Source organism: Gorilla gorilla, chromosome 7 (genome assembly GCF_029281585.2).
Source record: "Gorilla gorilla gorilla isolate KB3781 chromosome 7, NHGRI_mGorGor1-v2.1_pri, whole genome shotgun sequence".
Lineage (NCBI taxonomy): Eukaryota > Metazoa > Chordata > Mammalia > Primates > Hominidae > Gorilla > Gorilla gorilla.
Window position 1 is genome coordinate 97095078 of NC_073231.2, and position 288358 is coordinate 97383435.

A 288358-nucleotide genomic window follows, 5' to 3' on the forward strand; every position below is an offset into this window, starting at 1 on the left:
TTTGTCTTATTATTTTTAGATATGTTCCATCAATACCTAGTTTATTGAGAATTTTTAACATGAAGGATATTGAATTTTATCAAAGGCCTTTTCTGCATATATTGAGATAATCATGTGTTTTTTGTCGTTGGTTCTGTTTATGTGATGGATTACATTTATTGATTTGTTATGTTGAACCAGCCTTGCATCCCAGGGATGAAGCTGACTTGATCGTGGTGGATAAATTTTTTGATGTCCTATTGGATTCAGTTTGCCAGTATTTTACTGAGGATTTTCGCATCGATGTTCATCAGTTTTCTTTTTTTGTTGTGTCTCTTCCCTGTTTTGGTATCAGGATGATGCTGGCTTCATAAAATGAGCGAGGAGTCCCTCCTTTTGAATTATTTGGAATAGTTTCAGAAGGAATGGTACCAGCTCCTTTGTATTTATGGTAGAATTCAGCTGTGAATCCATCTGGTCCTGGACTTTTTTTTTGCCAGTAGACTATTAATTACTGCTTCAATTTCAGAACTTGTTATTGGTCTATTCAGGGATTCGACTTCTTTCTGGTTTAGTCTTAGTAGGGTGTGTATGTTCAGGAATTTATTCATTTCTTCTAGATTTTCTAGTTTATTTGCATAGAGGTATTTATAGTATTCTCTGATGGTAGGTTGTATTCCTGTGGGGTCAGTGGTGATATCCCCTTTATCGTTTTAATTGTGTCTATTTGATTCTTCTCTCTCTTCTTCATTAGTCTAGCTAGCAGTCTATTTGTTTTTTTAATTTTTTCAAAAAACCAGCTCCTGGATTCATTTATTTTTTGGAGGGTTTTTCATGTCTCTAATTCCTTCAATTCTGCTCTGATCTTAGTTTTTTCTTGTCTTATGCTAGCTTTTGGATTAGTTTGCTCTTGCTTCTCTAGCTCTTCTACTTGTGATGTTAGGATGCTGATTTGAGATCTTTCCAGCTTTCTGGTGTGGGCATTTAGTGTTATAAATTTCCCTCTTAACACTGCTTTAGCTGTGTCCCAGAGATTCTGGTATGTTGTCTCCTCATTCTCATTGGTTTCAAAGAACTGATGGGCTTCCCTTTGTAAGGTGCCCTGACCTTTCTCTATGGCTGCCCTTAACAGTTTTTCTTTTGACCTTGGAGAATCTGATGATTATGTGTCTTTGGGTTAATCTTCTCATGGTGTATCCAATGTTTTTCTCTGTATTTGCTGAATTTGCAAGTTGGCCTGTCTTGCTAGGTTGGGGAAGTTCTCCCGGATAATATTCTGCAGTGTGTTTCCCAGCTTGTTTCTATTCTCCCTGTCTCCTTCTGGTACTCCAATCAATCGTAGGTTCGGTCTTTTAAAGAAATCTCATATTTCTTGGAGGCTTTGTTCATTCCTTTTTATTCTTTTTTTCTCTGTTCTTGCCTGCATGTCTTATTTCAGTAAGGTGGTCTTCAGACTCTGATATCCTTTCTTCTGCTTGGTTGATTTGGCTGTTGATACTTGTGTATGCTTTAAGAAGTTCTCGTGCTGTGTTTTTTTAGCTCCATCAGGTCCTTTATGTTCCTCTCTAAACTGGTTATTCTAGTTAGTAATTACTCTAACCTTTTATCAAGGTTCTTAGCTTCTTTGCATTGGGTTAGAACATGCTTGTTTAGCTCATTGTTGTTTTTTATTACCCATCTTCTGAAGTCTACTTCTGTCAGTTCGTCTATCTGATCCTCCGTCTAGTTCTGTGCCCTTGTTGCAATCATTTGAAGGAGAAGGCGCACTCTGGCCTTTTGGGTTTTCAGCATTTTTTCATCAATTCTCATCTTCATGAGTTTGTCTAGTTTCAGTCTTTGAGGCCGCTGATCCTTGGATGGGGTTTTTTTGTGGGGACTTACTGTTGTTGTTGATGCTGTTGTGGTCACTTTCTGCATGTTTGTTTTCTTTCAATAGTCAGGACCCTCTTCTGTAGGGCTGCTGCAGTTGGCTGGGGGTTCACTTCAGGCCTTATTCATCTGATTTCCTCCCATGCCTGGAGATGGCACTCAAGGAGGCTGGACAGCAGCAAAGATGGGTGTCTCCTCCTTCTTCTGGGACCTCTGACCTTGAGAGGCCCCAACCCCTGATGCCAGTAGGATTGCTCCTGTATAGGGTGTCTGACAAACCCTGTTGGAGGGTCTCACCCAGTTGGGTGGCACAGGGAGCAGGACTAATTTAACAAAGCACTTTGTCCCTTGGTGGAGAGGGTGTGTTTTGCTGGGGGGAAACCCACTTCTCTAGGTTGCGTGGGTTCCTCAGAACGACCAGGAGGAGAGGCTAAGTCTGCTGGTCCTTAGAGACTGCAGCCACCCCTCCCGAGGAGCTCAGGCCCAGGGAGATCTGAATTCTGTCCCTGAGCCTCTGGCTGGAGTTATTGGAGATCCTGCAGGGAAGCCCTACCCACTGAAGGATGGGTCAGGGTTAGACCTGAAGAGGCACTCTGGCCACAGACTGACACAGCCAATGCGTTGGGCTGTGGGGACAAGACTTGGGACCAAGCCATCCAGCCTCCCTGGCCCCAGCAGGGGAAAAAGCGCAGCCTGGAGCTATAGAAATGGGTGCCGCCTTTCCCTTGCCTAGGGAGCTTTGCATGTTAGGCAGTTGTGAGTCCCAGTGCTGGCTGCTGCCTCTTCCCCAAGGAGCTCAAATGGCTTAGACAGCAGGCAGTGGCAGCAGGTGCTGGTTGCTCCTCCTCCTGGGAGTTTGTTAGGCTTGAACAGATTCCAGCTGAGAGGCTATAAGAATCTGCGAGTTCCGGGGTTGGGATGCTAGGTCCCAGTGGCATGGGTTTGCAAGTGGGATCTTCTGATCTGTGGGTTGCACAGTTCCATGGAAAGAGCACAGTTTCCCCAGCTGAGTAGCATGCTCATTCACTGCCTCCCTTCTCTGGTGGGAGGGGATTGCCCTTCCCTGTGTGGCTATCAGGTGGGCTGCTGCAGCACACTGCTCTTCCTTCTCTCGTGGGTCATGCCAGCCTTCTAGTCAATTTTGATGAGGGAACCTGGATACCTTGGTTGCCGGTGAAGGATTCACATGCTTATTATGATTTTTTTTTTTTTTTTGATGGGAGCTTCTGAACAATGCTGCTTCTAGTAAGCCATCTTGGCCCTGCCCCCTAGAAAACTGTTGGTTTTTTTTTTTTTTTTACAATTTTAACCCCATGATCTCAGCTACAATGTATTTGCTGTCTTGGTTGTGGGGAGAAAATTTTATCCATCCATCTATCTCAGGTGACACAAAAGAAAATGTTGGCTCCCTAACTTCTCCTTTCTACTCCTGTCCTTGTCATATTCCAAGGTACTGCAACCTGGTTTCTGTTCCTCCATGTCACGGCAACTGGCGTTTCAGAGGTCATCAGTGACTTACTCCCAGTCCAGCTGCTCCTCCTCTGGCTGGTACTCCATGGAAGGTTGGGCTTAATTGGCTGTCTCCTGCCTCTTGGAACTACATCCCTGAGGTCCATTCCTTTTCCCCATCCCTTTAACAGAATCCTCTTCTGTATTTCTCTCAAAACCATGTGTTGCAGAGGATTCTCTACTCAGTCTCATTTTCTTCTCTTTGAGTGCTTTTTCTTTATCAAATGAATCTCTACTCTCACCAGTTTCATTTAGCTTCATTTACCACACCTCGGTGGGTAGTATCTAAATCTGTTTCTCCATTTTAACCTATGTTTCCAAGCTTCTCAATTTCAAGACATCTAAAATAGAACCTCAAATGACTTCCAGACATTTATTTTCTAACAGTGGTAGTCCTGAAAATAACCTAGACAAGAAGGAACATGCAAAGAGATATTTTCTGAAGAAAAACTAATGAGAGTTTCTAATGTTATTTTGGAGATTTTAGAAGCTTTATCAAATGAAAAAATGGAGTCCAGCTTCATTTAAAATTTTCTCAGTAATCTCCACTAATAAATACGTTAAGAATGAAAACAATGCTTTTTAACATGAAAGTCTTAAAAAAGCTAATATATAATAATGGCTTCTTATGATTATCTCTTCTTCACAAATTGTTCTTTTCCCATTTATTCACTTATTAGATAAATATTAATGAGGAGCTACTATCTACCAGGCACTGTTCTAATGATATAGCATGAACAAAACTGGCAGGGCCCTTGCTTTCATGAAACTTACTTTCTAATGTAGGGAGACAAACAATAAACAATGGGCTAACAATATAATGATAAGTACTTTGGTGAAGTAAAAGGGGATCCAGAAGATAGAGAATTATGGGAATACTTTTTATGGAGGGCCTGAATCAGACAAGGTAGTATTTGATCAGAGATCTGAAGCAAGTGAATGAGTGAGTCCTATGGATATAATGGATAGGAACCAGTTGAATATTTGAAAAGCTGAAAGCTCAGGCTAAATGTGTGCTAAAAAAATTCATGACTCTGATGTCAGGAAATTTACTGTTACTGGTTGCATGGTCATATATCAAGTGTTACCATAGTAACCAGACTCTGGAAGAATGCATCTGCTTCTGCCCTGTGGGGTCAACTAGTGTTCTGAATCACTGATTAATTAAATTAGAAACTTAATCAATCTCACTCCACATATACATGTATGTGTATGTGTTTGAGAATGTGGTTATCTTGTCAATCTGTAATCCATCTGAAACTCTCTTTTTGGGATCTGGAACTGCAAAATATTTTCTAACAATTACAACCAACTTTCTTTTATTCTGATGAAGTTAAAGCAACTGGAGAAATAACTTCTTGTGAATTATCTAGCTTCAATTTTTCTCCTGTTTTGTCTCTTCTGTGGCTGGCTTTTGGAATTTTTTTCACTCACATTTGCCTCAGAGAATAAAAAAGAGAAACTCAAGTTTCTTTCACTGTTTGTTATAAACTCTTAACATCTATGTTGTGGGGGAGTAGTTTCAAACAGAAGAATATATATTATTTTAGGATTATTAATGAATTCTATTTATGTCCTCAGTTATTAAGAGTAATTCAAATGTGGTCTCTGATTCTTTATATTTGTGTATCTTATTTGTAAATGCAATCCAAATTGATTTTCTCCATTTAATTACTCAATATTACTAACAACTTTTCACAATGGTATTAGTTGAATTCAGTGGATAAAGAGTTGCTACATCTAGCTAAAGTATTGATATTATTTTTCTATAATCAAAGCAATAAACCATTATGTATATTAGCTATTTTAGGACTTTTATGTTAAAAAGCATTGTTTTCTTTCTTAACATATTTATTAATGGAGATTACCAAGAAAGTTTTTAATGAAGCTGGACTCAATTTTTTTATTTTGAAGCTTCTCACATCTCCAGAATAACATTTGAAACTCTCGTTGGTATTTCTTCATAAAATATCTCTGCATGTTCCTTGTTGTCTAAGTTATTTTCTAGACTGCAGCTATTAGAAAATAAGTGGCTGGAAGTCACTTGCTCTTGCTAAAGAACTGTTTTCCCTCGTGGCCTTGAGAATGTCCCTAGGCAGCTTAAGATGCAAATTTACTGCTGGTACTTTGGGAGCCTTCTGTAGGCCACAAGGCTCCAAATTGCATGAAGCCTCCTGATCTGAAGTCCAAAAGGGATCTGGAGACTCATAGAGAGCCATGGCACACCAGAATTAAAGAAGGGACTTTTAAAAGGTCCTTGTCTCATTAGAGTCAGTGCCCTGAGGGGCCAGAGAAATCACCTGAGGTGATGGGAGACATGTGCCTTGTTTCTAGTTGCATGGTTGGAGTGAGTGAAGATGGTTAATACGACAGCACAGTAGTAAACATAGGTGTTGGCGAGTGAGGAAATGAGCTATGAAAACTAAAAGAGCAAGGCTGCTTTAGAAGGTGGGATGCGGAAGGCAAAGGATCTATAATCATAGATTCAGGCCATCCACGGGCAGCTGAGAGTTCTGACACATTCAAAGGTAAGTGTTTGGGCCTTAAGAAGTGAGATGGGGCTTATTAATATCACTGCAGACTAAAGGTGAGCAAGCTGGTCAGCATTAAGCCTGGATCATGAGTTTCAGGCAGACAGCCTGGGGCAGGGGCTGCATGGGCCAGGAGCTTCACAACGGCCGCTTTATGGGAAGTTACTGGCTTTTATTCTTGTAAGTAATTTGATACATATTTGGAGAGAGAGGAAGAAAGTGAGTGTATTGGAAAGTAGGGAAGCTGGATCATGGCCATCACTCCCCTAGTAAAATTAGAAAAAGCCTCTAGTCACTTTAATTATAACTAAAGCCTGTGATTTCTTTCTGGTGACTGAAGAAACCAGGGGTTTCTTGTGGTTTATTATTTTATCTTTCCAAATAGAGGACAAAAAAGTGCGTTTAAAATGTTTTAAAACTGACCAATTAAAATGCCTCATTCAAGTAAGTAACATTAGTTTGAAAAAGAAAGTACTACTTCAAAGAATAAAATATCCATATCTCACCAAAAGATTTTCATTTTATGTTTCTAAGTGCTCATCCAACAAATATTTATTGCTACTTCTCATAAGGAAGACATTATCCAAACTTAGGAGTGGACGGACAAAGCCTCGGAGAGCTTTTTTCTGTCCTTAGCACAATGACCAGAAAGGGATTCCTTTAAAATGTCAGACCAAGCTCTTCCCTGCTCGAATCCTGCCAGTCTCTCTCTCCATATGTTATTTCCTCTGTCTGGATCACTGTTCCCTCAGATGTTCTGGCTCATTTCCCCACAACCTTTAGGAAGTCCCTCCCTGGCCACCCTATTTAAAATTATGATGCCAACCCCAACATGCACAAAGGCCTTTCCCTTATCTTTCTCCCTCATCACCTTCTATTTCACTCTACTATTTACTTACTCATTTATTTATTGTCTGTCTTGCTCCACTATAGTGTAAATTCCATGAGGGCAGGGCATGAATTTTTCCCTCTAACATTTTATTATGAAAATTCTCAAACATAAAGAAAAGTTGGAAGAACTTTGCAATGAACACCCATATACTCATCACCTAGATTCTAAAATTAACATTTACTATATTTGCCTTATTAAATATCTATTTATTCCTCTATTCAGTCATCAGTCTATCTTATTTTTTATGCATTTTGATGTAAGTTGTAAACATCAATATATTTCCCTTCTAGCATTTCAGTGTGCATATCACTAACTAGAGTTAAATACTTATCTTTTTATCTTTTTTACATGAACATTCTTATACACAAATTTACAAGACTTTGGCAAATACATTCCCAAACCTTTATAAAGATATGGAGCATTGCCACCACCCCAAAAAATGTTCTCATGTCCCTTCCCTGTAAGGTTGCTGGATTTTACAAATAAAAATATAGAATGCCCTGGTAAATATGAATGTTAGCAAACAATGGATACCCTTTTATATAGTAATGTCATAAACATTGCACAGGGCACATTTGTACTAAAAAATTCGTTTATCTGAAATTCAAAATTAATCTGGCAACGCTGCTTTCTGGTAAATTCCATGCTGCCCCTTCACCCCCGGCAAACAACCATTTTTCTGATATTTTTTTCCACCATAGATTTTTGCCTGTTGTAGAACTTCCTATAAAAGGAATCATACAATATGTATCTTTTCTGCAAGCCTTTTTTTTCACTTAGCATAATGGTTTCAAGATTCATCCATATTGTTGCATATATCACGAGTGTGTTCCTTTTTGTTACTGAATAGTATTCCATAACGTAACTGTAATACACTTTGCTCATCCATTCTCCAATTTGGGCTTGTCCAATTTTTGTTTAATATGAGTAAGCTGCTATGAACCAAAGCATACATAGAAACATTGGTTAGCTGCCAGTTATGTTCTAGACAAAGTCCAAACTCCTTGACATCTCTCACAGGCACTTTGTGGTTTAGCTTTTCTTACCTCTTCTCTGGTCTCACCTCTTGCCACTCTTTCCTTAGGCTCACTTTCCTCCCAACTGTCTTCCTTTCAGTGCTCTGAAGCTCCCATGCTATTCCCACCTGGGGAATATGCAATTCCCTCTAATCGGAAAACAGTTTCTCCCAGATGGTTCCTGGCACATTTTGGTCCTATTCCTGTATTTACCACAGTGGGACCAGAAGCAAGTTTTCTCACTTCTCAGGACCTCTATCAGTGACCTCTCTACCTGTAACATAAAAAATAGTCCCTTTTCAGGGGGTTACTATAAAGATTAAATGAATCAATTTATGAAAAGCACATAGCCTAGCATCACAGTATGTGTTCAGTCAATGTTTGTAATAGATGTCATGGAGGACCTTGAATTTCTAGAAGCTTATGCTTTATGTATACTGAATACTACAGAACAGGGAATGGCTAAAAGTGATGGCAACAGCACGGAAGATGAATTAAGAGGGTATAATCAAGCAAGGAGGAAAAAGACCAAATTGAATTTATAAGACTAGTCTGCATGAGTACACTAAATGACAGTTGAGTTTATGGCAGGGGGAACTGACCATGAGATAGATTTAGAAGACCTTTATTTTAGAGAGAGAATCAATTTACTATGCATCAAAGAGCAAAGTGGGTGGAGACATGAATAGCTGGAAACTTTCCATCTTATCTGGGTTTTATCTGGGTATTTATAAGAATGTGGGTGCCAAGTAGCAAGGTAAGAGATTTGGAAAGGGGGCCTGGATATGGTAGAAAAGGATGAGTTTGATTTTATGATAGATGTGGGAAATTAAGGATGCTAACTGGACATTAGTGGAAATGCTCAGCAGGCCATTGGAAAGAAAAATATAAGCAAAGGCATGGATTCTGATGAGGAATGAATTATATCCTTATATCATCAGATGACTATGATTTCATTGCTGTTCTACAAATTTAAGTCCTCTTTTAGACTAGTCTTATATGGGGTTTTAACAAGTGAACAATTAACTTATTTCCTTAGATGTTGTAGTCGCAGATAGCAAAGATACAGGGACATGTACAGAAGGCTCTTGTAATGGCGAGAAGGCCAAAATCACACACGGGGAGCTTGTTGCAAAGTCAGAAGGCACACTCTTGGAAAGGGACCACTTAATAAGGTCTGGCTGTGTCAGCGATGAAATACTTTTCTTTTCCTTTCTTTCCTTTTCTTTTTTCTTTTTCTTTTCTTTTCTTTTCTTTTTCTGTCTCTTCTGAAGGATTAAGAGTCTGACACTTTGAATCACTGTGTTTCAACTTGCAGCTTCTGGCGGATTATTTTAAATCCTAAAACTGTAAGAAAAAAAATGGAGCCAGTAGGTTTGGTTTCTGATCTCCAGGCAGGAGGCAAATACTGTATGACATAGGGAACTCTGTGTGTATGTGTGTATGTGCGTGCATGTGTGTGTGTGTGTGCACATGTGAGCATTGTCTTTTTTCCCTGTTTTGTTTCTTTACCACGGCTAGGCAGGAACTGGAGGTCAGAGAATTATCTGACATTACTACAATGGCTTTCCTTTGATATAATAAGAACTTCATAGTCATAGTGATGGGTCTTTGTGTCATTTTTTAGAATAGTAGGTATATGAAATCTTCATCTATTATTTTGTATAATTTTGTTAGTGTGTAATATAACAAAAACTACCTAAGATTTTCAAGCTCACAAGTTCTTTTAGGACCAGAATGACTAATTAAGAAAAACAAAATGAATCTGAAATTAAGTTTTTCCTGAATGTATTTTTAAAGTACATATGCAATAAATAAAGGACTACTTTCCTGATAGAAATTTTCATGGAACTCAAGTCTTTCAATGTAAGCATTTTCAGATTTATTTCTAATCAAATACATTTATTTCTAACAAAAATATGCTATTTTTATTTCTCATAATATAGGGTCTGTATTATGAATGAGAATTCTAATACACTATGTTTTTAGAGCAATATTTAGAGAAACTCAGAGAATCTGTGATGAAAAGATATCAAGTATTTTACTGCTGATTCCACACTTCACTTTCCATGAAAGGGATACTTTATTGTTAAAAACAAAAAAAGTCCTTTTCCACTACAACATACTACGTTCTTTACAATATTAAGTATATTCCCTTTTATATTTTACCAGTAGATTTTCCAGGGCATGTGCCCCATAACCAGTGTTTTGGGTTAAACATGTCTTGCTGAATTTCAGAGGCATCTAAAAAAATCACATTGGTTTGATTTGGGGAAATCAGAGTGCCAGAATGCTTGAATAGGTGGCAAGGAGTGGGGAGACCTAGTGATGATGTTTTCAGACATCCTAAATTGGCCTATGTCATGGAGTTAGTGTTTGTTGACAGAACATCCACAAGGCTCAAAGCATTGTATAAAAGAATCAGGCACTGCCTATGCCTAACAGGCTTGTAATACACCTCTATGAAGCTTCAATCTAAACAAAATGTTGCTTTTACTGGGGGAAAAGCATTTAGAGAATACAGAAGATTGAATGAGTTGATCTCTTGGGGCTCCCGTGATTCCAAGAAAGGCTATGCATTTTTGAAAGCTGGTGATTACTGACAAATTAAGACTTGACAATTCTAGCTAAGAATGTGCTTAATGTTCATCAGGAGAATTGAATTATATTGGGAATACTTCCAAGTTGCTGCCACAGTCCTGCTTGATTGTATTTAAATTGTGCTTTTTGATATCCTGGTGAGACCCTAATGAAAAAGAAACCATCAAACAGAGGATAATTTATTTCAGCCTAGTTAAGATTCATTGGATTGAGGCTTGCAATAATGCAAAACAAGATAAGTGCAGAAGAGGAGAAGAGGAAACATCAGGAGAAAAAGGAGAGAAGTAGACAGCTTTTCCCTTAGAAAATGTGGGAGAGGGGCAGGGCGCAGTGGCTCATGCCTGTAATCCCAGCACTTTGGGAGGCCGAGGCAGGTGGATCACCTGAGGTCAGGAGTTCGAGACCAGCCTGACTAACATGGTGAAACGCAGTCTCTACTAAAAATTCAAAAATTAGCTGGGCATGGCGGCACACACCTGTAATCCTAGCTACTTGGGAGGCTGAGACAGGAGAATCACTTGAACCTGGGAGGCGGAGGTTGTAGTGAGTGGAGATTGTGCCACTGCACTCCAGCCTGGGCAACAGAGCGGGATTCTGTCTCAAAAAAGAAAAAAAAAAAAAAAAGAGAAAAAAGAAAAAGAAAAAGAAAACGTAGGAGAGGGGCGTGGAACCTGAAATCTCACCTTTCAGACAAATATGTTCTTGAAAGCTGAAAAGGTAAAGGCCCCAAGCAACTTGTCCCAAACTACACTAAAACTCTCAGCTACCTCTGTTTTAGTTCAATGTGTTTTATTTTCAGTTCACCTATGCTTTGGTCATAGAGTCCTCCAGAAAGCCAGAATTGCTACAACAATCTTTTGAATTTCCTTGTTGCTACAGACATGCTATTTTTAGACATGTGAATGAGTTACTGTCTTCCAGCCCCCAGAACAACCTTCCATTCTCTTTTACTGCCTTCACTCTGTCCTTGGGCTCCTCTCTTCTCCAAAAATCTTAAGGATGATATTCTAATCTGGGTTTCCAGAAACATCTGCTTATTCCAAATTGATCAGGGGCAGAGGTAGAAAACTGAAACAAGAATAGATTTAACACTGGTTTATGTGAATCTTGAAATAATTTTCCTAATCAACTTAGTTTAATTTCTTTTTCACTAGTATAATCCTCAATTCTCTGAAAGTTCTGGTATCTGTTTTTTTCATGCCCTTCAATGGATGACTACCATCTTTCTGGGTGTTAAATGTTGGTTAGGAATACATTTTGGAGCTCACGAGTTCTATAACTTAATTGGCTTTAAGCAAGTCTATTAGACATATCACAAACTTTTCTTTTTAATTCTTTTCAAAATGTTAAAGCTGTTATTTTTCAGGGTGTCCCACCAAACCCTTCATTAATTAGTGTGTGCATTAGGAAACTCTTCTAGGTCTCTTAAGAAGTAGAGTAGTTGCCTACCAGTTAGCCATTACTAAAGCAATGACACATAGTCATTGTTATTGCATTCATTAAAATTGGGTGGCCCTTCTTTTTTTTTTTTTTTTTTAATAGAAGTGGGGCACAGAGACTTGGTAGTGAAAGACACCTGTCTTTGCCTTCTTTTCAGCTTCATAAAATACTTGCTCCATTCTCAAGTCCCATAAGGGAATTCCGAAATTAAATGTTGAAGTATGTGATGCTGTTAAATAAAACAGACAAGCCCAAATGAAAATCCTATATTTTTTTCAAATGGGAAAATTGAAAATAATCTTCTCATTCAATGAATAGGCTTGTCATTGTTGCAAAATAGTCACTGTTTCTTTCTCTTTCTCTCTCTCCTTCCTTCCTTCCTTCCTTCCTTCCTTCCTTCCCTCCCTCCCTCCCTCCCTCCCTCCCTCCCTCCTTCCTTCCTTCCTTCCTTCCTTCCTTCCTTCCTTCCTTCCTTCCCTCCTTCCCTCCTTCCCTCCTTCCTTTCTCTCTCTCTCTCTCTCTGTTTCTTTCTTTCTTTCTTTTTCTTTTTTTGAGGCAGGGTTTTCCTCTGTCACCTAGGCTGGAGTGCAGTGGTGTGATCGTGGCTCACTGCAACCTCTACCTCCCAGGCTCAAGTTATCCTCCCACCTCAGCCTCCTGACTAGCTGAGATTACAGGCATGAGCGACCACACGAGGCTAATTTTTTAAAAATTTTTTTGTGGAAAGTGGGTTTTGACATGTTGCCCAGGTTGGCCTTGAACTCCTGGGCTCAAGCAATCCTTTCACCTCAGCCTCCCAAAGTGCTGGGATTACTGGCATGAGCCACCATGCCCAGCCCAAGTGCCTGAATTTCTGCAGGGTAGAATTATGTCTCAACTCTGGTCATTGAGGGCTTAGTCCCTAAAGTCCTAAAAATAAACAGCAAAAGAAAAAGGAGAACTAGAGGAGATGGAAAGAAATATTACTGGAGGTACATTCTCACTCATATTTAGGACTGACTTTAAAGAATCTGGTATGCAGTTTCTAATAAATTATCCATGTTCATATCTTTACTCATTTAGATCAGGACGAAAAGAGAAAAATCAGAATTCCCACCAGTCTAGGAACACTGTGAAACAGTGTAAGCTATGAAATATTTATGAGAGATTTTGGGTGAAGGGGAGTCTGGGGGAAGAGAAAACTGCAAAAGGTCTGGGAGCCAGAGAAATATTTGGTAATTGAAAATTATTGTCTGGGGATTTCAAAAGTATACCTAAAAAAGATTAGTTCTTTAAAAGGACTGATTTCAAACTGATGTTTAAAATATATGTATTTCTCACAAACTCAGGAAATACTTCCAACAATCATTGATTAATAACTCTTGAGCCGTATCTGAGTTGATATATTACCAGTTTTAATGCCAAGTTTACTTAATTTAACCATCTTTTGACCATTAGGCCATGGGACTCTAGTTTGTGACTTCTATAATATACTCATATAACAAATAGATTAAATGGGGTCAGAGTAAAATCTCTCCTAAAAGCTACTTGGGATTCTTAACTTAATTTCTCTTGACATTTCTGGAAGTGAACAAAAGCTGCCCTATTCATTACTTTCTGAAAATTTTACTTACATGCATAACTTTATGAACTATAAATCTCTCATCTCTTCGAAAAGCCCTCAAGACAGAAGCTAAGTAATGCATCCGGAACAGACACTGGTCCCCAATTAATACAGATACAAAATTTGTAACCAAATATTTATGTCTTAATTTGTGTTTTGGGAAAATTTCTTTTCCAAAAGAAAAGCATAGATATTCTTAACTGCATGAAAAAGAAAATAGAAAACTCTGACCTAAATAGAATGAAAAGCAATTTGAGGCTGGTAATTGAGAACGTCTCAAGCTTCGTATTTCCAGCTTTGCTCACTTATCCCTCCCCTTCTGCCAAAGTTTTCAGGGAATAATAGAGTTAGGAGAAGGTCTGGGAAGTCCAAAGTCCATCTGAGTAATTTCATAATTAAACCCTTCTGGTATGTTTCTTTAACAAAAGTAGGTAAGGACAGCAGATACCCAATGCCCTCATGTTGTCAAGTGTGCATCATTTTAATGAGACAAAATGAGATGAGCTGATGTAATAGGTTACAGAAAATATTACCATCAACATTCATCACTGATATAAATTCAATAACTTCTGTGCAGATAAAAAAAAAAAAAAAAAATCACAAATTTTATCCAGGTGTTCTTAATTGTTCATTATTGACTTCATGGCCACTAGATGACACTGTTGCTTTAAGAGTTAGTGCAAGAAGAGCCATTAATATTGTTAAAGTTATACAGGAAGCACTATTGTAATAAACATATCATTTATAGTTTAAATGTGAGTGTCTGATTTCCCAGTTCTGAAACTCAACTAATACTGATTGTCATTATTATTACAAGTAGTTCTGACATTATTATTTACTACATAAAATTTATATACATGCAGAATAAAACAAACAACTACAACCTCTACTCCCAGGGCCATTCATCACCACACTAATGTCTAATATTTATCAATTGCTTACTGTGTAACAACATTTGTGCTTTGTACTTTAGGTAAATTATTTCATTTAATCCTTCTGTCAACCGAACTTGCAGAAGATTACAAAGCTAAGAAGTGACAGAACTGGAATTCAAACCCCATTTGACTGTTACTACTACCCGCTATCATTGACAGATGTGCTCCCTGGTAACACAGCAAGCTGGTGGCCAGGGATAGAACATACCCTGAACTCTGTTATAGTATTTCCAATCCAATTCACTACACTAAAATCCACATGATGCCCATTTAAATTTGTGTGTCTGATAAATGACTTTTTTACTGTATGTCTCATGCAAAACAGTGAATTTCAGATAAACAACAACGTCATTTATTTTTTGTGTAAGTATATTCCAAATATCGTGTGGGACATAGCTACGCTATAATTTTTTCTTGTGTATCTGAAATTCAAATTCAACTAGATTTCCTATATTTTTATTTGCTAAATCTGGCAATGCTTAGCTATTACTCCAGTTAAGTTGGGGCAGTTTAACAAAAAACTCAATTTCTTTCCTCTCTATTTCAGATTCTCTCCTTTGTCGATACTTCTCCCTGAGAAATATATATTTGTCTTTTTAAAGGATGCTTCTGTAATCAGTGCCCTTTATCCCTTTACTTCTTACCTCTTTCCAGACTTGCTCCATCTGGCATCAGCATGCCTGCCTCATTTTCACTCTTTTTCTCTCTACCATGTCTTTTCCTCCTCTATAAACATGATTAGAGATTTCTACCTTTAAAAACCTCAAGCTTTAACTGCACTCTATTTGATTATACTTCTTAAACTCATATCCCCTATTTCCTTATCACTCATTCACTTTTCAACTGCAATCTGGTTTCTGCACCCAACATTGTAATAAAGCTCCTCTTCCAAAGGTCACTCAGCAACTTTCTAATTGCTAAATTCCAGACTTTTCTAAGCCCTCATCTTTCTTTGTTTTCTCTGTATTTGATATTGTTCCATCTCTAATCCCATACTTCACTCTATTAGTATTATTTCCTAGGGTTTAATCATCACCTTATTGTGGTGGATTCCAAGATTCCCATTCTCATCTCTCCTGTAATAGTGTTCATAGTATCACCATATATGTAGTCACATGCAAACATTTCTCTTTGACATTTTTGGACCCCCAAATTTTTGCTATATGATGTTGCTTTTACCACTGCTGTATTCTTGAATCTTTCCTTTTGATTTTCAATCTAATAACATTATAAACAAAAGTAAAAGGAGCCTGTAAAGGAATTAAAAATTCATAGGAGAAACATTATATTCCTTTTTTATTTTCTATTTCACTTTCCTTATCTGATTCCTGGGGCTGGCAGGAATAAAAGGCATATTCTTGGGTGGGATTCTTTATTCTTTATTTTTCTTCATTATGAATAAGTTGATGAGCTCTCTGCCTTCCACTGGTTGTCATTTGACAGTGCTCATGAGAATGGAGGTGGGATATGAAAATAACTTTTTATTCTATAGCTAAAGTGGCTCATCAGGTTCAGAAATTGCTTTATTGATGTATATGATATAGCCACTTCTGTTACATTCACTTTTTTGTGCATTATCTACACAAGACTTGATTAGAACATGAGATTTTATATATATATATGTATTTATATATACATATATATACACACACACATATATATATACATATAATTTGCCTTATTACTAATATCAAGAATACATTCAAAAAGGGCACTTTAGACCTTGAGCTCTTAAGTCTTTGGTCCTTGGTTTTAAAGACTCCTACAATCCCGGTTATGTTAAGTATCTTGAAGTATATCTCTCCCTCATTCTTGAGTCTTCCTTGGGTATGGAAGCTATGTCAAAAAATTCTGATCATCCTGCATAATTTTTAAAGCAACTTATTAAGACAGTGACTCCAAATAATAAGAACGTTTATAGGGTAGAAGACGTTGGATGTATATATTTAATTAGATGGATATTTTATTTTAAATACCAGTTAGTAGAGAGACCATAAAAACAATTCCTTCTCTATGGACATCTATAAGGATTGATAGGCGTAAGTACTATGTGCTACTAAGCATATTTATTACTTTATTTTGGCCCTAGTTTTAAGTGCAATAAAATCTTGTTTTTATAGATCATATATACCCAGAGTCAGTCTCTTAAAAATGATATATAGATGAGGCCGGGTGTGGTGGCTCACGCCTGTAATCCCAGCACTTTGGGAGGCCAAGACGGGCGGATCACGAGGTCTGGAGATCGAGACTATCCTGGCTAACACCATGAAACCCCGTCTCTACTAAAAATACAAAAATTTAGCCGGGCTTGGTGGCGGGTGCCTGTAGTCCCAGCTACTTTTGAGGCTGAGGCAGGAGAATGGCGTGAACCCGGGAGGCGGAGCTCACAGTGAGCCGAGATCGCGTTCGCCCCACTGCACTCCAGCCTGGGCGACAGAGCGAGACTCCGTCTCAAAAAAAAAAAAAAAAAAAAAAAAATATATATATATATATATATATGTATATGTGTATATATGTATATATGTATATATATGTGTATTGTGTATATATGTATATATATGTGTATATATGTATATATGTGTATATGTGTACATATATATACACATATATATGAGAAAATATTTCTGCTAGCTCTCATAAGAAATTGCCTTAGATTAAAAATTCCTAGATCAGTAATGACAGATTCACACTATGTTGTTGTTACATCCCCTAGTGCCTGCAGTAGGTATGGGTCTATGCAAACTTTCTTACTGAACATAATGCTTCAGAATTCCTCTCCACTCTGCATTTCAGTATTTCAATTCAAGAACTAATTCATCTTTGTTGACATAGGATTGACACAGATGGATTTGAGTTGTTTTTCAAGGGGCTAAGTAGACAGGTTTGAAAGGGACTACAAACTGGGTAAGATTGTCCATCCCAGGAGAAAAGGAAAACATTTCATTCAAATTGAATAATGGTGGGAAGTAAGACATACATGGTATTATTCCTTTACGTTTTTAATGTATTAAGACATATTAAAAACAACTCAAAACTACTGAAAGACTTCAACATTATCCAAATTATCTTAGCAACTAATGAAATTTATGGAAGCTAACAACTAACATCTATCAGCACCTCTCCTGTGTGCCAAACATTGTCCTTGGTACTCTACTTATCTAAATTCTTCCCTCAAAGACCTTGAAAAGTTGGCATTGAGTTTTGGCTTTGGTGGGATTGAATTTCAGCTTTGCTTGCCAATGTTCTGGTTGGTTGTCTGCTTCCATATTACAACACTTCAAATATTTATTTTTTGTTATGCTCCTTTTGACATGAATAAAAAGTAAAGTCCATAAGGATTGGTTTATCTATTCTAGTATATGTATTTTACTGCTAGTAATATAGTGAATATGGTACACAATATCATCCCAATCTGTGTGCAATGTAAACTTTGAAACATCTAAAGGAAATTTCAATAGTGTTACTAATTAATGGGGAGAATGAGAACTCTGGAACTATTCCCTATGTGCTATTTCTTGAAGTGAAATAAATGCTTTGTGGAAGGTCTAAAAAGTTTCTTAAAATTTTGCATTTTCAACAAACTAAAATGGCTTATAAACTTATTCTGCATCATCCAATAAATGAGAAACTTATAATTATTCACTGTCCCTTTTCCTATTATAGTACTTTGACCTCCACTGTCTGAGTTATACTTGGGCATTCAATTTGACTTCCTGAGACAAATAAGCTTGAGCACAGCAAATTTCTGAATATTATTATGTGTTGTTTGTGAACAAGTCATTAATGGTAGCCTATATTTAAATTAGGTTTTCAGTTGTGGAATGAAAACTAGCAAGTGAAAACAAGCACAAAAGAAAAATATATTCCCTGGCTTTAAGATCCTGGGAAAGCATGAAAGCTCTAAATTCTTGCTGGAAATTCAATTGATCCAGAAAACTAGACATCAGTAAGTGTTGTGGAAGTCAACACACAACAGTGTTGAGTGAGACCCTCAAAAGATGAGTTTATTATAGGTCCAGGGCCGTGTAAAATGGTGACCCAGAAGAGCCTCACTGGCACATAGAAAAAAATACTGTCCAATAAAAATGACATCATTAGCAATGATTCTTTGACACTTGGACCCTAATAATTCTGCTTCTAAGGAAACAATCAGAAATCTGGATAAAGATTGATTCTCAAAGATGTCTACCCTAGTGTTATCTGTAATAATAATAAAAATTGTAAGTAACCAGTTTCTACTTCTTGGGTAAGTGAACTATGGTACATTTTTGTGAAGAAATATTGTACAGTCATTAAAAATGATATTCTCTAAGAGTTTTTGATGATATGACAAAGGCTTATGATATGAATCTCAATGAAATAAAAAATTACATGTATAGTAATGCCTCAACTACGTAAAGAAAGATATTTCACATTAAAAAGCTAGAACAAACTATACCAAAATTTAAATCAACAGTGTGATTATGGAACATATTTTCTTTATCTTTTAAAACACTTTTCTATACTTTCTGAACTCATCTACTTTATAACAGTAATTTAATTATTTAATAATCAGAAAAATGAAGAAAAATATTGAGAAATATAAATAGCTTCTGAATTCTTATCAAAGTGTGTTGTGCATTTTGCTCTATTGATCCTTAACACAAAGAATACAAAGCCATGAAGCTTGACAGTAAAAGCAAATTTTTAAAGTCAACTTTAAAATTTGAGTTTTAATTTCTAAATAATATACATGAGAGTTGTTTGGTTATTGTTGAACTTTGCACACTTACTCATATTTCTATGGACACAATAATTGTCTTGAAAAACATTCTTTGTTGCAAGGAAGAGGGAACCCTAAAAATAATTATAAGCCCTCCATCTTAGAATAATCCCCTACTTCGCACATAAAAAGCTGCGTGACCGTATCTTAGAAATGCTATAAAAATGATTTTCACATTGCTTGTGTCCTTTCAATTAGGAATGATCTTTTGGTACTATTTCAACTTTAAGAGATTTAATGAGGCTAACATTGCAAGATAGAGGCTAGTTCTGAATTTTCCCTAGTTTTGAAATTTTCCCCTACATGTCAAACACTATTTGGCAGTGTTCAGTAAATATTTTTTAGACATATCCCTTTGGAACAATATAGGCTGTATGGAGTATTTTAGCCATTTTTCTTCTGAGTAACACAATAGTTTTGAATATTTCATTTTTTTTCTCTGCAATTATTATCCCTTCCAGGTGGGAACTCTCTATCCAGGGACAGAGTCTAATGAAGTTTTTAGACAAACTGCAATATCTTTTAATAGAAGTACTATATTGAAAAGTTACATGACTGCTGAAAACATAACATATTTGATTTCAGTAATTACTTTGATATGAGCTCTCCATATCTTTTTGGACAGCATGAAAAAATTCCATTTGATTGTTCTCAAATAATGCCTACTAAGGAATAAATTTTGATATGAAGTACAGGGACTTGTAACTATGTCTGGCTTTTATTTTTCATGAATGATTTTAATAAAGGCCTATATACAGCATTTTTAATCAATTTTTTAGTAATGCCATGGAGTAAATTGTATTCCTCCAAAATTCATATGTTAAATCCCTAGCCCCCAGTGTGATGGAATCTGGAGACAGGGCCTCTGGGAGGCAGTTAGGTTTGGATAAGGTCATGAGAGTAGGGTCATCATGGTGGCAATGATACCCTTATAAAGGAAGCACCAGAGAGCTTTCTTCCTGTTTCTCTCTGCCATGTGAGAATGCAGAGAAACAGTGGCCATCTGCAAGCCAGTAAGAGAGCCTTCACCAGGGAGCTGAATCAGGTGACGCTTTGATCTGGAACTTCTCAGCCTCCAAAACTATGAGTGATAAATTCTTGTTTAAGCCACCCAGTCTATAGTATTTTGTTATAACCACCTCCGCTCATTAATACAGATAACAAAGTTTGGAGGAATAGCTAACATTATAAGTGAAAAGCACAATTATCAGTATTGATAATAACACAATCATATTAAAAAGATTTTGATACAATGAACTAATTGACTAGATTCAAGATATCAAACAAGGTTTAATACCAAATATTGTGCTTAAATTTTTATAAAAACCTCCTACATAAAAAAATATAGAGAATATATCACTTAAACAGCGGTGGATTTGCAAAAAGTTAAAATTTAATTGTGTGGTAATGTTTATGCTTTTAAAGTCAGAACACAGCTAAAAATTGTGTTAAATTTTTGTATCACATTCTAAAGTGAAAATTGGCAAGCTGTAGCAGGTCATAGGGAGGGTGATCATAATGTTGGACAGTTTAAAAGCCATATTACATAATAGATAACTTCCATCTCTAGCCAGTTTTGAGTAATTGGGACTAGATTTACCCTCCTGCTTGAAACAAATAAAAATAACCTGATACAATATATAAAACGATGGTGTCAAGATTTTGGACATCAGTCATTAGAGGACTGATCTTGGAAAGATGGAAAGTAAACAAAACAAGCATTAAGATTGTCCCGTCCCATCTTCTTTTAGAAAAGTTTGCAACCATGGTGCCGAAGAGTGGGGGTGGAGGATAACTCAGGAGGAGGCTGGCAGTCTTCATAGGTTGAAGAGAAGGAGCTGAGTCTGGAGACTCCAAAGCAGCTAGATTTCACATGGCAGAGTACCAGAGAGAGGAGAGACACACTGACTCAGAAATCTGCACATGCAGAATATTCAACTAAGTAATGATCAGCACATGAATGGGAGGAACCTACCGACACTGGGGAATGATTAAAATGAGTAATCTTAGGAACTCACATAGTTTCCATGTTTTCATCACAGTTCATGTTTTCATTAGCCAGAGTAAAAAAAAATCTCACAATCCACAAACAAAGAAGTAGCAAGACGGTAGATTTAAACCCAACCACATAAATAATTACATTAAGTGTAAATGGTCTAAATAAAGCACAGGTCATCACATTGGACTAAAACAGCAAGAGCCAACTGTATACCACTTAAAAGAAACCTGCATTAAATATAAAGACATAAATAAAAGTAAAAAGATGAAAATATATCATATTATGAATAACTGAAGGAACTTAGTATGTGTAGTTGCAAAATGAGATACAAAAGAGAGACAGAATCATAATCTTCCAATATATACATATTTCCTTTAGCATAGAGGTTAATGTTTCTAGAAATAGGATTGCTAAAGCAAGTTACAGACACACAATTATGTAGTCCCTAGGGAGGTGAATTTCCTACATGTGTATTGGGTAAATCTCTTTTTAAGCATCTTCAATTCTTCTTAAGCCATGATACGGCCATAGTTTATTTTACTTATTTTTTATCAGTTGTTAGTAAGAAATGAGACAAGGCTTTTATTAATCCTCAGTTAATTATTTTTTACTGCTTTCTCCTTTGCCTTGCCTTTTCTTCTCTTCCTTTCTCCTCTTCCTTTTCTTCTTCTTTTCCTTTTTCTTCTTTCTTGTTTTCTTCTTCCTTTTTATCCTTCTCCCCTCTTTCCCTCTTTTCATTCTTTTTTTATGATTTCTTTGAAAATGTCTTATATTATTGTAAAATGTGTTTGAATATATAAGTGATTCTTTCCCTAGGCATTTTTTTTTCTTGCTGCTTTTTTGTGTTTGTTTTTGAGAGAGGATCTTGCTCTGTTGCACAGGCTGGAATGCAGTGGCATGATCACAGCTCACTGCAGCCCCGACCTCCTGAGTTCAAGTGATCCTCCTGCCTCAGCCTCTTGAGTAGCTGGGACCACAGGCATGAGCCACCATGCCCAGCTAAATTTTTCAATTATTATTATTATTATTATTATTATTATTTTGTAGAGATGAGGTCTCACTATGTTTCCTAGACTGGTCTCAAACTCCTGTGCTCAAGTTAACCTCCCACCCCTGCCTCCCAAAGTGCTAGGATTATAGGTATGAGCCACTTACCTGGCCCCTAGGCATTTTGTGACTTCACTTGATTTATATTCTTTTGGCCCCTATTATGTATCAAAATAGATCACAGAATATGAAATAATAGCAGAAAGAAAAAAACACACTAAAGAAACTATTGGAAAGTTTAATCCAAAGAAAGCAAAGTAAGACATGCTGGCAATCATTGTTGAGAACATAGAACTTTGCTCACTCTACTGTACTGGTTGGCCTATCATGAGAAAAATATTAACGGCACTGTTCAGGACTGTAATTAACTTATATATGTGCATCCATATTTGAATGTAAGATTATTTTTTAAATAAACAGCACCATAGAATATCAGAACTCTTTAGAGGTTTACACTAAATTAATTAGGCCTGAAGCTGAGGAACTAATTATGTGTTATGTGTCATTGGGATTGGGCTCTTAAGTAGCAGATTTTGCCTCAATAATTGGGGAAAAAAAAGTTCTAACAATCACAATGTTAGAAAATTGGAATCGGTTATTTTTCTAGGCCTTTTAATTTTAGAAATCGGAAGAATTAAAGCAGAGGTTGGATTCAGGGATGTGCCTGTATGAAACTTTGGGTAAATTAAGAAAAAAAGTACTTTGGTGGACTTGATACAAATTACGCAATTGTGTGGACGTATCCCCATGCCAGCTATGTGGCTTGGTGGGTAGAGTATGGCCTTCCTTAGTATCAGCCTTCATTTTCCCTCTCAGATGGGAGCCTTTTACAGTGTCTTAGAAATGCTGTAGATCAACTTCCTGAGGTAGGTATGAGTTTGGGGTTGATAACTTCCAATGTCTGATCTATACTTTTCATTGTAACCTCGATATAAATCAGTGTCTTAGGTGTCCCAATCTCCACAGAGACCACATTCAAAGAAGCCTCATGTCAAAACCAAAAATATTGTGAGAGAATTTCACTCTTTACTAATGTCTCTCAGAAACCATTAAATGTGATTCAGTTTATAACCTGCACAGCATTTCTCAAAAGTCTGTTTCTTCACTTGAGCCTGGCCAAATTCCCTCACACTTCATAATTGCCCCAGAGATCCTCACATGCCAACCCTCTACAAATTCTCTCTGAAGCCCCAACCCATGAGGGTGTCTATCTATCCTTTGTCTCCTTTGTTTCTTCCACATTTCCCATCTGGTTTTTCTTCTCTTCGTGCTCCAGATTTTATAATATTAGAAAAAATAACTGTGTTGAAAAAAGAACTTTCTGTAGATTGAGAGAGAACTGGGAGAAGCTGAGCAAACAAAGATAAAATCTCATCTTATTTTTCTCCTAGAACCTTTATTCTCATTTTCTCTCCACCTGGTTATCTGATTTTTTAAGAGCACAACCTGGAAACCAGGATGAGATAGACTAAATGATTTTTGGGTACTTTTGGATGAACATTTGTATGTTAATACTTACTGTGTGAATCCAATGTCTGCAGCTCCTTCTGCTAAATTCTACAAAAAGAAGCAAAGCAATTTATGTGAATAATCCCTACTCAAAAGGAATGTACAATCTCATGAGTCAGACTGGATAAAAATCACATGAAATAGATTTAAAGGAGGAAAACCAATAAACAGTGAAAATGACTACAGCTCTATACACACAAATACACTGAGAGTTACCTGAATGTTCATTACACAGCATAAATAAAATTGTGGAGAAACCAGGGAAAGTTTCGTGGAAGAGGTAAACATTGAGTAAATGTTTAGAAGATGTAAAATACCATGTAACTAGGGACATTAATATAGAAATAGACTAGTGCACCTGTAATCCCAGCTACTCCGGAGGCTGAAGCAGGAGAATCGCTTGAACCTGGAAGGTGGAGGTTGTAGTGGGTGGAGATTGTGCCATCGCACTCCAGCCTGGGAGTTAAGAGCGAGACTCTGTCTAAAAAAAAAAAAAAAAAAAACGGAAAAGTAATGGCCAGGAGATCATGACTATACTTACCTGCTGCAACAGAGAGTCTCAGCAGGCTGAAATACTTTTGTTTTTCCCCGCAAAGGGAATGCCACTCTCCATCCTCTGAGCTCCCGTATGACTTATTGGGGGATTTGACTGTTATTTATCACATTCTGCCTTGAGTTAGTTATACATGTTTTGATTTTCTTCATTAAATAGTAACTCCTAGAATACAGAGGTACTATCTACTCCTTTTCCTTCCCTTTTCTGTAGCACTTCACACAGAGTCTAGCAAATTATCATTGTTTAATAAAAACTTGCTGAATTAGAGTTAATGAGAAGCTAGTGAGTAGAAGGTGGGTAGGGGAGCAGAGAAGGACTGCATTGCTTCCACTAATGAGTTTAAGTTTGATATTGGAGATAACTGAAATTCAAACATATCAGTGATGTAATCAAAATGAGATTTTACAAAAAATCTTTCTGTTAATCCATGTATGAAGTAGAAGATAACAATTTCATCTTTTTATTTGTATAGGTATTATCCCAGATGTTTAGGAAGAGATATTCCATATAGATGGTACATACTGTTGAACTGTAAGCTACTTTTAGTCATTGAAACTTTTGAATGAATACACTTAGCATTCTTGAATTTTGCAGGCTATTCAAGTTACTCTGAGAATCTTATGTGTGTGAATAAATTTCCTCATAATGTTTTTTCTTTCTTTCTGGCATTGCTGATTATAAATAGGTGTGATCCATGCTCTGGTTTGACATGTTTTAAATAATATGTATGCACATGGAAATTGAAGAAAACATTTGGAATTGGAATTCCAGATTTAAGCTTCGAAAAAGATTTTTAGGAAAGATTCATTCTAATTTTAAGAAAGTTTTAAATTGAGAGACTTCAGAACTATTTTGTTAATTTCTACCCTCTCTTGGTCTTGAAATGTTTTAGAACAATTGCTGGTGCTATATGATTTAGGTACTTCTATTTACCTTCAATTCATAAAATCCTGTTCATGTGAATTTTTTGTTACTGGAATTTAACACAAATTTAAAAATGATTGAAATTACACAAATGATAGATGTTGATTGGTGATTTCAGTTAAGCTTTCAATTATTTTTCTCATATTGTTAACATACGTTAGAATTTATGACCTAGATAGGATTTGAAAAAAAATCTTGTGTTTATTTTTATTATAAAGGTAATACATAATCAGTGTATATATAGCTTCTGAATTTCTTTGCGTATATAATAAATGGAGTATATAAAACAAAAGTAAAGATTACTTTTTGTGAAGGAAAACCAATGTAATGTTTCAAGCATGAATTTACAATTATTTGGTGAGTTCATCTCTCATACCAAGAGGATAGGATTAAAATGCTACAACTTGGTCTCTAAATGGGGCTCTCTCTACAGGCCCCCAACCTGAACTATTGAATGGTTTAGAAATTTAATATAATGTAAAAACAGTTGGACAAACAAAGCAGTTTCTATTTTGTAAGTATAAATAAAGTCCCCCCGACCCCGCTGCGTCTCTTCGTTGTATTTAAAAAGAAAGGTATTTTTGCACAGACACAAAGCTAGAGATGTCATCTTTAGAAGATGGAGAGCAACTCTTCACTTTAATTTAAAAACAAAGGGAAAAAGTACAGCAGGAGGGATCCAAGTACTTTGTTATTATAAAGGCTTCCAGAAATCAGATTTCTATTCTCCAAACAAATGGGCATTAAAAAGGACTCAGCAAACTATATACATGGTATTCTTTTCCTTGGCTACACAATTTTAGTTAGTATGTTGTCTTTTTGGTTTAATTCCAATGGCACAGTTCATAGATTTAAGTTTTTCTTTTTCTTTTGGAGGCTAAGCAAAATGATCATAAAATAAAAATCTTTGACAGTCTGTTCTATTATAAAATGTAACACCCCTTATTAAAAAGAGAGCACCTACCCCCAAAAGTTATACAAAAAGCAGGCAGCACCATAAAAAAAGCTAAGGATACTTCAAACAATATTGAACCATATAACATTCCTCAGTAAATTTCAGTTACAGTAGAATGAATTATAGGACTTAGAGAAACCATCAGAGAAAACTGAATGAACAGTTTCAGAGACAGGGAAGGTCTCCTGTCACAAATATGTGCTCATTGTGATACTTATTTTCATAGCCAATGAGATGAAATTTCAGTTTGTTTATGAGAACTAGTTACTCCTTTCCCAGACTGAGCAGTAGCTATCTGAATGTTTCTGTATGAATGAAAACCTCATCTGCCAGGGAATAAAAATGGTAAGGACCTTTAGCAATGCCCTGTTATGTTTCTGAATTTTGTAGAACTGGCAGTCATCTGATAATGTTGAAAATATATAGCTCTCAAAGAAATAGGGCTGGATTCTCTGAATATATTTTGCACAATAGATCCCTCTGGCAGTTTTATGATTTTGCACAGCTTGTAGAGAGAGACTGGACTAGCTGGATATTTCCTGGTTTCATTAGCATAGCCCAGCCCACTTCCAACACACGCCCAGAACTATCTCATTAACCATTGGGATTGCAGCCAAAAACATAAGACTACAGTGAATATAAGGGGAATTACTGGCGAGAGAGCTGTAGACCAACTTAACACTGAACCCATTACTTTTCCAAGACCAGAAAAAAATATTACATGAACAGGAACTACTTCTCCTTCAGATAAGAATTCAAGGTTTTAATCTATAGTTTTTAAATCTAGAATAATTAGCTGTATCATAAAAAGACAGCTGCATATATTGAAGTGCTTCTGTTAATCTCTCTCTCTCTCTTTTATTTACTTATTTTCTGGGCAGCTTTGACATTGTAAACCACAGACGAATTGGAGCTTGGCATTGAAAGGAGGTGTTCTGCAATGATTTTTTTTCTTGTTTAGAGAAGTTTACTTCTACAAGAAGAAATCTGAAAAATGACAGGAGCAAAGAGGAAAAAGAAAAGCATGCTTTGGAGCAAGATGCATACCCCCCAGTGTGAAGACATTATACAGTGGTGTAGAAGGCGACTGCCCGTTTTGGATTGGGCACCACATTACAATCTGAAAGAAAACTTGCTTCCAGACACTGTGTCTGGGATAATGTTGGCAGTTCAACAGGTGACCCAAGGTAATGTATTGCATTTGAGTTTCCTGTATTATGCAGAGTAGATGTCACTTTGCTTCCTTGGAATAATAGTATGACCTAGAATAAACAATTTAGCTAAATAAAAGGATACTAGCTGTGGGGAAACAAGCATATTGGATATATTTGGAGAAGAGTTTTCATAACTGTCTTTTTTCCTCTGTATTTTGATAGCTATTAAGCATTGAATAAACTTTTGAATGACATTACATTTTTTCACTGTTAAAATTCACACTGTTTTAGAGTGAAAGATTAGTAATTATGGGAGAGTGAGTTTTTATAACATGATCTTATGGATATAGTTTCCTACTTTCACTGAATCAAGCTATAAAATACTCCTGGCTTGAACACAATCGTTTTGGAACCTAATTAGCAGCGCACAATTACCTGTTATAGCCTTGAGAGTTGCTATAAACAAGGAACAAAGCTTTCTGTACATAAAGGAGGCTCTTTGCCAAGATTGGTATTTGCAAAGAGAATCCTGTGTGTCGTGAGAGCTTATGTTTTACTGTCTATGCTGATTTACTTCTGTATCACATTACCTACTACATCTATTTCTCAGTAAGATATTTAAACTGGTGAGAAGTCTGATTTTAACTTTCCCCAAAACAGACTAAATGATATTCTGGATTTAGATAGGTGTTTCTATTGGCGAAAGCTACCGACCTAGTGTGCATGTGTGTGTATTTGTTTGCCTTAAAGATATATCCATTGCAGTTCTTGGCTAATTCAAATAATTTTCTACCTGTAGCAAGGAAAGGAACTAATTTCTGAACCTTGGGAATTTAGAGCAGTTTCCTTGGCATAGACACTGCAGGCTTATATTTCCTTGCAGTTTCACTACCTCCTTGGCTTTAACTATTATTTACACTGTTAAATTATAAGCACTCTTTTAATTAAATTATCCTGTAGCTGGAACAAACTGGTTTGTGTATTTGTGTTTTTGGTATGATTAGGAACATCTGCACTAGTGACTTTAAGATCCATAATACTGTCATACTTTATAGGATTCCATTTTACTGAATAGTCTTATATTTTTAATGACCATTTTGCCAATAGAAATGCATAGTAATCTTTCAGAAAAATGCAAAGTAAATAACAGCTTTGGGCATTTTTGGACTTGCTTTTATTCAGTTTTAAATTCCAAATGAAACAATACCAATGTACTTTTAAAACTTAGGTGATGAATTTTTTTTTAACCAGATAGTTTCAGCATGCTATAAATTTATTTTGCTTTAATTTAATGTAAAATGAAAGAGAATTATGTTTTTAAAAATAATTTCTTTTTTTACCTTTGGAAAATATCAAGTTAATAAGACAATTTGAGGATAAGATAAAGTTATCTATGGTGTATCATTAGTGATACTATTTATGTATAAGTTTCAGTAGTTAATTATATGGCTTTTATTTGGGTATAGATTTTGAGGGATTTTGTTTTACGAGTCATGTATTTCACTGGTTATGAAGGGACACATTGGCCAGCCCCAAGACTGATGAGAAGCACAACACGTACTCAGCCCTTGTGTCTTGGGAAGTTATGAATCTGGCTGCTGATTCTCTTGGAAGGCTACCAGTGAATGGATAAGGCTGCACTACAAAAACTTAAACGTTTTTGTTTGTGAAATTTAAGACTAATTATTTTTAAAATGTCTGTTCTTTTAAAAACAATTTTCTCAAACTTTTTCATGCTCATCTACTACGTATAGACAGTTAAAAAGTGAAATGCCATAAGCTACCATTTGTTGTAAGAGGCATTGCCCTAAACCCTTACATACATTATCTCCCCCTATCCTACCAGAATCCCAAGACACAGCAGTCTCCTCTCCATTTTCCACAGGAGAAAATGGAGGTTTAGAAGAGTTAGAAATTTTCCCTGGACGTCATACCTGATAAGTAGTGGAGTCAGGACTTGATTCCAAAGCCAACACTCTTAACATTTTCACTTTATAGTCTACACTGCCAAAATAACAAGACTTTTCATAACACCAATGTTATTAGTAATAGAAGACATTTCTTTGGAAAGGTGTGACTATCCTTCCCTTCAAATTACTTTTGCATTCAGGTTTCATCCCTGCAGTTTTTAGATTCAAAGGCAAAGTGACAAGAAAAATAACTAGAGTGGGATACACAGTAAGGAAGGCATTTAGATATCATTACCTCTTGTTTGTCTGAATACAATATTGGCAATTATTATCAGCTCAATTTTCTAAGGAAAATTAGAAGAAAGAGGGATAATTTTTGTTCTTGCATCATAACACAAACAATAAGCTCGAGCACCTTTTTTTAGCTTTACCCATTTTTGAAGCAGCTTTTCAGTTACTCAGCATAGTTGAATTATATAAAATTGTCCAATTTACTGTTTCTTGACCTACAAAGATAGAATGTTTATGTTTCAATCTAGTAGTTGTTTTTCGTTCTTCTTTCTCAAGGAGTGCATTTAAATTAAGGATAATGGAAATTCATTTGAGTGTTTTCTATATGTCAAATAGCAAGAAGCTGTTTTAAATTATTTTAATAAAGTAAATCTTTACTTTATTAAAGATTTCCTAATTGTTAAATATAGATGCTTTTCTGTTATCAGTAGCATTTTCTGTGTTGACTACAGTCTTTCTGAAATCCCTTATTCTCTTGGTTTTTAGACACCACTCTTGTTTTTCTCCTGCTACCTGTCTGTCCTTCTCTTCTTATGATTCTCTGCAGATTTTTTGCCTCCCACCAAACACTAGTGTCCTGGAGATTCAAACCCTGGCCTTCACTAAAAGCATAAAAGATGCTAATCACCCCCTGCATGCTAATGAAACTTTCTTCTCAACTTGAGATCTACATATTTATTTATTAATTTTTAAAAACCAGCCAGATTATCATTAAAATGTGATGTATACACTGCAAGACTACCTTTTCCAGCTTTCTTTGAGGTTAGGTGTTGCCCTGTGATTATATTTTGGCCGAGGGAAAATGAGCAGAAGTATACTTCTTCCAGTCCTAGCCTGTAAAAGTCATGTATGATCCTCATGTCCTCTATATGCTGGCAGGTATTAATGCCCAAGGCAAATTTGGAAGCTGTATATTGGAGGTAGCATTGACTCTATCAGCAGCCTTTGTTCCTGAGTGACCTTGGAGATCCACATATTTAAATATGCTAACCTAGAATGTTCTAAATGTACTTCAAATGCTGTGTCTTCTAAAACAAACTGAATGAAACCTCCATTCGAACCAGAACTATAATAATAACAACAGTAATTTTTAGGCACAGATGCAAGCAGTATTGTAAGAACACTTGACATATATACAAAACTGAAGTTGGGAGAGGACAAACAACTTGCCTAAAGTCACACAGCAAATGAGTGGAAGAGGTAGGATTTGAACTCAGGTAATCTGGCTCCTGAGACTATGCCCTCATCTTTATACTAGACTTCTTCTCTTAGAAAGTCCTGCACATCATTCTCAACTCTTTCCTCTCTTTTGCCACCCTGCCCACTAGCATACGACCAGCTGCCAGGTTCTTTTGTTTCTATCCCCTCTCATTTTAACTAAGTAGTCTTGTTTCATGGGCCCTGCAGTCGCTGTAATTCTGTCTGAACTATTGAAGTTATCATCTTGTGGGTCTTCATTCCTTACTCTGTCTCCTCCTGTAGGCCATATTCCATACTGCAGCCAGAATAATCACAAAAATCTGAATGCATTGATCCTGTTCAGAATTGTTTAATGAACCTATATTTTCTCTAGAGTAAAAGTCCATTTCTTCAGCATGTCCTGTTAGATCATTAATAATCTGAGCCTCTTGATACAAAGCTCTACTCAAAGAGATCTCTCCTCTAAGAATCCCTCCCAATCTCCTGGGAAGATGTTTTCTTCCCTCTTACTCCCTTTGTACTTTTTACATATCTCTTTGATAGGTCTTAACATATTGTATTATAATATCTTGCTACAACTCTTTCCACACTAGTCTGTAAGCTCTGGAAACAAGACAATGTCTTAATCTATATATTCTTACCAGCTTGTGAATTGCTTGGCACATAAATGTTTGTTGGAAGAATTAAAACATTCTAGAAGCCAACAATTGTTCCATTGCAGCATGCTATCACTCTAGAGAGGAAACTGAATTTAAACTAATTCTTATGTTTTATTATATAAATAAATGTAATAAAGATACTGATAGTAAAAAAATACATTAAAATACAAGTAATTGATTTTTTCCAACTTCTCTTACTTTCTTGAAGTTACAAATTTGCAGGCCTCCTGACAAATCTGGTAAAAGATATGTTTTCTTTGTCCCAATGTTAATTTTTTCTTCAGCCAACAGTAACAAATATGAATAGTTTATATAAAAGTCCAGATGCCCAGCTTCTCTTGAAAAATCTAGGGAGACATGGTCACGCAGGGCCCACATCTCCATGCGGCAAAATCTGCAGGCCCTTAAGAGAGCCTCCTCGCTTTTGCCACAGCACCCACCATTCACAGGTTCACTGCCACTCTTCCTGCTGGTATGACCATTACCTACCTAGCTCTATGAATGACCAAATTTGTTTCCCCTGCCAAGACACTTTCTAACATATTTTGTTGAAATGCCTCAAATTTGCCCTTGAATAAAACCTTTATAGGGAGATGACATAATATTAGCTTCTTCACCTAAGACCACAGAACCTTCAGGTCTGTGAACCTGGACTCATATGTTTCAATATACTTCACTTCTTTATAATCATATGCATTGTCTGTTACTGATTTTTACAATGTGTTCTGGGAAGGAGTCCAGCAGCTTTACTAGACTGCCAAAGGGGTGGTTACCCCTCTTCAGAGTAAATAGGTATAATATAGAGATGTATAAAATAACATGTAGATGTATTAATTTCAAAGAAAGAAAGATAAAAGAAACTTCAGGTCCTTCTTTTACTAAGTTCAAATATTTCTTAGAAACCACTTGTATTTTTTAAAAATATTTTTAACATTTGGCAGTTCTCATTAGTAACATCAGGTAAGAGCCTTTATATTTAGTATCTGCCATGATGTTCTTTAACTGATATCTTGAAGACCTTCACTGTCAAATATGTTTTATAGATAAGCAAACATTTGTAGAGAATGTCATTGACTTAAAACATGTCACCAACATGGATGGCAAGCTAAGCAGTATAAGACTCTGGTTTCTAAAGCATTTTGTGCACATTACAGCCTGAATGACCATCTGGGGGAAAGAGATTCTCTGTTTCCAACATGAAAACTCAAGCATTGAGACAGAGTGGAGACCTGAAATGCATGACTTGCCATATAAGAACCTAATCCACTGGGGTGGAATATGAAAATGTTTGGCCTTGCATTCCAAGGGCTCACCTAGACTTTTTTTTCCCAAACCATGCAACTTTTAGCTGCCATAGGGTTGCCTGATGTTCAAACCACAAGGTTTTGGGCTGCAAACAAAAGATGGATGTTCCTTATAATTATGCAGAATGTGTGGCATTACTGGCACCAAAACTTGTGTGTGGAAGCTGAGCTTCATTGCACTCCTGAGGGCAGCTTAGTGACATGCAGAACAATAAGTGGAAATTCCTGAGGCATACTGCATTGCACAGATTAAAGACTTGTCTGGGAATGTTTCCCTGCATGGTCTCAGCTTTGGCGATACAGAATCCTAGCATTAGCCACATATCTCTAACTTAGCTCCCTTAATCACTGTATCTTCCTGCTAGTAACTTTTCTCCAGGAGCAATGGCATCCAAATATTCCTAAATGAGTCTAAAGTATATTTTCCTTACCCCATGAAAATATAGAAGAGTTGTGACACATTCCTGTCTTTTCCTTCTCTATTTCCCCTCATCCCATGACCCAATCCCTCACTATAGCTCCAAGCTTCATTCGGTACTTTTGACTCCCTTTTTATTTTTCTTTAATGCAAAACAATGATGGTTTAGATATTAAAGGACCCTGTATTTATTTATGCACTTAGCATAATGCTCCCTATAACATTTAGAGCTGTCTATATGGAAGAACCATGACCTTTAATTTTAGAGTGTTGAAAACATGGCAAGGTTTGCAACAAAATACATTGGCAGTGAGTGTCAGGATGAGATACGTGGTCTATCTTCTGTTTTTACCTGCTATGAACCATCCCTGCTCTTTTCAGTAACTGTATCTCAGATTAGTTTGGGTGAATAACCCCTGTTCCATATATAGTACAAATGATTTAGGTGAGGTTCTATTGCTGGCACAGCGGATGGTGTCCAGGCTGATCAGGGGACCGAATGCCTCTAGACCAGGATTCTCAAAGTGGAGGCCTATTGGAACCACCTTGGGGATTAAAAGAATGCTAATACAAGGGTTCCATATCTAGCAATGAAACCAGATTTTCTGGAAATTGTGCCCCAGCATTGAGGCATTGTCTTTCTTCTATTCTTTTAAAAAAATGTTGTGGTTTCTAATGTGAAACAGGTGAGAGCAGGATCTAGCCATAGTTATTGGACCAGGTGAAGGTTTGTGGGCCAAGATGTGATAATTAGCACAGTTCCATACACCTGGCCAGTGACTGATTCAAGAATAAGGTCTGACCTCTAGGCATAAGGATATGAGTTTACTATACAAGGGGCCAGCTATTTATTATTAAAATGGTAATGGCAATCTAAATGACCTGAGTGGTCAGTCTGGGTCTCAGTACATGTATGAGACCTTTTAGGAAGCCAAAACTTCCTTCATGCTGAAACTGATGACAGTAGAGATAATGTGCCTCTACAGTTTCCCAGGACCTCCACAGCCTGACAATGAAGCCAATCCAGCAAAATGCATAGCAGAGAGAAACCGAGTCCTGATGACAACTACTATAGCCCTGACTCTCCATTTGCATGTGCAAACACTTTTTTGCTTTGTTTATGTAGATTTAAGTTGGGTTTCTTCTAGTCACCTTAATGACACATTTGAGTGCTATTATAGTGTAAATGTGTTACATAAATTATTTCAAATATTATGAAACCCAGAAAGATTGATATTATTCTACTGAAGAGCATCTCATGAAAATATGTGCTCTGAACATTAGGTGAATTGGCCCACTTCTAGGACTGCTAATATGGATTAAAACCTAGAACTGCCCTGCTCCATTCCTCATTCTTCACTGGTATCTGTTGCCCAGCTTGCTTCTAGCATGACAGACATAGCCTGGGTGGGACCGGGGCTGACTCTGAGCCTCCCTTCACATCTACCCCTCAGGCTGCCCCTTCCCATGATGACATGTCACCTGCCTTGATAAAATAAAACCCTGGATTTCCCACCAGAAGAGAGCTTTGCTGGTGAGAAGCAATACAATGAGCTATTGCTCTTTCCCCTGAGGTTCTCTCACTGCCCCCTGCTACAGAGTAGCTTAGGAGAGATGGAGGGGAGACATGCTTTAATACTGGCCTGAGCATCCATGAATAATAGATTTTACCATGTAGCAGAGGTGACACACAGATGAAATGTTTGAATGAAATTTTACTAAAGGCTAGAGAGCAACGAAAAGGGAAAATAACGAGGCTTACTGCTGTCCGCTTGGTTTGATCCCTCTTGTCTCAGCTCTGTTTCCTCTATCAGGACAGATGCCATCTCTAACACTTACCACCCCCAGCTCAGAGCACTACTGTGGACATTTAACTTCTCCCATTCTGAGTCCAAGAGGAAGGACTGCTTTGGGCTCTCCTAACCATTTTAACATTGGAGATATCTGCACAAAGGCAAGACTTGACTCCTATTCATAGCCATGAGCCTCAGACAGCATAGTTTCTTCTCATTTAACACCATTTCTCAAAATAAAAAAATAAAAAAAACCCGCATTTTTTCCCCTTCATTCTTTGTGCTTGACTGTCTTTTCCTTCTATACAGTTTGTTTTTCATGAGCTAATCCATTTTATTTTTTATTTTAGGTTTGGAGGTACATGTGAAGTTTTGTTCCATAGATAAACATGTGTCATGGGGGTTTGTTGTACATATTATATCACCCAGTGTATTAGTCCATTCTCACGCTGCTATGAAGAAATACCTGAGACCAGGTAATTTATTTAGAAAAGAGGTTTGATTGACTCAACAGTTCCACATGGCTGGGAGGCCTCAGGAAACTTACAATCATGGCGGAAGGTGCCTCTTCACAGGGTGGCAGGAGAGAGAATGAGTGCAAGCAGGGGAAATGCCAGACACTTATAAAACCATAAGATCTCATGAGACTCACTCATTATCATGAGAACAGCATGGGGGAAACTGCCCCCATGATTCAATTACCTCCACTTGGTCCCCACTCCACATGGGGATTATGGGGATTACAATTAAGGTGAGATTTTGGGGGGTCACAGAGCCACGCTATATCACCCAGGTATTAAGCTAATCCATTTTCATGGCTTTACTTGCCACTGCTCTATTGGTTAATTGTAGGAATATATTTCCATCTTAACTCTTCCTTCCTAGCTCTAGATATAAATCGCCAGCTGCCTATTGGGCACAATCTCAATGTCTCCCAGGGACAAATTTTATAACTGAACACATCATTTTTCCTACCAAAAGTAGTCCTTATCCTCCATTCTTTTTTATAATGCAAGTCACCCCCCCATCTACACAGTTTTTCATGCCAGAAACCTGGGAGTGATCCTTCTTCCCCTGTCCCCTCAACAACTATATTCAATTAACCAAGTTCTGTAAATTCTTCCCTCTTAATGTCTGTCTAATACACCTGATGCCCATTGTCCTCATGGCCACTTCCCTGACAGTAGTAGATACAACCAACAATTGCTAAATGTTTAAAGTGTGCCGTAAACTGTGCTAAGGATTCATTGTCTATTATATCAATTAATCTTCATAATGACCCTAAGAGTTTGATACTGTTATCTGTATTTAACAGATGAAGGAAAGTAGATTAATTTGCTAAGGTAATCCAGTTAGCATAAGGCAGAAGGAGTGTTTAAATGCAGATCTTTCTGACTCCTGAGCCTGTGCTTCTACCTTAAGAGCCACCAAAATTTACCCTGCTAGTTAGGATGTCTCTCACATACAGTTTTGTCCCTCTATTCTCTATCTTAAACTCCAACAAAACTAAATTTTGAGTTAGGTAGTGGAAACCTTGTTCTTAAAATTCCTTCAGCAACACTGCAAATACCTTTTTACCTGCTTGTTCACTCTGTTTTGTTCCCTTGCTTCACATGATCTCCTCGGCCTCTCTCACTTTCCTTACTGTCTTTTTTCTCATCCCTTTCTATTTCTGGCTCCTTCCTGAAACTCCAAATACTACCCCTGGGACTGAAACCACAGGCGTGCATTGATTGGCCTCTACAGCATTGGGAATCAATGTTTAAATACCAGAAGACTTAATTTTAAAATGGAAGGCTTTCCCTCCTTTCATTCAAATATAGTCATCTAACCACACAGGTTCCATATTCCCAAATGGCAACAATAGGCTGAAGTTGACTTTGGCCTGCACCCTTTATATGGACATGGACTTTCTAATTTGCTGTACCCTTCCACACTCCTGTTCTTTTGTACATCATCACTACTTAACACCTGCTGTTTTATTCTGCTCAGCTCTAGAACAGATGTTCTCAAACTCAGCTCAAGGACAACATGACTGGCCAAGGTCATCAAAGCATTTAGAATAACAAGGTATTTAATATAAAAGTAAACAACACCTAGAAGGCAGTTATGGCTATAAATTGCCAAGTTTCCTCTCATTGCACAGGATTAGACTTCTGAGAATGCTTTTCAAGGCCCTTCAATATCTGAATCTCACCTTTCCAGCCACACCTTTTTTATGTTCCCTTCAGCATCATATGCTCTGCCTATATTGGACTGCACTTAGTATTCTAAAGGATCATGCTTCTTTGCCTCAGGACATTTGCACATGGTATTTCCTCTAAAATGAATAATATTTCCCTGCCTTGTCCCTTTCACCTGATTATAACCTACCATATTTCAGGAATGGGTTTAGTTCAGTAATTCTCAACCATGGCTACATATTAGAGTCTCTTGTGACACTGAAGAGAATACTCATGTCCAATCTCCACCCTAGATTAATTAAATCAGAATCTCTGGATAATTTAGGGCAAATAATTTTATGTTCTGTGCCTTGGCTTACTCACCTAATGAAAAAATAAATAAAAATGAGCAGCCAGGGTTGAGAACTATAGGCTTTCAGAAAGCACTGTTGATACCTCTATTTTGTTTTTCCATGGTACTTATATCCTTAACTAACTTTATAGCATTTATTTTTGATTCATATTTGACTGAGCACTGTATTAGTCCATTTTAACACTGCTGTAAAGAAATACCTGAGACTGGGTAATTTATAAAGGAAAGAGGTTTAATTGACTCACAGTTCCATATGGCTGGGGAGGCCTCAGAAAACTTATAGTCATGGTAGAAGGTAAAACAAGCACCTTCTTCACAAGGCAGCAGGAGAGAGAAGAGAGCAAGGGAAACTGCTATTTATAAAACCATCAGATCTTGTGAGAACTCACGCACTATCACGAGAACATCATGGGACAAACCACCACCGTGATCTAATCACCTCCTACCATATCCCTCCCTTGACACATGGCGATTATGGAGATTACAATTTGAGATGAGATTTAGGTGGGGACACAGAGCTAAACCATATCAATTGCCTAAGCCATACGTTCCTTGAGGGCAGAGATTATTTACAGCCTAGGAAGACCAATCACCTTGGCTTTAGCACTGAAAGTCCTGAGTTCCAGGAAACACTTTCAGCTCCTATCCCCAGTATTTGGCACAGTGTAAGTACTAAAATATTTGTTGACAGTGAACAATCATAATTGAGATAGATGGATGGGGTTTTCCTAGGCCCATGCTCCTTCTGGTGGCTCCTCTCTTCATGGGAATTTTGTCTCTTTCTGTTTCTATTATTTAAGCTCTTAGGTCTGTTGGACTTGGGGTCTCTTGATCATAGTGATTCTTCGTGTTCGTGCTTGTGAGACCTCACCTGTGTAGCAAGTCACATGAGGAAGGTATGATGTGATTGGCCTCAACCTCTCTAATGATTAGAAATACTGACCTTGGAGTAATAATGGTTGTGTGTGGACCAAAAGAATGTGTGTTTATAGAAATTTGTTTTCACACAATTATGGTTGTTGAATATATGTAAATTTACCCCAGGAGACTCACTTGTAATAACGCTTAACCCTAATCCTGCTGATATTGTAAACTAGACAGCTGGTTACACTGTGGTTTGCTAATAACTATTCTAAGACCACCACAAACCAGTTACCACAGGGAAATAACTTTCATCATTGCCCACACAATTTGGGTTGGATTTTTTATGTGTAATTCTTGGAAGTGCTTACCACCACCTAATTATTTTGTTTTTAAGAGTACTAATCCATCTTGCTAGGATTCTTTATTCATTTCTATTCAAAAAATATTTGAAAGAATACAGCCTTTTGCTATGTTCTTGGAAAGCGATAGAGGAGTATAAGACAACAGTCCAGCCCACAAGGGGCTTATTATTTTTTCCGTCTTCAGAAATGCGTACAAAAGTATATGAGAATATGATCTTGTTATTTTAACCTTGAATATATCATTCTGGTGTGGGTATTTAAGGGTGGGAACATTTTCTTAATGAAAGTTTGTGGAGTATTGGTTTCAGCCACTTTTTGCCTTGAGTAGATTGTATAACCCAGGGAGTCGCCAAAGAATTCTGTGTTTTTATTTAGGAACATGAAGATTAGTACAATCCCATCTATATAACATAACATGAAATGACGATTTGATGGTAAAAATTGGATCAACAAACTGGCAGTCTTAAAAAGCTATCAAGGTTTGATTTGCTACTGATCTATATTATATGATGTAGAATTTTAAGAAATCAGGTTCTGCTAATCACTCTTTCCCTGGAAAGGATCTCAAGGGAACTGTACACACAGGTAACATCTAGGGAAGGGCAACCATTGTCCCACTTAATCAGCTGAGTTAGTGTGCAAAGCATAGCTCCAGCAAAACTGGAGTGGAACAAAGCAGTTTTGACCTGATATCCAAGAGGAGTTTCTTTCTTTCTTTTAAAGCTAAGGTTTGGATGGACTTGTGGGGAAAAGAAAGAGAAACTTAGAGCTTACCTTGAGGCAGGCCCTGGTCCTTTTATTAGCCAGTAGCATGGATTAGGAAATAGTAGAAGAGAGTAAAACATACCATTGGACGTGAACTCCTCCTACCAGGAAATGTATCCTCTTTAGAGTGTTCAACTTTGATTCTTCCACTTAGCATCATTCCTCTTGGAGGAGGTGGTAGACAGAAGAGGTCTGAGAATTTCTGCTCTACAGCTTGATCTGAGGTTGTGGCACTGCGCCTGGAGATGGCTGGATAGAATCAAGACATTGCCAAAGGTAGGATTTAGGTCCGGTTTGAGGAGTTTAGCTAAGACATATAAACTCAGCCTGGTGATGGTAAAGTTTAGCACTTGAATGTCAACCTGTAGGACTGGTTGACACAAAAAGTAAAACTGGGGAATCAAGTATCTGACGCTTAGGCAAAATGGAGAAACTAGTCAGGATTAGAACCTGGGGCCAAAGTTCTGGGTAGAAAGGAGTCTGAATTACAATCTAGGAAGCCAACAGCAATGATAGATCTGTGTTTTCTAATTTTCTACCCAGCGTCTGAGCAGTCTTCAGATTTTGGTGGGTAAACCTGAGCCCATGGAAGACAGTGAGAAGATGCACCTGGCTGACAAGAGAAGTAAGGGAAGAAGGCATCAGCCAGCGTCATGGAAGGTCATGTGTTGGTGTCCCCCGTCCTCGCATTAGAATATCAGGTTGGCCTCTTGGCCTCTTGTGGACTATTGTAGGCCCACAAGAATAGGAGTTATTTGACTTTTTTTTTCTCCTGAATATGGAGGGTCAAGTGATTACCACAATCTCAGCTTTTTATGCTCTTTAGTTTTGAAGAGGGAGTTTTATTGATATTGACTTTAAGAATTACCTCTATTAAAAATTTATGGACTATAAAATGTTTAATATTTTGATAATGCACTCATAAATCTTGAAGGTTGTTGAATAAAGTGCTTAATTTCATAAATATTTTAACAATTATTAATATAAAATCAATATTTCAGCATTTAATAAGTAAACCATTATTTAGGATAATTCTAAATAATTGTTAATAATGTAACCATGTACCACTATGCATAAATTTTACCTTGTGTGCTGTGAATCTCTTTAACTTACAAACATTATCTGTATTAAAACCAATTCTATCTCAAGTTTTTTAAATTGCAACAAAGTGATTGATAGTAATTTTAGGACTACAATTTTACAGAAAGGAAATTGGCTCTGAAAGGTAATTCTCTGGTCCTAATTAGATTCATAATATATGCATCTCAGCTAAAAGTTATTTCAGTTCTGCAAGTCTCTGAAGTAAAAACTGAACTATAAAGGGACAACCATCAGACAGATATGGATGATATTGGAAGGCAGATATTGGAAATCTGATATAATGGTTTTTTTGTACTCATCATTTTTGCTGCTATTTATGACCATGCTGCCTTGACTTTATAGCCTTGGTTCTTTATATTAATCATAGATATAAGCACTTGCAACATTGTATCATTTAATTTAAAAAACTGAATAGGGAATTTCAGTTTATCCTTCTTGACTGAAAGCAACTATAAGTGCAAATTTCTCCCTTTACTATGGCATTTAAATCTTGAAGATGCCATCTTAAGAGGATGATAATTATATCCATACCTATACAAATGCTGACATTTATTTAACTCTTTCTTTGTGCCTGCCCTGTGTTGGGCCATAAGCTCCCTTTCTTCTGGGCTTTGCCTGGAATATTCTCTTAATTCCCTTCTTTCCTTCCTATCACCTTTGCAAGGTTCCTCGTGTAAGACTTAAACAACACTACCCTAATCCTTCTGAAATGGGTTAAGTCTCTTATGTGATCCTGTAACTTCCAATACTTCTTTCTTTCTAAAAACTTCACATGTAAATATTTATTTACTCTGGGTTTTTCATGTCAAACTCTGAGATCTGTAGGTGCAGGGATAATATCGTGTCTACTTCATTTATCGCTTAATTTCTTGTAACTGGTTAAGTGATGAGCACAAAGGAGTTGTTCAATAAATATTAGTTGAATAAAAGAATCATATTGATAGGGATTATCACTCCATTTTTTTTTAACAGTAGAAGACTGAAGTTCAGAGAGGTTAAATAACTTGTGTAAGGTCTCAGCCAAAAAGAGATGAAATTGAGATCCAAATCCATGTTGCTCCGCTTTCCTAAATGTTACTACCTCTAAGGCTGGTCCAGAGGACAGCTAGTTAGTGCCAGATGCATTGGGCTTTGTGCTGCAAGACCAGGTAAAATAACATATGGGAATCCACCTATCACAAGAAAAGTTCCTGCCTGCTGAGACGCATACATCTACAGCTTTCCTTGGAATTGAAACACATGTCTCCAACAAGCTCAAGCAAACTAATTCTAACATTGTCCCCCAGAAACACTGGGAGAAAAATCAGAATCATTTAATTGAAGCACTCCTAAATGCTACATACAAGGAGGGAGGCTATGGTGTCAGCACAGATGTATCCCTGGATAGACAATGGCCCTGCCAGCCTGACACTTCAAAACAAAATAGGAACTTCATGGGAACCTGCAGAATAGAAGCTAGGGAAAAAGAATAAACCTGGAAAACCAAAATGCTACTCAATCCACTCCTTATACCAGAGCCTCCTGGAAGGTCACCACACTAGATTTGCCTCCAGTCTCTCCCCAGTCCTCCCCATGATGTTGTTTCTATTGTTGATAGTTCTGTATTACAGGTCACTTAATCTCCCAGACCAGCCCACTCTTGGATTCAGACACTTCCAAATTGCTTCTTGAAGAGTGTTTACTTTCATGGTTTCCCAAACCTCATTAAGTACTGTATATCTGTTCAGGAGGTTACTTGCCAAAAATTTTTTTTTGTTTATAATTGACACATAATTGTACATGTTTATGCAGTACAGTGTGATGTTTTAATATATATAAACATTGAGTAATGATCAAATCAAGGTAGTTATCATGTCTGTCACTTCAGATCTTCATCATTTGTTTGTGGTAATAACTTTCAGAATCTTCTTTTCTAGCTATCTTGAAATATACAATACATTTTATTAGCTGCATGCTGCTATGTAATTGAACACCAAAATTTATTCTCCTATCTAACTGTAACTTTGTGCCCATTGACTAATTTCTCCCCACTCCCTCTCCCCCATCCCCTTCACAGCCTCTACTAACCACTATTTCACTCTCTACTTCTGTGAGATAAACCTTTTTAGATTCTGCATGTAAGTGAGATTATGTGGTATTTGTCTTTCTGTGTATGGCTTATTTTACTTAACATAATGTCCTCCAGGTTCATCCATGTTTGTACAAATGACAGGATTTTATTCTATTTTTATAGCTGAATAGAATTCCATGGTTTATACTGCAGTTTCTTTATTTATTTGTCTGTTGATAAATACTTAGATTGATTTCATCTCTTGGCTATTGTGGATAGTGCTATAATAAACATGGGAATGCAGATCTCTCTTCAACATACTGCTTTCAATTCCTTTGGATATATACCCAGTAGTGGAATTGGTGGATCATATGGTAGTTCTATTTTTAATTTTCTGAGGAAGCTCCATACAATTTTCCATAATGGCTATGCTAATTTACTTTCCCACCAACAGTATATAAGAATTTCCCTCTTTCTGCATCCCCACTAGCATTTGTTATTGATTTATTTTTTGTCATTATGATGATAGACATCCTAATTCAGGTGAGGTGCATCATTGTGGTTTTGATTTACATTTCCCTGAAAATCACTGATGTTGAGCATTTTGTCATATACCTGCTGGCCATTTGTATGTCTTTGAAAAAATGCTTATTTAGGCTTTTTGCCTATTTATTGATTGGATTATTTGGATTTTCTTTGTGGGATGTGTGTGTGTGTGCGTGCCTTTCTAGTTTTTTTGGTTTTTGCTATTGAGTTGTTTGAGTTCCTTCTATATTCCGAATATTAACTTCTAGTTAGATGCATACTTTGCAAATTCTCCCATTCTGTAGGTTGTCTCTTCACTCTGTTGGTTATTTCCTTTGCTATGCAGAAGCTTTTTAGTTTGATAGAATCCCATTAATCTATTTTTGCTTTTGTTGCCTGTGCTTTTGAGATCCTATCCAAAAAGTCCTTGCTCAGACCAATGTCCCGAAGCATTTTATTTATGACTTTTTTTAGTGGTTACATAGTTTTGGGTATTACATTTAAGTCGTTAATTCATTTTGAGTTGATTTTTGTATATCATGTTGTTTTGGTTAGTATGGCTCTGTAGTATATTTTGAAGTTAGGTAGTGTGATGCCTCCAGCTTTGTTCTTTTTGCTCAAGATTGCTTTGGCTATTCAAGGTCTTTTATGATTCCATACACATTTTAGGCTTTTTTTTCTATTTATGTGAAGAATGTCATCGATATTTTGATAGGGATTGCATTTAATCTGTAGATTTCTTTGCATAGTATGGACATTTTAATGATATTAATTATTGCAATTTATGAACATGGGATGCCTTTTATTTGGGTCTTCTTCAATTTATTTAATCTATGTTCTATAGTTTTTGTTGTACAGATCTTTCCCATCCTTGGTTATATTTATTCCTAGGTATTTTATTTTATTTTTGTAGCCATTGTAAATGAGATTGCCTTCTTGAATTCTTTTTTGTGTAATTCATTTGTAGCATATAAAATGCTTTTGGTTTTTTTGATTGATGTATATTGATTTTGTATCCTGAAACTTCCCTGAATTCATTTATTAGTTCTAACAATTTTGTGGTGGAGACTTTAGGATTTTCTAGATATATGATCATGTCATGTGCAAATAGGGGCAATTTGACTCCCTCCTTTCCAATTTGAATGCCCTTTATTTGTTTCTCTTCTCATTGCTCTAGCTAGGACTATCAGTACTGTGTTGAATAAAAGTGAAAATGGGCATCCTTGTCTTGTTCCAGATTTTTGAGGAAAAGTTTTCAACTTTTGCCCATTCAGTATGATGTTAGTTGTGGGCCTGTGATATATGGCCTTTATTGTGTTGAGGTATATTCCTTCCATATCTAAATTGTTGAGAGTTTTTGTCATGAAGCGACATTGAATTTTATCAAATACTTTTTCTGCATCTATTGAAATGATCATATGGATATTTTTCTTGATTCTCTTAATGTGATGTATTATGTCTACTGGTTGGTGTATCCTCAACCTTCCTTGCGTCCCTGGGATGAATCCTAACTGATCATCGTGAATGATTTTTCTTTTTTGTGTGTGTTGTTGAATTCAGTTTACTAATATTTTGTTGAGGATTTTTCGTACTTAACTCCATTAGGCATATTGACATTCCCCCCACCTCTTTTTGTTGTTGTTGTTGTGTCTTTATCTTATTTTGGTATCAGGGTAATGCTAGCCTCATAGAATGAGTTTGGCAGTATTCTCTCCTCTTCAACTGTTTTGGAAGACTTTGAGAAGAATTGACATTAGTTTTTCTTTAAATGTTCAATAGAATTCAGCAGTGAAGCCATCAGATTCTTGGCTTTTCTTTGATGAGAAGAGTCTTTATTATTGCCTTAATTCCATTACTAATTATTGGTCTGTTCAGGTTTTCTATTTCTTCATGATTCAATCTTGGTAGGTCCTATGTGTTCAAACATTTATCCATTTCTTCCAGATTTCCCAATTCATTGGTCAATAGTTGTTCACAACAGTCTTTTATGACCTTTTGTATTTCTGTGGTATCAATTGTAATATCTCCTTTTTAATATCTGATTTTATTTCAGTTGTTTCTCCTTTCTGCTTGGTTAGTCTAGCTAAAGGTTTGTTAATTTTGTCTATCTTTAAGAAATACCCAACCCTTTTTTTCTTGATCTTTCATATTTTAAAAAATCTATTTTAAAAAAATATTTCTGTTCTGATCTTTGTTATTTCCTTTTACTAATTAGTGGGTTAGCTGTTTTTCTAGTTTGTTGAGGTATAACATTAGGTTGTTTACTAGAGATCTTTTTACTTCTTGAATGTAGGCATTTATTGCTATAAACTTCTCTCTTAGAACTGCTTTTGCTGTATCCTACAGGTTTTGGTATGTTGTGCTTCCATTTTCATTTGTGTCAAGGAATTTTTAATTACCTTTTAAATTTCTTCATTGATGCATTATTATTCAGGAGAATGTTGTTTAATTTCCATGTATTTCTGCAGTTTCCAATATTCCTTCTGACACTGACTTCTATTTTTATTTCATTTAGGTCAGAAAAGATACTTGATATGATTTCATTTTTAAAATTTTATGAAGACTTGTTTTCTGAACTAATGTATGGTCTTTCCTGGAGAATGTTCCATTTTCTGTTGAGAAGATCTGTCCATTGCTAAAAGTGAGGTGTTAAAGTCCCCTACTATTACTGTATTGCAACTGATCTCTCCCTTTAGATTTATTAATATTTGATTTATATATTTGGGTGCTCCAGTATTGGGTGTATATATATTTGAAAAGGTTATAGCCTCTTGGTATATTGACCCGTTTATCATTGTATAATGTCCTTATTTGTCTTTTTTAAACCATTCTTGACATAATGCCTATTTTATTTAAAATAAGTATAGCTACTCCTGCTTGGTTTTGGTTTCCATTTGCATAGAATCTTTTTCTATCTCTTCGCTTTCAGTCTATGTGTCCCTTTAGAGATGAAGTGGGTTTTTTGTAGGCAGGATATAGTTGGACCTTTTTTTATTTTAATTCATTCAGCCATATTCAAAGTGTCACTGATAGTGACACACTGTCTGTGTGTCTTTTCATTGAATAATTTAATCCATTTGCATTTAATGTTGTTATTGAGAGGTAAGGATTTACTACTGTCATTTTGTTTCTTGTTTCTGGTTGTTTTGTAGTTTCTTTTTTCCCTTTTTCCTCTCTTACTGTCTTCATTTGTGGTTAAGTGACTTTCTCTAGTAAAGAGAAAGTCTGTTCTGCTTCTGTGCTATTTATTTTTAGTGTATCCATTATAGATTTTTTTGTGGTTATTATGAGGCTTACAAAAATTTTTATAGTTATAACAGGCTATTTTAAACTGATAGCAACTTAATCTTGATCACAAAACAAAAAAAAAACTAACGAAAACAAACTTTGTACTTTTATACCAATTCCTCCCATTTTTACTTTTTGATGTTTCAACTTACGTATTTTATGCTGCCCATTTCTTAACCCATTGTTGTAGTCATTATTGTCTTTAATAGTTTTGTTTTTTAGTTTTCATACTAAAGATATAAGTGGTTTATACACCACAATTACAGTATTAGAGTATTCTAAAATTTTTTGTATGCTCACTTTTACCAGTGAGTTTTATACTTTTTGAAGTTTTTTTGTTACATGTCAGCATACTTTTCTTTTAGCTTAAAGAACTTTCTTTAGCATTTTATATAAGGCAGGTTTGGTACTGATGAATTTCCTCAGATCTTGTTTGTGTGGTAGTCTTGATCTCTCCTTCACATTTGAAGGTTAACTTCGCTTAGTACATATATTGGTGTGGTATTCTTGGACATAGTATTCTTGGATAACAGTTTTTTTTTGTTGTTGTTTTCCCTTAGCACTTTGAATATACCATTCTACTGTCTCCTGCCTTGTAGGGTTTCTGCTAATAAATTTTTTGAAAGCCATATTGAGACTCTGTTCAATGTGATATATTTCTTTTGCTACTTTGAGTATTCTTTATTTGTCTTTGGTTTTTGCTAATTTGACCATAATTCGCCTTGGGAATTTTCTCTTTGGATTGAATTTTATTGGTTACTTCCAAGGTTCCCGTTCCTGGATGCTGCCATCTTTCTCCTGAATTGAGAAATTTTCAGCCATTAATTTCTTAAATATGCCTTCCAGTCCTTTTTCTCTCTTTTTTAAGTGTTCCTAGTAAGTGGAGATTAGTTAACTTAATGGTGTCCCATTTTCCTTTTTCTCTTTTGATTGGGTAATTTCATATGTTCTATGTTTGAGCTCGCTTAGTCTTTCCTCTGTTTCATCAAATCTACTGTGGAAGCTTTGTACTGAGATTTTCAGCTTAGTTATTGTATTTTTTATTTCAAGGATTTCTCTTTTTTTTAATTGTTTGTATTTATTTGCCAAATTTCTCATTTTCTTCCTGGATTGTTTTATAAATTTAATTTTTTATACTTTTTTGTGATTTTTCTAAAATTTTAAAAAAGTATTGTTCTGAATTCTTTGTTAGCCATTTCATAGATTGTCAATTCTTCTTGGTCCATTGTTGGAGCTCTGTTGGTTTCTTTTTGTGGTCTCATATTTCCGTGAGTTTTCACAATCCTTGTATCTTTACATTGATTCCTGCACATTTGAGAAGATAACCACTTCTTCCAGCTTTTGGAGGTACTCTTTGGTGGTACTAGACCTTTACTACTTAATATTGGAACTTAATCGCAGGCCTGCTATTCCTTTCCATTCTGGGGAGAACTTGTAGTGAGCACCAGAACTTAAATGCTGCACCCAAACTAAATCACTGCTTGCCATTGTTTCCTGGTCTGGGGAAAATTTACTGTGATCATTGGAACTTAAACACTGCACTAGAACCAAAACACAGAGCTGCAGTGCTTTCCAGGCCTGGGAAAGACTTAAAGGAGCACCAGCACTTAATTGCCAAGGTTTTAGTTGTTTCCAGGACAGGGGACAGCTCCATTTGAGCACCAGAGATTTGTGATAAATCCAGCCAGGGTTTCAGGCCTCAGGTGGTTATTTTTTAAAGCTCTCAATGAACACATACTCTTGCCACCCACCAATCTCTGGCAGCCATTGACCAAGTGAAATAGGTAAGCTGAGTACTTCAGGTGTCTCTCTAAGGGATGTCTCTTACAGAGGAAGTTACTAGGAACATTCTGAGAAATTCAAATTTCTATGAATTGAGTTCTTTTCCTTGGTCAAATAAATTGTTCTTTTCGCTAGTTTTTAGGACTTTTACCCTCAAGATCCCCCTGAATTTGCCAGCATCATCTTAACTTGGTAGTAGGTTAAAATAGGACTGTATTACTGGTTATCCAAGAGGTTTCTAAAGTACCAAGGATCTTGGTAAGGTTTCTGCTAACCAGCATCACTGTCTGCAAGTACCATCAAGAAGAAAATCTGATAATGGCTCTTCTCTGTCAAGATCTGAACCACTGAATTCTGCTGTAGTCATAATGACTGTTTCCCTGGTCCACTATAACTACGGTATTATAATTTATCTTGCTTTATACTAGTAGCTTTACCTGTTCTTGCATGTGTACTTCTCATCTTTAAGACAATGCCCAAATATTATTTTTCTCACTGGAGCCTACCCCAACCATTCCATTTCACATTTCCTCCCTTCCATGCTCTCCAAACTTTCCTAATGTCTTTTATTCTGCTCTGATTTTTCTTTTTTATAGCACTAAATAATTTATATATTTTATGTCAATTGTTTATTGTTGTATGCTGCATATTCTCTTGTATACACCATGAAAGCAGGGATTGTAGCCTATTTTTTAAAAAAGATTTATCCTAAGTTGCTAGAGCAGTGCTGGAAAATAGTAGATAATTCTACTAATGCTTGTTAAATGAATAAATATTATTTTAGCTGCTTCTTACTAAGCTCAGACAACTTGGAGACCACCATTTTCTTATATACTTTCTTCAACTGAATGCAAAGTTAGAGATAAAGAACCAAAGTATGTGGGGAGGAAAATTCTTGTCCTCTGCTGCTTGCAGGCTCGGGGGTGGTCTAGAGAAATCTTTTTTTTTTTTTTTTTTTTTTTTTTTTTTTGAGATGGAGTCTCGCTCTGTCGCCCAGGCTGGAATGCAGTGGTGTGATCTCGGCTCACTGGAAGTTCTGCCTCCCGGGTTTACCCCATTCTCCTTCCTCAGCCTCCCGAGTAGCTGGGACTACAGGCGCCTGCCACCATGCCCGGCTAATTTTTTGTATTTTTAGTAGAGCCGGGGTTTCACCGTATTAGCCAGGATGGTCTCGATCTCCTGACCTTGTGATCTGCCTGCCTCGGCCTCTCAAAGTGTTGGGATTACAGGCGTGAGCCACAGCACCCAGCCGAGAAATCTTATAGAAAGTTAGTCCTTCACAAAAACACTGAAACATGCCAGGGGATAATTACTGTTTACCTTTACCTAGTTATGGGTGTTCATGGGGAAAGAGTGTCAGGATCTACAAGAAGATTTTGTGCTTAGTACTTCCTAAAAAACTAGCCTTTAACACTGTTGGGTTGTTACTGGCCTCTGTAATGAACTTCTTAGTTTGATTCTATGTCTCATTCACAGTCCTATTGATGATGACTGCTTGGCCTTGCTTACCCTTTCATCTACCTGATAGTCAGGACCTTCCTTTTGTCTTTGATCCTTTGCTTCTCTCCTCATATTATCTGTTACTCTAGGTGAATATATAATTTTCAGAATCCTTTCTGTGTTCACCTGGGCTTCATGGAAGAGACCCTGGTACTTTGCTTGATATACAATAGTTTACTGATAAATTGAAGTAATTCTTAGTATAATATTCCTTAATAATAGATGTTTGCAATCTAAATGGACCCCTGGACACAAAAGCAACCAATTAAAATCATTTTGGTAGATACTGCAAATGCAGAACATATAGCATGAACTAACATCATTAAAAGCACGATCAACTCTTCCTGGAATGGGGATGAAGTCATTAGTCAGCAAAAGTTTCAAGAGAAAATTATGTTTTTACCTGATCTTGAAGGCTACATAAAAGTTTACTAGATACCACTGACGAAGGGCACTATAGACAAAGGAAAAACGTATGCAGTGACAAGAAGAATGAAAGTTTGTTTAAATACTTTCTAATAATATAATTTGGTGAGAATTGAAACTGGAGAATTTAACATAGTCTAGGTCATAAAAGGCTTGTATGACACAGAAAAAGAGTTTGGGTTGATTTTAGAAGGCGATGGAGAGCCATTGGTGGATCTTAAGGAGGGCTATGGAGGGACATGTGTTTTACAATAATTTCTGTGGCAGCAGCTTACATTACATGCTTGGAAGAGGCAAGAGGCTAGTTAGGAGAGACTAGTTAGGAGAAATTATCTCTGGAAAATAAAGCATTGTTATCTGAACAGACAAAGGCAGAAATAGTGGCAGTAGGAATAGAAAAGAGGGACAAATTCCATCCATATTAAGTGGAATAGATAAGTTTAGATCAGTGTTTTATGTAATATAAGGGTGAAAAAAAGAGTCTATTTTGATGACTTCCAGGTTTCTTAATTGGGTGACTGGATGGGTGGTGATGCCATTTTCTGAGATAGAGCATAAATAAACAAAACAACCGGTGTTTGTTTTTGTTTTGTTTTTAATGCATATTGTTTTGTTATTATGGAGGGGTTGGTGGTGACACGGACCAAAATAAACAATTTCCATTTTGTATTTGTTATGTAAGTGCCTACAGGACCTCTTGTTATCCATTTGGGTCTAGACCTTAGGAAGGATATCATAAAGATGTATATATTGTGGTCATGGTATGGGATTGGATCAGATAATTAATGGATAGTTTGTAGAATAGAAAGAGAAATTAGGATGGAAGTAACCTTGGGAATGCTGACATTTAAGAGTGGTAAGAGCTAGAAGAGCGAGGTGAGAAGATATGGTCTGTGAATATCAGGGTGCTCTGGGAGGCAAGTGCTGAAATAGTTTAAACAAAGGTATTGACAGGGCCAAATGTAGCAAACTTAAAATGTATATATGAGACATACAGTTCTCAGGACAGAAAAAACTAATGATTAGAAACTCAAAGAGTGAAATTCAATAAGAATATAACACTGGAAAATATGCTTAGTGACAAAATCAGATACAACCAAATAACTTCGTGACTTTTCAGGAAGGTAGGCAACTTGGAAAGGCCATTCATTTGTGAAAGTTTGTTTATCCTTCAACCCCCACTTCAAGTCTTATCTTCCAATAACACTTTTTTGTGATTATGTTTCTCATAATTTTTCTACTTTCTCTGAATTTTGGTTACATTAATTTTCCTATAAATTGCACATATAATTGTTGAATGTTGGATGAAACTTTGTGTTAGTTGAGGACCTTGTAATTCGTATCTTATGTCCCTTTGTATCTCTCATGGAATTTAATATGGATTTGGAGACACCATAAGAGCTTTATAAATAATTAAGAACTGTCAGGAAGACCTCAGTTTTTAACTTTGGATGTATCACTTGAACAAGTTCTTCAGCTGCTCTAAGATTTAGTATTCCAGTATGTAAAATAGGGACAATAATACCTAGTACACAAAGTTGCTTTGAAAAACAAATGAGAGAATATAAGGTGCTCAGGGCAGAATCTAGTACAAAGGAAATGTTCAATAAATGCTATTATTGTAACCTTATTATTATCATCTATTCTCCACTAGAACATAAACTAGGATATGACATTTATAAACATCAACTCCACAAAGACAAAGATTTTTATTTGGATTTGTCTTAGTCTATTTTTTGCTGCTATAATAAAATACTGAGGCTGGATAAATTGTAATGGACAGAAATTTATTGGCTTATAGTTCTGGAGGCTGGGAAGTCCAAGTCTGAACAGCTGTCATCTGGCAAGGGCCTTCTTTCTGTCTTATAACATAGTGGTAGACAGAGAGAGAGAGAGAAACAGAGAGCAAGAGAATGAGAAAGAGAGAGAGGAAGAAAGAGAGATAGAGAGCACCAAGGAATGCAAGAGTGTGTGCAAGAGAGGGTGACCTCACTCCCTCAGTAATGGCATTAGTCCATTCACAAGAGTGGAGCCCTCATAACTTAATTTTTAAAGGTCTCTTCTCTTAATACTCTTATACTGACAACTAAATTTCAACGTGAATTTGGAAGAAGCAAACATTCAAACTATAGCAGAGTTGTTAATTGATATATCTCCAGTGCCTGGCACATAGATAGGTGAATTAAGCATACAAAGTGCTTAATTCTAGACACTTCTAGAATTTTTTATACTTCTAGATTTTAGCTTTGCTACCTGAAGGTAAGAAGATAAGGAGGTGGAGAACATTAGCTTTGCAAGAAAACTTTCAAAAACAATTAGGTTAGACAAATTCTAGACATCTTTTTTAAGGGCAGTCTCTTACCTCAAATTTGCCAAGGATGGGTACTTTGAAATTCACTTCCATATATCACTGATATCAGTTATTGGATATATACCATTCAACATCTGCTGGTACTCTATGCATAAATGCGCATGTATTCTGTCTCTCTTCCACTTCTCTTACCTCCCTCACCCTCATCTATCTGGTTAAAAAACAGAAACAGAAAAAGAAAACAAATCCAAAACGGCATAGGAAAAGATACCATATAGCTTAATTAACATTTTAGACTCACTCTCTATATGTAGAATGTATATAGAATATATAATTGTAATATATAACAACATAGAATATAGAATTTTGGGTCTCTGGGCATGTATCCAGCACTTTCACAATAACTGGGCAAAAGATTATTTATTTTATTTTTTTGAGACAGTATCTTGCTTTGTTGCCCAGGCTGGAGTGCAGAGGCATGTTCACAGTTCACGGCAGCCTTGACCTCCCAGTCTCAAATGATCCTCCCACTTCCATCTCCTGAGTAGCTGGGACTATAGGCATGCATCTTTCACTGATTTTTTTCTTTAAAATTTTTTGCGGAGACAGGGTCTCATTGTATTGCTCAGGCTGGTCTTGAAAACCTGGGCTCAAGTGATCCACCCTCCTTGGTCTCTCAAGAGCTGGGACTACGGTTGTGAGCCACCATGCCTGGCCTAAAAGAATATTTTAATGACATTTTGCATCGTTACATGATACATGTGGATCCATGATCATTCTCTTTTAGCTTATTGTGCATAAACTTTGGGGGAATTGCTGGGGAATGGCACTGTGCAAAGAGAAACATCATTACTGCTTTGGTATGATATCGGGTGTCCAAGCCACTTCCTTCTCTAAGGGTAAATTGTGTGAGAAGGGAGTGCTGGCCTGGACCATGACTGTATGCACTGGTCTGACCAGACAATCACCTCTCAGTCTTGCTTAGAGTCAGGGATTAGCGTTGTGTGCCTTTTCCCTTGCTTGGTATTTCCACATTTTCATGTGGGCCTTAATGTTTGCTATTGCACACTTATCCTCTTGAAGCCGGTGAGCTAACTAATCCTCTCTGAAAATAACTGTATTATCTTTAAGTAGTAAATTAACCCTTTCAGAGCATGATGGCTGTATATAATCAATTTTTGAATTAATTAAACAATCACAATCTGAAAAGTGATATCATCCCACATGCATGGTGTGATGTTTACTTACATAATTCTGTCACTTTATGGCCAACGGATTACTTCTTTTTTTTTGTAAAATTTTGAATATAGCTAAGTAACATCTCTTCTACTAAAATATCAAAAGATAGAAATCATAAAAAGAAAGACATGCCATTTTTTATTAGTGATCTTGAAAAAATAATTCATAGAATTTCAAAATCTAGTTTAAGAAAACAAATTCACTACTAACTTGCATTTGTATATTATTTTATTATTACTATTATCTTGCATTCACTTGACTTTTTTTACTTTTCAAAGAAGTCATTGATTTTTAGTGTGGCGCTACAAGCCTCATTTTTGTTTATAAATCCTGGATTCCATTAAATATAACTACAATGAAAATTCTAGCAGATACTAGGAGTAGGAGGTGGTGTTCATCAAAATTCTTCTCCATATCAAGCCCTCTTGTAGCCAAGATTATTTCTTCTTTCTGTGCTGAACTGGACCTGAACTGACCATTCTCATTTCCTTCCTGTAATAATTGGGTTTTATGGGGGTTAGAAGCTATGTTGGGACTCTCATCAGGATTCACACTTGACTGTCCCTCTTTCTACTTGGGTTAAAATTTGCTGAAGCAGAAAAAATTCCTTGGCCAGCAATCTCAGACAAAGCCATAAATTGCTGATTTTTTAAAATGCACTTCATCTTATCACCTGCTTCCTTCCATATATCACAGAAACTTTTGGTTTTATTCCATTTAACATTGAGACCCAGAAAACCAGAAACCACTGTTGCTGTCACTTTCTCTTCCTAACCTGGGGGTCTCAGAGTCTGAAGTAAAAATGGTAAGAAGAAACAAAGAAATGGTATATTTCATGTATATTTGCGTTTCAACACACATACATGCCTCTGGTTCCTGTCATCCTTAGAATTCTTGACATGGCCTCAAGTCCTTTCTCAATGAGCCCTCTTTTCCCTTGCTTTCCTTCGAATACTGACATGTGTGTCCTTCTCCCTGGCTTGAACTTCCAGTGATTTCTTCATTGCCAGCCTTTACTAATGCACCCTCAGGAACCCCTCTTTCTTTGGGAATAAACTGCACACTTTCAAAATGTTCACAAAATATTCTCTCTACCTGTTTGCCTTTCTTAAAACCTGGCTCTCTTATACAAAGGCATTATCTCCTGAACATCTCTCTCAAGTGGAGGCTAATCATTCTCCCACTGCCTTTGGTAATTCGTGCATAAAACTGCTATTTGTATGCTCATTATCTGCCCTGTTCAATACTGCATCCCCATTTGCATATGCTCCTTTCAAAGTCAATATTTTTTCATGCTCGTATATTTTTGTAAAATTTTAAAAGTAAGATATTTTAACATAAATTGAGAACAATGTGTCTTCCCAACGCAACCTCATTTGGGTCACACATCTTATGTCCAGTGGCATCAAAGTGGCTGCAATATGTTTACAATCTGGCTAAGAAAAAGTTGCCACAAAATACTGACATTGATGGACATAAAATAGAACTCATAATATGGCCCTATAACCAGAACATTATCAATAAACTTGTTAATGTCTGCAATTCAAATATTTATGTTTCTGTATAAGAAAACTTAAAATTCCCTAAAACTTTACAGCTGTCAAGAATTTTAATGGAGGCTTTTTCAATTTTGTAGTTTAAACTTCACATATTATTAACTTGGTACAAAGCTAAAATAAAATATTTTAATGTATCAATATTAAAAAACAAACTTAAATAAACAATGCTATCTTAGGCTTATTCCCCCCCCAAATTAGTGACTGAGTCAGGATTTATGTGCTACTACCATATATCATTAGGGAGTGTAAACCAAGAGGGCAGGAGCTAGAGACTAGGAGGGAGAGATGAGAGGATGCTTGTTACAGAGCTGACTACCTTCAAGAGTGGCTGACTGCCATATCATTGGGACCATGCCCCCTGCAAAACTATCAATGTCACTTCTAGACCATCTTTCAGCGGCAGGGGGAGAGGGGAAGTGGAAATATTTATTCTCTAGCTCACTCTCTTATTGGTCAAAGTTTTATTCCTTGGGTGCTCCTCTGAGTTGGCATGTATGAGTGGGCATTAACAGAATCCCAGAGCAGGTGCCAACAGGGAAGCCCCACGGCTCCAGAAAAGAAAAAGGACCTGTCAGATTGCATCACAGGAAGTCAGACAGAGCTCTTGCAGAGCTACAAGAGACAGGTGAGGCCAAGAACATCTGAATTGATGCATAAGAGATGTCTGACATACAAGAGAAAATCCAAAATTATCCTTCTATGCTCTCTATAGAAAATGTTACACAAATCATTGTCATATGTAGAAGTGTTCAAAGACTATACAGCCTAAAATCATAATATATAGAAGTGTATACTATATATGTATACAGAGGTATCATAGAGTAAAAGTATTATAGAAGTATATCATGAAATTAATGCAAAGACGTTATTTTTTTCTGGATCATGGAATTTGTCAGCTTCTTACAATTTATAATTTGGTGTGATTTCTCATTCTAAATAAATATTTGCCTTTTTCTAATTAACAAAAATTGTATATGCTTATGAAGTACAACATGATGTTTTGATACGTGTATGCAGTATGAAATGGCTAAATCAAGCTAATTAACATATGCATTACCTCACACTTTTTTTGTTGTAAGAACACTTAAAATCTATTCTCTTAGCAATTTTCAAGTATGCAATATATTGTTATTAACTATAGTCATCACAGTGTACAATAGGTCTTTTGAACTTATTTCTCCTAACTGGAATTTTTTGCCTTTTGACCAACATATCTCCAATTCTCCTCCAAATCCCGACCCTCCTTAGCTTCTGGTAACTATCATTTCACTCTTTCTATTAGTTAAGCTTCTTTAGATTCCCTGTGTAAGTAAGATTAGGTAGTAATTGTCTTTCTGTGCCTAGCTTATGTCATTTAATATGTCCTTCAAATTCATCTACAGTGTCACAAATGATAGGATCCCCTTATTTTAAGGCTGAACAGTATTTCATAGTGTGTGTGTATATGTATATATATATATGTATCACATTTTAAAAAATCCAGTTATCCTTTGATGGACACTTAAGTTGATTCCCTATCTTGGCTATTGTGAATAGTGCTGCAATGAATGTGGGAGTACAGGTATCTTTTCGATATACTGATTTCATTTTCTTTGGATATATGCCCAGTAGTGGAATTGCTGATTCATATGGAAGTTCTATGTTTAATTTTTTGGGGAACCTCCGTACTGTTTTCCATAATGACTATACTAATTTACATTACCACCAACAGCATACATGGCTTTCCTTTTCTTCATATCCTCATTAACACTTATCTTTTGTCTTTTTGGTAATAGTCATTCTGAGGTGAGGCTATATCACATTGTAGTTTTAATTTGTATTTCCCTAATGATTAGTGTTGTTGTGTATTTTATTTTATTTTATTTTTTTGAGACGGAGTCTCGCTGTTGCCCAGGCTGGACTGCAGTTTTGTGGTCTCGGCTCACTGCAAGCTCCGCCTCCCGGGTTCATGCCATTCTCCTGCCTCAGCCTTCCTAGTAGCTGGGACTACAGGCGTCCACCACCACGCCCGGCTAATTTTTTGTATTTTTAGTAGAGACGGGGTTTCACTGTGTTAGCCAGGATGGTCTCGATCTCCTGACCTCGTGTGCACCCGCCTTGGCTTCCCAAAGTGCTGGAATTACAGGCGTGAGCCACCGCGCCCAGCCATGTATTTTTTATTTTAATATACCTATTGGTCCTTTGTGTGTCTTCTTCTGAGAAACTTCTATTCATGTCCTTTGCCGATTTAAAAAAATCAGGTTACTTATTTTCTTGCTCTTGAGTTGTTTGAGTTCCTTACATATTTTGGATATTAACCTCTCATTCGATGTATGGTTGGCAAATATTTTATCCCCATTCTGTAGGGTGTCTCTTCACTCTTTTCCTTTGCTGTGCAAAAGCTTTTTAGTTTGATGTAATCCCATTAGTCTATTTTTTCTTTTGTTGCCTACGTTTTTTGGCATCATATAAAAAATAAATCAGTGCCCAGACCAATGTCATGGAGCTTTTCCAGAATATTTTCTTCCAGTTGTTTTATAGTTTCACCTTTTATGTGGAAGGTAACTAATTCTATGTGCAATTTTATCTTTCCTGTGGGAAGCCTCCCAACATATGTAAGATTTAGGACTTACAAAACCTGGATCTGTCTCTTGGCTCAAGTTTCTCGTATCTCAAAACTTGTAAGAAAACAAACTCAACTTTTCTTGATCTCATGTTCCCATTTAGCACCAAGCCTTTCTCTCATCTTCTGAACGGTACTTTCCGAAGATGAATTCATATCGTCTGCCTCTTCTGCTTCCACCAAGATCCATTTGCTCCTCCTTGTTCCCCTCATGCTCTATTCCCCAGGAAGCCCTCTTTCCAAGGCCACCAGTGGTCTCTCTCTTGTCAAAGTCAAAAGGACATTTCTATTATTTGCCAGGAGTGCCATTTCAGTGGAATTACCACAGATTCTTGGCCATGGCTTCCTTTGTGCTCTTTTCCCCTACTTTTTTTTTCTCTGCATCTGGCAATTCCCATTGGTTTATTTTTCCATCTTTTCATCTGATCAGTCTTTTCACATGACTAATTCAGTACTTTGGATCCAGTCAGCCATCTTTGGCCCTGTGGTGTATTCCAAAAGAAAGTGTTCTGTGCTCAAGCCTCAGGCAGTGAAACTGATTAGTTTTTAAAATATGTATGTGTAACACCTGTTTATATATGATGAGCTATATTTCTTTGGGAAATGCTGTCCCTTTCTTCACTGCCACAACCTGGATATCTGTGGTAGTTTCCTAACTGCTCTTTCTGTCAATTTTGTTTTTCTTCTGTATAACTTCTGTAGTTATCACCTAAAAGTAAACCTCATCACAATTTCTCCCATTAGAAAAAAAATTCCTAATGGCTTCCTTAAAATTCAGGATAATGTTCAGATTGCTTTAAAAAGTCTTCAAAAATGTTTAAATTGCATAGGTTTTATGAACTCATTGTACAAAGTGATAAAGATTCAAAGATATATAAAAAAATACCAGTAGCCCTCTTTTTGGATTTTTACATAAGAGTATCATACAAAACATAAGTCTGAGACTTGTTTTTCGTGTGTAACCACAAATAATGGTCATGTCTCCCAGTTAATGGGTGTAGTTCTTAGTCTCTTAAAGAGCTGTATAATATTCCATAGTACAATTGTGCAGAAGTGTGTCTAATGATCTTTATATTGATACAGGCATTGAAATTACAATCAGCCCTCCATATCTAGAAGCATCAAAACCCCGGAATATGGAGGGCTGGATATACTATGCCATTTTCTATAAATGACTTGAAAATCTGCAGATTTTGGTGTCCCGGGGTGTCCTGGAACCAATTGCCGGCAAATACAAAAGTCTGCCTGTATTTTCATGTTCAACCAGTACATAAACTGTTTTAAATTCACAATATTAGGTATGCATTCTTATAGGATGTGAAAGTTTCCCAAGCCACTGGATCAAGGTATATATGTATGTGGAGGTGTTTCTTACCCACATCTTTTCTTTCTTCTTCTGGTACCTTGGAGAATCATCTCCCTCCCACTCTCGGGCCATTGGTTCCTATAAGCCAACATTATCTGCCATGACGGATAGGAAGTGACTCTGGCCTAATTAGAGACTGCATCTCTCTGGCCACAATGATAGTAGTATTTTGCTTTTCAGAATATTAAGCATACCTTTTCAGCTGTTTATTGATGTTTTACATTGGAAAGTTGTACATCTTTTGTTGGTATTTGCTAGCTGATATCTCTTTGGGAGTTCTTATTTTTTAGTCACACTTATTGAGGTAAAATTTGCACATGATTACTTTTTTCAGCTTCTCAGCTATCTGAGGCCATCATTTTTCGTTCAGGTGTACTCACTGTTAGATTCAGTTTGATCTCCTCCCTTTGGTTATTTTGAGAACCAAAATAGAACTAACCACTTAAGTTAGTTCTAATCAGGGTATGTGTTCTCTCAGCACCTACATCAACCTGGCCATTAGGCTCTCTCAAGCAGGAATGAACAAGAAGCTGTTCAAGGGAAGGCAGATTCTGTCTTTGTGGGCAGAGGCCAGTCAGCTGAGGTTTGAGAAGACATTTCTAGGATTGAGTAGAAGGCTTCTCTGACTACGGAATTTCTACATGTTGCTGCAGTTCTCTAGAGCCACAGGATGGAACGACCCCTCCCAGACAACAGCAGGCCGATGAGACAGCAGTTCTCTGAGGAAACTTCTATGCTTCTGCTGGCCAAAATCCTCCTCCTTTCTCCCTAATCAATGGCAAAATCCTAGTTTTTGCTGAGCTTGAGGAGGTGCAAGCTCTTTCCTCTGTCATTAGGTCTGTTGGATTTCCTCTGGCACCAAAGAGAATGCAGCTAAGCACTTGTGATTGTGGCATCAACTTTGACTTCAGATGCTCCTTCCTAGCCCTGCCAACTCTAACCTGATTGTTGTCTTACAACACAGAGGAAGTTGAGGGAAACAGAAGGTCTCGTAGGTTCCAGGTCCTATCACCCTGAATGTCAGGTAAGTTCTTACCACTTAATACTGAAGACTCTTTACCGTCTAATTTCATCACCTGGCACTTTGTCACGTGTCCTTTTTGCTGAGCATACCAAATGGCTTTACATTCCAGGTTAGCTAAGCAAACATTTTCAGAATGCTGTGCCTTTGAACACATTTCTTCTACCTAAATTTGTCTCCTCCTCAGGCATCTACTCTTCATGCTTTTTTGTTCTTCTGTTACTCCTCATTCAGCACTCAGCGTAAGCATTTCTCCTTTTTGTAAGACTAACTGGGATCCAGTCATTAATTCCCCCTTTATTGTTTAGTTATTTTTAGTAGCAAAAAATTTAAAAAAATCATTCATGTTTCCATGAAACCATAAATGTGAGCTAAAAACATTCTAGAACTTTTGTGTAAGGAAAACTCGACTTTTAGAAGAAGGGTATCTGACTCAAGATTTTTATCTTTCCACTCTCCTAGTGTTAAGGGATTCAAGATATTTCCACCACCTTTTTCAGAGCCAGAGAATATATGAGATAAACTTAAAAATCTCATTTTTTTTTGTAAAGAGATTTTCTCTTACAAGAAAGAGAAGGGGAGAAGTCCAGGAGGGGAGAGAGGGAGGAAGCGAAAGATGGGGAAGGGAGAGAGGAATAGGGAGAGGGAGAACAGAATTTATATGACACCTTCATGTTTCCTGAGGTAGCTATTCCTATTTTCTAATTGTTACCTAGAAAAGTGCCTCAGGTTCACCTTCTTTTCCATTCCTCTTGTTCATAAAAGATGTCCTTTCATTTTCATTGAAAAGGCTACTCATCAGGACCTTAACTGGGTGATCAAAGAATGTAGCACAGGATTGAATCTTTCATTTCTTTTCTTTTGGTCTTCTTGTTGGTATTTTCTCCAAATTCATAACTCTTACTTTTTCTCTTATGGAAATTATTGGTATTTAGGCTTTATTCTTTGGGATGAGAACTTTAAAGTGCTTCTCTCCTTAGCCATTCTAGGCTTAAGTTTTTAAATGCAAGCAAAAATAACTCTGAAGCCCAATATTCACGACATCTCTCTGCCATCTCCACTCCCAACTCTCAGGTATTTAGAAGAAATACTTAAGCTTTTGTCATTGGCTGGCTTTTATTCATATGAAATATCTTTACTGAGGGGGTGTTAGTTGGATAATACTATGAATTATTGAGTGGTAAGACTTATTAGGACAAGAATTTCGGCTTTGCTTTTAAAATAAATTTCTCAAATCCTAGAGTTCCTTTTCTACCATCGCCAAATGCAGTAATCCATCTGTAAGCCCAATATTTAGAACTAACTGAAAAGCATTGCTTGGTTTTGGTTTGGCAACTTAAAAAAAAAGAATACAGTACTTTAACATGATTTTGAGAAATATATGTATATACATATATAGATAGATACATATAGATAGAAACTAGCCAAACTAAAAGTTTTCCGTTTTTGTGGAAGATAGTTTTCTATTTTTGTAGAAGATAGCAGAAATTTATAATTGTTTTTCTGAGTGGTAATTTCTCTGTCATTGGTCACAAATAAGGTGGGTTAGATCATCTGGGAAGAGGCACTGTGTTCTTATTCCCCAAAAATGTGGTGAATACCCTAACAGCAACTCTGGTTAGAAGCAGGCTGGGAGCATAGGCCAGGAGCCTTTAGGGTTTTACATGAGCTAGTCAGCCTAGTCAGTCATCTTGATATTTTGCAAATATTTTCTTTCTTGTGCACCAGAGATTGGAGAGACTAAGGAGACAATTAAATTGTGTTTCTTTTTGTGGAAACTTAATTCTACAAAGCTTTAAAAGACTAACTACAGTTCCACATATGATTGGCCTATCTTTATTCACATTTGTTTTTAGACATTGAACAGGCTTCATCTCCTAAAAGTTACAGATATTGAGTCCTGAGAATATTGCCTTGAGAATCCTGCTAACACAATTTCTAGTGTTGGTACCATGTATAGCAGAGATTGGATGAAACTTTAACTCTTACATCTGAGTATTAAGTAAGCAGTTCCTTAAAAGACTATCTTTACATTTAGCAACATAACCTCATAACCTTCTTTAGGAACTAAATTTCATTGGTGCTACTTTTATGATTCCTAATACAAAATTTAAATGATATTATAGAGATTTGGGGATTATGAATTAGAAGTACAAAGGTTGTAATATTATTTAATATTTATTAAGCACAAGTGATTTGATCCTGTGCAGAAAATGAGGTTGAACTCTCCAGCATCAAGTGACCTCTTACTTTCTGTCTCCCTCTAAAAATTGTCACCTGAATTAGTTGTGTAGGGTGACCATAATAAAGTACCAAACAGGGTGGCTTACACCACAGGAATTTATTCTTGAGGCTAGAAGCCCAAAATTAAGGTGCTGACAGGTTTGGTTTCTTCCGAAGGCCATGATGGGAGAATATGTTCCATGCCTCTTCTCTAGCTTCTGGTGGTTTGCTGGCAAGCTTTGACATTCTTTTGCATCTGGTAACAGCACTTCAATCTTCACATGATGTTCACACGCCTTCATTTTCACGTGGCATTCACACGACTTCCTTGTCATGCGGTGTTCACATGCCTTCATCGTCATGTGGCGTTCACACGCCTTCATCTTCATGTGGCGTTCACACGCCTTCATCTTCATGTGGCATTCACATGCCTTCATCATCACGTGTTTTCACATGCCTTCATCTTCACATGGCGTTCACACGCCTTCATTGTCACATGATGTTCTTCCTGTGTGCTTGCGTGTCTCTTCACATGGTCTTCTTTTATAAGGACACCAGTCATATTGCATTAGGGTCCTACCCTATTCCACGATGAGCGCATCTTAACTAATTATGTAAGATATGACCTTTTTCCAAATAAGATCACATTCTGAGGTACTCAGGGTTAGGAGTTCAACATATAAATTTTAGGGGAACACAATTCAACCCATAAAGCATAAAGAAGTGCTTTATGAAGATGATAGACATTTCTGGGGCAGTAAATTCTACTGTAATAGCTGCTCCTTTGAATTGTGTTAGCTCTAGTTTTCTGGCTCATATTTGAAGCTCCATAACCAATGGCTATAGTCTATAAAATATTGTTGGTCTTGTATTCATATCTGAGAGGAACAAAACTAGTGCTTCTAAGTCCTAGCTGTCTGATCTTACAATAAAAAGGTAAGGCTGCTAGGCCAACAAAACATAGAGTATCTAACAGAGGGGTTTTCTATGTGTAATTGTAGCACCAATTTCTAACTTCAGATACATTACTCAATTTCTAAACTCCATGTGTTTCTTTGGTTTTCTGAATACTTGCTATAATGTCATGTAAATCTAAATAAACTAGTCTGAAACTGAAATAAAAATCTGAATTTTAATATATAAATCTTCTCTGTGATAAATAGTTCACTTTCTCATCACTAGTGATTGAGTCACTTTCTAGTGATCTCAGCCAAAAGATTATAATAGGAGCAGAGCCAGAGATTGAGCTACTTACCTGCTTTCATGGCCCTTCTTGGTCTGGGGTTAGGCACTGTGCCTAGGGAAGCCAATCTCAGCACAGCGTGAGTTGGAGGGACAAGGCACACCGGTGGCAAATGTTCAGTTTCACACTAAGGGCTTCTCGAAAGGTTGGTAGTGTTCACAAACCCTGAGACTATTGGTGATTTTGATATGGGAATCTAGAATTTCTTCTCCTGTAACCATTATCATACCTACAAAGCATGTTTTCTTAAAAATTTCAACTTTCAAAGTCTTCTCGTGACCATTCTTTTGTGGCTGTATCAGCCTTACGTTACCATTAAATAATTGTCCCTCTAAAAATAATCAGCCATGTAAAGATTTCATCCATCCCCTCAGCCATCCTCTTTTGAGACCCATTAGCCTAACACTGTGTCTATTCCTTGATACTTTTGTTTTTGTTGCTTTTGCTCTTATCTAAATTAGATTAAGTTACATAAGCATCTGTCGGCATTTGCAATATTTTTCCCCAAAATAATAGCATTAGAGAGTTGTAATTTTGCTCTTATTTGAATTGAAAGCCATGTTTTATTACAGAGAAAGTAGAGATCAATTCTGCTAATTTGTTAGCAACTTATTAAGATATTCACTATTTTGGGGGGACTTAACATATTTTAGCTTGTGTGAATGTGTGTGTATGTGTGTGCACATGCGCATGTATGAGACTATGTAACCAGTTTATATTATGAACCAGAATAATAAATGAATCAGAAAAAGGAAACTTTATCCAGCTGTCTCTCCTTTTTTTGAGGTACGTGTGTGGGGGCTGGTCTTGGGTCTTGTAGTTCTTATTTGTGGAAAGGATACTTGATGTTTTACAGTACTGTATATCTGAATTAGTTCATTCCTCCTGTGTTTTGGCCATTGTTCATTGCCACATTAAGAGAGAAATGGGTTTCCATTCAGGGCGAATGATATTGTTGTTTAAAGTAAAATTTCAATATCAGTGTAATATGAGATAAAGGAAATGTGTACATGATTTCTGGTCTTGGAGATTGTTGTAGAAGAATCTCCTGACATGATATTTTGTATTTAATTTACAGGTCTAGAGACCATTGAAAAATTAAATATATTTTACTTGATTATTCCCACTTTAATTTGATAGGAACATGAGATCTGGGAAAATCCAGTTTTTAAACTAAGTTTGTTATAGATTTTATTTGGGATAAACACAGAGAGAGATGACTGTTATTGTAATAAGGCAGACAGATAAGCAGGAGGTAGCTATTCACGCTATTCACATGGTAAGATAAGAGGATCCAGCTGCTTCCAGCTTTACGTTACGTTTGCCTGTTGCAAGCAGAGCAGCCAAATGGGTCTACCTCTGAACAATTTTGATCCTGTCAGTATTGACCACATTTATCAGAATGTTGTCCATATGATTAATCCAGGAGCTTTTGCTAAATATGCCTTTCTTCTCCACCACTGATTTAGTCAATCTGTGATCTTATAAAGTGAGAGCTACATTTTTTTCTTGCTCAGGAACACTCTGCATTTCTGTCTCTTAATAGATAACTTTTATCAGGTAACTTATTCTGAAAAATGGATGAGAAAAAGTTGTTTTCTAGCTTTTCATATGGCTGATGTAAACAGTATATTTTACAAAGTTGCTTACACTAAAAATGCCAAAAGGTGCTTCTTGGTAGAGGTGGGGAAAGATTTAGCCTGCCAATACTAATGAAGCTTCAAGACCTGCCCCTTAACACCATCCTTTCTACCTCTCACCGTGCCTTTATGAAATTCTAGAACAGCCTCTGCCACTGACTCTTCTATAATCACTTTTATCGTATTTTCACCAGACTGTAGGGATACATTACCAGCAAACAAGCAACTCAGATGGTTTTTAAAAAGAAGAAAGGAGTGGTAATTGGTTAACTTTTCATGTATTTTAAATGCAGCAAAAGTGGCTTCTACTGCTTGAAAAATATCTGAAAGATAACTACGGAGCTTATTAAGAAGGGAATTTCATTTAATTTAAAAATGGTAAAAGCTCAACAGTAAAAATTATTGATATTAGAATCAGACAGCCAGGCTTTACAGTGTGAATAATTACCTGCCTCATATTCAGAGACTCCAGAATCTAATGCCTCCTCCATTCTCAAGTCTCTTTGTAACATGTAAAGTCCTTTATGCCCAATTTAATTGAAACATTTGAATGAATTTGTCGTTCCAAGGATCAGCCACAATCAAGATAATTTTATGAACCCTTACTTGTAGATATTTTGGTCACGTTGAAACCACCAGTGGTCATTTAGACATGTCTAAGAAAATTTTCTATGTGCATGTATCATACCAACTATGTAGGCAATAGTCTTTACAAGGAATAAAAATTAACAGTTATGAATTATTTCTTACTCCTTGAGTAAGAAAAGTTGATTTCTTTTTCCACTCTAAGACACTGTACCTGAAATATAAGCCAAGGTCCCATTAGTTGGGAAGCACATGGGTTTATTCATCGGCCCTACCACTGTGACACACAGTTTCAAGCTGGCTGTGCAGCTGGCCAACCAGCCAATGTTGAGTATGCGTCCTTTTTGTCCAGCCCTAGTTCCCCTTCCATTTCAGGCTTCTCATCTGTCAGGGGTAAATCTTCTAGTCTCGCCTATCTTACAGATGCTATTGTGCACATAAAATTATACATGTGAAATGCTTCTAAAATTTTAGTGTGCCTTGAGATATTTTACAATGTTACTGTCCAACCTACCATTCAACAGGAAGACTCTCTGAACCACTGTTTTTTTGTAGACATCTCTGCAATCAAAGGAAAAAGCATTAGTCCAAAGATAATGGTTTTTGGAATCATAAAAATGAACTAAAGCATGAATTTTCTTTTATTTAGGGCAATAATGCTAGACTCTTGTTGAGCAAGTAGAATAAAGTATGATTCATTTTGTCTATAAGTAAACCAATACCTATTCTATTGTGTAACAGACTGTGTCTTGGGGTTATAAGGTGGTTTTAATTACCCTCGTCTTCTTCACAGGATTGGCCTTTGCTGTTCTCTCATCTGTGCACCCAGTGTTTGGTTTATATGGGTCTCTGTTTCCTGCCATAATTTACGCCATATTTGGAATGGGACATCATGTTGCCACAGGTAATAATTCCTATGTTTATGCTTCTAATGTTACTCGCAAAAGAGACTTAGTGATTATTACTGATTACATCTCCTTAGCAGTGTTAATGTCACTGCTGAAAACCACAGCAAATATTAGAGGAAGATATTTACTCTCCATGCATCAGATAGTCAATATACACTGTGGTTTATTGCTATATTACTGTGTAGCCAAGGTAATTGCTAAGGATTCTTTGCATTTTTGAGTTGCAAAGATTCCACAAAAGAAGGGAGATGGGGTGTGGTAGTACACGCCTGTAGTCCCAGCTACTCGGGAGGCTGAGGCAGGAGAATCGCTTGAACCTGGGAGGTGGAGGTTGCAGTGAGCTGAAATTGCACCACTGCACTCCAGCCTGAGTGACAGAGCAAGACTCTGTCTCAAGAAAAAAAAAAAAGGAAGGGAAATGTTCTGAATTTACAATGAAATGAGAGAAAGTAAGTACTTGGGAGGTAAGACTACATAAAATATAGCTACTCAAAAAACAGTGAAAAATATTTTACATGTATTTGATATGTGGACTAAATGATGATCTTTAGGTTTATTCCAGGCTAGTTTATACAATGCTCTTTACTTGGTGTAACTCTTACCTTACCTACCTCTATATTACCAAAGAAAATATGAGGGGTGATTTGGTATTAGATAAACCTGGGTGCATATCTTATTTGTTGTTTGCTGTTTACATGGTCTTAGGTAAAATTTTAAGCTCCATTGCTGCTTTCTTGATAGCAAAATTACCTTCCAAATTCTAATGATTATAGTGAGAACCAGATAATTGATATACAGTGCCTAATTTAATACTTGCTACATAATAAGATTTAATAAAGTTAGCTATTATTATTATTACAAAAATGGTATCTTAGTCTTAACTATTAAGGAAATAATAAAATAATTTTAACTAAAAATATCTATAGAGACATTTCTATTTATTTGGGGATTACATGATCTCAGCCTCTAAGTAATAATATTTCTTGACCATTTCTTCAATGGTCATTTTGTGTTATTGATTGTATCAGTTTTCTGTTGCTGCTGTAACAAATTACCATAAGTTTGGTGCTTAAAACAAGATAAAAGTATTACTCTACAGTTCTGCAGCTCAGAAGTCTGAAATGATATTCACAGGACTAAAACTAAGGTGTCAGCAGGGCTGTGTTTCTTTCTTGGGGGCTCTAGGGGCAATCCATTTTCTTGACTTTTCTAGTTTCTAGAGGCTTCCTGCATTCTTTGGCTCATGGACCTTGCAACCATGCGATATGTAAACATGCAGTATCGCATCTTCAAATTCTCTTTGACTCTGATCTTTTGCCTCCATTTTCCATGTTTAAAGGACACTTCTGATTACATTGGGCACACCTGGATAATCCAGGCTGCTCTTCTTATTTTAAGATCAGCTGCTTGGCAACTTTAATTTCATCTGCAATGTTAATTCTCTCTTACCATATAGCATAACATACTCACAGGTTCTGGGGATTAGGATGGGAAAATATTTGAGAGGTCATAATTCTGCCTACTACATTGATACATATATTTTCTGTTAACATAACATTTTATTTATGTAGATTTGGCTTTTTAAATCAATTAATTTTGTTATGAGGGAAGGAACAACACTTATCAATCACTTACAACATTTCTGCCTAAAGTGTGGCTCATGAACCAGCAGGTTCAGCATTATGTAGGAGCTTGTTAAAAGTGCAAAGCCTTTATTTCCATCTCAGGCCTACTGAATTAGAGTCAGCACTTTCATAAGATCTCTGTTTTTATTTAATCTGTAGGTAATATAGTATATATATGTATTTATATGTTTATGCATATTTGTGTACGTATATTTAAGTTTGAGAACCACGGATGTTTTATTTATTAGGTACTTTATTAAGAGCTTTACATATGTTATTTTATTTTGTTCTAGCATAAGCCTTTTAAATAGATATTATTACCTTTACATTGCAGGTGAAAAGAAAACACTAAAATTCAGAAAGTTTCTGTGAGATCACAGATTAAAGGTCACAGGTGCATGGATTGCAACCCAGGTGTGACCAAATCTAAAGCACAAGCTTTTAACTTTACAACTCACTGTTCAAGAATAAGCTTTTCTTTTGTATTGATGCAAAAAAGAGAAAAGCACAATAATTAATTATAAATTATTAAAGCCTATTTTTTCAATTATCTTGCTTCCTAATTTCCTAACGATTTCTTTTCATTTTTCAAAACATTTAAACATATCCTTAGCAATAAAAAAGTTGTTTTAATACTAACCTCTAAAAACATTTTCTCTGTTAAACCCAAGATAAAAGAAAAAGGCAAAACAAGTTTGTCCAATACACCATAATTGCTTTAAGAAAACAAAAATACACAATTTGAACATACTTAAATACATACTTACACAAAATATTTGATGTCCTAAGGAATCACTGTAAACATTTTACAGATATTTAACTGAATTACTTTGAAATTACCATTTACATAAGACTCTATATTTAACAAATTTTTAACAGTTGTCAGAATCTTATAGTCTACTTGATAAATAATATCCATTTCAAAATACACATAATTTACAGCCTTAGCTGTAGTCATTCAACATTAAAGCCGGAGACTAATTCTGATTTCCCTTCTGTTAAGTCGAATGGGCTACCACACAATAAATGCTAGAGACATTTTATTTCTGCATTTGTACTTCACCAGAGACAGTCAGCTGGGCCTTCCTATTAGTTTTTTATCCCAGTATTTAGGATTCTTTGGGTCATTAAAAAATAAATGATAGGCTGGGTGCGGTGGCTCACACCTGTAGTCCCAGCCCTTTGGGAGGCCGAAGCAGGCAGATCACAAGGTCAGGAGATCAAGACCATCCTGGCTAACACGGTGAAACCCTGTCTCTGCTAAAAATACAAAAAATTAGCTGGACGTGGTGGCGGGCACCTGTAGTCCCAGCTACTCAGGAGGCTGAGGCAGGGAGAATGGTGTGAACCCGGGAGGCAGAGCTTGCAGTGAGCCGAGATGGCGCCACTGCACTCCAGCCTGGGCGAGAGTGCGAGACTCTGTCTCAAAAAAAAAAAAAAAAAGAAGATAATTTTCCCTTATTTTGCAACATATATATGTCAGGGAAAATAGACTAATTATGTTTTGACCTTCCTTTAATCTTGGACATAGGGACTGAGTGTCACCAACAAGTTCCTGCAAATTAATATACAGAACATACTTCTCTTTAAAATAATTTAATTTTGATGCATATGCATCCCACTTCCACAGTATTATTAAGATATTGATGTTACTTTCATGAAGAAAAATTACTTTATTTGGGATTTTGCCTTCAATTTAGATGGCTGGAATGCAATGCTGACTTACTAAATACAATAATAAATTATGTTAGCGGCATCTTTAAAAGTAAACAATTCATAAAATCAGAGTATAAAGACATGAAACATGCTGTTTTGCTCAACAATGTGAACTTTCTTATTTTAATTTAAAATAGGTTTTTTTTAAAAAAAGGAATAAATCAGTTGATTACTTTTTGTGACTTGCAAAGAACATATATTGGAAGAAATACATAACAGTAAAAAACCTGGGTATTAATCCAATGGCAACAGCATTGTTGTAGGAACCAATGTGAGACAATTGGATAATCTTAATTTTTCTCTAAATCAGGGAAATTTATTTAAAGAGCAAAGTTTAACAATTTAGAGAGGATATTGTGAAGACTATATAAGGCACTTTTCAGAAGCAAAAATAAACAATTATTTACTGATGGATTATAATATGATAGGACTTGAGATAGTGTTTTTTTAAAATATGAAATCTCATTTATTCTCTATCAAAATTTTATAATAGATATTTTATCATCATTTTACAAATAAGGAAGCTGAGAGAGGTTAGGTAACTTGACCAAGATCAGAGGTTCATATTAAGTAGAACTGGGATTCGAACTTGGGTCTATTTAACTCTAGGGCTCATATTCACTTCCTATGAGACCCTGTGACCCACAGTACTGTTGAGCTATCAGGTAGAAGTAGTGGTATATAAGGGTACCACTAATAGGCTGAAAGCCTAACCAGGGTAAAATGTTGAGCAAATGAGGCAAAGATAGAGAATTAGTAGAGAGGAGGCAAAGATAGAGAATTAGTAGAGAGGAGACAAAGACAAAGAAGAGACCTATAAATAGATAATATAGAATGTCATCCACAACAGCCACACATATTCACTGGCAGTCCCACTTCCCTTGATTGGCCTTCATTATCTCAGAAACAGCAAAGCATTATCCTTGCTAAAGAAGCAGTACTCCCATGTCCACATTGGCGTGGTGGATATGCCTGTACCCATTGCTGGCAAGTCCTCTCTCTGGAGGTGTTCTTGAAATATGACTCACACGCAGGTGAAGCTTCCTTTTGTTCCCCTAACAAAGCCTTTTAGATGGCTTTCTCTTTTACTGTTCGATTCCTTCCCATCTTCCTCCAAATCCCAGGAAAAACAGGCCTAAAATAAAAAATTAACTCATCTATATGTTTTTAAAAAATTCTGTAGTCAATTTGTTCAGTGGCTTTTGTACAAAACATTTTGCTCTGTGCTCTAGGAGATTTAGACACCAAAAGACAAACTCCTTTACTCTCAGAAGTATCTGATTTGATCTCCCGAGCATCGTGTTGTAATATACCCTCGGAAATATGTCCTATCAAGACCAGATTCTATGGTGAATATTCTCTACTTGGTATTTCCCATCCTGGGTGCTAGAATCTCATTTCTAATAATCAGTTATATTACATTAGTTTCTTGATGTACTCTTAATTTAGTACTTTATGATAAGGACAGTGGTCATGATTTATTGATGATTTATTGAGAATGCCTTATCTCACTAAAAGAATGTTATTCAATCTGCTGTCTGTATTTATGTACCACCAACTCTATGGAACAGAGAAAAACATACAATGATAGACCATAACAGAGCATTCTGACTTTAGTCTTATTAAAAATTATATGAATAGCTACCATTTATCAGGTGTTAACTACATGTCATCTTCTATGATATGTGCTATATTACATTATTTAAGCCTCATAACAATCCCATTGGGTGAGGAATGCTGTTTATAGACAAAAATATTGAGGTGACAGTTCTGGGATTTTAGGCCAGGTTTTTTGGAGGCTGCAATCATCATGTTTTTCTGAATCCATAGCATGTACTGCCTCTCTTATCTAGTAAGACCAAGGATTGGCTGTGTTGAATTTCCATTGAGACCTGTTTCTGTTTGACTCATGTCTCTCTTGCCTTATGCTGCTTTGTGCATGGTTTGTGTTGGGTTGTCTACATGTTGAAAAGGCCCTTTTCATGAAATCTCACTTATGACCAGAAGCAAAGTAAGATCTTCAAGTAATGAGAGCAAATGTTTGCACAATGCTGCAGTTTGTTTCTATAACCCAAATTTGCCAATGCCTCTTTGAGAGAATCAGCATTTCCATGTTCACCAGGCTGCATTCTCAGGCATGCTGTGCCAAGATGGGAGGCTTCAGAACTCTTGACAGGAAGAGGGGAACACACTGAAAATGGTCCCACAAATGTGCAAGGCCATGGCAATTCTTGGAAAATAACACCAAGCCTTATCTAACAACAGTAGACAGAAATGGTATGTTTAATTATTTTATGGGCCACAATATGTTGTTATACAATAATAAAAATATACTCTGCTATGAGACCACAGAGGGTGGAAAGATTAAGCCTAGTTGGGAGGATCTGGGATGGATCCTTATTAGATATGGGATTTGACCCAGACCTTGAAAAACAAATAGGATTTGCACAGGTAGAATGAAGAAGCAAGCATTTCAGGGAAAAAGCTGAATTTACTGAGGTCTTCATATCTATCATCTCATTTATACTCCCCTTAAATACTGAAATGTAGGCATTATTACTCCCATTTTATGGATAAGACCATTTATATCCAGTGTAATGTGCTTTAGGTCACATTATTGGTAAGTTGAGTGGTTGAATTTAAATCCAGGCCGTAATCTTATTTCCTGTACCAGGACATTCTTTATGCCAATCTGCAGAGAGGTGGGAAAATGTCTGAACCAGGAGGGAATAGCAAATAGATGAGTGGCTGTACGTTGAATGAATAAGCATATATGGAGGTAAGTTTCCATTTCATCCATGGAGCGAGGTGAAGAGTGGAGAAGCAAGGCCACAGAGGAGGGGACAGTGTTTCTAACAGATCTGTTTGGTTTCACAATGTAGCTTCGACAGAATCCCACAATTTTTATTGAGCCTTTAAATCGAATTACTAATAGAAGATTCCCCACACCACTTGGTTTCAGGCACCTTTGCCTTGACATCCTTAATATCAGCCAACGCCGTGGAACGGATTGTCCCTCAGAACATGCAGAATCTCACCACACAGAGTAACACAAGCGTGCTGGGCTTATCCGACTTTGAAATGCAAAGGATCCAAGTTGCTGCAGCAGTTTCCTTCTTGGGAGGTGTGATTCAGGTAAGTGATTCTTGAGCACAAAGAAAGGGACACAGCGGCATAGCGAAGGCAGCTGGTGTTTTATTTTTATTCTTGTTCATGAATTTGTCTTTATAGGTGGATAAAGGCCTGATGTGTTTTATCATTATGGAAATGCTGTTTAGAGTCATTACTCTATAAATACTGGTTGAATGAATGAACTAGAATCAATAAATTGAAGTTACACAGAAACAGTTTTTGGTCTTTTAAGAATGAACTTTCTAAAAAATGTTTCAGAAAATGGAATGAGCTTCCTTGTAAAGCAGTGAGGCAATCCCTGTGTCCACACAGTGACTAGGTCGTCACTGTAAGGGAATGTTATAGGAAAAATTCCTGCAATAGGAAGGAGTTGTGACCAGATCTCTAGTGTCCTTCCCAGTTTTCAGATTTTATGATGTTATTGCTTACATCAGTAACAAATGGTGCTTGGTTTATGCTATAGGTTTGCTGATCTGAGGTCACTGGACTCAGATCTGTACCACCAGCATCGTGTTGCTGCCAAGATTGCTACAGTCTATTTCTTCAAAATATCAGAATATGTAATTTGATGTTTCTAATCAGTCGTCAAAATTAGAAAGCTCAGAGGTGACTATAAAATAAATTTAGACAGGCACTGAATATTAGACATGGAATTGCCTGTTTGATAGCCATTTTTGCTTACTGTCTCATGGTCAACTGAATTATGTGTGCATAAACTTCTTGGGTGGCTGTGTTTTGGGTTGGGAGGCTCTATTTTACACCGTAACATTATTTACAAGGTCAAAGATCTTGTAAACACCAAGAAGGGCGAAAAATAGTTGATGATTGGCTGGAATGATGGTAAGAGAAAACATGTGACCTAAAAGAAAGGAAGCATTAAAATTCTTAGAGTTACATTGCCTTCTAGCTATGTGAAATGGCCGAAAGAATTAAGGATGTAAAATGAAATTAGAGTAAGAACTCATGTCTTCATAGTCCTTGAAAGAAATAGACCATTTGAGTGGCAGCTCATTTGCTTAGGAGACTGACCAGACTGGTGGACCAATCAGTATTTTCTATGGCTTGTATCTGAGCTATCATAAAATAAAAATTAGTTGCCTGGGTACCCTGTAACTTTCAGTTTATTTTTCCAACCATGGATGTCAGCCTATTCTGAGGCTTGCACAGATAGGCTTAGTGGCTTTTCCTCCTTGCCTGGCCTGTATGAGGCTCTCTGAGATCTGTCATCTATCCCCATCTCAGAAATAATCAGCCCTGTGAACTGGTAGATCAAACATGGATATATTGCCTTGGATTTGGCATAGGTTTTCCTTAATTTCTATTCATTTAAAATAAAAAATTTTTGTATTAACATTGCAAAGATAATATTGTGTCTGTTTTCTGTCCCATTATTTTTTCATTCATATTTCTTTTTGAATTCATGGTTTTTACTAGAGTTGGATATTCTCTCACTCTACAAAGCATGAAACAAGTAGTTTTAGGTTGTTTAATAGTGTAGTATTAGTTTTAGGTATGTATTAGTATAGTAAAAATCTAAGAGTGTACATAATTAGCGGTAAGACCTGGCAACCTTCTGCTTAGTCTCATTTTAACCATCTTCTGAAAGTTTGAAACAATCATCAGGTATTCTGTTATTATCTAGTATACTTGGATTATGACTTACAATGATAACATATAAAAGTCAAAGCCAGGATTCTAACAACATAAAAAATATATGTCTCATTTCCCCGAATGAAACTCCCTAGAATTATAAGAGCAAAGCAGAATATTATTAAAGATAATAAAAATAATTTTGTTTTCATGGCCTTTTATTACATGTACAATCTGATTCAGAGAGTTGCATATTTTCTCTTATAACTTCATCAAGCATCTGCTTTTCTTCCTCTTTAGCTCTGATCTTGGATATGTGACTTACGTTTTAGCCAATTTTTAAGCAGATGGCTGGACTTTATTTGACCTCCAAACTCTTCTTTCCATTGTCAACTAGAAACTTCAAGAGTTCTGCATCTTTAGGATTTAGCTGCTCAGTCATTTTTCCTTTTATTCCTTCAGATTTGAAATCCACTGAATCAAAGTATCCAGTTTCTACAAACATATGAAGTGTGTGTTTGTCTTGTTTTATTTATTTATTTGTGTATTGTTTTGCTCTTGCTTGCATATTATTTAGTTTCAGGTTGATTTTTTTCTCTCTGAAGATCCAGCTGACAGAATTATTTAGGTTAATAAGATTGTATTGTTAAAGTGTCTGAAACAATCATGTCTGATCTGATTCACAGTTAGAAATGCTCTCACCTGCAAGGAACAGAGAACCCTCCTATCGGAGGCTTACCCCATAAAGATATTTATTGCTTCTTGTATTACAGGAAGTTATAGAAGTAAGTTCTGGGGGGGCTTTGGTGTCTGGCAACACATTCAATTGATGAACTAATCAGCTTTCTGTTATTACATAATAAGGGCTCCATGACTTATTAGGTGTGTTTTCTTTTTGCCTTCTCTTCTTGTAACTGGTAAGTAAGTTTCTCCCACTAAAGTGTAGCTTGTATTTGTCTAAATGTTCCCTACACACAACTCTTTCTCCACTTCTTTACTTGACTTATATTTTTAACATTATTTTAATGATTCTAGTATGTCTATCTCTTTGATTTTAACTTATGCATTTTTTAGAAGAAAGTATAGCATAGAACAATAAATTTCTGATTTTAGTTTGCTTTTTGCCTTTTTTTGCTTTTCCTCCAATGTTTTGTATGTCTATAATATTTTAGTTTGTTTTCTATGTAAGACATTACTTAGAGAACAAAGTTCTTGAGGGTATTAATATGATCTTAAAGCATGTTAAAGTCATCATTGTACCTAGCATAGAACTCTACATGGTAGATTCTCATAAAACTTGTTGAATTAAAAAATGAATTATCTATTCAGGAACTTGAAAACCAAGAAACATAATGCTAGGTAATAATGATTTTAAAATATAAACTGAGTCTGATGTTTGTTAATTTTAATTATTATTATAGAAAGATGGGACTGTAAAAGAAATGCACACTCAGAACTGTCACTTCCCTTCCCTAATGCTGCTATGTATGTATATATCTGGATTTTCATTTTGTTAGGAACATCTCTTCAAGATGAATTCCTAGAATGAGATTACTGGGTCAAAAGGTAAATTCAAAACAAAAACAAATGTAGTTATGTTAGACATTGTTAAATTCCCTTCCAAACGGGTTGTGTCAGTTTACATTCCCATAGCAGTGTATGAGAGTGCCTCAGCCTTACCAACAGAATGTGTTCTCAGCCTTTTGAACTTTAGCCAAGCAGGTGAAAAGTAGTATTCAAGGTAATTTGAGTTTCTTTAATTACAAGTGAGGTTCAACATCTTTTCATATGTTTAAGATCATTTTGTGCTAATTTTGTGAATTGTCTATTTATATTTGTCTCATTTTTCCATCAGAGTTTTAGATTTTTTTCTCTTCAAATTTTAAGAGTTCTTTATATATTATGGATATTAGCCGTTTTTCTGTGATAGATGTTGAAAGTATTTCCTTCTAATTTGGCAGTTGTACTTTGACTTTATTTTACTATGCAAATTTAAAAAATTGTGTTGTCAAATTTATCAGTCGTTTCTTTTACTGCCCATTATTTTGAGTCATTGTTAGCTTTTTTCAACACTGAGTTTATGGAGGAAGTCACCCATATTTTTTTTCTAGACTTCCATGATTTAAGTGATTTTTTTTCTTTTTATATATACATTCCTGATAATTGTGGAGTTTATGCTTGTGAGTGGTGTGTGATATGGATGTAATTTTATTTTTTTCTAAGTTGCTGCCTACTTGTGCCAACATTTATTAAAAAGCCCATCTTTACCTGTATAACTTAAGATGCCACCATTATCATTTCCATATGTACATTTCCATATGTAAAATTTCCATCAATTTTGGGACTTTCTTTGCTATTCTACTGCCTTTAACTCTATTCTTGTGACTGTAGCACCCTGTTTTATGGAGACTTTATAGAATGGTTTAATGTAGGGTAGGACTAGTCAAGCTTTGTATTTTTAATTTTTGTGTGTCTTCTTGGCTATTCTTGCATGTTTGTTTTCCTTATGAATTTCAGCACCAACTTGCATTGGAGGAAAAGCAAAAAAAGGCAAAGAGCAAACTAAAATCGGAAATTTATTGTTCTATGCTATACTTTCTTCTAAAAAATGCATAAGTTAAAATCAAAGAGATAGACATACTAGAATCATTAAAATAATGTTAAAAAATATAAGTCAAGTAAAGAAGTGGAGAAAGAGTTGTGTGTGGGGAACATTAGACAAATACAAGCTACACTTCAGGGGGAGAAACTTCCTTGTATAAAAAGAAACTTGCTGATACTTTTATTGGGATTGTGTTAAACTGACATCTTTATGATGTTGATTTGTCCTGTCCAAGAACAGAGGATGCCTTTCATTTTGTTCAAATCTAATTTTGTGTTTTTCAGAGTGTTTTAAAATTTTCCTCCTACAGGTTTTGCACATTTTTGTCAAGTTTATTCCCAAGGATTTAATCTTCTTTGTTGCTATTATAAGTGGAGTTTTCTTTACCATTATGTCCTCTGGCTGGCTATTGTTTGTGTCTTTGAAAGCTATTGATTTTTGTATGTTAATTTTGTATCCTGATATCTTACTGAATTCTTTTAGTATTTGAATTAGTTTTATTGTTCATTAATTTGCTAGAATTTTTAAGAGATATTTTTACTTCTTTACAAAATCATATGACTGGTGATTTCTCTAATCCAATTGCTTTGGGTTTTGCAACCTCTATTATAACATTAGGTAATTGTGAAAACAGTGGGCGTTCTTGCCCTTTCATGAGCTTACTTATAATGCTATTAACATCTCCACAAATTATAATGCAGTCCTCATGAATAAAGTTTATATGTCTTGTCATGTTAAGAAATTATAAATTGTGTCTTATTTTTGTGTGTTTAATAGAAACTAGAAAAAATGTTGAATATTGCTGAAGCCTTTTCAGCATCTATAGAAATCATCTTACTTTTATTCTCTCAAAACTATCATTTATTATGTTAATAGATTCCCTAATATTGAACCAACTTTAAATTGCAAGAATAAATTCCAGTTGGTCACGGTCTATTTTATTCTTAATGTTGTACTGGATTCTGTTGATTAATTTTCTTCTTTAGTATTTTGCATCATTTTTCTTTAGTGGTACTGGACTGTAGTTTTCTTTCTTGTGCTGTCTTTATCAGGTTTAAGTCTCAATGTTTTACTTTCTTCTTAACATCCCTTCTCAATGCTTTTCAGCATGTATAGCACTTTTGGAGCATCTAGTACTGGAGGTTTTGTAGAATTCCTCTTTAAAATAATGTTGCCTGGTGCTCTTTTGTAAGATAATTTCTTGATGTTCCTCTGCAGTTTCTTCTACAAAAATTGGTCAGTTTAAGCAGCCTAGCTCTAAAACAACCAGAATTGGAAATCTTTATTTTCTTGGAAAATTATATTTTTATCTATCTTTTCAAATGTATTTTCATGTAGGTCTTTAAAGTAGTCTGTTGTAATTTTAAAAAAAATTATTGTTTCAATGTTTTACCCTTTGATATTTTCTATTTTTATATTTGTGCTTTTTCCTTTGTTCTTGATCCAGGCAGCTAGTGGTTTTTCTATTTTGTTACTTTTTTAAGAAAACCAGGATTTTCAAATAGTATGTCTACTTTTTTCCTATTTCTATCTCTGCTTTTATCTTTATTATTTCCTTCAATTTACCATTATTTTATTGTTTGGTTGTTGCTCTTCTATTTTTTCCATCTAGGAATTCAATTTACTTGTTTTTTTTTCATTTTTATTGATAAAAGCACTTAGTGCTATTAATTTTCCTATGCTAATTGTTTGAAATGTATTCTGTTGATTTTTATATATACTGTGTTTTGCTTCAATATTTTTTAGGAATAAAAATTCTGTGATTTCAGTTTGTATTTCCTCCTTTACCCAAAGATTAAGAGAAGAGTTTTTAATTTTAGGTGGGTGAGTCTTTTTGCTTTTCAGTTTTGTCAATAATTTCTAGTGTTATTTCATTGCAGTCAGGGAGTATTGTTTATAATAGCTTATGTTACCTAATTTACTAACATTTTCCTTCTAACCTAACGTATAATCATTTTTTTGTGAGTGTTTCATGAGCACTTGAGAAAAAATATATAGCCTTGATTATCAGAGTGTAAAGATCAGTATATAGCTATTAGGTTCTTCCTTGTTGATTATGATTATTCACTTTTTTGCCTTTTTGATTTTTCTTGCACTGACTGAGAAAGGTGTGTTCATTACTGTAGGCTGCCTTAACTAGAATAATGGAATTGTAGTGGTTTAATTATCTTTTAGGTAAGCTATATATGTTTGTGTCATAAACATAAGACCATCCAATGTCTCTCACTCATTGGCCTTCAGACAAAATAAATAATTTCTGTTTCTCTTCTCTGTTACCATTTGATTTATATTGCTAGTATAAACAAAGTGCACTTATACAACCATAATAATGTAATATGATAGTTTCTGTGTTGTACATTAGAATATGGGCTTTTTAACAACAGCATTATTGAGGTATAATTGCCATGCAATAAATCTTACATATTTAGAATGTACAATTTGATCTTTTGACAGATGTATATATTCATGAACCCATCATCAAGACAATAAAAATATCTGTAATTTCACAAAATTTTTTCTTGACCATTGTAATCCCACTCCGTTAGCTCCCCTCCTCACCCACTGATCTGCTTTTTGTCACTATGAGTTAGTTTGCATTTTCTAGAATTTTATAAAAATGAATGTAATGTCCCTTCCCCTTCTCTTTTTTTTTTTTTTGGTCTGGTTTCTTTCACTCAGCAAAACTTTATTGCTGTTTATATTGTAGATTTATTGCCATGGTTTTATAACAGTAGGAACTCTTGTGATTAGGACTCATGCAATTTCTGACAGTTGATAATGCAGTGACTGAATTGACTGGTATGATAATCTTATTGTTTCCAGTTCTACCATCTATTTCTAAGGCACGTTGTCTCATAAGAAAGTCTTTTAGTGGAATTAATGCAGTTTTGTACTATTAGTATTACTTTACACAAGGAAAAGACAATTTTTCTAGCTAAAAACAGTAAAAACAGTAGCAGCCAAGAAAGGAATTGCTTGCACACTCACAGTAATGAAATGCTAACTTTAAAATGCCAGTATCAATTAGCATTTCTACTGGGGACACAAACACATAATAAAAGCCAATGCACTTTAAAAACCATTGTTATCTTCTCCCTGTAGCTTTTATTATTCCCTGTGATGGACAATTTGCATATTTGTTTTTCCAAGAGCTGAGAGGGGTCTGGGATTGTCCCTTGCCCATTCACCTCTGGAAATTTTCCCAAGCTCTACTTTTCTGAAGAAGCCATAGGACAAGATTTCTGCCATGGGGAAATCTAGTTTGTCTTTTTGATTTTTCTTGCACTGAGAAAGGTGTATTCATTACTGTAGGCTGCCTTCACTAGAATAATGCCATTGTAGTGGTTTGAGTATCTTTCAGTTAAGTTATATATGTTTGTGCCATAAATATATATTCAACAATTATAAAAGTGTGGGTGTTTAGTGACAAAGCCTTGTATTATGATACTAGTGCATTCTGGAGACACATGGTCTTATGTCTTCAAGGATGATAAAAAGACAACTGTAAGCTAAATAGGAGATTCTTCAATTACTTTTGGTGTTGCACTAAACATTTTCTTGCATGTTTTAAATAAGAGGATCAGGAGTATAGAAGGGACACAAGATATAAAACTAGTTTATACTGCCTATTCAACACATCGTACTTACTCTTCTCAGAAACATCATCAACTTTCTTCTTTTGTAATGCAGGAGGAGGACAATCTGAAATCTCTTTTGATAATGTTTCACTGTTTTACAACCATTACAGCAGAAAGTCATTACTCTGTTTAATCTAAATCTTTCCATCTGTGTTTGTACCTGGCAAAGCTAAGAAGTAATAAACTTAACCAAGTTAGAATTACAACATTCTTAAAATTATAAAAAACTTTCCTTATGTACAAAAATAATTATATTTATTAGCCTAGTATTTGACAAGCTCTGTTCTAAGCTTACTACATGTATTCATATATTCAATCCTCATTGACATTTTAGGAAAAATTATTTAGGAATAATTCCCTGTTATACAGATAAAGATGCTGAAGATAAACTGACTGATATAGTTTGGCTCTGTGTTGCCACCCAAATCTCATGTTGGATTATTATAATCCCCAATGTTAGGAGAGGAACCTGGTGGGAAGTGATTGGATCATGGGGGTGGGTTATTCCCTTGCTGTTCCTGTGATAGTGAGTTCCCATGAGATTTGATTGTTTAAAAGTGTGTGGCACTTCCTCCTTCTTTCTGTCTCTCTCCTGCCACCATGTGAAGACATGCTTGCTTCCCCTTTGCCCTTTTGCCATGATTGTCAGTTTCCTGAGGCATCCTCAGCCATACTACCTGTACAGCCTGTGAAACTGTGAGTCAACTAAACTTCTTTTCTTTATAAATTACCCAGTCTCAGGTAGTTCTTTATAGCATGTGAGAACAGACTAATAGAGTGACTTATTTAGAATCTTGTAATTAGGAATTAACACAGGAGGAGTCAGACTCCAGTATACACTTTCTTAACTGCTGCTATGCAGCTTTCTAAACTAGTGTTGACAAAGGAAGCAAGGAAACTTAATCCATCTACTTCTAGGGCCAGGCATTGTTCTAGCTCTTTCCCATATTTTACCTCATTAATAATAGTGGCAGCATGTGTACCGGGCATGTGTCATGTGGCAGGACAATCTTCTTGGCTCCACAACAGTGTGCCTGTCATTCTCTAGGCATGCCAGGCCCCTTCTCATGCCGCTTGTATGACTCGTCTGTGTCTTTCAAGGTTCAGCTCAAACATAATCATCTCAGAGAAGCCTTCCCTGGATCTCTGGACATGCTTATATGTGATTCCTCTTACTGTTCCTGTAAGACATTGCTCATGTCCTACCTCATAGGGCTTCTCAATCTACCAGGAAATATTTTTTACACATTTCCCTCCTTTTCTAGACTGTGAGCCTCTATAGAACAGAGACTATTTGTCTATATAATTCCAACAGCTGGTACTTAATAAATGTGAGTTGATTAAATTGAAGAGGAAAAAGGTCAGTTAAATGTTAGTGGCATCACTATGTTAAATAACCAAAATTAAATTGAGTTTTTTTCATCCTTCACCAGAAGATAGGGAATGTGTCTGTATCTGTTTAAATTGTAAAACAGTTCTTGATAAACAAGTAGTAATAAACTTATACTTCTCTAATTTGCTCATGGTTATTTTGTTAGATCCATCTAGCTCAAGGGTGCAGACCTAGTCAATAAAATCTCCCACCTTTTCTTATGAATACTCCCACACCTGATGAAAAACAAAAACAAACTACTCTACAACTCCTTACACTTGTGTCTTTTAATAATATCATGCTTCCAATCATCCGACTTTATGACTATTGTTTTATCGAGCTCATATTTCTCAGACAAATATGAAACCAGAGGAGTCAAATTGTCTATCCCTAGCAGTTCTGACTTTCATAATATCTAGCATCAGAGGCTAGTTTTTTCTTGAAGTGTCTGAGAACTGAAAAGATTATGGTTCTGCCTTCAACCATGTAATTCCAAATAAAGATGATTCTAAATTCCAGTGAATTTCTGATATATTACTCAAAATTTAGATAGACATTTCCTGAACATATGATTAGTTTGTCTGTGGAGTAATGTGTACTTGGCTCATCTCTTTGCTCTCCATTCCTGCTCTGTCTAGTTTAGGTGACTTTTTCCTTTTTCCTTTACTATTCCTGTTATACCAACACTTTAAATGGCCATTCTATCATGAGATCAATCCTACCAAAGCACAGCTCTCATGTTTGAGCCAGTGTGCACCATAGTTCTTGGCAAGATCAGATGTTTAATGAATGTATGGAAAAGTGATGTCACTCACTCCTGTAAAACTCCCTTTTCACTACTTTTACAGTGGACTATATTCTGACTTCAAAATGTCTTGCTTTATTTTCTGTTACTCACTTTTGGCTAGTTTTGTTACTTCCAGACTTGCTCTGAACATATCCATGCTGTCCTGTTTGATCCTCACACTCTTCCCTCTTTTTTGAATGCTTTCTAATGGTTTTCCTCCTTAAGTGTCAAGTTAACAATTTTAACCCTATCCAGCAATACTCCCTTCTCCCTCTGAAATCCAGTGGCACATGTTCTATTTCTCTCTTTTATATGCGTAGTTTATATTTTTGTCTTGGTGTGGTTATTTGAACACATGCCATACTTCTAAAACCCAGCTGTTTGGTGCTTTTCTTAGAGTCCTTCTTTTTCCCTGTGCTGATGTATGCAGGATTCGGGAACTCTTCATGAATAGCACACACTTTGGTGAGAAATTTAGACTTACCTGAAGATTCTGTGGAACAGGTGGAGAGGATATTCTTTTCTTTTTTTCATTTTTAATAACTTTCACTTTAGGATGATTTTAGATTTGCAGAAAAGCACAAAAATAGTACCCAGAGTTGACATATAACCCACACAGTTTCACCTGTTACTAACATCTCACATTAGGAAGGTATGTTTGTCACAATTAATGAACCAGATTGATATTTTGTTATTAACTAAAGTCTATATGTTGTATCCAGATTTCCTTATTTTTTTTTTTTGAGACAGAGTCTCACTCTGTTGCTCAGGCTGGAGTACAGTGATGCAATCATAACTCACAGTAACCTGGAACTCCAGGGCTCAAGTTATCCTTTCACCTCAGCCTCACAAGCAGCTAAGATTATAGGGACCTGACACGCTAATTTTTAAAATGCTAGACCAATTTTTAAATTTTTTTTGTAGAAATGGGGTCTCACTATGTTGCGTAGGCTGTTCTCAAACTTCTGGCCTCAAGCCATCCTTTCATCTTGGCCTTCCAAAACATTGGGATTATAAGCAGGAGCCACCATGCCTGGCTGTTAATTATTACCTAATGTCCTTTTTTTGTGTTCCAGGATCCCATCCAGGATACCACATTACATTTAGTTGTCCTGTCTTTCTTCAGTTTCCTTATTACTGAACATTGCTGAGACTTTTTAAATTTTTAATTATCTTGACACTTTTGAGGAGTACTGGTCAGGTAGTCTACAGAATGACCCTCAATCGGGATATGTTTGATGTTTTTACCATGATTAGATTGGCATTATATGTTTTTAGGAGGAAGAGGTGTGTGTGTGTGTGTGTGTGTGTCTGTGTGTGTGTCTACATATAATTGTGATAAAATACACATAACATAAAATTTACCATCTTAACCATTTTTCAGTGTGTAGTTCAGTAGCATTGAATACATTCATAATGCTGAGCAGCCATTACCGTCATCCATCTATGCAACCCTTTTCATCTTGTAAAACTGAAACTCTTTACTCATTAAACAAGTGACAGTCTCACCACATCATAAACTATAACAACACTTATCATTGTTGATGTTAACTTGATCACCTGGCTGAGGTAGTACTTGTCAGTTACTCTATTTTCTCCCTTTCCATACTGTATTCTGTGGAAATAAGTCATTATGAATAGCCCACACTTAAGGAGTGGAGGTTCTGTCAAGTGGGGAGTTAATGAGTGGATATTGTCTACATAAATTACTGAAATTCTGAACATATTTGCCTATTCTCCCCTATTTATTTATTTAGTCAATCATTTATATTAGTATGGACTCTAGGATATTTGTTCTATTCTTTGGTTGTAATCCAATACTACTTTATTTATTTTGCTCTTCAAATTGTCCTGGCTTTGGACATTGGGAGTTCTTTCAGTTGGCTCTGTGTCTGTCTTTGACACCCTTATTTGTTTATTTACTTGTTTAACACTTCCTTCGTTTCTGGCACTACAAGATAATCCAGGTTCATATTTTATATGCCCTGCTCAATCCTAGAATCAGCCATTTCTCTAAGGATCTCTGGTTTGTTTTATTAGAGAAAGTTGTTAGACTTTAAGATTTAGATGGTAGGTATGCTTATTGCTACTGGGGTGTTATTGCTTGTAAGCCTTTTTATCTGACAGAGCAAGGGAATATTTTTATGTATGTTAAACATAATATAATTATGTTTAATTATACAGCAAATCTTATAAGGCAAATCTGTGCAGAATTCCAGTAATTTTGCCTCTTAATACACATGCTTGAGCCCACTGCCCAACTCTTGAGATCATAATAAAATATACGTTATGTATATTAATTATATTATGTATAATTTATATGTATGTAATCATATCTATATGTATTTATATATCCATCTATGCCTATATTAAGTTAAACATGAGCATATACTTAGGTCTTCAACCCTAATGCATTACCACAATGATCATTCTAGCTTTCTGGCCTTGTTTGTCTGAAACCTCCCCCTCCAGCAGTGAGAACCTGGCTCCTACCACTCACCATCCATTTGTTTAAGTTAGCAATTCCAGTATATATAATATATAATAATATATTGCAATATAATACATATTGCAATTCCAGTATATTTGCCAGCGGTTGATCTGTGTGGGTACAGCTCTGCAGCAACCTCAATTCTTGCCTTCTCAGAAGAAATAATTCAACTGAGGTGCATAAGGCAGAAGGAGAGACCAAGGCAAGTTTTAGAGCATGAACAAAAAGAAAATAAAGTACACTTGGGAGGGGGTCAAGCGGGCCAATTGAGAGACCAAGTGCACTATTTGACCTTTTGACTTGGGGTTTTATATGCTGGCATGCTTCTGGGGTCTTGCGTTCCCTGTCCTCTGATTTTTCCCTTGAGGTGGGCTGTCGGCATGTACGGTGGCTTGCTAGCACTTGGTTAGGAGGGGAGCATGTGCAGTGTGTTTACTGGAGTCATATGCATGCTCACTCGAGGTGTTTTTACCTACCCACTCGAATGTCCCTGGGAGGTCATAAGCCAGTTAAACTCTGCCATTTTGCCTCTGAATATGCATGGTTGGGCCCACTTGCCCAACTCTTAAGATATTAGCGAGAAGCTGCTGATCACCAGTGTCAGGTGCTTCTATCTGTTGGGAGACTTCCTTTCCCTGGTTCTGGCTGGGACCAATTATTATTTTAGAGAAACAGTTTAACAACTGCCTGACTATCACTTGATGGTTGCCTGACATTCTAGGTTGGGGCAGAGGAGGGCCCTCTAATGCCCTGCTCATGTCTGACTAGCTACCTACTATAACATTTCCCCCAACAGGCATCAAAGACTCCAATTTTTTTGGAGAAAATGGAGAAAAGTCCGGTGGTTCTGTGGGTCTTGGCCTTTAGCTAGCTGTCAAGGCAGGGTTGGCTCCATTGGTTGGTAAAAGTGGTATCCTGCCAAGTCCAAGGGGGACAGGGACAGGACTTTTCCTCTGTTGTGTCCCGCTGATGGGCAGTTTATGGGTCCCCTGTAGAAGGGTGATTTGGCAGGATGGTATCCCTCACTGAGGATCTGGAGCTTGATGGCCTGAAAGCAAGAGGAGACAAATTGGGTTACTAGATTTAGAAGAATGTTAAAACGAAATAAAAGTGTGAGGACAGCTTCCCAATAAGATCTCAACAGTTGAGCGAGTGGGCTCAAGAACGCGTATTAAGGGGCAAAATGGCAGAGTTTAACTGGTGTATGACCTTCCAGGAAAATTCAACTGGGAAGGGAGGAACGCCTCAAGTGAGCATGCATATGACTCCAGTAAACACACCGCACATGCTCCCCTCCCAAGTGCTAGCAGGCCAGTGTGCATGCAGACAGCCCACTCCAAGGGAAGAATCACAGGAGAGGGAACACAAGACCCGGAAGCATGCCGACATATAAAACCCCAAGTCAAAAGGTCAAACAGTGCACTTGGTCTCTCAAGTTGCCTGCTTGGCCCCTTCTAAGTGTACTTTACTTTTTTTTTTTTTCCATTCCTGCTCTAAAGCTTTCTAATAAACTTTCAATCCTGCTGTAAAACTTGTCTCAGTCTCTCCTTCTGCCTTATGTCCCTCAGTTGAATTCTTTCTTCTGAGGAGGCAAGTGTTGAGGTTGCTGCAGAGCTACACCCATATGGATTTGTTGCAACAGTGGCTTCAGAATTATTAACCCCTACCCCCATGGGAAACAACTTCAGCAGTTAGAGTCTAGTGTTTCTTTTTGCCTTTAGTCTTCCAGACTCTAGTCATTTTCAAAATTATTTATGTTAGCACATTCTTTCGCCACCCACTTCAGTGAGGTTGTTGCATCCATTTAGCCTGTCTGAAAAGACTACATATTATATGATTCCATTTAAATAACCTTCTGTAAAAGGCAGAACTTACAAAGTCTATAGAGACAGTAAAGAGCACAATCATTGTCAATTAGATTCTTTATCATATTCTACATTCCATTCTGAGAACTCCTGACCTCCTAAATGATTAGTTATATATATATTTATATATATATACACACACACACACACACACACATATATATAATGTGGAAAAATATACAAGCACACAATTTACCATCTTAGCCATTTTTAAATATGTAATTCAGCAGTATTAAATACATTTACAATGTTATGTAACCACCAACTGCCTCCACCATTTGTAAACCAAGTAGTATCTGAGACAGTTCTCAATCAATTTAGAAGTTTATTTTGCCAAGGTTAAGGACATGCCCAGCGGAAACGAACATGGCATCACAAAAAAATGGTCTATGGTCTGTGCTTTTCTCCAAAGGATTTTGTGGGCTTCAATATTTAAAGGGGAAAAGCAGGCTGGGGGAGGAAGAGGGAGGATGTGGTAATCCACATGTAGCAAGGGAATAGGAGCAGCTAGGGGAATTATTAACTATGTATTCCTCTTGCTCTCAGTATATCAGCACTTTACATAAGATAAGGTAAAAATAGAGTGGCTACCTGTGGAGATATTTCACCTTTATCTGTAGGTATCTGCTTAGGAACAAAAGGAAAGGCAGTTTCTTGCATGACTCAGTTTTCAGCTTATTTCTTTTCCTTTTGGCTTATTGTATTGAGGTCCCAAGTTTTTATTTTTCTTTCACACATATGTCTCCATAACTCTTTTCAACTTGTAAAACTGAAACTCTATACTCATTAGACAATAACTCCCGTTCCTCACTTCCTCTAGCCCTTGGAAACCATCATTCTACTTTATGTCTCTGTGATTTTGACTACTCTAAGTATTTCATGTCAGTGGAATCATACAATATTTGCCATTTTGAGACTGGCTTATTTCATTTAGCATAATGTCCTCAAGGCTCATCCATGTTGTTACATTTTTGGAATTTCCTTCCTTTATAAGGTTCAATAATATTTTATTGTATTTATATACTACATTTTGTTTATCCATTCATCCACTGATGGACACTTGGGGATCCGTTGTAGTTACTCTGAATAATGCTGCTATAAATATCAGTGTAAACATATGTCTTTGAGATCTTGCTTTCAATGTTTATTTGCATGTATACCCCAAAATGGAATTGTTGGACCATATGGTAATTCTATTTTTAATATTTTGAGGAAACATCACACTGCTTTTTGTAGTGGCTATACCATTTTACATTCCCAGCAACAGAGCACAAGTGTTGCAATTCCTACATATGCTTGCCAAAACTTATTTTCTGTGTGTGTATGTGTGTGTATGTAGGTGTGTCTGTGTGTGTGTGTGTGTGTGTTTGATAGTAGTCATCCTAACGGATGTGAGGTGCTCTCTCATTGTAGTTTTGATTTGCATTTTCTTAATGATAAGTGATGTTGAACATCTTTTCATGCGCTTATTGGACATTTGTATACCTTCTTTGGAGAGATGTCTATACACATCCTTTGCCCATTTTTGAATCAGATATTTGTTTTTGTTGAGTTTTAGGAGTTCTCTATATATTCTGGATATTAACACTTATCAGATATATGATTTGCAAATGTTTTCTCCCATTTTGTGGGTTTCTTTTTTATTCTGTTGATAGAGTCTTTAGATGCACAGATTTTTAAAGTTTTCATGAAGCCCAATTTGTTTAGTTTTTGGTGCCCATGCTTTTCATGTCATATTAAAAATAGCACTGCCTAATCCAATGTTATGATGCTTTTGCTCCATGTTTTCTTCTAAGAGTTTTATAGTTTCAGGTCTCATATTTAGATCTTTGAACCATTTTGATTAATTTTTGTATATGGTGTTAGGTAAGGGTCCAACTTCATTCATTTGCTTGTGGATATACAATTTTCCCTGCACCATTTGTTGAAAAGACTGCCCTTTCCTTCACTGAATGGTCTTGTACACTTGTCAAAAATCATGTGACCATGTATGCATGGGTTCATTTCTGGGCTATTTTATCTATTGGTCTATATATCTTTTTATGCCAGTACCACACTGCTTTGATTACTATAGCTTTTTAATAAGTTTTGAAATCGGGAAGTATGAATCCTTCAGCTTTGTTCTTCTCAAGACCTCTGGTCACATAGAGGTTTTTTTCTCCCATATCTCTGAACAGCACTAAATTGTTTTCCTAATGTTATTAGCAATTTAACTCTTTCCCCCAAACCTGAATACGTTACTCAGCATGCAACACAGGGCTCTTTAACATTTCAGGCCCCACCCAAACAGCTTTTCAGACTTTACCATCCAGTCACCTACATCATTCTTCTTCATGGTCCTGGTTAACAGTCCCCTTTCCCAACATCATCATGTCACATCTCTTTACACGATCATTTAGGGTGTGAACTGTATGTTTAGCTGTGTAATCTGCAACAGTGCTGTGGCTAACTCTTAGTAGATATTCAATAAATATTAATTGAATGGACCAATAAGTGATTTGGTATAATGTAAAAGCCAGATAGCAGACTAACCAACATAACCTAAAATACATTCTATATTCTATCCACTTGGCTAATATAATTGTTTCCTATGTACTCTTTGTTATTTTTAAATATTTGAAGGCTACTTGCAAAAAAAATGGACTGAAATCTGAGATACATTCAATTAATGTGGAACATATGGTGTTTATAGAAGCATTATCAAATAGTATCATGCTAGTGAATCTTGATCATGTATGTCAGAGGATTTCAGTATTAGCCCAGAACATCAGCATTACTGCAAACAGCTGAACTATATTATATGAAATTAATATCCTCATGAAATATGGCATGGCCAGGATTTTGGGAGTTGGCTAGCTAGATTAGAAATGTTATCATCCATATTATTGGTAAAAGGAGATGATGTAGCTGTTTATTAAGTAATTAGCTTTAAAAATCCTTGACATTGATATCAAATTTAAATACTGGGTCTCCAAGCACAATATTCCAGGAGAGCCCCATTTCACCTACTTCAGTTTGAAGATAAACATGGTTCAATCTGTGGGCCCCTCTTGCAAAGCCTGTGTTGCTTGTGTACTTGCTACCTTTGAGCTGTGTACACCAGCATCTGTATGCCAGATTCCTAATGTCAGTGTGAATTAGCTACTAAAATTTGAGTGGTGGGCAAAGAGGGAGCTCTTAAATCTCCCCTCCCCATCCTCCACTAGTTCCCCTTTCTTTCCTACTTCTCTTCTTCCTCTTCCCTCTTAACACGTCTGCCATTGTCTTGGGTCTTGAAGAAGTTTGTCATTCAGAAGACAGAAATTTCTCCTCAGTTAAACCTCATATGTTTTTAATCATCCTTCATATGCCCAGTGGTTTGTAACAGAAATTAGGTCTTTAAGGAACTTGAGCTTTCAGAGTCAAGAACTCTCCATGTTAAAGATTTATCTTTTGGTAGGAGGATTTTTTTAAAAAGTATAATAATGTATACAAGTAGAATGTTACAATAATATTTTGAGTCTTTAGACATTTTAAAAGAGGATAATTCATCTTTTCTCATTTGTGTTGCAAGGTAGGTTCCCATGTTTTTTAATACTTGAAATGGTTGAATTCTTTTTATATCTTGAACTTCTTCTGGACTCTTTTGTTTGTAACTTTTTAATTGTGGAAATGACAGAGAAGCTGCTACTAGAAGATGGTGGTTTAGCTTGAAGTGGTATGGTAGGTGACCACTTAAGGTTAGGTAACCTTTTTTTCCCAGGCAGGGCAAATCATTTAACCCTCTCAGTAGGCACTGGAATTTAGGAAACAAGTGGAAAACAGAAGGTAAAATCATGATGGTCTATACAAGGCCTCAAGATTACTTGGCATACTGATGCAAACTTTCCAACATTCCAAGTATGCATAAATTCCATGTATGCACACTGGTTTTGCCACTTCAAAGATTTGGATTACTTGTATTCTACATTTAGCTGAAATGAAAATTCAACTCTGGTTTTCATCGTACCTCGGTAATATGCTAATTTCATCCTCATGGCCTGTAAGAGTTAATGTCATAAGTTGGAACTAACTTACTAGTAGAGAAATACATGGGAATAATTGGTTCAATGTTTTTCATAGCTGATTGTGTTTTCAGGATGAAAACCAACTGACCACAAATCAAGAGCTGCCAAAAAAAAAAAAAAAAAAATCACCACGTTCCATTTATGCCCACAGAATTGATTGCTTGGGTATTTCCCTCAGAACATCTCTCTTTGACAAATACAGTCGCTAAAAAAATGTTAGTAGCAGAAGCTGCTGCTTTGGCATCCTGAGTTGACTGTAACAGATTGCCTGATTTCCACATTGGCCCCCCCATATTCTTTTCTTTATTATGTATTAAATAAAAGGTGGCTGCTAAACTGCAAACAATTTAAATACATTTCATTCTTCATTACATTCTTTTAAGTTTTACAGAGTTAGAAAATGTAGTGTGGCCCTTTCTACATGTTCGAAACTGGTGACTGGTTTTCCATACTAGGTAAATATGTGTGACACCCCCTGTTGTTCCTGCTACATCATAGGTTAAACATTTTACAGGTTTCGAAGACCTTGCATGTATTATTTCACACTCACCTTACACAACTCTACAAAATAAGGCAAATATCACTCTAATAATTTATAGATGATAATGAGGCTTGGAGAATTTCAGTAGGTTTTCTATCATCACAAACCTAGGATGTGGTAGAACCTGGGTCAGAATATAGGTTCAAATTTTCAGATTTGAGCCCATGAAAATCCACTGTAATTCAGGCTCAGAGCATTATTGCTTTTGGCCAAGGGGTTATTGTATTATGATCAGAATAAAGAAATAATATATTTTGCAATTTATGCTCTAGTGGTACCAGATATCACTTTATATTTCTCATTTTCATCACTGTGCCCTCTTGATAAAGGAGATCTCGTTGTTATCCTTCCCTCTGATTTCTTTAAGAGTTAATCTCATTTGCCAACGATAATTTTTTATTTTTATTATTTTTTTGAGACAGGGTCTCACTCTGTTGCCCAGGCTGGCATGCAGTAGCGTGACCACAGCTTACTGCAACCTCTACCTCCTGGGCTCAGGCCATCCTTCCACCTCAGCCTTCTGAGTACCTGGGACTACAGGAACTCGCTGCCACACTCAACACTAATTTTTTTTTTCTTTTTTTTTTAGGAGACATGGTTTCACATGTTGCCCAGGCTTCTCTCAAATTTCTGGGCTCAAGTGATCCTCCTGCCTCGACCTCCCAAAGTGCTGGGATTACAGAAATGAGCCACTGTGCTGGGCTTGCCAACAAGAATTTTAAGACGGCGTAAATATTATAATTAACACATTAAGAAGTTATATCAGCATGACCTCTTTTGTTTCCATTTTCTAGTGCTTATACTTGTGAATGTAATTTAACATTACTTTCAAAATAGTAAATTTTACTTTTTGCAGTTTCTGTGACTGAGTTTACACAGTTGCATTATGCCAAAGTGTGGGCCATCTTCTCAAAGCTCTCTGGTAAAGGAAGAACATTAGTCATTGAAGTATCAGGAGTTAGAAGAGGCCAGGTATGGTGGCTCACATCTGTAATCTCAGCACTTTGGGAGACCAGAGCAGGAGGATTGTTTGAGCCCAAGATTTTGAAACTAGCTTGGGCAACACAGTGAGACCCTGTCTCTAAAAAAAAAAAAAAAAAGCCAGGCATTTGTCTGTAGTCACAGCTATTCAGGAGGCTAAAATGGGAGGATCACTTGAGCCTGGGGGGTGGAGGTTGCAGTGAGACATGGTCATGCCACTGTACTCCAGCCTGGGAGACAGAGTGAGACCTTATCTAAAAAAAAAGAAAAAGGAAAAAAGAGAAGAGTTTTGCTGCTTCCTGTCATTCCTGTCACCTTTTGCCCAGCAGAGTTCAATGCACAGCTTCTACATAGAGGTGATGATTCTGCCTGGTCATGAAATGGTTTTGAGATGGAGGATGTTGCTATGAAAAGTAAGGAATGTTGAAGGACAATGATTTTTGTACTGATTTATGGGCTTCTCAACACATATGTCTCTACCCTATCTGTCTTTTGCGGTGCCACATATACAAATAAGTCCTAATGTATTCTTATTAAATATTAGCCCTTAATAATTATGCCTAGTGTTCCACTATTGGAATGCTAAGCTTGTGGGAATTATTTATATCCTACTGCTCAAGGTCATCGCCAAGGTCTGATTTTTCACAAAATAAATTTACAACCTCTGGCATAAATGGGTTACTACTTGACCGAGTATCTGGTCAAAGAGTATGTTCCCATTTCTCAGAACCTGGGAGAATCTTGAGGAATGGCTTTCTTTCTTCAATGGTTTTGAGGTTTTATGCCTACTGGGTATAAAGTAGTGAATCATGTCTTTTCCTTTTCAAAATTTTAAATTACAGATATAGCAAGGCAAATTCAATTTTTCTTCCACATAGACCCATACATTAAACTGATTTGAGTGTATTTGCCTTTTTTGAAACATGTAGGATTAGGAAAAGAGAAAAGCATAAATTTAGAAAAAATACTGTGTTAATTTTAACTGAGATACTCACATTGTACCTAATAACATTTTCTAGAACTTAAACTATTATAAAATATATATATGTAAAATAAAAATAAAAATAAACAAAATAAAAAAATAAAATTAAATTAAATTAAAAAAAAAAAAGAAACCTTTGAAACCTCTTAGAACCTAACAATGTTCTCAGGGAAACCCAAGATATTGTATATATACAATGTAACAAACTTGTTACATGTCAGTTCTCTATGATTCTATCAAATGAAAATGAGAATGTGTCAAATATTAAGCCCTCTGGGAACTTTGGGGAGTTTCATCTGAAGTTCATCTCACTTCTCCCTTCTCCTCTTAGGTGGCCATGTTTGTGCTGCAACTGGGCAGTGCCACATTTGTGGTCACAGAGCCTGTGATCAGCGCAATGACAACTGGGGCTGCCACCCATGTGGTGACTTCACAAGTCAAATATCTCTTGGGAATGAAAATGCCATATATATCCGGACCACTTGGATTCTTTTATGTGAGTTTTTCGTATGCTTTCATACATATCTTTTGAATGTGCAGGTTTCACAAAGTAGAATTTGATTAATTACAGTACTGAGATTTTTCTGTATTAAAGCAACTTGGGTTTAAATAAAATCTTATAGGATATTTTGAGTGTAACTTAAGGTATGCAACTAATTTAGTGAGTAATTTCTACTAATTTTGGAAATAATTCCTTGTAATGAACAGTGGAATATGAGCTAATTTGGGGGCATAATTAGAAAAAAAAAACCTGAATTTTTTGTGAGCCAGGTATTGTTGCCAGCTTCTAATGGAAGTCATCCACTGGGATTATGGCCCAGTTTAACAATAGTGCACTCCCCCACATTCTTTCAGTATTACAAATCCTGGTGTGGATTAAATCAGAGGCCTGGTTGAAATTGGTGGCTGAAGCCTCAGTAGCAGACAATCAGCTATTAAAAACCACCTGAACCCGAGAAAGAGAGTAGCACCTGGCCATTTGCAACATATTTTTCTAAAAACACTTTTTTGTTCTTGGGTTTGTTTTTGAAGTGGACCTAAAATCTATAACTGCTCAAGAACTCAGATCCTATTAGAGGTTTATTTTTTAAAAAGTCTTGTTAATGAATTTGCTGACAACCAAACTTTGTTTTGTTTAACTTTATGCATTGCTGTATACTAAATAACATTAATTTTTTGTTTCATAATGAGAGTATTGTCATTCTTAATTTTCTTAAATATTAATGGCTCGAAGTAGCTCAATGAATGGAGTATGGTAATTTATCTATCTGTTATTGAGGTGGTTTCTGGCATTTCTGTATTATACATGGCCCCGTGAGGATCCTCTTTATTTGCATATTATTCTCTGCACCAAACAAACATTGATTGTTTCAGTAGGATAAGTTCCTATGATAGAATTATTAGATCAAAGGGGTATAAATTTCAATCTGAAAAGATGTATCCATTAATATTTTACTCTGACCTTATCACTGTCAACTCTGGTTATGGCTATTTTTTAAGTGACCATTTGATATGTGAAAAAAATGGTATCACTTGTCTAAGTGTGTTTCTCTGATTAGTTGGTAAAGAAGTTAATAAAAAGCAATTGGCAACACAGAGCTGGAAGCTGGATCTGAATTCGTATTTCTTAGATAATTTCCTGCTCAATGATTCATTCATTGTAAGAATGATTAACACTGAAACAAGAACACTGGAACTGGGCCTGGGAGCAACATAATTCCAGGCTCCAGCTCAAACAAAAGCAGACCAAAGTAGCTGTAAGCTGTCAGGTGACTGGTTGAAAGTTTAAGACTTTCAGTGACAGCAGGTCTACACGACAGAACCAAAGCAGTGATAGTTTCTGTCTTGACCTCTCACCTGGAAATGGCCTGGCCTGCTTGTCGGCACATGTGCAGTTTAAGGAAATGACTGTCCATTACCACTTGGCCTCTTGAATCATATCTGCATACACAAACGATCATCTTTCTTTTTTCTAGTTGTGTTAAAGAAGCAGGGTAGCCTGCTGTGAGAATGACATTGGTCTTTCAGCTTGTTTCTCTGGTGGGAATGTGTATAAACTTCTATTAAACACTTCTGTTAAAGGGTTTTGTATGTGATTTTGTTTTTCATTTTGTATTTTTGAGGGAAACTGCAAGCTACTTTACCCTAGTCTTGTAGATCAACACTGTGGGACTTTTTGGAGGTGTTTCTTTTTTTTCATGAGACGAGTCTCACTTGTCACCAGGCTGGAGTGCAGTGGCACGATCTTGGCTCACTGCAACCTCCGCCTCCTGGGTTCAAGCGATTCTCCTGCCTCAGCCCCCTGAGTAGCTGGGACTACCGGTGCGTGCCACTGTGCCCAGCTAATTTTTGTATTTTTAGTAGAGACGGGGTTTCACCATATTGGCCACGTGGAGGTCTTTCTTAAAAACTTTACGGTGAAACGGAATCAGATTTGGGAATGTTTTTGGACTGCTGGCTTTAAATTCACATTACTCAGTTGATGGAAATTGCTATGCTTTGTGTTGATGGAAAACGAAAAAAAAAAAAGTTGCTCTTGCTTTTCAATTATCACAGAGTCCTGTACTGTGAGGCTGTTAGGTGGGAATGGTGCTTTGGTTCTTTGCCATGGTTTCAAATGGATGTTGATATTGCAATGCCAAAAATTCTGGTGATCTGAGTGTTAGATTAAGAAATAAATCTTACATCATGCACAGGTTGCAGTGGGATATTGGGAAGTGTGTTTTGGGGTACTTAGGCTGAGAGAATCTCATGATGGCTACACTTGCCACTGGATCATTTAAGTGTTACATAAAGAAGCAGAGCTGAACTCAGCAAGGATGTAGAGCAGAAGACATCATGCAGGCCTTGGCTAGCATGTCAGAGAACCTACAGCAGAATGAATTGACACATTTGTGAGACTTTTCACTCTTTGACATGTATCCTGCCTCTGAGTTTTCACAATTGTTATATCCTTTTAGAAAGTAATTCAGGCTGATGAGAGATAAAGCACATGTTACTGATATTCTTGGAACATAAATTGGATATCTAGAATATTTAAGACTCTTGCACAATGAGCCAGTCATGATTCCTAATAGTCTCAGGTGGGCTACTCATTTTTGTCAAAAGAATCCAGTTTTAGCCAATCAAAATGTCCATTGATTAATTAATTATTCTTAGGTTGAGTTCTGTAGACTGGGGTCTATTTATTCTGCCACTGTGTGGTTTCTACAGTGCCTTCCTCACAGGGGATGTCTGATTCTGTGCTATTCAGAGAATCTCATTCCCTAGTTGAGTTGGATGAGTATGAACAGCTAATATTTCCATCTCTTTGGTTGCTCTGGGGTGGCAGGTGTTCTTGCCACAATGAAACATTTTTAGGGAGCAATTTGAATCAGATACACGTAGGGGTTTGTGCTCAGTTCTGCCCTCTTAGATGATAGATAACAGACTTCTCATAGGCTTGAGGGATAGACATGGCATAATGCCTTCCCCTTTTCTACTTCTGGCATGAGGAAAACACGCCCCGACTCCAGCGAAGCTCAGGTGGTTGGGCCGCTCTTTCTCTTCTAGCTGAAAGTTGTTAAAGAGTTTCCTCAGGGGAGGAGTTCTTCCCGAGTGTGAAACATTACTAAGGCTTTCCCCTAGAACTTTGAATGCCCTTCGAGAATTTCTAGGGTCCACATATTCAAAGGGAGCCTCCAGAATAACTGTCATGACCCTACTATATCCCTAAGAAGAGTGGGTATAATTAGGCCTAACTTATCCTTTTATTTAGCCTTCCTAAATTCCTTCACAGATAATTCTTTACTTTTTAAATTTGTTCTTAAGAGTTTTATCTCTGGATTCATATACTTCTGATTAAACTATCTTTCTTTTAGTATTATGGCTAGTTCTTAGTAAACTTTAAAGATTACATCAATGTGTTCTTTTTCAGGTATATATTGGGAAAAAATTATTAATTTTTCTCTGAGGTAACTTTTAGCTCTTGTTAGTTACCATAACTTGAGCTAATGACCGAGTGTCTTTGATTTCCAGTTGTCTTGTCTGTTTTGTGCACTGATGATAATTATACTTCTTGGAATTCATTTCCAAAATGAAAAGCATGGAACATAGGTGTTCATTAAGTGGAAGCCATTGTCTTTCTTACTAGTAGTGAATAGTTCAATGTAAAAAATTATGCATTTTTTAAGTGTCACTTAAGTAATAGATACTAATGCTTTTCCTCTATAGAGGACTCTTAATCAGATTTTAAAAAAGACTAAATAACAAAACAAACTTATGTGTATTTCAATGACTTAAAAATGGCTTGAAAATTTATAAAACTTTAAGAAACAAATATATCTTCTGTTAATGGGGGTTGATCATTACAATTAAAAAAGCTATGTTTTTTAGTTTATTTTTATTTATAAAGGTTTTCAGCAGTTCAGCTCAAGTCTCCCTCGGCAGTTATAAACCCATTTAATAAATTATAAACAGTGTTGCAATATATTTTAAAATAAGCAGAAACAATAATGTTATAAGGGTCACTTGTGTCTTGGGATCCTGGCTCAGAAGTTAAGTTGTTCTATTCTTGGCTTCCTTTAAATTCAAATATTTGACCAGTAAGTTGGTTCCTCACACAGATAAGAAGAAAAAGTTTAATTCTTATTTACAAAAAAATTTTTAAATTGAGGAATGATGAAGTATCTTTTTATCAGAAAGGATGTTTTCCCCCAAAAGGCATAATAAAAATTACAAAAATTCCTAGTTCGTATTAGCACATGCGGGTTTCTTTGAGATGGTGCCAGTGTCTCAGCCTGCAGCAGCCTATGATAAATTTGGCAAGGATACTTTCATTGGCATGGCTTTATATGAGCACTGCTCTAAATAATTATGTACAGTTATGTATATTAAACCCAAGAGCAAAAGGCGAGCTTGGCAATATATTCAGCCATCCTTCTTGGAAGTTTTTATTTTCTGCCCTAAAAATGGGTACTTTCAGAACTGGAAAGCAGTTTAATTCCCACCCCCCACCCCTGAAGTACAAGCAAAGTACTTTTCTAGTTTGGACTGCAAAGACTGCAAAAGGGAACCAAGAATGTTAATAAAATAGGATAGAAATGTCAGAAGGAAGTCAGAGCCAATGAAACATTTTCTTTTATAGGGAATGAGATCACAATTAAATATGTATAAATGGGGTTTATACGTGGGGAACAAATCTATTTTGTAGACCTAGGCCCTGTGGGATTTCTGAATCAAGAACATGCTTTGATGGTTTGTGAAAGCTCACAGTTTCTCTGCAGATATTGTGACATCTCTATTGTGAATTGCAGGAATGTTCAGTATACCCTGAAAAATGGACAGAATAAATTAAAGGGGAGAGAAAAAGAATGTTCATCTGTAACTTGATTCAATCAGTGATGCAGGGGATAGAAGATGTGGCAGGTTTAATTTGGATATGAAACAAGTATATGGAAATTTGTAGCCAAGGTTACTTTAGGATTCTAAATCAGAGAGCAAATATTTTTGCAACTCAACCATCGTAGGCCAAACTCTCTCCATCCCTCACAATTCACTGAAAAATGCGTCAACACAAAATCCGGTGCTCAAGTAATTCAAATTAAACTAATTTACCAAACAAGAGATGGCTGGATGCCACCTGGACCTTGGAATGCTTGGTTGTATGTTTGGTCCAAGTGACTTTTGTATACTCATGATGTCTTTAGCTATTTAACATACCATACTTCCCTTAGACCACATTTGTTCTGAGACTTATTTTATCCCTTGAAGTAATAGCAAATGGATTTATCCCAAGTGTATCATATAGTTATTGATTAGAAATTGGGGTATAATGATGTAAAAAACTACCAGAATGTTGGTTTTCCCTCTTTCTTTTGGGATTTTGTTTGTACTGATAAAAATACAGCCTGTGGTTAATATCCAACTTAATCTTTCCCTTTCTCTTTTTTCTTATCTTTTTTTTTTTTTTTTTTGAGACATAGTCTCACTCTGCCACTGAGGCTGGAGTGCAGTGGTGCCATCTCGGCTCACTGCAACCTCCACCTCCCGGGTTCAAGGGTTCAAGCAATTCTCGTGCCTCAGCCTCTGGAGTAGTTGGGATTGCAGATGTGCATAACCACGCCTGGGTAATTTTTGTATTTTTAGTAGAGCTGGTGTCTTGCCTTATCAGCCAGGCTGGTCTTGAACTCCTGTCATCATGTGATCTGCCCACCTTGGCCTCCCAAAGTGCTGGGATTACAGGCATGAGCCACTGCACTCAGCTTATATTTTTCTTGTTTTTTGTATTTATGTTCACTACTGTAGAGGGAGGTGGGATTTGAGGGGCTTGATCTTATCAATACCTATTCTAAAATGTTTAATGATGTATAATGATATAGGCAAAGTTGACAAGAGACATCAAATTCTTATGAATAGAGAGAACTTGTGCTAAGGTTCTAAAGGATCAGAGTTGGCTTTAGGTGTCCCTGAGCAGGAATTTAGATCTGCTTGGAGATAGGATTCAAATGCAATGAGCTTGAAAGCAAGTTGGGGTGGGGAGAGGGCATGCCTGGGCAATCATGACTCATGTTTAAAGGTTCCAAGGATGTGAAAGCTGCCTTAATTGTCCAATAGAATAATCAGAATAATCTGGGGGGATTTTACAAGCTACACATGAGTAGGAAGAGATCAACATGCATCCTTGATTAAAGAACCACTAGAACAGATTTACTCAACAAGTTGACCACCTCACAGGCATTGAGGATACAGTTGAACAATAACATTTTTGTTCCCGTGGAATTTTATTGAAACACTGAGGAGGGACGCAAAGTATGGAGAGAGGAGACAAACAAATTGGCAAATGAAGTAATCTCAGATAGTGTTAATGAAGGAAACAAGGCAGTGTGATTGAAGGTGGGTAACGTGGTCAAGTGACACGGGTGGGTCTCCTTAGATAAGATGGCCTGGGAAACCTTTTCTGAGGACATGGCTTTTGAATGGAGGCTAGAAAGATGAGAGAGACCCAGCCATAGAATGATTTCAGTTAAGAGTACTCTATGAAGAAAGAGCAGCAAATGCTAATTCCCTAAGGTAGATATAAGCTTGGCATGTTGGAAAGACAGAATGGGTTTGCTTCTAAGATTCTTTCCAGTGGAATTTCAGAAATTTTGTGATTCTATTTCATGAACTCCTGAGGTTTGGCTACAAGACCAGACCCTACTCTTGTTTTATATGTGTAGCTGGCAGAATATAGGTTTAATAGTGAGACAAGACCAAGAACTACATGCCAGCTCCATTGTTCAATTTCTGTGTGGCCTTAAGCAATTTAGCTAACCTCTCCAAGTCTTATTTTCCTCATGTGTTAAATGGAAATAATAATGCTCACCTTGAATTAATTAAGACATTAAATGAATCACTGTGTATAAGATGGCCAGCATAGAGCCTGAAAGTGTTAATTCCCCTACTCTTCCAGGAAGTGACTAAGTTTAAACAGTTTCCCCATTCTTTCTTCCTGAGTACCCCCTGCACCGCCCCCATCTGCCTATGATAGGGAAAATATGAAAATTCCTCTCCCTTCAGGAACGGAGGGTGAAGGCACTGTATAGATACAGGTAGGCTTTCACCAAATGTGCTTATGTTAAGAAAAGGCCATAATCTGTGTATTAACAGCTTTCAGAATCAAGTTGAAAGGCGTATTGCTTCCCTTGTACTAATGTGACTCTGCTGCTGATGTTGAAGGCATAAGACTGGAGGGTGAGAAGAGCTCATATGCCTGAGAAGCAGCCAGGTGCCATTGAATACCACCACTAAAACCCCAAATCTAAGACTTCATGCTCCATAATAGTCTCCTCTTCAAAGAGGTAGCATCTTCCCTCCATAACCCAAGGGAAAAGGAACCAGCAGGGAGATTTGGAAAAATTCTTTGCTGGACTGAGAGAGTCATTGGTAAAATGTGCACGTGTTTGTCTAGGGTTGAGGGGACCTGTGTTAAAATCCTGATTTTCTCATTTACAAGCCAAGTCACCTGGGGCAGGACACTAGTCTCTAGAGCCTTGGTTTCTATTTCTACAGAATAAGTGTGTGGAACTGGTTGATTTCTGAGGTTTTTTTCTGGTGCTGACAAGTGTCTTCTGAACATTTCCTTTGATAGGCACTTTAGTTGTAATCCTCACTGCAGATATCAACTATGCCTGATTGATCTTTAGTAGATGGTCATTCAGTTGGCCATCTCTCTTAATGGTACTGATCACTTGGTAATTATTATTGAAAATGTTCTGTTTTGTTTCTTTTTGTGTTTTAGAATACTTCTATCTCAGCTAACATGAAAAGAGGGGAATTTGCTAGGGTCTATCTGTGATTCTAAGAAAAAAAGCTTGGCATCCCCTCTGCCCTCTCTATTAGCTTCCTAGGGCTGCCACAATAAACTATCACAGACGAGGTGGCTTAAACAACATAAGTTTAATTTCTCCCAGTTCTGGAGGCTGGAGATTCACAATCCATGTGCTGACAGGACTGGTTTCTTTTGAGGCCTCCCCGCTTGGCTTGCAAACGGCCTCCCTCTTGCTGCTTCCTCACATGGTGGAACCCCTGTGCATGCACAGCCCCTGTGTCTCTGTGTCCTGATTCTTAGGAGGACGCCAATCATATTGGATTAGGGCCCACCCTAATGGCTTCCTTTTAACTTAATTACTTCTTTAGAGACCCTGTCTCCAAATACAGTCACATTCTGAAGTACTGGGGGTTAGGATTTGAACATGTGAATATTGAGGGAACACAAGTCAGCCCATAATACTTTCTTTGAGTTGTCTCAGAAGTGAGCAGCATTAGATTTGGTGCTGGCGTCTTATGGTTACTGTAACTTGTTACCACAAATCTGGTGGTTTAGCAAAACAAATTTATTCCCTCATTTCTGGAAGACACTTCAAAATCAAGGTCTCTTCTGGTCCATGCTCCCTCTGCAGGTTTTAGGGGAGAAACCATCCTTGCCTTTTCAGCTTCTTCTGGCTCCTGGCATTCCTTGGCTTGTGGCTGCATCACGCCAACTTCTGCCTCTGTCTTCACATGACCTTCCCTGCTGTTTGTTCTTCTCTCCTGTCTCTTACAAGGATACTGATCATGGGATTTAGGGCCCACCCAGGTAATTTTAGGTGATCACATCTTGTGATCGATCCTTTACTTAATTACATCTGCAAAGACCTTATTTTTCCATATAAGGTGACAGTCACAGGCACTGGAGTTTAGAATGCAGACTTTTTTTTGGTGGGGAGGGGCGATAGGGGACTACAATTCACTCACTACAGTAACCCAACCATGTATGGTGAGGAGGTTTTATGTTTTTGCTTGTTTTTTGTTTGTTGGTTGGTTTTAAAATTAGAATGTGACTGAAATTATCCATGTGATGCAATCAGTAAATATAATTAATATAATTTCAAAGCTATTTCAGGGCCGTGACTACCACTGAGTGCTCTGTGTTGTGAGATGAGGCTTCTGATAGAAGTACCATCTAAATGAATAGATTATTAATAAATTTTATTCAACATAGGACTTTACAGTAGATACAATGAGTAAAATAGTTTATTCCGTGGTGCTACTGTTGTCTTATTTTAATATATACTCTTTGAGACATAGAAAACAGTCCATATTTTTAGACACCTATCTATATACTGATTATGCCAAATGCACTTTCAAACCAAAGTTTGCCCATGTGGTAGCTGGCATATATGGATGTTACCATTGTTTCTGGAGATAGTTATGGTTTTGTGGTTGATGACTGACTCAAAATAATTTATTGGGAATTAAGAATTGTAGATTGCAGATTAGTAGTTTATACCTACTATTAAAATAGTGTGCTGATAGATTTATTACAGTGTGCTAATTTTACTAATGCTCTGTTGTTTCTCTAGTCAAACACTAACTTATTTATCACAGATCTTTAGAGCCAAGATAGTGCAGGAATGGTAAAAAATGCTACTAAAGGGTTATGTGTTGTTTTTAGTGTAGAAATATTTATTCAAATAATCTTTGTGGTCCCTTTATTGATAATTCAAAAATGTATTCATCATTACTAGTGAAGAATTATTATCAATAATATCATTATGCTCTAAAAATGTTTAAATCATTTTTTCTCATGTATATTTTATTACAGCAAAACCTAAACCAACCAGAATGCAGAGGAAAGTAATGTTTTGATTAATAGAATTTTCTGGTTAATAAAGTATTGAGCAGAAAGTTTATTTAATTTTTAATACTTGTTAATATTTTCTAAACATGTAAGATCTTTCTATTTGTGTTATGAAATTTAACAGAGTGGATAAACTTTGGATTTTTCTTCCTGCATAGGTATTTCTTTACAGTGCCTTTTTTAGAAATTCATGGCAGTTGTGCAATGAGAATTCAATAGCTATGGTCCCAGAGAGATCTTTATTTATCTTTTCTTAACTAAATACTAAATGTAAGCTTTTTCAGCCTTGATGTTGCTTCGTTTTTATAAAATTAAAATTTGACTATATCAAAGATAGATTACTTAAAATTACTGCAATGGTAGCTTTAATATTTGGCTCAATGCCTTGCACATAATATAACCTCAATAAACAAGTTGAATAAATGAAACTTGATAACTGTAAATCCCCCTAATATGATATAGTCCAAGTATTGGTAGTGAGAAGAGTCTGGATCCTTTCTCTTCTTGTTATTCTACTTATTCAAGGTAAAATCTATGCCTACTTACAGACTTATTGTTACTATTACTATGCTAGACCCAAGAATTCATTCATTCAACAAAATTTATTGAGTATCTACTTTTTTCCCAGACACCATTCTAGAAGTTGAGAATCCATCAGTGAAAATAAAAGCTTATAAAGAAAGGCAAATTAGACAAAAACACATTATATAAATATATTGTATATGTGTGTGTATGTGTATGTGTAAATGTCTGTGAAGTACTTTAGAAAAAAGCCTCACATCTAAAGAAAATAATGAGAAGCAATACATGTGCTGTGGATAGGTGATTTACCTCAAGATAGATTGTTTATGCATATTGATATTTTTCATTTTATATCATTATAATAAATGGTAAATTTAAACAACTAATATTACAGTCTCAAAATGAGCTGAACTCTCAATATGTAATGAACTAATATTACAGTTTTATTAAACTGACTAGGCAGTTCTGGTTAGATAGCTTACTTATTTATCCATACAGATATAAATATTATCTTTGCTTCTCTGAGATCTGGGGAGAAAATGCTGATCCTCAATAGGAATTTTTATCTACTGGAGCTTAGTGCATGATAGTGTATTCAGATGACTGGATTTATACCAGAAATTAGAAATTTAATGTGTGCTTAGGATGCCTGGAACTCTATTAAATGAGCATATGTAAATATGTGTGTGTGCATGTGTGCATGTCTATCCTTAGCCCCATTCCTGTCTCTTTTTCCATATGCCACCCATGTATCATGAGCCTGTTTTAGCTTGTGATTCTCTCTGTGGGTCCACATGACAGTCATTAGAATGACATTCCTCACCAGCCTCCTTTCCTATTGTGTTCTTCATGCTGGTTGTAATGAGCTATCCACCCCCGTGTTCTTCTGGAGCATCTTGTGAGATGTGCTTTGCTTAATGAGCTGTAGTTTAATCCAGACAGACAATAAAAACCCTGGGGGGTTTTCTCATTCCATTCATTCTGGGGTGGTCATTTTTATTACTGCAAACACATGTTCTCAAAATGCACACTACAGCAAATTTGGTATGGCTTGGAAGTTTTGCATATTTCTACTCTTTCTTATACAGACATTGTCATGGCATACTTTTAATACCATATAAAACAGTGGAAAAGATATTCTCTAAATGCTTTAAAATACTTGAATATTTGTCTTCTTCCTGACAAATCATCTAAATAATATTCTCAATTTTATCCTGAGATCATGAAAAATCATCAGAAAGCATTTGGACAATTTGTTATTTTACATCATCTCTATCCCCTTTCCCTGTAGAATATTTCTCACTGAGTAGCATTTTGGATTTTTATCCTGGGATTGATTGAGTAGTGGGCAACTTTAAGCAATGAACCCTGTTCCTTCTAGAGAAATCCTGTGAACAGTTATCATCCACAACATAGAGACAGAGAGGAAAAATGTCATCTGCATCTAAGATAATGATGACATTGTAGTACCTACTTTTCAAGTAGCATGGAATAAAATAGAATTATGTGAAAAAGATAATAAGTAAAGCTACCTGACCCCTAATATGTTTATTAATGTATCTGATTACATAACTAGTGGGTTCTTTTGTTACTGTCATTTTAACTGTATGGATAAAAGGGGGTCTGGATAGCCTGCGTTATGCTAATTCTTTTCACCCAGTGAGGCTCCACTTAATTGAGTACATTTTCTTTATTCTAATTCTATTATCCTAATTATTTTCACCCAGTGAGGCTCCACTTAATTGAGTACATTTTCTTTGCTCAAAAGATTTAACATGTTAATGATAAAATTCAATATGCAGAATTCAGGCTCAACCTGATGCACTGCCTTTATACCAGGTGCATTTGATCCTTGGGCCAGATGGGCTGTGTCCTTTGATGAGGAAACCTACTAAGCAGAATTTTATGATATTCTAAGAAATATAGTCCATATAAATTCTTTTGATCCATTGTCTACATAATGTTTTGACTCAATATTTTGAGTTGTGGTCAAATTATATTTAAGATGCTAAATAGAAAGGACAAAGAACACAAAAAGTTAGGCTACTATAAGAATAGCCTGTGTGCCAGAATAAAACTAATCTTTATCACCTGAAACTAGACTTGAGCAATCCGCTGTGGACAAACAGAAATGAGGTTATAAAAACTGGATTCAGCATGTTCAAGAGAAGGAGCAGTTAAGAGACATTTTGGAAATAAACATATAAGGACAATTCAAAACCCTAAAGTTATCAAAGTGATATATTTTCATAAGAGAAAACATGGAAGATACAAATAAGCTCTTATGCAGAGCTGTTAACATTCCAGATACATTCATACATATATAGAAGCGTGAAATTTTATTTCATCAAAAGTAATATCTATATTAGCTTTCTAGGGCTTTCAAAACAAATATCACAGACTGGGTGGTTTAAACAACAGAACTTTATTTCTTACAGTCCTGGAGACTGTAATCAAGAAGTCTAGATCAAGGTGATGGCAGTTTTGGTCTCTTCTTAAAGCCTCTCTCTGTGGCTTGCAGATGGTGGCCTTCTCCTTGTGTCCTGACATGGTATTTCTTCTGTACAAGGTGCATGTCTGTGTTCTAACCTCTTCTCAGTCATTTTGGATTAGGGCCCACCCATATGATCTCATTTTACCTTAATCACCTCTTTAAAGGCCCTATCTCCAGTATAGTCACATTCTGAGGCACTGGGGGTTAAGACTTCAACATATGAACTCAGAGGGGGCCACACAACTGAGCCCATAACAATGTCAAACCATATGCATTTATCTGAAACTTTTCTTTTCCGACTTAGCATTATAACAGGAAGGTCTTTCCATGTCAATAAATATACATTTTGTCTAAAATAATGAATTTAATGGATGTAAACTACTATATGTACACGTGTAACCTAGAGAATTCAACCAGTTCTCTTTTATTTTACTCTTTAAATGGATTCCATTTTCAATGCTGTTTTAAGCAATGTTTCAGTGAATATCTTTGTAACAAGGTCTTTTCACACGAGCTTAATTATGTTCCTAGCTTAATGTTTTGAAGTAGAATTGCTAAGGCAAACAATAGAGCAGTTCAAAAGTGTTTATTTTTCAGCTTTATTGAGATATAATTGCCGCATAAAAATCATATATATTCAAAATGTACAATGTGATGTTTTGATATATATATACACATTGTGAAATGATTTCCAAACTCAAGCTAATTAACATATCTATTGCCTTCAAAGGTTTTCCATATATTTTATCAGATCACCAAAGTATTGCAACAATTTATACTCACAAGGGCATGTAAAAGAGTTCCCATTACTTCCCCCAGATTACACTATTTAAATTATTATTTAAGCATCACTAATAATTTGATAAAAGAAAGAATGCTTTCTTATAGTTTGAATTTACATCTCTTTGATTACTAGTGTAATTGAGCTCTTTGTTCATGTTTATTGACCATTTGTATTTCTTCTGTTATCTGTTTATGTCCTCTGCTAATTTTAAAATACTTATTTTCTATGACTTCACGTTTTATATTTAACCTCTTTTAATCTAGAATTTATTTTGTTCTGCTTAGTTTTTGTTCAAACATGATATATTGGATAATCTTTAATATTGGATAATGCAACTGTTATATTTCTGGGTTCTTACTGTTTTAAATTTTTCATATATATATATATACACACACATATATATAATATGTTTTTAAGTTAGAGACCCTATCTCTTTCTATATATATTCAATATATATTTAATTAATATTTAATTATATATTAAATTTATAATTATATATAATTATAAATTATAAATGTATAATTATATAGATAAATTATATATATTATATATTTATATATATAATATATATAATATATATAAAATTATATATATTATATAAATTTATAATTATATATAAAATTATACAATAAATTAAAAATATATTATATTTAATTACTCAATATATATTTAATCAATATATATTTAATTAATATATATTGAATATATATTAATTAAATATATATTGAATATATATATATTTAATACACGCACACACACATGCACACACATAGTTAAGCTAGAGACAGGATCTCCTTCTGTTGCCCAGGCTGGAGTGTAGTGGTGCAATCATAGCTCACTGTAACCTAGAACTCCTGGGCTTAAGGGATTCCCCCCCGCCAGCAGTCTCTTGGGTAGCTAGGACTGCAGGTGCATGCCACCATACCCAGCTAATTTTTTAAATTTTTCATAGGGAAAGAGTCTTGCTATATTGCCCAGGCTGGTTTCAAACTGCTGGCTTCAAGCGATCCTTCTGCCTCAGCTTCCCACAGTTCTGGGTGCTGAGCCACCACACCCAGTTTTTTCTTATATATTTTATTATTAGTATCATGTTTTGACTTATTATAAATATACTTTTATGTTTGTTAGTATAAACCCGTAAATATTTTCTTTCAACATTTTCTAATATATTCTGTGCATTTAATATTCTGTATGAATTTGAGAACCACTATGTTAAATTTCCAGACAACAAAATTCCAGGTGAGTTTCCTTATATCAAACGTTCATGTAGAGGATGGATTGCATTTGGCTGGTTATTATATTTCAGCACCTAATTTAGGGTTCTTTAAAATCTCACCCTATCTTTTTTGTGCTAGTCGATTTAGATGCTTACATAACTATCAACAACATTCTAAGTTGTTGAACAAAGTGTTATTGGCACTTAACTGAAACATAGCCTTTGATTTTAAAAAGGGCTTTAATGTTCTTTTGGTTGACTTTGCTCTTACATTGATCCTACCTTTTCTGCCACATCAGATTATCCCAAATTACCAAGATTGAGTGTTTGATATTAATGTATTATACTTTCTTCCTAGTTTCAGGCAAATTCTTTGAGGTAAGTATAACTTCAAGCAGGGCTGCACACTTTTAAAGACAAATAGTTGTATTGATTTCTTGACCATACTTTTCAGGAAGTCATGCACCCCTCCCCTCACATTTTATGCTGTAAGTTTTACAAATATGCCCTTTAGGCAGAATATTTTCCCAGGTTTCTTCGTTTGCCCCCTCTATCATCTATAACCTGGCCAATTCCCATTTATCTTCTTTGAGAAGGACCCACCCCACCACCACTCAAAACCCTAAGTCATATACTTCAGGTGCCCTTTCCATGTCCATAGCACTGTTTGCATTAATTTATTGTTTTACCTAGCAATTCCTACACTAGACTATGAGCTCTGTGAATACTGAAGCAACGTCTAAATTTTTTACTATGTAGACCTTGCAATGGGCACGGTGCTTGGTATAAAGTAAGTGACAATAAACAAGTAAGTTAATGCTGAATGACTGGGAACATGTTAATATTTTACATGAAGCCAAATATCTGATGTCAGTTAAATGCCAGCTCTTAACTCTTTTGTGTGTGATCTATCTGTGTTCTTGTTTGCTTCTGGGGTTTGAGGAGGGCCCCAAAGTTGGGGAACCCATGGTCCCCTGACTGCTGTTAATGATGAATCTGCATATAAATAATGAGTTAAGCATCTCTGCCCCTCAGAGTGTCAGGGACGAAGCCAGAAGAGTCATTCTCTTTAGCAGTGTTCTTATGTTTGATGAAAGAATCAAGGGTACAGAAATTTTGTAGATGTAAATAAACACATAGCATTAACACTGACTACCCTCCTACCTATATCTTTCCTCTCCCTAGCCATTAAGATAGTTTTATAAAACATCACTGAGTTTATTGGGGCCATATTTTCATGTTGATATATTATAGGTGACCCTGAATTTTGTTTGTATTTTTTCTCATTACTGTAGATTTATGCATATGTTTTTGAAAACATCAAGTCTGTGCGACTGGAAGCATTGCTTTTATCCTTGCTGAGCATTGTGGTCCTTGTTCTTGTTAAAGAGCTGAATGAACAGTTTAAAAGGAAAATTAAAGTTGTTCTTCCTGTAGATTTAGTTTTGGTAAGTATAAAATCAACATTTAGCTTTTTGCCATGCAAAGCTTTCCAGTTCTTGGGGAGATCTGCAGATGCTTACTATATTGTCTGTAGTAACCCTCAGCTACTCCTGTCTCTCATTAAAGCAGGGCTAATTTGCGTGGCTACACATTAATGTAAGAACAGGAAACATTTTGAGTTAATAATTTAAAAAAGAAGGCACACATGTTTTCAATTTATACAACATTTCTCATATGCTTATAATTGTTTATATAAATAAGAGAACATATAGCTTAAGATCTTAAATAAGGAGGTACTTATAAGGGTGAGACTCAAAATGTCTCTGGCACGATCTTCTGTAAATTAATACAATATGGTATCATTTCCTATTTATATGGCACCTATAAGATATGTATAGAAATATTATCAATTGATAAATGTTCATTCATGATTGAAAGGTTTTGTTACTTACCTAATTTTGCTTCATTGAAAGGATGCTCATGATTTTCATTGGCCAAAGTTGGTTCTCTAAAATATTTTTTTGTTGTACCTGGAAAAGCAATACATTACATTTTGCTCCTAAGGCTTGTGGCATTAGAAAATATGTTTTGAAATTTCAAGAACCTCTAATGGGAACTCTTAACTATACAAAGCATTAAGTTGAAAATAAAATCTTAACCTATAACCACAGTCTACTAATTTACTAAAAATTGGCTTTAGTCTTTCAGTGATCTTTGAGTTATACATGTGTATGATAAATGTTGTCTAAATAACTTCATCTAATAAAATATTCCTTCTAATTGTTGAAATTATGTAGGTTTATGTACAACTATAAGGCTAGCACATTGCAATTGACTGTGAAGGCTACGACTCATTTCTATACAACTAATAAGAAAGGCTTCTCTCCATAACTAGGCCATGTATGATCCTATACTCTTGATAATTTGAGATCTATATAACATATGTGATTTATATAATATGTATGTGTGTATATTTCAAATAAGCCATAAAAATACAGAGTACTATGATTATTAGTTTTCACAGCAACAACTGTGAAACATACCATCTTATCTTGAAGTCCTGTAGATATTAAGAAATGCTTATTATATCTTGGGAAGCTATGTCGCATGTTTCATAAAACTAAAAATTGAAAATAGCCTTAGGGATGAAGGCTGTTGAGCTGGTAGTAAACCAGTTGCTTATTCTCTGCAAAACCAGTTACGATTATTCTTACAATAAGATTAAAGGTATTCTTTATACGTGTTATCCCTAACATTTCTAAGACCCAAGGAAAAAGTACCAATGCAAGCCCAAATACTTACAAGTTATAGATCAAAATGTTAAATATAACAGATTCTGTTTTCTTATGTTGACAAACATCCCTTAGTGATGACTTTAAAAGCCGGGTTAGAACAGAGAATTTTCCTAGTCGTTTATGTTCTGCCAGTATGTGGCAGCGTGGGGAGACCCAGCCTCTTGCTCTGCTCCCTCTCTTCACTTTCCAGCTCTATCCCACCTGCCAGGGGATTCATATGTGTATGTGTGGACACCTCCGTCCTCACTTCCAGGCTCCAAACACATCGCCACTCCATCACCACTACGACTGTCTCTTTGCCAACTTTCTTGAGCCACCCTGGGAGGATGGACTTCCAGAAGGTGCCCTGCAAGCAGGCAGAAGGACATTTGGGCAGGAAATGTTAGATTCTTAAGTATCCAGAGTGTGGTTCAGAAAGAAGGGTACAGGTTTGAGTTGGGCACAAACCCCCTACTCCCACAGAGCTCCCTTCTTGTGGGGAAGTCTACAGTTGGAAGAAGCCAGATTAGAATCCTCTGAAGCAGGGGTCCTCAATCTCTGGGCCGTGGACTGGTACCAGTTCATGGTCTGTTAGGAACCTGGCCACACAGCAGAAGGTGAGCATTATTGCCTGAGCTCTGCCTGCTGTCAGATCAGTGGCAGCATTAGATTCTCATAGGAACACGAACCCTGTCGTGAACTGCACACGTGAGAAATCTAGGTTGCGTGCTTCTTATGATAATCTAGTCCCTGATAGACTCAGGTGGAACAGCTTCATCATCCCCAAACCATCTTCCCCCTCCTCCCCCAACCCTGTTCGTGAAAAAATTGTCTTCCACAAAACTGATCCCCGGTGCCAAAAAGGTTGGGGACTGCTGCTCTAAAGCACTAGTCACACCTGGGGTGCAATGCCCAGGTCTAAGGGCAGTACTGGCCTTATACACGCATATTGAATTAATATTGAAGAAGGGCCAATTACTCAACTGATAAGGAAAGTTTAATTTTGGTAAAGAAATACAGGGAGGAGGTAAAACACTGAAAGGCTAATTCAGTGAGTTAGAGCACTTAATTTTAATATTAACTGTGTATCAAATACCCTGCATACTTCCATTTTCAATAAGAATCCAGTATCTAGTAGCTATGGCATATTTTCTTTATAGCTCTCAATATTTTCTGACCTAGTATAGATGTTTCATGATGATTATGAACAATTTATTAATTGGCATAGGAATTTTTAAGTATGTTAATATGTCTGATTCTAACTTAATAGCCTGAATCTTTAGCTATTACTAGCTTCTTTAGAAAATGCTACTATCGTGTTATGATATTTATAAATTTTAACAATATCACCTTTATGGTTTTGTTCCTTTTATCTTTTTCTTTAAGTCTTCAGGTGTTTTGCTTTTTAAGCCTATTTGATGTTTTATGAAACCTCTGCAAATTCAGCTAAATATCATCACAGAGAAGAGAACAACAGGAATACGGGATAAAAACCTATACAATTATATTATTGGGCATTGATTATTAGATATTCCTTATTTGGCTAGTTTGAATTTGTTATCCTTTTTTTTCTGGCCGTGTATATTGTAAATTTGTACTTTAAGTGGATAATTGATGTGCCTCTTTTACAAGATGAATTACTCCAAACTGATACCATAATCATGTGAAATTTTTAAAATTATCAGAAAAGTGAAAATCGATGGAAAACAGTAGAATGCAGTGGCTGGTGAACTGGGCTCTGATATGTATGTTAAAGATGATTATAGGTATAGGCAGGGAACATGTAACCTTGCTTAGCATATGTCAGCAACAGAAGGATAGGGTATCTGAAACTCCATAGGGGTCATTTTAAAAGCATTGAGCCCAGCAGGCTGTGAAGCAGCATGTTTCACTACAAGAAATAGTAAAAGCTAAAAATCTGAAAATATTCAAGGAGACTGTAAATCATCATTGATTACTAACATGGATTAGGAATGTCGATGCAATATCTCAAACTCTTGAAAGGCTGCTCTCATGGAGAGAAAATGTGCTGTCTTACGAAGCATCCCTTCGTATCATGGGAGGCAAGTATTTAGGTTGGATCGTGCTGTCTTCATGCACACACACACACTCCTGTATCCCGTAGTTTTTCCCCTTCAAAATTGGACATAATTGGGTTGACCACGGTAGGATATTAGAAAAGCCATATGATTGGGATGTCATCTAATTTGGAGACTGTCAGTGCTCTCAAAACTGAGGGACTTTTTGACTTTTAATATTTTATTTATTTTTGAAAGTCTGTGCAACCACTAGATTATTCTTGATGTTTATGGGACATGAGAACAATGTTTACTTTTAAAAATTGTTTTAAGGTGTTTGAGAGGTCAGTAATGTATATATTTTTTCTTTTTTCAAATGGAACCACACAGATTATTGCTGCATCATTTGCTTGTTATTGCACCAATATGGAAAACACATATGGATTAGAAGTAGTTGGTCATATTCCACAAGGGTAATGTAGTCCTTTTTAAAAACATATTATTTGTTTGTTTGTTTATTTTTGATGGAGAAAGGGACAGGGAGTGAGTGGGTATGGATATTTCATTTCTTAATTCTGATCAATTTCTATTACAAAATGATAGAAATACACACTTCATGTGTAGAGAAAGAGTAACTTCCTAGACTTCACCTCTTACTAAGGATGTTGATAATTGCTTTATGCAGCATTGCTTCAGGTAAAAGCTTTGGGAAATATTTGCAAATATATTATTAACAAAATAGAGGGCATTGACTTTGCAAATGAGAGTTATGATCTGGGATTTAGTCAGCCCTATCTCTTCCCCACCACACATATTCTATGACTATTTTCATTTCACTTAAATCATAGTAAAAGTAGACAAGCATAATCTGAAATAGCAAACCCTAGGCCTGGGTAGTATATAATAATGAGAGAGTGGAAGTGGAGAAGAAGGCATTGTTCCCTAGCTGGCCTATAGCCTTCCTCTGGCCACTAAGAAGGAGTTTAACAAAAGAGATGTTCACCCTAAAATGAGCAAAAGGTCGTACCATATATGGGCTGAAAGAAAATAAAAATATATGAGGGAAGGAGGACAGTGTCTTATGGGTTATTCACTTTGAATGGGCTGCATTACATGTACACTGATAATTATAAATTTGGGGCAAAGTTACAATTGTTGAATCCTATAAATTTTTATCTTCCAATCCCAAATTTTTGTTTCTAATTACATGAAAATGGAGAAACAGTAGAAAAATTCTCAGGAATTAAAAAGGGAATGTTAAAAATCCTATCTTTAGCACATATAGATATAGGCTGATGCTGATTATATGAATCAAATTGAATTTTCTCAAAGATTCCTGCTTTTCTACCTTTGAAAGTCAGCTTATTATTCCTTTTATGCCAATTTGTTGTTATTAGTAATTAGGCTCACTCAGTCTTCATGAAACAAAGCTCTTTTACTTTGAAATGGTTTTGTATAGCATAATAACCTGTAATGATACAAATCAATTTGTCTTAATGGTAAACTTAAGGAGGTGGGTTAAAAAAAAAAAGTCACGCCACTCCTCTATCACCTCTAATTCTCCTTTATTTTGAGTGACCTTTCCAGACCCATCCGCTAAAGGAATTATAACAAGAACATGGCTTTGAACAGAAGTGGAGCTGAGATTGCATTCCAGCTCTGCCATTCACCTTGTGATGTTAGATAAATTACCTAACCTTTCTCAAAATGTTTTCTCCTCTATACAGTGGGTATAATGATGCTTGGTTTGGAGGTTGTTGGGAGAATTAAATAAAATAGCTATTATGAAAGGGCCAAGCATTCTACTTACATACTGGGTTTTAAAAATCAACATGAATTCTCTTCCTGTTTTCTTCTACTGCCTGAGGGATTTATTTATTTATTTATTTTTTGGGTAAGTCTCCCAAAGAATCATCAGGGATGAATAAATAATGACACTTTGGCTCAAGTGGTTTTCAAAAGACAATTAGACAAGGGCTGGGTATTATTTGAGAGAAATATTTTGAACAGTTCTTTGAAATGGAAAAACAACTATCGTCCTATATTTTGAAGCAGAGGGTTAGTTAGATGGAGCCTTTATACATATTTTTCTTAATGGATGTAAGGCACAGTTAAGTGTACTGTGAAAGGATTGAGTTAAAAACATAATTAAGATAACGAACTCAATGGCAAATTTAGGGATTAACTCAAGAATTGTAGCTCACAGTAAACCAGTGTTTGCATACAGCACTGTAGTATTCAAAGGAGGAAATATAGTCTTCAACACCAGCCAAATAAATATTTGGAAAGGTTCGAATGAAAGAATGCTCCAGATTTGCTTTTGTTCTGATACAGGAAATTTCTGTCGAGTCAGAGTTTCTGTGGTGTAATCTGAATTCTCTGGGCGTAAATGCCAGTTAAATGCATGGAGCTGTCCTTGTGGTGTTCCTTGTAATTTTGCTTTTCTGCTAAATAATGTTGAAAACGAAGGGCTTCTAAGGGCAAGGCTGCTTGGTTTTCTCATGGGTATTTCACTTAGTCTATGTAAACTTCAGAGTCATTGCCACAGTTAAATTCATTGCAAGTTGTTACAGAAATTACATGAAGTTTGATGACTTCAATATGGTCCTTCTTTCCACAGAATTCCCTCACCTAGAGCTCCCCCGATGAACATCCTCTCTGCGGTGATCACTGAAGCTTTCGGAGTGGCACTTGTAGGCTATGTGGCCTCACTGGCTCTTGCTCAAGGATCTGCCAAAAAATTCAAATATTCAATTGATGACAACCAGGTGGAGTGTGCTCCCAGTCCCTCTCCACTCCAGTTGTATCATTGCACCGTGCACTCTCAGATCCTAAAAATGTTGAACTTATGAAAAATAAAACTTTCCTAACTGTATAGCAAGAGTGGGTTGAACAAAACAAAATAAAAATATCGAAATCATTCATAGGAAGCTAAAAACCTGACATTGATGGTTCACAGTGCTTTTTATTTTGGTTAAAATAAAAGGCATCATGATGTTCTTTTTGATTTGTTTTTAGGAGAGAATCCAAACAGATTTATTATTGCATGCTAATGTTTAATAATTATGGATTTCTAGGTACAAATAACATTAGTATTACTCTTAGTAAAAAAACTAAAGAATGTGAGGGTCTATTCCTGGAATACCAAGGGATGTAGATTATACTGATCATATTTCTGAAAATACTTTTGCATATGTCCTGTTTCAAGTCCTGTCATGGTCCGACAGAGCTGTGCTGGTCTGCAGAGAAGTTGCAGTGCCATGGTTTATGAATATCGAACTACCTGTGTGTAAATCTCATTCTCACACTATGTGACCTTAATCTACTCTGTGCACCAATTTTCTCATCTTCACAAAAGTAGATTTATTCATTCCACGGATATATGTTGAACCCTAATACGTAGCAGGCACTGGTCTAGGTACAAGTGATACAATTGTGAGCAATGCAGACCATGTCTTTCTTTTACTTGAAACTTCCCAGTTGCTTCTGGTCACACTCAGAGTAAGAGCCTCTCTCATGGCTTAAAAAGCTCTACATAACCTGCTAATACCCTTTTCCTCTTTGGTCTCATACCCTTTTATATTCTGTGCTAACACCACCACCTTGCTTCTTCTTGAACCCATTAGTCATGCTTCTGGCTATGGATATTTGTACTTGCTGTTCCCTTTTCTGGAAATTCTGTTCTCTCCAATACCTGCTTAGCTCCTCCATTTATTTATTTATTTATTTTAATTTTTGTTTTCTAGAGACAAACCTCACTCTGTTGGCCAGGCTGGAGTGAGTGGCATGATCATGGCTCACTGTGGCCTCAACCTCCTGGGCTCAAACCATCCTCCCGCCTTAGCCTCGCCAGTAGCTGAGACTTCAGGCATGCACCACCATGCCTGGCTACTTTTTTTTTTCATTTTTTAAACATGGGGGTCTTGCTGTGTTGCTCAGGCTGGTCTCAAACTCCCGGCTTCAAGAGATCCCCCACCTCTGCCTCCCAAAGTGCTAGGATTGCAGGCATGAGCCACTGTGCTCAGCCAGCTTCTTTATCAAATGCTCCTTTCTCAGGGAGGCCTTCTTTGGTAATCTAAAATCTTAAACTCAGGATTTGCCCATGCTTTCCTCTGTTTTGCTTTCTGTATTTATCTTGTTTATTGCCAGCATTTGCTTTCCACCACCACAGCTCTATGGGGCAGGGATATTTGTTGTGCTTACTAGCAACAGCAGACGCAAAAATACTGTTAAGGGGAATTTGCAATAATCCAAGTGAGATTTGATGACTTGGACCATGATGTAGTGATGGATGAGATGGAAGTATATGGATTCTGGATTGGATATGGGTGCCATTTGGGAAAAGAAGGAGCAGAAAAATCAAGAATAACCCTAAAGCTTTCAATCTAAGCAATTGGAACTTCAAATAGGGAAGAACATGGGAGAACCAGGTTGGGTGGTAGAAAGCTGTAGCCCAATTTAGGAAGTTGGAGATATCTGTTAGCCATCCAAAGTGAGATACTGAGTAGCAGATTGGGTATACAGTCTGACATTCAGAAGAATGGTCCAAGTTGCAGATAAAAATTTTAGAGTTGTCAATGTGTATTTGAGTAGCTTATATGTAGATAGAGAAGAGAAGCAGTCCTCCAATATTTGCAATTGGTTAGATGGGAAAGAACCACAAAAGGCATTAAAATGTGATGGCCAGGGAGGTAGGAGGAAATCAGGGACATCCTAGAAGCCAAGTGAAGGAGACTTTAGGGAGGAAGAAATGAGCAACTATGCCAAATGCCTCTTTTAGGCAAGGGAAGCCAAGAATGAATCATTGGTTTAGCGTTGTGAAGGTCATTTGTGCAGTGATGAGAAGAAAAACCTGACTGAGGTGACCTAAAGATGGAGGAAAAATTGATGACAGAGAGCATTAAAAAAAAATAGTATTTCCCTATAAGGTTGTTCTGAGGATTAAATGAGTAAAGTGCTTGAGAACAACTTCTTGCTCATTGTAAGCACCCAATAAATGTTAGCTATTTGTATTGTAATTGTTAAATCCCAACTGGTGGGGAGAACAAAATCTGAATACAAAAAAGCCTCATTATGTGACAAATTGTACCTGTGGTCTCTAAAAGTCTATTGTGATTAAGATATTATATATTCTGTCATGAATCTTGCAGGAATTATTGGCCCATGGCCTCAGCAATATAGTTTCTTCATTTTTCTTCTGCATACCAAGTGCTGCTGCCATGGGAAGGACGGCTGGCCTGTACAGCACAGGAGCAAAGACACAGGTAACGGAATTGTTCCGCAGGGACAAAGCACTGCTGGGCCTTCACTCCCATTCTAGGAGAGTGGGAAGAGCTAGCTTCTCTTTAAAGCCCTGAAACTATTTTCACTTATTTAATTTTTTTTCTAAGTTGTTTTAAGAAACTCCTTCTCTCTCTCATCTCTTTCCCATAAATGACACTTATGAAAGCTAAGGATTCAACAAGGAAACTAAAAAATTCTGTACAAATTGAAGCTTTATGGTTAGCAACCTTTGAGGCCAAAGCTCTCTCTAGTGGTGCCTCTCTCTTTCTTTCTAATCTAAATGGTCAACATTTAGATTTTCCCATTTTTGTTAACTTCCTTTAAATAAACAAACTTTTGTTTGTTTATTTAAATAAACAAAATAAACTTTTGTTAACTTCCTTTAAATAAATAAAATCGATTATATGAAAAAGAAATCAATCTTTGATACTGAAAGTTCTATCCATAGATATGTACAAGTATATAAATGAATAATAAGATATCTGCACATATTTTAAGTTAAACAATTATATTTTTTAGGAACTCAAATCAATTTGACATGTATTGAGGGCCTGTGATATACCAGGCATTCTTCTGGGTACTGGTAAGATGATGATGATGATGACGATGTTGATGATGACAATCATAGTGATGAAGATGTTGCTATTGATGATGATGGTGGTAGTGGTGGAAAAGATATTGAGTTGTGTGCCAGGCATTGGCTGTCATACTTTTGTTATAAATGAACTTGTTTAATCCTATGAAAAACTAAACCTTTGATGATCTAGGCAACCTTAAGAAGGAGGTGTAATTATTATCCTCAGTTTCTACATGAGAAAGTTGAGGGAAAGAAGGTTAAAGTAACTTACCCAGGTCATAGAGGTAGTAAATGGCAGAGCTGGGATTGGAACCCAGATAGATTTACTTCAAAACTTGGATACACAAGAAAAATCATGTGCATCTTAGTATAAAAAATTAACATTAACAGCTAACCATTATTAAAACAATTTATGTTTAAGATAGGAATCAAATGAGAACTTTTAAAACACTATTTGGGCTAACTCAAACATTCATTGGGAGTCTTCCTTATTAAATACTATTTTAGGTTGTAGAATAATTAAGTTTGAAAAGTATGTGGTTGTTGACCTTGTGGGAAAGTGATCAACAGATATTAAAATTTAACATAAAACTAACTAATCAAGTTCATATCAATGTATCATAGAGTACATGAAAGGAAGCAGTAACCAATTCTGAATGTATTGTAATTTGACAAATAATTGCCACAGCTCATCAGCTAAGAAGTAAAATCCTCCTCCGACCTTGGTTTATATGACACAAGTAATCTGACAGATTTTTACACAGCTTGGATTTTCAAGTGTAGGGTCATCTTCTGTAGTGGCGTAAACATTTTTGCAAACTATACTCTCAAATCTTTGTGATCTAAATTTGAAGGTTTAATATGCAGTGAACTTAAATATTATTCCCTACTCTGATGACTCTTATATCTGTAAAATCCTAGGATCCTATAGCAGTTTTTTTTTCTTTTTTTTTTTTTTTTTGGCAGAGTCTTGCTCTGTTGCCCAGGCTGGAGTGCAGTGGCACCACTGTGGCTCACTGTAGCCTCAAACTTGTGGTCTGAAGTATCCTTTCACCTCAGTATCCAGAGTAGCTGGAATAACAGGCGTGCACCACCGCACCTTGCTATTTTTTTTTTTTTTTTTCAAATTTTAGTACAGATAAGGGTCTTGCTTTGTTGACCAGGCTTATTTTGAACTCCTGGCTTTGAGAAATCCTCCAACCTCTGACTCCCAGTGTTGGGATTACAGGTGTGAGATATTGTGCCAGCTGGATTCTATAATACTTTCTTCCTGGTTTCTTACCAGAGTGAATGTATTAGGTTTCTCTCTTCATTGTCAGGCTCAATAAACATAGTGAGTGGTTCGGCGTTGGGCTCCAGAGCCTGGGCTTGTACCCTGGCTTCACCACTAGTGAAGTGACTTTGCACAAGTAACTTGACCTCTCTGGCATAAGTAGACTTGCCTATTAAAGTAGAATTATTACAACAACTAAAGGAGTTAATAATGCTTATTTAGCACAATGCTTGAGCACTAAATGTCCTTAAAATGTTAACAATGATCATTGATTTTATTATTACTATTGTTATTTAGAAAATAATTAAATATGTTTAGAACCTTTTTTTAACATTTAATATTAAAACATCCTGGTATGGTCAAGATGCAATGAGACAGTTTTCTAGTCCAAGTTGCCCACTGTGCGGCAGGATCTTGAGCAAGTTAACATACTCACTTATCACATGGGCAGAAAAGGTTGAAATAGAATCTTCGAAGTGTTTCCAGTTTCAATGTGTTCCATAACTGGGGTTTCCTTAGGCATTTCCCTGCTTTTCTAATTGCTATTTTAGTAATAATCAGTCTATCTGATTCATCTTTGTAACCTTTAATATCGAGTGTCTGAAAGATAATAATTTGAGAAAGATTATACTTATTTTAAATTTGGGATTTTTTTTCACTTGAGTTGGGTGTACAGATGTTTGATTAATATGGTTGGGATAAAGCAGCGCCCCTTCTCTTCTCTGTTCTGGAGGCCACACATTTGAATGGCTAGAACAACAGAATGTTTCTAAGGACTTTTTATTTAGTAGGAATTTTTTTTCTGCATGGTATTCTATTCATCAGCCTCCGAAAGAAATGAAAGAAATCTGTCAAAATGCTATTCCAGGAAAACAAAGCTCAGGGGCAGAATATTTTCATGCTCCTTTGCTTGTTGAGATGGTCACTAATCTTTTCAACAACTCCCATTAAATTGCACAGGGAAAGAATCTAATTTACTGTGCATACTCAAATTGAGGATGCTTTCCCATGGTAGTCATTTCAGACCTTTAACATTGCAAGTGTTAAGTTTATGTGGGTAAAACTGATAACTGACATGGTTCCGAGGAAGCACTATGTAAGTCAAGCCTTAAAAGTTTTGTTCTAAATAGGTTATTTGTGAAAGCAACTTTTTATGTGACATGACTTCACAAAACAACCCCTTAAATGGCTCTGATTCTCTTAGGGACTAAATTTATATCCCATAAATTGACGTAGATGATAAACAATCTTCATTTTTTAGGCTAATGACAACCAATCAAAGGATCAGTGATAATCATCTTACACTTGTTAATGAATTTACCAACTGACTTTTATTCAGAAACATTTCTGGTATTTCTGCAGAAATGGTATTTCTGTGGAAAGTTATCTTTACAAAATGCAAATGTGGTCATGTTATTTTTGCTTAAAGTCCTTAAAAGGCTTTGCATGGGTCTTAGAATTCAGACATTTCTGCTGTCTACCAGGCGCTGAGTGCGTCCTGGCACAGCCTCCACTTGGCCTGTTCTCCACCTCATTCTCAGACCTAGTCCTTCTCCAGCCCTTGTGGGTTCCAGTGTCTGTTCCCTTTGTCTTTGAGGCTGCCTTTCCCTTCCTCTCTATGTGAATTCCTCCCATCCTTTGTGTCTCACTGCCACTTCTGGGTCTGTCATGTTCCTCTTTGTCAGTGTCCTTAGTGCTATTTGACATTAAATGTTCATTATTTTGATTATATGATTGATGTTGCCCTTCTGTCCTTGACTTAAAGCTACTGGAGAACACAAAACCTTGTCTGGTTTGGTTCAGTGTATCCTCAGTGGCTAGCCCAGGACCTGGCATGTGGTAGGTGTTAGGTAACTACTACAGAAAAGAATGAATGAGAAATGAGAGCTTCCAATAACTATAAAAGAAAGCTACCAGTTTTGCTGACGTTAGAAGAGACTGGTCAGGCTGGACAGTTTTTTTTAATTACTGCTTAATGTTGCACATTTACAGAAAATCCCATTTAAAACCAGGCTTAGGATCATGCACTTCAGAGAAGCACTATTGAACAGAAACATAATATGAGCTACACAGATAATTTAAATTTTCCAATAGCCACATTTTTAGAAGTAGAAGAAATTGATAATTTTAATTTTATATTTTAATTTCCCTAATGGAGTCAAAATATTATCATTTTAATGTTAATATTTCAAAGTTAATAATTTAAAAGTTATTAATGATATTTTAACATTATTTTCTTCTTGGTACAAGGCTTCAAAATCTGGTATTTTAGATTTCAGCATACCTTAATATGAACTAGCCAAATTTCAAGTCCTCAAGAGCCATATGAGGCTGTTTCGACAGTGAATTTGGGACAATTTTATATAGAAGTGAGTTGATGGTAAAGACTTTCAGTACTTTAGAAAATGAAACCAAATGTTTGGATTGGAACAACAAGAGTTACTGATCATTTAACACCAAGTGCCATGGTCATCAGACTCATTTCTATCTTCCATATGAAGAAACCCTTTTTACAGTGACCCCCTTTAGATGTGACACCCAAAGCATGCATATCTAAGAAAGGCCTTTAGGGGAATAAGAAATTTGTGGCACAGCTTAGACAAATAGCACAAAAAAATTACATTTCTTCCTTTTCTCCTTCCCTGTAAAGAACAGTAAGTATGGGAGGGAGCTCAGTGTCCCCTGGCTTTCTTCCCTGCATGCTTCTCTTCACTTCCAACAGAGGAGAGCCGCTGGTGCTCTGCAGGGAGCTCGGGAGGTATAACCAGGAGGGATGAGAGACAGCGTCTGCTGCACAGGCAGCTCAGCCACAACTGAAAACAACAGCTGGCATGTTTTTCTGCAACACTGAGATTGTCTCCGCATTCTAATTTGCCAAACTGTATTCCTTTATTCTTTCAAAATTTGGCTAATTGCTTTCATCTCCTTTAAAACCTTCTTAATCAAGCTTTAGTTATCTAATGTCATCTCTCTCTTTTTTTCTTTCTGCCCTTTCCCATCTCTTTTGCCATTTCACTACTTTCCACAAGACTGCACACATGCAGTGAGTTCGAGAACTACTTATGCCTTCTTTGACAACTACTTAGGAAGTAAATGACTGGTTTCTCCCTCTACTCCCAACGAAATATCTAGGTATGGATAATAAAAATGCATGCATGGTCATCTTTGTAACTAACATAGAGCATATAAAATAATTGTTTGAGAACATAACAAGAATAAAATATAGATTATTTCATTATCTTTTATGCAGAATTAACTCTTAAATATCAGTAGTTATGATTTTGAAGCAAAAATATATTTGGTCATTTAGTTAGTATGATGTGGAAAGAAGGAGTTAAAGAGTAAAATCCTAGCCAGTGTTTGCCCAGTGGGTAATTGTGTGAATGCTTTACTAATTGCAATAGAAGCCAACCTGAAACTTATTAAGAAGGAGCTAGTTTTGTTTTTTTTTCTGAGATTAAAAAAGGAACAAGCTCATCTCTTTTGTTCTGGTTTTAACTTGTTTTTCAAATTTTTCTCAAGGTAGGTCAGAGAAAGGCAAGAAAATATTACCTCATATGCAAAGTAAAATATACGAAGAAAGTAGATGATATTTGAAATATAGCTTAAGTGGGTTATTATAGAATCCTGAAATTAGAGAATTCTATTTTATACACTGCAAATATTTGATCTTAATTTGAGCTCTTTTGAATTTACTGAGTTGGCCAATTATGGAATGATGGCTTTCATTGCATAATCTCAAAGATTTTTTACGAATCCAAATTTCAGTGTCCTGACTTCTTCTTTATGAAGAGAATGAATACCAGTATTTTGAGAGCTTTGAGGGCAGACACTATAATATTATTAATTTCCATGACTGGGGAGTATATACACTGGACAGAGCTTAAGAGTTTCTTGTCTGATTAGATGAACTTATCTTTTGACCAAGGGCATCAACAATGATAAGGCAAGTGCATTAAGGGAGCTAACATAACCCATTTGCTTATGGTCTATTTCATTACATGACTTACCATTTAAGGTAAACAAATAGTCTTTTTCACCCATAGATTGTCACCCTTTACCAAATAAGATCCGTTTAACTCTTGACTTATTTTGACTACAAGACTGAAATTGTAGTTCAATTGTTGTTGATGAACATACAAAGCACCATGTAAATAAAAGATAAATTAAATATTATTTAGAGAAAAGCCCAAATGTAGTTGTGATCTACTGTTTTTAAATAGAATTATTTAGTTAGGTTGTAATTTCTATAACAGCTTTAGTGTACTATAATAAATTTGGGAACCTTAAAATATATTTGGCGTTTTTGGATCCCAATTCAGGACATATTTTATATTACCTTCATGCTTTCTAACTCCCTAGCTCTATGACCTTGGCATAGTCACTTTGCCTCTCTGTGTCTCAGATCCTTCCAAGTAATTGCAACTGCATGTGTACAAAGTTCATTCCAGCTCCTAAGATTTAGGGTTTTGGTGTCAGGTACATTGTAAAGATATGAATGAAGAGTCCCACAAAAAGGGTACATGCCATTGTCTTTTGTCTTAAAATAAACCTTAGCTGTTGGTAATTTTTTCTTTTCATGTAAACATGGAATTACTGAATCACTGACTGAGCTCCCTGACTGGATCCTGTGAGCTGCACTCTGACACCTACCTCGTTGCAGTATAGTAGAATGTCAGGCATCATATTTTATTGTTTAAAAATTCTTATGTAAAATCACCAATTACTCCTACATGATCAGGGTAGTGACAATTTGGTGTATTATAACTTTTTTTATGGGCAATCATTAGTTCCCCTACTGATTTAATTCCCAAGTAAGAATTGTTTTTCCCCTTTGTATGCTGACGAGTGTTTGTGATGAGTTACACAAACTGTGGAAGGGAGAACAGACTCCCTCAGCCTCTGCCAACAGGGAAAGGCCTTGAATGACTGCTTGCTTAGCAGAATAATTATAGCTACTGCCACTCCACTCTCCTTCTTCCCATATACGCACACCTTTTAATAGTACCAGGTTAGGACAAGTGTTGTGGGTGTGGACATATGCATGTAAGCAATTGTTAGAGATCTCTTCCCAGGTTTCTTTTTTTTTTTTTAATTAAAAGTAAGGTTTATGGAGGTATAATTTAGATATAGTAAAATTTATTCTTTTAAGGTATACGGTTCACTTTTTTTGAAAAAAAAATTATTGTATAACAAGTAAAATCAAGATATAGAATATTTCTATCACCCTAAAAAGTTTTCTCATACTCTTTTGTAGTCAATTCTTTGCCTCCACCTCCAGCCTCTAACATCCTATAATTTATCTTTTTTTCAGAAAGTCATATATATGAAATCTTATAGTATGTAGCCTTTTGTGTTTAGGTTCTTTCATTAGTTTAATGATTTTGAATTTCATCCATTTTTTTAAATTGCTGAGTTGTATTTTAATGTATGGATGTACCACACTTTATTCACCAATTGGTTGATATTTTAGTTATTTATGATTTTGGCATTTATGAATAAAGGTTCTATAAATATATATTTAGGTTTCACGTGGACATATGTTTCATTTCTCTTAGCCAGTCCTGAGTCATAAGGTAAGTGTATGTGTAACTTTATAAGACACTGCCAAACTGTTTCAGAGTAGCTGTACCATATTGTATTCCCACCAGCAATGCCTGAGAATTCCAGTTGTGCTGAGTTTTTGACAGCCTTTGATATTGATTGTTTATATATTTATTTTTAATTTAAGCCATTCTACTAGGTCAAAATTCCCTTTGATATCTCCATAATGATGTTCTAGGCATCTTCATGGCCTGTGAAAGCCTTCTTTTCTCTTGTTAGGAAGGCAGTTTGGCCAAATGTTTTATTAGGTCCTGAACATTTGCTTCTGTGAAATCAAGTTGTCCATCAAGTGGAACATGGCTATAGGAGTCAGGTGAATTGAACTGCCTTTTGTCAGCAGGCTGGTTGGTTAGAACATGATACTAATGGCTTTTCAGGTTTAGTAAAATTAAGTCTGTTCCACAGCCGGAGATCACTCCCATATCCCATATAACTACTTCACAACTTGAGCCTTTACTAACAAAGAAATGCAAAGAACAAGGTAAATGCTTCAGTGGAAATTATCAGCACAGAAAAATCCTAAGCCACATATTCAGTTATTGCCCAAACAACCTCCTACAAAATAAGGAGGGGAGTCAGGCTAAACAACAACAGGCTAAAGAACTTTTAATTGAAATGTCACTTTCACTATTAAACAAAAAAGCCATCACTGTGATGTGTGATAAAAGTTGATGGTGTCCTGTTTCTTTGTGTGAAATTGCTTTTCTCTCATCACTGACTTAATTTGATTGCACCAGTTTGTCAGCTGTCACATTTGGCTTCCCTCAGTTGCAAAATATAGATAATGACAGTCTAAGCAATTTAACAGTTATGTGTCAACATTTCGTTTCTTCTAATCAAGATAAACTAAGAATTATCCCCCCACCCCATAATTTTGACATAATAAAAAAGTTCAAGGCTTTCTTTTTCCTTTTTGTCTGTCTTGTATTTTACAGGTGGCTTGTCTAATATCTTGCATTTTCGTCCTTATAGTCATCTATGCAATAGGACCTTTGCTTTACTGGCTGCCCATGGTACGGTAGTGCTTTTTCACTATCTACTTTTTAATTTAACTTTTCATGAGAATCATTGCATATAAAATTTCTTGGAAGTATAACCTCAACAATCCTAAATCTAGAAACCATGTTACAGAAGTAAAGTTTGAATGGGGGAGGTGTGGAAAGCTACCACATTTGAGGCAGGCGTGGGAGGGGGTACCGTGGCTGTTTTTTTTTACGTTTTTGGCTCTCACATAAGAATGGTATTGTGGAACTAGATTCATTCTGTGCTCATCTGGAGAGTGGAACTAGGCATATTCTGTTATAAGAAGTATAAATTTTACTAAAACTTTGACTGTTAGAAAAACATATGTGCTGGGGCAAGGAAATAGGAAACAAAATACAGCTTCCTGCTGTTGATATGTCTGTTACACAAAGTGATTCAGAACATTAGTGCCAGTGCTTCACCTTCTTCTTCATAAGCCTGAGGCACCAAAGGAATGCAAAACACTGGGCTTATGAGAGCCAGTCTCCATCCTTTGTTATTCTAATTTTTCATGTGTGTAGTGAGAATAAACCATTTCCATGGTAGGATCTTCCAATAATCAAGTTCGCTTTTCAAGAGAATTATAAATATCTTCAGGTGAAATCAGATAATTGACATTTAAGGCAATTATAAGAAAAATATATGATATACATATTTAATTTCATGCAACAAATACATTTCAAACAAATGACCGTGAATACGTTTAGTTAAGAGGGCATTTAGCTTCATGATGTTCACCCTTACCATTTACTTATTTTCTTTTTGCTCTTGTTGTTTAGAATTGTACAAATATTACCTTATGAATTTCTAGAATATATATTATATTCCTAAAGTGCAATAATAGGTTAGTTTTAAACAAAATAAATATTGCTTTTGTCTTCTAATTGGTGATTGCTTTTCTCTATTAAGTACTTTAAAAACAAAAAAATAAAAATACCTTAGCCCTTTTAAATTTAAGTTAAAATTTTTATGTTGCTTCTTCTTCAACTTACGTTTTATTTCTAGTGTGTCCTTGCAAGCATTATTGTTGTGGGACTGAAGGGAATGCTAATACAGTTCCGAGATTTAAAAAAATATTGGAATGTGGATAAAATCTATTGGGTAAGTAGAAATTTGACCTAAAACAATCCCTTTTTAGCTTAAGCTTATGTTACCAAATATGTACTAATACTTTTATTTGCAGAAAATAGATATAGTCATTTGAGACTTGTACACTTTACAAACTACCATTTTTTTTCCAAAATCTTAATAAAAGCATTAAAATATAAATTGTCTTCATATGAAACAGAAATAGAGTTTGGTCAAATTTTGATGAATGTATAGTTTGAGAACTTTTAAAGAAATGCTAATAATTTCAGTGGATTTGGGGTGCCCAATTTACAATATGAATTAATTTTGGAAGTAAGACTTACCAGGGAAATAGACACTAGAAATATGGCAATTTATAACCTTTATGAAAAACTATCATTAATCACTAAGAATGCATGCTGCGTGCATATAGGGTGAACCTCTTAATGGTGACCACTGTCATTCTAAATACAAAAGGTCTCATGAATTGCCTTTTAAATGGGTTACATTAAGAGGACCATGCTTGAAACAGATTAAAAGATATTGAACCATGATAAAGTGTGATTTCTACTAACATAAATAGCACACTGATTCTAGAGAAACCTATCTATGCAAGAGCAATCCAGAATTCTCTCCCTCTCCAATATGGGAGAAGTACTTCATGAGTACCCTCTGTTTAGTTCTATTATGACAGTCACCATATTGGAATATAATTATTAATATGAAATACACATTTTCTCTTCTTCAGATCATTTTCTCTGAGAGGTTTTGGGATATTATTTATGCTGGTGCCTACTTTTGTAATATTCCTCCTGGGGCTCAATATTACTGAGCTCTCACCAAAGTATAATGCTGGGCACCATGAGGAATGTGCAGATGAAAAAAGAACTATCCAGTCTCTCTAGACAGTTATTTGTGGAGGCAGTGGACATAGAAACACTAAATTATTATGCAAGACAGGATACAACATGACCTGGAAGGAAAAGTAAGAGCTTAGTTTTGGGGAAAATAGAGGCAGAAGCATTTAATTTGGACTGATTAACATGAAAGACTCTCACAGAAGAGCTGAAATATGAACTGAGACTTGAAGGAACAGTACTTTGTAGGCAGAAAAAAAGGCCAAAATTAACCATGACCTTTTAAAGGTGATACATGTTAGGTGGCTCATGAAAACAAAGAAATGAGAAGATGCAAACTTACTCAACAAGCTACTTGATAACCCTATGGTTAAGTTATTTCTAAGGAACTCATTGATCATATAGGAGGCACCATGTTACCATATTGGAAAGGGTAGAGAAGATGTCAAGTAAGATTTCTATTAGGAAGTGATTTTTAAGTTGAGAATTGAAGAATGAATAGGCATTACCTGGAGAAGAAACAAAGAGAACCTCATATGCAAAGATACACAGATGAGTGTGAACATGTCTGTCTCTGAAAAAATCAAGGTATTTGGCATGGGTGGAACATATAATGTGAGGATGGGAGTAGTGACAGATGATGTTGGAAAAATTTAGAATGGGTTGGATTGGGCAAGGCAACTCAAGTTTTACAAAGATGATTTGATTTCATTATGAAGGCAGTGAAACATCACTGAAAGGTGAAATAAGAATAAAATGTATGTATTAGAAAGGTCACTTGAGTAGTTTGAGGAAGATGGATCAAACTGGTGAAGTATACAGCAACTGGAGCACTGCTTTAGCCCTTCAGTCATATAAATGAGGAAGACCTAGACCAAGGCTGAGACCATGAAGTACAAGAAAGAATCAGATGAAAAATATTAAAGAGATTGTATTTGTTAGTCCTCATCACCAGTTCATTATATAATGTGGATCAGTTGGAATGACTTCTGAGTTTCTATTTAGGAGCATCATTGGAGGAAGATTATATCATTAATTGAGTTATAAGATATAGAAAATTCTATTGTTTAGATGCATTTAGTGGTTACCTTTAATCTTTTTGAAAAAAAAAAAGGATTCTCATACTTGTTATTTATTTCATCTCTTTGTTTTCTGTACATCACCAAGTAGTTTTCCAAGAAGTCATGTGTTTTATATTCCTTGAGCTGTTTCATGGTGGCAATATCTGCTTGTTTTCATACTAGAAGGAAGTTTTTGACTGAGTGTAAAATGCTTTCTCTCAGGTCTTTTTAAATCTAACATTATCTTTAGGCATTGAGGGGTAAAGTAGAGAAATCACAGGTCAACGTAATTTTTTTGTTGTTATTTTAAGTAAGCTTGTTTTTCTAAATGGATGCTTAATGAAGTTCTTTCTTCTTACTACTGAAGTCTGGTACTATTATCAGAATATCATTGTGGTTGAGCACTCAGTCTCAAATTTCTGAGCATGACATAATCTTTTGATCGCATAATCAGGAATTATTTACAAATTTTTTCTTCTAATATATCTTTGAATATTTTTTCAAATCTGTGTTCTGCTCTCTTCTCTGTGAATTTTGTTTGTTTTTACTTTGTTTTTCTTCATATCTATATATTTTCCCATGATTATTTTGTTTTTCTGTGTAAGTGATTTCTTTGGACTAGACACATATCTCTGATTATGTATTTCTAGTTGTGATTTTCTTACTTTTTAATTTTAAACATGGCTTTTATTTTCATTCATTTTCTTTCCTGAATTATTCTAGGCTGCTTGCTTTTTATCTCCTTCTGTTTTTCTGTTTTTCATTGATCACTCCTTCTTTGAATTTTTATATTTAAGGTTTTTTTTCCTGAGATTATATTGCCCATTACATATCCAAATCTATCTTTTGCCTCTTTTTAAAAATTTTATTATTATTATGCTTTAAGTTTTAGGGTACATGTGCACAATATGCAGGTTTATTACATATGTATACATGTGCCATGTTGGTGTGCTGCGCCCATTAACTCATCATTTAGCATTAGGTATATCTCCAAATGCTATCCCTCCCCTCTCCCCCAACCCCAGAACAGTCCCCGGAGTGTGATGTTCCCCTTCCTGTGTCCATGTGTTCTCATTGTTCAATTCCCACCTATGAATGAGAACATACAGTGTTTGATTTTTTTGTCCTTGCGATAGTTTGCTGAGAATGATGGTTTCCAGTTTCCTCCATGTCCCTACAAAGGACATGAACTCATCCTTTTTTATGGCTGCATAGTATTCCATGGTGTACATGTGCCACATTTTCTTAATCCAGTCTATCATTGTTGGACATTTGGGTTGGTTCCAAGTCTTTGCTATTGTGAATAATGCCGCAATAAACATACGTGTGCATGTGTCTTTATAGCAGCATAATTTATAATCCTTTTGGTATATACCCAGTAATGGGATGGCTGGGTCAAATGGTAGTTCTAGTTCTAGATCCCTGAGGAATCGCCACACTGACTTCCACAATGGTTGAACTAGTTTACAGTCCCACCAACAGCGTAAAAGTGCTACTGTTTCTCCACATCCTCTCCAGCACCTGTTGTTTCCTGACTTTTTAATGATCACCATTCTAACTGGTGTGAGATGGTATCTCATTGTGGTTTTGATTTGCATTTCTCTGATGGCCAGTGATGATGAGCATTTTTTCATGTGTTTTTTGGCTGCATAAATGTCTTCTTTTGAGAAATGTCTGTTCAGATCCTTTGCGCACTTTTTGATGGGGTTGTTTGTTTTTTTCTTGTAAATTTGTTTGAGTTCATTGTAGATTCTGGATATTAGCCCTTTGTCAGATGAGTAGGTTGCGAAAATTTTCTCCCATTTTGTAGGTTGGCTGTTCACTCTGATGGTAGTTTCTTTTGCTGTGCAGAAGCTCTTTAGTTTAATTAGATCCCATTTGTCAATTTTGGCTTTTGTTGCCATTGCTTTTGGTGTTTTTTATTCATTATTTTATTTCTTTATTTTCCTCATTTCCGTGAATAGGGCCCTTGATGATTTATTTAGAATTGTAATGCATTTTTAGAGGACCTATTTGCTGGAAAACAACATAGGGAGAGCAGGAGGTTGGAAATGAGGTAGAGCAGCCCGCAGTTCTTATTTAGATCATGGAAGCAAAGCCTCAGAAATCACAGGTTCACTGGAGATCTCACGCTGTTGTCATCTCTCCATTCTTCATCTTGTTTCACTTCCTGCAGTTACCTCTACTTAGGAAGTCAGATTGTAAGTGATACAAATGGCCTTTCACTCTACAGTCATCTGGTATCAAATAAATCTCTATGAGTACATTTCCTTTTTCTCTGGTAGCCCATGTTTGACCTTAGAACTTAGAAGCTGTTGCCCCTAAAAGCTCTTACCAGATTATTGCATAGAATTTTCAGGATTCTGGCATTTCTGCAAAAATCTATACTTGATTGAGCTCTGAGGATAAGTTTGTTGGCTTCTAGTGTCCTCCTTGATTATCATCCAAATTTCACAGTATTTGGCAAGTCTATATCATATTTTGTAGTGAGAAGTTTTGACCATGTTCTGGCTTCATTGATGCTGATTTTTTCCCTTCTATGTTCACATTTTATATTGTTTTGGGTGGATTTTAATAGAGGAGGGTTGAGTAAAAATGCCTTTAATATACTCTCTAAATCTGATATCCAAATCTATACTTAGAACATTAATTCTACTATTTAACAAATGGTGCTGGGAAAACTGGCTAGCCATAGGTAGATAGCTGAAACTGATCCCTTCCTTACACCATATACAAAAATTAATTCAAGATGGATTAAAGACTTAAATGTTAGACCTAAAACCATAAAAGCCCTAGAAGAAAACCTAGGCAATGCCATTCAGGACATAGGCATGGGCAAGGACTCCATGTCTAAAACACCAAAAGCAATGGCAACAAAAGCCAAAATTGACAAATGGGATCTAACTAAACTAAAGAGCTTCTGCACAGCAAAAGAAACTACCATCAGGGTGAACAGGCAACCTACAGAATGGGAGAAAATTTTTGCAATCTACTCATCTGACAAAGGGCTAATATCCAGAATCTACAATGAACTCAAACAAATTTACAAGAAAAAGAAAACAACAACATCAAAAAGTGGGCAAAGGACATGAACAGACACTTCTCAAAAGAATACATTTATGCAGCCAACAGACACATGAAAAAATGCTCTTCATCACTGGCCATCACAGAAATGCAAATCAAAACCACAATGAGATATCATCTCCCACCAGTTAGAATGGCAATCATTAAAAAGTCAGGAAACATCAGGTGCTGGAGAGGATGTGGAGAAACAGAAACACTTTTACACTGTTGGTGGGACTGTAAACTAGTTCAACCATTGTGGAAGACCGTGTGGCAATTCCTCAGGGATCTAGAACTAGAAATACCATTTGACCCAGCCATCCCATTACTGGGTATATACCCAAAGGAGTATAAATTATGCTGCTATAAAGACACAGACACACATATGTTTTTCTCTTTTTCTTTTTTTTTTTTTTTTGAGGCGTAGTCTCACTCCGTCCCCCAGGCTGGAGTGCAGTGGCACAATCTTGGCTCACTGCAAGCTCCGCCTCCTGGGTTCATGCCATTCTCCTGCCTCAGCCTCCCGAGTAGCTGGGACTACAGGTGCCCGCCACCAGGCCTGGCTAATTTTTTTGTATTTTTAGTAGAGACGGGGTTTCTCCATGTTAGCCAGGATGGTCTCGATCTGCTGACATCATGATCCACCCATCTTGGCCTCCCAAAGTGCTGGAATTACAGGTGTGAGTCACCGCACCTGGCCGCACACGTATGTTTATTGCGGCACTACTCACAATAGCAAAGACTTGGAACCAAAGCAAATGTCCAACAACGATAGACTGGATTAAGAAAATGTGGCACATACACACCATGGAATACTATGCAGCCATAAAAAATGATGAGTTCATGTCCTTTGTAGGGACATGGATGAAGCTGGAAACCATCATTTGCAGCAAACTATCACAAGGACAAAAAACCAAACACCACATGTTCTCACTCATAGGTGGGAATTGAACAACGAGAACACTCGGACACAGGAAGCGGAACATCAACACCAGGGCCTGTTGTGGGGTGGGGGGAGGGGGAGGGGTAGAATTAGGAGATATACCTAATGTAAATGACGAGTTAATGGGTGCAGCACACCAACATGGCACATGTTTACATATGTAACAAACCTGCACGTTGTGCACATGTACCCTAGAACTTAAAGTATAATAAAAATATAAAAAAGAACATTAATTCTAGCAGCAGTATGGCAAATGGTTTACAATGCAGATAACAAAAGCAGACAGTTGAGTAGGACACTGTCAAAAGAGTTGAGGAAAGGAACAGTGTGAACTGAGATATCATTAATAATTTGAGAAAAGGATATGGCTTGAGATTTTTTTCTTAACAATTTATAGAACTTGTGAAATGATTGGACAAGTAGATTAAAGAGGAGAGAAAGTAAAATATGATTCCATAGTTTCTGATTATAGTGTACTGAAGGATATTAGTGTTATAACTGAAGGAGAACATTGGAGGAAGGACAGATTCTTGGGTGAAGTTAATGAGTTTGCATTTGGACATGTTAAGTTTCAAGGTGTTTGATAGCTGAAAAATTGCTTAAGAGCTTAGAATTTGTAGTCTCCTACTTAGACGTGATAGTTGAATACTTGGAATAAGTAAGCAATGTGTTGTGTGCAAAGATATGGTGTGAGAAAGGTGACATGGATATAGCAGGCGCATGATGATTCAGTGGGACATTGGGTTTAGCTTGAAAATAGCCTTCTGTGGTTGGAGTGGATAGATATCTCTTAGCTGCTAAGGGATTCAACAGAGAAAAGCCATGGATTATTGGGTTATTGGGCACAGCATTCAAAGGATTATTGGACTATTGGGCACAGCATTCAAAGTATGAATATTGCACAGACTTTTGTGGATATAGGCTATATACCCAATACGTATAATGTCTAGATTACTAAATAGATGGACTGTGCCTAGAGTATCATGGAAGTAAAATTATCCAAGATATGTATGTGTGTGTGTGTGTGTGTGTGTGTGTGTGTGTGTGTAAGCTAATTTGAAGGTTTAAAGTTTAAAATGTCATGTACATAGTCATCACATGGAAAATTAGAAACTGTTGCACCTCTTTACATCTATTAACAGTTTAATATTGATTCTATTTTGAGTTGTTGGTCAAAACCCTCTTTGAAGTAATGAGAAAATAGGGGTCCAAATGGAGGCTAACTCATTGGCTCAGAACTGAGTTTGAACAGCTGAACATTGGATACAGAATTCAGATCTATAAAAATTTAGTAATAGGGATCTGCCACAAAAACAGATAGTACAACAGATAGGCTAGGGGGAAATGAGGTAATTTAGTAGCTGTTAAACTGTGCTTTATGCTGATGTATTTTCTACAAGGACAAAGGATTGTGTCCCCTACTTAAGGTTAACACTGGGGTTAGTTTATGTTTTGGGACTGTGAGTGCCAAATAGGAAGAGAGCAAGTAGGAACACATAACAAAAAATAAAAAATAGGGGCCCAAGAGCCAACTAATTCTTTTTTTCTCTTTTTTTTTTTTTATTATACTTTAAGTTTTAGGGTACATGTGCACATTGTGCAGGTTAGTTACATAAGTATACATGTGCCATGCTGGTGCGCTGCACCCACTAACTCGTCATCTAGCATTAGGTATATCTCCCAATGCTATCCCTCCCCCCTCCTCCCACCCCACCACAGTCCCCAGAGTGTGATATTCCCCTTCCTGTGTCCATGTGATCTCATTGTTCAATTCCCACCTATGAGTGAGAATATGCGGTGTTTGGTTTTTTGTTCTTGCGATAGTTTACTGAGAATGATGATTTCCAATTTCAACCATGTCCCTACAAAGGACATGAACTCATCATTTTTTATGGCTGCATAGTATTCCATGGTGTATATGTGCCACATTTTCTTAATCCAGTCTATCATTGTTGGACATTTGGGTTGGTTCCAAGTCTTTGCTATTGTGAATAATGCCGCAATAAACATACGTGTGCATGTGTCTTTATAGCAGCATGATTTATAGTCATTTGGGTATATACCCAGTAATGGGATGGCTGGGTCAAATGGTATTTTTAGTTCTAGATCCCTGAGGAATCGCCACACTGACTTCCACAATGGTTGAACTAGTTTACAGTCCCACCAACAGTGTAAAAGTGTTCCTATTTCTCCACATCCTCTCCAGCACCTGTTGTTTCCTGACTTTTTAATGATTGCCATTCTAACTGGTGTGAGATGGTATCTCATAGTGGTTTTGATTTGCATTTCTCTGATGGCTAGTGATGATGAGCATTTTTTCATGTGTTTTTTGGCTGCGTAAATGTCTTCTTTTGAGAAGTGTCTGTTCATGTCCTTCGCCCACTTTTTGATGGGGTTGTTTGTTTTTTTCTTGTAAATTTGTTTGTGTTCATTGTAGATTCTGGATATTGGCCCTTTGTCAGATGAATAGGTTGCGAAAATTTTCTCCCATTTTGTAGGTTGCCTGTTCACTCTGATGGTAGTTTCTTTTGCTGTGCAGAACCTCTTTAGTTTAATTAGATCCAATTTGTCAATTTTGTCTTTTGTTGCCGTTGCTTTTGGTGTTTTGGACATGAAGTCCTTGCCCGTGCCTATGTCCTGAATGGTAATGCCTAGGTTTTCTTTTAGGGATTTTATGGTTTTAGGTCTAACATTTAAATCTTTAATCCATCTTGAATTGATTTTTGTATAAGGTGTAAGGAAGGGATCCAGTTTCAGCTTTCTACATATGGCTAGCCAGTTTTCCCAGCACCATTTATTAAATAGGGAATCCTTTCCCCATTGTTTGTTTTTCTCAGGTTTGTCAAAGATCAGATAGTTGTAGGTATGCGGCATTACTTCTGAGGGCTCTGTTCTGTTCCATTGATCTATATCTCTGTTTTGGTACCAGTACCATGCTGTTTTGGTTACTGTAGCCTTGTAGTATAGTTTGAAGTCAGGTAGTGTGATGCCTCCAGCTTTGTTCTTTTGGCTTAGGATTGACTTGGCGATGTGGGCTCTTTTTTGGTTCCATATGAACTTTAAAGTAGTTTTTTCCAATTCTGTGAAGAAAGATATTGGTAGCTTGATGGGGATGGCATTGAATCTGTAAATTACCTTGGGCAGTATGGCCATTTTCACGATATTGATTCTTCCTACCCATGAGCATGGAATGTTCTTCCATTTGTTTGTATCCTCTTTTATTTCCTTGAGCAGTGGTTTGCAGTTCTCCTTGAAGAGGTCCTTCACATCCCTTGTAAGTTGGATTCCTAGGCATTTTATTCTCTTTGAAGCAATTGTGAATGGGAGTTCACTCATGATTTGGCTCTCTGTTTGTCTGTTGTTGGTGTATAAGAATGCTTGTGATTTTTGTACATTGATTTTGTATCCTGAGACTTTGCTGAAGTTGCTTATCAGCTTAAGGAGATTTTGGGCTGAGACAATGGGGTTTTCTAGATATACAATCATGTCGTCTGCAAACAGGGACAATTTGACTTCCTCTTTTCCTAATTGAATTCCCTTTATTTCCTTCTCCTGCCTAATTGCCCTGGCCAGAACTTCCAACACTATGTTGAATAGGAGTGGTGAGAGAGGGCATCCCTGTCTTGTGCCAGTTTTCAAAGGGAATGCTTCCAGGTTTTGCCTGTTCAGTATGATATTGGCTGTGGGTTTGTCATAGATAGCTCTTATTATTTTGAAATATGTCCCATCAATACCTAATTTATTGAGAGTTTTTAGCATGAAGGGTTGTTGAATTTTGTCAAAGGCTTTTTCTGCATCTATTGAGATAATCATGTGGTTTTTGTCTTTGGCTCTGTTTATATGCTGGATTACATTTATTGATTTGCATATATCGAACCAGCCTTGCATCCCAGGGATGAAGCCCACTTGATCATGGTGGATCAGCTTTTTGATGTGCTGCTGGATTCGGTTTGCCAGTATTTTATTGAGGATTTTTGCATCAATGTTCATCAAGGATATTGGTCTAAAATTCTCTTTTTTGGTTGTGTCTCTGCCCGGCTTTGGTATCAGAATGATGCTGGCCTCATAAAATGAGTTAGGGAGGATTCCCTCTTTTTCTATTGATTGGAATAGTTTCAGAAGGAATGGTACCAGTTCCTCCTTGTACCTCCGGTAGAATTCGGCTGTGAATCCATCTGGTCCTGGACTCTTTTTGGTTGGTAAACTATTGATTATTGCCACAATTTCAGCTCCTGTTATTGGTCTATTCAGAGATTCAATTTCTTCCTGGTTTAGTCTTGGGAGAGTGTATGTGTCAAGGAATGTCTCCATTTCTTCTAGATTTTCTAGTTTATTTGCGTAGAGGTGTTTGTAGTATTCTCTGATGGTAGTTTGTATTTCTGTGGGATCGGTGGTGATATCCCCTTTATCATTTTTTATTGTGTCTATTTGATTCTTCTCTCTTTTTTTCTTTATTAGTCTTGCTAGCGGTCTATCAATTTTGTTGATCCTTTCAAAAAACCAGCTTCTGGATTCATTGATTTTTTTGAAGGGTTTTTTGTGTCTCTATTTCCTTCAGTTCTGTTCTGATTTTAGTTATTTCTTGCCTTCTGCTAGCTTTTGAATGTGTTTGCTCTTGCTTTTCTAGTTCTTTTAATTGTGATGTGAGGGTGTCAATTTTGGATCTTTCCTGCTTTCTCTTGTGGGCATTTAGTGCTATAAATTTCCCTCTACACACTGCTTTGAATGCGTCCCAGAGATTCTGGTATGTTGTGTCTTTGTTCTCGTTGGTTTCAAAGAACATCTTTATTTCTGCCTTCATTTCGTTATGTACCCAGTAGTCATTCAGGAGCAGGTTGTTCAGTTTCCATGTAGTTGAGCGGCTTTGAGTGAGATTCTTAATCCTGACTTCTAGTTTGATTGCACTGTGGTCTGAGAGATAGTTTGTTATAACTTCTGTTCTTTTACATTTGCTGAGGAGCGCTTTACTTCCAATTATGTGGTCAATTTTGGAATAGGTGTGGTGTGGTGCTGAAAAAGATGTATATTCTGTTGATTTGGGGTGGAGAGTTCTGTAGATGTCTATCAGGTCCGCTTGGTGCAGAGCTGAGTTCAATTCCTGAGTATCATTGTTGACTTTCTGTCTCGTTGATCTGTCTAATGTTGACAGTGGGGTGTTAAAGTCTCCCATTATTAATGTGTGGGAGTCTAAGTCTCTTTGTAGGTCACTCAGGACTTGCTTTATGAATCTGGGTGCTCCTGTATTGGGTGCATATATATTTAGGATAGTTAGCTCTTCTGGTTGAATTGATCCCTTTACCATTATGCAATGGCCTTCTTTGTCTCTTTTGATCTTTGTTGGTTTAAAGTCTGTTTTATCAGAGACTAGGATTGCAACCCCTGCCTTTTTTTGTTTTCCATTTGCTTGGTAGATCTTCCTCCATCCTTTTATTTTGAGCCTATGTGTGTCTCTGCACGTGAGATGGGTTTCCTGAATACAGCACACTGATGGGTCTTGACTCTTTATCCAGTTTGCCAGTCTGTGTCTTTTAATTGGAGAATTTAGTCCATTTACATTTAAAGTTAATATTGTTATGTGTGAATTTGATCCTGTCATTATGATGTTAGCTGGTGATTTTGCTCGTTAGTTGATGCAGTTTCTTCCTAGTCTCGATGGTCTTTACATTTTGGCATGATTTTGCAGCGGCTGGTACCAGTTGTTCCTTTCCATGTTTAGCGCTTCCTTCAGGAGCTCTTTTAGGGCAGGCCTGGTGGTGACAAAATCTCTCAGCATTTGCTTGTCTGTAAAGTATTTTATTTCTCCTTCACTTATGAAGCTTAGCTTGGCTGGATATGAAATTCTGGGTTGAAAATTCTTTTCTTTAAGAATGTTGAATATTGGCCCCCACTCTCTTCTGGCTTGTTGGGTTTCTGCTGAGAGATCCGCTGTTAGTCTGATGGGCTTCCCTTTGAGGGTAACCCGACCTTTCTCTCTGGCTGCCCTTAATATTTTTTCCTTCATTTCAACTTTGGTGAATCTGACAATTATGTGTCTTGGAGTTGGTCTTCTCGAGGAGTATCTTTGTGGCGTTCTCTGTATTTCCTGAATCTGAACGTTGGCCTGCCTTGCTAGATTGGGGAAGTTCTCCTGGATAATATCCTGCAGAGTGTTTTCCAACTTGGTTCCATTCTCCCCATCACTTTCAGGTACACCAATCAGACGTAGATTTGGTCTTTTCACATAGTCCCATATTTCTTGGAGGCTTTGCTCATTTCTTTTTATTCTTTTTTCTCTAAACTTCCCTTCTCACTTCATTTCATTCATTTCATCTTCCATTGCTGATACCCTTTCTTCCAGTTGATCGCATCGGCTCCTGAGGCTTCTGCATTCTTCACATAGTTCTCGAGCCTTGGTTTTCAGCTCCATCAGCTCCTTTAAGCACTTCTCTGTATTGGTTATTCTAGTTATACATTCTTCTAAATTTTTTTCAAAGTTTTCAACTTCTTTGCCTTTGGTTTGAATGTCCTCCCGTAGCTCAGAGTAATTTGATCGTCTGAAGCCTTCTTCTCTCAACTCGTCAAAGTCATTCTCCATCCAGCTTTGTTCCGTTGCTGGTGAGGAACTGCGTTCCTTTGGAGGAGGAGAGGCGCTCTGCTTTTTAGAGTTTCCAGTTTTTCTGTTCTGTTTTTTCCCCATCTTTGTGGTTTTATCTACTTTTGGTCTTTGATGACGGTGATGTACAGATGGGTTTTCAGTGTGGATGTCCTTTCTGTTTGTTAGTTTTCCTTCTAACGGACAGGACCCTCAGCTGCAGGTCTGTTGGAATTGGAATACCCTGCCGTGTGAGGTGTCAGTGTGCCCCTGCTGGGGGGTGCCTCCCAGTTAGGCTGCTTGGGGTCAGGGGTCAGGGACCCACTTGAGGAGGCAGTCTGCCCGTTCTCAGATTTCCAGCTGCGTGCTGGGAGAACCACTGCTCTCTTCAAAGCTGTCAGGCAGGGACATTTAAGTCTGCAGAGGTTACTGCTGTCTTTTTGTTTGTCTGTGCCCTGCCCCCAGAGGTGGAGCCTACAGAGGCAGGCAGGCCTCCTTGAGCTGTGGTGGGCTCCACCCAGTTCGAGCTTCCTGGCTGCTTTGTTTACCTAATCAAGCCTGGGCAATGGCGGGCGCCCCTCCCCCAGCCTCGCTGCCGCCTTGCAGTTTGATCTTAGACTGCTGTGCTAGCAATCAGCGAGACTCCGTGGGCGTAGGACCCTCTGAGCCAGGTGTGGGATATAGTCTCGTGGTGTGCCGTTTTTTAAGCAGGTCTGAAAAGCGCAATATTCGGGTGTGAGTGACCCGATTTTCCAGGTGCGTCCGTCACCCCTTTCTTTGACTCGGAAAGGGAACTCCCTGACCCCTTGCGCTTCCCAGGTGAGGCAATTCCTCGCCCTGCTTCGGCTCGCACACGGTGCGCGCACCCACTGGCCTGCGCCCACTGTCTGGCACTCCCTAGTGAGATGAACCCAGTACCTCAGATGGAAATGCAGAAATCACCCGTCTTCTGTGTCGCTCACGCTGGGAGCTGTAGACCGGAGCTGTTCCTATTCGGCCATCTTGGCTCCTCCCCTAATTCTTGATAACTGTGACAACTAGCATTTGGGTCTTTAACAGGAATTATTACAGAATGCTGTTGGGATTTATTCTAACCAATGTAATTATTTATTGGTCTATGTTATTAATTTCCATTTGATATTTTTTCAAAGCTATAAATGTAGCCCCAGGAAATAAGTAAGCATTTGGAAAGCCCAACTTATAATAGATGACGTTGTGGGAGAGTAAATATGCTTTAAAAATAGAACCAGATGGTACCAAAATTTCTGGTTGCTCTGATGAATTCTGGCCTCCAGGCTCTATGGTTTTTTTTTTTTTTTTTTTTTTTTTTTTTTTTTTTTTTTTTATTGATCATTCTTGGGTGTTTCTCGCAGAGGGGGATTTGGCAGGGTTACAGGACAATAGTGGAGGGAAGGTCAGCAGATAAGCAAGTGAACAAAGTTCTCTGGTTTTCCTAGGCAGAGGACCCTGCGGCCTTCCGCAGTGTTTGTGTCCCTGGGTACTTGAGATTAGGGAGTGGTGATGGCTCTTAACGAGCATGCTGCCTTCAAGCATCTGTTTAACAAAGCACATCTTGCACCGCCCTTAATCCATTCAACCCTGAGTGGATACAGCACATGTTTCAGAGAGCACAGGGTTGGGGGTAGGGTCACAGATCAACAGGATCCCAAGGCAGAAGAATTTTTTCTTAGTACAGAACAAAATGAAAAGTCTCCCATGTCTACCTCTTTCCACACAGACATGGCAACCATCCGATTTCTCAATCTTTTCCCCACCTTTCCCCCCTTTCCATTCCACAAAACCGCCATTGTCATCATGACCCGTTCTCAATGAGCTGTTGGGTACACCTCCAAGATGGGGTGGTGGCCGGGCAGAGGGGCTCCTCACTTCCCAGTAGGGGCGGCCGGGCAGAGGTGCCCCTCACCTCCCGGACGGGGCGGCTGGCCGGGCAGGGGGCTGACCCCCCCCACCTCCCTCCCGGACGGGGCGGCTGGCCGGGCTGAGGGGCTCCTCACTTCCCAGTAGGGGCGGCCGGGCAGAGGCGCCCCTCACCTCCCGGACGGGGCGGCTGGCCGGGCGGGGGGCTGACCCCCCCACCTCCCTCCCGGACAGGGCGGCTGGCTGGGCGGGGGGCTGACCCCCCCACCTCCCTCCCGGACGGAGCGGCTGGCCGGGCAGAGGGGCTCCTCACTTCCCAGTAGGGGCGGCCGGGCAGAGGCGCCCCTCACCTCCCGGATGGGGCGGCTGGCCAGGCGGGGGGCTAACCCCCCACCTCCCTCCCGGACAGGGCGGCTGGCCGGGCGGGGGGCTGACCCCCCCACCTCCCTCCCGGACGGGGCAGCTGGCCGGGCAGGGGGGCTCCTCACTTCCCAGTAGGGGCGGCCGGGCAGAGGTGCCCCTCACCTCCCGGACGGGGCGGCTGGCCAGGTGGGGGGCTAACCCCCCCACCTCCCTCCCGGACGGGGCGGCTGGCCGGGCGGGGAGTTGACCCCCCCACCTCCCTCCCGGACGGAGCGGCTGGCCGATCAGAGGGGCTCCTCACTTCCCAGTAGGGGTGGCCAGGCAGAGGCGCCCCTCACCTCTCGGACCGGGTGGCCGGCCAGGCGGGGGGCCGAACCCCCACCTCCCTCCTGGACAGGGCGGCAGGCTGGGCGGTGGGCTAACCCCCCCACCTCCCTCCTGGACGGGGCGGCTGGCCGGACGGGGCGGCTGGCCGGGTGGGGGGCTGACCCCCCCACCTCCCTCCCGGACGGGGCGGCTGGCCAGGCGGGGGGCTGACCCCCCCACCTCCCTCCCGGACAGGGCGGCTGGCCGGGCGGGGGGCTGACCCCCCCACCTCCCTCCCGGACGGAGCGGCTGGCCGGGCAGAGGGGCTCCTCACTTCCCAGTAGGGGCGGCCGGGCAGAGGCGCCCCTCACCTCCTGGACGGGGCGGCTGGCCAGGTGGGGGGCTAACCCCCCCACCTCCCTCCCAGACGGGGCGGCTGGCCGGGCGGGGGGTTGACCCCCCCACCTCCCTTCCGGACGGGGTGGCTGGCCGGGCGGGGGGCTGACCTCCCCACCTCCCTCCCGGACGGAGCGGCTGGCCGATCAGAGGGGCTCCTCACTTCCCAGTAGGGGCGGCCGGGCAGAGGCGCCCCTCACCTCTCGGACCGGGTGGCCGGCCAGGCGGGGGGCCGAACCCCCACCTCCCTCCTGGACAGGGCGGCAGGCTGGGCGGTGGGCTAACCCCCCCACCTCCCTCCCGGACGGGGCGGCTGGCCGGGCGGGGCGGCTGGCCGGGTGGGGGGCTGACCCCCCCCACCTCCCTTCCGGACGGGGCGGCTTGCCGGGCGGGGGGCTGGCCCCCCCACCTCCCTCCCGGATGGGGCGGCTGGCCGGGCGGGGGGCTGACCCCCCCACCTCCCTCCTGGACGAGGTGGCTGCAGGGCGGAGATGCTCCTCACTTCCCAGACGGGGTGGCTGCTGGGCGGAGGGGCTCCTCACTTCTCGGGCAGGGCGGCTGCCGGGCGGAGGGGCTCCTCACTTCTCAGACGGGGCGGTTGCCAGGCAGAGGGTCTCCTCACTTCTCAGACGGGGCGGCCGGGCAGAGATGCTCCTCACATCCTGGACGGGGCGGCAGGGCAGAGGTGCTCCCCACATCTCAGACGATGGGCGGCCGGGCAGAGACGCTCCTCACTTCCCAGATGTGATGGCGGCCGGGAAGAGGCGCTCCTTGTTTCCTCTGTGTCCAGGAATTGATATAAGTAAATATTTTGAGAGTATGTTCCTTTCTGAGCTGCAGTCCATCACCACCTTCTACATCTGATATTTCATTTAACACCTCCACCAGGCTCTATGGTTTTTTAAGTGGCAGGGACCAGGATCCTTAGTTCCCTATGCCATATTGAATCACGGAGGATGGCCCAGAGAAATTAGACTTATAAAGCTTTTGGTGAGGTATTATTCTGCCACACTCGGGCAGATTCAGTTAGGATTTGAAAATGAGTGAGACTCAGAGTCATCATGGGAAGCTAAAATAATAGTCAAAAACTTGCAGCCTTGTTTTGTATATGATTAAGTATAGCATAATACACCAGGAAGAAAAAAACACACACTATATAAACAGAAGACTCAAATGACTGACTGTGTGTTCACCTGAATAAAGAAAAACCATCTCAGCTGGGAATGATCTCATAATAAGTAATAACCTAGCATTACATTTGTAGATGATGGATCTTAACATGAGATTCATTTAAATTGTATTCTCTCTTTTACTCCAGAATGTGTGTTTGTCCTACATCAAAAGGAATTTTAAGGATAAAATTCCTTCCATTTGCTTCCAAGGGCTCAGCTTTTCAAAACAGTCTGTTAAGAATCACTCAAACTCAGTGTAGATAAATAATCCAGACAAAGGAGAAGTATTTCAAAAACAACAACAACAACAAAAAGAGCCCTTTAGAAATATTTATTTCAGACTTGTCTGAAAAACAGTTGTACTCCTTCCCTCCCCAAGATTGTATGCTATTTTTAGAATACACAAACATTTCTAACTTTCTCATTTGTGTATGGAATTGAAATATGTTTTCAAAGATGTTTTAAAGTGATAATATAGCTATTAGGACAGAAATAAATAAATGTAGAATTGCAGTCAGAGGCAAAGTGCTGCAAGTTTTGGGAGGACAAGAGAGAGGTTAAAAACGTTGTTAGTTTACTGTTTGATAAATGCAGGATTTAGTGTTAAGAAAATATAACCTGGATTTCACAAATTATTTTGTTTTTGAAGATATTTTTTCAGCACTAAGCTTAGAAACGCCAACTATAATACAATATCTTGTTGCAAATTATAATTTTAAGTGGTGAACAAAACTGCAATAACTTTGGTATTCCAACTAAAAGAGAATTAGAGTTTCATGTAATCTTTTGAAATGTTCCCCAAAACTAAGTTGGCTCTGATATTTTAGCTTTCATAATGAATGGCCCCTTACAAATAAAATTATAATGATCTTCATAGTGATTGATCTAAAAGTGGCACTGGCAGTGTTCTTTGACTCAGTCATTTTAAAATTAGGCTTCCTGAGCCTTATGTATTAATAAATAACCTTAGTTATTTTTATAGCAGTCCTAGAAAACAGAATATTGTTGGGAATGACCAAAAATCTGTACACAATTGCTTGTAATAATATTACATTAAATGAGAAAGCAGTGGGAAATCATGGCATGCTTTTGAACCATACACATCAACCAACTATTTACAGATCTTAAATACAGTGTTTGTTGGGGATTGAACTAAGGGTTGGCAGTGTCTAGAAATAAAAGAAGAAACTTTTTCCCGCCTTTGCTGCTGAGAGTCTGATGGAGCAGGATTTGTTTCTGTATTTCTGAGCTTCTGTTTACCACTTGTTAAATAATATTTTCTTGCTGAAAGATTTGGTCACAAGAGTGTTAAGAATATGATTGTGAGGAACTTAGCAATAATGAGAAGAAGTGAATTCCAAAGGATTCACAACTTCTGTTTCTTGTTTCTCTTTCAGGGAATATGGGTCAGTACATATGTATTTACAATATGCTTTGCTGCCAATGTGGGACTGCTGTTTGGTGTTGTTTGTACCATAGCTATAGTGATAGGACGCTTCCCAAGGTAGGATCCTATGTAAATGCTCTGTTTATTTTTGCACAGCAGCAAAATACATGGTTACTTGCCATATGGTACTTGCTAGTTACTTTTATTTCTCTGTAACATATAGTACTACAATCTCATGTTTTTCTTGCTGTCAGAAAACTAGGGACAAACAGATAAGAAAATGTTTTATCTGCATATGATATTTAACAATGCTGATCTTAATGAAGATAAATAGCTTATCAACATTATAAAATAGAATATATAAACTCTTAAAATAAATAAACCCCTTGGCCTTATACTGCATCATAGAGAGATTTCTTTAAATTAAGTGAAAAGAGTTAGTAGCTAATGATCACAAACCATTTCACAATATAATTATTTAGAAAATTAAATAACTTCAGAAAATTTTATTTTTCAGAAGTCAGATTAATCTATTTTCTAGATAATTTATTGAGAAACACACTGTCTCTTTTTGTCATTTTACTATAAATTTATAAATCATTTCCCTAGTCTGACCAATTCTTTTTCTGCTTTACAAAGTATTCTTGTGGGAATAATGTTTCTATTTACTTCACATCCATCTTTCCCTTAAAGCTGTTTGTGAAATGATGTATTCTAAAAAATGTTGTTTTATCTCTATAGAGTCTTTCTTTATAGAATGTATATATTCGGATTCAATACTATCCAGTCCTATCTTGCCATTGATTCTTTCTTTTCTTGCTTTTCATTAAAACAATATTTTATCAATACTGCATAATCTCTTGCCTTTTCTCTTTTAAAATTCTTCTTTACTAATCCACATCTAGTAGCTTGGAGAGATGGGGCTCTATTTATATGCCTCTGTTGTTAACCTCTATCCCCGAATATCCCAGAGATATATAGATTTACCAATGTCCTCTTATGAACAAATGAGTTATAGGATATAAATCATCTCAGACACATTCTAGTTATTAAATGACTACTTTTGGTTTCTTCATTGTTTATATAATGATTAGGAAATGACTTGCTTTATTTTCTATCTGCTTTAATTTTAGAGCAATGACTGTAAGTATAAAAAATATGAAAGAAATGGAATTTAAAGTGAAGACAGAAATGGACAGTGTAAGTTTAGTTTTATTTTTCCTTTATGCAATTGTTAATCATTTTGTGGGTGAGATAATTTTAAGACATCACAAAAATTAGATAAATTATGATAGTTAAAAATATAACTTTTTAATTAGTGTAAACTTCCAGTGGTACATATGTGATCACAATATATGTGGCAAACAACATGCAACAAATCAGTAGAACAAAAGAAAATCTCTTTGGATTCAGCATTCAGACAAAAGCATAGCATGGTACCTAGAACTACAGTTCACTGTAGAATCATGGCATTTGGACACCTCTTTTCCATTACTGAGTTGCATAAAGTAATCAAACTAAACTGGTAGTCTATTCTGAATTAAATCATGGAGGAAGATAGGAAATGGGAAAGGGAATGAAGCAAATTTGGTTCATGGTATTGTTTTTTTTTTTTTTCTTAACTCAGTCAATGAGACTGTATGTTAGCAGAGGGTAATTCAGTCCAATGGCTACAGAATGCCAATAGAATTGGTTTCTTACACAGTGGGTACCTTTTTAAGGACACAACTTGTATAAACAGTTTTGCTGTGCTCATGCTTAGGAAAGCCAATTGATTATGTCTGAATTGTAGTTTGTTGTTCTAAGGGATGACTATAACAGTTTAAAGTGAGGGGAAAAATGTTGACTTGAAATATTTTTGCCGATTAAAGAAAATTGCCCTCAATTTGAACCTGCTTTGTAAATGTTTGGCTAACCTTTTTCCGTTTATTTTTCACATACACTTGTTTCAGTATCTCATAATTCCCCTAAGGACAGAGTAAACTGGCCTCCCACCAGAAGGACCAGAGTCAGGGTATTTCCAAATAGACTGGAAGTAGGAAGTAGCATCAGGAACCCTCTGCGGCACCCAAGGGAATGGCTTATGTTTTTAATACTATGGACAGATTTGTTTCACAGAATGCTATTTGGGTTCAGAGCCTTCCAGGGTGTTCTAGGCTCAAGTTTTCCACCAACTTTGCCTTTCTTTTCTTTCCTTAGTTTTTCCATGGGAATTTAGTGCTTGTGCAAAGCCCCAGACTGACTTTTGGGCCCCTGAAGTCCCCTGTGTATCCACACCACAAGTACACATGTATTAGCCCTGACCTCCTTAGCTTTGAGACTGAATTTGGCTTTGGATTTGGCTATTTTCAGCTTAAAAATCACTGTTTAATAAATTGTATCTAATCCTTAACTTCTTCTTGGGCTAAACATGTAGAGAAGTGAATGAGGGGATTTGTAGGAAGTTGAAAATGCTAGAAATTTCTCCACATGTTTGAGTCTTGATTGGTTTCTGTCTATTCACTGACCTGAATAATAACTGTTTCACATGGAGATTTTAATTTTACTATAATATTACATCTCTCTAATTATTCAATGTTTTGTATAAAAAATAAGAGGGAGAAAACTAAGATAAAGCAAGATTTGAATATAAGTTCTTAGGTGGAATTTTCAGCTAAATTAAAATCATCTGTCATTTATCTTTTCCATTTATGCACTCTTCCACCTCTTCTTCATGTGAAATGACCCTTCCTGATTTGAGAGATCTCTTCCCACTCAGTGAATTCAACCCCACTGATAATTTCTTTTCTAGAACAATTTGAATCTCTATTCTTTAACAAATACATTTTTTTTCATATTAACTTAAAACAACACATTGGCACAATTATGTAGTGCAGGGTTGTCCAATCTTTTGGCTTCCCTGGGCCACACTGGAAGAAGAATTCTCTTGGGCCACACATAAAATACACTAACGCTAATGATAGTTGATAAACTAAACAAAAATTGCAAAAAAGTCTCATAATGTTTTAAGAAAGTTTATGAATTTGTGTTGGGCTGCATTCAAAGCCATCCTAGGTGGCATGTGGCTCACGGGCCATGGGTTGGACAAGTTTAACATAGTGTGATTAGAGGGTCAGGCTAAGCTTTGGTGCTTTGGGATGACTAATATGACAGGCCTAAGAGTTCATTATTATTTTTTGTTTCTAAGAGGTTTACTCTTGTCCGAACATTAGTTTGGCAACTTAAGGTTTGTTTGTTTTCTTGAGTTATTTGTTGCAAATCTCCTCACTTTGCAAAGTTCAATCAGTTTTGTAACTATAGGAACTTTTTGAGATTTTCTAGTTTAAACATTTATCTCATTTTTGGAAATGAGGGAACTGAGAGAAGTTAAATGAATTGTCCAAATTAGCATACTTAATATTTTCTTTCTTTCATACTTCTATCCTCTGTATGCATCGCTATTCTTTGCATCTCCTCTTCTATGGAAGTAAAGCCTGAAAGAATATAGCTTTACTTAGTTGGTAAGGAGTTGTCATTTTGTAGAGTTTACCCTCCTCTCTATTTCTAGGCCAGCCACTTGCCCCAAAGGTCATAGAGAAGACTGTTTTAGTTGCACATCACCAAATGATGGGAAAATGGCCAAAGCAGACACGTTTTGTGTCAAAACTTTTCCTTCTTCCTTTCTACATCGCTCACCACATCCTGGCAATCCAGTTCCTAGGCCTGCCCAAAGTGAAATTATATTCCTAATACTACCTCTAGGTCTCTGTCTTCAAATTAGGACTGTTAATCACTTGTAAAGTTATATTTCATCTGAAGGAAAACTATGTCATTATGAAGCAAATGACTCATGGTTGACCCTTTAGAACACATTTTCATTAAAAAAATACTGATGGTTAAGTAAATTATTTTTAATTGATAGATTGAATGAAAGAGATACTTTTGAAAGGATAGGACTTCCTGGAACTCTTTGGATAGTCTAGGCTACTGCCTCCTGAAAAACCAGCTAGGAGGAATAAGGGCCACTTTCTGAAAAGCTGCCAACCTTTCTTGCCATTATTAATGTTTCTTAGTAAGCAGGAAGTATATATTTCCCCTAAGGAAGTGTGATAGTACATTAAGGCCTCTAAATACATTTTAGTAATAAAAATGTTAATTGAGAGATTGCTTATAAAATTGAGTGACATTTAGATCTGATTGTTTATTGGCTATAATTTTCTATTTAGAGTTCTGAATCTGTTTCTTTTTCTCCTCCAAAAGGAAACCCTGCAGCAGGTGAAAATTATCTCAATAAACAACCCGCTTGTTTTCCTGAATGCAAAAAAATTTTATACTGATTTAATGAACATAATCCAAAAGGAAAATGCCTGTAATCAGCCACTTGATGATATCAGCAAGGTAGGATCAATGGTTTGATTAGAATGTCATACTACATGTAGCCTTATATCATGACAATAAAACATGTATCAAGTAAATAATAATACATCACACAAGTATTTCGAGACCTATCCCTTCAGCAAAACCTGTGATTATTTGATTCTTTTAGTTAATTTTTAGGTAATCACTCTCTTGTTCATTCTTCATTTATTCAGCATATATTTAATGGACATGTGTTGCAGGTACTACAGCACTAAAAAGAATAAATAAGACAAATGATCTAATTTAATGGATCTCTTAACCAACCTCCAAAGGATTTTTTTTTTTTTTTTTTTTTTTTGAGATGGAGTCTCGCTGTGTCACCCAGGCTGGAGTGCAGTGGTGCCATCTCGGCTCACTGCAAGCTCCGCCTCCCGGGTTCACGCCATTCTTCTGCCTCAGCCTCCTGAGTAGCTGGGACCACAGGTACCCGCCACCACGCTCTGCTAATTTTTTTGTATTTTTAGTGGAGACGGGGTTTCATGGTGTTAGCCAGGATGGTCTCGATCTCCTGACCTCGTGATCCACCCGCCTCGGCCTTCCAAAGTGCTGGGATTACAGGCGTGAGCCACTGCGCCCTGCCGAAAGGATCTTTTTTTTTTTAAACCAAAAAAAGGCATTAGATCTAACTCTAAACGTGATAGAATATGATAAATGACGTCAGAGATGCATAAACTGCTACAATCATTTTAATAATTTTATTATAACGTTCCAGAACTTTTTATCTCCATTTATACTGTCAATTAACAGTGATATTGAATCAAATGTGCATCAATATGATTTAATATAAATAAGCTATCTATTATCATTTGAATCCTTAAGCCCTCTGTAATGTTAGGAGTGTGGACTTTGAGGCCAAGCTGCCTGGGTATGCCACTTACTAGCTGTGGAACTTCAGAGTTGTTGAATCTTTGTTCTTCAGTTTTCTCACATGTAATCGAGATGATTAAATGAGTTAATAAAGGCAAAGCACTTAGAATAGTGTTTGGCCTACTCAACACTATAACATCTTAGTTAGCATTATTAGTTTGGTTGACTACTGTCTCCATGAAGCTTTCCTTGACTCCTCTAGATCACAAGGATCTCTTCTTTTTCTTGTGTCCTCGAGCTACTTATCCCCCAGTCATTTAGGTACACAGAAGATCTTGACCCTCCCATTTCTGATGTCTTAGGAGCTGTCCTGAGCCACATTCCTGTCCCTTACAGCTTCACACTTCTGCCTTTGGGCCTTACCCTAATTTGTACCATAGAAACCTTATATACAGGGTCAGATACGTAATTTACAGGGGCTCAGTGCAAAATGAAAATGTGAGGTCTCCTGTTCAATAATTATTAAGGATTTCAAGATGGTGACAGAAGATCATTAAGCCAGATGGGAGATCCTTCTAAGAGTGGGCCCCTTTTATGAGGAAAACTATACAGGTAAAGTGCCCTTCTCATCACACTGTATCAAGGGTACCTACAATCAACATGATTTATCAACATGTTTACTCTACCTTGATCACCTGGATAAGGGAGTGTTTGCCAGGTTTCTACACTGTAAAGTGATTCCATTGTCTCTATTCTGTGCTCTCCGGAAGAAAGTCACTGTGTGCAGCCTACACTTACGAAGCGTGGAATTGTGATCCACCACCTTAAAGGTCGAATATCTACATAAATTATTTTGAAATTCTTTTACAAGGGAGATTTCAGATGAGGTTGTTTTTTTTTGTTCTTTTGGTTTTTTTTGAGAAGGAGTCTCATACTGTCGCCTAGGCTGGAGTGCAGTGGCCCGATCTTGGCTCACTGCAAGCTCCACCTCCAGGGTTCACGCCATTCTCCTGCCTCAGCCTCCAGAGTAGCTGGGACTACAGGCGCCCGCCATCACGCCTGGCTAATTTTTTTTTTTGTATTTTTAGTAGAGACGGGGTTTCACCGTGTTAGCCAGGATGGTCTGGATCTCCTGACCTCGTGATCTGCCCGCCTCGGCCTCCCAAAGTGCTGGGATTACAGGCGTGAGCCACCACGCCTGGCCCAGATGAGGTATTTTTAAGAGGAGGGAAAGGAAACTCAGGTTCACTGAATATCTCTCAGGGGCCAGTCCCTTTAATCAGGCTAACTTAATCATCACCAGCCCTGAGATGTAAGTGGCATTACCTGAATGTTACATAAAAAGGGAGGTAGAAATAGAGAGAGATAAAATAACCAGATGGAAATTGTATAGCTGATAACTGTAAGTCAGGCTTAAAATACATAAGCTGTAGCACTGGCTATAAAGAAGAGAAAACACAGGTTCTCTAGTCAGCCTTTAAGATAAAAACTGATCTCGTGAGAGAAGCAGTGTAATGTAGTGGCTGGGAACAAGAGGCTTGGAATTGGAAGGGCATGAACTTTGGTTTTAACCCATGCTCTTACTAGTTTTGTGACTTTGCTGAAGTTATTTAACCTTTCTAATCTTTGACTCTTTCATATAAAAAATAAAATTTATAACTTCATATGCTTGTTCTGAGGATTAAATGGTTAGTGTGAAGTCCTTGGCATATAGTGAGGAGTGAAGAAATATCAACTGCTATTAATATGATTAACAAAAATAGCAATAATACATTATTTGAGAAATAGCGGATGATCTCCTTAGAGGCATCAATTATTGTCAGACAAGATTAACTGTAGGATACAGAGCTGTTTTTTTTTTTTAATCCAGAATTTTCATGTAGTGGTAGTATATATGATCAGTGGTTCTCCCTCTTAAAATGCAATGTTAATAAAGATGATTTCTGATTGAATATGCTACTTAAAAAATGTGCAAATGTTTAATTTCTAATCCAAAATCAAAACAAACTTAGTTTTGCAGAAAATATTTTAAAGAAGACAGTCTGACTGATAACATAAATTATTTAATGAATTGCTGTATACTTAGAATTAATTATTTTATTATTTCATAGTTTGTTTTATACATTATTCTGAAAAGAATGCTAGTGAAAAACAATTTTGGAGATGAGTTTTTTTGTTATTCTTTATAAGTAAAAGAATTATGTGATTTTTTTCAGACAGAAGTAAAATTTTATAACATTTTTCTTCTTTACGTTTGTTTTTATTTTAGTGTGAACAAAACACATTGCTCAATTCCCTATCCAATGGCAACTGCAATGGTGAGTTAGCTTTAAGGAAAAAGAAAATCGAAGTGTTTACCTTGAAGATAGACCAGAGAATAAAATCTTCTTCCCCTTCTCCTCCTCATCTGCCTCCCTCTTCTGTTCTTCTTCCTTTTTTCTCCTAATTGTCCTCTTCCCTCTACTCTCCTCCTCCCTTCTGCTGGCTTTAGCTTGAGCTTATGTTACCAAATAAGCAGTAATACTTTCATCTGCAGAAAATAGATGTAGCCATTTGGCTCCTTCTCCCTTCTCTTTCTTTCTCCCACTTCCTCTCCTGTCTTCTCCCTCTCTCCTTCACTTCTAGTCTTCTTTCTCTTCCTCCTCTCTCTTCTTCTTTCCTCCTTTTTTTTCTATTTTCTCCTTCTCCTTTCTCTCTTCATTCTTTTCTTCCTTTTTCTCTTTACTTCATCCTCTTCCCTGTTCTCTCTTCAATCTCCTCCTCCCATTTTCTTTCTTTTCTTCTTCCCTCCTCTCTCCTTTTCCCTCTCCTTCTTCCTCCTCCTCTCCCACCTCTTTTCCTTTTCTCTCTTCTTTCCTCTCCTTCTTCTTTTCATTTACTTAAACATTTGAACCACAAATTGAAATTCATGGCATTAGTGTAGTTTTAATATGGATGAGGATTTATCATGAAATATATCTTTGAATACATTTTGGATCTCCACCCAAAACAAACTAGCAATTTAAAGCTATTACATGTTCAGATTTACCTGAAAAATCAGGTGACAAGAACAAATATTTTGATGGTGGCTGCTTGTTAAATTGCCAGGTCAATGTTCTCTAGAAGTTTAATTATCTTTCTTTGCAAACTCATCAATTGATGTGACCATTGTCTCAGTATAGAGAAAATTAAAAGATATACAAGAAAATATGAATGAGAAGCGTTGTGATATTATAACTAAATGATAAAAGAGTTGAATTGAAACAGATTTGTATATTTATCTTTTAATTTGATATTTACTAAGATTAAAGCATCAGTGTAGTTAAATTATTCATAATTGTGACTTTTATTTAATATAAAAGGTTATACAAAAATCTCTTATTTTTTGTGTCATGCAATATTTGCTTAGCCAATTTCTTCTAAGTAGGTGGAGATAAAAGTGATTTTTATTGGAAATCTTCGACAGATATCTAGTTGTATTACTTTTTATTTTGAATTTTTAGAAATAATTTTAGTTACAAATGTGTTAGATTTTTTAAAATGTTACTAATGGAATGACATCTATTACTTTAAACATATGCTCCAAAATAACTATGTTCTTTTTAGCAGGGAGCTAAAGAAATAACATGATTTTTAAAAGAATGAAATAGCATTATACATTTTTCTGTTATTAGATCACAAGTTTGAAGAAATAGGTTGATGCTGAAAATTCAGGGTGAAAACTGGATTTTTTAACTTCCCTTTTTCTTATTAATAAGAGGAAGTCAATTATGGATCTATTTTTTAAATTTACTTTAAATAATTTTTATTTTATTATAGATTCAGGGGAGACGTGCAGGATGATTACACTGGTATATTGAAAATAGTACCCAATAGGTAGTTTTTCAACTTTCTCCTCATTTCCTACCCTCCCTACTTTTGGAGTTCCCAGTGTCTATTATTTCTATTTATATGTCCATGTGTACTTATTGCTTAGCTCCCACTTATAAGTGAGAACATGTGGTATTTGGTTTTCTATTTCTGAATTAATTCACTTAAAATAATGACCTCCAGCTCCATCCATGTTGCTGCAAAAGACATAATTTCATTCTTTTCTATGGCTGTGTAATATTCCATCGTGTATATATAGTACATTTTCTTTATCCAGTCCACCTAGGTTGATTCTATGACTTTTCTATTGTGAATAGTACTGTGATAAACATAAGACTGCAGGAGTTTCTTTGATAAAATGATTTCTTTTCCTTTGGGTAGATACCCAGTAGTGGGATTGCTAGGTTGAATGGTAGTTCTATTTTTAGTTCTTTGAGAAATCTCCATACCGTTTCCCATGGTGGAGGGCAGGGTTTGAACTAATTTACATTCCCACCCACAATGTGTAAGCATTTCCTTTTCTCCATATACTTACCAACATCTGTTAGTTTTTGACTTTCTAATAATAGCCTTTCTGACTGGTGTGAGATGGTATCTCATTTGATTTTGATTTGCATTTCTCTGATGATTAATGATGTTGAGCATTTTTCATGTTTGTTGGTCACATGTATGTCTTCTTTTGAGAAGTGTCTGTTCATGTCCTTTGCTCACTTTTTAGTGGGATTATTTTCTTTTTCTCATTGAAGTTCAAATTCCTTATAGATTCTAAATATTAGTCCTTTGTTGGATGCATGGTTTGTACATATCTTTTCCCATTCTCTAGGTTGTCTGTTTAATCTGTTGGTTGTTTCTTTTGCTGTGCAGAAGGCCTCTAGTTTAACTAAGCCCCATTTGCCTACTTTTATTTTTGTTGCATTTGCTTTGAGATCATAGTCATAAATCTTTTACTTACACCAATGTCCAGAAGAGTTTTTCCTAGGTTTTCTTCTAGAATTTTTATAGTTTCAGGTCTTATATTTAAGTCGTTAATCCATCTTGAGTTAATTTTTGTATATGATGGAAGTAAGGGTGTAGTTTCATTTGCCTGCATGTGGCTAGCCAGTTTTCCCAGCACCATTTTTGAATAAGCAATCCTTTCTTCATTTTTAATATTTGTTAATATCATTGAGGATCAATTGGTTATAGGTATGTGGATTTATTTCTGGATTCTCTATTCTGTTCCATTGATCTATGTATCTGTTTTTGTACCAGTACCATGCTTTTTTGGTTACTATAGCCTTGTAGTATAGTTTGAAGTTGGATAATGTGAAGCTTCCAGCTTTATTCTTTTTCCTTTAGGATTGCTTGCTTATTTTAGCTCTATTTTGGTTCTATATGAAGTTTTGAATTATTTTTTCTATTTTTGTGAAAAATGATATAATGTGTTAGGAATTGTATTGGATCTGTAGATTGTTTTGAGTGGTAGTAATTTTAATGACATAGATTCTTCATTTCCATGACCATGGGATGTTTTTCCATTTGTTTGTGTCATCTGCAATTTCTTTCATCAGTGTTTTGTAGTTCTACTTGTAGAGGCCTTTCACTTCCTTGTGTAAATGTGTTCCTAGGTATTTTACTTTTTTGTGGCAGTTGTAAATAGGATTGAGTTCTTGATTTGGTCTTTCAGCTTCAGCTTTGTTGGTGTACATAAATGCAACAGATTCTGTGCATTAATTTTGTATCCTGAAACTTTACTGAGTCATTCATTAGTTCCAGAAACCTTTTGGTAGAGTCTTCAGAGTTTTCTAGGTATAGAATTGTATCATTTGTGAAGACAGATAGTTTCACTTCTTCTCTTCCTATTTGGATATTTTTTATTTCTTTCTCCTGCCTTATTTCTCTGGCTAGCACTTCCAGTACTATGTTGAATAGGAGTGGTGAGAGTGGGCATCCTTGTCTTGTTCCAGTTCTTAAGGGGAATACTGTCAGTCTTTGCCATTCAATATGATTTTGGAGATGGGTTTGTTGTAGATTGCTTTTATTATTTTGATGTATGTTCCTTTGATACCTAATTTGTTGAGGGTTTGTGTCGTGAAGGGATGTTGGATTTTATTGAATACTTTTTCTGAATTTATTAAGATAATCACATGGCTTTTGTTTTTAATTCTGTCTATGTGGTGACCCACATTTATTGATTTATAAATGTTGAACCATCCTTGTGTCCCTGGAATAAAACCCACTTGATCATAATGAATTTTTGTTTTTGATGTGCTGCTGCATTCACTTTGCTAGTATTTTGTTGAAAATTTTTGTGTCTTTGTTCATCAGGGATATTGGCCTTTAGTACTACTTTTTTATTGTGTCCTTACCAGATTTTGGCATCAGGATGACACTGGTTTCAAAGAATGAGTTAGAGAGGACTCTCTCTTCCTCAACTTTTTGGAATAGTTTCAATGAGCTTGGCACTAGCTCTTCATTGTATGTCTGGTAGAATTCGCCTGTGAAACCATCTGGTCCTGGACTTCTTTTTGGTTGGTAGATTTTTTTTATTATGAATAAATCTCATAATTCTTTATTGGTCTGATTAGGATTTCAGTGTCTTCCTGGTTCAATCTTGGGAGGTTGTATGTTTCCAGGAATTTATCCATTTCCTCTTTGTTTTCTAGTTTGTGTGCATAGAGATGGTCACAGGTAGTCTCTGAAGATCTCCTGGATTTCTGTGCTATCAGTTGTGATGTCACCTTTACCATTTCTCATTGTGCTTATTTGAATCTTCTCTCTTTTTTTTCTTTTGGTTTATCTAGCTAATAGTCTATTAATTTTGTTTAGCCTTTCAAAGAACCATTGTTTCATTTCTCCTTGGTATTTTTTTTGTCTCAATTTCATTTAGTTGTACTCTCATTTTTGTTATTTCTTTTCATCTGCTAGCTTTGGGTTTGATTTGTTCTTATTTGTCTAGTTCCTTTGGGTATGATGTTAGGTTGTTAACTTGAGAGCTTCCTATCTTTCTGATGTAGATACTTAATGCTATAAACTTACCTCTTAACACTGTTTTTTTTTTTTTGCCGTATCTTTGGGGTTTGTTATGTTGTATCTCTATACTGATTTGTTTCAAAAATACTTTTGATTTCTACCTCAATTTCATTGTTTACTCAAAAGCCATTCAGGGGCAAGTTGCTTAATTTCCATGTACTTGTGTGATTTTGAGAGTTTCTCTTAGTATTGATTTATACTTTTATCCCACTGTATTCCAAAAAGATGCCTGATAAGATTTGATTTTTTTTGGAATTTATTTAGATTTGCTTTATGATCAAGCATGTGGTCAATTTTACAGAATGTTCCATTTGCAGATGAGAAAAATGTATATTCTGTGCTTGTTATGTGAAATGTTCTGTAGCTGTCTATTAGGTCTATCCAGTCAAGAATCCAATTTAAATCCAGAGTTCCTTTGTTAGTTTTCTGCCTCAGTGATCCTTCTAGTGCTGCCAGTGTGATACTGAAGTCCCCCACTATTATCATCTGGCCACTGTCCCTTTTCTTAGGTCTAGTAGTATTCATTTTATAAATCTGGGTGCTTCACTGTTTGAGGCATATATATTTAGGGGTAGTTAAATCTTGTTGAATTGAAACCTTTATCATTATATAAGGCCCTTCTTTGTCTTTCTTTTTTTTTGCCATTGTTGGTTTAAAGTCTGTTTTATTTGATACAAGAATAGAAACTCCTGTTCTTTTATGTTTTTCATTTGTGAGATAGATCTTTCTCCACCCCCTTACTTTGAGCCTGTGAGTGTTGTTACACAAAAAATGAGGCTATGGAGGCAGCAGATGGTTGGGTCTTTAAAAAAAAAAATCCATTTTGCCAAGCCATATCTTTTAAGTGGAACATTTATGCCTTTTATATTCAAGGTTAATATTGATATGTGAGGTTTTGTTCCTGTCATAGTGTTGTTACCTAGTTGCTTTGTAGTCTCAAATGTGTAATTGCTTTATAAAATCTGTGAACTTTGTACACAATATGCTTTCATGGTAGCAAGTATTGTCCTTTCATTTTCATGTTTAGAACTCTTTTGGACATTTCTTGTAGGGTTGGTCTGGTTGTCCTTAGCATTTCCTTGTCTGAGAAAGACTATTTCTCCTTCTTTTATGAAGCTTAGTTTGATAGAATATAAAATTCTTGGCTGGCATTTTTTTTTTCTTCAAGAAGGCTAAAAACAGACCCCCAAACTCTTCTGGCTTGTAATATTTTTGCTGAGAAGTCTACTGTTAGTGTAATGGGATTTCCTTTATAAGTAATTTAGCCCTTTTCTCTAGCTGCCTTTAAGTTGTTTTTTTTTTTTTTCTTCATGTTGGCCTTGGGTAGTCTGATGACTCTGCTTCAGTGATGTCTTCTTCTACAGTATCTCACATGTGTTTTCTTAATTTCTTGTATCTGGATAATTACCTCACATGCAAGATAAAAGACATTTCTCTGAATTATTTGCTAAAATATGTTTTTCAAATTGCTTACTTTTTCTTCTTCTTCTCTCAGGTATGCCTATAAGTTATAGGTTTAGTTGTATTACATAATTTCAAATTTCTTAAAGGATTTGTTTGATTTTTAAAATATCTTTTTCTTTATTTTTCTGTCTGGGTTAATTTGAAAGACTAGTCTTCAAGGCCTAAAATTATTCTTTTTTTCTAGTATATTATTAAAGCTTTCAAATGTGTTTTGAAATTCCTTTAGCGAGTTGTTTAATTCTAGGTGTTATATTTGGCTTTTATAAAAATATAGCTATCTTTCAAATCCTGAATTGTTTTCTGGTTTCTTTGTGCAGGTTTTCAACTTTCTTCTGGATCTCACTGAGTTTCTTTGGAATCCACATTTTGAATTCCTTATCTGCCATTTCTTACTTTTCCTTTTGGTTAGAATCAATTGCTAGAAAGTTAGTTTGATCCTTTGGAGGTGTCAAGACACTCTGTCTTTTTGTACTGCAGTAGTTCTTTCACTGATTCCTTCTCATCTGAAGGAGCTCTTGCTTATTTTTGAATTTTATATAATTTGGATGGGACTTTTACATTTTTCACTATTTTTTCCCTTGAGGGTATACTGCAGTGTATGTGTTTTACAATCTTTTGGCTTCATTTCTGGGTGCTTTCAGGGCAAGTTTCTGCATGAGTTCCTTGGTTGTGGACAGCTTCTGTGCACTGGCTTTCTCAGATGCTGCCTGTTGTAGTGATATATCGAATGTAAAAGCCAAAACAGTATCTTCTGCAGGGCTGAGGGTGCAGAGATCTCAGGTAGCTTTTCTTCTGCACTATCACTATGTCCTTCTGGCAGCAAGTTTTTATTTTGTGGGGCAGTTCAGGCTCCAGTCCAGTAGGTGGTATTTAAGACTAAGAGCTGGCTCACTTCCCAGGAGGCTGATGAGTGGAAGCACTCAGTCTCACGGGAGGATGGCAAGGGGAGATCATGTTGGGCTGTGAGTAGGTCTCCAGGGAAGGGGCAGTGGGGCGATTACCAGATTCTCAAGCTGAGCTGGCAGGAATGCAGTTTACCTCCCTATCGCACCCCTGCCTCAGGACTCATGACCTTCAGTTTATATAGACTTTGTCCTTTGGCTCATGGCTGCAAAGTGGCTGCAGACTGTGGATGAAGCCCTCTGTCCACTCCCACTAAAACCAACTCAGGGCAGAGCCACCTTCCCCAGTCCAGAGCAGACAACTCTGTAGCTTATGTCCTCCATTGCAGGGCTGCTGCTGTTCTGTATAGGAAGGAGAAGGTGGTCCCTGCTCATTGTGCAATCCCAAGCAGGGAGGGTTCACTTTCAATGGTGGTGGAGCTGCCATGAAAAGCACTTTCTCCAAGTGCTTTCCTTCACACATACCAGCCCCCATCAGGGAGAAACTCTTCTGAGTCTGCAATAGTGGATGAGGGGAGTGGGACATGATCACCTCTCCATGTCTATTCCTGGCTGCTGGTGCTGCCCCCTTTCAGTGATTGGTACCACATCTACGTTTCCTTTGTCCCAAGGGGGGCTTTGGTGAGCTGAGTGCCCACCCATAGAAGTGGCTGAAAGTTAGATCTCCAGAGGTCTGAAAGCTCCCCTGGGACCCACTGGTCCTCTGCACCTGCCAAAGTCAGAGCGGGTTGTAGGAGATGTTTGCGGGCAGTCTGGTGGTGCAGCGACTCAAGGACAGAGAATCTTCTGGCAGGGCAGAAGTCCACCATAGGTGCAGAATTAGTATGGTGCCATCTTAGCTTAGATCTGAGGATAGTGAGGGCACACATGTGTGAGCTGGTCACCTGGTTCTCTGACCCTGAGAAGTTCTCAAGTTGCCACCAACAGCATTGCACAGTCACAAGAGCAGAGGGACTCCCTAAGAGTTTGGTGGTCTGCAGATTGTCACAGGGGTGAGGGGAACAGAGAAGCACCCCCACCTATGTTTTCCGTGAACTCTGAGCTCCTCGGCTGCCAGTCTCTCAGACTTTGCTGCTTTTTAAGTGTGTGCAACCCTGCTTCTTCCATTAGGATTTCTGACAGGTACTGGCTCTCTTCCCTCAATATTCCATTTAGGACATGCCCATTCACCAAAAACTTTGACCTAGTTTTTGAAGAGAACTGGTATCTGATGTCCCTAGTTAGCCATCTTGAAAAAAACGAATTACAAATATTTTTAGAAAGCAAGAATGGCATGGTTACTGCCTTATTTCTCAAGTCTTCACTATTATTCTTTTCCCATTGACTGTCTCTTTCATTTAACATTATTTCCCAAAGAATTTGGTATTTGTTACTATTATGGCTTTATCACTAGGCACAAAAACTTAATAGATGGTCAATTAATGAATAAATGGAAAAAAGGGAGCAAACAAGGGAGGGAGAGCAGGAAAAATGAAGGCAGAATCACTGAGGTCCAAATCATTACCTAAACACTTGTTAGGATTATATAAGGTCATATGGTATATAATATTAACATCACTCCTTGGTAAGAGAGAAAAAGAAACAAGAAATAAATGAAATATATAATTACATTATAATATATAATTATATATTTATATAAATAATATATAATATATAATATAAAGTATATATATATAATAATTTTATATGTATTTATATATTAAATTGATATATTTATTAGGTATATATATGTTGTAATAAATGTGAGAATGATTCAGAAGCATCTTGCTAAAGGTCTGGGAAAAGGGGAAACTAGTCTGAAGAACTTAATTAGGGCTATCGTCTTTGGCTGAAGATCTGGTTGGACATTAAACTTGGGCTGTTGTGTTCTCTCTCAGATACCAGCTAGGAGAGCCCCGAGTCTTACTGTCTCTCTCATGACCATACACTGGGTCATTATACAAGTTTCAACACATTTCAAATAATGAAAATTATACAGGCAGCTTTCTGTCCAAAATTCAGTTAAGTTGGAAATATTTAACAGAAGGAAATTTACAACAAAAATATAACCCCAAAACTACCATATATTTGGAAATATGTAACAATTGAAAAGAGGAAAACTCGTATCATTCACACATGAAATAATTGTATATTTAAAATATAAAAATAATACACTATATTTGAATTAATAAGAAGTTAAAAGTTTCCTGTAATTCATAATCAATATAAAATCAATTGGTTTCAATATACTAGCATCAAAGAGAAAACACATAAAAGCTACCATTTACAGTATCTTTAAAAAAAATCAAATCTTAGAAGTGAATTTAAATAAAAATGTATAGACCTACAGGATGAAGGTGTACAACTTTATTATGAGACATTAAAAATACCTGTAGCTAGTAAATATTTATAAATAAATGGAGGGAAACACAATGCCCATTGATTAGAATACTTGATATCAAAAAGCATAATTTCTAAAACTGATTTATAGATTTATATTTAATATCAAGTAAAGTTACAATAGAATATTTTAATGGCTTTTTACAAGCTTATTTAAATTTTTAAATAAAAATGCAAATGGCCAAGAATAGTCAAGACACTTGAAAAATATGAACAAATGAAGGGTATGTCCTCTTAGCATCAAGATGTATTATAAAGCTCTAATAATCACTGCAGTGTAGTATTGGATCAGAAATAAATAGGTCAATATGATAGAGTAGAGAGTTCAGAGGGGGAAAACCCTCACATGTATTGCAGTTTTATTTATGACAAAAATGGCACTATAGAGCAATGGGAAAGGACAGTCTTGATGATAAATAATGCAGAGACAATTATGTATCTATATGAATGAAATTAGGCCCCTAATCCACACCATACCACACATATGTATGAGGTAGATCAATCTCAATATAGTAGACAAAATGCAAACTTAGAAGAGCATATAGGAAAATATCTTAAAAGACCTTGGAATAAGTAAATTTCCTTAAAACAAGAAATATAAAGCATTAAGCATAAAGAAAATGATTATTAAACTTCACTATATTATTTTTAAGAACTTTTGTTTACCAGAAGGTACTATATAAAAAATAAGTCAGAGTGGAAGAAGATAGATGTAACTTATAAAATGCAGAAAGGACTGCTTTCTACTACAAATCAACGAGTAAAAAAAGGCAGACAACTCAATAGAAAAATAAGCAAAAAACATGAACAGGCATTTCACATAAAGGGACATTTTCTAAGTTACCAAAATATATACATATAGGAATGTGCTTGACTTCACCATTATTATTCACAGCTATTATTGGGGAAATGCAAATTAAATAACTCTATATGTATGATATTGGTCAAAATGGAAAAATCTGACAATACCAAGGATTGGTGAGGATATAGGGCAACAAGAAGTCTCCTACAATGTTGGTGGTAGTATAAACTCTTACAAGTTGAGTATCACTCATCTGAAATGTTTATGACCGGAAGTGTTTTATATTTTGAATTTCTTTGGATTTTGGAATATTTATTTATGCATTACAAGGTATCTTAGTAATGGGACCCAACTCTAAACACGAAATTAATTTATGTTTTATATACACCCTATACACATAGTCTGAAGGTAATTTTATACAATATTTTAAATAATCTTGGGCATAAAACAAAGTTTGTGTGCATTTAACCATCAGAAAGCAAATGATGTGGACAATCATCTCCAGTTGTTTGGCATTACCATCACTCCTGACTGAATTGATATGCTACTAATAAGCAATCATTTTCTTACATTTATTCACATGTAAGTACTGAACAGTAACAATTATGACATACCATTAAGATAGTAAAATGATGTGTTCAAGGTAACTTATGATGTCATGTTGACATTCAGAAAGTTTTGGATTTTGGAGCATTTCGGATTTTGCATTTTCCGATTACCATCTGTGCATCCATCTTGGAAAACGGTTTGGCAATGTCTTATAAAGTTGAAGATACACATATCCTGTGATCAGCAATTCTGCTCTTAGTTGTACATCCTGAAGAAATGATAATTTATGTGCAGCCAAGTACACACACAAGAATATTCACAATAATATTGTTTGTAACTGTCCAAACCTGGAAATAACTCAGGTGTCCAACTAAAGCAGCAGGTACATATAAATTGTGACATATTTATACAATTGAGTTTTTACTTAATATATTTGTCATATGTTATACTGACATAATAATGAAAATTATATACATCTTATAAACAATGTTGGGGAAAAAAGCAAGACAAATGAAAACATATAGTAAGGTTCTAATTTCATTCATATAAACTTAGATGAATAGAAAAGCTGAATTATATTAATTTCTGCACTTCTAAGACAATTAAAAAAAGAATCTCTTAATATTTGTGTCTGGAGGAGTTACAAGATTTTTCATAAAATTGTTTATTAATTCCCCAAAACTGGAAATAAGCAAAACACCCATTAGCAGTACAATGGACAAATAATATGTAGAATGTTTTTGTAAGAGGATAAAATACATAGTATAATATCAATTGAATTACAACATATAATATGTTGTAAATCAATATACAACATAATAAAATAGAATATAAATATATGAATGAACTGCATGGACCCACATTAACATGGATGCATCTCAGATGTCAGCTTTTCTGGTCTTTTCTAGTTTATTGTGGCAAATTTACTTTTACCTGCCTTGTGCTCTCAGAGAACACTTATGTAATACTAGAATAATACTTACTTAACTTCTTGAGTGCCTTGCTGTCTTTCTGAACTGAAAAATTTTTAAGGGAGTTTCTTACTTCTGCATCCTGACCAGGCCCACTTTGCACAGAACAGTAGCTGATGGGCATGATCACCTTTGCTGGGTCCTCGTGAAACTCTTTGGTACCCAGTGGCCCGTCGATACTTGCCAGACATAGTTTATCAGAACACTTCTGACATCCTCCTTCTCTCCCCTCCAAAGTTTCCTCGGTCCTCTTATCTCTCTCTCTTGTTCAAGTAATGCCCTGCTGTACTCTCCTATGCTTTAAATGCTGAGGTTATGTGCACTGTGCTTATTTTTTATTTCACATCTTAATTTAATCCCTAAAACCTGTAACTTTGTTTCATTACCTTTACATTTTTACTTCTGTGACTCTGATTCTGTCCTTAATTATGTTTGAAATTAGTATTATCGTCATATTGTTTTTTATCTTATGCTATGAGATAGCCTTTGTTGTATTCTATAGATAGAAAATACCCAGTATGTATGTGCATACCAGACACAATAATAGATCAGGGCATTTTTTTCCTATGAGCCAAAGTAGCCTCAGAATCCTCTCAACATGTTGTTGTAAGAAGCTACTACAAATGGAGTTTACATGCAGCTGAGATCTAATTGCCATTCCAGCTTTATTTCATTCTGTGACATAATGACAGATTAATGTTAAATCACTTCTACTTTAAAAAATCTGTCCTGTTCTTAATAAATTATAATGGTTTCCTTCTGAGGATCAAGTACTACTCCCTAGCGTGGCACCTAAAAGGCTTCCTTATCCTTTCAAATTGCTTTCCTTCTTACCACACATTATACAAGCTCTCCATCCCAGCCAGACAAATCCATTTATGGCTCCAACATCTAACTTAATCATCTCTGGGTCTAAGCCTCTATTTGGATTCTCATAACTAGAACCATCTCCCTTTTCTTCCAATCCAAATTTTATACTTTTTCTGAGGTTTAATAGAGAAGTAAAATATATTGAAGGTACACACTTTTTTTCAATCTTGTTAGGGAGAAAAAAGTCAACTAGATCTGTATGGAAGAATTCTCAGTCAAGTGCAGACTGGGATTCAGTATCTTCACCTATAAAGTGGAATTCATAGTAATAGTGAAACAGAGAAATTACCACATGCTTTAATCAATCACATATTGCCTATATGGTTATAGAGTCATTTTATTTATGCATATTTTCCTCCTAACTAGATTTTAAGGTAAATAATGCATGTTTAATTTCCATTGTATTATCCTTCATTGTCCAATGAACAAAATATTTGTATAGCAATTCACAGGGCATTATTCTCAATAACTAAAATAGGTAATAGGCAAACGCTCTACTCTTCATTTTAAAATAATTAAAATAATTACAAGAACACTCTTCATTTTACTGATGAAGTTGAGGCCCGTATGGGAGACTTAACTTGCTCTGGATCATGCAGCTAGTTAGGGGTAGTAGAGGCAGGACTTAAGTCCCTGTTGAAAGTAGGCTATATACATGAAAGGGGATACTTAAAATTGAGATTCAAGAGGATTGGTCTAAATGCAGCCTGCATGGAAGGAAGCAAGAATGATAGGGCAATAATAATCTAGAGAAGAGGAGTGAAGTTTCTATCTTCCTCTTCCTTGGTCACCAGGTTATGAAAATGGAGATGAAGGACTCAAAAGAGATTTCAGCAGTGTAATGAACACCAGCTGGAACTGTTTGGAAGTTGGAGTAAGGGAGAGAACAATACAAATGATGATTCTGGAACTTTGAAACTCTCAAACTGGGAATAATAGGGAAGCCAGGAAAACAGCTAAAAGGAAAAGTGAGTTTAGGTAGGACAATGGTAAACTTAAGCTAAATAAAGTCATCCAGGAGACATCAAGTGGGTTTTGGGGACTACAGAATAGATCTAGAAGTGATTAAAGGAAGAAAAGACATAAACTGAGTAAGGGAATGGGCAAGAAGGAAGAGATTTAAAAATAGCCCTCTCGCCTAAAAATCGTTTCAGAAGGAAAAGATTTGTAGTTGAGCACATGATAGAAAAATCAAAATATATGAAGCAGGGTTACATCAATTATGAAGTGGAAATCATGCTATTTCTCTTAGTAAAAATAAAAATTTCTCAATTTTTAGAGACATCTTCCATTACCACTTTTAGTAGTTTGAGTCTCCAAAACACTTCAGTCAGTTTATGTCAATATGAAGAGGCACTCTGTTGAGGTCTTTCTGAGCATTATGACTTGCTGGGTCTACCTCCACTGCCTAGTCATCTACTTAACTTCCAATCATTATCAAGTCTCAGCTCACACATCACATTCTTCCATTCACTCCTGCATTAATTCATGCTCTTGTTCACTCAGTTAATCTTTCTTGTACATATTGAACATCTAATAAATCCTGGGCACAACAATGAATGCTGGATATTCAAGGATGAAGAAAGTAGACATGAATTCTGTCATCATAGACCTTGAAATCTAAACAAGTTCCCACCCTTATTACTCATTTCCCAAATAAACAATGCAGGTATATTAGTTTCCTATTGCTGCTGTAATAAATTGCCATGAGTTTAGTGGCTTAAAACAGCACGGATTTGTTATTTTACAGTTCTAGATGACAGAAGTCACTGAAATGAGTCTGAAGATAAAATCAAGTTTTGGCAGGGCTGCATTCCTTCTGGAGGGTCTAGAGGAGAACTCATATCCTTGCCCTTTCCAACTTTCAGAGGCCATCTGTATTCCTTGGGTCATGGCCCTGTCCTCCATTTGCAAGCTGCCAGTGTGACATTGTCAAATCTCTCCTCTCTCATCTTCAAATCTCAGAAGAGATGTGGTCTCTTCTGTCACCACATCTTCTCTGACCTCGAACCTCCTGTCTCCTTGTATGACACTGGGCCTACCTGAAAAATCTAGGATAACCTGCCCATCTCAACATCCTTAAATTAATCAAATCTACAAAGTCCCTTTTGCCATGTAAGCAACATATTCGCAGTTTCTGGAGATTAAAATGCGTGCATCTTTAAGGGGCATTATTCTGTCCATCACACAAGGTCTCCTTCATCTCCATAGCATTTTCTGCCCATCTCCAGCCCTCATCACACTTTAATTTACTAGTTCAACTGACTAGTTTCCCTACGTGATTGTGAGTCTGTTGAGGGCAGTGATTACTGTCTTCCTTGTTCATCATTGTACTTACATTTTCTAGGACAGTGCTTAGAGTAGGCACTCAATACATCTATATTAGCTGACTGCTGGGAGGAAGGAAGGAAGGAAGGAAGAAGGAAAGAAATGTTCAATAATATGTGCACGTGTTTTCCAAAGGCAATGCTGTGGTTTGTCTTCAATATTTATCTTCTTATTTTCTTGAGAAATTCGAGATATAAATCTGCTTTTCAATAGTTAATTGATATCAACAGAAAATACTTTCTTTTAAAAAATTATGAGTTACTCACAGACTGTCAAGAATCTTTGAAGTATATAAAAAGCACTCTTAAGTTATGCAACTATGAATATTTTTTAATTAAAGAAGTTAATGAATATTCCACAGGAGAGAGCTGGCTTCCACAGTCTGGAGTTAATTACCCACCCACACCTGATGGTTAATTTCTTTCTGAAATGTTGTTTTTGTGTAGATAAAGCCCATCATTTACCACATCCCACATGGGTATAGATTAGTTGTCTCCTTTGCACATGCTCCAAGCTTACCTCATTTTGCTTACGGCAGGATATTAGCTGTGCATTCACTTTACTCTTTTCTAGGATTATGTGATTTTTATTGCTCTGGTTGATTTACTTAGGAGTATAGAACACAAGGTTATAGCCATAAAATTAGTGCAATGGCAGAACTGAAAGGGTACTGTGTAAAAGAAAACTTCACTTATTTTTGGAAAAATGTTAGAAATGTCCATTGTATTTAAATTGTCATTTGGGTGAATGGGTAACTTTACCATTAAGACTGTGTTTTTTCATTTAGAAGAAAATCATGAATTGCCTCTCTTAAAATAGCTTACTTAAATTATTATCCACAACTACAAGGCATGAGCCTGTTGTTTTGCTTTACTTTATTTTTATTTTGGATGGCCTGAAAATATACAAATACTTCAATTAAAGGGATAGCACAGAGGAAGTTGGATAAAAAAATAAAGACGAAGCAAACATGGCATGAACACACTCTCAGACAATGGAAGGGACATTTTAAAATCACTATTGATAAAGCCCCAAACACTTTCAGAGTTAATAATCTATCATCATGTACATTATGAGATAATTACAAGAAAATAAAGGAAATTGCAAGTACAATTTAGAAGTGAAATATGGTAGGATAGAAAAGGAACAAAAACTTGTTTAAGAATTTTCAATACCTTTTAATCACCATTTTCTAGTCAATTAAATGCAGTTATCAATCTCTCTAAGTAACATATACACAGATTGTTTTTCACTGTAATATTTTTTTAATTTCAGAATGACAAATAAGTTTTTGATCAGCTAGTAGTGGCTTCCTGAAGCACTGAATTGATGGAAATTGTAAGGTCTTGTTTGACCTCAGTGGAAAAAAATATCAAAATTCATTAGCCATGTTTGCCATGGCTGTGGATAGGGTTGATTGAACTCATGTCAGACAGTTATAGATAATAATTTATGGAGCATCTTCCAGGAAAAGCAATGCATTGAAATATTTTCCAAATAAAACAACTGCTAATATTCTTTCAGATTACAGTTTCTTTCTAGCAAGCCTGTCTTATAGACATTACTATTATGTTTGGTAGTAAATAAATAATAAGGCTTAAATATCTTAGAAAAATTCATAATCTATTAATTCTTAATATTTAAGTTAAATATGAATGCTAATTTTTTCTATGGAAATTTTTGAACAAATAATTTTAGATTGCAGATTATTTTGAAATATGTACTATTTTATAAAAGAAGTATCATTTGGTAAAAACAAGGCTGTATAAGTGGATAAAAAAGGACAAAATTTGATATCAATTTGTGTCATCATTGTTATTTTAAGATGTATTGTCAAATATGTCAGTGGTTTAAGTCTTTCATTTAATCAAAGCCATTGGATTTTTAAAACTTACTGATGATTTTCTTTACATTTAATAAGAGTACCCACGCTTAAGCAGTGATATGCTGGTGAATAACAAATGATTCTTGGAGTGGGGATATAAGGTCGGATGGTGGAGAAGTTCTGATCTGTAGCATTTGCCAATTTCCATGGTGTAAATATTTCTACTATCACTGATTTTAAGCTACCAACATGCTGTCATTAAGCATGGAAGGATATATAAACAACTGACTTTCAAGAACTGGCATCATCTGGCCCCAACTCATTACTGACTTTAAAGAAACCATATAAATTTTATTTTCTAAAAAAAGTTTGAAAAAGTCAGTGTAAGAAATCTTCAAATATTAAGCTCCAATATACATTGTAAACATGATTAGTCTTACTAATTTTTAAATCTTACTTTGTAAGAAAACATCTAACTCCATTATATATATTTTACCTATGTATATTATATAAATTTTTTATGTTTTCTCAGAAAGTTTACCTAATATTTAATTGTTAGAGATTTTTATACTGTGAAAATTTAATAGAACATTTCCAAAAATGCATTTATGACCAGTCAACATTCCACTGTTGATTAGAACAAGTACTCTCTGTGTAGAGTATTTTTCTATTTCCTGTAATCTTAATACTTTCCTATCTCTGATAATAAGCCAGGGCATATTATACCTGAAAATATAAATAAAAGCCTCTGCATTAGTAGAGGTAAATCTTATGTTTAATCAGGCAAATAATGAATGATAATGATTACAGTTGAGTGGTCAGTAGATGAGCTATGTTGTGGCTATTTTCAATTTTGCTTGAGGTTCTAGTTTACCATTTCAGGCCGAAGGAAACATAGCCTGAATGTCCACTAACCACTTAGCCCCCCTTGCCCTGGGAGAAACAGCAGAACAGAAGGCACTACTGGAGTACCTGGCATATAGTTGGTCCTCATTAAATGGTTGAATGGGAGCAGAGGGAGTTTGAGATCTTAATCTGTCATTAGTGTTTGATTAAGGCTGTCCACATGGTTAGAATGCATACACCTCTACATTACTTCTCCTTTTTGGAATCTGATATATCCTGCAAGGCTGCTTTTTGCATTAAGTCTTCCCTGATTACTCCAAAGAGACTACTCTGTTTTGTAAATTCACATTTTTATTCATTTTATCATTTTAATCATGTCATTTATATACCATTGCTATCCTTGACACTCAAAAGTATTATAAGCTCCTAAAGAAAGGAATAAGACCTCACTCATATTTGTTATCACCCACTCCTTAAAAAAATTACTCCTTAAAAGTTACTGATTATTTAGTGTTATTATCCACTCCTTCTTGAACATAGTACAAACATAACATAGTTATTATTCAGTTAATAGCATGTTATTGGATTAATATAAATACAGATCTAAAGATGAAACTGAAAACCAAGTCTTATACCTGACTACCACTTTTCAAATACATAGAAATTACTTTGTAGCATTTCTCCTTTTCCTAACAGTTACTGTCATATATACATTTTCAGTGTTCATTTTTTATTTTACTGCTTTTTTTAAATCTGTAAGCAGGATTTTTTTTTTTTTTTAGAGACGGAGTCTCGCTCTGTTGCCCAGGCTGGAGTGCAGTGGCGGGATCTCGGCTCACTGCAAGCTCCGCCTCCCGGGTTCACGCCATTTTCCTGCCTCAGCCTCCCGAGCGGGATTTTTTTTTAGTTGCACTATTTGCCTCATATTTTCTCCCAACTTGAGAAAGAACCACAGTCCCACTTTTCTGTAGCCACTATACAGAAAAACCTTGAACATTTTAAATGGCAACGCTATTTAAATTAAGAATTAATTTTTTCAGAGAATTTCATAATAATTAATGAATTTGAATTTAAGTGATAGACTTTGCCTACAGTGGTGGGGGAATCAGCATAGGTGATTTGCTCTGAAAGCCACATCACTCCTCGGAGGGACCCCAAATGTGGCCTGTCACTGTTAAGAAATAGGTCATATCATGTAAGGAAATCGTGGCCCTAAGAATATCAATCAAAAAGAGGTCATGAACTCCTAAGTAAAATCTTGTTGTTTTCATCAGGTAGATTCAGAGGCCGATTTACTATGAACCGAATGAAGCTTAATTTTCAGGGCCTGTCATACAGATCCCTTCCAAGGCTGTGGGACAAGCCCTAGCAATGGAGTTTTTTTTTTTAGTGTGATTCCAAAATCGTATACGCTTCAGGCACCACAAAACGGGGCTCTACTCCGGGCATACCTACTAAGGAAACATTGTGATATTGTGGAAAAGGTACTATTCAGAATGTCTAGAGACTTTGCTTCTGTCTGTGTTTAGCACTAACTTGCCAGATATTCTTTAAAAATTATTTAAACTTTTAAACTGAACCTCAGTTTGTCCATGTACGAAATGATACTGGTAATTAACCTATTTTGTCTTCTTCTTTGAGTCATGTCATAATCACCTGAAATTGCATTCCACTAATACAAAATCAGAGAGTTCAGGAATAATTAATAATTTACTGAAAAATGTAAAAATTAAAAGTGTTTAGAATTACTGTTGTTAAACATGAGGCCACTGTTACCCTCCCACCAGTCAACAAAGCCAGCAGCAGAAATGTCTTAAAATTCTCCCTAACTCAAGTCTCTGTTTCTCCTACAGAAGAAGCTTCACAGTCCTGCCCTAATGAGAAGTGTTCTTTAATCCTGGATTGCAGTGGATTTACCTTTTTTGACTATTCTGGAGTCTCCATGCTTGTTGAGGTATTTATGGAACTTGTGTTTAGAACTGTTTCTTCCCTTTTGTTCAGTAACAGGGGTTTTCACCACCTTCTCTCCATAGTGTTGAGCCTGCTTGTTGGAATACTCATCTCACCCCATTATTTACAAAGGACGTAGAACTTTGCCTACCATCACTGTAGATTTGTTTTCAGGAGATCCTATTCAGCTTCTAGTTGTATGTATGTGTGAGGGTCAGGGTTAAGAATATTTGCATGGGGTAGTCAGAGAGAACAGTACATAGACTTGAGATACAGTGGGCATAGGATCTCCTAGGCAGTCAATTTACAAGGATTCTAGGAAGGAGAAAAGCCCATTCTAGAGCACAGGCTGCATAAGTAAGTGCCTTGATGATGGCAGGAGGTTTTCTCTTACATCACGGTTGGGTACAGTTTGGCCTAATACCATTTCTGGTCTCACAAGTAGTGCCCAATGCAGGGGCTTTTCTCTGTTCTCTCAGGCAATGGTGCTTCTTTCTCTACCCTATGATCTCCATGTGGTTTCCATGATCCAGGTATGCAAAAAATAACACTCCACTTATGGCTTTAAAACTGACATAGCTTCCAAACCTCATTTCCACAGATGGAAGAACACCTAATTTTGCCAATTCACAGAAAACTCAGGCACTTCTAAGATTTTTTTCCTCCCCCCCCCCCCTTTTTTTTTGAGACGGAGTCTCGCTCTATCGCCCAGGCTGGAGTGCAGTGGCGCGATCTCGGCTCACTGCAAACTCTGCCTCCCGGGATCACGCCATTCTCCTGCCTCAGCCTCCCGAGTAGCTGGGACTGCAGGCGCCTGCCACCACGCCCGGCTATTTTTTTTGTATTTTTAGTAGAGACGGGGTTTCACCATGCTATCCAGGATGGTCTCCGTCTCCTGACCTCGTGATCCGCCCGCCTTGGCCTCCCAAAGTGCTGGGATTACAGGCGTGAACCTCCTTCTTTTTTTTAGTAAATACTAAGTCAACAGGGAATTCACCTTCTTTCTTATTTCTTTTTGTTCTTTCCCTCAATACCCTGAATTGGTGGTGGTGGGACGTCTTGAGGGTGGGGCAGCATCTGTTCTTTGGTTTCCCCAGTCTTCTGCCAGCTTCTGAGCCTGTGAATCGGCTCACCTCATCTTCAGGTGTTTACTTCCCAGAGGTTTTCTTACTCAGACCACCTAGAGCCTCCTTGCGTGGCTTGACATTGAGCCAAATACTTAAAACCTTATGGAAATTTCTAGAGTTCTTTCCTCACCATTGATCTCTCCCTGAGCTCTGGTTGTGTCTGTGCAGCTCAGGGAAGCTGCCACATTTTTATTGGGTCCCCCTCATCATGCCAGGACCCAGAAACTGCCATGCGGCAGAAAGCTGCCATGATCGAAGGGCTCACCCCATTTGTCCACCTTTCTCAGGAAACTCAGCCACCCTGTGCTGCCCTGCCTGGTGCCGATTGTCTAAACACGGTTGTTGTATATTTTTGTCCAGTTGTGTACTTCTTTGTGGAGGAGGGGATAGTCTTGTATTAGTTACACAGCATGGTCAGAAAGTGGAAACCAGACATTGACTTGTAAAGGATTCAGATCAGAATCCTTGAAAAGGTCTCATGTTGTGGACTGGGATTGTTTTCTTGTGGTGTAGCATACCTTGTGTCTCTATTCATTTATATCTTAAATTTACTTTGAAATGTCCAGCCTTTCAAACTCAGGATAGTACAAAGGTCAACATTAGTGTTGCTTTCCTGTGAAGATACGGGTGGGAGTGTGTGGAGGGGAATTGCTTAGTATGTGGAAGTCACAGCATAGTCCCAGCTGCATCACACTAGCTAAGGTGTGGGGGACATCATCTCACTTCTCTGGATCTCAGTTTATTCATTTTGTAAAAATGAGGCAGCGATTTTGTTTCAGAATTGGCAGATATTTCGAAAATAAATGAATAGTTTAAAACAATTGAAGTTTAAGTATCAGAGGCCTGAAATCTAGTGGCTATTTTTAGCAAGTCGCCCTTTCTCCCCACCTAATATATTTTTATTTTCTTGTGGTTCACTATAAAACCTTTTCACGGTTGGACTTAGGATTCAACCTGAATACTTCATGTTTTCTTCTAGCTGAACCTAAATTGTAAACACATGGTTCCTCTTCACAGGAGGGCCTCTTGTATTCGGCATTTTTATTTACTCTATGTTCCTAAAGTCTACAAGAGTCTCTTATAATTGTGTGTTTAAGGCTCTTCTGGGGTGCTCATTGAAAATGCAGTCTTCTGGGTTCTAGTTCTGATCTAGGAGCTTCATTTTAAACACCCATAGGTGATTCTGATGCAGGGGGCTCAAGGATCCTATTTTGAGAAACACTAGGATTTTTTTTTTTTTTTAACTGGGAAAGACCAGTATGGTTTTTGTTGTTGTTGTTGTTCAATTCCATTTTAAATTGGTTTCTGAAATTATTAGCTTCCTTCTCTAGATATTACAAACAGGACTTAGGGTTAATAAAGAAAGAAGGAGAAATGGTTACCTACTCCCACTGAGTTTAGGATCCACGGCTGACAATTCAGAGAAATTCAAACAATCTTGGCACTGGACATGTTGAAAAAAGACTTATTTTTCGTCATTCATCTTAGTGGTTTTAAAGATCTGTACACTGGAATGACAGGATCAATCAACTGATGCAATTTATTTTTAAATTGGCATAAAATGACATTCCCTTAGCCAGGTGTGTTTTATCTATATATATACAAAACCAGCAGTTTTGTATCAGTTTGCCCTTTTAAATTTCCTTATTATTCCTATTTTCTTTATTTCATTATGGTTACAGTAACAGCGTGATCTATGTTAAGAACATAGACTTTAAAGATAGACTAAGCCTGGTTCCAAATATCATCTATGTACTAGTTCTGTGATCTGGACTTAAGTGTTTACTTGCTTTTCGGTAAACTGGAAGTGGAAATACCCACTTCATCAAGTTGTTGTGAGGCTTAAAAATGATGTATTGCATATAAAACACCTAAGAAAGTGTCTAGCAGTTAGGAAGAACTCACTAATGCTAGTTTCTGTTATTTTTTCTCATTTTAAAAATGTCATTTCTTAAAGTGTAAATAATATCATTGCATATTATTTCTTAGTTCCAGCCACCATGGAAGAAGGTTCAGAGTAAACAGCCACAAGGACTCTTCAGCCCTGCATGGCTTCATGCTTTCTAACAACACTCCTTGCATTGTTTTCTTAGTTGCTTTAGCATAAGAAACGTTCTCTTGGGAGTTGTAGGTTGAAGGAAGTAGGCTGACTTCTCTTTGTTCTTTTACTTGGGACATTGAGGAGGTCAGTGAACTGGAGATTATATTTATCAGCATCAACAAACCACCCATAGCAATGTGTTTATGTTTCACTGAGTTTAAGAAAGAGTCAAACACTGGGAGGTCACCTTGAATTAATCATTTTAACTTGCAAAAATGGGAGCCATTTATTCAATGGCAAAGATGCAGTCCATGCTTTTTGCTGTTTTCTCATTTATGCTTAGTAATATATCTCCCATTATTTCACAATTCTTCTCACATAGAACTTCTTACTGCTGGAAGAATATGAATGAAATTTTGAATGTACAATGCACACTATTAGAATATATTGTAAATGCACCTTTCTATATTTTATGTGTAAGATACATCACTATTATATAACGAAATCCATCCTCTGGTAACTAAAACGCCTAAATTTACTTTTACAGAAGTTCATAGACTGACTTTGACTTGGGTGAATTTAAGATCAGAGCCTTTAATAAGTTGTTTCTGCTTGAGATTTTCTAGGACTTAAAAGAGGCAAAACTCTTAAAAGAGGCCAAACAAATGAATTAGGATCTCTCATCTTGCATTCCTTTTAAAAATGGAAGTTGGGTAATCAAACTTGGCTTGGATTATAGTGAGGTTCTCAATTTAACATTCATGCACCGGGTTTGTAGAGCCCTTGAATATATCCAAATTATTGTAAAATATTAAAGCAAGCAGTAGGTCCGCAGCTTTCTTCACTTTCACAAATGGGTCCTTGTCTTCTATTAAAAGAGGTTGAAAACAATTTTATATCATTCCTATAGGGCAGCAGAGGCACTGTTTTTACTTTTATTAAATGATGTGGAAAAGGTAAGCAGTCAAATTTAGTTGCAATAAAGGTAGATGCCCTGCTGTATTAATCTTAGTCTTTTAGACGCTTGCCAGATTATGCCTGACTGTGTAACAATGCCTCCCTCTGGTGGTTTGACTTCGTAAACAGCGGCTTTAAAGAAAGTTTGATTTCTTCTGAAGCCCATCTTATTTCCTCCTGCTGGCTATTCTGAATTAATTGTGGGTGTCCTATTTTAATTCTTCCAGGTTTACATGGACTGTAAAGGCAGGAGTGTGGATGTATTGTTAGCCCATTGTACAGGTAAGAGAATGTCCCTGACTAACGTTGAATGTGATTTTTCTGCACTTCCACATGTATTCTTATATCACTTGTGCTTTCTTGAAGCTTCCTTGATAAAAGCGATGACGTATTATGGAAACCTAGACTCAGAGAAACCAATTTTTTTTGAATCGGTATCTGCTGCAATAGGTCATATCCATTCAAATAAGGTGAGTTGATTAAGTTGGCCTGAAGGAGTTATAAGAATATTCAGAATATAGAATCGAAGCTTTGCATCTTTTATATTAGCTTATTACTCCATTGGCATCTAAAATCTGTTAGCCCCCCCACCCCACCCCACCTCAGACTTTCTATTACAGGTAAAAGAATGTTTCCATTCTTTTTTTAGGCCAGTTATAAACTGTTGTTTGATAACTTGGCTCTTCCAACAATGCCACCGCTCTGAGGATTGGGTGGTTGCCTATCATTTGCAAACTGCTTACTTGTACAACAAATGCTTCTTCCAGGATCTACTGTCCTGGGGACTTGAATCCACCTTTCTCAAATATAAAAACTCTAAATATGGCCTTTTAAGTTTTTTCTGCTTTGATATCTTGCCTCTAAGCTTATATTGCCATCTTTGGAAATACTATTTGTAGAGTCTAGTGCTCACATGATCTGAAGTGTCAAAGTTATTTTACAAATGCTGGGCTTATGGTTTAGTTTTACAATTGTTCTTAGAGCTTTAATTTCCTGCAATTTTTCCTTGAGTTTTGAATTGTTTTGCCTTTCCTCACCGCTAGAATAACATTTGGTGCCTCGCAGAGTCATCCCTATTGTATACAATCAGAACAGTATGTATTTACAAAATAATAATAACACTATTATTATTAAATCTAACATATATTGAGTGCTCTCATTATATTCCAGGAATATTCTAAAAGCTTTACTATGTTGTTTAACTGAATTTGCCATGACCTTATGAGGTAGATATGATAATTTAACCCATTTTTAGAAACAAGGAAACTGACCAGGGAAATTACACCATCTGTAAGTGGTAGAGCTGGTTGCAGAGTCAGCAGTTTGAGTTTGGACCTGGAGCTTTGAACTGCTCTACTCCGATGCCTCATAAAAGGTTCATTTTCTTTGGCTTAGCTGGACAGCTTGCTTCAGTTACTACTGTTCTTTTACCTTGGTACCAATTTAAGAGTTGAGTAAATAGCACATACTTATTTCTTCCTCTGGTATTTCAGAATTTGAGCAAACTCAGTGACCACAGTGAAGTCTGAGACCCTTTTGTCACAGTACAGCTCTTGTCTTTACCAACTGCCTGAGGAGGCCATATGCTGGCATTTTGCACAACTTTTTGGTTGTTTAGATCCTACAGATGACCTCTGCTACAATAAGTACGATGTGACTTAGTAACTGCATAGCAGTTGGAAAGAACTGCCAACTTTTTTTTCTCATTTTTGTTAGTAAGAAGATTCACTTAGTTATTTTATGTAAAAATCAGTGTGTGTTTAGTTTTAGTGCACTGAAGGGTAAACATGGTTTTATTTTATTTTACCATATTATTTTGTGTTGTTTTATTTCTATTGTGCTGTAAGTTGATGTTTAAAATTGAGAAATACTTTTGTCATAGGTAATTTGGAACATTTACAAGCCATTTGTAAAATTTTAAGATAATCTGTAGCTAATACATAAAAACAACTTAGCAAATGTGCCATTTTCACACAACTTCTCTCTGTGTAGGCCTCTGAAATATCAATAAGGCTAAATATTACTTTACACAGTAAGATGTGAAATTCACAAAAAGTAAACCAAACAAAACAAATGAAAAACTGGAAATAATTCGTTTCCATATCTTTCCATACATCCATTTCTGAAGTATTCAGGAATGTTTTCATAATCGAAAGAAATGGGTATCCCAATAAAACCAAGTTCTTGACAGTGGTCTGTTTTGCTGTGAATATTGGAAATGCTTAGGATCTTCAGACCCAATAGCTCTAATTTTAACATTTCTACCCAATAAGAGGCTCTGTTTTCCACTGAAGCTTTGTTGGAGAAAGAGAATATGAAAATTACACATTTTATAATTTTTAGATGAGAAAATACCACTAGCAGAATAGCTTTGTGCTATTCCAGTATAAGATGAACTGTAATAATTTTTGACTTCCCTATTTCAGAGATAGTCAATATAATATGTTTATCTATATCCATATGGATGGATAGGTAGGTAGATCTTCATAGCTTTTTTTTTCTTTTGTTAGAGGAGAGCTTGATGTGATTATCTGCAAACCCACCAAACCAACAGGATAATTGACAAATAAACGCCATAGGCTAGGCTGAACTGTATGTTACTGTTTTCATGCTTATACATATATTTTCAATCACATACAAGTACATAGAATTTCACATTTTAATTTAGCAAATTGATTTACCTAGGAAAAAATTATCACCTTCAAAGATAGGCATAGACACATAATTATGCTTAAGCTTTTAACAGCATTTTAACCGCTCTAAAAATTACCAGAGTAAGAAAAAGCTAGGTACTTTAAAGTGAGTTTGAGAAACAAGTTGAAACTAAAATTAAAATACCAGCCATTTAGGTGCTTTCTCTGGCATCTATAAAAGTAAATTCTAGTGCCTGCCAAGTGATGGATTATAATGGTCTGTAGCAAATGTGTGGTAAACATTCATATGGCCATTAATTTTAACATTAAATCGTAGGTAGGGCAATGTAGTAAAACGAAAGAGAATTAAGAAAGGTTTCGAATTCTTATAACATATCCAGCCATTTCAATTTTGATTGAAATGAACTACAAAGAATAGTGTTTGTCCCTATGGTAGCCTCGGTCTCTTTATCACTAACTTGGATTGAAATGAGTGAGGCCAACTCACATTCCCATCAAACACTCTTCCAAGGAAAAGCAGAAGTAATAATTGGAGGTAAAGTTTCCTTAGAGAAAATAATTTTATTCTGCTTTGTCCAATTAAATTATTCCAATGGTGGATGGTAATATTCACCATCTCTAATTCATTGGTCACTGGTAGGTAAGCATGAATTAAGGAAAGTCAAAAATGAAAATATATTTTGCTGTGTATAAATTGATATTTTGCTATGCAACTCCTGTAATTGAATTTGTATAATGCAGGCACTTTCTAATTTATTAGAGATTATGGTTCAGTTCTGACATTAAAGTCATAGTTAATTGATGGATGGTTTTTATAGTTTGTTGATAAAGTGGACACAGTATTGTCTGAGCAGTTACATTTTAATGCATTTCAGTGTTTATAGTAGAAGTTTAGTGGATAAAACTTTAAGTCCAATAACTTGGGGGTCAAATGCTAATGTTTTATTCGATGTAAAGGAAGACCAAACCATGTACCTTATGAAGACCTTTGTTTTAAGACTTCCACACACCAAGGCTACAATGACTGTTAACCTGGAGGAAGTCTCTGGTATGGAGTTCTGAGAGTTTAAGAGCTAAACATGAGTTTAGACACACAAGATTCTAAAATGCAAATGTTTATTTTGAAGCAGGCATTGACAACACAAAAACTGTGTAGTGGATTGTTTCTAAAGTCACAATGAATTATTTTTATGAGATTACCTTATTTTTATATATGACAAACTACTTCTATAATACTTATTATGGTAAAATAAAATTGGAAAAAATTAAAACTGACCTATAAGAGTGTTAAGGACCTAATAGAGTGACATATATAAGTTAAGCATAAAATATGTAACCAGGAAAAGACTGTTAACATTACATTTATGCAAATTAAATGCCCTTAAATTTCGCCATTTGTCTTTCATTTTAAAGGTTATTTGCTCCCGATTATATGATTCAAGTGTTATAAGATTTAGCTTGAACTACTTTGCAGTAATTTATTTGACAGATCTCTATTCTATAAATGTGTAATGTGATGAAGAAAGAGATCTTTCTTTTTTAATGAAAACATTAATGTGTTAATACCCTGTATGGATAATGCTTGACATTTAGTGGTTGCCAAAATATATTAGTATATTGTTGAACATACATTATGCCTTAGAAATGCACATTCTGTATTTTGTGGGATGATAATCTAATTCAGTATAGAATATGCTGTTTGGCAATGAGTTTGTGGCCAGATTTCAAATAGGGAGTTAAGTGGTACTTTCACAATCCAAAGATTTTTAGTTAAAAATCATGTAGTCTAATATGCTGCAGTTATTTTTTTATATTTTTCAATGCATTTAATTATCTTTTTTATAATTCTTTGTACTAACTCAGCATGTAACCACCAATTTACATGGAAATAAATCAAAATATGATAACTATTATGCTTAAATGGATTTGCGTCTATTATTTCATAGTATTTACTCTCCTGCAAAGCAAATAATACATACTGTTTCTTGGAATGACCGCAGAGTATTATGTGTTGAATATTCCTGGAAGTATCCATTATTCTTGGTAATTTGTTCTTACAAAATCTCAACCTAGGACTGTAAGATACTGTGCCTTAATTTATGGACTGCTGATAAGAATACTTTTTGCTACAAAACTACATTTAGACATACTCTTTTACCAGATTTACATCCTTTGCATTCCAATTTTAATTAATATATACATTTTAATTTTTTATTTGCTTTGGCTCTTCATTATATACTGTGTTTGTCTTTCCTGACTTCCTAGGCTGAATTCAACATTCTTCAGTCTATTAAAGGCTACTTTCCCAAAGACAAGAAGCAAAGGAAGTCTTCTAGGTGTTAGAGATATGGCAGATAATAAAACAGAAAAAGAATAAAAGCCCTCACGAACTTTGTTCTAACAAGGGAAGACAAAATAGAATACATTTAAAATGTATTTATTGTAAGTTAGATGATAATATGTGCCAAAATGAAAATACATTAAGGAAAGATGACAGGAAGTATGGCAGAGGATAAAGTGTTGCCTTCCTACATAGGGTGGCAGTAAGGTGATAAATGGTAGTGTCTTAGTTCTGGCTGCTATAACAGAATACCAGACTACAGCGCTTAAACAATCAAAAGTTAATTCTTAGTTCTGGAGTCTGAGGAGTCCAAGTTGAAGGTGCTAGTCAATTTGGTTTCTGGTGGGGGCTCTCTTCTTGGGTTGTAGATGGCCACCTTCAAACTATGTCCTCATATAGGGGAGAGAGAAAGAGTGAGAGAGAGAGAGAGCACTCTTCTTATAAGGACACTAATCTTATTGGATCAGGACCCATTCTTATGATGTTTAACCTTAATTACCTTCTTATAGGTCCTGTGTTCAAATGCAGTCACTTTGAGGGTGAGGGATTAAATTTTGGGGAAACACAATTCAGTCCACAACATTCTAGCCTTCACCAAATTCATGTCCTTATCATATGCAAAATACTTTCATTACATCCTAAGAGCCCCAAAGGTCCTGACTCATTCCAGCATCCACCCACAAGTCTAAAGTTCAAAGTTTCATAAAATATCATCTAAATCATACATAGATGAGAATAGAAACAAGATTAACTCTTATGCAAAATTCCTCTCCAATTGTGAACCTATGAAGCCAGAAAAGCTATAGGCTTCCAAAATACAATGGTGGCATTGTCATAGAAATGATATCCCCATGCCAAACAGGAGAAATAAGAAAGAAGGAAGTAGTGACAGGTCCCAAGCAAGTCCAAAACCTACCAAGGAAAATTCCATCAGACCCAGAAACAAAAATAATTCCTTTTGCTTTGATCCCCCACCTCTTTGACCCTCTGGGGTAGCAGTCCTGCCTCCAGAGTTCCACAGGGTGGTTCCACCAGGTGGTTCCACCCGATCGCTTTGCAGGGTTTTCCCACTCCTAGAACTTCAATTTGAGGCTGTCTGCCCTATTAAAATTGAGGCAATGATCCCACCCTTTGAAACCAAGGAGGCAGCATGGATGATCTCTGAGTTGCTTGTGGTGTCATTCTTTCTTTTTTTGAAGAACAGCACATGTTACAGCTGAGTAGCTCTATGGTGGTGTGCTGTAGAACCTAAAAAATCTGATCGCTGTCCTTCATTTTGTTCCATCTCTGTCCCCTTCAGTTCAAACTGGCAGTGGTTTGCTGACATAATTTTATCTCTATTTCTGGCTCCTGCTGAGGTGGCTAATAAGCAGATTCATGGTTCATAACCACATTAATCTACTTATTAAATGGTTGTTTAGCCACACCCTTAGTGTTCTCTTCAGAACAAGATGTCTCATTTTATGCAATATGAACATACTTATAATTTACCACATGTTCAACTTCTTGTTACTTTCCACTTAACAACTCCTTGTTCAATTCCCCTTTCCCCTCATATTTTACTAAAAGCAGTCAGGAGCAACCAAGTCACTCGTTCAATGTTTTGCCTAGAAATATCCTCAGCTAAACATCCAGTTTTATCACTTGTGTTCCTACTTTCCAAAAAAACACTAGAACATGGTTCAGCCAAGTTCTTGACCACTTTACAACAGGAGTCGCCTTTCCTCCAGTTTCCAATAACATGTTCCTCATTTCTATCTGAGATCTCAGCAGAATGGCCTGTTATGACCATATTTCTACTAACCCTCCATTTAGGATTACTTATTTTTTCTCCAAGAAGATGGAGGCTTTCTCTTTCCTTTTCTTTTTGAGCCCTCACCACAATCACCTTTAAGTTCATGACGGTCCTTTCACAGCAACCCAGGCTTTTTCTAGCATGCACCTCAAAACGCTTCTTCCACATTTTTAGTTATTTGTTACAGTAGTACCTCACTTCTCAGTACCAAAATCTGTATTAGTCTATTTGGGCTGTTACAACAAAATACCATAGACTGGAGGCTTAAACAACAGGAGTGTACTTCTCTCAGTTTCAGAGGCTACAAGTCCAAGACCAAGGTGCTGGCCAATTTGGTTTCTAATGAAGGCTCTCTTCCTGGCTAGTAGAAGGATGCCTTCTCTCTGGGTCCTCAAGGAGGAGAGAGAAAGAAAGAGTAAGCTCTTTGCTGTCTCTTTTATACAAACACTAATTTTATGAGATCGGAGCCTGACACTTACGGCCTCATTTACCTTTAATTACCTCCTTATAAGTCCTATCTCCAAATATAGTCACATTGGAGATTAGGGCTTCAATATATGAATTGTGCAGGGACACAATTCAGGCAAAAGCAGGGAGTTATGAATTTCCTAGAATTTTAACAATTTTTTCTTTTTATTCAATCTGAAAACCAGCCTTACTAGAATTGTATTTTCATTTACTGTATGTCATGCTTTTGTATTAAAAACATAATTATTGATCATGGTCTGGTTAAAACATTCTGCTGCTAGAGACAGTAGGTTAGCATAGACATAACTAGCAATACCTGGCTACTCAGATAAGGCTGTGGCCATAAAACAGTGATGTGTTCAGGAATGGGTTTGCAACATGCCAATGGTGATTCAGAAGCTGAGGCATATGACATTCTGGTGATGGTTCCTAATGATTAGCTATCGCATTAAGGAAGATAGAATTGAATTAGCTAGTCTAGTTTTCTCTAAGTTATCATACTGTTTTAACAAAAATAACAGCATAGACTTGCTTAATTTCACCATTTGTCTCAGAGATAGGCACAGAGCACAGTCCTGCTGATAACTTTCCACTTTGAGTTTTTGCTTTCTTTTGTTTTGCTTTTTTTTTTTTAAAGAAGAATGCTCAGTTACTCCAAGTTGATTAAGTTGTTGGAAACAATCTCTTTTAAAGTACTTCCTATTCAAAAATCCTTACTTTTTTTTTTAATTGATTCAGCAACAGGATTTTTTTTTTTTTTTTTTTTTTTTTTAGACAGGGTTTCTTTCTGTTACCCAGGCTGGAGTGCATGTGGTAGTGAGATCTCAGCTCACTACAACCTCCGCCTCCTGAGTTCAAGCAATTCTCCCACCTCAGCCTCCCATGTAGCTGGGACTACAGACGTGCACCACCACACTTGGCTAATTTTTGTATTTTTTAGTAGAGATGAGGTTTCCCCACGTTGGCCAGGCTGGTCTTGAGCTCCTGACCTCAGATGATAAGCCTGCCTTGACCTCTCAGAGTCCTGGGATTACAGACGTGAGCTACTGCACCTGGCCAGAAATTCATTTTGATCAAACTTATCTCCTTTCTCTTCTGTATAATAAAGACTATTCCCTATAGTAAGTGTAGGAAGTTTTTCAGAATTTTTTTTATTTGGAGCCTCTTGTTTTAAAGAGTCATTTAGAAATTGGCTCATTAATAAGTCCTATAAGTATCCATAAATTACAAGAACAGTAGTTACATTAAAAAATAAAATACTTTGATAATCAAGTAAATAAAAATAAAACTAGAAATCTATCTTTATTTCCTTTACTGCTAGAGCTACTTTTTAAAATCTTCTTGGTTTTGAAGCAATTTATGGACTCATAAGGCTAGAAAAGTGAGGAAATACAGAACCTCTTTTGGACTAGCATGTGTCTTCCAGATCAAATTTCATATTTAAACGCCTCTCCTTCTATACTTCCATTCACCTTGATTTATATCTTACAGGCTTCTCAAGCTCCATGCTCCCTATTTTCTTAAATTTGTAGTTAGGGACTTATTGTTTAAATAGGGGTGCCTTTATTTATGCTAACAAAGCCTGAGAGAGAGGAGGAAAGGGAGAGAAGTGAACGCAATTTCTGGGCATTGAATGGATTTTGTGGGGAGAAATAAAGACTGAAGATAAGGCCAGGTTTACAGAAGATATTTCAGGAGAAAGTTAGTAGGTATGATTGACCCTGTGGTGGTATGATTTCAGGAGTATCTAAATGTCTCCTAAGTCCAAATATCTACTTCACAGTCTTCCAAGAGGCTTGAAGTTCTCATCATTAGTCATTCACTTGGGCTGGAGTAAATAGTATATGAAAGGGAAAACACATGGAAGCCATTGCAACACATTGTGTTAGCCTTATGAAGAACTAGTTCATCTAAAGAGCTTATAAGACATTGTCCCCAAAGACCTGAAATAACAAAGCATACAATAAATTTTGATGAAGAAGGATGGTTAAGAATATTTTGGGTGCTGCAGAGGACAGGGTTTGGGGTGGTAGCATGGTGCTGGGAGGCAAGATGGGTGGTGAGGGGGAATGGGTGGGGGAGGGGAGGCAGGCTGAGTGACAGGCCTCAGGCATTTTTGGATGACCGGTTCTTCCCTTGCCCCCAACCCCCGGTGACACAGACATGGCAGAACTGGGTTTCATAAAGCCAAACACAATTCTTCCCACACTGCAACTCTTTCTGGGGCTCGGATCTATGCCTTTTGCTTTGGCTCGGGAATTCAAATTTGAGAATAACAGTGTGATTGCCCTAAATGGGACTGACATCTAATTTCTGTCTCATGGAAACCTTTTGTTTTTCCAATTGTCCCTCTTCACCTAGCCAATGAAAACGTTGAAGTAGTAAGGGTCTAGCTTAAGAGAGTAGAGGTTTAATCAATTAAAATCAATCAAATGATGTTGCTAGAGTCCTCCTGAATCTTGTTTGAAATGCGAACCTTACAACATCTACACCAGAATTGTCATGAGTGTTTGTTTGCTAAATGCAAACAGATTCCAATGGCCTACACAAGACTTAGTGAATCAGGATTTATCTGGGGTGGGCTTGGGAATATGTATCTTAAAATGATAATCCCTTTAGTTTTAGACCCTAAAGTTTAGGATCACAGTCACAAAGACTTTCTTTAGTCTGGTATTTAAAAGAAGCCCTGTACTATAATTCTTAGGTACTTATGTTTTCATCACTTCATCTGTTTCAGCTTGTGCATCAGTCATAATGTATTGTTGCTGTATAGTATCCCTATAGTGTTATTCTTAGGTAACAAAAACTGGGTACATAGTTATGTCACATTGCAAAGGAGAATGTCAAATTAACCAAAGCCTTTGCTCAATATGATTATGTCAGGCCAGAAAGTATCTGAAACATATTATCCCTATTCATATATTCTTGGATGACTTACAATAGTTTTCCTAAGACTGGAAGTTGGGATGTAATATCCCTTATCATGGAAAATTTAAATCTTCTCCTTGTTTCACAAATTTATACTTTTCCAACACATATTGATGTAGTCATATAAGAAAATGATCCCATCCTCCGAGTTGCCTCTCATACACATCCACTAAAAATACATCATAAAAGAAAAGGAGATATTTCCCTTCCAGCCTGAGGCTATATGGGTAATTATTTTCTTTCAACACCTTCATTGAAATTCCCTGTGTGATGCTACCAGAGTGAATTATAGTTAAACCTTTTATTCTGCACATATGGAGCTGGAATAAAGAGATGGTGCCAGCAATATTACTCAGCTACTTTCATTTTGGGGATTGAGGCTGATGTAAACTATCATAACTAGAGAGAAAATGATATTCAATTATGAATCACTGCCAGATGTGTGAATGTATGTCTTCAAGTTTCATTTTCTGGAATATGCTTACTGTAGTTTATTTCTTATCCACTTTTGAAGTGATTCTCATTCCATGGATAATAGATTTAGTGGCATTAAATGTTCAGAACATCCAAAAATTAATAAAACATATATTTGGACTCCGTCTCACAATCCAAAACAGAAATCGGAAACTGATCTAAAGTGTATGTTAGGTAACAATGTTCTGTAGCCCGAGTTGCAGAGGCGCTGTGTGGGGCACTTCACTGTGCATCTCATACCACACTTGCCCAGAGCACCGGCAATGTGAAGGAAAGAGAGAGAATAAAGGAAAATAGGACACAACAATTGTTAGAAAAATTACTAGCAGCCTGAGTAAAAATGGGGGAGAATTTGATATTTCTGTTCTTGAGACTCAGGATTCCAACTTTTGTGGTATATAGAGACTCAATTGTTTGGTATCCAGATGAGGTGGCTGGAAGGTAATCCCATTTCTGCAGTTTGGTGTTCCTGAAAATTCCTTCTCTCTATCCTAGAGTGAACCTTTAGTGCTGTCAATGCTTTCACTTCTCTGTGCTTAGTAACTTTACCATTTCCACTTTCCAGTATTCCAAGATGCAACTACATCTTTAATCTCCCTTCTAAATCCTGTTCCTAAGGGCCTTCCACAGATTATCTTGCCTCTATCTTCAGGAAGCCATTATGCATTTTCTTCCTCAACTTTCTATTCATTGCCTGGTAACCTAAAGATATATACATCAAAATCCATATGTACTTGTATTTTTTGAAGCAATTGGTGGAACCGTCCTTTTTTCCTAATCAAGGTCAAATGTGCTACTCTGAGCTTCTCTTAACCTTGCTTGTTAATTTAGTTTCACTTGTGTTAAAAAAAAAAAACCAAAAACTTCCACTGTGTTTTCCCAGGCACATCTCTTTCAGTTAATTTTCCAAGTGTCTTTGATCTCTTTTACTAGACTGGATGTAACTATAGTATATTAAAAATAAGTTATTTATCCTCTCTCTTAAAACAAAAATCTTCATTTGGCCATGCTTCCTTTTCTGCCCTTTATCTCTGATTTTCTTCAGTCCCCCCTGAATAATTTCAATTTCAATGTGCTGAAAGAGTAGACATTTGCTGTCTCTACTTGCTCATCTCTGGCTTTTGCAGTCTAAACTTTGCCTCTACTACACTTTTAAAGGGTTCTGCACAGATAGCCATTCACTTCAAATTTCCAAAGATAGTGGCTCCTCTTTTCAGTCCTCTTCTTATAAATTTTGTTTGCTTTTATACTCTTGACCACTCTTTTTCATAACATCATACTCCTTTGGCTTCTAGAAATCACTTATGTATCAAAAAAATTGAATATCTATTATGAGCCAGGCACCATGCTGGTTGATACAGGCACAAGGTTGAATAATTATTTGCCCTTAAGGATTTTAGATACCTGTGGGCAAAACAGGAAAAAAAAAAAAAGAAGAACTATAATCCCACATATTATGTGCTCACAGTTTAAGATGCCATTCAAGCTACTGTCTATGATCACCTATTTGGTGGTCACTTTTTAGAGATGAGACAGGTACCTCCACCCAAAGCTTGGTTTGAGACTGATGATGCCACAAAGGCACAAAAAGGGTATGGAAATGTTCATTAACTTACATAATTTGGCCTTCTGATAAGAGCAGGGCAGACTGCTTAAGATAGTCTAAAAGTTACTTGAAAAATAAGCAAAAGAGACTAGCTTAAACTTCTTATGGTGGTTAAGGGGTGAAGCTTGAAGGAGAGTCCCTAAAGTGTTTTGAACTTTCTTGCACCAAAGGAAAAAGCTTTCTTATCAGCTTGCTCAAATGTGGGGCAGAAAGGAAAGAGGGAGGTGTGAAGCTTAAATGTCAGGAGTAGTCAAACTTCAAAAAATGGAGTCATATTCTTTATTAAAATTGACTCAGTTAATGTTAGATGCACACATATGTTTTGCTAACATGTTATTCTTTCTTCTAATATTATATATTCACCGTATTTTTTCATAATTATTCACTTTATACTTCCAAACATACTGGCAATCTAGTAATCATTGGTGTGTTCCTGGCTCTTTAAATGTTACATTTATTATGTATTTGTTGAAGGGATGAATGAAATGATCAATCAATCAAAATAAAAAATATTTAACGATATTAAAAACCTAGAAATCAACTAAAGAAAAGAGGTTAGCATTTTCAAGAGACCCAGAAGGTGAGTGTGATTGGAACAGCAGGGAACAGTCAAAGGCTTGAGGCAAATCTGAAAAGGTAAATAGAACTTGACTATGAAAAAGCTGCTGCCCCCATTGATCACTTTAAACCACCAGTTTTAAATCACAATTACACTGCAGTTACCTAACTTGACTCCTAGAGAACTAATCACTACTTTCAGATAAAGTAAGCAGGCATTTCTAAGATGCCATCTGAAGGGTAATGAGAAGCTTCGATTCTCCAAATCTGTTGTCAATTTGTGACAGCTCTCAAAATTTCTACTGATAAAAACTCTCTTTCATAGTTAAAGCATTAATTCAATATGTCATCAATAAGGACAGTATAATATGATAAAGGAAAATAAAGCTATTGACTCATGATCGCAATTTACCATACATTATTGCTTATCAAGAACCCAGACTTGGGTAAATGGGACTTATGGAAAAGTAGACTTGGATTAATAGAAGAGTGGCCTTTATTACAGTCAATTAATATACTGTGTTAATTATCCATTTCTTCTTAACAAACTACTCTAAAACTTATTCATCATTTCTCATTATTTTGAGGTTTACTGGATTCTGCTGGTCTTCCTGGGCTCGTGTTGCTGCACTCAGCTACTGAGTTAGCTGGGATCTGGGCTCATCTGGGACAGCAGAGATGATTGAGTCCCCTTTGTCTATGTGGTCTTTTTTGGGGGTACTTCTTCAAAAGCCTGGAAGCCACAGAATTGTGAGAGAATGAAGGTGAAGTTGCAAGGCCTCTTGAGGCCTAAGCTCAAAAACTTAAGGATGTCACTTTGACCACATTTCTTCCACCACAGGCCAGCCCAGTTTCAAGGGGGTAGAGAATTAGATTCCACCTTTGTGTGGGAGAAGCAGCAAAGCCACTTTGCAAAGGCACAGACATAAGCTTCCATTAAACAACCTTCTAGGGTTCTCTACCTTTGGTTACACAAATTATTAACATTCGTTCGATATGTAAAGTATGCTTATCCCATCCAGGACCTTCAAAGTTTCATCCCAATTACAGCACCAGGCTTGAAGTCTAGGACCTCATGGTCAGCATCTGGTTGGGTATGGACGAGGCTCCTCAGATGTAGCTTCTCTTGATGATGAGATATGTGAACTAGAAACATGTATTAGTTAATTCTCCCATTGTTGTAAAGAACTACCTGAACTACCTGTTGAACTACCTTCAACATACCTTGGTGAGACAAGAACAGAATCGCCACAGTAGACACTCCCTTTAAAATATTAAGAATGGAGCAATGAGCACACCCAGCTCCTGGATTTTGGTTTCTAACACTATTACCCAAGAGAAGGAAGCAGGACTCCTTGGAGAAAAAGATGATTCTAGGGCTGGAGCAGTCTAACCATAAAAAAAAAAAAAAATCAAGAAAACCCAGGTTGAGAGACAAATACCTTTAATGTGTCCCAAATGCTTGGCAGATACACCTCAAAACCGTCAAGGTTATCAAATGCAAAAAAATTTTAAAAAGACTAAAATATTGTCACAGACTGGAGGAGGCTAAGAGACATGATGACTGAAGGTATTGTGGTATTCTACAGGGTATCCTGAAACAGAAAAAAAAAATTAGAGAAAATGTAGTGAAATTGAAATAAACTGTAGGGTTTGGTTTATTGTAAGGTATCAATGTTAGTTCCTTAGTTGTGACAAATGCTTCATGATTATGTAAAATGTTAATAGAGAAACTAGATGAAGAGTCTACGTACGGGAACTCTCTGTATTATCTTTGCAGCTTTTCTGTAAATATAAAACTACCCTAAAATAATAATAAATTAAAAAAAAATAAAAAGAGAAGCAGTCTCAATTTTGTAGCAATTCTGAAAAACAGTAGGGCACATGTCACCCATTACCCCTTTTCTGTGGGCAAAAGAAGTTATTTGGTTAAAGCCCAGTTCTACAACCTGGGAGTGATTCGTGATTCCATTGTTACTGGATCTTGTAACAAATAACAGATCTTGGATCTGACTACACTGTCTGGTCTTTTGGTTCTGTTCTCTAAAGACGTCTTCACTTTTTGATCAGAAATAGCTGGTCTTTGCAGCTGTGCCTCAGTCCGCTTCTTTTTCATAGAAAGTTCAGACGCAGAGGCCTTTTTTTTCCCTGTTTCTCTTTTTTTGACCCAAAGAGGCAGTGCCTGTCGGAACCATCCTCTGAAAATTGTTGCAAATTTTACTGAAGTTGATGCCATGCCCTAAAGTGGCATCCACAATTCTTTTTAGGACTGTTCTGTGTCTACTTTGGGCATATAAAACTGCTGTTAGCCAACACACTTTTGATTCTTAGAAGCTTTTTTTGACTCTAAGAGTGGTGAGATCAAAAGCCTACTAGCCAGACACCACTTTTAAGTCTTTCTCAGATTTTAAAGGGGTTTATAACAACATAATTAAATAGGTACTTATGATAAATGATCTTTCCTAAGATCATTTATCACACTGGGAATATTCTACAGGACAGACGTGAATGAATTTTATCTTTCAGCACAGCAATTTCTAGCTCTTCTATATTTCTTCTAAATTCTGCTTTCAAACTGAACAGTTCTCTCTTCAGCTCATCTCTCTCCTCTCAACTTAGCAGATGCAGCTTCAAAAGCACCTTCAACACTGCCTGGCACTCTCCTTACAGATCCACACATTCATTTTCTGTATTTCAAATTGCCGCAGGCTATATTTTCTTTGTTGTTCTGCCACCACATAACTGAGTTGCTTTTCTTTTCTTTTCTTTTCTTTTCTTTCTTGAGATGGAGTCTTGCTCTGTCTCCCAGGCTGGAGTGTCGCGATCTCGGCTCACTGCAAGCTCCGCCCCTCGGGTTCACACCTTTCTCCTGCCTCAGCCTCTTAAGTAGCTGGGAATACAGGCGCCCACCACCACGCCCGGCTGATTTTTTGTATTTTTTTAGTAGAGACGGGGTTTCATCGTGTTAGCCAGGATGGTCTTGATCTCCTGACCTGGTGATCCGCCTGCCTCGGCCTCCCGAAGTGCTGGGATTACAGGCGTGAGCCACTGCGCCCGGCTATAACTGAGTTGCTTTTCTGGTTGTCTGCAATAGCACTTCTTCACTGCTCTTCCAGCCTCTGCTTGCTGCCCAATAGCAAAACTAACGCCACATTTTTTCTAGTTTTTATGTCAGCTCCCCACACCAATACCAGTTTCTGTATCACTTATCTATGGCTATGTAATAAACCACCCCAAAACTTAGTAGCTTTAAAATTGGCAATGTATTATCTTTCAGAATTCTGTAGTTTGGCTGACTTGATCTTCCGTAATCTAACTCGTGCACATTCTTGTAGCTACATGCAGCTGAAGCATTGACTAGAGATGGGCTCAGCTGTGATGGTGAAGGTTGCTGGAACTTTCTCTCCACGTGACATTTTATCTTAGGTTTTTCACCATAAGAGAGAAATGGAGAAGCTGGAAAGCATTTTGAGACCCACTGTCTGGCACTCATGAATGTCATTTCTGCCACATTCTATTGATCAAACCAAGTTACACACCAACCCAATTATTTAAGGGGACACAGGGATGGACTTCCCTGGATGGGAAGAATTGCAAAGTTGCAGTTAAAGGAACATGCTTATTAGAATGGGAGGAGTTTGTGGCCGTTAACCTACTGCATATCCATGGTTAGGAGGAAAAATTCTTTCAGTTAGGAGCAGGTTTAGCTCTAAGTAAAAGTCCCTCTCTCTACTGCCCCACAAAAAAAATGACTTAAACAAGATGGGTCTTTATTTCTCCTTCATGAAAGTATCTGGTCCAGAGCAGCAGCTCTTCCCTGAGAAAGTCACATGGCTTGCTCCCAAACTTCAGTTAGATTTCTTCTGTCACTCTGCTAGAGAACGCTTAATAGACAATCTTATATCCAGAATCATATCCAGACTCTCTTTATCCATTTTCCTGATGCTTTCATAATGGTTATTCAATGTGATATTATTAATGACATAATCATTCTATATGTCTCTATCTAATCTATCTACCTACCACTCCATTCATTATCTATCTAACAGCTCTGTATCTTTATCATTGATCTTTCCTATCAAAATGCAAGTTCTATGAAGGCATATCCGCTATGTGCAATGCTTTATTGTCAGTTCCTAAGATAGCCGTTCCTGGAACATAGCAGTTTGTCCTTCATGCCTGTTAAATGGATGAAAGCTATAAATATAGATAAAGTCTTCATATACAGATATTTCTCAGCAACCCAAACATCAACTTCTTATTTCAGCCATTTGCAGCCCCTGACTTCAATTCAGAGTTGGGTGAAGCAGGTGCTGACACAAAACTGGAGGGAGGGAAGTGTAAGTGAAGGAGCTTGCTCACTGCCCGGAAGTGTCTTTTTCTGCCTTCTTTCTCTACCTGATAACTTCCACTTCCCAATCTATGACCTAAACAATTAGTTGTCTCTGCCCTATCTCACGGATTTCTTAGCAAAATTATTTGTCCAGGATATCTATACTGCATCCCACTCCTTTTATGATACTTAATTAAAAGATATATTAAAGAAAAACAATTTTAAAAAGGGAAACAGCTTATTCAAGGCATTGTTAACTTAGCAATTTAATTTGACTAGAGACAATTCTCTCCTTCACCTTAACCAACTCCAAGAGAAGGCAAAATAAATATTGAAAGTCATAAGTAATTGAAAATATAACAAAATGAACATACTTCTAGGTTATTAGGTAATGTGATTGATACATTTTATAGCAAAATATGTAAAATATTTAAAAGTAAAATATAATAACTTATCATTCTTGGTTATTTACTGTGTGTCAGCACTATTTTAAGTGCTTTACAAGTTGTATAATTTTATGCTTAAAGCCACTAAATAGGTAGAAAGTATAACTCTTAGTTTGCCTTAAACATTGCTTAAGATGTCCAAGCATCTAGGCACACTGTTTTTAACATTGCAGGAAAATCCACATTTTCTTTTCTGTATGTATCTATATATATACCTACCTATTCTATAGGCAGAATAGTTGAATGTATAAACAATTTTACTAAAGCAAAATAGTGTGTGCTTTTTCCCATCCATATAACTGGTTTATATCTGAGGCCAATTACTAAAAGTCATGATTCATAAGGCTAGAAATAATTGGTTTTCAAAGCACAATGGCAAATATAGAGAGAAAAATCTTGGATCATTAGAGGAGACAACAATCTGTTTAAGAATTTCTTCTTCACACTTTTCCCATAGCAATGAAATTAGAACAGGGTGAGATTTTTATTCCCTAAGCTTGTGTACAGTGAGAGCTCTATATCTAGGGGGAGGGCTTTGCTTTTTATTTTCTTAATCTACTTGGCTGTAAATTGCAGAGCTGCTAAACTGAAGGTAGCTGATAGATGCTTGAGAAAAGTAGTACTGTAGCTGCACAAAAGGATGTGCATTGGCCAAGATCATGATGGATTCCTAAAAAACTAGTCCCAAGAAGTCTATATCAAACGGATATTAAGAATCTATTAAGGGCCAGGCACGGTGGCTCATGCATGTAATCCCAGCACTTTGGGAGGGCGAGGCTGGCAGATCCCTTGAGGTCTGGAGTTTGGGACCAGCCTGGCCAACATGGTGAAACCTCGTCTCTACTAAAAATACAAAAATTAGCCAGGAGTGATGGCACAGGCCTGTAGTCCCAGCTACTCAGGAGACTTAGGCAGAAGAATCACTTTAACCCAGGAGGCAGAGATTGCAGTGAGCCGGTATTGAGCCATTGCACTCCAGCCTGGGCAACAGAGTGAGACTGTCTCAAAAAAAATTAAATAAATAAATAAATAAATAAATAAATAAATATCGGATCTGTAAAGTGGGAGTATAATGGTTATAATCACAGCTCTGAAGTCCTACTAAATTGGTTTTGGATCTTACCTTAGGCATTTCCTACCTGTACGGCTAAGAGCCCATTGACCTCAGAAAACTCATGGGAGGATTATTTGTTAAATAAGAGAATTGATGCAAGGCACTTAGCGCATTCTTTTGTTTAATAAATATTTATTGAGTACCTACTACTTTTCTATATGCTTAGTATAGATAACTGAATGAAAAGGAACTGGAAACTGGCATTTGATGTTTTAATATAAAAATGGAGAGACAAAACAAGGTAAATAGACATGCAAATAAATGCTTACCAATTGAGAAAGTGCCCTGAAGAAATAAGCAAGGTACCACCATGGTAGAGAATAACATAGCCAATAGGAGAGTAGAGGAGAGATTGGGTGAGACAGTTGGGAACTAACTCTGGGTAAGCTGCTCAGGAAGGCTTCTTGGAGCAGGAAGTTTAAAAGTGAGACACTATGGATAAGAGGAAGACACCCAAACAAAAAAGCCATGTTAGGGTAGAGGAAGCAGGCATGAGAGGACCCCAAGGGAGGAAATTTCATGCACAAAATTTCAGAAGCAGGAAAGAACTCAGGTGTTCAAATGCTGAAAGGACCACAGCATGGCTTGGAGACAGTGAGTACTACAGGGGGACAGAAGGGTGAGAACAGGGATTGGTACAGAGGAAACATTTACAAAAGGCAGTGGCTTTTATTCTGATTATTTATATGAGGAAGAGATGAGATGAAGTAATATGTAAAAAATTTAATATAGTGCTTGAAACATAGTAGATGCCAACCAATAGTATCTCCTATTATTTTTATTGTTATTTTAGCAGTACTAGTGGCACTGCTATTTTTTGAAAAGCAGATCACACTTCAGGTGCCTCCTGTTAGTGCTCTGTTCCATCTTTGTTTCTGTCACAGTCTTCAGGACTCTCCCTGTTGCTTTTATTCTTACTTTCAGAGCACAAATATTCAGCTGTTGTATTCTCTAGATATTCCACCCATGACTAGTGGTTCATCTGGAATACTTGTATCTTGAATATATTTACTTCATTTGCTTCAAAGCTTTTTGATCCTTTTATTTACTAAAACATTTTTTAAAAGAGAAATGTTTAAACAAAATAATTTAAAAATTGGGTCAGTTCACTAAAATACTGCACATTTGGTATCAAGAGCAATAAATTTTACTACGATTATCTAGAAGAACATCGGAGTCTTGCCCTAGTGAGTGGGGTCTGGGAACCATCCCCACAAATGTGTCTGCCACTCTCCAGCCACTGGGAGGCGTTACTCTCCCCAAATGATCATGAATGATTGATTTGAGATTCTGGACTCTTCAGAGCTTCTTCAGAAGTGAACAAAAGACAGTCATGCTCTGTGCCTTGGTGGCATTTAGTCAGCTCTTTAATGTGATTCTAATGGTTTGTGTGTGAGAGAGAATTAACAGTAAATTCATTATGAAAACCCATTTACCACAGGGTTGACACCAGCAAAACCCTGAGGCAGCTCAGGGAATTCTGGGACACAACATCTGTTTCAGTGAACATAACTCAGACATTCCAAATCGGTGCTCGCTCATCGGTGCTTAATAGCTTCTTGCACAGTTCCTTTTCTCCTCGGGACATACACATTCAGACACAGAAAACCATAAAGGCCAAATGTCTTCTTTAATCCTCCCAGGCTTAGCTAGCTAAAAGGAAACTGTCAAAAGCCATAGCAACTGCCTATGTGAAAAGAAAGCAGAAATAATAATAATAATAAGAGCAGGAACGAATAGAAGTAAAGCTAATTTGCTGATTTAATTCATTCAAGAGTCTCTTTTTCTCTCTTTTACTGCTTTTGTGTGAGATTTTCATGTATATTTCAAATAGTATGTATAATTCTAATATACCTACTTTGTTATGATTTACTGTTAATAACTTAGCTGAAGTGCAAATGGCCTCACATGCTAATTGGGTGTGCTTCCTGTGACATATGCAAACTGACTTAGAAAGTAACATATGCTGTTATTACTCATAATAGATCAGCTTTGTCTGAAATATTTGTGCCCGAAATTACCATTTGGCATCTCTTCAAATTCAAATCCACCTTCTGCCCTGAGATGGAATTCAAGGATTTGTTTTCTGTTTTATATATTTTGGAGAGGCTGCTTTCACTGCTACAATAAGGAGTGTTCAGTGTTTACACTATAATGACTATTTATGGGGGTTTAATATGTTGCTTGTTGCAAATCACATCCGACGGAAACTTGGCAAAGTGGCACAGAGATGTGGGACCACATTCAAGTACATTTAACATCGTATCAAGCAGTTAATCTTTTGAAAATCTATGGTGTTAAATGGTATTTAGCATAATCCTACAAACTCTTTAATTTTTTGCTTTGTAGAAGTTTAAAATTATGTTATCTTGTACCTTTGCAGAAACAAACAAACAAACAAAACTATATTTTCTGGATGTCAACAATTTACAAGTCTCAGGCGATGGGAGAACCTAAAATCAACCTACTTATTTTAGAACTGCTAATACTTTGTATGTTACTAGATTTTTGTATTTTTGTGTTATCTCTCAGCATGTCCTCCTGTGGCTGAGTAGAAGATGGAGGCGGGAATATCTGTAAAAAATATATGTAGATGCTAAAGAGTAACATGACACCCCAAATGAAATGCTTGGTTTGTATCACATAATTTTATTCCAGTTTGAAATATTGCACTAAATTGTAAAAGCTTATGAGCTAGATAATTCTGGATAGGTGGGAAGGGAAGAAGTAGTTTCTTCACCATTTTGGAAACTTCAATTTGTAAAGTGGAATGTTGTAGATTTTGGAGAGAATTCAGGTCATTGAATCAGAATCAGAATCAGAGTATGTGAATAACAGCATCTTCAGTTACTGTTTAACTTCAAAGGAAGATTATTTTTCTTCATTGACATTAACCTCGTTAGGGGAAGCAGCTGGACATGGGCCCTGAGCATCCCTGCATGTTCTTGCCATGTGTGTAAACTGCAAGCTGTATTCATCTCCTGATAGTGCGTAATCTTCATAGTCACAAAGACCCCTAAGCAAGTCAGGGTTACCACAGCGTCACTGCAGTGTAACTGCTCACTGCCTAGTGAAGAGGGACTGGTTTGTTTGCTGTTAATTCAGTAACTACTGGACCCCTGGCTCTGGGTTTCTCAGCTACAGTACAACCCACTGTATGTGTGGCATCCATCTGGGCCCATGGGGTTTGGAGACAGGAATCTGGACCACTGTGCTGATGTCCCTGCTGTTGGCTGTGCTATGAGTAATAAACTGTCTTGTCTACTTTGGGCATTTATGCAACGGTTGTAACTTATTTCTTTTCTTCCTCTATGAGGTTGACGTTGTTCCCTGACAAATATATTTGGAAAGATCCTCTAAAAAGTTAACTTTTATCCTAATTATTTAAAAACTGTATATTGGCAAACAAAATATAATACACAATAGAAGGTATTTTACATAGATAACAGTATAGACACTACCTTTATTTGTAAAAAATCATTGTCTAAATCTTATTTGAGCAAGTTAAAAATATCTTCCAGTTACTGGCAAGTATTAAATACATTTTTTTCCGTTTATTGTCTCAATAGCCTTATGAGGTCAGTATTATTATGCCATTTTTACACATGAAGAAAGTTACACTGAGCTGGTTCAATAATCTGCCCATGTCAGATGACTTCTGAACCGAGGTCTGTCTGATTCCCAGTCCAGTGCTTCCAATGTCTAAATTCAGCCACCTTAAGACCAATGACTGCTTTAAATATCTTATGATTGGCTTTATTTCCTGATATAAATTTTGTGTACTAAAACATTTATTCTTGGAAGTATAGTCTTCTCTCCTGAGGTATGACTCCTCTACCCTTTTCATTCCACCACATTATCTGTCTGAAGTCATCAGTCATACATTTGGGATAAAAATCAGGATTTTAAGTCATAACTTGAACATAGCTTGAATGTTGTGAGACTTGTGCTCTATTTAATAAATAAGATGCTTCAAGTAAACTTGATTGTTCCTACCAGTGAATAACCAGATAACTCCAGAAAAGGTTGAAATTATTTCAAATAAACTGATTCATGGTGTCTTTGATTTGCTTCACTTTTTTATACAATAGAATGTAGTTTGTCACAATCCTTGACGCTGTAGATAAATGAGTAGAATCTAGGCTAAATGAAGAACCAGATGGCCTGAGATGGATGAAATGCAGTAGTCCTGTTGAGCCTATTTGATATGTTATGTTTAGAGTTTTTGAGTTCTAATGCTGCTGGCTGGCTCGACAACAATAAAATCACTACAGTAAATAAAGAAAACCAGGTGGTTCTACAAAATCATTCTGATTAAATTCATGAAACTTTACTTACCATCAAATCTTCTAAATATATGCAAATGATTAATATGTGATTGAACGTCTATTGGGGCTCTGTTATATTTAGGCTACAAATTTACAGAAAAAAAAAAAACCAGATACTAAAATGTACTGTGGGGAAAAGCAGTGGTGGATTCCTCTGAACCAATAAGGATATTTTCAGATTGGTTTTGGAGAATCTCTAATTTCTGTGCTGAAAACAGGAAAGTTCTGAGCATTTCAATTACAAGTTACTGCCTAAAATAGGAAGTAGGAGTTTTAATGATATGAGACAAATTCTGACTGTGCACACAATGGTACCCCGGGCCAGCCTGGTTGATTGAATTTACTGAGCTCAGTAAGTGAATACTTTCCCTTACAATTTGAGTAAGGGAAAAGCAGGTCTAGGCTCTTTGAGATCTGGAGCTTAGACTATTGAGAATACCCTATTTAAGTCAGAAAGAGATTATGAAATTATGTAGCAAAATAAATATTTAGAATGAAGAAAAATGTTAAATAAATTATATTTCAAAAAGCTGACAAGTATCACAAATGCCCCCAAATTCAGAAAAATAATTATTTTTAATTAATTAACTTCTGGATTCACTTCCATACTATTTTTAGAAACATGTTTTTTTCCCCTGCATACTCTTTGTTCACTTCTTCATATAACAATTACGTAACATTTGTTAAAAGGAAAATAAAAAGAAACTATTTCCTTTAGCATGGCTGTATAAATTTGTATTTTTTATTCGTAATTTTGAAAATCTTTTAGATTCCTAATTTGGCATTTGTAATATCATATGAACACTTAAGATGCTTGTCAAAATTGTGAAAACCTCCATTAAAATTTCTTCCATGTATTAGCTTGGCTATTTCAGAGCATTTCAAGTTTTCTTGTGCAATGACTGCTCTTCAATGGTCTTTGAATTGACAAATGGTATTAACCAGTTTGTCAATGTCTTTGGTGTAGTAATTGAGTATTTTATCATCATTGCCTCTATTCATGTTTGTCAAATTAACAGGTAATTTAAATCCTTTTTTCCAGTGTTTTAATGTGACTTGCTCTTTTTCATAAATGGGATTCTCAAACAAACCAAATACCTACTCATGATTTCCATTTTGAAATAATCTTTTTGTATAAGGAATTACTGCTTTTGATAGTATGTAAGTTTTTGTTTTGCTACAATTTATTTCTCATTGCAGAATAATTTCTTCTTGATTTCCTTGCCTATATTTTTGACTCCATTAACTTTTATCTGTTTTAAAAATTTGATTAATATATAAATCTTGAAAGAGAGGAAATATAAAGCCAAATAAGCTATCTATAATTTCTATTTGTTTTATTGAAACTTTCCAAAACACCCTTCCAAATTTTACATAATATGGCACATTTTCAACTTAGCCTCCTTCGCCAGATCCCAAAAGATAGCCAGACCTTTGCTAAAGCCAAGCACTGAAGATGAAGCATGATGGAAGAGTAGTAGGTCTAGAAGGAGACACCAGTCTTAATCGACTGAGGTTAAAATGTCTTACTTTTATAAATCTTAAAAAAAGAAATGTTCTGTCATGTGAACACATTGTTGAAATCTTTCTCTGGGACTTTGAAAAGACTCAGGTAGGTGAGGGACTCTGAGGCTTAAGCTTTCATTGTTTTCTGGAAAAAGCTCTGCTGCCAACCAGATGACACGTCGATCCCTGAACACTACCAGGAGTAGGTGAGCTCTGAAGTTGTAGATGGCATCCATGGTAAAGCATTCCAGAAACCTTTCCTTGCAGGGTGCAAAACAAGGGGCTAGGAAAGGTAAGGTGGGACATTTCATCAAGAACTGATTCAGATGTGAAGGCTGACAAGAGTGACAACTAGTGCTCCTCTGAATATTGCATTCTCTTCTGTTCATTACTGAAGAAACAAATCAACAGTGCAAAGAAATAAAAAAGGAAGTAAATGGACGTTGCTTCCCAATACTTCTCTATTTTCTTACTGAGGCAGCCTAAAGTTCATTTCTGAAAGTAGTCTCAAAATTGTATAACTCTTGAGATTGGAGGGCTAGAAGCCTCTAATCTTTCCTAGGTTACACCAGGGAGGGCCATTGCTACACTGGGACTGCTCCACTTCTGGCCATGTTGTACCACAAAGAGAGAAGGGGCCAGAGATAAGGCTTCTGACATGGAAAAGAGTGGCCAACACTCCTGGTTTTTGTGAGAATAAGAGGTTTCCCAGGATGCATGTCTCAGTTAAAAACTGTCAGAGACCCAGGAGAACTGGGTTGATAGTTTACCCTAAATCAGAGAGGCCAATTCCCTAAATGGAGACCTATATCACAATATTTCCTATAGGTGAGAATATAGACTTTGGGTAAGCTAAACTGAGTTTCTAGTCATAGACCATGAGCAAATGGCTTAATCTTTCTGAGTCTCATTTTCCTCATTTGTAAACTAGAGATGACAATGCTCATATCATATAATTTCTGTAAGGAATAAATTACCTGCTAAATTTAAAGATCCAAGTATATAGTCTGATATGTAACAGGAGTTCAAAACTGATGGATCTCATCAATATTATTCACATCATCATCATTCAAGGAGTTAGAGCAGTTGGGTGGAGTCAGCAGTGGTTTCCAGGTGATAGTGATATTTTCAGCCAGCTAAACTACAGCAACAGAGCTCATAGAGTCTGTCCTAATGAAAGTAGGGTCTTTGAGAATGTCTTGGAATATTGCGGAACAGTATTCAGTCTTGAACTAGGGAACTGGTAAGAACCAGGAAGATTAGACAAGAACCAGGCAGATTAGACAAGTCCCAGCCAAATGAGTTGGTTTCAGGGTAGCCGATCCGACCCATTAGGGAATTAGAGCCACAATCAGAAAGCTGAAGCAGGTTGGAATCTTAGATTCATTTCCTTGGGCAACAAAAGCTTTTCTATACCTGTCCTGTAGAGAAATTTGTTTACGGAAATTAGTACTAATGTTGAATTCTTAGCACTGAGCCTGGCTCTTGGTAGACACTGAATAAGTAAGTACTTCAGACTTGCCTTTGGTAGAAGGGTGATACAGATGACGTACCCTCAGCCTAGTGTGCCACTCCTAAAACCCCCGACAAGTGAATCAATAACCCAAGTGTCTTAATATGAGACCTGCAGGGATCACCGTCAGCCAGTTGCACATGAGTTCATGTATTCTCTATTGCCAATCTGACTGCTAAAATTTCTGAGTTCAGATACGTCCCTAAAGTAGAAAGCTGGGATAAAGAGTCTAAATTCCAGTAATCTGTTGAACTATAAGACCCTAGTGGGAGTGGCAGCTAGAGCATTCATAAGCTCTAGACCTCAGTATGTGAGAGGGCATAAAGCAAGAACAATGGTAGGTGACACTGCAGGGACAGCTCAGCTATAAGCCGCTCTAGGAGAGAAGTGATGGTTTCTGTTTCTATATCCCATCAGTGACAATTCCATCACAAGGGGCCAATAGCTGTTTGCTGCTGCTGCTGCTGCTGCTGCTGTAAGCTGAAAGGTTAGCAATAATCTTTAAGAAGCTGGGGAAAGAACAGGACCTAACTTCTTTTGGATTATTGGCTTCATGTAATAGTTGGGGATAGTAAATACTCAGGGATCCACAAGATTTATTTAGAGAAGGGGTAAAGTCTTTGTTTCAATTGTGGAAACTATTCTGGGATCTGGAAGAGCATCATGTGCCATAGTAGTTTGCTGCACTTATCAACCCATCACCTAGGTATTAAGTCCCACATGGATTAGCTATTTATCCTGATGCTCTACCTTCCCCTGCCCCCCGACAGGCCCCAGTGTGTGTTGTTCCCCTCCCTGTGTCTATGTCTTCTCATTGTTAACCTGTTAATTTATAAGCTTCAAGAGGATAGGAACAATTTCTGGCTTGTTTTCTGTATCCATAGCCCTACCTCAAATATCTAGCACGGTGACTAGCTTGAAGAAGGGGTCAATAAATTTTGGTTCAATGGTTGAACAAATAAATTAATGAACAAGTGAGAACCCTGGGCTTCACATGCCCTAGAAGACCTTAGGTATTGTATCTCCATCCCGGAATCTGCTAAATAACTGGAATATCAGAAAATTGAGTACAAACACCAAATTTTAGAAATTAGAAGGATATCAATCACATCCTAGTTCAAGAGGCAGACAGTATTTCTTATTTGCCACACTTAATTATTTGATCCAATGAAACATATCGTCTAAAGCTACTGCACAGATTTGGAGCTAAGAAGTGCCTTCACTTGAAATCCTTTTGTCTGATCCTATGAAGCCCTGTGTTCCTTGCAAGAAAAAAGAAATAACTGGTGTTTTGTTGTATGTAAGACAGCAGGATGGGTCCTATATTGTGCTTTCAGTGGTTTAAGTTTAAAATATAACAAACTCACCCACTGTCTTGCAACTTTTTTCCAAAATGGTTACATTCTTAATTTTTCTTTTTTTGAGACAGTGTCTCGCTCTGTCACCCAGGCTGGAGTGCAGTGGCGCAATCTCGGCTCACTGCAAGCTCCGCCTCCCGGGTTCACGCCATTCTCCTGCCTCAGCCTCCCGAGTAGCTGGAACTACAGGCGCCCGCCACTACGCCCGGCTAATTTTTTTTTGGGGTATTTTTAGTAGAGACGGGGTTTCACCGTGGTCTCGATCTCCTGACCTCGTGATCCGCCTGCCTCGGCCTCCCAAAGGGCTGGGATTAGAGGCGTGAGCCACAGCGCCCGGCCTAAAAGTTAAGAGTGAATAAGAGCTCTATACAACTTACTCTGCTGTCTTTTATGAAGGCTCCTAAAGGAATATAACAGTTCTCCCGTAGAGAAACACACAAACGTCGTATATTAATTTAAGCTTTGTGCTTTATTGTGGACCACCTTTGGCACATTATGTAGCAAATCTCTTGCCAAAAATTCTCATGGAGAGAACACAATCCACAAAATTCTTTTGGAGGAAACAAACAAGCAAACAAACAAACAAAAAAACCCAAAACAAAAACAACCAGTAAAGAAACATCCTAAGGCATAACATGCAAAAGCACTTTTCACTAATCAAAGAATCATAGCAGAGTCGGCTGACAATGCTGTAATGAATGACCTTCATTGCTGCTCAGAAACAATATGCTTTGTGAATACAGCACATTCTACATTATCTAAAACTCAGAATTGAGGATTGAGGCTGTTTTTAGTTCAGCAAGGGAATGAAGGATGACTTTTCACTTAATTCCCATGCCCTGGAACATGCCCCTAGCGAAATTGTTGACCTTTCTCTGTTTACATTCATAAAACAGAAACTCTAGCCTGTTTAATAAGGATGCAAAAAGAATTAGCTTGAATCTGTGATTAATTCAGCTGCACCAACTGAGTTTGCATACACTAACTAAAACAGAGAAATTTAGATAGTCTAATATATATACTTCATTCAATCCAAGTTGACCGAGGTTTCTAAAACGTGTGTGCATTTGAAATTTTTTCTAAAGAGTTGGAAAATGCATTCATAATCCTAGTTAACACTAGTTTTGTATTAAAAATGTAAAAACTGAGTATATTAAATAGATTTTATCACCATAAAGCCACTGTTTTCTATTGTTACTTTTAAAAGTTAAATTAAAAATTCTCTTGCCTATGGTCATGATACCTAAGGAAGCTTACTCAATAAGTGGGTTATTATTTTAGCTACTCAAAAATGTAACTTGATATTACTCTGAAATATAATGAAAATTCAAGGTAGTATTTGGGAGGACATATTTTGAACAAACAATTAGTAATCAATATTATTTGTGATGGAGGAAAATGATAAGAGTGAGCTATTTTATTGTCTGGAAATCAATCAATCCCCACAATATTCAATCTTAGGTAAACATCTTTTCCTCATATGCCTAACCCATCAATTCATCACGCTCTCCAACAACCTATGGGGGATTAGAGTCAATAGCACTTCAAGAGGGTGTCATCGTAGCCTACAATAATAGCTATAACCATCTTCTGCTTCAGTGCCTTCCCTCTCAGATCAATGTAGCAAGGCAACAGTATCTATATTAGTCTATTCTCACGCTGCTATGAAGAAATACCGGAGACTGGGTAACACATAAAGGAAAGAGGTTTCATTGACTCACAGTAGTGCACGGCTAGCGAGGTCTCAGGAAACTAACAATTTTGGTGGAAGACACCTCTTTACAGGGCGGCAGGACAAAGAACGAAAATCGAGCTAAGGGGGAAGCCCTTTATAAAACCATCAGATCTCATGAGAACTTACTCACTATCACGAAAACAGCATGGGGTGAACTGCCCCCGTGATTCAATTACCTCCCACCGGGTTCCTCCCATGGAGATTATGGGAACCATAATTCAAGATGAGATTGGGTGGGGACAGAGCCAAATCATACCAATATAAAAGCCTAAGTTATTGTGAGAATTGTCTTCATAGAGTAAGCAAGATGCTAGGAAAATGTTTCAAGACAATAAAAAGATTAATATTATTTATACCTCATTTCATTATACTCTCTGTGTTCAAATAATTCCTCCTTCAAAGAAGCTGCAGAACTTCCAAATATAATTCATGTTGTCTAATCGGACTATAGGATGATCATTTAAAGGTGATGACTGACCACTCATTCACTCATTCATTCATTTAATAAACATTGACTGAGAAGTAACTAAATTAGCTGAAGGAAAGACAGACACTCTCAAGGAGCTCACAGGTCACTCCAAAGAGAGAGTTTCCCAAAGCAGTAAATTGATAAGGAAACTATTGTCTAGATTTTGGGTTTGTAAATCTAGGAGTTCCATTTGTCAGTGTATCCCAAGATAATGTGATGCAGGAAGACAAACTCATGAGATAATACATTAACCAGAATGCTAATACAGGCTGGGCACAGTTGCTCATGCCTGTAATCTCAGCAGTTTGGGAGGCCGAGGCTGGTGGATCATCTGAGGTTGGGAGTTTGAAACTAGCCTGGCCCACATGGTGAAACCCTGTCTCTACTAAAAATACAAAATTAGCAAGGCATGGTGGCAGGCACCTGTAGTCCCAGCTATTTGGGAGGCTGAGGAAGGAGAATCGCTTGAACCTGGGAGGTGGAGGTTGCAGTGAGCTGAGATCGTGGCACTGCACTCCAGCCTGGGTGACAGAGTGAGACTCTGTCTCAAAAAAAAAAAAAATGCTAACATACTGTATTAGTTAATTTATCATGAGAAAGCTAACAAACAGGGAGATTAGGAGTTTCACCTTTTGGTTAGTGCATTTTCTTTTATAATAGCATAACCTATATGTAATGTCAAATTATATTCAGAATGGTGCACGGGGAGCAAAGAATCTGAAAAAGTGGAAGCCAATATTTTTGATGACTGTTTTGACCTTTTTGTCTTACACTATAAAATTCTATACATAGACCTATAATTTTTAGTCTCATAAAAGCAGGTCTCATTCTCCTGCACAATGTTAGGAGACTACAAAGTTCTTGTTCTGTCACTATCATTTCTATAGGTTATGTTATTGTACTGCAATGATACAGTCAAAACAGTGTGGTACTGGCATAAAGTCAGATATATAGACCAATGAAATAAAATAAATAGTCCAGAAATAAACACTTGTATATATGGTCAAATGATTGTTGAAAAAAGATTGTAAGGCTACACAATGGGGAAAAAAATGATCTCATCCATAAATGGCGTTGGGCAAACTAGATAGCCTCATGCAAAAGAATGGATTCAAATCCCTGTCTACCCCATATACAAAAATTAACTAAAAATGAATTAAATACCTAAATACAGGACTTGAAACTATACAACTCCTAGAAAAACACATAAAGGAAATACTTTTATGATATTGCTCTAGGCAATAATTTCTTAGAGATGACACCAAAAGCATAGAGGATAAAGTAAAAAATAGATAAACTGAACTATATCAAATTTTAAAACTTCTGCACAGCAAAGGAAATAATCAACACAGTAAAATGGCAACCTACGAAATGAGAGAAAATATTCACAAACCATATGTCTGATAAGGGGTTAACAACCGGAATATATAAAGAACTCCCACAACTCAACAATAAACAGACAGTCTGATTGAAAAATGGACAAATGGATGGGGGTGGTGGCTCATGTCTGTAATCCCAGCACTTTGGGAGGCCAAGGTGGGTGGATCACCTGAGGTCAGGAGTTCAAGACCAGCCTGGCCAACATGGTGAAACCCTGTCTCTGCTTAAAATACAAAAAATTATCTGGGCGTGTGGTACACACCTGTAATCCCAGCTACTAGGGAGGCTGAGGCAGGAGAATCACTTGAACCCAGGAGGCGGAGGTTGCAGTGAGCCGAAATCACACCATTGCACTCCAGCCTCGGGTCAAGAGTGAGACTTCATCTCAAAAAAAAAAAAAGGAAAGAAAAATGGACAAATGACAAATGGACTTGAATAGACATTTCTTAAAAGAAGGTACATAAAAGGCCAAAAAGCATATGAAAATATGACCAGCATCTCTAATCATTAGGGAAATGCAAATCAAGTCCACAATAAGATATCAACTAATAGTTGTTATGATAGACGCTATTTAAAAAAAAAACAAAAATGAAAAATAATAAGTGTTAGTGAAGATGTAGAGAAAATTGAATCCTTGTGTACTATTGGTGGAAATGTATAATCAAATGGTGAAGTTGCTGTGGAAAACAGTGTGGTGATTCCTGAAAAATTAAAAACAGAATTACTATATGATCCAGAAATTCCACTTTTGAGAATATATCCAAAAGAATCAAAAACGGGATCTCATACAGATATTTGCACACCCGTGTTCATGGCAGCATTATTCACAGTAGCCAAGAAGCAACCTAGATGGTAGCAACCTAAATGTTCATCAACAGGTGAAGGATAAAAAAATGTGATATATATATATATATATCATGTTATATATATCACATATATATCTCACATATATAACATACATCACATACATATATCACATACACCCCATGTAATACTATTCAGCTTTAAAAAAGAAGGAAATCCTGGCCAGGCCCGGTTGCTCACACCTGTAATCCCAGCACTTTGGGAGGCCGAGGTGGGCGGATCACAAGGTCAGGAGATCGAGATCATCCTGGGTAACACGGTGAAACCCCGTCTGTACTAAAAACACAAAAATTAACCAGGCGTGATGGCGGGCGCCTGTAGTCCCAGCTACTCCGAAGGCTGAGACAGGAGAATGGCGTGAACCAGGAGGCGGAGCTTGCAGTGAACCGAGATCACACCACTGTACTCTAGCCTGAGCGACAGAGCAAGACTCCGTCTCAAAAAAAAAAAAAAAAAAAAAAAAAGAAGGAAATCCTTTATATGCTACAACATGGATAAACCTTGAAGACATTATGCTAAGTGCAATAAGCCAGTAACAAAAAGACTAATACTACCTAATTCCACTTATATGAGGGACTGCAACCCGAGTCCATTCTTATCATTCTTATTTCCTCTGACCTTGATGATAAAGGTATTATGCAGAAGCTGGAGTCCTCATTATGGAGCAAAATATCCATGCCTGGTCGAAAAGTCAGGATTTAACACTATTTTACCATACTTGAAAATGATAAATATATGTGTATAAGTCTAGCCAACTAGATCGGGATCAAATAATTGTAAATGGTACATTTTAATTCCAATAACAATATTCTTGTATTTTTAGCACATCTGAAGATATTTTTTGGCATGATAATACAATACAGTGCTAAATTTGATGGAAGTATAATAGAAGATCTTCTTCATTGACTGCAGGAAAACTCGGACTCCAACAGCACTTGATCTCATCAGTAGTCAACCACCACATCGCTTCTCTAATCTTTTGAGGTTTTCAACCAAGAAAAAGGGCTAAGTCCATCTGATTTTAATCCTATAGGCAAAGTTGTTTATCTGAGTCAATGAGCTCTGATTCTTTCCTATATGAAAGCTGAAAATCTTTGGGGGAAATCCTTTACAAAACATAATGTTGAATGGAGATGTTTTGATTTTCCTTATCTCCAACTGCAATTTTTCAAAGAAGAGCTATAACAGAGCTGACTCTTTTAAACTAGACACCACAGCTCAGAGGAGGTTGCCTTTTTCTTTCCCTCTTATTGCCTTTCCCTCTTCCTCCTCCCTCTTCTGATGTATGTAAAATGCTAACAAGCTAAAAAGAGTTAACTGAGCACAACTTCTTCCTAACTTGATATTCTTGCCTTTGGCCAACCATTTCTATTTTTCACTTTCAGTAAGCTCAGAAGGGGTAGATGAGGAATAGTGAGGTGAATTTAAGAACATTCCTGGAGAAACTTAGAACAGATTTCTTTTTGTCTTTAATATTTTTCAGCAGTGATAGAACCAAATAAGAAAGAAAGAGATAGCAGTAGTAATTTGGTTTTGGTGCTGGTTATGGGGCACTGGAGGGAACAAAAAAACCCTCTCAAAATATTATGCTTGCAAGTTATGCAAATTGGATTTAAGTTTTATGAGAGAAAAAAAAGTTCCAAAGAATCTGTAAACAAAAAAAGAAGTCTTATTTTGGTATTAACCCTTCTAAAACTATTATTTGATACACTAAATTTTCCTCAGAGGTGCTTACTGAGATTTGCACATTGTAGGCATTCAATAATTATGGGTTAAATTATTTTTGATTCAGGACAGGAATTGCATCAATTTTATATGAACAAATCATTTTTACTTGAATATTAATCACAAAACAATAAATGATGCAGCAATAATTATCTTATGATTATTATCTATTGAGCACCTTTAATTTGCCTGCCATTGAAATATACGTATATTACTAGGTATTTCTCTGAGGTAAGAGAACTTTCCAGACAGCTCAATTAATTTCTTAGAAACCAAATAAATCAGCTATTTGATCAGCAGACATCTGTTATCAATACTCTAAAATTTGATAAAAAAGATGTTTTACTTGTGGTAGTATTTATCTTTGTAAAATATACACATATAAAATAAGATAAACACACAAAATATTCTAAAATTTTCACTAAAATCTTCACCTTTTAGACAGAAATATTTTGTTTGCTGCAGTAGTGAGAAGGAAATTAGACAATGTAGTATTTTCTATATTGTGTTTCTTCCTATAAGTAAATTCAGAAACTTTGCTTTCTTAATTTAAATTATTAACCTCAACTGGCAAATCCTCTTTTTTAGGATATCATAATGATGGATAAGATATATATGAGTTTAGGGTTTTAAAATATTTAAAATGAACTGAGCCAGGTGCGGTGACTCACACCTGTAATCCCAGTACTTTGAGAGGCTGAGGGTGGATGGATCACCTGAGTTCAGGAGTTCAAGACCAACCTGGCCAAGAAGGTGAAACCCCGTCTCTACTAAAAATACAAAAATTAGCCAGGCATGGTGGCACACACCTGTAGTCTCGGGAGGGTGAGGCCAATCACTTGAACCCAGGAGGTGAAGGTTGCAGTGAACCAAGATCATGCCATTACACTCCAGGCTGGGTAACAAAGTGAGACTCTGTCTCAAAAAATAAAGAAATAAAAAGTAAAATAAAATAAAACGAACTGAAAAAACTGGACAGATCCTAAGTGACAAGAGCAAGTCAGTTTCTATTAATCTCAGATCTAGGTGGTTCAGATGAGCCACAGTATGACCAGGAAGCTAGCAACCTACCGCTTTTTGAAAGTTGGACAATTTAATACTGGCAAAGACTCAAAAAATGCTTGAAGTATGTAGTCTATGGGTTTGAAGAAGCTTTTGTTTTGTCTATCTAATCAAATCTTCTTAAACTTTAATTAAGAGAGAATATGAGAGGGATAGAATGTGGATCACACATAATGTTATTACATTGTAAGTTGGAATCATAGGAGCAGCCAAGACATTTATTGAAATTTAGTTTCAAAGCAGTCTACATTGATGTTCTATTATAACAATTTCATTTCTAATGTATCAAATGATGGATGAAGATGCAGTTATCTGGTCTGATGGATGTGATACTAGGCAAAGGTGTAGTGCTCTGTGCTTCCTTATTTAATAATTGAGCTTACACTTTTCCCCCAGAGAACAACTATATACTACATTTTCAAATAATTTACTATCTTTAAAATTTCCATTCAGTTCACAAGACAATCATTACTGCTTTATTATCAAATAAGAATATCATAAGATTGATCATAAAAGAATTGTTGGAATTTGGTCAGCAATTTGCCTTTGATGATAGCGCTGTGGAGTGGTCTGTAAAAGTACATAGGGACCTGTTATAGACCGAGTTGTATTCTTCTGCCCAAATTCATGTGCTGAAGCCCTAACTCTCAGTGTATTTGGAGATAGGGCCTTTAAAGAGGTAAGGTTAAGTGAGGGTATAAGGCAAGGATGCTATTCAATAGGACAGACATCTCTATAAGAAGAGGAGCAATACCAGGAATGTGCACGCATAGAGGACAGGTCATGTGAGCAAACAATGCAAAGGCAGCCCTCTGCAAGCCAGAAGAAAGTCCTCACCAGAAACCAAGTCTCTGACATCTTGATCTTGGACTTCCAGCCTCCAGAACTATGAGAAAATACATTTCTGTTGTTGAAGGTTCCCAGTATGTGGTATTCTGTTATGGTAGCCTTAACAGACGAATACAGGATCTTGTAGGATATCAACTTCCGAGTGCTACCTAAAGCTTCAACTCTTCTTAGTTCCCCTAAGTGACTAGTTATGGACCTATCACAAGCTTGTTTATCAAGATGCTTCTTGAACTTAGGGTTTTACATATTTAAAATGGATAGTTTAAATATTTTCAGTGCTGTCTTTGAGTTAGCAAGTTCTATGCTTGTTACCTACTTTAAAATGTGTGTGTGTGTGTTTTGGAGACGGAATCTCACTCTGTTGCCCAGGCTGGAGTGCAGTGGTGCAAGCTTGGCTCCCTGCAAGCTCTGCCTCCCGGGTTCACGCCATTCTCCTGTCTCAGCCTCCCAAGCAGCTGGGACCACAGGTGCCTGCCACCATGCCTGGCTAAGTTTTTGTATTTTTAGTAGAGATGGGGTTTCACCGTGTTAGCCAGCATGGTCTTGATCTCCTGACCTCGTGATCCACCTGCCTCAGCCTCCCAAAGTGCTGGTATTACAGGTGTGAGCCACCGCACCCAGTCTAAAATGTGTTTTATTGTAATAAAATATACATAACATAAAATTTACAATTTTAATCATTTTTAAATGTACAGCTCTGTGGTATTAAATACATTAACAATATTGTGCAACTATCACCACCAGACATTTCCAGAATGTTTTCATTTTCCTTAAGTGAAACTCTATACCCATTAAATAACTCCTCATTCTCTGTTCACTCAAACACTGGTGACCACCTGATATGGTCTGGCTCTATGTCTCCATCCAAATCTCATGTTGAATTGTAATCTTCAGTATTAGAGAGTGGACTGGTGAGAGATGATTAAATCATGGGGGAAGACTTCCCCCTTGCTGTTCTTGTGGTAGAGTTTTCATGAGATCTAGTTGTTTGAAAGTATGTAGCACATCTCTCTTTGCTCCCTGTCTCTCCTACTGGCCATGTGAATATGTGCCTGCTTCCCTTATGCCTTCTGCCATGATTGTAAGTTTCCTGAGGCCTCTCTAGCCATGCCTCCTGTAGAGCCTAAAGAATTGTGAGTCAATTACACTTCTTTTCTTCGTAAATTACTCAGTCTCAGGTAGTTCTTTATAGCAATATGAGAATGGACTAATACATCATGCTTCTGTGTTCTGTCTCTATGAATTTGACTACTGTAGATACCTGCTACAAGTGGAATTATACAATATTTATCCTTTTTTGACTGGCTTATTTCACTTAGCTTAATGTCTTCAGGTTCCATCTATCAGGGGCTATATTTAGAATACTTACAAGTGACATTATGTGAACACCATGTTTTGAACCCTATAGTTACTGTATACAGAGGTCTAGGGTTGGGGTCTCAAGGTAAGTTCTAGGTCCACAAGATGAGAAGGCACTAAGAGGCTAGAGGAAAAGGCTATTTACCAGGTACTTATAGACAATTTTATTATTTTTAAAACTAGTATAGTCATACTAGTGATACCACCTAAATACCAATTCACTTCTTGTGCGTCATGACTTTTTCAAGAGTCACAAAAAATTTTATGTGTGCCTCTTTGAAATATACTTACCTATAGGAAAAAAAACTAATGAATTTTTGGATGGAGTGACTTTCACTTCGTTTACCATGAAAGGCTGGTCATGTTTAATGAATATAATAATAGTATTTTTAAATTGCTTGCTAGAATGACCATCAAATTTCAGCTAGATTTGCAATCATTTGCCATGACAGCTTATTTGGTCACATGATATTTTCTCTTTTGAAAAGCAGTTATCTATCCTTAAAAGTTAATAACCTCTAGACTGGATATGCATCACAATTTTATTTATTTATTTATTTGAGAAGTAGTTTTGCTTTTGTTGCCCTAATCTTATTTGTCATATTTCTCTAGCCAATGGTTTTCTCTTGATGATGTACTTTGTTCTCATGAATTCACCAATTTGTAATATTAGTCTACATGTGATCATTATATATTTTAATAATAGCTTTATTGAGATAAAATTCATATGCCATAAAATTGCCTTTTTAAAGTATACAATACAGAGGTCTTTGATATATTCATAGTTATGCAATCATCATCACTGTTTGATTTTAGGTGGTTTTATCACCCCCAATACCCAATAGCAATCACTCTGTATTCCCTAGTGCCTAGAGTCACTATCCTACTTTCTGTCAGTATGGATTTGCCTATTCTAGACATTTTATATAGATGGAAACATACAGTATGTCTTTTCAAACTAGCTTCTTCACTTATCTGAAAGTTTTTATTGCTCATTTATATTGTGGCATGTATTAAGACTTTATTATGTTTTATTGCCAAGTAATATTCTATTGTATGAACATACTATATTTCATTTATTCTTTCCTGTTGATATACAGTTGGATTATTTCCACTTTTGGGCTATTAAGCACAATGCTGCTATGAACACGCATATGCAATTTTGTGTGGACATACGTTTTTATTTCTTTTAGGTACATAGCTAGAAGTGAAATTATTGGGTTATGGGAAGGATTTTTTTATTTCTTCAAATTTACCCAACTTTGTGTATGATTAATATAAATGTCAGTTATTTTCAGAGTGTATACAAGTGCCTTTACACATATATATATAGATATATAATCTATGAGTGTGTATTTATATATACAATTTCACATCTTTATGAAAGTGAATACTTAAATTACTGAAATAAATGTTTAGATATCCCCTGTACCCACAACAATGTCATCTATGGATTATGCTAGAGTCTTGGATCCTGAAACACTAACTTGAACATTTATGGATTCAACCTACCTTTATGCTTTATCATGGTAACTTCATGAGCCTATTGGCTACCATAGTTAAAGTCCTCATCTCTAAAGGGCTGTTAATAGGATAGAGTCAATTAAATAAATACTGAATGTAAAGAACCAAGGATATGCCTAGGAAACCTTAAGCTTTGAATATATGGCATAAACCCTTATTCTTCAGTATATTTCAGCCTAATTCCTGAGTTTCTTCCTTTGCTATGAAATTTTGTATAAATTGGAAAACCAGGAGTTGGTATTCAGTTTAAATGGAATAATCATCAAAGGCATTTTGTTGAATTAGCTTTTAAAGCACTTAATTTTAATTCATATTATGCCTGATGTGTAAAGAGGCAATAAAGACAAAAAATAACTTTACGTTGGTTGTAAACTTTATTCCAAAGATAAATTGCTATCATTATCACTAATAACATCTCTCTGTATAAATTTGATTCCTTAAATTTTGAGAATATCAGAATGTCGTTCTGTGTGCATAAATTAGACCACCCCTCAAAATGCAGCTCTAATAGTACTCTTCAAAATTGAAACAATCTTTTAAAATGTATTTTAGAGCAAAGCTAAAAAGCACCCATCCTTCTTAAAAATATCTAAATCCTATCTGACTTTTGAATAATTCTCAAAATTCACATTAAAAACCTCTTTTCCTTGCAATGAGTTATTCCTGTCACTGTTCCTCTTCAGAGAATCATGGTAAAACAAACAAAAACCTTTAAATATTCATCTAACCTTTCCAGTGGTTCCTGTGCAGTATAATCAAATACCACTATTTTGTAGTTAGTGTGTCTCTCCCCATCCATGCTCGGATGGGTGTTCTGAAGTGGTTTAAGTAACTTCCAAATATACCACGATTCACAGTTGATATTCTTTTGGGGCTTACAAGTAAAGCCAACAAACAGTGCAAATAAAATGTCAAATAGCAGGATGGGGCCACTGGTCAACACTTGTAACTCCTACAGTATAGGGAGATAAACTTTATGAAAACACAGAAAGTACCTGTAGAATGCTAAAAAAGTCAATGCCATGAGCTAAGTCTTGGAGAAGTTGAGCTCAACCAGAAAGTTATTTGGGCTACATTTATCCTGTAACTTCTTTTGTTAATTTCCCAGTGGCATTGCCATGAAAGAAAAGGCTGTACTCTGCAAGCCATTGGGGGATGCAACTTCTGAGAATGAGCATGGTGGTTCTGGTATCGCAGAAATCAGTGGGAGATGTTAAATTCTTCTTCAGAAGACTCTATCCTTAAAACTTAAAAATTGTGAAAAATTTCAGGTATATAGTGAAATGCATCCCTAGTTTCTGCAGATACAACAAATAATGGGGGGTGGCAAAAGAGGGAGGAGGGCTTGGAATAGAGTTGACTCAAGAGTTATTCAGTGACTAGTACAGAATTTGATGAATTCAGAAGGAGACAAAGGCAAGCTCAGGATAGATGAATTCTATCAGCCACTCCTATTGGAGGGTTTCATCACTGCCAGAGTGAGTTGGGCCTAGGATTCTGGCACTAAATCCAGAACCACTCTGTTAGATTTGTATATGATTTTAAATCAGTGGAGTTCACATTATGTCTCTATTACAATAGCAAAGTATAAGCTATTAAATTTCATGGCACCTTAGCATTCTTTACATTTTGTGTAAAATTGAGATGATGACATTACTTCATCGGAAAAGTTATGTCATCAAGGTATTTGATTCCATCAGTTTCTACACATTTCCCTGCAATGCTAGAATTCTTACAATCATCCTTAATAATTGCTTGCTCCAACTATTGCAAATGACAGGGCATAGTATTTTCTCTCTGAGCAGCATCATTGAGGGGTTAGGAAAAGAAATTATACAGGATATCCTGGCACTTAGTTGAAAGAAAACAAGACAAAAATAACACTTCATGGTGTCAGAATTACCTTAGACTTTATATAAAGCACATAGAACCCTATTGACACAAAGTAAGCATTTACTAAATGTTAGTGATCATATTTACGCTTTCCTGTTTTTTTAAGTTTTATTTTTAATTAAAACATAATTGTGTATATTTGTGGATACAGTGTAATATTTCGATAAATGTATACATTGTGTAATGATCAAATCAGAATATTCAGCAGATTATATTTGTTCACGTCTAATTTTAATTACTATTTAAGAAACAACATAAATTTACTAAATGATATGTTCATTCTTAACAAATGCAAATCGTGCTATCTTTGTGAAGTTCCGACACCAAAGTCGACTTCAGGTATTATCAGGGGGCATTATTTCAGTTGCTGGCTTCAAGCAGACGATTGTCCTTGACATTATTGTGCTTCCAGCGCTGGCCAGGTGAGCAGTGTCCCTTACAGATCATAGCAGCGTTAAACACATTCTCTTCCTGGTTGAGTTGCACTTTATGTCAGCAAAGCCACTGGGATTGGGATTCGAGTTCATCGCCTTGGCATGGTGGTTTTGCCATGCACGTTTCTCTTTATGGCCCTCAATTTAACTTTCAATCTCCATATAACTTTTGTGTTGAAAAATTCTTTTTATGACTTCTAGAATATTGTAAGATTACGGGCTTTGCATTCTCCGGCAAGCAACATTTCACTCACCCATACCAGGCTTTCATTTCTTCTAGGATTGACTATTTTAATTTGTTCCTGGTGGCATTCCAGATTGTTTGCTAAACTGGCTGCAGATGGTTTTGAATGTGGCTGCTGCCGGCATTGTTACTAAGACGTGGTCTATAGATCATATTTCTCCTATCTTACAGTCTTTATGTTGGCTGCCTCTTGGACAGCATAGGGCTTTTAAGAATCCTTTTAATGACCTATAGAGCTATCAATGGCCCTAATTCTGTTTACTTTTCTGACTTCTAACATTTTTAAACTTTAACACAGACTCTTCACTTATCCAATATGATGTTGTCATGTAGACCATAACCGGTAGAGTGGATTGGTAACTGAGTTATCATTCAGACTGGTTTCAGCCTGTCCCAGGCTCCAAAAACCAGAATGATTTGAAGAGTGCACAGACAGGAGAAATTTTGTGGAGAATAATTTTAGATGTATTTAAGGATTAATAATTTTACTTAATTATCACCTTACCTTCTTGAGATGCCGTTGGTTATTTTTAAAGTGTTTTTTTTCTTATCTTCTTTCCAAAAAAGGTAAAAATAAAAAAAGAATGCAATGGCCCCTCAAATGTGTATTTAACTTGTGAGGTTTAGAGCAATCACTGAATAAAAATGCTAGAAGGAGATACTGCTGTGTGTAATGACCTTAGTTGCTTTGAGAAATTTTTTAAAAAGTAACCTACTTATCTTGAGGACATACAAACTGTAAAGCCACAAAGTGCAGCGAGTCATTTTTGGTGCACCATATGACTTTGTAGTTGGGATTGTCAATTTTTTTTTCTGGATACGAGAGGAGGAAGAGGATGTAACTAGTTCTCTGTCCCACCTAAATTATCACAGCTACGAGGCAGGATTTGTTTGTGATTTCTTGCGTTGTTTCTTTCCTATCTCTTCATAATTTCTCATATAAAATTAGCTGGAAATTAAATGGAAAAAAAATTTTTACTTATATATAGTTGTGTTTTTCTTTTGGGGGGTAGGGTTTGGTAGATAAATAACTATTTTTTTCCAAGTTTGGGAAGCAGTTGAGAAATCAGATGTAGGAAATAGAGAGCTAGAGGTCAAGTATAAGCTTTATTTAGAAAAATGTGATTGAAGAACATGGCTGTAGATCTGCAATCAAATAAACCTGATAATGCTTTCTCTGTCTCTAAACCTAGACTTTAGAACAGCCCACATGAAGGAGGGTTTTGTCTTCAGAGCAGTCACACCTAGAATACTGCTTCATATTGGATCAAAGCCAAGAAGAAAGAAAACAATCCTCTCATCCTCTATGATTTCAGCTTTTTAGAAAATTAGTTTGAAAGAGTTTTTGTAGGAATGGTGTGTTAGATTATTTGGCTTACTGCCTCTTGCTAAAAATGGTAAGAGATAGTGGAATGAGCACATATATATGGGAGACTGCCATAACAAATATTAAATATTTTGGAAAAGTTAAACCTTAAAGAAATAAGCAGAATAAACAGACTATGAGAGCACTAAAATTGTTTTTTTGTTAGTTTATTTCATGCTGAGGGTAAACGTGACAGACTCTTGGACCTCTTGGAACAAGAATAACAGAAGTTAAAACCCAAGATTTTGTGTTTCATAAAAGATTTTCTTGGCTGGGCATGGTGGCTCATGTCTGTAATCCCAGCACTTTGGGAGACCAAGGCGGTTGGATCACCAGGTCAGGAGATCAAGACCATTCTGGCCAACACGGTGAAACCCCGTCTCTACTAAAAATACAAACAAATTAGCTGGGCGTGGTGGCGTGCACCTGTAGTCCCAGCTACTCAGGAGGCTGAGGCAGGAGAATTGCTTGAATCCGGAAGGTGAAGGCTGCAGTGAGCCAAGATCATGCCACTGCACTCCAGCCTGGCAACAGAGCAAGACTCTGTCAAAAAAAAAAAAAAAAAAAAAAAAATCTATAGTTTAAAGACTTCCTCTCGCATTCAAGTAGGACCTAAAAAGTCTCACTCTGAGGAGGTGAGGGTAACCTATCACTAAAGCTGTCGTTGTTTATCTCCCCAAACATGAAAAATATACCTTGGGGGGCAGTGAAGTAGGAAAATAGAAAGAAAAAAGAGAAAATATCTAAAAAAGTGTGACAGGAGACCAATATTCGCCTTTAGTTTTGTCCCCAGGTTTGAGATGTTTCCCAGCTGGTAGTGCCATCAGATGTCTCTGGTATAGGGCATATTTGTCCTGGGCTTTAGGAAGTTTCTATGTAATAAAAAAAAAATACAATGCCTACCATTCTGCCAAATGTAAAAAGGCATAAACAAGGCACTATGAGCGAGAAGCAGAAGAGCTAATAGCAGCAAAAACAGATTTCACACATTAGAATTATTTAAATATTATAAAACTTCTGTGATTTCTGTGTTGAAAGAAAAGAAGATGTCTGCTTCTGATTATGAAAGGTTAACCTCTACAGGACTTCCCCTACCTTTGTAAATAACTAGAAAACTAGAAAAAAGTACAAAATAACTTTTCTTAGATGTTGAAAAGACATCAGTGCAAGCTGATGTGCTCTGAGTGAATGCAAACAAAGATAGTAAGCCATGCGATCACAACAGCTGTATGTCTCGCGGCAGTTTCTGAATTGGTACAGAGTTTGGAAGCCCAAACAGAGCTCAGAAATTTTACCAGCATGAAGAGTCAAATAATTTTCAAGCAAATTCGGCAAGAGAACTTCTGCGCGGAAGAAAGAGTTATGCAAGAAAGAGCTGTGGAAATCTACACAATGATTTCCTTGAAGCTTTGTCTTAACATCCATCTTTACAAGCGTAGGGTAAAACCCAAAGACTGTACAAATAACAATGATCATAAAAAGAACAATTACTAGGGAAGAGTAAATTGACCAATATTAAGAGTTCACAAAGGCTGGAAATCATTTGCGTTTCCAGTAGATGGAAGAGACCATGTTGAGTATATTAAGTGGAGACTGTGAAAGGGTCACATGTTAGTAGCAGGACTAAACTTAGGTTAGAGTAAAAGCCAATCTACTCAGGCCCTACAAAATCCTAAAACAAGCCCTATAAAAGATCAAGCTGATTCACAAGTGCTCTAATTGCCTGCCAGAATAGCTCACAACTCTAAAGTAATACAGTAAAATCCAGTTTCAATTATGTAAAATTTATGCTGTTTAGAATGTAATAAAAGTCACTAAACATGCAAGGAAGCAGAAAATAATAACTCCTACTAACTAGGAGAAAAAGCAGTTGATAGAAACAGACCCTGAAATGACAGAAATAATGAAATTAGCAGACAAGGATTTTAAAAGCATTCTTATAAACATGCTCAATGTGCTCCAGAATTTGAAGGAAAGTAGTAAGAAGGTACCAAAGCCAAATATATTTACAAGACAATTGGAAATCTAATTCTGAATAGTTGGTGATAGTAAATAGTTTTATAATTTAATTCATGATAATATTATTGTAATTATTTTTGAAGAAATTATTTATTTCAGAAAATTACATTAAAATATTTATAGATAAAATGATACATAATAGGAATTGCTTCTACTTTTATGGGTATGGGAGAAGTTAGATGAGATATAAATGAAGCAAGACTGGCTATGAGGAGATAATTATTTAAGCTGTGTGAGTTTTGAGTGTATTCAATTACTGTATCTGCTTGTGTGTAAATAGTTAAAGAAAACTCGATGGAAATGTTTTTCAGCAGAAAGGATGAAGAAACTGAGAATGAATAAACTGGTAAATTGGCCATAATTTAAACAACACCTGGAGAGACAAGTAGATGAAAAACAGAGTGAGAAAGGTGAGAGGACACTATAGGAGTTTGCAATATTTGATTAGAGCCCCAGTAGGAGGGGCAGAGGTAATATTCAAAAACATAATGGCCGAGAAACTTCCAGAAGTGAGAAATTCTTCAATTTACAGAATCAAGTTACCCAGAAGATTCCAACTATAATAAAATTTAAAAATCCATACCTAGCCATAATATAACAAAATTATGGCAAACCCAAAAGAGGAAATACCTTTAAAAACTTGAAGAGACCAAACCCAAATTCTGAAGTACTGAAAACTGTAAGTTTTACTCAACTGTAAAAGTGGGAGAAGTTTCTGTAAGTAGAATGATATTGTTAATTTTCCAGGGAGAAATTGTCCACCTAGAATTTCACACCCATCAAAAATATTTTTCAAAGGTAAGAGTAAAATAAAGATATTTTCAAAGCAATGAATCTGAAAAAAATTATTAATAGAAGTCTCTCACTGAAGGATATTTTAAAGGTGCTTACGAAGAATGATAGTGATCCCAGATGGAAGTCGTGAAATGCAAAAGGGAATTAAGGGGGAAAAAGAGTAATAGTGTGAGCAAATGTAAATAAACATTGATTATACAAGATACTTATAATAATATCTAATAGAGTCAACAATTATTGAATCGAAATATATGAAAAAATATCAAAAATATCAATCAAGAGGGATAGAGTTAAATATTCTCAGGCCCTTGTGTTATCTGAGAGGACAGTAAATGTTTTGATTAATTTAGTTTTATATGAATGTTGTAATTGCTAGGATAACCACTAAAAGAACACAACCAGATGGAACAGAGGAAAATGCTAAAAATATCAAGCAATACAAAAGTAAGCAATAAAGAAGAGAAACAATATTGGCTGAGCAGTACAAATGGATGATAGATTTAAACCTGAACATAACAGTATTTATACAAATAATAATAACGTGAAGGTTAAATTAAAATATAAATATTTTCTGAATGAATTTTAAAAATTCCAATCACATTATTTAAAAGAGAAACACCTAAAACCTAAGGATAAGGAAAAGTTGAAAAAGTGGAAATAGGAAATATATAGGAAATTATTAACCAACTGAAATATTTTGTAGGTATAACAATAGACCAATTAGATTTTAGGCAGAGACATTAAGGGAGGTAAAAAGGATTACTTCAATAAGGAAAATATACCAATTTAAATCTTAAATTGCACTTAACATTGCTTCGAATATATAAAACAAAAATTGCCCATTCACTGAACCATAAAAGCTCAAAAATTTTAAAGAATTGCCATCATACAGGGACTATTATCTGATAAAAGGCAAATGAAAGCTAAAAGTCAATATAAAAAGCAGAACTAGAAAATTGTTAAGTATTTGGACATTAACTGTTGTGAGTTAAAAAGAAATGAAAATGAAAGTAACATTTTTGACTGAATGATAGCAAAATATTACATATAGAAAATGCATGATGGAACTGCAGTTGTACTTACAGAGCAGTTTATAGACTTAAATACCTATATTAGAAAATAAGAAAGGTTAAAAATAACAAAATAAACATCTATCTTAGCAGTTAGAAAAGGACAACAAAAGAAATCCAAGCAAAGTAGAAGAAAGGATGCAGTATTCATATTTATATCACCACAGATTAGTGATATAGAAATGTACAATGGTAAAGATTAACAAAACCAAGAGTTGGTTCTTTGTAAAAACTTACACAAATTATGAATATCTGGCCATTCTAAAATACTTGTAAGTCAGTATTCCATCAGGGGACAGAAGCTATATTGCTAATTTTAAGAGATTATTAGCTAGTAGCAGGGAATAGTTTACCAAGGGAGGTAAACTGTAACCAACCTGGAAATAGCAGATATAGGGGCAGCTTTGAGCTGAGAGAAAGTACCCAAGGAAGGAAGAATCTTGGAAGAGGGACCCTGGCAAGGATGAGCTTCACATCTCATGGAGAGGGTGTGGCTGTGGCCCGCTGCCTGTGAAGAGCATTTGCTAAATGCCACAGGCCAGACCTGGGGAACAGGAAATCACCTTCTGGGGGTGACACCAAAACTCACTAGGAAGCTGCCTGCTGGGTGCATTGAAACACCCTGGAAAACCATTCACTGAGGTGCTGCTGAAATCACTGAAGGATGTGTCACTGGGAGTTTCTGATGCTGCTGGCTGCTGTGAACCACAGAAGTGAGAAGAAAACTCACTGGAACCAGAAAGAAAAGCCCCTTCTTACAGCTTTCTTCTAGTGCTCTCTACTGACCTAGTTTAACATTGTGCTAGCTGACAAAGGAGAAATATGTACAAGGTCTAGCTCCAGTACTATAGAGGTAGGGTGATGAAGGATAAGAGATCAGTAAATGGCAAACATGAAATATTATGTGATAATATAAGTATACAAATTGTAGGTGCCAGTAATATCTTTCAAATATAATGTTAACTTAAAGGAGAAAAATCACAGAAGAATGATTATACTATGACTCTGTTTTATACCAAGTTGAAAAAAACGGCAGTGAATTTATAAAGTATAGTAAGAACATAATTGCCATAAAGTCACTGTCATATTCCAGAGAGGGAGGAAAAACGCTGTGAGCAGTCAAAGACACTTGGTGTGTTTCAGGTGGGGCCTGATTGTGCCACCTGAAATTCTCTTTCTTGATCTGTATAGTGGGTATAATACATGTACTTTATCGCAATGTGTTAAATTGTACTTATATGTTTAATAATGTTATTAATATAGGTACACCAGTTTCCTGTGTTTGTCTGGAATTCTTTTTCTAGTTTTTACTTTCAACCATCTTGAGTATTTAGATGTGTCATATTTCTGTCTAGAGAGCTCAGGGGATTTACCAAAGTGGTGATTGAAGAAAGAATAGTTTTCACATGATATGGTGGTTTGGCTGTGTCCCCACCCAAATCTCATCTTAAATTGTAGTTTCCATAATCCCCATGTGTGCTGGAAAGGACCCAGTGCGGGGTAACTGAATCATGAGGGCTGTTTCCCCCATGCTATTCTTGTGATAGTGAGTGAGTTCCCACAAGATCTGATGGTTTTATAAGGGGCTTCTCTCTTTGCTCGGCACCCATTCTTCTCTTTCCTGCTGCCATGTGAAGAAGGATGTGTTTGCTTTTCTTTCCGCCTTGAATGTAAATTTCCTGAGGCCTCCTTTGCCCTGCAGAACTGTGAGTCAATTAAACCTCTTTTCTTTATAAATTGTCCAGTCTCAGGGAGTTCTTCATAGCAGCATGATAATGGACTAATATACCCGAGAAAACACTAATTCCTTATTTTGAAATGTTATATTTTGAACATATGAATCTTTGACTGTTAGTGCTACAGCCTGTGAAGTTTAAATTTCTTGTTGTATCAATAAATAAAATGGAACTCAGAGAGGTAAATTATTAGATCAAAGTTGCATGACTACCTGTGGCTAAAGGCTGGACTTATACAAGGTCTTCTGGCTTTCAGTTCAGTGCTATTTCCATTACCCTGTGATGTTTTACCTATTGCATACCTTCAAAGAATGCATCACAACATCAAATGGAGTCTAAATGGGGTAAACATGTTGACCTTATATAGTCCTATATATAATTTATGTCCTAAAGAGGCCCATTTAACATGCTACAGAGAAGCAGCCTACTTTAATCACTTTTGAAGATTGTAGTCAAGCAACAAGAAACATGCATATATTAATTTCATCTAACTAAGCTAACTTAGTGAAGTGAAGAAGGTTGCTTTCTACTCATTTGATCCTTCCCTCTTTAGTAACTAACGTGATATAGTATCTGTAGGAGTTTCCTTACTTTATATCTACAGAGAAGCATGGATGTAGTGTGTAAGACCTAATGAGTACATTTCTACAAGGTCTTTCATTTTCTTCAACCTGAGAATTGGTTCCACTCTTTAGATAAGTAGTTTTGTTCAAAATGATACTATATATTCTTTCACCAACCCCCTGAACCACAGTTCACTCAATATAGTTCTGACTTGGCTTAAGATTTTATATCTCCTTTATCTCTATGGAACAGGTTATAGCTGCCTATTCAAATGGGTTCTTTTGCTTGAGAGTATCAAAAAAATTCACAGCCAATTTGAACTAAATATTAATTATTGTCTCATGAAACTTAGAACTCCAGGAAGGAAGCCAACTTCAGGTGTAGCTCATCCTGGAAATCAGACATTATTATTAGGGTACTCGCTCACTGTTCTACTTGTCCCTATTTGACCTCATTCTGCAGGTGAACTCTCACAATGTGCCGGTCAAGATGGCTTCTCTCAGCCCAGACACATATTTTTTGGAGTCCCTGTCAGCTCTAGTGAAAAGCTTTAGAAAATACTCTAATTGGCTTTAGCAGAATCATGTGACCATATTGGAAATGGCCGGCCTTGGGTAATATTCTCTACCTCTTGTGTGTAGACGAAGGTATGGTAGTTTGAATGAAAGCCTTTTGGAATTATAAGGAATCAGAGACCTTATTCTCCAAAGGAGAAACAGGGTGCTTTAAAAGCAAAGAAGGGGAATCAAGGAACATATTGCTATGACTAAAATCATAGCTTTCATAGTCCATTTATAAGGTCAAAATTACTGTTCTGGAAATCATTTGTCTTATTGTAGTGCAGTTCGTATATCATATATTCTATACATGCACAAAGAATAATGTTAAAAATGTCATTTGGAAGGAAGCATGCTTAGAAAACCTATATATTCTTTGACTTACAAGATGTTTTAGTATTTCATTTAAATATAAAAAATCTTAGTCTCCATAGGTGCTCTTAAACATTTCTGATGAAAATATAAATTGATATAACATTTCTAGAAAATATTTTTCCATTGTGTAACCAAAAGACTTAAAAGTCTTCTTGAGATTTGACCTAAGTATACAACTGCTTCAAGGTAATTATCCTAAAGAAATAGTAAGGAACGAAGATAAAGATCATGTAGAAGAATGTAAGTTATAGGGGTATTCAAACTAATGAAAGTTAGAGGCCGGGCACAGTGGCTCATGCCTGTAATCCCAGCACTTTGGGAGGCCGAGGCGTGTGGATCACCTGAAGTCAGGAGTTTGAGACCAGCCTGGACAACATGGAAACCCGGTCTCTACTAAAAATACAAAAATTAGCCAGGCTTGGTGGCACGCTCCTGTAGTCCCAGCTGCTCAGGAGGCTGAGGCAGGAGAATCGCTTGAACCTGGGAGGTGGAGGTTGCAGTAAGCCAAGATGGTGCCACTGCACTCCAGCCTGGGTGAGAGAGCGAGACTCTGTCTCAAGAAAAAAAAGAAAAGAAAATTAGGAACAGATTAAATGTCCTAATCTAGGAGAATGGTTAAAAAAAATGGCTTGTCCAAATAATGGTATATTATACAACAATATAAAATGGTTTTGAATCTAGTTTCTTTTTTCTCAGAAAAAAAAGAAACTGGATTCAAAAGCATATACTTATAATAGTTCATATTTCATGTTTATAAATGGTTATATTTATACAGTTACACAAAAGTATAATGCTTTTCTGGGGAAAGAGATTATATGTGGTTCTGCATTATGTTTATATTGCTCTAATCTAAATTGATGATCTGTTGTTATAAAATTTTTAGAAAAGTCTTAGTCTACTGAAAAGTATATCCTTAACTTTAGTGATTGTATTCGTCATGATCAATTAAGAGTTGTAGGTGCCTTGCCAACAGCTGTGCTGCTATGACAATATAATTCCTTCCGATAGAGCTCAGTGCAAAGTGGAGCTGCTTAGAAAAGCTCTGTCACCTCTGAGTACTTCAGTGTGTTTGTCAACAAGCACAGTGTAAGCTGCTTTGATACCTGGAAGGAGAGGGTAGAATCAAAGTGACTAAAAAAGGAGTCTGCCTTTATTATTCCCAAAGGGTACTAAAAGATATAAGCTTCTTGAGGGCAGGATTGGTGTCTGCTGTGCCCATCAGATTGTCTGTTGCATAGGGGATGTTCACTAAGTAGGCATCAAATGCATCATTTTCTCACTCACAGAAAGTAACAACTCAAGTAACAATACCAGATGGCTGTGAAAACATCTCCTCACTCACTACCTCTATCTTTGAAATATTTAAATGTTGGCACCTCTGTAGAGATGCTTGTCAGTTGGCATTTATGGAGACAAGTATCATGCAATATGAGGTCTACAGCTTCTCCAGGTGACTCTCATCCTTTCTGACAGGATATGCTATGAGAAGATTGTCATTCAAACAGCCCAGAAACAAGAACTGAACAGCACTAAACAAAAGCAGCCCCTGGATTTTCTGACAAACCAGAAATAATTTTCCAGATGCAGGCAGCATACTCAAGTTGGCATTTGTAAGTTCTGACATTTAGCAATAAATATTGGGAGGGAACCATGTCTGCAGTCTTGGGGGTGGCTGAACCTTAGTTATTTGATTTATAGTGTTCCAAATCAGAACAGAAATCCCTTCCTTGCTTCAAGTACATGCTGGATTCTTGGCAATATGTATAGACCAAATGGAGCTTACCTAAACCTGCTTTCCATTGACTTCTACCCTCATATTTTCTTCTATGAAGCAATTGAAAATGACTAAAGGCAGCAAATAAAACCTGTGGCCAGGACATAGCTCTGCAGTTGTTTGGCAAAGGTTAGGCACACTGAGTGAATAACAAAAGGAAAACAACCTAGGAATCCACAGATCAAAAAGATTTAAATACATTTGTTACAGCAAGTACCCAAATACCTACTAAAGAAATTACCGTGCAGGGGTGCATGCCATAGGGATATTTTGTGTATATGACAAATAAGGAAAATGTCCCTAAATCCTTCTTGGACTAAAGCCCGATACTCATTCTCCGTATTTAACAGATTCTCAGAAGGCATGGCAGAGTTGAGCTGTCTCAGGCATTGTGTGCCAGGGAAGCATCACCTAGAGGTTTGGAACAAAATTAAGAGTGGGATCATTTGAAATCAACAGGGTAAAAAGTAAGCAGAGTAGCATAGCTCCCAGCGGCACACTACTCGTTGCATGACCCACATTTAAACAGCAGCTTCCTGCTGAAGTCAGGCCATAAAGGGATGCCTGAAGGAATCCTGAACAGGACAGGGAGGAAAGATGGGAAAGAGATGAATACACAGTGTCTGGAGTTAATAAACTTCATTTCCTCCTAAGGCTCATGGCCATGTGGTAGAAAGAAGAAGGCTGAAGGCAAAGGTAGGTGTTCCTGGGCAGGTAAGAATCATGGGTGAGGGGGAATGCATCATGCTTCTCCTGTAGGAATGCTGATTCCTGAAGGGAACTCCGGAGGACATCTGATGAACACTGGAGTCCTTGTGGCGTTGTTCATGCAGGGGATGCTAACATGATGACAGACAAGCAGGCAGAATGGGGAAAAGTGAGCCAGTAAGTATGCTCACCAGTGTTAACGAGTTGTTTTTGCTTTGCTTTGAAACTCAATCACCTTTGAAAGGTTCCCACCTTCAAAAAGCTGAGTAGTTTCTTTACAGCAGTGGTTCTCAAACTTATCTGTCCATGACAATCACCTGGAAGGCTTAGTAAAGCACAAACTTCCAGGGCTCTGTATTTAAAGTTTCTGATTAAATATTTCTGGGGTAGGACTTGAAAATTTGCATTTCTATTAGGTTCAAAGGTGATGCTGATGGTGCTGGTTTGGGCAATGAAACTGAAAACCACTGCTTCTAGCACATAGGGACCTGGGGTGTGTTTATAAATAACTTTGATTCAGTAAAGACCTTTCTGTCTCAGCTTCCTAAAGTATCAATTTCATTAAAATACTAATAGAAAAAATAAGTAGAAAGTAAGCATATTAATGTTTAGTAATTCCTTGGAGTATGACAACTGGCAGCTTTGCCTGTCACATATTTTGTTCTTTGGTTTCATTTGCCCATGGGGAATATGAACTTAGATATTCTGCTTGTCTCCCCTTTCTGTTGTAACCATCTCCCTACTCCTAACTGAAATAGCAGCACCAGGTTTTAGAAGCCTATGGCTGTTATGTTGAGACCCCAACCCTCCCTGTAGCACCAATGCTATGCCACTGGGGCAGCAAGGCAAATTCAAAGCGAACGACTGGCAAAGATGATACATTTCTCTGGAGACTCTAATGCATTTTTTGCACAACCAGCTTAATTAAGAATCCGTGGCAATATATTAACCACAAGTTTATGGATCTCAATATGCCAATCAAACATAATGAGATAAATGCAAATGTCAAAGCACAGACTCTTTGCCTAGGAATATCAGAAGGCTTAAAGCTGTACCCTCAGTCAGTTGTCAGAAAGCAATGGGAATGGCTGGGCCTGAGGAGGGCAGGGTTTGCCCACTGCAGTTTAAAAATCCATGGCATGACCTCCAGGACTGAGCTCTCACATATCCAGGGTATGAAAATAAGACTAAAGGCCAGGTGCTGTGGCTCACGCCTATAATCTCAGCACTTTGGGAGGCTGAGGTGGGCAGATCGCCAGAGGTCAGGAGTTCTAGACCAGCCTCGCCAACATGGTGACTCGTCTCTACTAAAAATTCAAAAATTAGCTGGGCATGGTGGCGGGTGCCTGTAATCCCAGCTACTTGGGAGGCTGAGGCAGGAGAATCGCTTGAACCCAGAAGGTGGAGGTTGCGCCATTGGACTTGAGCCTGGGCTACAAGAGTGACTCCATCTCAAAAAAAAAAAAAAAAAAAAAAGAAAGAAAGGAAAAGAAGGCTAAAAATGGTTAGTTTATTAGTTTACAGCCTCACATTAAGATGATGGTGATGATAAATCTCAAGACGCTGACCTACTTCTGAAGAATGAAGAATAGGGCTAGAAGTCAGGAGCCAAAATCCACATTTGCATCCCAGGTCTGTCACTATAAGACAAGCCAAATGACATCCCTTTGAACATCTAGTGAAGTAGGAAGGCTGATAACTGCTTGTTTTATAATAATGCATATCAGTAAAGAAAGTAATGGATTTAATTATATTATTTTATCTTCTGAATGACTAGGTTAAAAAATGGTTAAAATAGAGGACTGTCATCTGTTTGGTGTATCTGGCTCAGGGCCAGATTTGATGAACTTATAACGGTTGAACAACCTGCAACGTAAAGCTGGCTAACAGATGGTTGTTAACTTGAAACGTGTGTTCTGGTGGCTGAAGGGCTCGGCCTTGCTAGGATTGGTGTTGTTCGCTATTTTTATTCAATAACAAATTGAAAGCATACTTATCAAATTTATGAGTGACACAAATTTGGAGGAGACAGCTAATATCTTCTGTGAATAACAGTGAAATATATTTTCTTTTCAACTTGGTAATAAAGTGACTTTAATAAAACATACTTTAACAGAGAAAAATATAAGGTCCTTCACCAAGACAAAAAATGACCCAGAAAGCAAATCCTACCAATAGGATAGGTGACTTAAACGTTATATGCATGGAAAAGACTTGCTTTTAATATTAAGCGTTTATGAGATTTAGCTTCTAAGAAAGTCAGTGTGATTTTTTGTTGCCTTTAATGAATTATACAGAATGACTGAAGTGATAGTTTGCTGTAAATTAGCCAGATTATATCCTGAGCATCATCCTCATTTCTGGACAACATTTTTTGAGTACAGAGAAAAGCAACCAGGTGGGGGAAGGGAAAGATTTCACATGAAGCATGGTTGAATGAACTGAAAGATTTTAGCCCTTATACACGAAAACTAAAAGGACAATTAGAGCTCTGATTTAAATTACTTAAAACTATAGTCATGGTGAAGAGAAACTATTATTTATTTTTGTATGTAGAACCCTGGAGAATATAATTAGGACCAGAACTTAGGGAGGCAAATTTTAGGTCAGCATAAGAAAGAAATTCTTTCTTTTAAAAAATGCTTACCAAAATGATACATTGGTTACAGAGGCAAAAAATGCTGCCAAACATGTAATTAAAAACTACAGTTATCTTCTCCCTCTCCACCCTAATCCTTGCTCCCCGCAGGCAACCTCTAGGGAGTTATTTTACGTACTTTCCTGGTACTCCCTCTATTTTCCAAATGTCATGCATATTCTACTTTAAAAAATTAAATCTAATGACTTCTATAGAAAATGAGATTTTGGTTCTCTATTATTCTCCCTTCTCCTTCTCCATTCTCTCAATTTAGTTAAATAACTGTTTCTGCTTAAATCAATAACCAGGATGTACTTTATGTAAATAGTTTATGATTGAGACATATAAAGTATTATGAGTATATTTTCTTTCTTTTTTTTTTTTTTGAGATGGAGTCTCGCTCTGTCGCCCGGGCTGGAGTGCAGTGGCACGATCTCGGCTCACTGCAAGCTCTGTCTCACGGGTTCACGCCATTCTCCTGCCTCAGCCTCCCGAGTAGCTGGGACTACAGGCACCTGCCACCACGCCCGGCTAATTCTTTAAATATTTTTAGTAGAGACGGGGTTTCACCATGTTAGCCAAGATGGTCTCGATCTCCTGACCTCGTGATCCACCTGCCTTGGCCTCCCAAAGTGCTAGGATTACAGGCGTGAGCCACCGCGCCCGGCCGACTATATTTTCTTATAGAATGATTTGTCTTCCTTAGAATTAATAACAGTTTTTTGTTTGTTTTTTCCCTTATGTAATTTGTGTTATTTCATCCCCAAACTCTCTAGGAGAGCTGCATAACTTAAATCAATACAATAAAATGCACTGGTCCATCTCTTAGCACTATTTTTTCCCAGCAAAATTCTCTCTGAAGTCCTCAGCTCAGTGGCTTCCATCCTGATGTAGCTGTGGTCCGTCTGATTCCCTTTACTTCCTTTTTGACTTTTACAGTATCCTCTTTCTTGTTTTATTCCTCCATTTGGTGGAACATTTTTTCTGCAGTAGTTTCTTCAGAATAAATGTATGAGAACTAAATTTTTCAAATGGGCATCTATTCTTCTTTAAGTTTGATTGATAATATTCCTGGGCTTAGAATTCTAGATTTGAAATTACATTACTTCTAAATTTTGAAGACACTGATTTATGCTATTGTTTTCCAGCTTTCAGGGTCTTTGTTAAGAAGCCTAAGCCCTTACAAGCGTGCTGCTTTTTTACCCACTTCTGAGAAGATTTCAGTAACTTCTCTTTTTTTCTTGTTAGTCTGAAATTTCTCAATGATTTCCATTGGTGTAGAACTTTTTCATTCATTTTGCAAGGCACTTGGGAAACTCTTGGTTTTCAGTTCTTAGAAAGTCTTTCATCTTCTTCTTTTTTTTTTTTTTTTTTTTTTTTTTTTGAGATGGAGTCTCACACTGTTGCCTGGGCTGGAGTGCAATGGCGCGATCTCGGCTCACTGCAAGCTCCGCCTCCCGGGTTCACACGATTCTCCTGCCTCAGCCTCCCAAGTAGCTGGGATTACAGGTGCACACCACCACACCTGGCTATTTTTTTGTATTTTTAGTAGACGGGGTTTCACTATGTTGGCCAGGGTGGTCTCAAACTCCTAACCTCATGATCCACCCACCTCGGCCTCCCAAAGTGCTGGGATTACAGGAGTGAGCCACCAGCCCGGCCCTTTCATCTTCTTTATTGATTTTTCTGAAAGCAAATTTTGCCCTTCTGTTTTGTTTTTTGTTCTCTTTCTAGAATTCCTATTAGTCAAATGTTGTACTTTCTCAATCTTCTAATTTTCTCATATTGTTTTTCATATTCTCTTTCTTTTCATTTTGTTCTATGTTTTGGAGAGTGCCACAAATGTGTCTTTTAATCAGTCTATCAGAGTTTTCATTTTCATTACTGTAGTTTGAATTCCAAGGGCCTCTTTTTTGTTTTCTAAAAGTTCTGTTCTTATAACATCCTGCTCTTTATTTTATGAATACAGAATTTTTACCTCTTTAAACAATTAATGTTAATATTCTCTACACTATGTGTCTCTTTCAAGTTCCTTTATTCTCCATGCATTGATTTGGACTGTCTTTCATGTTAGAGAGTTTCTTATAAAAAATGCTGGAATATCCTTTCATATTCTTGAGTGAGTGTGTTAGATTTGGTTTTCTGGGAAATAGAGTTTGTGCAGCAAGTTTACTGGGAATTCCCTTGAAATCAACACCTAAGGGGGAAAGTGTTGAGAAACTGAATGGGAATATGGTTGCAACCAGTTCACAGACAATCACATGGAAAGCACTGGGGTTTGGATGTCTCCTCACAGAGGTACAAATTAAGCAAGTGGGCTAGACTTATTTATCCCATACCTATAAGTCATTAGATTTCAGCTGTTTCCAGGGAAGAGGTGTGATCTTATGAGAGCCATCTCTCTTCACCTGCAAGCGATTCTCTAAGAGGGAATCAGCTATAATCTATAAGCCACTAACACTCACACAGTTGACACTAACACCTCAGTCCTGAAGAGGACTCAGGGTGATACACTACAGTATCTTCTATAGCAAGGCACTAAAATGCCATCATGCAGATGAGGTTAAGCAAATGGTAGATCTCACTACAAGGTTATTTCAGGAGAGGAAATACTATGAGACAGCCTCAAATGTCAGTATCAGAGGTATTTCTCTCGGGCTGGTAAATTTCCACAGATGAAATTGGGGAAGGAGGTAGATAGTGGCCAGTGTATTAGAAGGCCATTCAAGGAGTTCAGTATTCACTGTACAGACCTTGGCTTAGTCCCCTTGTTTTCCAAAGGTGCTTCACCTCCACCATCCACTGTTTCTTGTGTCTGAGTGTCCACAATCTTCACAACTTAATATCTTTAGAAAGTAAACCAATGTGCTTCTGCCTGGGTGGGAAGAACAGCTTCCTGGCTTCGTGGGGTGAGGGAGGGAATCTGTGTGTCAGACTCTTCTTATATAAATAAATTCTCCTTAATAAATTCTCCCATATTCAGACTGACATTACAAATGTACCTGAGCTTTTCCATGGTTAGTATTTCCCCTGGCAGGCTTAAATTTCAAGTTTCTCTATTCCTCCAAATCAGCTTCCAAAGTTTCATTAAGATTCTTGGTAGATGTTTAGCAATTTTTACTCATTTTACCTGGATTTTGGAAATGAAGAGAGGAGATAAATGAATTGTTCAATCTTCCATGTTTGACTTTAAGTTCCAGTAATTACCTTCTAAAAAGCAAAATGCGCTGTCTGCGCTATCTTAAGAGGTGATGAATTCTCAATCACTGGAGGTGTTCGAACAGAGAACAAACGATCACTCAAGACGTATGTTGACAAGATTCCTGTGTCACATTGGAATTAGGAGCTAATTTTATCCAATCTTGAGTGTCAATGGTTCCATATGTTGTAGGAGAAAGGGCTTTATATCCATGAGAGAAAAATGTTCCATGGAGGTCAGAACAGAAGTCCATGTAGTACAACTTCCTCATTTTGCAGATGGGCTGAATACTCAAGGTCTTTTTTGACTTAGCTTCCATTTACTACTTTCGTTCCAAACTCACGACATTACCCCAACATACCCTTGGATTCAGCTATACAGAATTTCTGGCAGTTTCCCAAATGTGTGATGGTATTTCATGCCTCCTTTTGTTTCCACATGCTGCTCACACCTAGAGAGCTCTTTTCCTTTTTTTGTCAAAACTACTCCTACTTGTCCTTCAAAAACTTAACCCAAGCATATCATCCTACACAAAAACTTCCCTCAGTGCCTGCTCCATCTCTTATTTAGTTGCTTCATTTCCATGTGTTCTCCACTACAATGTAAGTGCCTTGAATAGAGGAAATATTCATATACACTTCTAGGGCTAGCACAGAACTTAGTGAATAATAACAGCTCAATAAATCATGGTCGAATGAATGCATGAGTGATGAATGAATAAGAAAATTGAGTCTGAGAAATTTTAAGTGACTTAACCAACGATAGAGTTGATCATTGACAGAGTTAGTTGGAAACATAAGAAGGGCTTTCAAATTTCCTCTAACATGTTCCTTTAATGACAAAACCTCACATAATTTTCATTTTCTTTTTTTTAAAATTATACTTTAAGTTCTGGGATACATGTGCAGAACGTGCAGTTTTGCTACATAGGTATACATGTGACATGGTGGTTTGCTGCACCCATCATCCCATCATCTACATTAGGCATTTCTCCTAATGTTATCCCTCTCCTAGGCTCCCAACACCCGACAGGCCCCAGTGTGTGATGTTCCCCTCCCTATATCCATGTGTTTTCATTGTTCAACTCCCACTTCTGAGAGAGAACATGTGATGTTTGGCTTTCTCTTCTTGTGATAGTTTGCTGAGAATGATGGTTTCCAGCTTCATCCATGTCCCTGCAAAGGACATGAACTCATCCTTTTTCATGGCTGCATAGTATTCCATGGTGTATATGTGCCACATTTTCTTTATCCAGTCTATTACTGATGGACATTTGGGTTGGTTCTAAGTCTTTGCTATTGTGGATACTGCTTCAATAAACATACACGTGCATGTGTCTTTATAGTAGAATGATTTATAATCCTTTGGGTATATACCCAGTAATGGGATTGCCAGGCCAAATGGTATTTCTAGTTCTAGATCCTTGAGGAATCGCCACAGTCTTCCACAATGGTTGAACTAATTTACACTCCCACCAACAGCATAAAAGCATTCCTATTTCTCCACATCCTCTCCAGCATCTGTTGTTTCCTGACATTTTAATGGTCTTCATTCTAACTGGCGTGAGATGGTATCTCACTGTGGTTTTGATTTGCACATCTTTAATGACCAGTGATGATGAGCATTTTTTCATATGTCTGTTGGCTGCATAAATATCTTCTGAGAAATATCTGTTCATATCCTTTGCTCACTTTTTGATGGGGTTGTTTTGATGTTCTTGTACATTTGTTTAAGTTCTTTGTAGATTTTGGATATTAGCCCTTTGTCACGTGGATAGATTGCAAACATTTTCTCCCATTCTGTTAAAACCTCACATAATTTTCTACCCACATATTCAGGTATGAGATGACCTGTCTCTTTTCTTCCTCCTTTTCCTTTTTTTCTCTGTTTTAATCTACTTCGTTCAAAATATATTAAGTATCCTCTTTTTGGTAAGTTTGGAAAATACAAACACAAATTTCATTTCTCTGGCTCTAACTCCATTTCTCTGTTACAGATCTCTAGTCTTTCTCAAAGCTGTATCTATTATTTCTAGAGTGTCTCACATTTACTCAAGATTAAGTCCTTTTCATCACTACTTTTTATCTCCCATTTATGTCATCTCATCTCTTCCCTCCTTCAGGAAGACCCCATGCTTTGGCCTCTCTTGCCTTTAAAGCCATTCTGTCACTTGTTACTGTCCTGATGATAAAAGTTTGCATGAGAATCTTGATGTCTGTGACAAGCCTGTCGTTCCTTATTGTTTCTCCTTGCTTTTTGTTATATATCATCATATTTGTTCTAAAATAAAGATTTCTTTGAACCCCATTATCTTGTGGAGTTTTAAAATATGACTAATCATGCACCCTCCTTCTCAGGATTCACATAAGTCATATAAGTCTATACCAGTTGAACTAGGGGCAAACTCAAGTGGCAGAGACCTACCTGCCTCAGGCTTTGTTACTGGGCAAATTTGTCTGTGAAATTTTCTTTTTCTCTTAGGATGGGTTATTTCCTAAGAAACTTTTCAATCCCTTACACAAATAAGCTCAAGCTGGGCCTGTTCTTCCAGTCGGCTAGAAATACCCAACCATGTTTGAATCCCAGCAGTGAACATAATTTAGACTCAAGCTGTGATCATATCTATATAAGAAGAAAAAATGAATTACATATTCCAGTTGAGTATATGTATTCATAAATGGATAAGCAAGACAAATTGATCAGGGGCCATGGAATAAGCAAATGCTCTGATAATCTGTTCTGAGTTATTCATAATTTAAGAGTCAAACTTAGATCAACTTTCCCACCTACACCCCTTAAGAGTATTTGGATGAGTAGGTCAAAAGTGCTGTTTGTTTTCGTGTTATTTTATTATAAATAACACAATACTAAGAGCTAACATTTATATGATTTTGCCTTGTGCCAGACAGTGCTCTAAGGGCTTTACATGCATTAATACATTTAATCCTCATAATAAAATCACATGAGGTAAGAGAAAATTTTGACCCCATTTTATAAATGATGAAACTGACTTACAGAGAAATTAAATCACTTGTCCAAGATCAGTTAGTGAGTGACTGAGCCAGGATTTGAACCACATTTTGAACTGACTCTAGATCCCAAGCTCTCAACTGCTGTGTGGTTCTGACCTTTCTTACTAGTATAAAACAATGCCCTCCAAGAAACTGCGACACAGCAATAAAGTTCACAATAGTAACACAGAGGAAGTAACACAACCATATCTAAAACAAATAAGTGATATTTTTTAGTCACTCTGCTAAAATGCTTTACCCATGTTTTTCAATTAATACAACAACTCTATTTCAATTATGTCCCTGAGATGAAACTAAGTCACTTGTCCTGTTTTACCCAGCTGGTGAAACCAGGATTCTAGCTCAGATCTGTGAGAATCCAAACCTAAGATCAGAACTGCTTCTCAAGACTGCCTTCCATGTAATCTAGGAGAGACCCTTGGCTTTATTTGATTTAGCATTTGCAGTTCACATTAATTTCACATAATCCACATTCCAGGATATATAGTACAATTAGTAATCTTAGAGCATTAATACTGGCTGCTGTGCAGGCTCCAGGCCGGCCCACCATTCAGCACTGTAATTTATGGCCACTTTGTGAGTCACTATTCATATTTGTATATAATTTAACTTAAAAAATAATACACTATACAGGTATTTGAAAATTTGAAATTCATGAGGATCTGGGGCAAGTCTTGAACATTATAAAATGAAGTTGTACTTTCCTCCATGATGTCTGACCGCACAGGTTTATAAACACCTATGTATAAACATATCTATGTTTACTTCTGTGTATAGCATATGGCTTGCTACATTCAGGCTGCATTGTTTAAATGGCTAGAATGGTAAAAAGACTGAAATCCTGTAATCAGTTTTTGCTTCATTTTGTTTTGCTTTTTTCTAGATTTAATGCTCTGGACATTCACTGAAAAATCTCAATTAAATTTTTTTATAGATTCAGGGGGTAAAAATGCAGTTTTGGTACATGGATATATTGTGTAGTGCAGAAATATGGGCTTTTAGTGTAACCATCACCCAAATAGTGTACATTGTAGTCATGAGGTAATTTCTCATCCATCACTCATTAGTCTAAAAAGGGAATAAAATATTAGTATTAGTACCATAAAGTAACATCGTGATATATAACATATACTAGTTTTACAAAAGTTCATTTGTTCTCTAAGGAGAGAATATGTATTTCACTTATTTTGAGGAATAAAAATGTTAATGACTAGACTTTAGGATAAAATTAGATGATTCCACAAGATGTCACTATTTCCCTTTCAGTGGAAATGGTTTGCCATCAAATTGTATCTAAGATATTTTAAATAAATAGAAATAAAGTAAATAATTTCCTTTTGTATGGGTCAGTCAACCAGTATAACATATTATCTACAAAGAGACATTCAAATATAAAACCCAACCTTAACATGTCAATTTAGATACTGGTGCAGTGTAGCCATCTTAGCAAAAAGCCTGATGTGTACAGTACTGATACATACTTTAAAGAGCAGGATCCAAGTACAGTTCAATGGTCTGTTTAGCTCCAAAGAAAAATGTGGGTAAAAGTAATTTTCCTATTAAAAAGTAAGGGTTTCAATTATAGTCTACAAAGCCTCACAACTACCTTATTACTTGCTTCTTTATTCCTAGAATCATTGAACCTTCACAGCTTTATTGACCCAAGTATAGAAGATTAAGTTCTAAAAACACTGGAGAATGGATTTAGAGGAATTTACTGTTCCCCCTCCATTTCAATAACTAGGTCAAATATGAAGGATCAATTTGATTTTGCATAGAATAAGTATGAGGGCTAGTTTTACCTCAAACCACTTTCTTTCTCATGTCGTGTTCCATTTTCCTGTCTTAATCTATTCAGGCTGTGTACAAGGTCCCACAGACTGGGTGGCTTAAACAACAGAAATTTATTTCTCACAGTTCTGGAGGCTGGGAAGTCCAAGATCAGGGTGCTGGCAGATTTGATATCTGGTGAGGGCCCTCTTTTGGCTTGCAGGTGGCCGTGTTCTCAGTGTATGGCAGGGAGCAGACAGAGAGAGAGAGAGATCCTATTCAGAGGCTCCACCTTCAAGATCTCTCAAAGGCCCCATCTCCAAACACTATCATATTAGGAATCAGGCTTCAACATATAAAGTTTGGAGGGGCGCAAATATTCAGTCCACAGCGCTGTCTAGACTACTTTAGCCATAAATCCTTGAGAGAAAATAAACGGAATGGTATAATAAAACTCAAAATAGAACATTTAGAATAACTTTACATTTTTCAGAAGCCCATATTCTTTCTACTAGACATGTTTGAAGACTTCTGTTAACTCAATAAAAATGCAATTTGGTAGCCTGATGTGAAAGGATGACATAGATTAATTCATCCAGCAAAAACTTGTTGAGCTTTGTTACAATTCCATTGTTTTGATAGGGAGTGAAGACGTGAACACATGAAAGATAAGGTACCAGTCCTCAAGGAGCTTCCAGTCTAATGTGGAAGAAAGACAAACAAGGAAGTGTAATATACTCTCAGGGCAATGGCAGATGTATTCATAGGCTATAAGTGCAATAGGGTCACAGTGAAAGTGAGGGTCTGCAGCTCATGTTTAAGAAGCCCTAGTTGCTCATTGAGTTAGTAGTTTTACTCATGACAGTTCACCTAACATTAGAATAAACCACTCAATGAAGGACATACTTTAAATAGATAGATTACAAGGCACATACATATACGTTTGCACATCTAAGATATTTATTTCAAAATAATGTTTTATTCAAGCAGAAATGAGGATATCATTCTTTTTAGAGGTTTTTCTAATAAATTCTTAGGCTTAAACCTTCCATCTCAGATTGAGATTGGAAACACATGACTTTATGTTCTCTACCCTAGTAATCTATTTATTTCAATAACATAAATATGAATGTTTCATTAGAGAAACAAACTGTGAGCAAAGACAGTATGTTGAGGTTTCTTGTCCTTTGTAGATGCCTAATAGGCCTTAATATAGAATGTTTTATAGAATAGAATTATTGGTCATCTCACTGAACTTGCATCTCTTCTGGATAATTGCATAGATTGATTAACATTTTAATCAAAAGAAATGACAATTTTTCTTTTCAGAAAGTAAAAAGTGTTTTAATTTTTGGCTAAGGAGAGGACTTTGTTGATGTTGTTGTTGTTGTTTTTGAGACAGTCTCTCTCTGTCCCTCAGGCTGGAGTACAGTGGTGTGAGCTCAGCTCACTGCAACCTCTGCCTCCCAGGTTCAAATGATTCTCTTGCTTCAGCTTCCCAAGTAGCTGGGGCCACAGGCACGCACCACCATGCCCAGCTAGTTTTTGTATTTTTAGTAGAGACAGGGTTTCACCACACTGGTCAGGCTGGTCTGGAACTGCTGACCTCGTGATCCACCCGCCACGGCCTCCCAAAGTGCTGGGATTGCAGGCGCCCGGCCAGAGAGGATGGTTTTTATTTTAAAGTTTGGCATAGTTGATATACACAGATTAGAGTTCTCCTTTAAATCTTTGGTAGTTTCAAAAACTGATAGAAAATATCAGAAGTCTTCTGGCTTAGTTATAAAAAGAATACATAAAGAGGAGCAGGAAGCAAGAGGAAGCCAAATTTTCTACTCTAGATACTGGTAATATTAATTATGGGATGCACATAGAACGGAGTAGTATGCTATTGTAAAAAATTATTTTGTGTAAGATTAGTTAATAAAATCAGTATATTTATGGTATGCTTTAAATGAAAAATCACATTATAAAGCTAATTGTTGTATGATTCAAATCTGTGTTTTAGAAACCCTATGTACTGTTTTGCTAATCTGTACTTCTTTAATTTTGTAGAAGTAATTTATCATATACTTGAAATAAGAAAAAAGTAGTAGAACTGGTGTTTGTGTGTCTTCTCTTTTTTCTTTTTAAGATATAACTGCTCTTTAGTCTGCTTTATTTTTCGTTCTGTCATTATTTCAAAGGGAGACACTCTATCCTAGAGCCTTTGTATATAGTTATCTCGTGAGTACCGTAAAAGCATTTAGTAGTCATTTTATTTCAGTGATAACAATTGTTAATTATGTTCCTAAGGGAAGGAAAATTGCCTGAGGCCTCAAGTCACTGAATTATCAAGTACTTACATTTTCGAGGAATAAATGCCGAGATTGGACGCACGTTTTATTTTTCATACTAATGTTTGTCCCAAAACCTCCAGCACAGTAAAATCCATTCCCTGTAGGTGCTTCTCAAAAGCTTCTGATGCTACTCAAACTCTAAACTGCCTCCTCCTGGCCTTCTTTTCTCTAGGTCTCTGTCACTTATTCTTACTAAAAGCTACACTCTCTATGACTGTGACTTTGATATTAATTGAAGTCCATTGTGTCTCCTTCTGGAGGGTATAGGACCTCCTGTAAAGTGTTTGAGCCTACCTTGTCAACAGTGGTGGCTGTCGCACTTCTCTGATAAGTTTAATCTCACATCTCATGATTATAGAAGAGTAGCAGAGTACAAAGGCAGCCAAAATATACGGTACATGATTCATAAGAAAAATATTACCAGCAATGCAACTTCCATGTGAAAAACTAACACGCTCACACACCACTCAACTAAGAAACACAGTTCATTTGATGCAATACTGGTGAAGATAGGACAATGTCCCAAATTAATCCATATTTTGTTTCCTGGCTCTCATTCTTCAAATTTCAGAAGGCAGTTATAATTTTCTTTGAACGATTTTTAAGATTTTATTATTTTGACTGTAACTCAAATTATCTGCCCTAGCATAGTGAACCTCACTTTGGGTCTCTATGTATCGGCCCAGCCATTGTTTTATGGACCGTGATTGTGAAGGGGCCATCCATTTTCTGACATGACCCCAGTATACACTCTCTCCACTGAATATTACCTGAAGCCACAGCCCTGGGTACCCTGTGGGTCACCAATTCTACCATGATTGGTTTCAAATATGAATATACAACAGTCATAACTTTTACAATACGAAATGAATTTATAAAAGCTCTAAATGTGATTTCAGTCTTCCAAATCTACAGCTAATTTTTATCATGTTTGAACACAATGGAAATTGTCCTTACTCAGTGTGATCACATTTGCTTTCCACCATTTTTTTTGCTTTGTGGATTTCTACATATATTCTTGTTTCTCTGTTCATGTGTTTTTGTTCTGTTTTCTTATTTTGTTTTATATTGGAACATCTAAATATTTGGGCATGGATTCAGAACTATTTCACATGGAATGAATACTTCGGGTTTGGAACGTCCGTTCCTCCAGCAAAGATTTTCTGAATTGCTCTTCTCCTTTTCGGTGTGTTTTTCACACATGAATTGAGATCTTTCCCAATCTAATCACACAGAACTTTTTATCAGTTTCTGGAATGTGATATGGTCTCCTCATTTCTTGCCAACCTGTTCCCTCAGCCTGAAAATTGTTCCCTACTTCTCACTTGGCCTAACTCCTACTCTTAAGTTTTAATGTTGGTTCCTTTGTTAAAGCTGTCTCTCCCCATTCCTCTCTCTCTCCAAGTCCCTCCAAAAATACACAACATAGACTTAGAAACTACCAGAAAGAGTTTCTCTATATCTGGGCCAGTTTGGCTGATCCTTTTTAGGAATCTAGACTCTTTCTCCTCTGGCTGGTGGGGCTGGAGGTGACCTCCCAAAGGTGGAGATGGGTGCAGGAAGGAGGTCTTTCCTCCTCCTCCGTGCAGTACCCACAAGGAGGACCCTTCTCAGCCAGAAAAAAAGGTGATTACAAGAAAGATACTTTGAAGGTGGCCTAGTCAGAAAATCAGAGTAAAATGAAGGCATATTTGTAAAGAAACAAAAGTAAAAGGAGATATTTTAAGCCAATGGCTCGGAGAACAGAAAAGAAGGGGTGTTTCAGAAAGAGGAATGAATGATTTGATGATGAGTGCACTGGGGAAGGAATCCAAAAGTAATTTTGAAACAGCTGTAATTGCCAGTTAAGAGACGTTCTTGTTGTATTTCTTTCTTTCTTTTTTTTTTTTTTTTGAGACGGAGTCTCGCTCTGTCGCCCAGGCTGGAGTGCAGTGGTGCTATCTCGGCTCACCGCAAGCTCCGCCTCCTGGGTTCACGCCATTCTCCTGCCTCAGCCTCCCGAGTAGCTGGGATTACAGGCATGCAACACCACAGCTAATTTGTTTCTTTACAAATATGGCTTCATTTTAAAATATTCTAATGAGTTGCTGTTCTCCTTAGTGAACTTCCTTCCGAAGCTCTTTGTTATCCTTGCTCCAAGTCCTGGCTGAGTGTTCCCCAGGCCTGTGGCAAGGACATCCCTGCAATATCATCCAAGAATGCCCTGTTGGTGCTCTCAGTTGTTGCAGTTATTATTTCCTTAATCCTGTGCCTTCCTCTCTCTGGGTTTAATCATTAACAACAAAACGTTGTTGCAGTTTACCCTCAAGTAGCTTCCTAAGAAAGAATACATAGGTAAAATATCAGAGACAGTGCTTGTCTGTAAATGCTTTTTGTCTGTGTGTGTGTGTGTGTGTGAGAGAGAGAGGGAGTCTCACTCTGTCGCCCAGGCTGGAGTGCAGTGCCACAATCTCGGCTCACTGCTACCTCTGGCTCCCGGGTTCAAGCAATTATCCTGCCTCAGCCTCCCAAGTAGCTGGAATTACAGGCATGCACCACCACAGCCAGCTAATTTTTTTTTTTTTTTTTTTTTTTGTAGTTTTAGTAGAGACAGGGTTTCTCCATGTTGGCCAGGCTGGTCTCGAATTCCTGACCTCAGGTGATCCGCCTCGGCCTCCCAAAGTGCTAGAATTACAGGCATGAGCCACTGCGCCCTGTCTGTAAATGCTTTTAATCCTGCTGTCTGCTGATCAATGGTCTGGCTAGGCATATAATTCTAGGTTAAAATTTACTTCCTCTCCAAAATCTGAGAATATTCTGTATGAGCTTCTAGCATTGAAACTTGCTGTTAAAATGCAATATGTCATATGCCTCTCCATTCCTTTGTAAGGTGATGTTTATTTTCTCTGAAATTTTAGTTACTCCTCCTTACCCCTCTTGTGAAATTTCACAAAAAAATATGCCTTGGCGAGATTCCCTTTCCATGGGTTGCACTGGGCACTTGATGAGCCATTTCAATCAGTAGCATAATGCACATGCACTCTGGGAAATGTTCTTGTATGAGTGCTTTTATGGTGAATTACATATAATATTTAAGAGTGAGGGTTCTAGAGTTCTGAAGCATTTACATTAGGTAGTTAAAAAATCTTTTTCTGCTACTCAACTTCTTATCTAAAAATTAGTATAATAATATAACCTACTTCATAGAAGTTCTCTGGATTAAATAAAAGAGGATGTGTAAAGCCCTTAGAATAATGATAGTCATCCATTTTTTATTTTAGACTTGAGTTTGAACATAGTGGATTGTGTTTTGTATGGAAGATATTATAGTTCACCAAAGAGAGATTAAGCATGACAAATCAAAGAGAAATATAATATGTAATAGGGAATTTGGCTAAGGAAATGAGGAAACTGTTGCAGTTTTTAATTTCCTGGGCTTTGTTTCAAAGCACAATGGATGAGTTAACCGATATTCACTGAGTGGAGGAAGCCTAGACTTCCAAATCCAGGTTCTTTTAGCAAACAATTTTATATGGACTAGTAAGGAAAAAAGAGGCTTCATGTACTTTTGTTTATATGAAGTCACATTTATCTAGCTGCCATTTACCACCTTGTCTTTCATGCTCTTTGCAGCTGGATAGGAACATTTCCAGGTAGTCTTATGAAACTTTTCTATGAAAGTCTCTTTTGATCCTTGGCCAAAGGGGAACCCTCACTTTACATAAGGATTTCACATGTCTTTTAGCAATGCCTGAGGAAGAGAACATAAAATCCATCACTCAGGGACATCGTTTGGATTTGTGACTCTCTCTGGAGGCCAGTGTGCCCATAAAACAATGAATGGATCAGATCTATTCAAACGTGGAGTTTTTCATTTATGACAGATGTAATATTGATAATATCCTTCATTTAATAAGTCATCCAAGTATAATTCAATGCAAGTTCCTAGTATAAATTACCAGCCATATTCATCTTGCTTGACTGTTTTATAACACCAAAGAGGAGCGAGCAGAACTGCATAAAAATTCCATGTTGAAATTCAGGAGAGCTGCTTCTGCAGCTGGCCCAGTTATTCCCCCTTTGAGAAGGGGCACAAATCTGGACTCTGCCAGAAAGCCAGATCATGTAAGCTCAGTTCAGTCTGACTGTGAGTGATTTGTGGCCAGACAGGTAACAGTGAGGAAAGGAAGGAATTCCTTTAAAAAACTATTGACTCTGTCCTCTTTCCTTTATCGCTACACAGCTCTTTCCCACTGTTTTCCCTGGTAATGGATTTCTGCCTAAGTCGCTGTGATTTAGAACATAGACAGCAATGTCTGGCCTTTTTAGAGCATGCAGATGCCTGTGGACTAACATGACCTAAGAATAGCAAGCGGAACCTCGCAAGAAATCAGACGCTAAATGAAGTGAATATTTTGATGAGAGTGTCAAATGTAGACATACATATTGTATGCAGTTATTAGATGATACAGAAGTAGGTAGAAAAAATCCACGTGAAATGCAGGGTTAGACCCAGTGTCCTTGTTTCCATTCTCTTTCTATTTAGCCATCACAAACTGGCTCCATGTTACTAGTAGAACTGCCTCCTCCGTAGACACCACGGCATAGTAATGACCAAATTATTTTTTTCACCATTTTAGCTTGATCTTTCTGTTGCATTTGACCTGAGTCATCAAATACATCTTCTTTAAATTTGTGTTTCTAAGATACAGTATATTTTAAAACCTGCTATGTGTGAATCCTCTATTTCTGAGTTTCCTTGTTCTGCCTGATTAGCCCCTTTTGTCTGTGTAGAATCTAATTATGGATATGGGTGCTCAGGACCTTGTTTTTGCCTCATACTCTTTTCCACCACATTGTTGCAACATGAGAAATGATCAATGTCTTTTTCAAACCATCCATGACCACTTCTGTATGAGTGATTTAAAAATTCATATGTCTACCCCTACTTTGGAAGTATTTGACTCTTCTGCTTTCTTTAGGCCTCATATGAAGTTACCCGCTGAATCATGTTTGTTACGCCTCCACAATATCTTCAGGAAGGCAGAATGATGGGAGACATCATTGTTGAGAGAATGAGCTTGGTAGTTACCTGAACCTTGGCTTTACTCCCAGACCTGGCCCTTGGTAGTTGTGTCTTAAGGCAAAGCTGCCAAACCAGCCTGTTAAGCCCTCCAAGGGCTGTTGTGAGGATTAAATTTGATGATATCTGTAAATCACTTATTATAATTCTTAGCCCAGAATATATCCTCTATAACTTGTTCTCCTGGGTGATATATGATATGAAAGTTATCCTGTGTGATATGCTATATTCAGAAACTCAACATACTCTAAATGTATACATCTAAAATAGAATGTATGATATTTCCCTAGAACTGGCACCCTCACTCAAGTCTCTGTTTTAGTTAGTGGTATCACCTCCTTCCATTTCCTCACCTGAAATCTCAGTGCATGTGGCTTTCCCTCACGTCAGTACTCCATATGGAATGCTTTTCATAGCCACCTCCTTTTCTTCAGGGCTGCTTTCCAAGCCCACTCTGACATCACCTGAACTATTCCTTTTTGTTTTTTTTCATGCCAGATAGGTAATGTACCGATGTCGTAACAAGGTTTGAGGAAGGCACAACTCATACATGTGCGTGACAACCCATTCATCACACTTATTAACTAGAAAAAAGATCACTACTCCATTTTTTGCTTTTTCATTTTCCCACAAGGGTGCCAGGTTACCCTCCAGCTACCCAGTGTTGACCTCTGAACTTGGAATTAATTTTCCAGAGAATAAAGGTGTTTAACAAAATGAACTCTTTTTTAATTTCATTTTTAAAAAGTTTTAATTTCCATAGGTTTTGGGGGAACAGGTGGTAGTTGGTTACATGAGTAGGTTTTTGAGTGGTGATTTGTAACATCTTGGTGCACCCATCACCCAAGCAGTATACAGTGAACCCGATTTGTAGCCTTTTATCCCTCATCCCCTTCTCACCATTTCCACCCTCCAAGTCTTCAAAGTCCATTGTATCATTCTTATGCTTTTGTATCCTTTTAGCTTAGCTCCCACCTATGAGTGAGAACATATGATATTTGGTTGTCCATTCCCGAGTTACTTCACTTAGAATAATAGTCTCTAATCCCATCCAGGTTGCCGTGAATGCTGTGAATTCATTCCTTTTTATGGCTGAGTAGTATTGCATTATATATATATAAAATTATATATATATAAAATTATATATACATAAAATTATATATATAAAATTATATATATATAAAATTATATATACATAAAATTATATATATATAAAATTATATATACATACATATGTGTGTGTGTATACACACACACGCACACACACACACACACACATATATATACACCATAGCTATATAGCTACATATATACCACAGTTTCTTTATCCACTCATTTATTGATGGACATTTGGGTGATAAAATGATCTCTATGTGACATTTTAACTCAAAAGTTTTATGATTCTTGTTTGTTTTAGGAGTCCACATTACTACTTTTGCCAAAAATCTTAAAGTCCAGCTTTAAAGACATTTACTAATTTAGCTACTTTTTTTTGAGCAATTGTGCCTTCCCTCCCTTGGTCCTCCCTGTCACCCAGCCATGCCAATGTCTTCTGTCACATACTTGCTCCATTGTTCATACACTTTCCTCATTGTTAATTAGCTCCTTTCTCTTCTTGCTGCCCATTCTTTAGGAATCTGACAGGGGAAATTATAAGTAAGAATGAGTGTGATAGATGAAGATGAGAAAATAAAATAAGGTAACATTGAGCTAGGTCTTTTCCTATGGTCTCTGAGGCTTCCTTTCTAACGAACGAGGCCTTCTTGTTCTTATGAAAGGTATTATGACTGCTGGAAGCCCTCTGTTTACATCCTTCAAGGTGTTAAACCCCATGGAGAACACTAATTGACTCCGATTGGTTCATGAGACTATTGCTGCTGTTGGAAGAATGGTCCAGTCCACTCTGAATGACTAGGCCTGGTCAATGTGTTTTCAAGTTGGTGGTAGGCAGTGGGTTTTGTGGCTATAACCAAAGTGAAAACAGTGTGTTACCAGAAGTGGGAAGGGCTGTTGCACTAACCAAAACAATTGATATTCACTATAGTCTCTATAGGTTCAGTTGACATAATATGTCCCCCCAGTATGTGAACATTTACATAAATATACTCATTCATTGATTCAATGACTATAATATGGTCGTGTCTACCTGAGGCAAATGTCCAGCTCTTCAGGATTGCAGCAGACACAGGTGGATGTCTAGTAAATATCTACACCCCCACCCACCTTTCATAAAGCACAGTATCTGCTAAGATGCTGCTGCTCAGCCACTGCAATTCCCACCATGAGATTAGCTCCTGTAAATGGAATATGAATAGGGGTGTTCCACTCCCAAGCCAAGTTGATTAAGAAGCAGATGTGCCTTCTCTATTTTTGCTTTTCCTTTTCCTCGGTTGGAAGCAAAAGTCATGGAACCTTTAGGTGCTGGCAGCGCTACACCCTGAGTCATCACGTGGAATGTTATGTGGCAAACATTCTCACTGAATTGTTGTGTAAAGAAATATGCTTTATTATTAAGTCACCAGTGTTTGGGTATTCATCTGCTGACAGCAGCTAGTGTTAACCTAATGAAACTGGAAAAGTACACATAACGGATATCACTCAGAGAAAAGAAAAAAGTGATTGTATTAGATTGACAATAGCGATGATCTTCTTCCTCAACACATAATAGAAACTTCCTGAAGGCAGAGACTTTCCCTGTTCTTTTCAACGTTGTATCCCAAATATTAGAACAGCTACTGGCACATAGTAGGTGCTCAGTAAATATTTGTTTATTATTGATGTAGTAGTGTTTTTTAATTGCTGCATGACAAATTACTACAATCATAGTGGCTTAAGCAACACACATTAATTATTTCACAGTTTCCATGGGTCAGGAGTCTGAGAATGGCTGCTATAGCTTGGTCCTTTGCTCAGGATCTCACAAAGCTGTAATCAAGGTATCAGCTGCGGCTAGTGTCTCATCTGAGGCTCAATGACCTCTTCCAAACTCATGTTGGCAGTATTAATTTTCTCAGAGCAGTAGAATCTGTGGTAGCTTACTTTTTCAAAGCCTGTGGGAAAGAGAGTTCCTTACCTCTAGACCCTCTTTTCGATGGGATTTTTACTAGATGAGCTGGTTTAGGTTAGGCTCACCAAGTAAACATCTCTTTAATTAACTTACAGAAAACTGATTATAGACCTTAATTACATCTGAAAAGCCATTGTATTCTTGTCATAAAATGTAAGCTAATCAAAGTAGTGACTATTCTAACACCTTTTCCATGTTTTTAGAATATGGAACTTAGAAGCAAGTTCTAGGTTCTGTCCATATTTAAAGGAGGTTATTATACAAGGGTTTTACTCATTGTGAGTTATTTTAGAATTCTGCCTACCTCAAAGGACAAAATATTTTGAAAATATGCTTATACTTTAAAATATGGATATAGAACATTATTTTATTTTATTTATTTATTTTTGAGACAGAATCTTGCTCTGTTACCCAGGCTGGAGTGCAGTGGCATTATCTCGGCTCACTGCAAACTCTGCCTCCTGGGTTCAGGGGATTCTCCTGCCTCAGCCTCCCGAGTAGCTGGGATTACAGGGATGCAACACCACAGCTAATTTCTTGTATTTTTAGTAGAGATGGAGTTTCACCATATTGGCCAGGCTGGTCTTGAACTCCTGACCTCAAGTTGATTCACTTGCTGTAGCCTCCGAAAGTGCTGAGATTACAGGCATGAGCCACTGCACCCAGCCTAGAACATTATTATAAAATAGAGATGATGACTACTTGTAAGCTTGGTATAATAAAAATCCAGTATTTTTAAAGGTTTAAATTTAGCAAATGATTTTAAGAAATTAGTAAAATTATGAACAAGTGATAAATATTCAACTGTCTTACATTTTTATGAACCCAGAGTAAACATTATAATATATTTACATAGAAACATATTCATACTACTGTAAGAATATTCTAATAAGATACATTTTTACTAAATTATAATTAAAAATTCATGTTCAGGGATAGTCTTCTATAGATACTAGTATCCCAAGTATTTCTGATAGTAGTAGTAGTAATAAAAAGAATAATGGAAACAAAGTATTCTATTGATGTTTGATATTAGTATAGCAGATATAGTAATTATTATATTTGCCGTGTTGCTGTTAAAACTGGAGAATCTGCCATTTAAAAATTTACTGGAACTTCATTTCTGATATCTAGGGTGGAATTTTCTCTTCTCTCTCCTCTTTGTGGTGATCCCCCACTGTACTCTGGGAATGTCTGCGTTTGTGGGCTTTTATTCAGACTTAGAGAAAAGCACCTACATTTTCTTCTTGAGAAAGTGTTAAACTCCAGAAAGTAACCCACGTGCAGACACTTGAGATGGAGATAATAAATGCTGTCCTTGGTCATTTTGTTTTGATTAAGATTGCCTTTGTTAGCATTACTGTTTCTTAATTTGTGCTTAGGGAATGTCTATGTTTGTGAGTTTTTCTATGCAAGCATTTACTCATAAAATTCTGAAAACAGAAATGAAGCTTTGTTGCCTATCTTGGTTCCTTGACAACATGGAAGCCTTCCAATGCTTAACATGCTACACTGTGGGAAAAACACAGGTAATTTTGTATTTTGGGATTGTCCTGAAAGGAGCCTAGGGTGAGACCAATGCCTGTGGGTAGGGGGTGGAGTTCTCCCTAAGAAGAATGCATGATCCGCATGAAGCAAGCTGGGGAGAGGTCAATCAAGAGATTGATTGGAAATCAGTCAAGAGATTGGGGACTCCTGGGGGAGTCAGAAGGAAGGAAAAGCTGTTTCTTTTCTTTCTGACCTCAGGGAGTTGGTGTCTAGACTGCAGGAGAAGATGTATACTGTACTTAGGAAGCTCTCCTTGCTTCTTTGCCAGAAGGTAAGCTGGACTCTATAAAATGGAGGAGACAAGGAATGGCAGGAAGGTTGATTTTCACCACAGTGAGGCAGATCAAGATCTAAACAGGAAAAGGTGTCAGGAGATGACTGTCATGTGGCTTGGGACTTTGGATTCTAAACGCAACCACAACCAATTTCAAGTTTTCTGTGTGATACAGTTCCCGTCCCTGGTTTCTTTTAGTGAAGTCTTATTAAGCATTACACAGCGCAGTTGTGCTTTAGAGAATTGAGGGATGAGCTTACCATTACACTTGCAGTAAAGCTTCTATAGGGGAGAACCACCCGCACCCTGAGACATACATGAAATGAAGCTCAACTCAGAATTGGGGGGTATGGTCCAGCAATAGATGTGGGGTATTCCAAGTGACCGGTGAGTTCCAAAATATAATTTGAGAGCATGTAGCAAATGGTATCAGGATTCCCAGAGGTACTGGGAGAAGGAAACCTCATAAAAGAGTGCCTGTACAAAAGTACATTCGTAACAAAAAAAGTAAAAAGGAAGTGCTACTTTATTTCAAAGTCTTCTGAGGCCTGGAGCATATGCATTAAAACAGTTTTCCTTTGTTCAGCTTTTCTTGTTCTTTGTCCAGTTCCTGACAAAGCAAATGTGTTAAATTCCCTACCTGTAGATAGAAACATTTACAGTTTTATCTTTCCAGTGAAGGCCTTGATTACACTTGAGTAAAAGGCAATAGAACAAGAGGAAGAACAGTGATGTTACAGCATACAAAGAATAATAATAACTTAAAATTGGAAATACTTATTTTTATAAATTATTTTCTCAACATATGTTAATACATTACGTGTGTTAATTTTATGTATAAAACAAATCCAGCTGTACTTACGAATACCTATCAGAATCCTAAACAGTTTGAAAATACCTAATATAGTAAAACTATCACAATATCAACTAAAAATCTCTATTTAATTAAAAATTATTATGAAGATACACATATGTTCACAAGCATAAATTTATTTGATTTGGGATTGTGTACATCTACCTTAGATTGAGATAACTTTAGAAAATATTTAATATGAGAAAAGTAATCTAAATAGCAGGCAGAAGAGGTTTATTTCATACCATCTATTCCTTTCTTCCTTCCCTAAAAGATTCTTTGATATCTCCTCCAAGAAAAAAATCAGAAGGAACCTAGAAAAACTTGTCATGCAGTTTAAGGAATGGCTGTGAGGCCAGCCAAAACAAAGAGTGCAGAAGAAAATGCTTGAATGTAGGGATGTAATGAAAATGATCTGGCTGGTCATAGAAATTGCAGGAGGGATTCTCTCATGAGATGGGAGGTGAAGGATTTCATTTCTAAGCTTCCTTTCGGCACTTAAGATTCTATGAATTTGACACTCTTGTCCACCATTACTTGCTGAATTACACTGGAGTAGGTTTGTTTGTTTAGTTATTAATGTGACTGCCATCTTTGCTTAGCACCCTTCATTCCTTGTGCATTTTTAAACCTTTCTTTTACTTCACCATAATGCAAATACATGTACTTAGATTCTGCCTACACATCAGTAACATTCAAAAGAAAATACATACTTAATCATGCAGGTGCTTTATCCAACATGACACTAAACATTTGCAAAAAGGTGGGATTCCAAACATTCATATTTTAGGGGACACTGAGTTGTAGCTATACCAAATATGTGAAAGCACATGGCAGCCCTGTGATTCATTTAATCTTTGAGGATATGAATAACAACAACAAAGAAGTCGGTGATCTGGGCTACCAATTTCTTGTTTAGTTTTGTTTCTATGGCTTACAAAAATATTTCTTTTATTTCGTTTGACCTCATCATAGAAGGATAAAATTGGTATCAATAATCTCATTTTATAGACAGGAGAATTGAGGCTTAGGTGATTAAAGCAGCTAGCCCAAGGTGACCTAAGTAGTTAATGATGAAGGAGAACTGGGTAATGAGGAAGCAGAGACTTGAATTCAAGTCTTCTGACTTCAGAATTTATTTTCCTTTAGCATCAGATACTGGTTTTACTTTTCTGGAAAATAGGTTTTAGAGTTTATACCTTAATTATTTTATTTTATTTTATTTTGTCTTGAGATGGAGTCTTTGTTGGCAAGCTGGAGTTCAGTGGCACGATCTCGGCTCACTGCAACCTCTGACCCCCTGGTTCAAGCGATTCTCATGCCTCAGCCTCCCAAGTAGCTGGGATTACAGGCAGGTGCCACGACGTCCAGCTAATTTTTGTATTTTTAGTAGAGACGGGGTTTCACCATGTTGACCAGGATGGTCTCTATCTCCTGACCTCGTGATCCGCCCACCTCGGCCTCCCAAAGTGCTGGGATTACAGGCGTGAGCCACTGCGCCCAGCCTATGCCTTAATGTTTTTACACCTCATTGGAAATGGTTCGAATCAGAATTATCAAATGCAAGGAAAACAGTTATGGTATAACTAGAATATAGCAGAATATAATGTATGATTGCTTAGTTTTATATTATTTCTGTAGCTTTAAATAAAGGAAAAATGCTTAATGGTGTCCTTTTCTGATTAAAAAAAAAGTTTTCTGTTTCCTTCTCTGAATCAATTTACCATGCTTTCAGTATCACAACAGTTTTCAGTTGAGCTTTTATTTGTAAAGGTAGAAGCTTCTTGAGACGATTTCTTTTTGTGGTCGATAAAGCATTTTCCCCTCCTCCTCAACAGACTACCACTGGACCTGACAGTGGTAAAAACTGTCTCCCTATGCCAGAGAGTCCTCTGTAGCTTCTATGAAGAGGCAAGGTGCCTTTTTGCAGAGACAAAGTATATGTCATCTTCCTCCCCATCTTTTGTTAGGCTAAATTTGAGGGACTAGAATATAGATGTTTTCAAAATATTGATTAATATGGTTGTTTCTATGTTAAAAAATAAATTGAATCAGTTGTTTAGCATCAAGTGTACAATAGAAATTATGTTGATTTTTTTCCCCACATGTCAGTTGGCTGTTATGGTAAATATTTTGGCACTGTATAGACATCAACATTGTCCACATCATGCCAAAATGACGTGTTGACAAAAGAAAAATGCAAAAAAAACTGGTTATATCATGTTTTATAGGTACAACTGTATTTTTCCTGATGTTATGTATTTTTTTCTAAAGCAGTATAATTATATGATGTTTTATAATTTCTTATGGATATAAAATTTGGGATATTTTTCTTGATTTTAGAAGGAGTCAGAATTATTAAGAGCCTATTTACTCATTTAGGTAGCTAATCTAAAAATTGACTTCATCTTAAAGACTGACTTAAAATACAAATTTTCTATAAAATTATGCTGGCCATAGTAAATTAAATAAAAATTAAGACAATAAGTAAAATATACATATATAAAACATATCTATGATCATAGAATGAATTAATAGTAGAATTTTGGCTCAGACTATTTCTATTCATGAATAAAATAAGAAATATAGTTAAATAATTGGGAAAACAATATAATTGGATATTTCTTTAGGAGTCACTAGAATATATAAACACAAAGATGAATCACTTAGCATATACTTAGTGCAGTTATAGGGGATGTGAGGGACACCCTGCTTTGGTTGAGGAAAACGTAATATTTATTAAACAATGTTGAAAATATACAGCAGAATTCAAGTGCTAAAATACATTCTATAATTGCTTTAGGGGTACCAAGGAATAAAAGATTGATGAAGGCTGTGTTAAAGAAGTGGTGTTCCAGCTGAGCCTGAAAGCAAAGGTCAAGTTTGAATTGATAGAGGTGAGAAAAGAAGACATTCTAGATGAGAAGGGCAACGTGAGGCAACGTGAGGAAAATCCTAAGGGTGAAAGTAAGCAGGGTGAGCATTTCCACATTGTATGTGAAAATATAATACTGAGTGCCTTTATTTTAGACATGGTTCTAGAAAATATCTTGAATTTTCCATCTCCTTTCTGATTTTGCAGACCTTGGCTTTATTGAAGTGTTGGAACAGTACTAGTAATAATGTTTATTAGACAATAATGAAAAGAAGAATGATATCTCAGTAATCCCCCCGTCATATTGTTTGTGTAATCTGCACTTATAGTCCTCACTGCCAACATATATTAATAAACAACCAGCCTCAAATGCTGTTCTCCAAATCCATTACTTAAATAGTGCTTTGCAAGTAATATGTTGAAGAGACTACGGTCTTGAGATTCAAAATAATGATGTAATTCAGCTAGATTTTGAGGCAGAGGTGGAGAAAGAAGGGCTGTGCAAAATAGCATGATGAACTCTGGTCTTCCTATTGGATACTTTTAAGCTTTTCTCTAGGTTTCTTGAGACAAAGCCTTTTTTTTTTTTTTTTTTTAACAACTAATGGGCAACTCCAAACCCCTGTATATTTATGAAACAACTAATGAGCAACCCCAAACCCCTATATATTAATGCTGTATGTGTGGGTATGACAAGAGACATTTTATCTGCATGCAGATAAAATGATATGGTTAGGCTTTGTAGCCCCCACCTGAATCTCATCTTGAATTGTAATCCCCGGTTGTTGAGGGAGCAACCTGGTGGGAAATGATAGGATTATGGAGGCAGTTTTCATCTTACTGTTCTCATGATAGTGAGTTCTCACGAGATCTGATGGTTTTATAAGCATCTGGCATTCCCCCTGCTTGCACTTCTCTCCTGCCTGCTGCCATGTTAATACGTACCTGCTTCCCTTTCCGCCATGATTGTAAGTTTCCTGAGGCCTCTCCAGCTATGTGGAACTGTGAGTAAATTGTACCCCTTTCTTTTATAAATTACCCAGCCTCGGGCAGTTCTTTATAGCAGTGTGAAAACAAACTAATACATAACATTACAGGCATTCAGAGCTTTATAATCAAAGGAAAAAAGTAGGGAAGAAGTAGAAATAACTAAATAGAGAATGATTTATCAGGAGAATAGAGTGAGGTCTGCTGGAAAATTCCCTCAAAAACAGGGCAATAGGTGAGAATATTTTTTGGTAGTTCACAAAGCAACCTTTCACTTTTAATAGTTATATGTTGAATATACATTAGTATACTACAAAGTGAGTGGTGTGTGTGTGTGTGTGTGTAATAAGCACAAGAAAACCACAAAATAGTGTGTAGTTTTTACAGTGTGGTTCCCAAACAGTAACAGTATCACCTGGGAGCTTAGAAATGCAAATCGTCAAGCACCACCGCAGATAGACTGAATCAGAAACTTTGCAGGTGAAGCCCAGCAATCCCTCCAGGTGATTCTAATGTGTACTAAAGTTTGAGAACCACTAATTTGATGAATATATAATTGCTTAGGGTAAGGCTAAATTAAAAATCTATTTAAATTTAATTTAAAAATAAATTTTGGTATATAAGTCATAGTTTAAAAAGATAAATATAATGAAAGTAGTATTTGAGTTACTGAAGTTAAAAATAGTGCTCTCCTTTGTAGTGTAAAAACTGCGGCTTGGCAGAAATTACAGTGAAGAACAAATAAGAAAATGAGGAAAAATAATGAAAGAAAGAAGGAAGGAAATGGGGTTTAATGTCAACCAACATGTATCAGTAAGAAGCATGTGGAAGATCCTTTATCAAAATATTCAGTAAGTCATTTGTTGGGACTAGCTTGTCTAATGTTGAATATCTGAACCTCATTATTACAAATAGTCCAGTTAAAGATAGCAGGGCAGAAAAATCCTTGACTTTATGTCCCAAGCACAGAATCACTTCCCAGATGGCCTGACTTAATGGACATTTTGTTTGTTAAAACATCAAATGTCTAAAAGCAAATTAGAGTCATTTGGGTAAAAAAAAAACAAACCCATCCTTAATTTTCTTTCTATTTGGCAGTAATCCAGTTTGAATTTTTCTTGTGCCACTATCTATAATAAAGGAATTTGTGTAAACTTCAGGGGATTATATTCTCTTTCACAGAGAATGCCCAAGATAGGTTATTTCAGCCTCCAATGTGAAGCAAATGTGAAATTCTGGGTTTTTTTCTAGACTTAGATTTAATAATCTAATACCTGAATTGATTTTATCATGCAAATGCCTATTGGTAAATTTAATAAATCATAATCTTTAATGAGGTAATTTCTGGATATAGAGCATATTAACTCTAAAGAAATAAATATCAGGCATTAAACAAAGAATCTTAGTTTAGGCTTTGTCTCTAGTTTATACTACTGGGTTTAATTATATATTTTAAATATTCAGCATCTACTTTAAATTCCAGTAGCTAATCATATTATTCAGTGGCTATAAAATCCACTTTTGTTGGATCTTTATTATTCAAGTATTCTACTACATGCAATAAGAAATAAACAATATACATACTAGAAATATCAGAAGAGAGTAGCAAGCATCAGCAATCCTTCACTTGGGAAGAGGCGAGAGTTCAGAAAGAGACTTTATGTCATGAGTAGGGCTTGAGAGAAGCTGAAGATGGAGCAGGAACATCAAATCACCAAATGAAACCTTCAGTACTCCACATGTCACACTAACCACAAGGAAACTGTGGTCCATCACTGGAGAAATTTGAGGTTGGTAGCGCACTGAGATAACTACAGCAGCTACAAAACTCTCATCCATTTCAATTACTGGTGAGACTGACTCAACTACTAACACTAACAGTCTTAGATAAGAAAAGATATATCAATTTCAGGGTACAAATAATAGTATCTCAGTCTCTACTGTTTCTTGACACACAATGTTTGATGTTTATTCGTATCTACTTTCATTCCTGTTTTTGTTTTTTCCTGGTGCGTGTGTCAGACAAAAAAAAAAAATGACCCATTGGCAAGAAAACAAAATAGTCAGTAGAAATGGAAATAGAGATATCCCAGATGTTGAAAATTTTCAGCAGTCTTTGAAATAACTATGATTAATATTTTAAATATCCAGCAAAAATGTAGACAAAATATTAACAGAATTTCAGTAGAAGGCTGGGAAGTATAAAAAAGTAGTAAATTGAAAATGCTTAACAAACAAATAATTCCTTTGATGCACTTATCTGTAAACTAGACAGAGAAGAGGAAAGAATCAATGAATTTGAAGATAAGTCATTTGAAATAATTCAACTCGAAACACAAATAGGAAAAAGGAGAAGAAAACAGAATTAAACATCCAGGAATGTGGGACACTATCAAACTCTACAAAATACCTAGACTTGGCATCCCAGAATGAGAACAGGGAATAGTGAGAACCCAACAATTCATGTAGAGTTACAGGCCAAGAATTCACCAAAATTTACTGAAGTCAACAAGCAACAGTTCCAAAAATCTCAAAGAACCCCTAGCAGGCTGAATATACCTAGGCATATCATAATCAAACTGCTTAGAAACAAAAATAAAGAAAAAATCTTGAAAATACCCAAAGAAAAAAGAAAAATATAGAGAAGAACAAAGTTAATAATGGCAGTAGACTTTTCATCAGAAAGCTAGTAAGAAAAACAAAAAGAAGAAAAGAGAAAAACAATGAAGTGACATGTCAACTGGGTAAAGAAATAAAACAAAACAACTTGTCAACCAATAATTCTATACCCAACTAAGTCCCTTTTAAAAACAAGTAAAAAATATGTATTTTTTCACATTAAAAACAAAAATAGAGAATTTATCACCAGCTTAACTGCACCACAAGCTATGTTATTTAAAATAAGTCTTATAGACAGAAATAATATGAGGTCAGTTGGAAATCTGTGTCATCGGAAAGGAATGGATATGCCCCAGAAATGGTAAAAATGTAGATAAATATATTAAAGATTATTTTCCCTTACTTTTGACCTTTTTAAAAGATAAATGACACTTTATAACAAAAAGAATAGTAAAATATTGTGAGGTTAATAACCTATGTAAAAGCAAAATATATGACAGTAGTACAAATGATAGGAAGGAAGAAATAGAAGTATACTGTTGTAAGGGTCTTGTGTTGTGCAAAAAGTGGTATGCTATTATGTGAAGGTAAGCTATGATAAGCTAACAAAGCATATTGTAAAATGCAGAGCAACAATTGAAAAAATAAAACAAAGATATATAGCTAATAAGCTGATAGTGGACATAAAATAAAATCATTAAAGTGCTCAATTCAAAATATGGCAGAAAAAGAGCAAGAATGAAACGAAGAACAGATGGAATACTAGATAAGAAATGGCAAGATGTAATCCCAACCATATTATAGATTTAAGCCCAACCCTATCAAAAAGTATATTTGATATAAATATAAGTATATAAATATATATATTTATATAAAGTATATAAATATATATATTTATATAAAGTATATATATATTTATATAAAGTATATATATATAAAGTATATATATATTTATATAAAGTATATATATTTATATAAAGTATATATATATTTATATAAAGTATATATATATTTATATAAAGTATATATATATTTATATAAAGTATATATATATTTAAAGTATATAAATATATATATTTATATAAAGTATATAAATATATATATTTATATAAAGTATATAAATATATATATTTATATAAAGTATATAAATATATATATTTATATAAAGTATATAAATATATATATTTATATAAAGTATATAAATATATATATTTATATAAAGTATATAAATATATATATTTATATAAAGTATATAAATATATATATTTATATAAAGTATATAAATATACTTTTGATATAAATGATACATGCAATTTACATGTAGAAATGGCCAAATTGGATTTTAAAAAGGCTCAAATATATACTATTTATAAGAAAATTATTTTAATATAATGAAATAGGTCAAAAGTAAAAGGATGGAAAATATATACCATAAAACACTAATCCAAAGAAAAATGGATATTAACAGAGATAAAGAAAGAAATTGCATGGTGAAAAAAGGTCCATTAATCGGGAAAGCATAACAATCGTAACAATCCTAAAGGTAAGATTTGAATCACCTAATAATGATACTTCAAAATACATAAAGCAGAAAAATGATAGAACTGCAAGGACAAATGGACAGATGCACAATTATAGTTTGAGATTTTCAACACTCTCCTCTCAATAATAGATAGAATAAATAGGCAAAAAATATTTAAACCTACAGTTAATACTGTACTTTTACTTAATAGTAAAAACCTGTACGACCATATCTAGTCAACATTGTTAGAGGTCATAGTCACTTCAGTAAGTCAAGAGAATGCATACTGATTGTAAAGAAATACTGTGAGCTCTTCACTCACTGATGATATGATTGTTAATATAAAAAAATCCCAAATGTAAATTTATAAAAACCTAACACTAAAAAGTGTCAGCTACCAAGGCCATAAAATTTAAAGTTAATATTTTAATACTCAATTGATTTATTTATATACTAGTAATAAATAATTTAAAATGAAAATTTAAAAAGAATACTTTATCCAACAGCATCAAAAAAATGAGATTCTTCTAATCACTTCAGTGAAATATATGCAAGACATGCGCTTTGAAAATTATTAAACATTTCTGAAATTAAAGAATATCTAAAGTAACAGAACTATATAATGTATTTATTGATTGACTCAATATTGTTAAAATATTACTTCCCAAATTGATCTGCAGATCTAATGCATTTTCATTCAAATTCAAATCAGGACTACTTTGGGGAACTGACAAGTTTATTAAATTTGTATGAAAACATCAAGAATTTAGAATAGCCTATACAATTTAGAAAAAGAAAAAATATCTGGGCACTTACACTGCTTGAATTATCAGTGAGTTAGCAGTTAGCTTTACTTAGTACAAATCTACGTTAATAAAGACAATGTGGTATTGACATAAGAACAATCATATAGATCGATGGAACAGAATAGACTACAGAAATAGACTCACATGTGTTAATTATGTTCAAATTAACTTGATAAAATAATTCAATGGGGAAAGAATAGTCTATTGAACAGTGTTGGAATAATTTGATATCTATATAAAATATAAACTTTGACAATTAAAAAAATTAACATTATGAACGATAGAGCTAAACATAAGAACCAAAGGTGTAAAACTTTTAGGGGAAGACAAGAGAAGCTCTTTGTGACTCTGTTAGCCAATGATTTCTTGGTATCAAGGACCATTTGTCACATCTTTGTAGGATAGAACCCTGTAGAGTGACTGATACATAGTAATATTGAAGAGAAACATACTCAGTATATAAACACATTTTCAGAAAGTTTTGAAAGCTGATTCGAGTAGTATGAACCCTCAATTATGCTGGCTTCTTGCCTAGAACCTTCATAAACTTTTGCATGTTGGAAGCATAGGCCCCTAATTTGATTCTGGAAATTCAGAATTTCTATATTCATTTGACAATTGGGACACTCTCTAACAAAATATTACTCTATTTGAATGACATGTATTTCTATGGCTTCTTGAGCTCTCCAAATTTCCAGGAATGTTTTTCTAAGTCATCCTTGACTTCATGATGGAAAATACTGGCATATCACCTAGGTCGTGTTTTGGATGTGGACATGGACTTGTGTATGAGAGTCATTAGGTGGGTTCCAGGTCTTCTGTGGGAATCATGCAATTTACAGATCCTGCTCTTGCTCCTTTTTCTTTCTTTTATTCTCCCATTCACTTACTTGCTTCTACCTTGTTTTGATCACCTTCCTATTTTATAAGGATAAGAAGAAAGACAAGGTGTGAAATATGAGAAGGGAAATGAAAGAGAATAATTAAATGCAAGAGAATAAAACATGTAGATACATAGAATTCTGGAAACAGAATGATAAATCTTTCAAGGAAGAGCGAAATCCAAATAAAATTGTTAAAAGCTCCATCTGTGAACATACAAGCTAGCCAGAGAGTGGGGTTGAAGTTGGAAGTATTTGGGTTTTTAAAGTCTTCCTATCCATGAAATAATGTACAAAGTAAACTAAAATATTTTATTAGACATTGTTAAATGTCATTGAAAGTCATTTTCTAGGAAAATGTTGTTTCCTCCAAACAACTTTGTAGGTAATAAATTTTCAATCTAAAATCTAGAAAAGACTTCACAAGTTCTAAAGATTTTCATAGAACCTCAGCCATCTTTAGTTCTCCCTATTGAGGATGTTGCACATTTTTGGAATTGATTCAGAGAACAGTTAAGCACCATCTGTGTGCCATTTACAGTAGGAAAAAAAGTATCTTTAAACTATTCTGAGATTTTTTTATTCTTGTTGGACAAAGTAGAATCAGTTCTGGTTTCAGGAAGCAACTTGGCATAACTCAACTTAAAAGAATGAAAAACTGATATAAAAGCCTTGCTGAAGATGATATCATAATAAACACATGTGCTTATTATAAAAAAATTAATGCATAAAATTGCAGGTTATCTGGCAAAGTTGTAGGAATCTTATTAATAGGCTTGGAGTGATCGTTAACCTATGGGTGATCAACAGAAACTAATTCATAGGCTGCTTCTATATGACATGAAATACTTGTTTTCAAATGGTTATAATGATTCAAAGACATGACATGTCAGGCAGTAATCACGTAATCACATAATTCATTAAGCAAAATAGTTCAAAGTTGGCATACAGTCTCAACTATAAATTATAGTTATTCAAATATTTTATAGTTACATTTTAACGTGAGAGGTACTTTTTTAAATTAAAAATATTAGAAGCAACTTACTTTTTTTTTTTCCTTTTTTTTGAGAAAGAGTCTCACTCTGTTGCCCAGGCTGGAGTGCAGTGGCACGATCTCAACTTACTGCAACCTCCACCTCCCGGGTTAAGCGAGTCTCCTGCCTTGGCCTCCCGAGTAGCTGGGATTACAGGCTCCTGCTACCATGCCTGGCTAATTTTTGTATTCTTAGTAGAGACAGGGTTTCGCCATGTTGGACAGGCTGGTCTCGAACTCCTGGCCTCAGGTGATCTGCCCTCCTCGGCCTCCCAGAGTGATGGGATTACAGGCATGAGCCACTGCGCCTGGCCTAGAAGCAACTTACTTTCTAAATGAGACACAAACTATGATAACTATACATAGACATAGATGGACTCTTTAATCAAGAAATGTATAAAAAGAAAATATGATATATTTAATATCTATAACATTATTCAGTAGTAAATAGAAATATAGCAATTCAATTTCTTGTTTCAATTATTTTTATTTATACACAGCTCATGTAAAACCTAAAATTTTCCCTTTCAGTTTTCTAGTTCTCCAGTGACTTGCATTTAATGGATGGCTTGCATTTCATGAATGGATACATAAGTGGCTATATTTTTTCTGTTTTAGCATTTATTTATCCTCACTATTATATTACCATCATCCTTGACAATTCAAGAATATATATGCAGTGCATAATACTATACACTTTCATTGAATCCCAGAGCCTTGTCAATGGTTAGGATTCTATAACACAAACACTGTGTCTGCCACTTTGTGCTGAGTGTTGGATGCACAATCTAAACCTTAGAAGAAGCTCAAGCTTTTTCATTCCTTGAAGCAATGTGCTGACTGGGTCATGGCTAAGGAGACCTAGGATCTAGACCCAGACCTAGTTCTGGAGTTGCATCTTTACGTGCTAAGAGCAAGAAGCCTTTGTCTCCATATGAAATGGAATTTTGGTATTCTTAACTCCTTGATTTTATTTTTATATTTGGAGTATTTTATCTTTAATATATCTGATGTGGCATAATGGGCTTTAGTAAAAAACAGAAAAAAAAAAAAAACCAAGGGGAAGAAGAAATTGTCCTGGGCAAGATACATTTTTCTTGTTTGGAAAAAATATGTCCTTATATAAAGTCCTGCCTACTTTCTAATGGCCAAGTATTCCATATATAAATTTGCAATAAAATGTATTAATAGTAGTGATAAATATATGACATTTTCTTAGACTTTTCCTTTGTACCCATCTGTTCAGGACCTAGTTTGTGTGACTGGTCAAGTATTCAGGTTGTCAGGACTTTGAATCTTACTCTACCTTGAAGATATATCTGATCCTGAGATTTCTTTTGGTCTCCTCATATGGTTCCTTTCACTAGGACTGCAAATTCCTTGAACACTTTCATGTTTCTCATAGGCTATGTGTAGTACGTGCTAGAACACTTAAGACAGTAGAAACTGATCCTAAAGCTGTGCATTATGTGTCTAAGATAATGACTTCATGGTCATCTTTATCGTATCAATAAATCCAATTTCACCAGTTGTGTTAAAGTGAAGATACAACATTAAGAAAAAAAAGAAGAGGATCTTAAATCCTGTTATCTCAATGCTTTAAAGTAGACTTCAGAGCAAGCAAAGGTTAGGTAAAACGAAGAGAATAGAGAAGGGAAGGGAAAGACAGGCATTTAAGAGCAGTCCTGAGATATCTTAAATGTAATAAAAATGATTTTCCTTAATGATATTCTTAGGATATAATATTTTTCTGGAGCAGGGAGAAATACCTGTACCTTTTCTTTCTTCTCATCTAATAGAAATCCTACTCTACGATTGTAGTTTCCTCCAGTTAGAAATTCTTCACTCATTCTTATTGATATTTTTTAATTCTTAAAGATCATAATCTAGGGCAGATATGATACATTCAAAGAAATTTTCCCTTATTTTCCTTTGGACATTTAAGGTATTTGTTTATAATTATTATTAATTATAAAATTGTTTTGTATTCTCATGGTTCATGTTCATGAATTAACCTATATTCTTTTTTACAGTTTGGAAATGATCTTATTTATATTCCCAACTTGCTTAGTGTCTAGGACTAGTAAGTGCTCAATAAAGTCTGATTACTGGGTTTATCAATAAATGGAGAAATGAATGACTGAATGAACCTCAACATATACTTTGGTGTAAATAAGTTCATATCAAAGTGTAAATGACACTTGATCACTTTGTGTTATTTCTTGAAAGTTGTAGTTTGGGAGGGTAGATAAAAAACAAGCCATTGGAGTATCTGAAGATCAAAGAGGATGAATCTAAGCATAAAAACATACCGTAAAAGGGAGTCTTTAAGCAAATGTATAGGAAGCTGCTGAAGATGGCATATGTTAATCCTTGCTTTAGAGTCAAGAACTGATTCTTATTTATCTTATTATTTCCAGTATTTAACACAGTGCTTTGCATAGATTTTAAAGAATGTTTGTTGATTAATTACAGCTGATATGTATTAAGTTCTTAATATATGACCAAATCTGTGCCAAGTGCTTTATACAGTCTCTGCTTTATACCTTACATTGATAATATAAGGTTTTATTATGAATATTGATATTATTAATATTTATAATAAAATAATATTGTATTTTATGAATGTGGAAACAGAGACTTAGAGAGTTTTTAATATTATTAATATTAATAATAAAATAATATTATTGTCTTTATTTTACGAATGAGGAATCAGAGGCTTAGAAAATTTTGGAAATTATGCTGAGGCCACACAGCAAGTTTTGAGACCAAAATTTAAATCCAGAGGTCTTATCTATCCTAAGAATCTAAACTCATAACTTCTAGGATTTCATAATGTATCTTTCAGTTTATCTTTATTTAGGTAAGTAAAAACTCCAAATATAAAACAGTGCTTAGATCCTGCAGAGTCATATTATATTATCCTAGTCTATAAGTGGCCAATAGGTGATGAAGACATGCTTAAATGTTTTAGAGAAATCAGAGGTCATTCATTGGGACAGAAAGCACATTTTGTTCAATTACAGTCATGCTATTCTATCTACATAACCTGTTTCTCTCAGGAGGATGAAGATTTAGGACGCATTGGAAATTTGCTTTTTAAATGGCTTCTGAGAGCTTTCTATATCAAATACAAATATATATGTCTGTCCATTCTCTATAGCAATTCTCTAAGTGTTGTCCAGAGACAGAGAGGGTCCTTGAAATTATTTCTTTAAATCCAAAGTAAAAATAATAATATTGGAATGCCAAGAGAATTCCAATGGGGAAATTTTTTTTTTTTTTTTTTAACCAATGGTGCTGGGACAACTGGATATTCACATGCTGAATAAGGAAAGTATACCTCTACCTCATGCTATATACAGAGTTAATGCAAAACGGATTAAATACCTAAATTTATTTATTTTAGCTGAAAGCTAAAACTCTATACTTCTTAGATAAAGCCAGGTATAAATTTTTATAACCTGTAATTAGGTAATGGTTTTTTAGATATGACACTAAAGTGACAAAAAATAAATAGGTAAGTTCGACATCATCATAGTTAAAACCTTCTGGGCTTCAAAAGACATCATAAAGAAAGTGAAAAGATAATCTACGGTATGGGAGAAAATTTTTTACAAATCTTATATCTGAAAAGGGACTTGTATCTAGAATATACAGTTGACCCTTGAACAACACAGATTTAAACTGTGAGGGTCTACTTATGTGTGGATTCTTTCAATAAATGTTACACTGAGTGTGCCTGCTTCTTCTGCCTCCCCTTCTGTCTCCTCCACTTCTTTCACCTCTGCCACTCCTGAAACAGCCAGACCAACCCATCCTCTTCCCCCTCCTCAGCCTACTCAATGTGAAGATGACAAGGATGAAGATCTTTATGATTATCCACTTTCACCTAATGAATAGTATTTTCTTTTTCTTATTTTTAAATATTTTTGCTTCTCTAGTTTATATTAAGCTGTATATATACAATATATAATACATATAATATACAAAATGTATGTTAACTGTTTATGTAATCAGTAAGGCCTCCAGTCAATAATAGGCTATTAGTAGTTAAGTTTTTGAAGAGTTAAAAGCTACATGAGAATTTTTGACTGTGCAGGGAGTCAGCACCACAACCTCTGTTCTTCAGGGGTCAACTATATAAAGAACTAATAAAACTCAATAATAAAGTTACAAATAACCCATTTAACAAATGGGCAAAGGATCTGAATAGATAGTTCTCCAAAGATACACAAATAACCAGTAAGTACATAAAATGATGTTCATCATTAAACATCAGGAAAATACAAGTCAAAATCACAATGAGTTGTAATTTCACATCTACTAGGATAGCTATGATAAAAAAAAGCAATAATAACAAGTGTTGTCAAAGTTGTGGAGAAGTCAGTACTTTCATACACTGCTCGTTGGAATGTAAAATGGTGTCACTGCTATGGAAAATAGTGTGGTAATTTCTAAGGTAGTTATATGACCCAGAAATGCCACTCTTAGGTATATGCCCAAGAGAAAAACATATGTCCACACAAAACTTATGTAAGAATGTTTATATTAACATTATTTATGGAAAGAAAATGTGGAAACAGTCCAGATGTCCTTCAAATGATGAATAGGTAAATAAAATGTGGCATAGCCATACAATGGAATATGAGTCATCAAAAGAAATGAATGACTGATATATGCCGTGACCAGCCAACACAGCTATTTTTCAAGAAAATGCATTATTCAAACTGACAAGAGAGTGGTTTATTATTGTAGAGTATGCATGAATAAAAGCTATATCAACAATGAGCTACATACAAAATTGGTATGCATATGTTGGGCAAAGTCTATGGTTGAATTCTACACTGGTGTCAATGAGGTTGGGCAAAAAACAACTAGTAGTAAAAGAAGAACTACGTAGAGTGTAAATTTAAAAACAATCAGATATTACAGTGGGTTGGGAGACATTCACAATTTGATGATCTGAAATAGAGAGACCTCCTTGAGTAATTGGGACATGCAGGAGAGACCTCAGAAAGCCACACCTTAGGAGTAGAATGGAACAAAATCTAGAATAAAAGTTACTGTAAACCTGCCCTAGCAATCCTCAGAATGATCATTTAAAAAACTGTCTTCTAGAATAAAACATTCTTTTATAAAAGACAACAAAATTTATACAACCAACAATGCCATATTACAATTCTTATCATCCATTCAAAAATTACATGTAAAGAAGTAGGGCAGGCAGGCGTGGTGGCTCACGCCTGTAATTCCAGCACTTTGGGAGGCCGAGGTGGGTGGATCAAGAGGTCAGGAGATCGAGACCATCCTGGCTAACACGGTGAAACCCCATCTCTACTAAAAATATAAACAATTAGCCGGGCATGGTGGCATGTACCTGTAGTCCCAGCTACTCGGGAGGCTGAGGCAGGAGAATCTCTTGAACCCGGGAGGTGGAGATTGCAGTGAGCCAAGCTTGTGCCACTGCACTGCAGCCTGGGCAACAGAGCAAGACTCTGTCTCAAAAAGAAGAAAAAAAAAGTAGGGCAATAAACTCATAGTCAGTAGATACATTGGTCACCAGAATTGAACTCAGAAATGGTATAAATTAAGGGACAATATTTTGTTATATAAAAGGCCATAATGTAAATATTTTAGGCTTTGAAGGTTGGCTGTGGTCTTTATCATATGTTTTTCTGTTTTGTTTTGCTGTGTATTTGTATGTGTGTGTGCATTTAACACTACTTTAAAATATGCAAACCATTCTTAACTCATGGATTGTACCAAAAAAGTTCCATGGACGATAGTTTCTGAGCAGTTACATACTGATAGAATGGAGAGGAATTTAAATTAGTATAAATATGTTTAAGAATTTAAAAGACAATATGAACATAATTAGAAGAAAAAATAAAACCTATTTATAAAAGAAGCAAATGGAACTTCTTGAGATGAAAAATAGAATATCTGAAACAAAAAAGTCACTAAATGAGTTTTAAGTGCATGATAGATACCATAGAAGAAAATGTTTATTGACAATGAATCAGAGCACTAGAACCTAAAAAAAAAGTGATTTAAAAAATGAACAGAGATTTAGTGACTTGTTGGACATTAATAAACTCTCTAGCACACATATAATTGAAGTCCTTAATGGTGAGGAAGGTAGGGCATAACATAATATTGAATAAATAAGGTTGAAAATTTCTTAAATTTGGTCATATACATACATCTACAGGTTCAAAAAGCTCAGTGAAACCTAAACTGAATATAAATAAATGAAACCACATCTAGACGTATCATAGTCTAACTAGTAAAACCCAGTAACGAAGTGAAAGTCTTCAGAGGAAAATGATATATTACATACAAGGTAACAAATTTAATTGACTTCTCATTATATATAATGCAAACCAAAAGGCGATGGGATGATATTCTTAGAGTTGAGAAAAAAGTTAATCTAGAATCTATATCTAGCAAAAGTATCCTTCAAAAATGGAAGTTAAATGAGACCTTTTTAGAATAACAAAAGCTGAGAGAATTTGTCACTGGGAACTTGCACTGAAAGATATGTTCAAGAAAGTTCTTCAGGCTTAAGGAAAAGGATATTGGATAGAAATATTTGCACGAGGGAAAGAAGAGTTTCTTTAATAGTAAATATGTGAATAAATATAAAAACTTATTTCTCATTAAAATTGTATTGAACTATATTTGTTTAAAGAAAAAATAGTAACAATGTATAATGGGGTATATAATATGTGGAAGTAAAATTACTATTTATTTTTTCAGTGGAATTAAGTAATCTAGGTTTTAAAGAGAATATACACTTTCTTCTTCTTCTTTTATTTTAGGTTCCAGGGATACATGTGCAGGTTTCTTACATGGGATACATTGCGTGTCGCTGAGGGTTGGTGTACAATGATCCCGTCACCCAGGTAATGAGCATGATACCTAATAGGTATCTTCTGACCTACACCCCCTTTCAAGCAGTCTCCAGTGTCTATGGTTCGCATCTTTGTGTCCATGTGTATTCAGTGTTTAGCTCCCATGTATAAGTGAGAACAGGCAGTATTTGGTTTTCTATTCCTCTGTTACTTCACTTAGGATAATGGCCCCCCAGCTGCATCCATGTTGCTGCAAAAGACATAATTTCATTTTTAATGGCTGTGTAGTGTTCCATGGTGTATATGTGCCACATTTTCTTTATCCAGTCCTCCATCGATGGGCATTGAGGTTGATTCCATGTATTTGCTATTGTGAATAGTGCTACAGTGAACATACAAGTGCATGTGCCTTTTTGATGAAAAGATTTGTTTTCCTTTGGGTGTATACCCAATAGTGAGATTGCAGAATCAAATGGTAGTTCTGTTTTTAAGTTCTTTGAGAAATTTCCACATTGTCTTTCACAGCAGCTGAACTAATATAAATTCCCACCAGCAGTGCATAAGTCTTCCCTTTTCACTGCAAACTTGTCAGCATCTGTTGTTTTCTTTACTTTTTAATAATAGTCATTCTGACAGGAGTTAGATTATATTTCATTGTGGTTTTGATTTGCATTTCTCTGATGATTAATGATGATGAGCATTTTTCATATATTTGTTGGCTGCATGTATGTAGACGTAAAATTATTGACAAGAATAGCACAAAGGACAGGAAGGCAGAAATTGAAGTATAATGTTTTAATGTTTGTACATTGTACATAAATCTGTGGCATGCCAAAGAAATGATTCCAGAAAAGGGTATCTAAATAAAAATGTCTAAAGGGTATTATTATTTGGAAGTATTCTATATGAAGATTTTCTTAATTACTCTACTGTCAGAAGTAGGTACTGTAAAAAAATCTGGATCATATACCACTCACTATTTGCCAAAGATGAATTAAGTTTGATTCTGAAATATATATATGGGGGAAAAACCCAAGTGTATTATTATTCTTGTGATGGATAACACTAAGCAGGTATATTGTGTTTGATTAAAACATACCTGGGGAATAATTGGTGCTAAATATGGATACTTGATGAACAGTGATATAATATTTGAATCCTGAAAAGGAAGTCAAAGTTTGCTTTTTCCCACACATAACAAAAGAAAACAGAATAAAATTTTATCAAGGGGATGAATGCCAGGAAGGTGTCATCAACAAGTGAGAAGAGTATCTGTAACAAAGAATATCCAGGGGCAGGAGACTTCTAGGAGAGTTTCCTTGAATTTCTGCACCAGAAAATCCCAAATATGTTATGGAATCTTTTTTTCCGTGTATGTAATAATGTAGGATTCTTCACATATTTTTATCCCTTTGACCTTCTGGATGGATTTGGGAAATTCTTGCAAGCAAGTCAAAGTGGGATTTCAGAGAATGCGTATTCCGCAAGGACATGTCTGTGTATTTGCCTTATTCACTTGTAATAAGTGATACAATTTGCCTTAAGTGAAGTGCACAAGTGGATGTTGAAACTTTTAATTCAAGAACCGTAACATTGGATGAGAATCAATGTCTATTCAGTCTTAATTAATGCTCACACAAATAAGATATTTCTTAAAAATTATAGGAGCAAGATATTTATTTAATATATAGAAGCCTGAAGCTTAAATAGTGCTACTAAATAATCTGGCTAGTTAACCAAGATTTAAGAGTTATTATAATATTATTCAAAAGCAAGTAGTAATATGTATATATGGCTATATTCGTAGACCAGAAAATTAAACATATTTTCTGAGAGGCATTCTGTGAGAATAATTTTACCAGTAAAGGAGTTAATAGTTTGAAGAGATGAAATTCAGCACCAGCAAATAAATGGCAAGAGACTCCATGGTTGTCTCTTTGCCAAAGTAGCGGGCTTGTTTTTAAGCTTATATAACCATTTATATTTTAAGCAGGTTTCTGAGAAATTGAAAGACAGCTTGGAAAGCTGGTGCTTTTTTGTTCAAAACAGACAAACTTTTAAAATTACTTTTTAACATGAAACCAGTAGAACAGATTCCCTAGTTGAAGTATAACAAATTCATTGACTCCTAAATGTTGTTAAAGGACCTAGTAATTACTGCCCTAGTCATTGAAGATTCTCAGGTAATACAAGTCTCTGTTGCCAAGGGGAATACATGATGGTGGCTGGAGAGAGACAATAAACAAAAAAGGCTCTGTCATGTTAGTGCTCTGAAGTACTAATAGGTTAAATAATCAAAGTAAAGAGATATGGACAGAGAATGGATGGGGTGAGCTACTTAGTTAGAGTGGTCAAGGAAGGTCTCTCTTTTAAGGTTATATTTGAACATAAACTTGAATGAAGCGATGCAGAGATCCAATGATATTTATCTTATAGATGCATAAATACATAGATTTAGGTATAGATAATTCTCCAGGTAGAAGATATAGCAATTGCAAAGGCCTAAGAGTGGAAGAGTACCTGGTGCATTCAAAAAACAGCAAGAAAGACAACACAGCAATGCCCCAGGGCAGGGTGTAATCGGGTGGTAGGAGATAGGTCCAGAGAAAGGAAAAGGGGCCAGAACATGTAGGCAGCTGTAAGCAATAATAAAAACTTTGGAATTTATTCTGAGTAAGATGGAATGATCTGGGAAATATTTGAGTTGAAAAGTGATAATCTGAGCTTTGTTGTGGGAAATAGACAGTAGTAAGGTAAGCAAGAAGGATAATTGCAGATAACTTCAGTATCCAGGCAAAAACCAATTTCAGCTTGGACCAGGGGCTGATATTGGTGAAAAATGGTTAGATTCTCAAAGTATTTTGAAGTAAAAACCACTGTGATTTGTTAATAGATCAAATCTGGGGTGTGAAAGAAGGGGAGGTAACAAGGAAGACTTAAAGACTTTTGGCCTAAACTGTTGGAAGAATGGAATTCTATTTATTGATACAGGGCAAATAAGGGAAAAACAAGAATAAGGGGAGAAGAATCAAGAGTTTAGTTTTTCAAAGTTAATTCTGAGATGTCTTTTAGGCATTCAAGAATTGGTGTCAAAAACAGAATTGGATATGAGTAGACAGTGGATATATTTCAAGGAGAAGTAACAGTGGATTTTGAACCTGAAAGTTATTAGCATAAAGATGACATTTAAAACCATGGGAAGACTTTGTTGGTATATAGAGAAAAGAAATGATCCCATAACTGAGTTCTAAAATGTCCTGTTGTTTACAGATTGGAAATCTGAGATGGAGATAGGAAAGCATGCTGCGAATAAGTGAGCAAAGGATGAGAACCTAGAGTTAGGATCAAGAGAAAGGTGTAGTTGAAGCAGAATGGAGTGATAAGCTATGCCAAATGCTACTGATTATTAACTATTCATTGGCAGATGGCTAATCAGATACAGTCGCTATTCATTGCCTCTTTTCTTTGCTGATTCGTCATGACAGCCTCTTGCTATATATCAGGACTTCCCTCCTGGGTGGCAATACCAATTGGTCAAAAGAGTCAGTTATCCAACATTCAAAGGTCCCAGGAGGTGAAATCTGATTTATATAACGAGTTCTACTTCTATACACAAAACAGTGTATTTTGTGATACTTTCTCCTTTTTTATAACAAACTCCTATCCTCTCAAAGAATGAGTCATTAGAGAAGAAAAAAAGGAACATTGTGGAAAATTAAAGTATCCAAAAATATGTTAAAAATTCCACTTGGGAAGACTTTGCTGCTTTATCATTAGTCCAATGCTTTTCAAAAATTAACCCAGAGGAGAGTTCAGTGACTCTACTCATGAACTTGAACATGACATTCAAATATTCTACTCATGAACTTGAACTTAGATTTTAGGGAAGTAAGTGTTATTGAATTAAAAGTGTGCCTTTAAATATATAGACTCTCCTTGTCTACGATGTGTATCTATTTTTTCCGCTAATAATCAAAAAAATATTGTGTATTTGAGTAAACATAATCCATGTTTGACCTAGTCTAGTCATCATTTTAACCTCTTGTGTTCATAAATATAATAGATAAATGCTGTCTTTTAAAGTAACATCAGACTTATGTACTTCAATATAATTATATTATATTGAATTATATATATATTGAATTGAATTATAACACAATCACTAAAACATGGCTTTCTATAATGACATAGAACCTGTTTTAACACACTGTAGTTAAATTTCTATATCATTAGTATAAAGCTTACAAAATAACATAAAAAGTTTTGATGACAGAAAATATCTAATATTAAACTAAACCCAAGTGCTTTCAGCTCTCTGTATCTTTGGGTGCCACATCTGTAGATTCAATCAACCTCAGATAAAAATATTTAGACAAAAAATTGCATCTGTACTGAAAATGTGCAACTTTTTTCTTGACATTATTCCCTAAACAATACAGTATAACTATTTACATAGCATTTACATTGTATTACTGATTATAAGTAATTTAGAGATGATTTAAAGTATGCAGAAAGATGTGTGTCAATTATATGCAAATACTATGCCACTTTAGCTCAGAGACTTGATATCTGTGGATTTTGGTATACTTGGAGAGTCCTGGAACCAATCCCTATGGATAGTGAGGGATGACTGTAATTGAGATTCTTTATAAGCTTAAAATAAAACTTACAATGAGAAATCAAGAAAGAGAGCTCAGATAAAAAGAAAGTCTTTGCTCAGAGACAAACTACAAAGCAAGAAAGGCTGTTTCCATTGAGTCTTCTTTTCTTCAGAAAGTATACAGACGGTAACTGGTATATGAGTTGGATTTGGGGATACAATAGCATACATGAGACCCAGCCAGGGACAGCCCTTTTAAAACCTCAGGCAAAGAAAAATTACAGGCTACTGTTTTCCTAAGGCAAAGAAAAATTATAGGCTAGTGTGACTCTGGGTCCCACTAATGGATTCTCTATGGGGTCTTAGCAATGTGTGTATGGGAAGGCGGAGCATGAACTGGTTTCCCACAGTAATTTGATGCCACAAGCAATTCTGTTCTAATGGAGTTATAATAGACTCTTTACTTCAAACAAACACTGATGTTAGTGGACATTAATTTTCATGGTGTTTTCCTCTGAGAAAGGAGGGATTTTGTTCAGGACAATAAGACACTGTTTCAATTTGTGAGATGGAAGTTTTCAAAGAGAGAAAAAAAGAAGAGTCTATGCTTTTATGCTTTATCCAAGATTTGTCTCGACTCTTTTCTGCTTTGTCCTCTGGCCATATCTATATTACGATTTATTGCAGAGTAATTGATGGCTTTGCCAAATGGTGGTACACTGTAGTCTTTACAATGCATTGTGGTCTTTATGATGTTTGCAATGAGATAAAAAAGAATGCAAACCACTATTTTTTAGTATATCTCCTGAAATTCCATATCCCTTCAAAAGTGTACTATGTAAAGTACAAATCAGTCTGTACTTTGCTGTGCCTTAAAAATCTTTAGTAGCTTTCCTTTATCAACATAGTAGGATCCAAACCCTTTCGTATGGCAGACAAGTCCTTTCTTCATCTGGCCTTTCTATGTGAAACGTCTCGCAGTTTAACTGATCTCTGTGTTATTTCTTGCCTGTGTGTTTTTGTTAATTCTGTATGCTGTGCCTAGAATTACTTTACCTTTTGCTCTTCCTCCAGTTGCCTGTCTTACCTATAGAAACAGCCTTTACTCCTCTAGGAAGCCTTCCTGCCATCATCCAGGTTATGCAATGTGTGTCTCCTGTGTTCTCACGATGACATATATCTGTTAGTGTACTTGCTACATTAAATTATCACCAATTCTATTTTTTCTCTGTCCCCCAAAATACTGTGGTCTCCTTAAAAGCAGGAAATGTTAACCATTAATTCTTTGTCAAGAGCAATGGCTAGCTAAAAAGTGAGCAATCACAAAATAAATGTTTGTCAGGTGAATGAATGAATGAACCAATGGTTAGTATTAGACCCTACCAGTTCTAATAGGTTTAATGCTCTTTTTTTTTTTCATCCAGCCTCTCCCAAACACCTTAAAACAAACACATCTTGAAGGATGTACCATGCATTCCATTATGATTTAGTTTGGAAGGAGTTTGGTGTACTATAACAACTGAAGGTATTAGTGTGCCCGGAGAGAAAGCATATTTGAAGCAGAGTTGTAATTATAACAAAGGAAGAGTCCTAGCTCATGATTTATTGCCTGAAAATTTCCAATGTGAGTACAATTAGTGCACTCTTAGAATGGCTCCAAATGATGAAGGATTTAATTACATGAGGAGCTCTACCTCCAGTGCTAGAGATATAGACATAAATTTGTGTTTCTATTTAATTTACTTGAAAGAATTTTGATTTTAGCCACAAATTTGAATTTAAATGAATATAACTGGAAGCTATAGTTAAAGTCCATTATTCCTGAGAATTCAATGATTTGAGATAAAAATGTTTACATTTGTTCAATTCAAAGGAATAGCCTAGTTCTCATGCTAAACAGCAAACCCACTTTTTCTTTCTCTTCAGGCAGCTGTCTCAGAGGGATTTTCATACAACCTTCCAATCCATTTCTTTACTTTTAATGAGTAAAATATCCTAGGTGTTGTAAAATCGGGAAGAATTATATTTATATTATTTGTTTTACTTACAGAAATTTGTATACATTCATTATTTATTATAATTTAATATATTTTAATTCTGACAAATAAGAACTTGTAAATATTGAGATAGTTTCTTTATTAGTTTAAATTTTTGTTGAGAAAAAATTCGTATGAATTTACCATTTTAATCATTTTAAATGTACAATTCAGTGATTTTTTTGTATATTTGCAATGTTGTGCAATCAACACCACTATCTAATTTCAGAACATTTTCATCACCCCAGAAGACACCTCATATTCACTGGGCAGTTATACTCCATCCTTTCTTTCAAGGCCCTGGCAACAAGCTACTATTTGTCTCAATGAATTTGAGTATTATGGCATTTTATATAAAAGGTATCATATAATTTGTGACTTTTTCACTCAGTGACTGGCTTCTTTCACTTAGTGTAATTGGCTATTATGAATAATTGTGATAAGACCATTCATCTACACGATTTTATATGGCCATACCTTTTATTTCTCCTTGATATATACCTAGAAGAAAACTCACATAGGAACTCAATGTTTAACTTTTAAGTAACTACCAAATGTTTTTCTACAGTGGCGTCAACATTTTACATTCCTACCAGCAATGTACGAGGCTTCCAGTTTCTTGATATCCTTGCCAACACCTGTTATTTTCTGATTTTAAAAAAATTATAGCCATCCTAGTGGGTAAGAAGTGGTATCCCATTATGTTTATAATTTCTGTTTTGCTGACTAATGTTCTTGACTAGTGTTGTTGAGCATCTTTTTTTATTATTATAATTTAAGTTCTGGGATACATGTGTAGAATGTGCAGGTTACATAGGTATACATGTGCCATGGTGGTTTGCTGCACCCATCAACCCATCATATAGGTTTTTAGCCCCACATGCATTAGGTATTTGTCCTAATGATCTCCCTCCCCTTGCTTCCAAAACCCAATGGGCCACAGTGTGTGATGTTCCCCTCCCTGTGTCCATGTGTTCTCATTGTTCAACTCCCACTTACGAGTGAGAACATGTGGTGTTTGGTTTTCTTTTCCTGTGTTAGTTTGCTGAGTATGATGGTTTCCAGCTTCATCCGTGTCCCTGCAAAGGACATTAACTCATTCTTTTTATGGCTGTGTAGTATTCCATGGTGTATATGTGCCACATTTTCTTTATCCAGTCTATCTTTGATAGGCATTTGGGTTGGTTCTAAGTCTTTGCTATTGTAAATAGTGCTGCAATAAACATATGTGTGCATGTGTCTTTATAGTAGAATGATTTATAATCCTTTGGGTATGTCCCCAGTAATGGGATTGCTAAGTCAAATGGTATTTCTGGTTCTAGGTCCTTGAGGAATAACCACACTGTCTTCCACAATGGTTGAACGAATATATACTCCCACCAACAGTGTAAAAGAATTCCTATTTCTCCACATCCTCTCAGGCATCTGTTGTTTCCTGACCTTTTTTTTTTTTTTTTTTTTTTTTTTGAGATGAGTCTCGCTCTGTCACCCAGGCTGGAGTGCAGTGGTGTGATCTCGGCTCACTGCAAGTTCTGCCTCCTGGGTTCATGCCATTCTCCTGCCTCAGCCTCCCAAGTAGCTGGGACTACAGGTACCTGCCACCATGCCAGGCTAATTTTTTGTATTTTTAGTAGAGACGGGGTTTCACTGTGTTAGCCAGGATGGTCTCGATCTCCCGACCTCGTGATCTACCCACCTTGGCCTCCCAAAGTGTTGGGATTACAGCCATGAGCCTCTGCGCCCGGCCATTTCCTGACTTTTTAATGATTGCCGTTCTAATTGGCATGAGATGGTATCTCAATTTTTTTTTTCTTTGAGACGGAGTCTTGCTTTGTCACCCAGGCTGGAGTGCAGTGGCACCATCTTGGCTCACTGCCAGCTCCGCCTCTGGGTTCACGCCATTCTCCTGCCTCAGCCTCCCGAGTAGCTGGGACTACAGGCACCCGCCACCAGGCCCAGCTAATTTTTTGTATTTTTAGTAGAGATGGTGTTTCACCGTGTTAGCCAGGATGACCTCGATCTCCTGACCTTGTGATCCACCCACCTCGGCCTCCCACAGCGCTGGGATTACAGGCGTGAGCCACCGCGCCTGGCCGAGATGGTATCTCATTGTAGTTTTGATTTGCATTTCTCTACTGATCGGAGATGATGAGCCTTTTTTCATACTTTTGTTGGCCACATAAATGTCTTCTTTTGAGAAGTGTCTGTTCATATCATTCACCCACATTTTGATGGGGTTGTTTGGTTTTATCTTGTAAATTTGTTTAAGTACCTTGTAGATTCTGGATATTAGACCTTTGTCAGATAGATAGATTGCAAAAATTTTCTCCCATTCTGTAGGTTGCCTGTTCACTCTGATGATAGTTTCTTTTGCTGTGCAGAAGCTCTTTAGTTTAATTAGATCCCATTTGTCAATTTTGGCAAAATTGCTTTTGGTATTTTAGTCATGAAGTCTATGCCCATGCCTATGTCCTGAATGGTATTACCTAGGTTTTCTCCTAGGGTTTTTAATAATTTTATGTTTTACATTCAAGTCTTTAATCCATCTTGAGTTAATTGTTGTATAAGGTGTAAGGAAGGGGTCCAGTTTCAGTTTTCTGCATATGGGAATCCAGTTTTACCAGCACCATTTATTAAATAGGGAATCCTTTCCCCATTGATTGTTTTTGTCAGGTTTGTCAAAGAGCGGATGGCTGTGGATGTGTGGTGTTATTTCTGAGGCTTCTGTTCTGTTCCATTGGTCTATATATCTGTTTTGGTACCAGTACCATGCTGTTTTGGTTACTGTAGCCTTGTACTATAGTTTGAAGTCAGGTAGCATGATGCCTCCAGCTTTGTTCTGTTTGCTTAGGATTGTCTTGGCTATACGGGCTCTTTTTTGGTTCCATATGAAATTTAAAGTAGCTTTTTCTAATTCTGTGAAGAAAGTCAGTGGTAGCTTGATGGCAATAGCATTGAATCTGTAAATTACTTTGGGCAGTATAGCCATTTTCATGATATTGATTCTTCCTATCCATGAACATGGAATGTTTTTCCATTTGTTGGTGTCCTCTTTTATTTTGTTGAGCAGTGGTTTGTAGTTCTCCTTGAAGAGGTCCTTCACTTCCCTGGTAAGTTGCATTCCTAGGTATTTTATTCCTTTGTAGCAATTGTGAATAGGAGTTCACTCATTATTTGGCTCGCTGTTAGTCTGTTTTTTGTGTATAAGAATGCTTGTGATTTTTGCACATCGATTTTGTATCCTGAGACTTTGCTGAAGTTGCTTAACAGCTTAAGGAATTTTGGGGCTGAGATGATGGGGTTTTCTAAATATACAATCATGTCATCTGCAAACAGGGACAATCTGACTTCCTCTGTTCCTATCTGAAAACCCTTTATTTCATTCTCTTGCATGATTTCACTGGCCAGTACTTGCAATACTATGTTGAATAGGAGTGGTGAGAGAGGGCATCCTTGTCTTCTGCTGGTTTTCCAGCTTTTGCCCATTCAGTATGACATTGGCTATGAGTTTGTCATAAATAGCTCTTATTATTTTGAGATATATTCCATCAATACCTAGTTTTTGAGTGCTTTTAGCATAAAAGGGTGTCAAATTTTATCAAATGCCTTTTCTGCATCTATTGAGATAATCATTTGTTTTTTTATTCGTTCTGTTTTTGTGATAGATTACCTTTATTGACTTTTATATGTTGACCCAGCCTTGCATCCCAGGGATGAAGCCTACTTGATCGTGGTGGATAAACTTTTTGATGTGCTGCTGGATTCAGTTTGCCAGTATTTTATTAAGGATTTTTGCACCGGTGTTCATCATGGATGTTGGCCTGAAATTTTTTTGTTGTTGTGTCTCTGCCAGGTTTTGGTATCAGGATGATGCTCACCTCATAAAATGAGTTAGGGAGGAGTCCCTCTTTTTCTATTGTTTGGATTAGTTTCAGTAGGAATGGTACCAGCTCCTCTTTGTACCTCTGATAGAATTTGGCTATGAATCCATCTGGTCCTGGGCTTTTTGTTTGTTTCTTTGTTTGGTAGGCTATTAATTACTGCCTCAATTTCAGAACTTGTTATTGGTCTATTCAGGGATTTGACTTCTTCCTGGTTTAGTCCTGGGAGGGTGTATGTGTCCAGGAATTTATCCATTTCTTCTAGTCATTGATTTTTTGAAGGTTTTTTTGTGTGTCTACCTCCTTTAGTTCTGCTCTGATCTTAGTTATTTCCTGTCTTCTGCTAGCTTTTGATTTTGTTTGCTCTTGCTTCTCTAGTTCTTTTAATTGTGATGTTAAGGTGTAGATTTTAGATCTTTCCCACTTTATGAAGTGGGCATTTAGTACTATAAATTTCCCTCTAAACACTGCTTTAGCTGTGTTTCAGAGTTTCTGGTATGTTGTCTATTTGTTCTTGTTGGTTTCAAAGAACTTATTTATTTCTGCCTTAATTTCGTATTTACCCAGTAGTCATTCCGGAGCAGGTTGTTCAATTTCCATGTAGGTGTGTGGTTTTGAGTGAGTTTCTTAATCCTGAGATCTAATTTGATTGAACTGTGGTCTGAGAGACTGTTTGTTGTGATTATCTTTCTTTTGCATTTGCTGGGGAGTGTTTTACTTCCAATTATGTGGTCGATTTTAGAATAAGTGTTATGTGGTGCTGAGAAGAATGTATATTCTGTTGATTTTGGGTGGAGAGTTCTGTACATGTGTATTAGGTCCTCTTGGTCTAGAGCTGAATTCAAGTCCTGAATATCCTTGTTAATTTTCTGTCTTGTTGATCTTTCTAATATTGACAGTGGGGTGTTAAAGTCTCCCACTATTATTGTGTGGGAGTCTAAGTCTCTTTGTAGGTCTTTAAGAACTTGCTTTATGAATCTAGGTGTTCCTGTATTGGGTGCATATATATTTAGGGTAGTTAGCTCTTTTGTTGCTTTGCCCCTTTACCGTTATGTAATGCCCTTCTTTGTCTTTTTTGATCCTTGTTGGTTTAAAGTCTGTTTTATCAGAGACTAGAATTGCAACTCCTGCTTTTCTTTGCTGTCCCTTTGCTTGGTAAATATTCCTCCATCCCTTTATTTTGAGCCTATGTGTGTCTTTGCACATGAGATGGGTCTCCTGAATACAGCACACTGTTGGGTCTTGACTCTTTATCCAATTTGCCAGTCTGTGTCTTTTAATTGGGGCATTTAGCCTATTTACATTTATATTGTTATGTGTGAATTTGATCCCGTCATCATGATGCTAGGTGGCTATTTTGCACATTAGTAAATGTAGTTTCTTCATAGTGTAGTTGGTCTTTATATTTTGATATGTTTTTGCAGTGGCTGGTACCAGTTTTTCTTTTCCATAATTAGTGCATCTTCAGGAGTTCTTGTAAGACAGGCCTGGTGGTGACAAAATCCCTCAGCATTTGCTTGTCTGGAAAGGATTTTATTTCTCCTTCACTTATGAAGCTAACTTTGGCTGGATATGAAGTTGTGGGTTGAAAATTATTTTCTTTAAAAATGTTGAATATTGGCCCCCACACTCTTCTGGGTTGTAGGGTTTCTGCAGAGAGATCCACTGTTAGTCTGATGAACTTTCCTTTGTAGGTGACCTGACCTTTCTCTCTGGCTGCCCTTGACATTTTTTCCTTCACTTCAACCTTGGAGAATCTGATGATTATGTGTCTTTGAGTTGCTCTTCTCATGGAGTATCTGAGTGGTGTTCTCTGTATTTCCTGAGTTTGAATGTTGGCCTGTCTTGCTAGGTTGGGCAAGTTCTCCTGGATAATATCTTGAAATGTGTTTTCCAACTTGCTTCCGTTCTCCCCATCACTTTCAGGTACACCAATAAATCATAGGCTTGGTCTTTTCACATAGCCCCATATTTCTTGAAGGCTTTGTTTGTTCCTTTTCATTCTTTTTTTTTTCCTAATCTTGTCTTCACACTTTATTTAATTAAGCTGATCTTCAATCTCTGATATCCTTTCTTCCACTTGATCAATTCTGCTATTGATACCTGTGTATGCTTCATGAAGTTCTCTTGCTTTGTTTTTCAGCTCCATCAGGTCTTTTTTGTTCTTCTCTAAACTGGTTATTCTAGTAAGCAGATCCTGTAACCTTTTATCAAGGTTTTTAGCTTCTTTGCATTGGGTTGCAACATGCTCCTTTAGCTCACAGGAGTTTGTTATTACCCACTTTCTGAAGCCTACTTCTGTCAATTCATCAAAGTTATTCTCCATCCAGTTTTTTGCCCTTGCTGGAGAGGAGCGGTGATCATTTGGATGAGGAGAGGCATTCTGGTTTTTAGAATTTTCAGCATTTTTGTGCTGTTTTTTCCTCATCTTCGTGGATTTATCTACCTTTGATATTTGATGCTGATGACCTTTGGATGGGGTTTTTGTGTGGGCATCCTTTTTATTCATGTTGGTGTTATTGCTTTCTGTTTGCTAGTTTTCCTTCTAACAGTCAGGCCCCTCTTCTGCAGGTCTGCTAGGGTTTGCTAGAGGTCCACTCCAGACCCTGTTTGCCTGGGTGTCACTAGTGGAGGCTGCAGAACAGCAAAGATTCCTGCCTGCTCTTTCCTCTGGAAGCTTTGTCCCAGAGGGGCACCCACCTGATGCCTGCTGGAGCTCTCCTGTATGAGGTGTCTGTCGACTCATGTTGGGAGGTGTCTCCCAGTCAAGAGGCATGGAGGTCAGGGACTCACTTAGGAGGCAGTCTGTCTCTTAGCAGAGCTTGAGCACAGTGCTGGGAGATCTGCTGGTGTCTTCAGAGCTGGCAGGCTGGGACATTTAAGTCTATTGAAGTTGTGCCCACTGCTGTCCATGTCCCCAGGTGCTCTGTCCCAGGTGCAAAAACTGTGGGAAAAGCATAATTATCTGGGCCAGATAGCACAGTTCCTCACAGCTTCCCTTGGCTAGGGGAGGGAGGTCTCTGGCCCCTTGCACCTCCTGGGTGAGGCAAAGCCCTGCCCTGCTTCTGCTTGCCTTCCATGGGCTGCACTCACTCTAACCAGTCCCGATGAGATGAACAGGTTACCTCAGTTGGAAATGCAGAAATCACCCACCTTCTGTGCTGATCTCATTTGGAGCTGCAGACTAGATCTGTTCCTATATGACCATCTTGCCAGATCCGTTGAGCATCTTTTCATGTGCTTACTCACCATTTGTGTAGCTTCTTTGAAGAAATGGCTATTCAATTCTTGTCCATTTTGAAATGTATTCTTTTTTGCTGCTCTTGTTGAGTTGTTAAAGTTATTTTTTCTGAACAGGTGTTGTAAAATTGAAAAGAATTTTATTATATTATTTGTTTCATTATAGAAATATTTTTATCAGATACATGACTGATAAAATTATCAGTTGGATAATTTGAGATATATGATTTGCAAATATTTTTTCCCATTTTGGTAACTGTATTTTTACTTTTTTTTTTAAGTAAAGTGAATGCAAGTTTATTTAGAAAGTAAATGAATAAAAAAATGCCTACTCCATAGACAGAGCAACCCCAAGGGCTGCTGGCTGTCCCTTTTTATGATTATTTCTTGATTATACACTAAACAAGGGGTGGATTATTCATGTCTCCCCTTTTTAGCCCACATAGGGTAACTTCCTGACATTGTCATGGCATTCGTAAACTGTTATGGCACTGGTGGAAGTGTAGTAGTGAGGACCACCAGAGGTTACGCTCATTGCCATCTTGGTTTTGGTGGGTTTTAGCTGGCTTCTGTACTGCAACCTGTATTATCAGCAAGGTCTTTATGACCTTTATTTTGTGCCTACCTTCTCTTTCTTCCTGTGACTTAGAATGCCTAACCATCTGGGAATGCAGCTGAGTAGGTCTCAGCCTTATTTTACCCAGCCTGTATTCGAGGTGGAGCTGCTCTGGTTCAGATGCTTCTGACATATCCCCCCCCACCTCCACTTTATAAGGAATCTTTAACCTTACAGGTTATAGAGGAATGAAGATTCATCTTCTGTAACTTATTCATGTTGGATAAATGAGATGATATTCCTGCCTAACTATTAGGGTTTCTTGTATTCAGGGGAGAGAGGAGCTCAGTCACAAAACGTCAGTACACTGAGAGCCATTCATAACTCCAAGTTCCACAAAAGGTGATACCTGGAAGATTAATAAGTGTTCAATTTAAGAAAACATTTAGTAAGCTTATTCTGCATTCCTACACAAAGTACAACAGCAATATATTCCACAAGAGTAAAGCAAAATAAGTAAAATTATCCCAAGTAAACTAAATAAGAAGGCTTTCCAGGAACTGGGTAACTGCTGGAACCAAGCCAATATGGGGTTGCTAGTTGGTTCCAGCATGTGCCCAGAATTAGGATATTGACCCCAATTTTTACATTACCCATTCCTCTTGTTTCTTCTGAGCAGCAGTCAGAGATCGGTCGTTGGTTCACAGGAATAAAAAAGGTTAGCCTAAATGCAGAAAAAAACTTAAAAACAGCTGATGAGACTAGCATCTAACAACAAGTGTACCATAGTTCTTGAAACATAATTTTTCTCTCTCCAGTTTCTCATTTTTACTAAAAACAAATCATGGTAGGACCAATTTGCTTTATTATATCTGGCCTAATTATTTGTCTAAAGTGCAGTAAGAATCATTATTTTTCACATAAGCTCTTTTTAAATTGGCTTTGATGGAACTCTGTTCCATAGAAAGAATCTCAGATAAGACTTTTTTTAAAAAAGCAAAGCCCAGCCATCAGTTTGTACCCTCAAATACCTATCAGCTGGGTAAATTCCTCTCATCTTGAGATCCCAAGATAGCTTGGGGCTCCTGGGCCTGTCAGAATGTAACATTCTCTATTTACCACAGATCAAGAACCCTGTACAAGAACCGTGTACACAAGGTATGAGGCCAGTTTTCCCAAAGGGCTTTTATTGGCTTTGTAAGTCAAATTTGATTCCTTAGGGGAAGGCACATCATTCTAGTCAAAGCCTTGGTAAAATAACCAGTTTCTCCAATTGTGTCCTGTTGCAAAAGAAAACAGATTCTTTTTTTTTCGGCAGGGGGGCAGGGGGGAGGTGGGTAGGAACAGAGTCTTATTCTGTCACCCAGGCTGGAGTGCAGTGGCGTGATCTCGGCTCACTGCAACCTCCGCCACCTGGGTTCAAGTGATTCTCCTGCCTCAGCCTCCTGAATAGCTAGGATTACAGGCATGCACCACCACACCCAGCTAATTTTTGTATTTTTCGTGGAGATGGGGTTTCACCTGGTATCAAACTGCTGACCTGGTGATCCACCTTCCTTGGCCTGCCAAAGTGCTAGGATTACAGGCGTGAGCCACCATATCGGCCAGAAAACAGATTCTAATTGCACTTATGCAAATAACTATATTGCCACAAGTTAAGACTCACAAACAGTTTCCAAACTCTGGAGAAATCTTTTAAAACCCTTTACAGTTTTTGTTAAAGAGTTTCATTCCAATTTTTTATTCCAGTGTTCAACTTACAGAAAACTGAATAATGCTCCTTTTACTTTAGCCAATATGTTCACAGACAGAATTTCTTTTACAATTAATTTTTCAGAAACCTTCCACAACTTGCTTAAACCTTCAGCTTTTTTCTGACTTAAAACAGTCTTTTAACCTTTTGATCTAGGCAAACAAGCAAACAAACAAACAAAAGAAACAACACATTTCCATGTCTTCTTATAATCTTTCACCAAAAACACATTTCACTATCTTTATATACCTTGCATGTAAAATGATTTCTTCAGTAGTCTCAATTATATGTTACACTGTTAACTTTTAGTGACTTTTACTTTTGGTTAAAACCTTGGTAAGTAAGAGATTTTAATTATGTACTAGGTGTGGCTCCTAGGACCCAGACAGAAGTTCCAATATAGTCTGATTCTTTCCAGTGTAGCTAGGGGTTATAGCTAACTCCAGGTGTCATAGGCCTTACCTAGCTGTAAAGCGAGGCAAGTTGTACAGTTAATTTATAGTGGCATTTTATGAAACATTTAGGAGGCCTATTAACTTTTACATTGTGCAACATTTCCTGCATAAATTCCCTTTCAAGAATTCTTTTATGACTTACACAGACCATCTATGGCACGCTTGGACTTTCTGACTTGTCCTAAACATCCCTCTTTTTAAATAACCAGTTGTTTTACTTTAGGACAAGAATTTACCATACAGGATCCTTTCTTATATAAAATCTCTTTTCTTTATAACCTTCTTTGCATAGCTGGGGGCATGGCTAATTCCACATGTCCCCAGGCCTTATCTAGAATCTAATGCTAACAATTTTTAAAAGCCAAAGAAGCAGTTTATGATCTTAAAGTACTAAGCAAACCTATTAGCTGACCTGCATAATTTAGATGAAATGTTTATATTTTTGAAGATATTTTTATTTTACCAATAATTTTCAAAACTATTTTTATTTCCCAAAGTTTACTAAAGTCACATGAACTAAAAGGCATTACACTTTTTACTTTTCTGACAAAATATTTGATTTAAACTCTTATTTTTTAAGCCAATTAATTAGAGCACTTTTATGTTATACACACAACACGTAAGTACACAGAAAGACA

General features: G+C 36.6%; 1 protein-coding gene, 2 long non-coding RNA genes and 1 other non-coding gene across 5 annotated transcripts; 2 read left to right on the forward strand and 2 right to left on the reverse strand.

Moving 5' to 3' along the window:
* The first annotated feature begins 26738 nt into the window (after window positions 1–26738).
* Window positions 26739–182488, forward strand: SLC26A7 (solute carrier family 26 member 7). Of its 2 annotated transcripts, none has more exons than XM_055348696.2 (19): window positions 26739–26887; window positions 27009–27314; window positions 66637–66747; window positions 73055–73227; window positions 94451–94615; window positions 110572–110724; window positions 114402–114484; window positions 116632–116779; window positions 119162–119275; window positions 127684–127761; window positions 128777–128872; window positions 146847–146953; window positions 147970–148036; window positions 151076–151213; window positions 154311–154359; window positions 173692–173792; window positions 178141–178195; window positions 178280–178383; window positions 178563–182482. In XM_055348696.2, the coding sequence occupies exons 2-19, from the start codon at window positions 27122–27124 to the stop codon at window positions 178617–178619; spliced, it is 1992 nt and encodes a 663-aa protein (XP_055204671.2). In that variant the 5' UTR covers window positions 26739–26887; window positions 27009–27121; the 3' UTR covers window positions 178620–182482. The 2 variants fall into 2 exon arrangements, with proteins under 2 accessions (XP_055204671.2, XP_018888476.3); XM_019032931.4 differs by having other exon boundaries at window positions 26771–26887; window positions 179407–182488.
* A 43185-nt stretch (window positions 182489–225673) lies between these two features.
* Window positions 225674–277483, forward strand: LOC129523975 (uncharacterized). The gene is made up of 5 exons (XR_008667611.2): window positions 225674–225829; window positions 228829–228965; window positions 229784–229825; window positions 256423–256595; window positions 271167–277483. It is a non-coding gene; the product is annotated as an uncharacterized lncRNA (long non-coding RNA).
* LOC115935721 (small nucleolar RNA U13) lies at window positions 248370–248474 on the reverse strand. The gene has a single exon (XR_004071338.2). It is a non-coding gene; the product is annotated as a small nucleolar RNA U13 (small nucleolar RNA).
* LOC129523976 (uncharacterized) lies at window positions 249331–250252 on the reverse strand. Its single transcript, XR_008667613.2, has 2 exons — window positions 250024–250252; window positions 249331–249514 (listed from the first exon to the last, which is right to left on the reverse strand). It is a non-coding gene; the product is annotated as an uncharacterized lncRNA (long non-coding RNA).
* Window positions 277484–288358: the final 10875 nt, after the last annotated feature.

Bases quoted from the DNA above. Each gene is read 5' to 3' on its own strand.
- SLC26A7 (XM_055348696.2), top strand. From the start codon at position 27,122: ATGACAGGAGCAAAGAGGAAAAAGAAAAGCATGCTTTGGAGCAAGATG. The intron at 27,315-66,636 runs GTAATGTATTGC...TCTTCTTCACAG, and splicing joins AGTTCAACAGGTGACCCAAG to GATTGGCCTTTGCTGTTCTC. The intron at 114,485-116,631 runs GTAATGTAGTCC...TTCTTTCCACAG, and splicing joins GTTGGTCATATTCCACAAGG to AATTCCCTCACCTAGAGCTC.